This window comes from Beta vulgaris, chromosome 9, assembly GCF_026745355.1.
Source record: "Beta vulgaris subsp. vulgaris cultivar EL10 chromosome 9, EL10.2, whole genome shotgun sequence".
In the NCBI taxonomy this organism is placed as follows: Eukaryota; Viridiplantae; Streptophyta; class Magnoliopsida; order Caryophyllales; family Amaranthaceae; genus Beta; species Beta vulgaris.
The window spans coordinates 48,835,901-49,065,364 of NC_079210.1; the positions used below are offsets into that span (position 1 = coordinate 48,835,901).

Here is a 229,464-nt window from a genome sequence, read left to right on the forward strand (position 1 = left end):
TCTTATTTCCCCTATTTTTTTCCTATTTTCTCTCTCCTTTTATTTCCTCTAGAATTTTACCATTAATACATTGATAAATAAGGACGTGGCCAGCTAATAATAAGTCAAAGCTAGGCCGTATAATGATGCTCGTGTCCCCTTTAAAAAAAGCCCAAGCGTGAATTCGTTTTCGAATAATCCTATCTGAATGTACTTGTAACCCTTAATATTTGTAATCTTATTTTATGATACGAGAAATCCATTACTTCATAATAGGTAACTATTATTATTTGTACCCTTATTTTATCATACGAGTAACTCATTTATTCTACAAGTAACCCTCATATATATTTTCAAATGACCCACTATATTATAAAAGTAACCTCACTAGTTAATAAAAGTAATCTTAATTAAATGTACGAGTAACTTTATTTATTTGTTCGAGTGACATCATATGTTCACAAAAGTAACCCCAATTATTATATAATAGCTTGAAATATTTATAAAAAGTAACCATAATAAATGTACAAGTAACCTCTTAGTTCATAAAAAGTAACCCCATTATATATGTAAAGTAATCTAATTTATTCATAAAAAGTAAAACGCGTTACTTTCCAATGCTAAGGTGTTACTTTTAGTAAATTATAGATTACTTTATCGAAATTTAAGGGGTTACTTTACTGATACTAGGGATTACTTTTTATAATGTTAAGGGGTTACTTTTACTGAAAGTATAGGTTACTTTTTGTAACTATAAGGTGGTTACTTTTTTTATAAATAAGGGTTACTTTTATAATAAATAGGGGTTACTTTTGCTATAACTAGGGGTTACTTTATTATAACTAGGAGTTACTTTTACAGAAATTATAGGTTACTTTATTTTGTAACTATAAGGTGGTTACTTTTTTTATAAATAAGGGTTACTTTTATAATAAATAGGGGTTACTTTTGCTATAACTAGGGGTTACTTTATTATAACTAGGAGTTACTTTTACAGAAATTATAGGTTACTTTATTTTGTAATTGTAAGGGGGTTACTTTTGTTATACTAGGGGTTACTTTTACTGAAAGTATAGGTTACTTTTTGTAACTGCAAAGGGGTTACTTTTACTATAAATAGGGGTTACTTTTACCATAATTAGGAGTTACTTTTACTGAAAGTATAAGTTACTTTTTGTAACTGTAAGAGGATTATATTTACTATAACTAGGGGTTACTTTTTCTAATATTAAGGAGTTACTATAAGTAGGTATTACTTTTGTAATTATAAGGGGTTACTTTTATTGAAATTAAAGGTTACTTTTTAATTATAAGGGGTTATAATTATAAATAGAGGTTACTTTTAGTAATGACAAGGGTTACTTTTTAAAACACTTCCTCTCACTCCTTTGAATCTCCACTCTCTCTAAAAAAAATTATGGGCCTGCGATATAGGAAATACATGAGTACATGACACACCATCTCCATCAAAATAAATAAAGACCAGAAGAAAAAAATAAACAAAGAGTCAAGCCATATTTCCTTCCACGCAACAAAAGCAAGCAATACAAATTGATAAAAACAGAAGTACCCAATTCAGATCAAACCCAAAATCAGCAAAGAAGCACTATCAGTTCCAAAAGATGAAGAGTTTGTTGAAAAAAAGGGGACTTAGACAACAAACGTCAAGGTAGAGTAGACCGAGCATCGAATTACTAGCTCTGAAGATTCAATTACACATCATGGGTGGAGCTAAAGACATTTTAGCTAACTTTGGTTCACTAATTGCAAGCCTAATGTTTTTTTGGGCAATTTTTCAACAATTTTTTCCTAATCATCTTCGTACTCATTTAGAAAAATACTCTCAAAGAATTATCACCTTTGGTCTACCCTTACATCCAAATCACTTTCTATGAAACAACAGGAGAGAGATTCATGCGAAGCGAGGCGTATATGGCAATCGAAAACTATCTAAGCTCCAATTCAAGTAAGCAAGCTAAAAAATTGAAAGCTGATATGCTGCAAAACAATCAAAGTCGAAGGTTGAGTTTGCAATGATAAAAAAATCGAAGATCTGAGGAAGGAGGAAGGAGGAAGGAGGAGGGAGGTGGGAGGAAGGAGGGTCGAAGAAGAATTGGGGTGGGAGGAGAGAGAATTGGGGTGGAATAAGGAGGATATGAGTGTATGTAATCTAAGTGGGCGGGAAAGGAGGTGGCCACACGGTTTGGGTTCCGTGTGGCGTGTTGCACAAAAAACGCTTTGGTGCAAATAATATGAACCGGAGGTAGTATATCATTGAAAACAACGAATTCAAATATTTTGTCCCACAAATTTTGTACAACTTTATTACCCTAATTATGGAAAATATAGGAACATAGCGATTACGAAATGAAACTTTATTACCCTAACTATGGAAAATATAGGGACATAGCGATTACAAAATGAAATTGATCATAGTTAATCTTAATTTCGATAATCTCATTACAACTTGTTTTTTTTTGAAATCTAACTACTTATAGACTTAAAATTACTTTTAATTATTGATAGGAAAAATTGTTAGAAACTACCTATTAAAGACTCTTTTTTTAAAAAAACTACCTTATATCATGTTTATTTTACAAAACTACCTTATAAGTGGAAAAACTTTAAAAAGCACTACCAAATTCAGACTTTACTAACTATGGTTAACTACTCTATCCAATTATCCCTCTAATATAAGATTATGAAAATACCCCCTAAATTCAGTACGTTACAATATGATATCATCACTTTCTTGATCACTTGATGCTCTATCTCTCAAATATACATGTGGCAAGTACAAGCACACCTTCTCTTCCTCATCAAAAGTCAATCCCAAAAACAAACCAGCAGTATAAGTGTCTAGTAAAGTAAGTTTTGCATCATCATCAACAACATCAATTCATGACCAAAAACCCAATTTGTATCTGCTTTTGTTACTTATGAAATTATTTGGTGAAGCCAAAGGTTAGGAGAAGAAATTACACAAACAATTTAAGGGGCATTCAATAGTTAAACGCTGCTGTGAGGGAAATTAACAAAGAGGGGTTGGGGTAAATTAAGGGGGTATTTTAGTAATCTTATATTAGAGTGATAATTGGAGGAAATAGTTAACCATGGTTAGTAAATTCTGAATTTGGTAGTGCTTTTTAAAGTTTTTTCACTTATAAGGTAGTTTTGTAAAATAAACATGATATAAGGTAGTTTTTTTTAAAAATGTGTCTTTAATAGGTAGTTTCTAACAATTTTTCCTTATTGATATTATACGAGAAAAATGATACTTTTTAAGATTTTAGTTAGTTAAAAGACATGTATTTACGACCTTTTTCACTATTTGGGAGGATCTTATGTGATCCTACTAATCAATTTACTGATCTAATGTAGGAGCTCGATTTTGACCATAATAACTAAGTATTATTAACACTGATGGACATGCGATATTGTTTATATATTCCTAAAGTTGTACCATATTATATAATTAGATAATATATTTAGAGTTTATTATTGTTAACTTTTAGGACTGTGTATATCCCAATCGCGTGCTATCTTTATTCCATTGCGCATCTCCTGTTGAAAATTACGAAAAGAAAAAATTGAAGATCTTTCGAAAACGCACTTAGATGGAAAGAGAGAAGATCTTTAGGAAACAGATGGAGTATATAACAAGAGTTTATTGCTAACTTTTAGGATTGCATATATTCGAACCGCTATCTTTATTCCATTGCGTTATTTGCGTATCTCCTGTTGAAAAATAGGAAAAGAGAAAAAGTTAGAAGATTGTAGTAGTAACTCACAGCATTAGGGATGGCCAATTTAATCGACTTCAAGTCCTCAAGCATAAACTTAGCAGTGACCAATTTCCTAGGCCAAAGCTCCACCCCATCACCTCCACTTACTACACTTACTTTGTCTTTCACCCATAAAATCCTTCCTAAAAGCCTCAAAATAAACACTATTGTTAACCATAAACTCTTGATTAACTTCCATATTCCTTTCTTTCTTCCCTCACTTATTATCTCATTTTTTGGACAAAAACAAGAAGAAAGCAATGACATCAAAGAAACACCATCACCTAAAGAATGATGAACTCTCAACACTACACAATTTAAATCCATCAACACATGTAACTCCCATAATGGCTTGTTTTCGTTTAATGGTGTTGACACTGATATTTCAGCCAAGAATGAATTGATAGCAGCTTCTTTATCGTCTCCATCTTCGATTTCGAGGTCGGTTTTGACGATGGTTGTGTTTTGGTGAATGATGAAATGATCATCAATATTGATACAAGTTCTTTTCCAATGGTTTTTAGTACCATTGTTATCTCTTACTATAAGGCTGCAAAATCTTGGGTTTTTGAACATGATTGAGTTTGAGAATGCTGTTTTAAAGGCTTGTATGTCAATTGGATAACTTAATCCCATGACACATACAGTTGATTATATTCTCTGATTTTGGGCTGAAGAGCCTCAAGAACACTTGACCAATGGGTGATTTTGAGGGCTCATCATTATGAAACTCAGCCATATTTCTCAACTCTTTAGATTATATTGTTGCAACTTGTAAGTGAAGTTTACCTATGTATATAGAAGTCCTTCAAGAGGGTAGATAAACTATTACATCATATATCATATTCTTCAAAAGCTTTGTGTGGTAGGTATATACTGTAGTAGTTACTAGGTAGTGGTAGTGATCATGAATTTATTGGTAATTAATCAAGTCTCATATCATTGTACGTGCATGACAAAAAAAAATCATCTCCAAGTACTTTTTTTTTTTGTAGACATTTTAATTTATATTAGATTTTAATGAAAATTTGTGAGCACTAAAGCATATAGAGATGAAGCTTCATTAACAATATTATAGATCATCACATGCATTATGACATAGTAACTGCAGAGGGGTAGTCGGGTAGATGAGGGTGTGTAAGGAGTCCAACAGCATAGAGCCTCCAAAATTATAAAGCGCGGTCCGAAAGTATATTATTTTGAAAATTTTACTTTATATTTGAAGAAATCACCCTTGTTTCCCACCCTTAATAAATTTGTCAATGATTTATCTTTAGATTTTCATTTTTCCATCTTTAGAACTCTAACTTCCATCTTTATTTTTTATAAATTTAGGGGCCCAATTTTCATGTTAGAACCGGAGCTCCAAAATTTTCAAGACGGCATGATAGTAAGAGAGGATTGTACTATTGTAGGATTTAAAATTCTACTAAAATAGTACTCCTAAGAGAGTAATTAATAATTATGTTAAAATGTGATAAATCATGTCTTTTTTTTTTTTTTTTTTTTTGGTAAACTAGGCCATCCCCTAGCTATTGTTCGGAACAATTACGTACGGATTGTAATATGTTTAACTTTAATTAATGATAAATCATGTCTTTTGAGTGACAAAAACTAAAAAGTGTCATTATTCACACATAAAGTCGATATTAAAGATTAACTTCAAGTATACAAGGAGTTGGAAGCCAAAACACTAGTTGATATATAAAGATTAACTTCCAAGTATACAAGGAGTTGGAAGCCAAAATACTAGTTGATATATTAAAGATTAACTTCAAGTATATAAGGAGTTGGAAGCCAAAACACTACTTGATAATAAGTAATGTGAGACAGTGAGAGGTCGTTAAAATTGAGATTTTAGCTAAGATTAATTTCACTTGTACTTAATTAGTACAATTATGCATTTATGCGAATTTCTTGGATTTTGTAATTTTTATAATATTTAATACTTTAAACAAATAATTAAGTCCAAATCAACATAATTAACTCAAATAACTTTAATTTTAATTAATGCTAATTAAATCCTAATTAACTTTAGTCAAATAACCCTAGTTAATTAATTCCTATCTATAATAAGTAAGAACGTATAAAAAAACTTCCTTGAAAGACAGGACTCTCTTCTCCCCCCCGACGGAGAAACCCTACCTTCTGGTTTCGCTCCGTTGCGACGGCGCCCTCCTCCGCCATGGCCGAGGAGATCGCAAATTCTGTTTCTAGACTTCGGATTGATGAGGAAGAGGATCAAATACTGGACCTCGAAACTATAAACCCTAGTAGCGAAAATCAAGTTTCTCTCCTGCTTATTGGAAAACTGTTAACTGAAAGATCTTATAATGTAGACGCGTTCAAGAAAACGATTACTACTGTATGGGCGCCACAACATGGTCTCGTAATTCGAACCCTAAAGCCAAACCTGTTTGCGTTCCAATTTTACCATTGGCGAGATATGGCGAAGGTGATGGAGGGTCGCCCTTGGTGCTTTGACAATATGTTGGTACTACTAAAGGAGGCAGAAGGCGACGAACAACCAGATCAGGTAACTTTAAAACACTCACCCTTCTGGATTCGTCTCAAAAATCTACCTTTTAATATGCGATCTGATGAAGTAGTAAAGGCATTAATTGGAAATATGGGGGAAATTATTGATCTTGAAGAAGATGTTTTAGGTATTGGACGATATAGACGAGTTAAGGTAATGCTGGATGTATCTAATCCTTTGAGGAGATACCGAAAGTTGAGGGATAAGAAAGGTAACGAACTGCAGGTAGATTTTGCATATGAGAGACTCCCATTTTTTTGTTTGGCCTGTGGAGTTATGGGGCATGCGGAAAAAGACTGCCAGTTTGTTCTAGATGAAGATAAGAATGAAAGTTTAGGGTGGCACCTGGGGTTAAAAGCCACACCTAGAAAAGGGAGGACTAAAGAGGTGGAAGAAGAGAATAAGTTCAAACACTGTAAGAAAATTCTGTTTGAGAAGAAAGAAGATGAATTGACACAAATGAAGTTGGTGGCTTTAAAGGAAACTAAAAAACTCCCCTGCATTGAAACCAATGAATCACGTGGGTTGACTAATACCCCACCTCTTGATGAAGCTGATAATGATGTTGGAAAGTTGGACTTGTCACCACAAAGCACCATTACTCCTTGTCCCCTTGTCTCCCAACAAGGGCACACCCCCCAAAAAGAAGACACGTCCACTGGTGTAACGACACAAAATGAGATGTTTATTTTTGCAAGTGTGAAGGAGCCCAAAGCAGGTAAACAGAAGGCATGGAAACGTATGGCTCGTGGGCCTATGACGGAGAAAGGAGATAGCCAACACATGGACTTGGATCAAGATTGTAAGGATAATAAGAGGCCCCAAGAAGACCCTACAATGGAGGTTAATAACATGGAGGTCACTGTGAAGCGCCCCAAGCTAAGTGACTCTCATGACATTGCTCCCGTTTCTTTGGCGGAGGTTGGTTCATACCAACCCCGCCTAGCATTATGAATCTACTATGCTGGAACTGCCAAGGGATGGGTAACCCTTGGACAGTTCGACGACTCCGAAAATGGAGTAATCTTCATACCCCTGACTTAGTTTTTCTCTCAGAGACTAAGCTCAGTAAAGCTGCTGCTGAGATGATTAAGGATCGTATTGGATACTCAAATGCCCTTGGAGTAGCCAGTACGGGACGAGCTGGAGGTTTATGTGTGTATTGGCAGAAGGATAATTTAACTTTTGATCTTGTTTCTTTCTCAAGCCATCATATTTGTGGGAACATCATTAAAGGAGGCCACTCTTGGCGGTTTATAGGTATCTATGGATGGGCAGACTCGAGTCAGAAATACCGCACGTGGGAGCTCATACAATATTTGTGTGATGGGGTGCAAATACCTATCTTGTTGGGTGGAGACTTTAATGAGATCTTAACTCATGATGAAAAGGAAGGAGGAGCCACTAGAGAGAGGAGAGAGATGGATCGTTTTCGAGAGGTTCTTAATACTTGCGAGCTTCGGGATATTGGGTATGTGGGTACTTGGTGGACGTGGGAGAGGGGAAAATCTGCGGAAACCCGAGTGAGAGAAAGGCTCGATAGGTTCATTGCATCAAACTCTTGGTTGCACCTCTACCCTGAAGCTCGAGTTGAACATCTACTGCGAGTGAATTCGGATCATACACCCATTATGGTGAGTACGACAAGGAGATATAAAGGGGTGCAAAGGAGAGAGAAAGCTTTCAAGTTCGAAACGGCGTGGCTTTTTGACGAGTCTTGTGAAGGTGTTATTCAGGAAGCTTGGAACATACCCATGGATGAGACTATCCTTCATAAGTTGGGTAGGGTGAGCGAGTGCTTAAAGAGATGGAGCAGTGGTAAGTTTGATAAGCTGGGAAAACAGATTGAACAAGCAGAGAAGGCGCTAAGCCTGGCCCAACGTCGTGATATCTCTCAATCAAGCTGTGCGGAATGTGAAAGGCTGGAACAAAATTTAGAGGACCTGCACCGCAAACATGAAGCCCATTGGTACCTAAGGTCTCGGGTTTTGGAAGTGCGTGATGGTGACCGGAACACAAACTACTTCCACCATAAAGCTTCACATAGGAAAAAACGTAACAAGATTGAGGGTCTTTATGATAATTCAGGGGCTTGGCAGGAGGACACGGGGAATATCGAAGCAATTATTGAAGATTACTATGCCACGCTGTTCACTTCGGCGGGCCAATCTTCTCAAAATCTCCAACAAGTTTTACAGCATGTCCCGGCTACCATTACCAGTGACTTCAATGAGCTCTTGTTGAAACCCTATTCTACAGAGGAGATTCACGCAGCTTTGCTACAGATGCACCCTTGCAAGGCCCCTGGGCCGGACGGTATGCACGCTATCTTTTACCAAAGGTTTTGGCACATTGTTGGTAATGATGTAACTAAATTTATCAGTAATGTCTTGCATGGGTCTGTTTCTCCGAGTCTTGTAAACAAAACAAATGTTGCTTTAATTCCGAAAGTTAAATTTCCCCGTTACATGTCTGAATTTAGGCCTATAAGTTTGTGTAATGTGTTGTACAAACTTGTGTCTAAAACTTTGGTGATGCGTCTAAAGACTATCCTTCCCCAAATTGTAACTGAAAATCAGAGTGCTTTTGTACCTGGTCGCTTAATCACTGACAATGCTCTGATTGCTCTTGAGTTATTCCACACAATGAAGAAAAGAAGCAGGAGTCGCAGAGGCACTATTGCTCTAAAACTTGACATGAGTAAAGCTTATGACAGAGTTGAATGGGGATTCCTCCGAAAATTGCTGCTTACTATGGGGTTTGATGGACGATGGGTGAACTTGGTGATGGAGTGTGTTTCGACAGTTTCTTACTCGTTCATTTGTAATGGACGGGTCTGCGGGGAGGTCTCTCCTTCTCGGGGCCTTCGCCAAGGGGACCCCCTCTCCCCTTATCTGTTTATTTTGGTTGCTGATGCTTTCTCTCACATGATAAAGACGAAAGTTAGGGAGAAACAGCTTCATGGGGCTAAAGCTAGTCGCAATGGGCCCGACATTTCTCATCTTTTGTTTGCAGATGACAGTCTCCTTTTTTCCCGAGCCACCCGACAGGAATGCGAAATTATAGTTGATATTCTCAACCAGTATGAACTAGCATCCGGGCAGAAAATTAATTATGAAAAGTCGGAGGTGTCTTTTAGTAAAGGAGTTAGAGCTGAGCAAAGAGAAGATATGATGATGATCCTAAATATGCGGCAAGTTGAAAGGCATAGTAAGTATCTGGGGCTACCTACAGTTGCAGGGAGATATAAGAAAGTGATGTTTGAGGCTCTCTTGGATAGAATATGGAAAAAGTTACAAGGGTGGAAAGAGAAGCTACTTTCTCGCGCAGGGAAAGAGGTTTTACTGAAATCGGTGATTCAAGCGATTCCTACCTATTTGATGGGGGTTTACAAACTCCCTTCTGCAGTAACAGAGAAGATAAGCTCGGCCATGGCTCGTTTCTTTTGGGGAAGCTCGGGTTCGGATAGGAAAGTGCATTGGAAGAGTTGGGAAGCGATGTGTAATCCGAAATGTTTAGGAGGGATGGGTTTCAAGGACTTGAAGGTTTTTAATGACGCCCTGTTGGGGCGACAAGCGTGGCGATTAGTTCACAATCCAAACACACTCATGGGCCGGGTTATGCAGGCTAAATACTACCCTAATAAGTCTTTCCTTGAGGCTAGATTGGGATTCGCAGGGAGCTACTCTTGGCGAAGCATCTGGAGCTCCAAAGCCTTAGTGAAGGAAGGAGTGGTGTGGCGCATAGGTAATGGAAAGAGCACGAATATTTGGAGCGATCCTTGGTTAATTGACGCAGATGGCCGTTTCATTACTAGCCCCCAAGCTCATGGTATCTCGAAGGTTTGTGAGCTCATTGACGAGCGCAACAAGGAGTGGAACTATGATCTGATTTCACAACATTTTAATGAACGCGACCAAAGATGCATCATGGCAATTCCCTTGAGTGTAAGAGAGCAGGAGGATTGTTTGACTTGGGCCTACTCAAAAGATGGCATGTACACCACAAAAACCGCTTACATGATAGGGAAAGGGGGCAACTTAGCTATGTTTCATCAAGCATGGGCGGAGATATGGAGTATGGAAGTATCGCCAAAGGTAAAGCACTTTTTATGGAGACTCTGCACTAACACTCTCCCAACTCGAGCGCTTCTTAAATATCGCCACCTTGTTGATGATGCGCTATGCCCATGCTGCGGAGTTGAAGAGGAGACGAGTACACATGCTATTTTTACATGCGCACGTGTGCAACGGCTGTGGGTTGATAGTGGATGTGGTCGGATGCTAGCCTTGGTGGGTGACTCCTTTTGCGATATGCTGGCAGAATGGAGGAAAGAAGGAGCACAGTTGAAACAAAAGGCTGCAATGTTGGCGTGGAGTATTTGGGTGGACCGAAATTTCCGAGTGTTCGAAGGAAAGGAGACCCCTCATGTGGTTATGCTGGAGCGAGTTGAGCGAGCCATGAAGGACCATGCCTTGTATGCCAAGCGTGTATATGCTGTCACAGTTCCTCGCCAACAACAAAGTCCTCGGCATTGGGTAGCACCACCTTCTGGTGTGGTAAAGTTGAATTTAGATGCATCATTGGCTAACGAAGGATGGGCAGGTTTAGGGGTGGTAGCGCGCAACGAGCAGGGGCAAGTGATGTTTGCGGCAACGAAACGAGTTCGTGCTTGGTGGCCACCAGAAATTGCGGAGAGTAAAGCTCTACTATTTGCTATTAAGCTTGCTCGCCGTTATGGATTTATGGATGTGATTCTGGAGTCTGATTGCCAAGTGTTGGTGTCCCGTCTTTCAAAAGCTGTGGTTTATTATTCGGATTTTGATACTGTCTTAGCGGATATTTTATTGCTTTCTTCAGTTTTAATTCAGTTGTATGGTCTCATGTTAAAAGAGATGGGAATTGTGTCGCCCATCATCTTGCTAAATTAGTGCCTTTTGGTGTTGAACAAATATGGGAGAACCACTGCCCTCAAGAGGTTTCCCCCTATGTACTCTCGGACTTTTTGTCCCTTGATTAATGCACTATTTAGCGTTTCCCCTCAAAAAAAAAAAAAAAAAAAATTCCTATCTTTCCTCAATTGCAGGAAAATGGCGCAGATGCAAAGAGGAGAGCGACTATGTGAATTTGAATAAAATCATAGGGGATATTTGGTGAATTTAATTTGTAACGGAGAATTGACGTTAGGGGAAAAGTCATGATGATTTTAAAAACTCAGGAGAATCTAGTGCATTTTTTAATACACGAAGGTATTGTGTGATTAAGCGAACCTTATGGATACCAGGTGTAAAATCCGTAAAAGAAAAAAGAGTAAGTATGAAACAATTAAGTTGACATTTTTCATAAAATTCTAATAAGGTAAGATGCGATCTCGTTGTGGAGGATGAGGTTTCACATTCTTGGATACCCTCGATCACATCGTTGTTGATATTGCATTCTACGAGGAGATCTTTGAATCTGTTGTATGTATTAAAAATTAATTGAATCTAATCCAAATGATTGTGGAAGTAAAACTAACATCTACTATGGATAAATTCACACAGATCTTCATCAACAAATCAATTTTCTACGCGACCTTTTTTATTTATAAAAAACAAACTATCAAAATTCTCACAAGCAATTGAATCAAAAAAAATTCTCACAAGCAAAGATATGAAACCCAATTTATTAGTCAATGTTGTCGAACTATGCTTTGAATTTAGCAGAAGTTCTTCATAATTAAAACATTGCACTTCTTCTCTCTAGAATCATATGATTAGGACAAGAGTGTAATTTGCAACCACACAAGAATTCATTGACTAATAAAGGAAAGTCCAACATTCAAAGTTTCAAACTCATCAACTAACAATCTCAAATCTCAAATTTCACCCATAACATTCTTGCATTCTTCCATTCTTCCATAATCAAAACAAAGGATTCAATGGAAACCACCATAGATGAACCAGTTACGCCGGCGGGCCGCCTCTTTCTACAGCCAAATTTCTACCAAATCATCAACTGTGCATTAGGCTTTAAACACCCACTTGATATACAATCCATAAAATCAGAAATCTCAAACTCTTTAATGGTGAAACACCCTAGATTTTCCAGCTTATTTGTAGTAGACAAACATGGGAGAGAATATTGGAGAAGAACCCAAATCAATTTAGATGATCATATAATCATTCATCCCAAAAATAATTCAACTTTAGATTATAATTTAGATGATATACAAGAGGAAAAGATCAATGCTATATTATCAGATTTTGCAGTTTCTTCTCCTTTAAGTAATGAAAAACCCTTATGGGAGGTACACTTGATAAGTGATTTAAGATGTGTTGTTCTTAGAATTCATCATTCTTTGGGAGATGGGATTTCTTTGATGTCGTTGTTTTTAGCTTCATGTAAGAGTTTTGATGATGATAAAGATGGTGGTTTTAGTGAGAAAAACAGAGGAAATAGGGGAGAAAGTGAAACAATGTTGAGAGAAAATTGGTTGATGAGAATATTGAAGGTGATTTTTTGGACGATAATTTCTGTGATGGGGTTTATTGGTAGATGTTTGTGGGTGCGAGATAAGAAAACTGCCGTAAGCGGCGGAGATGGGGTGGAACTGTGGCCGCGAATGGTGGCGACGGCTAAGTTTAGTCTCCAGGATATGAAAACTGTAAAAACGGCCATTCCTAATGCGGTAAGTTTGCCTGTTTGTGTGAGAATCAATGTTGGCTTAGTGATTTGACGTGTTTTGTGTTTGTTTTTGTGCGAAGGACTCTTAATTTCTCCCTATGTTTTAGGAACTTATCTTACTCTTTCTGTAACGAATTACTATCAATATTTGATATTGTTTGTGAGAGGTAAAATATTCAATTGTTGCTAGTAATTCGTTAATGAGGGATTTTTTTTTTTTGATGCAATCTTATTTTATTTTTTTGTATATGTTCATTTATTTATGCTTCTATTGATGTTTCATTTATTAATGTTTCGTGGCTCATATGGATCAATTTTTTTTTTAATATAAATTCTTAGGATTGTAGTGAAAAGAGGGTCACATTACACGTGTTGTCTATATAGCGAATAGTGTCAATTAGTCAAGTTTTTCTATTTATAATAATAGTATAGTTTTTGTTCAATGTAAAACTCCAAAAAACACATATCTTATTCACATGTTTTTTATATGAAACTATATTGACATGTTTGTTGAAAGATATTTTCTCCCATTTTTGTTAACTTTTTATCTTCTTATCCAATTATCCTATCCCATAACTTTAGTCCATTTGGCCTGTGAAACATAAATCTATCTTCATAAAAAATTCTCTTTCTTATCCAAAGCTACAAAACAATGACCTACTTTGCACTTTTTGCCACATATTCTTCAATTCTTGTTTGTTTCTATACTCTATATACTTATTTAGGATTTAGAGGTAACGGATCACTAGAAACAAGATGTACATAAAAACATATATTTTGCCGGTTTTTTTTAAATGTAACATTTTGATTTTTGCACTATTCATACGTCTTAATTATTTGACTAATTTTTTTATAAATATCTAAAAACAAAAATGAAAATATAAAATATTGTTTGATTAGTTTCAATAAATACTTTAACATTAAATTTTTATAACTTTTAAAAATACATAATTAGAGATATTGATGGTCAAAACTAACAATTGACAAGCATAAAAGTCACATTATTAGAAACTGGTGTTAATAATAGCTTCTCGCCACTTTTTGCAGACCATCAATGACGTTCTCTTTGGCATTATATCTTTTGGTTTTTCGAAATATTTGGATATTCGATCATCTCATGGTACGCTGATATTTAAATACTAACATAAGTTGTTCTTTTTCTCAATATTTTTTTAATGTAAATTTAACTAAATTTTCTTTGGAATTGCTAGCTTTACAAGAGGGTCTTCAAATTACAGGATTAGCCATGGTTAATTTAAGAAAGCAACCTGGATTGCAGGTAAATTACAATATTCTTCTTCTCTATTTATGTTCTTTAACAAAACTTTGAGACATTTTTCACTGGTACCCACCTATCGAAGATGGTTTTATTGGTATGTTTAAATACATTATGTTAGAGGATGGCTGCCGAGTTTATCACCTTGATATACAAGTCAAATATATAACACATTATGATTGTGTTCAAAATTACCAAATTATGATGAAACTACAAAATAAGTCAATTTTTTGATTATCTTAGAATAAGTTAATCTTGTATTTACTTCTGGTATAAACGAGTTATTGGCGTTGAAATTATGATACGCGTTACATTGTAATAGGAGAATATTGTGATTTAACTCATTTATAGCAAAAGTAGTAAATACAAGGTTTACTTATTCATAGTTATTCGAAAGGTTGATTTATTTTAAGAAGAACACACAAATGTTAACTTGTGAAAAATAATTTTTCCTTTTGTTAAAGGATATTTTACTAGATTAATATTGTACATTCAACCTGCTCCACTACATATCATTTTGGTCAGAGAGACATAGAATTAGAGATTGAGGGATAGCTCAGTTGATTTGAGTTTCTCTTCCGATTTCAAAAGATCCTTAGATCGATTCTCATCACTGACTTGTGGCTCTATAAACTTCGAAAATACTCCAACACTTTCTATGCAAATTTGATTTATCAAGGTGATAAACTTCGAGTTTTTTTTTACATAAGAGTCAAAAGAAATATAAGCTATTGGGTTTAATTAGGAAATGTCGAAGTTGATGGAAGATGATGCTAGTACAACCAAATGGGGTAATAAATTTGGAATGATGATCTTGCCTGTTTATTGTCATACAAAAGATGCGGATCCTCTAAATTATGTGAAGAGAGCTAAGGTGATGATTGATCGGAAGAAACAATCTTTAGAGGCTCATTTCAGCTACAATGCAGGGAGCTTAGCAATGTCCTTCTTTGGGGCAAAGGTAAAGTCAAGTTTCTTTAGCAAGCTCAACCTTTTGGCATTTTTGTTTATTACTTCATACAAGGTCGTGCTATCTTTCATGTAAGAACTGATAGAGTATAAAACTATTTTTGGAACTCCAACCATCAGCTTAAGCTTTTGGTTGAATTGGTCATTTGACATGGTATTAGAGCTAGCGTGACATAAAGGTCACAAGTTGAAATCTCATACGTTCTTCCTTGTGGAATATTTATTAGTGCCAGGTATGAGGGAGACTTGTGCTACATCCACACTTCAATCACAACGAGCTCTCGTGTAAAGGGGAGTGATAGAGAATAAAACCATTATACGGGCCTCAACCATAAGCTTAAGCTAATGATTAGAATTCCGGAAATAGTTTTATACTCTATTAAGAACTCTATGGTGATAATTTAATGAGGCCACATTGATATAAGGTGTAACCTCGTTGTTGGCTCGTTTGTCAAGTGATAATAATTATAATGGTAATAAAATCTAAGAGGATGTTTAGTTTAATATTTTTGGATTCTAAAAAACGGAATGAAAACATATTCTTTTTCCTTTTATTTGGTTCGACCTATACTCAAGCTATGTTCAGTTCACCTTATTTTTGCTTATTTTAGATCTAATCAGATCAGATCAGATCAGATTAGAAAAAATAAGTTCAAATCAGATCATGCTTATATTTAAAAATCATTATACTATTAAATATCTTTCATTACATATTAGTAAAAATTATAATAATTGAATATTAATATAGTACTCATTGAGACGAATCAAACAAAACCCCACATGACTATAATATTTCTTATATATTGAGAAAAATCTAAAAGATAAGATCTTGTAATCAGATCAGATCAGTTAAATAAGTTCAGATCAGATCAGATAAGTTCAGATCAGAAAATTTCAGGTGAACTAAACATAGCCTCAATCTATTATGTGATAATGCATTTCTCTAATTTATTACCTTTTCAAGTACTGTTGGTGGTAATGATTTCCTTTGTCTTTTCATTCCACAAGTTTTATTACCATTTTATCCCTCTATTCAATTTCATTCCGTTTTCATTTCATGACTTGAATCAAACATGATGTAAGTAAAATTTATAAGCTAAAGGAAGTCATATGTTAATACCATGATAATACTTGTACACTTCTAAAATAATATTTTTTCATAAATTTTTATTAATCGCCATCCATAAACTAGACAAAACTAAAAAAGGTTAGAAATTCCTATATCCTATAGTGCGTATTTCTAAATTTAGTATATCATCCATGTTAATTACACTTCTAATTTGGCTTTTGTAGTTTGCCAGCATGCTTAATCACAGGATTCTTTGCAATACAACGTTCACGATCTCAAACATGGTCGGTCCACAAAAGGAATTGTCATTTGTTGGCAACCCCATCACATTTATAAGAGCAACCTCTAGTGGATTGCCTCATGTAAGTTTCTTTGTCCTTTGAGTAGAAGATTTATCACATAATCCATGTTAATTAGTTTATAATTTTATGACAAAATCACGTGTTCATCGGCGTTATTAATGCTTAGTTGTTGTTTAATTTAAGGAGTTGTATGTATCATCAATGGTACTCTATAGGAGTAATTATCTATATAAATATATTAAAAGGCGCTCTCTCTAAGGGAGTTTTAGCTCACGTAATCCATGTTACCATGTAGAATTAAAAAAAAAGGTTTTGGTCTCATGACCTCAAGTTCATATATTAAAGTTTGAACCACTGGATGAGGTTGTATTTAATGTTATCATTTTAAAGTACAATATTAATAAATGAAATTTTTTCTTACTCGGAATGTAGCTCGGGTGTAATAACTAGTTTCTAAGCTAAACCCTGTGCTTCTTTGAGTTGTAAGCTAAACCTTGTATAGCGTTTATGGACTAACTAATAATCAAAATTTTCTTTATCAGGAACGTAGCTCGGATCTAATAACCAATTTCTAAGCTAAATCTTGTTCTTCTTTGAGTTGTAAGCTAAACCTTGTATAGCGTTTATGGACTGACAAATAAGGTGGTTTTTAATTTGGAATATTTTAGGCGATAACTATGCACATGGTGAGTTACGCAGGGATGGCTAATATGCAAATTCAAGTAGCAAAAGAGATTATACCAGATCCTCAATTTTTGGCTAAGTGTTTCGAAGATGCCTTGCTTGAAATGAAGAATGCTTCAATGATTATTGTACCCTAAACATCGAATTGATGATACAGAATGATCAACAGTATACTGAGAGTAAAATGATTAAGAATGTATAAATGTACATCTTGTAAGATGCATCATGCACTCACAATTAGATTAGTTTGTCATAATAGAAAGCGAAGGATACCTAGTGTTTAGTACTTCCCTTTCGATTTCAGGAGGTCCTGGGGTCGAAACTCACCTTTGGCAAGTTGGGAGTCCCTTTATTCTCCCCAACTTGTCAAGGTTTCTCCTTATCTTATTAAAAAAATAGATTGTCATAATAATCAATTATATCATTCTTTGTTGTAACTTTCTTTGTTATTTAATAAGATATATATCGAGGTTTTTCTTTAATTTTCGTTCTATATTGTGATGAATAAAGTCTTTTGGAAGGTAGTGAAGAGGCAGAATAGAAAAAGAAATAAAAAACGACAATTACATCCTAAAAGATCCTATTATCTAGCATATCCAAATCTTCTGTCCCACTCTTTTGTACTATTATATGTGTCAATCAATGTTAATACTATTAATGTCATACATGCCGGTTCATCTAAATCATAAGGCTTGGATCGTCCATAACTAAACATGTTATAAAATTTCTAGCCCTTACAAATCTTCCACTAGGCTGGCAACATGAAGAAATGGATTCAACAATTTGTACTTCATTGGTCCAAGAAATGTTCAGGTCTTAATTATTTTGAGTCTTTTTTTTTTTTTTTGAGGGGTATTTTGAGTCTTTTGGTATCAAAGTTCAAAGTTGTATAATATTCGCTTTAAATGTTAGGAGCTACTTTTTCTAATTTTCTTAAAAGATAGGAAAAAATTTCATATTCATTTTCAATATTGGGCTAAAAACAAAGATAATCCCGTACTTATTAATAAACACTCGAAATATTGATAAGTAATTATTTCGTTATTATTATTTATATCATTTATATTCCATATCCAACTACATCATGGTCTACATGGATTTATTCATATTCTACATTAGAGTGTACACCTATATAGATAATTAATACACTAATCATGATATAGTGTCACCTTAAACATGCCATGAGGCCATTAAGCAGGACACTTGAAAGAGGTTTTGACATTGCATTTAGAGGGGAGGGCCATGGCCAAGGCAGGGGAGACGCCGTAGGCGGCGAGCAGCGGCGAGTCTCGGTGCTTGCAAAGGCAACGAAAGTTGGCCTTGGAGACGGCCGAGCAACAAGGCTTAGAAGGAGGGACATGATTAGTCTTGGTAACTGAGGGGAGACATGCTTCAAAGCCTTGTTGAGTCATTTGACAAATAATGTGGCCTGGTGAAACTTGATCAACATTAGCTTTTGCTACCATCATAAATGTGGCCAATACAAAACCGATTACAATAAACACTTTCTTGTTGTAACCTTCCATTTTTTTTTTTTGATGAAGTGATTTCTTTTGTTTGGTGAAGAATTTTGGAAGGAGGGGGGAAGTTTATATAGAAAATAACGTATTGTCAACCTTTTTTTTTTGTTCATGAAATGAAGTGTAAGGTAAATAGAGATTATAGTCAAGTGACATGTTTAAGGAACAGTACATGATCAAAACATGTCATGTGCTATCTTTTTTTTTCAAGAGAAAGTATTTTTACCTAACAACTAAAATATGCATATTCATTTTTATATTCAAAAACAAAAATATGCATATTCAATTTTTTTTAAAAAAAATTCTAACTCGGTAAAACTATGATATAATATTAGTGTTTACCTTGTTTCACATCGATGTTGATATGGGTGGCAATTAGGTTGAATTAGGTACCGTTCAGGTCACTTGACTTCTGATTCACGTCAATTACCCCAAACCCAACTTGATTTTTATTTCCAGGTCAAAAACCATAACTCGAAGTCGACTTGCTAGGTTTTGGGTTGATTCGAAACCAACCCAATATGACCTAATTTATATTTTATAATTGCAATAATTATACATTATAAAATTGAAGTACTTTAAGTCCTAACTTCAAATACCAATGTAGATAAAAAATTCAAAACTTCAAAGCGATGAATTAGCCACCAGCTTCAAATTAAGAAATAGCCTTGACCTTAAACAAGTTTATAATTAATAGGTGACATAAGCTGTAAAAGTTGGGTTCAAAAAGTCAACCTAGCACTCGTACAGATTCCATGATTTGCAGCATATACCATATAATCATTTACGTCGGATTCGGGTCCGACACTATAGGCCTTGACACATTTACTCTAGATGATATGCGTTGGATTAGGATACGACACGATTCTCTAGCTATATTATTTGGATGAAGAGCAAAAATATCCCCAAAGTCTCACAATGGGAGAGATAAATAACAATAATAGGTATGAAATACCTAATATATGGTAAATAAACTCCTTATCACATACATTGAAGATTTATCTCTAAATTCTCCTGATTAGAAGATTGTATCTTGCAAACGACACCAAAAGTCAACTAGTACGATTACAAAGCAACAACTTTATTTTTTATTTTTTTGAAGAACAAATCAACAATTTTTGAAATGGTAAATGGAAGTGCACTATATATTCAAACTAACTAACTAATAAAAAACTCTCTCCCCTCTCTCCTCTCTACTTTCAAAAACCCTAGCCTCCATTGTTGATTTTTAAAGGGGCTTCCATCGGTTTTTACCGTTGGAAAGCCCCCACCTTTGCTTTTTTTATTTGTTTTTAGGTTTCCAATAACGATTTCTCCCTCGAAAGACAGGGTTTTCGATCTCCTTCGTAAGAAAAGGTTTTTCGATCTCCTTCGAAAGACAAGGTTTTTCGACCTCCTTCGAAAGACAGGGTTTTTCTCCTCTTTTAGAGAGAGAATTTCTACAGGTTACAATCCGGGATACTAGATCTAATGGATTGCCGTGAAATTATTTTGTTGGTGAAGAATTATGCGGGATCACAAAGGTTATCAATTTTTGAATACGGTCAGATGAATCCGACGGAAATCATCCTCACGACTACAAGGGATCGTTAGATTATCTCTCCAACAAGGCTGTATTTTCCAGCGATATAAGCGGGAGATGTTCCACATTGCAAGATTTGTTTGACGATCGTAGTTTTTATGAAGGAAATTTTTGTTTGATTCAACTTATGTATTTGTTTGATTCGATTGCTTATGTAGATGTCGTATGACTTTTTATTAATGAATTAATTTTACTATTCAAAAAAAAAAAAAAAACTAACTAATAAAAAACTTAAATATCACCCATGATATTCTCACACATAATAATAAATGAAAGTGCACTATTCAAACCAACTAATTATTCTCTCGATTTTATAATATAATGTTTTTTTTATAGTCTTTAAAATACTTCCTTAATTTCAGTTTAGTTGTAATATTTTTTTATTATAGGAAGTTTCAATTTAGTTGTGACACTTTCATTTTGGATATTAATAATTTCTTCCTATCTCTCTTCTATCACATTAGATCTTTTTATTTTCTTTCTATATCTCTCTCCTTTTAAAAAATTATATAGGAGTTCGTGATTTTAAAAGTGGCACAACTAAATTGAGACAATGGAAGTATATAGTTTTGACTTTCAATATTTTTAGTTTTATATTAGTAAAAAATTTAGAAACCTGACATCATTAAAGTACATATTGAGACGAGCCTAACAAGATTCTACATGTGTATAATTTTTATATATTAATGAAAATAATTAGTCAATTTTTAAAGTTTGACATCAAGATACATAACCAAACGCTATATTATGAGAAAGAGGGAGTAATATTGATATCAGTTCTCACCCATAGGCCATACTACTCTTCCATCTTCCAAAGTCAAAACAAAAGATTCAATGGAAACCACCCAAGATGAGCCGGTGACGCCGATGAGCCGCCTCTTCCTCCAACCAGATTTTAACCAAACAATCAACTGCGCAATAGGCTTCAAACATCCACTTGATACACAATCCATAAAAGCTGAAATCTCAAACTCTTTAATGGTGAAACACCCTAGATTTTCCAGCTTATTTGTAGTAGACAAACATGGGAGGGAATTTTGGAGAAGAACACAAATCAATATAGACGATCATATAATCATTCATCCCAAAACTTCAACTTTAGATTATAATCTAGATGAAATTCAGGAGGAAAAGATCAATGCTATATTATCAGATATTGCAATTTCTTCTCCTTTGAGTAATGAAAAACCATTATGGGAGATACACTTGATCAATGATTTACGATGTGCGATTCTTCGAATTCATCATTCTTTGGGTGATGGGATTTCTTTGATGTCGTTGTTTTTAGCTTCATGTAAGAGTTGTGACGATGATAATGATGGTAAAGATGGTGGTTTTAGTGAGAAAAACAGAGGAAACAGGGGAGAAAGTGAAACAATGTGGAGAGAAAATTGGTTGATGAGAATATTGAAGGTTACTTGGTGGACGACAATTTATGTACTAGGGTTTATTGGTAGGGGTTTATGGGTGCGGGATAAGAAGACTGCCGTAAGAGGCGGAGACGGGGTGGAGCTGTGGCCGCGAATGGTGGCGACGGCTAAGTTTAACCTCCAGGATATGAAAACGGTAAAAACGGCCATTCCAAATGCGGTAAGTATATATGTTTACGTGAGAATCATGGTTGACTTTAGATGATCAACATGGACCCAACCCGTAGGTTTGACCTATTCTGGCCCAAAATCTAGCGAGTTTTGGGCATCATATTTTCAGCAGCGATTCAAGTCCGGCCCGGATTGATATTTGGGGGGAAACGGGTCATGTGTAAGCCAAATTTGGAAAATTGGGTTAAAATTTGGTTTGTCTGAAACAATCTGAGGTGCGATTGGGCTTGACCTAAAACAGCGGGTTTTGGTGAGAAAATTTTTGTCCGAGGCTTTAACCCAAAACGGACCACTTTTTAGGGGCAAAGCTCAACTCGGCCTATGCTCACCTCCTTGTTGACCTAGTTGTTTGAGGCGGGTACCCTTAGAGGTTTTCAAATTCTCCCCCACGTGCGTTTTACAAACTTATCTTTTGTATATATGCATATATATGTGTTTCTATATATCGACTGAAATTATTGAAATTTCATTTATCGATATAGAAATTTAATTTATGATTATCAGTGAGAGGAGTAGTGCATTAAACGTGTTGTTAATATATCGAATACTATTAATTTATGTGAGAAGTTGGGACAACATGACATTTTTGTTGTACCAAAGAATTAGTTACAAGAAATTTCGAAAAAGAAAAGAAAAGTTAACCTAAAATAGTTCAAAGTTCTTTCTACATGTTTATTAAAAGGTTGTTTTTTCCATTTCCACTTTCTTCCATATTAGGTAATAAACCTTTTATCTCTTCATCCCATAACTTGAGTCTATGAAAATCTATCTTCATAAAATTTTCTCTTTCTTATCCAAAGCTACAAACAAATGACCTACTTTTGTAGTTTGTAATTTCACTTATTGCCACATTTTCTCCATTTCTTAATGTTTTGTACACTCTCTTTCAATTTACTAGCTCAGAAAATATACATGTTAATTGCTGGTCTAAGTACGAAATGCCGAGACTTACTTCATCTCTTTCATGTATGGAAAATTTACACATAAATCACATAGTTCCAAGCAAATTATCTTGAGTTTCCTATGTAAATTTTAACTCATACTAGTATAAATTGCTGGTCTTAAAATGAAATGCTGGTCTAAGTATATATGAAATGCTGAGACTGCATATATCGAGTTACATATAATTAATAACTTTGTTAACACTTTTTGCAGACCATCAATGACGTTCTCTTCGGCATTTTATCTTCTGGTTTTTCGAAATATTTGGATATTCGATCATCTCATGGTACGAGTGATATGACTGATATCAATATATATTGTAACAAAAGCTGGGTTTTTTTACCCAGTATTTTTATGTAAAATTAACTAAATTCTATTTGGAATTGCTAGCTTTACAAGAGGGTCTTCAGATTACAGGATTGGCCATGGTTAATTTGAGAAAGCAACCTGGATTGCAGGTAAATTACAATATTCTTCTTCTCTTTTATCACCTTGATATACAAGTAAACTTGAATGGTTGGACATGGACCCAGGTTCCGATCCAAACCTAGTTGAACCTACCTCATTTTTAAAAGTCTGGGTCTAGAATTTCAAGACACGTTGGTCTGGTTTGGATCTGGTCTGCGTGTTAAAATTAGGTCTGGGTCTGATAGATTCAAACTCAGACCCATTTTCTTTTTACATATTAAATATACGAAAATGATATACATAGCCTTAGGGTTATGTATAAGAAGTTTAAAATAGAAATAAAAATTTGAATCAAGCATTTATTACCTCAAATGATGTGAAATTTTATTATGAATTGATAAACTATTTCCATTTTCAGACATGTATTTAATGCTTATATGTAGCCCTTTAAGGCTACATATAACATTACCCTTAAATATATACGTCATCCATAACTTTTAATTTATACACTTTTCTTTTTGATAGTTTTTTTTAATCTAAATATATTTTTTTTAAAACGAAGTACGTTGGAAAAATATTTATTTAGAAATAAGAGAATTTCACTAAATTAATATCGGACATTAAATCCGTTCAATTATATACTTACTCGATCTATTTTCTTTTAGTGCAACAGTGTAACGATTGCACTATTCTCTAACAACACTTCGACGACATATTTTTACTAACACATAAATATAAAATCTATTTTGGCTTGTCTTAATGAGTATCCTCATAAATTATAATATTAACTTTATGTAATTTTTACTATAATACAAAATTTGAGATACTAAAGTCAAAATTTTGGTCTTTGTTTTGAACTATGAAGATATTACTTTAGATATTTGATTTATCAAGGTGATAAACTTGGAGTTTTTCCATTTTAAGAGCCAAAAGAAATACATATATATAATCCCTTGGGTTTGATTGATCACATAGGAAATGTCGAAGATGATGGAAGATGATGCTAGAACATCCATATGGGGTAATAAATTTGGAATGATGATCTTGCCTATTTATTGTCATACAAAAGATGCGGATCCTCTAAATTATGTAAAGAGAGCTAAGTTGATGATTGATCGGAAGAAACAGTCCTTAGAGGCTGATTTAGGGAACTTGGCAATGTGCCTCCTTGGGCCAAAGGTAAGTTCAAGTTTCTTTATAAACAACTAGTCAGTTGTGCACGCGACATGTGTGGTTCATGTTACGATCGAAATGAATTTTATTAAACATGTTTGTACATATAATTTTATATGTTTGGTAGATTTTCATAAATTCGTTAAATTAATGAATTGTGTTTCTTAGAGATTCTGAATAATTTGCTTGAAACTGTATGTGATTTATGAGTTTGCTAGAAAATATAATATGAAAATTGTTTGTCTTGTTTTTTGGGTTAACTTATTATCAGTTGATTAATCGAAATATTGTTGTTTTAATTTCTCTTTAAAAAAATCTAATATTTTATTAAGTAATTAACTTCAACCCAATCATCATGCACATAAAGTGTACCTAACAATTATAAAACATTTTTTAACCTTTTTTTGTTCTTAATATTTTATCATTGTTTGATGTTGACACATATAGAGATGAGTGTCCTTAAATAATGACAGAAAATTCTATATATATGTTCTTTCAATTATAATTGAAATTTAAGTATACAAAATGGTGCTATATTTCCTTTTTTTTCATATGGCAAATTTCCTTTCGCAACTCACTTTGACATTACATTAATTGATATATTTAGTATTAATTGAAATTGATGTGATTAACTTGTTTTGAATCAAAGTAATGATGGCATTCTTGTTTATCATTGTACAACATGGTCCTGTTTTATTCATCAGAAAACTATATGATAGTATAGTGTGTATAATCAAATTTAGTGTACAAAAATTATTAAAAGAGACGGTCTAATTTTAATATAAAAGTAGACTTAGTCACTAAATGGATTAAACTAGTCAGAAAGAAATTAACTTAGTCACTATTAGGCTAATTCTCTTTTAATATTGGACTTACTATTAATTTAAATTTAAAAGTAGACGGGCTCTTACAAAACAAACTCGTTAGTATATAACATGATTAGCATCCATGTGACCATGTTAATCACACTTCTAGTTTGCTCTGTACTCTGTAGGTTGCCAACATGCTTAATCACAGGATTCTTTGCAATACAACCTTCACGATCTCAAACATGGTCGGTCCACAAAAGGAAATGACATTTGTTGGCAATCCCATCACGTTTATAAGAGCAACCTCTTGTGGATTGCCTCATGTAAGTTTCTCTAGCCCTCGAGTAGAAAATTTGTCACATAATTTTTAATGGTTTGACATTAATATATATCCTAACAAATAAAATTATTGATTTTGATATATGCATCCTTAAGAACTCACAATAAATATTAATTACTTTAACTAAAATGGTATTAGTTCAATATTTTATTACAAAATCACGTGTTTATCAACAAGGTCGTCTTTGAGGGCGTGCAAAGAGACATACAACACAAGACTCCTCATTTAAGAGGGCTGTTAGGAAACATGTATTGTAATGTTTGATTAATGCGAAATAAGCCAATGAAATAATAAGGATGAGAAAAGTAATAAAAAAACTAAACAATATAACACAAGAATCTACGTATTTCGTTCAAAATAGACCTACATGCTACGTCCACAGGTAGGGGATTCGAGCTTCTTCACTATGATGGAAAAAACAAAGAGAATAATACAAGGAGTCCTAAAATACTACGTAGAGGCTAAAGTTGTGTCAAATAATGATCACCATGAGGGTCCTTTTATAACATAAGGAAACCCTAACAAAACCCTAGAAAAGTCTCCTAGTATAACTATAATGACGGCTTGAAAACTAGGGTTAAAATATATAATAAAACGTGAGAAAACGCATCGTTCGGTCGCCAAGGCAAAACCGTCCGATTGTGTGCGAGAGTCAAAAACGTCAGGAAGGAAAACACAACTCGCCCGGTTCACCACCAGATCGGGCCATTCCAGACGCCCGGTCGATCGGGAGAGCAACAAGAGCGTTAAATTTTGAAATTTGTTGTTAATTTAGTCACATTATCCTTATACTCGTACTTTAGGTACTTCTTTTTAGTAAAAGAAATAGTATTCCATGGTAATTTTATAGATAATGAATATTTATTTATGCATAATAATTTTAATTTTAGAGACTGATGTCAATTAATAGCGCAAGGCCTCCAACCTAATTAAGATGACCCTAATTATCAACGTTATTATGCTTAGTAATTGCTTAAAGGACTGCATGTATCATCAATAATTATCTAATTTAAACCTTGTTCTTATTATTTAATTTATTATAGCCTTTAGATGGGACTAACGAATAAACTGGTTTTTAATTTGGAATATTTTAGGCGGTAATTATGCACATGGTAAGCTACGCAGGAATGGCTAATATGCAGATTCAAGTAGCAAAAGATATTATACCTGATCCTCTATTTTTAGCTAAGTGTTTTGAAGACGCCTTGCTTGAAATGAAGAATGCTTCATTGAATCTTGTCCCCTAAACATTGAATTGATCAAATTAGCTAACAAGATGATGAGTGATGATCAACAGTGTATCTGTAAATATAATATTACCTCCGTTTCATATTGTTTGCGATGATTTAACATAAAATGTGAGTAGAAAATGTCTAATCATTACAAATAATATTAAACGGATATAGTAATTAATAATGATGTATAAATGTACATGTCGGAAGACGTCATGCAAGCAAAATTGATTCTTTCCTTCTTTGTTGTAACTTCGGTTTTCATGTATTAAATTGTTCCATATTGTATTTGTGAATCGTGATGAATGTCTTGATATGTGATGATTGTAGTGGATTCAAGAAAAAGTTATGGTTTATATAGTAAGTGTGCGTCTTTTTATTTAAGAGAAAGTATCGCTGAAATTTAATGGGTTATTTATATGTGAGTTGTTCTATATTGAAGAAAAAAGAGAGAATATATTATCGTACCACCAGAAGAATTAGTCCTAATATTTTCTAAAATTTAAAAACAGATGTTGTTGGTATCGTTATAATATTTTTTTGGTTAGTAGTTCTAAGACATGGTTATTTAAAGATTTGCAATGTTTTTTTTTTCTCTCCATCAACAAGAGTCATCGAATGAACGACCATGCAATTGCTTTGCATCCTAACAAATTAGTCACGGGATACACCAAGATTGTTACTTATAAAGGGGGGAGAATTACTTTTACATTCTTCCTATTTTTTCAAACTTCACGTGAGGTAAATATGCACAATATCCTAACACTTGCTTTTAGACACTTGTTTTTTTTAGTAATACAGACCTCATAGCAAGGTGCAAGAAATGGAATTTTCTATTTTTTAATATTGGATTGGACTTTAAAGTTAGAGGTGGCAAACGGGTCGTACGGGTCGGATACGGGTCATGTCATGATCAGGTCACCTTTGTGTTCACGTTACATTCAGGTATGGGTCCACCTCGGGTCCATGAGATTTCGGATAACGTCGGGTCGGGCCAAATCGGGTTTCCGATGTCGCAAATAAATAAAACACAAATAAGACTAACGAGAGTAAGTTAAGTAATTAATGTATAGTGGTTAAATCATATATAGTATTTCATGACAATTTTTTCCTTAAATATGTTTGAAAAGTAACTGGTATGGCAACTTTTTGGGTTGGGATCGTGTAATCATTATCATGTCAATTCGGGTCATATGCTTGTCTATTTACTTTAGGGTCGGATTATTTTTGATTTCAGTTCTATTTCGAGCCCTTGTTTTCGGGTGAAAACGGGTCTCGGATCAGTTATTTCGGGTCGGATCAACATATACGAGTCTATTTTACCGACTATACTAAAAACATAGACAACATTTTAGAAAATGAGGATACAGTTTCTCCTTATGATAACAAAATAGATATTCCCATGCGATTATATAATTTGAATTGCAAACTTTTGCTATCTTTGACAATTAGTGAGTAGCAAATTCAAAATTATATTCGGTGTTTTAAACAACTGATTATATTACTAGTTTGCATAAAGGTGTTTGATAAGTAACTGATAGCTGAAAGTTACATTATTATGGAAAAAGAACAATAAGAACGTGAACATAATTCATTATGTTTTTTTATGTTATAAATGTACTAATTTCCAAGAAATTTAGAATATAAATATATTTTAGCCCAGTCATTCTCAAATCTCATTATCAAGAAAAGTTTTTTAGAACCCAATTAACTATTTAAAATATTTTTTTAGCAAACACTTAAATTAAAAAATTAACTAACAATAACAAAACCTCTATTAAAAATTCAAAACCCTAATTTTTCCTCAAAGCTCTCCTAATCAAACAACACCAAATATCTTTTGTGAACAAAACTAATCTTATTGTCTCAAGCAAATTGCAAATTACAAATTACAAACTAGTTTTTGGACCCGTGCAAAATGCACGGGAAGTTTTTATTAAGTAAATATACTTATATTTTAATGGTAATGATTGCCTATTTTTTAAAAGTGGTTGCATTCAAATGTGATATATTAATATGATGTACAAATTCACAAACAATTAATAAAATAGTAAACAAATTTAATTGTAAACTAAACAATTAACTATATTAACTATGTTACATAATAAAATCATCACATTGGGTAAATAATTTAAAAGTACGTGTTACCCATCTAAGTAAAGTTTGCAACGAATTACTCCTTACGATTACGAATGTTAGCTCAACTTATGTGCACGAATACCCAAATATTTACACTCCCATGAAACTTATTTGAGGATTAAAAGATATTTTTATAATTATGTATTAGAAATTTTTAAGAACTTCAACCGTAATTTAATTAATAAATATATTTTTTTCATTCTAAAATACACAAAACACTTGCTGTTTTAGGATGTTTCATAATAAATGACACGTTACTTTAATTGAAAATTACTCCCTCTGGTTTTATTAGTTTGCCCACTTTCCTTTTTGAGTTGTCCCTTATTAGCTTATACAGTTTTTTTTTCTGTTTTTTGGAATGGTCTCACTACTTGTTTATTATTATCTTTACTTTCGCACTCAACTTTTGTTGGCCCACAACACAATACGATATGCCAATAAATTAATAATTTATCTTTCCTTCTATGACCCACATATCTATTTCTTTTAAAACTCTATGCCGAAAGTAGTGGGTAAACTAATAAAACCTGGAGGGAGCACTTCTCTCTATCTCAATCTTTATCTCTATCTTCATCACATGAGTTCCTCTTTTTATTTCTCTCTATCTCTATCCTCTCCTTAATCCTCGCCCCCCGGGCCCCATGTTTCATTTATTTTATAATAAATGACATATTCATTAATAATTTTAATCTCTATGGTGCAGTTAACTTAACAAATAATTTTGCTAATCTTTTTTAACTTTTAGTAAAGTTTTTTCTTATAGATAATTTGTCTTACTCCTAGACGTATTTTCTCGTTAAACTGGTCCCACTTGTTATTTCCTAAATCATATACCATATCCAAACACACAAATAGGTAATATTGACCATATTTCTTCAAACTATGTTTACGGCTATCACCATCCTCTATTCTACTGAATTTCCTTATCCATTAAAAAAAGCATCCAACAAAATTCTTGATCCCAATCCTTTTTCCTTAAATCTAAATAGGAAGACATCAATTTTGGACAGTTCAGGCAAAGCAAAAACGTTCTCTATCTTTTATTAGATTTTGTTAAACTTTGAAGTGCAATCCCCCAACTTTGCATGTCGTTTTAATTTTCTTTAATTTATTTTGATATTCGAGCTGATGAATTCTATGGAACTGAAGGTGATTTTAGAGAAGAGGGACATAAAGAATTGAGTTCAAGTTGAGACGATTTCTTGCCGTTATCAATTATTAATTTATGTTTTCAAGGATTTACGTTTTATTCATGTTGCCCTCTATCTTGTGTCGTCGCCCAAGTTATCACTTATCTCTTCAATCATAAATTTCATTATATGTTTTACTATATTGTTTTAGAATTTGTTCATTGCTTCTTCTATATTGTTTAATCAAATATGCTAATACATATTCATAAATTGATTTACCTGTAATATTCAAATTTTAATTAGCTTTGTATTTGAAATTATTTAGGATTTACGCATCCATAGTTATACATCGTTTAGTTCTTAATTAGTTATGCTCATTGCAAGCTTTTCCCTTTATCTGGAACTTATGCCTTTTTTTATGAAGAAAAAAAGCAATGAAAAAGGCAGTTATTTTTTCTTTTTGAAAAAAGTGAGGTTTTACGAAAATTTAACTTTTCAAGTTGATATTTTAATGGATAAAATAAAATATGTAAATTCGTGGCTATTCTCATTTTTTTCTTCCTGTAATGGGTGCAAATCATCTTTAAAATTATTAGAATGGGACTTTGCATGTATTTGTATATATAGCTAACTGGTAAACTATCTGAATTGTAAGTTATATTATGAAAATTTTTGTTTCATAAATTTAACATGTGATAATACAATCTTGAATATCATGGTGTAAATACTTATAAATACTCCCTCTGTTTCCTAAAGATCTTCCCACTTACTGTTCCTACAGATACCAAGGAAAATCAAGTTGTATGGGGCATGGTGTGAGTAAAGTAGGAGAGAGAAAGGGGTTAAGATAAATAAACAAATAAAAAGGGGTTAAAGTAGGAGAGAGAAAGGGAGTAAAATTGAATTAATAATGTAATGGTGGACCATATGATAGTGACATGAGAGGGTAAATAGGGAAATTTGTTTTGCCAAATAAGGAATAAAGCAAAAGGGGGAAGATCTTTTGGAAACACCCTTAAACGGAAAGAGGGAAGATCTTTAGGAAACGGAGGGAGTATTAAATAAAATATTTAAGACATAAAAAAGAGCGACAAAATAATTTATCCTATGTAGTAATATAATTTAATATATAAAATTAAAGTGAAAATACATTTTCCACCTTAGTTATGGACCAACCATCATAATAATATAGTTTTTGGACCCCGTGGATAATGCAAGAAATATTTTTTGTTTAATAAGACTGTTTATATTTCATCGTTACCTAATACATACATATATTTCAGGATTGCATCAAAAATTGATAAAATATAAGATAATGAAATGTATATTTTATGATACTTTTCTTTAAATCATGTTATGTAGATTTATAAATGGTAAATAAAATATTAAAGACTTTAAAATATTGACATAAATCATTCGTATATTTTAAAATGTAATCTAGTAAAATCGAAGAGGAAATACGCTACTTACTTTGGATAAAATGTAATCTAGTAAAATCGAAGGAAATACGCGATAATGCTTGCTTGGTATTTTTTCGAGACAGAAAGTCGTTTTTTTTTTTGTATAGGAATCAAAATTTGATTTGTTAGTATGAATGCATTAATACTTGTAGACAATTGTAATCATTTATGGTGGCTTAGTTATTATATAATTGTTTTCAACATTTTTGTTAACTTTTTAATGCTATATTTGAATTTGATTTTTTTTTCTTTTTTAGGCAAAGTAGTTAATTTATTCATGAGGGTAGTAAAATAATGTCCTTGGGGAACACCATAGCTCCCCCCCTTCCTTTATATAATAGAGATATAATTGTGTTAATATTTTTTTAACTTTTTTATGGTATATTTGAGTTTGATTTCTTTCTTTTTTGGCAAAGTAGTTAATTTATTCATGAGGGAGTAAAATAATTTCCTGGAGGGCACCATAGCTCCCCCTTCCCTTATATAATAGAGATAGATTATTTCGATACCAAACAAAAGCTTTCACATTGAATGTAATAATTTATTTTATAACGAATCAAAATACCTTCAAGATTTATATTTGAAAAGGTAAAATGCAAATATAGAGTAACATAAAATTCAATTAGATATTGTCATAAGTTGTAGTCATAAATCTAAAATATTTATCTAAGTAAAAAAAATTTCTATGTTTTACAAATATATTGCAATACTTTAAGAAAAAAAAATGAATTTTTGCAAAGATGAAGATTTTGGCAGCTATTATACAAAATAAATGTTTTTGCTACTATATTATGATTTGTTGAAGAATCAGATGTGTTGAAGAAGAACGCGAGATTTGGAAAGAATCACCAAACCATGTTGAAGAATCAATCATAATAATATAATTGTAGCAAATATGAGAATTTGGAAGGAATTGATTTGTTCCCATACACGCCTCATTGCCTCAATCAAAGAGGATTTGCAAAATATTACTTCAATAAATGACATGTGGCAAGTGAATGAGAGGGGTCGAAAAATCAAAGGAGCAATGAGAGGCGAGAAAGAATATGGGGCTGCCACGTAGGTTGAATTTTTCTTGCTTTAATATTATATATGATTACACATGCTATTGGATTTTCCGACACGTGGAATCAATTTGGAAATTTCCTCCAAGTGATAGTTGACACCTGGTTTAATTCACTTAACTTGCAAAACTAAAATTCGAAACATAAAAAAAGGAGGAATATATAATCTGGTATATGCCGGTAAATTTTAGCCCGAAATAAAAGGTAGGCCACAGCATGTGGTCTACGTTCTTTGTTTCCAAACTTACATAGTACATTTTTACTTTACTTAACAGCTTCTTTTTGTGGAAAACAACTCGGTACCTTGTTAGTTTTTCTTGCAACTTCCCTTAAGCCCTTTTTCCTCCCTATTCTTCGCCTTTTTTCGTTTTAAATACAATAAATGAATATTTTACATCTCACAAATAATATCCCTTTATTGTATTTATAACGAAATGGAGAATGTTTTTTTCTTTTTGTGAAAATCCCTAAAAATAATGCAACTTGGATGGAATATTGTTTTTTTTTTCAAAGATTTTTTTTTTAGCACAACTTTGTGGATAACTTTTTTGCCGTATAAATCCTTATCTTCTAAATTGGTTGTATCACAATATCGGACCAGCTATTTATTGTAATGAATAATGCATATTTTTGAAAATTTGATTCAATAAATTTACTCCCTTCCTCTATGATAAAAAAAAAAAAAAGAAGTCACATTATTAGGATAATTGGACTACATTGTCATATTTTATGAATTTAATTCGGTATTGTTTAATATTGGAATTTCTGAAATACTATCACTTTATAGATGCTAGAAAGATGATAGGAATAATAAAACTATTATATATGTCATTTAGCTCTATAATAATATCATTTTGTTTAACTAACAGAAAATGAAACAATGTGACAATTAATTCTAACGGAAGAGTATTATTCTTTTGAACCAAATCAAGACTACCATCTTCTTTTGCTCAAGTCATTAATAAGTGTATTAGTTATTTATTAATAACTCTACAATCACAAGATAAGATTTTTTTTTATGCAAACAAGATGAGATATTGTGTAATATATAAAATATATATTAACTCAGAAAACAAAACAAAAAAGTGATGCATATGTAATATATTGTCTTAGGACTAACAGTAAATCTTACTGAATACACCAATAACAGCACCTTTTTCTTGTTTTGACTGATTTCACAAGGGAAAAGAAAAGGTTAATATGGATAAGAGCACTTTTTTTTTACTTGCCTCCCAAGTTTCCATTTCTGTTTCAAAAACTATATAAGCATAACAAACTAGGTGACTTCAACATACTGTCAAAACATTATCAAAACTTATTCAGAATTTGCTTTCACTCGTTTGATGCAGGAACAAACAAACATATCTACTTGAACAATTAAATTCCAACCAGGTTTGCCTATTTTAATCTTTCACTTTTATATATCCTTCGTCGTTTCATAATACTCGCTACACTTTCTATTGTGGGAAGTTTCACATTATTTGCTACACTTCTTTTTTAGGCAATAAACTCTCTATTTCTCTCCTCTCACATAAGTCCATTTTCTTTTTACTCTTTACCTCTTTCTTCTCCAAAAATTGCCTAGGAATCCGTGAATTGAGAAGTGTAGCAAGTAATATGAAATAGGGAAAGTACAAAAATTTTGTTACTCCAATAATAATGACACTTAATGTCTGAATTTAACATGCATCAATATGAATGTTAATGTACATTTTTACTTTTGGGTTCATTTAGGTGCACATACACTACAACCTCATTTTCATCTACGTGATTTATTGAAAGTGTGTGCATTTCATGAATCATGAGTAAATCTCTTGAAGAAATGGATCTGAAAATCATAAATCACTACTGCATTCACTCGAAGGATATCAATATCACTACCAGTTTTCAATTTTTACTAGTATATGAGCCCGGACGTTGCTCCGGGTTGGTATTGTTTTTCAAATTTGATATGCATTTTTTTTTCCCATTCCCATCAAAATATATTAAGGAAAACTCAACATTTAAAACGTACAAGTATAATAATGTGGACACTTAAAACATGACTAAAAGTTGGTTGAGATATTAATTGTGTCATATATAATTGCAAGAGGTCACAAATGTCACGTGACGTATATACATTGTCACGCACGCCTTTTAATATATTTGTATAGATATTGTTTACATAGACATCATGTATGGCGTAAATTGTATATTAGATTTAAAGTATCTTTATTTTACATAAAAATGATGAAGGACATTGATTGAAAGATCTTACTAAACTTTCTATGAAAACAAAGTGATATAGTCTTTTTTGTTTGTTAGCCGAGGACAATAAAAGAAGAACAATCTATGAATCCATCATAATTCAGACGTATTCTGTTTTGCACAAGTATTTGCAAGTGACATTGGCCAAAATCATTGTTATATGACACAATAATATCCATACATAGTAAGATATGTATCAAACTACATGGTCATATTTTTCATCTCATGTCGTCTTAGGCTAGAATTTGCCTTTCGGTCACTACCATACAATAATGAGTAATGATATCTCCAAACTTCATTCATTCTATTTCTCCTTATGTCATTGTAACACTCTTAATGCACAAGCTATAATACCGTCAATTATAGTTTTTTTTTCGAACTTTATAAGGAAAACTGTCCTACTGAATCAGAACTTCACATAAGTTAATCTGACCGATCCAACTATACAGATAAGGCCCTTTAAAAGTGGGGGAAGGTAAGACGATATCATCAACCCTGGTGTCAATCCTATAGTTGTGAGAGACAAACCTTACCGTTACACCAAGTACTATTTAGCTACCAACATATACTTAGTGCTCGTTTGGTTTAATGTAGCGAGTATAAATTCCTTTTTTTATGTAACTATATTTTCTAGGAATTGCTAAATGTTGTTTGGTGATTCATGGGAAGGGAAAGTTCCCATAGGAATTTTCACTTACCTAGGTCTAGGGATGGCAATGGGGCGGGTCTGGATCGGGTCCACCTGGACCCAGACCCATACCCATTTATTTTTTACAGACCTAGACCCGCCCCAAACCCGTTGGGTCTAGATTTTTCAGACCCAGACCCAGATCCGCTGGGTCTAGTGGGTCCATGGGTCCTAAATGGGTCCTTCTTAGTTTTAAGTTTTCATCACATTTTTGAATATATGTAATCAAAAAATTACGCCGTAATATATATAGGTTCTTGTATCCATAGTTAAAGCATTCTCCAATTTTTTTTTTAAGAATTAACTCGTAAAATCACAAAATCACAACTCACAAAATTTTAGAATTTAGGTAAAAAAAAAAATTCTAATTAATATGTAAATGGGTCCATGGGGCGGGTCTGGGTCTAGCATATGTGGACCCGGACCCAGACCCGACTCATGCTCTTCGGGACCCAAACCCGACCCGGACCCATTGGGTCTAAAATTTTTAGACCCAGACCCTTATAAATGGGTCGGGTTCTAGCGGGTCTGGGTCATTGCCATCCCTACCTAGGTCGATAGGTCCCCCTAGGTAAGTAATTCCTTCCATTTTGTGGGAAGTGAAACTTCCTAGAAAAATTCTACTTCCCATGAATTTGTCAATCAAACAACACCAAGAAATTCCAATTCTTAGGAATTCCAGCTTTCCATGCTGAACAATGTTAACCAAACAACACCTAATACTATAATATTTCCCCCGTTCTGTTTTACATTAAACATTTCCTTTTTCACGCAACCCAACGTGTATCTTTAATCATTAATATCTTCAGTTGTGTACACGTAAAAAATATAATAAAGTTATGATTTAATATTATGCATCAAGACGAATCTAACAAGATCACACTTGAATATGTGTTTCTTTATATAATTGCGATAAATTGGAGTCAAAATTGATCAACGGATAGTGTCATTTCATCCAATATTTCATTTAAAACATAACGGATAAAGTAATAACTCCATGTTTCACATTAATAACATCAGGATGACAATCTCACACATATAACTTCTCAGCGCGTTACATAAAAAGTTAGAAGAAAAGAAAATATATAAAAAGAAATGAACATTGCTTCCCGCGTTTTCTATCTCTCTCTTAGTAGCCACACTTCCTTACCTTTGATCTCTTATTCCTCATGCGTGCAAGCCATTCTTCTCTAATTTTCCTACACTTTCAATTTTTTCTCTCTCCTAAATTTCTTGGTTTTTAACGGTTTTAATTTTCTGCAAGATTCTTCAAACTTTTTTGTCCTCAATTTTTTCTCTCATATTATCTCCACATTTCTGTCGTTTTGCTTTCTCTGAAACCAAACTAACCAATTTCAAAACTCCCCTGAAAAAAAATCTCAACAAGTTTTAGTCTTTATTTGTTTTTTTGTGTGCAGTTTATAAGAAAAAAAGATCTCATCTTTTCTGAGATTCCTAGGAATTTGTCATCTGGGATTTGTTTATTTGTTCTTAATCTAAACTGGGTTTGAATCTGATTCTTAAAATTCTGATTCTTTTCTGAGAAATTATTTATTTTTCCAACACTACATTTCTGGGTTCTGCTCTTTTTCAGTAAAGATTAATTTCATGGTTTGATTTTCTATTTGGTGAGGATTCATTTAAGACTCAATTGATTTGGTAACAAATTTAACTGAAGATTTTGTACTAATTTTGTGTGTTTAATTTATACTACAGGACTGAAAATCTACAGCTATGGGAGGACATATGAGCAAGAAAACAGTTGATCAAAGTTCAGCAGAAATGCACAATTTACAGTACACAACTGAGCTAACATCTTATGAAGCAGCTTGTAAAACTGATTTAGATTTGCAATCTTTTGATACAAATCTCCATGCTAGAACCAATCATGTGATCAACTCCTTAGCAACCGGTGTCGAAGTCCGGTCTCTTTCGTTTACTTCTATGAAGGAAGTCACTGAATGCTTGTTAGAGATGAATCAGGAAGTTGTGAAAGTTATCTTAGAGTGTAAGCAAGATATATGGAAAACCCCAGAATTATTTGAGCTTGTTGAAGAATACTTTGAGAACAGTTTACAAACCCTTGATTTCTGTGCTGCATTGGAGAAATGTCTTAAAAGGGTTAGAGATAGTCAGTTGCTTATAATGGTTGCTTTACAACAATTTGAGGATGAAGATGGTGCAGAGAAAACAAGGTATCAGAAAACTTTGGAAGAATTGAAGCATTTTAAAGCAGTTGGTGATCCTTTTACTGAGGAGTTTTTTCAGATATTTCAGTCTGTTTATAAACAGCAACTTTCAATGCTTGAGAAGTTGCAACTTAAGAAGAATAAGTTAGATAAGAAGTTAAAATATGTTCATGCTTGGAGGAAAGTGTCTAGCATCATATTTGTCGCCACGTTTGCTGCAGTTCTGATCTGCTCGGTTGTGGCAGCCGCCATGGCAGCACCACCAGTGGCAGCTGCTGTCGCGGCTGCAACTTCTATCCCTGTGGGATCCATGGGGAGATGGATTGATTCCCTTTGGAAAAACTATGAAACTGCATTAAAGGGGCAAAAGGAGGTGATTAGCAGTATGCAGGTTGGGACATATATTGCTATCAAGGACTTAGATAACATCAGGGTGTTGATAGACAAACTACAAATCGAGCTCGAATCTTTGTTGAGAACTGCTGATTTCGCCATTTCTGAAGATGCTGTGAAGCTTGGGATTGAAGAGATTAAGAAGAAAATGGTTGTTTTTACAAAGAATGTTGAAGATTTGGGTGTACAAGCTGATATGTGCAGTAGAGATATCAGAAGAGCAAGAACAGTTGTCCTGCAGAGGATCATCAAGCATCCAAACAACTGAAAGAAAGAAACTGACTTCAAAATTTCATCCATTGCTATGTTGTTATATGTTGACACTTTGAAATTAAGATACATTATTTGTAATTGAATATTTTTTCCCATTTGTTGTTCCGAATCCTCGGATTTGGATTCCTTTCCTGGACATAATATTCACCAAAAAAATACATACTTCATTTTTTAGTAGTTCTAAACTCATGTTTGCTATTTTTCACTGTGTTCATCCTACACCCGGGTGTGATATTATGCTATCTCACATTAGAGCACGAGCATGGCGATATTAGAGAGGTTGTATAGTACACAGCCACACAGGTGTAGGATGTAAATTCTAGCTATGTTTATATTTTACTTCTCTTTGTTTATATTGGATAACTCATAACTAGAGATATTATTGGATAATTATTATGACAATGATCATTAACCAATGATTAGATAGCTCATCTTAGTTATTCTATATAGTTAGTTGCTACCCACAATCGTTCAGAGACCTGGTTCAACTGGAACTTGGGTGAAAGATAATGAACATACTAACCATTTCATTGTTAAAAACACAAAAAGAAGAAAACCATTATGAAAATTGGCATCCTTTAATTCATTTATAGATTTTACATATGGTCTAAGTTATATAAGGGAAACCATAGAGGGGGATGTTTTATCAATTTTGACATCAAATCTGGCATATTGATAAATTTATCGGATATCGCGATTTAATAACATAGGATTAGCCATAACATTATGCCCTAAACAGGATCTAATGATTCGTTATTCTCAAATAAAATTTCATTCTGTCAAAATCTTGGACGTTGGTAGACAGCATTTTTTTTTCTCTAATGAGAAGTCAATTTTAGAGAGACTGAGAATTTCTTAGCTAGATAATCCATCATAGATTATTCCAAAGGAATTGGTCAAACATTCAAAGAAACATTCTCCAAGTAGAAGGTAAAAGGAGGAGTCATCAGCTCATCAATGACAATTTTGAGGTCTACCCGTCTCGGGGTTAGACTGTGGCACTGTGCCCTGTCTGAGGAAGTACTTGATCGCGCTAACAGGCGATGGGAGCAGGATGAGGTTTCGAACCCTCGACAAGAATTCGAGAGATGGGTATCATGCCAATTGATCCCAACTCACGTCTCATAATGTGGTTTCATATAGTGATATAGGTGTATACACCACCTTGACAAGCAAGAGAATAGTAATAATTTGAAATTTAGAAGCTTCATTTCTTGAAGATCTTAACAAAAAGAAGTAACAAACACGTTGGAGAGCATATCAACTTTGGGAAATATGATAGCTCTTGATTAGGATAGGTTAGTAATTGCTTTTAAGTATGGTTGCCTAACCATGTGCTTCTTACCTCTCTTATAAAGGGTTGATGTTAATGTATTTTCTTAATTTGGGAAGGGGGGTGGACTAGGTTAGAAAAAGATCAGGTATGCTACGAAACGTTGGCGATAAGGCTTCTCGTGCAAACTATCTACAAAATTGACGTGTACCATATAGATTGGTTACACGTAATCGAACATGAGAATGTGCCTCGACGTTTGGATAAGGAATGATAAACCTATATAGACATGTACCTTCTATAAGGACATCTTCAGTTTTTCCTGATCATAGTATACAGGAGGCTATGTCTGAGAGAGAAATCCTCAAGTTTAGATGGTTTTGCCCATCTCTAGTATGTGGTTATGTTTTCAGTTATTCTTAACTATGTTTTGAATTATGACTTAGGAAGTAACTAGGACAGATAAAAAAGAGTTGACTAACACAAAAATACTCCCTGTATTTGTTATCTGTTATTCACTTATATTCAGATTGATGGTCAAAGATGTGTAAACACTCGTGATAAGAGCTCAATCGATAAACTTGAACCTAAAAAACAAAAAAAAATCATCTTCAAAAACATCACAGGCTGAGTTAAAACTGACAGGTCTGACACAACACACAGGCAAACATTGATACATTTAGCAGTGATACAATTTATTATGCTTCCTGAAGCATTTATTACTAAGCAACAGAAGTTATCTTTAAGGCAAACTATGTGGTCAGGCCGTTAGGCTGAGGCAACATGTGTTATAACGGATGTGTTGTAGTTTGATTAATGCGGAACAGAAAATCAATGAAATAATGAAGGTGATAAAATAATAAAGATGAACAAACAAAGAACACAAGGATTTACGTGGTTCAGTCAAATTTGACCTACATCCACAGGTGGGGGATTAGAGCTTCTTCACTATAATGGAGAAAATCAGAGAGAATGATACAAGAGTCCTAAATCTAGAGGCTAAAAGTGTTTCATAAGTTGTGTTAATAATAATGAACACTAAGAGCCCTTTTATAATCATAAGGAACCCGTACAAACCCTAAAAGATAACTTAAAACGAAAAATATATCGAAAAACGCGTTCAGCGTTCAAAACTGCGCACCGCCCGACCGTCGGGCGAAATCCGCCCGGTCGGGCCCGAGACGAAACAGCTCCGTCAGTTTTTCGTAAAACAGTCATAACTTTCTCGTTTCTCATCGAAATTGGGCATATGACCTATCGTTGGAAAGCTCTTTGAACAAGCTATCACCTCCAATTTGAATCACATCAAAATCATTTATAGATTGAGAGATATGTGCATTCAAAGTTAGCCTTATGCCATTCACAAGATTTCAAGTCATATTTAACAACATGAATTATCAAATTATGAACATTATGCTGCAAGTAGAAGCATATCATATCACAGTGTCTTCACAACAATTATTAAGGTTTCAGTTGAAATAGCATGCATGACAATCAGGTAACAGTCTAAAGATGGCACTGATTCACGCTAGGGGTGGTCTCCTGGCCAGTCGCCCCGGCCAGAGACTTGATCAAGTACAAAGACTAGCTCGTGCCAGCCAAACAAAAAACCAAGCCTCATACCCCCCCCCCCCTTCCCACAGCCTCTTCAATTCGAGTCATGTCATGCTTAATGTTGAGAAGTTATAAATTTCTCGTGTCATGGTTTCCCATCCAAAAATGCGTCCCAACACACAAATATCATGTCGGGTCGCATTGTGCTTTTTCGGTGTTGGATAACACCAGTTGGGTACTACATATTTTGCTTGCTTACCTTTTTTCTTTCACCAGATTCAAAGTCTCATTGTTGTGCCATCTTACAAGTTACAACTGCTGAAATAGCAGCAGCAACAAATTGTAAAACTAACATCTTGAGCAAAATTCAGTATCGGCATCCCACAACCAATGATTTTTGCAATAGCAGCAACAAATTGTAGAACTTACATCTCAAGCAGAACTAGATAACATCTCGCTAAGATCAATGGACAAACAGCAGTCGAGCATGATCCAGTATGAGCTCAGAATAGCTCACTAATATAAAAGAACAAAACTAGAAAGTAGAAAGCATAGGAGTGAAATAAGCACAATGAAAACGTTTTACATAGTTGAAAGTAAATCAAGAGCAAAGCACAAAAATCTCTAAAAACAGACGGACAAGCAGAGTGATGAGCAGGTCACGTTGAAATGACATACCTGACAAACAAAATCTTTAAAAATGTTGAACATCATTGAAGTCAAATTGATATAGTATATAGCAATAGTAAGGCACTAATCCAGTGCCTGCTTGATGTTGTCCTTACGCCATAGGTTTGGAAAGCAAAAAATAGGTGATGGCCGGAAATTAAACTTTGTTGCAAATTCTAAATAAACACATACTAGAAGTACATACGTTAACCACCTCAAAGAGGAAAAAGTGAGGACTATACATATGCTGGTTAAAGTCAAGGCAACAACAAAATTCACCAGGCACTTTGTCATGCTAAGTTCGCTTTCTGTTCCTTCATTGGGGAAATGGCCTCTGGAGTAAAATTCTGAGAGAAGTTTGTCCTTCAGATGAAATGTGTCTGTCAACCAATTGCCCACCTCCTCCTCGGAATCAGGAATGCTGCTAACTGGGAGACGGCGAATATGGATATGGACTTCCGAGGGATTCACTCCAAACACATTGTCCCTCAAAGTAGGGCAGCGAGGCTTGTACCCAACAGTAACATCATAGACTGCAGTAAAAACAAATGGATTCTCAGGTAAAAACGAATGGTTTCATGGTGATAACATTAGAAAGAGCGAACCTGCATCAAGAGAATTCCTTAATTTTTCCATGCAGACAAAGAAGCCCTTTGCCTTTGGAAGCAGCACATTTGTCAGTATAGGTAAACCATGATCAGCTGCATACTTTTGACTCTGAATGCACTTCTGCTCACTATATAAGAATTCAGATAGTGGAAAAGCTAAGTAAGCCATTATGGAATAACAATTCAATAGATAGAAATATTTATAAACATAAATGATTGGAATAAGAAAGCAGAGAAAAGACTAACTATTTTTAAGTGTGGCAAACTTTCCCATTTTCCTTTATTTGGTTTCTAAGGAGTGGAATAAATCCTCCCTCTCTTTTACCTTTCACTTTCTCTTCTCCCATCCATCTATCTTATTACCCTATTCTCTCTTAACATTACTTTAGGGGCTCCAATAGAAAACTGATCTACAATTTGCAAAATCATTTTCCATCGATCCAAAGACACCCCCAAAATCCTGAATACAGCAAAAATTCCCACAATTTCACCTTACTGCCACTAATAATCTTACTCAAACCATCTGTTGTCGATTGCAACCCTCCACACACAAACACAGGTGACAAGCAGGACAAGCCAGTGTTGGTTGAAAATTATTTAATATTGGATTTTTTGGGTGTCCTGACTCATGCCTATTACACAAAGCCAAAGTCACAATCTATCAAAGATTTTGAAGTACCTAGCATCAGCTTGCATTTAATCATCATCTACAATCTTTCAACATGCCCGGGTTACATGAATCACGCAGACACTACAAGCATCTTAAATCAAATGACCAAGAACAAAATTCCCATCTACTTTGCATCAGGATTTAGAAACAGAAAATAAATCATCACAATGAGGAAAAGAGATTACGTGAAATCTGTGCCTTCTGGAAATATAGCAAGCCAAATGGGATCTTGGGGATCGTTCATAGTTGAAAGCATCTGATGCATGATCGGTTCATCAACATCCCACTTCCTATGCACAGGAATGAATTCCAATACGTGAAATGCCCATCCAAATACAGGTAAGTTCATTAAGCTACTCTTAAGAACATACTTGATGTCACCCAAGCGACCCTTTCTCAATGCCAGGTCCCATATGTACATCCAGTCAACCTCAGTTCTGTGGTTGGCAAGTAACAAAATACTCTCCTTGGCAGGAACAGTTTCTCCAGAAAAGACCACTCTAGTGTCATTGATTTTTTCAAACAAGAAAGGCCATAAAGAAAGCCAACAAGCAAAGATTCTAGAACTCATTCTCTTGCTGTAACGTATGCTGAATAATCGTACTATAACTGCACTCACAAATCCAAGGTACACCAGCATCATGAGAGCGGTTGAGATTAGCACCAGCAAACATAACACACCTCTTAAAAACCTAAATGGTGTTAAAGCACGGCGCTTCACTTCATCATCCAACGCAAGAGGCTTTCTTACTTCCATTTCTCACTGTATCCACTAGAACTTCCTTGTTAGATGCCTTTTCTTTCTACCCTGATTGCCAAGGATCAATCAAGGTCTTCCAACAAAAGTAAACGCATGGGACTGTGTTCAATCTAATCAAATGAGCTTGGTGAACGTTGTATTCTGTTTTCCACTCCGAGAGGTCAAGATCATATTACTATTCCATAAATGCTTGGAATGAAAAGCAGCTCAAGATGATAGAGGAAGCTGTCACAAAATCATGAGTTGATAGGCGATTGACTATGACTGTGTGGAAGATATTGTCAAATGAACACTGATTCCTTTTTGATGATGCACGAGTGCCTGGAATCAATCAACAAATAACTATATAAGATCCTTTTAATATTAAAAGATATCCTTTAGAAGAAGAATCTTAGAGATAACACAAAGCAAAACAAATACAATAACAACGAGAAACAACAACATAGTTAGTAAAAAAGAGTAACAATTCAATAAACATGTGCACAAGTTAAAAAGATGGAAATCAGGTATTATTATGACTCAAAGGATGTTTATGTCCTACAATTCTATGAGGGACTATTCATAATATGAAGCCAAGACAGTAGCACACTAAACCAGTAGATGACTACAGGTTCCATGTTTTGATCTTAGATATTATTGTTAAAAGAACTCATATAGTTCTATAAAAGTCAAACAACCAAAGACCAACCTACAAATAGGTGTACACAACGGCAAAATGCAATTTCAAGCTACAAATCCAACCTAAATCTATAAGAAGCCAACTTCGTGCGAATGAAAGCATAGCATTAATGACCATACTTAATAGCAATCACCAGCCTTTAGTTCATAACTTCACATCCTCTATGATACTATCATATACTGAAACACATCCTCTATGATACTATCATATACTGAAACAGAACACTAGAGACTATATGATAAACCTCACAACTCTATATTATACATGGGAACTCTCTTGAGGACTTTGGTGTCTAGCCTTTTTGACCAATATACACCTACTTAAAAACAGAAAATACAAACTAAAAAAATTTAAAGAGCAGTTACATTCCACGCATGCATAGCGTACATATAAGGCTACTCGCTCATAAGACTGGTTAATTACCCTCTAATCGACCACTATTAGCTTAAAATCCAGCACCCTAAGGCCCTATGCTTCTACTTCATCATAATTTACAATCTAAAAAAAAAAAAAAAAGTGGCAAACATTTCAAATAATAAATTCACTTAAATAATTACTGCTTTACAATTCTGAAATTTAACCTTGTAACCAGTGGCGTATCCAGGAATTACGGGATGGAAGTACGGATGAGAAAAAATCAAATAAAACAAAATACAATACTTGAGTTGATTTACGACTAAAAATTCAAATCAACATACAATGCCAATATCAATTAATCTATATTTCACAAATACAATTGATTTTCCTCCACTTCTCTTCCAAAAAAAATCTGAACTTTTATTTTTCATCTTCCAAATCTAGTATAAATAAACATATTATTAGATATTAATACCAAAGTTCCTTGTTTCAAATTACATTTCACAACATCTAATTCCAAATTCAACTAATTTCATTTACAACCTCTATTTCAATTTTACAATTTCTAATCTCTAATTTCAATTCAAGTAATCTCAATTTCAATTCAAGTAATCTCAATTTCAATTCAAGTAATCTCTAATTTCAATTCAAGTAATCTCAATTCTATATTTCACAATTGCACAACATTTCAATTTCATTTTCATAATTTCTTATTTCAATTTAAAATATCAATTCATAATTCATAATTCACAATTCACATCATTTTGAGAAGTCTATCATTTATCAATTAGCAGAAATATAAAATGGAAAGTGGCAACCTACTGCAGTACTGCCGGACGCCGGTCTGCCGCTACTGGTTATGGATCTGGCGAGTGTCGGAGTGTGGCCGGTGGCGTCGTGGCGACAAGAAGAACTCCGGGCTCCGGCAAAGTGACGACAAGACCTCAAATCCGCCTATAAATCCGCCCCTGCTTGTAACACACAAATTTACATATATGTGAATCTGGGTCATTAGAAAATTTCAGTGTATACCAAAATATATAGTCAGAATTTCAGAAAAACAGATAAAACAGTACAAAAAACAATTGATAACAATAAAATCAATCACAAAACACAAAAACCCATTAAAATTGGCTACTAATTAAAAAGTATAATTACCCATTAAACATGAACAATCTCACTGCGATGTTGATGATGAAGAGAATTTCAGAAAAGCAGATAAAACAGTACGAAAAACAATTGATAACAATAAAATCAATCATAAAACACAAAAACCCATTAAAATTGGCTAGTAATTAAAAAGTATAATTACCCATTAAACATGAACAATCTCACTGCGATGCTTCCACTTGATGAAGAGTAAGTTGTTGGAGTAAAACACACTTCCTGCAAAAACATTACAGTGATAAAACAAACACCCACAAAAAAAAACAGCAAATATAATCTATCTTCAAAATTCTAAAGTTTACCCAACAACAATTATTAAATAAAAAACAAATAATGTCACTGAAAAATTAGAAAAAAAAAACAGTTTTTGGATCTGTAATTAAAAAGCAAAATTCGGAGAATAAAACGACAATCACACCTTTGAAGATGAAGGGCAAGATTTACTGAACAAGTTGACTAATTTTCTGCAAAATCATACTATGAATAATCTTTTATTAGAGTGATCTTCTCGAAAAACTTGAAAAAAAAAAAAAAAACACTATTTTTTTCTTTTAATTTATTTTTTTTGGCTTTCAAAAAAAAAAAAAACTTACACTAGTATGTTTAAAGTCAACCTAAGAAGCTGGTTTTTTTAGAAGGTTTGTTTGCGGACTAATCATTAAGTTGGTTGGTTTGGGCTTCTCCACGTAAGAAGGATTATAAAGCCCAATATTATTGTGTTTGAGGACTTGAGAGGAATAAACGAATAAAGAATAGAGAAAAAGTTGTGGATATGAAATAGGGAACTTGATTGTCGTATATCATAAGGTAATGGTTGTGCTTGAAGATTGAAGGAGAAGATGTCCCTCAAGTGACAAAATCTTATATGATGTGGACTAGAAATGGTACTGGGGTTACGGCCCGTCCCAAGCGTTATGGAGGCATGTACGACTACCATTAAACGTGGCTTTAGCATAGATCCTTGCTTATGAACACATTGAAAAAGCAAAATAAAAGGTGGTAAAGGATTCAAACTCTTAACTTCACGTTAACTAAAAAAGATGCTAACAATGCAAACTAATTCCTTAACCACTCAAACAAATATAACTTTACACATACTTACTATAACAATTAATACATATAAACTTAATTTGGAACCTCTCATTTTTCCGAGCCCATGATGCACATGCTCGTGGTCGGGCTTGACTGGGGTGGGTGAAGTAAGAGACTCGTCCCATCCTTATCTAATTGGAATGGGGATGGAGCTGAAAGTTATACCCACAATGGGTGGTGGAGCAGGTGTCGATTTTATATTATACTCACCCCATCCTCGCTCACCCCGCTTCTCCTTCATCTTATACACTACTCTCTATTAAAAATTATATTAATATATTAAAATATTTATCATTAAAATTCTATTTATATACTTATATTATTAAAAAAAATCTTTTGTAATTGTAGTACTGGCATATGGTTTGATATTATTAGGAGCATAGTTGCGGGTATATAGTGGGTATGACACATATACGAATAGGGCCTATGGTATCCATGTAGGTGGTGGTTTGACGATTGGTTTAAATATGTACCCGCTAGGGTAGGGATGGGTCTAGAATTTTCCTTCGTAATGGAATTTTACGCGGGTGTACAGGTGGGACTTGGGAGGAGAGAGAAAGCTTTGAACTTTAGATAATCATCAATGGATGATGGTGGGAAGAGAGAGTGGATTGAGGAGAAAGAGAGAACAAACTAACGACGTTAGGTTTCCGTTAGCAATAAGGGTATTTTGAGCACAAAGTCAACGTTCAGGGGTATCGGAGGAATTCCCGAATGTGAGAGGAAATTTGAGAATTACGTCAAGTCTTAAGGATACCTGATGACATTTTCCCTTTTTAAATGAAAGTTTTAACCAGGTTAAAATTTTAACTATTTTACGAGAAATTGTATCTGTGAAGTCAATATAAGAACATATTTTACAAGTGAAAAGTTTATGGGGGTTGTGATAGATAGTTGATGGTACTAGCAAAAACAAAAAGGTATTCGAGTAGTACAAGGGAAAAACAATCCTTTGTAAAAAAAATTTTAATAGCTTGTTTGGAAGAAGGGATTTGAAAGGAAAAATAAAGAATTGGAAGGTATTCAAGAAACATTTTAGTTTCCAATGTTTGGTTTAAAAAAACATTATAAGCGGTAAGAAATGGAAGGAAGTGGAAGGAAAGACCCTTTACAAATTGTTCATTTTTGTTTTCTTCCAAAATTGGAGGAATTTGGAAGGAAAGAGAAAATTTAAACCAAACATAAAAATGTAAGTTTTTTTCCTTTATTTTCTCTTCATTTTCTTTTCTCTTTCGTCCCCCTTTCTTCCCTTCCTCTCCTTTATTAAAAACAAACCAAACAAGCTGTAAAATAATCACAAGAGAATAAGGAAATAGAGCTTAATGGTTTATAATAAAACGAGTTTTCTCAAAAATCATTGTTGTTATAAGGTCATAAATTCATATGAGCAAATAATGAGGAATGGATGATAAACTATCAAATAATGCATTTTACATATGAGAAAAAAACAAAATAAGAAAAGGACATAATCATTGTTATATTCTTTATTAATGAGCACATCATCCATCTCCAACATCAATTTAGTATTGCCTTCAAATTTCACACCACATAAGTGGAGTAAAAATATTTAACCCAGTCTAAAACTTGACCTTAATTAATACAAACTTAAAGAACCTCAAAGTGACTCATTACAAATGGTGATAACCAATCTGAACATGAAGCCGGATCATTGGTTATTATCATTTGTAATAAAACTTATTTTTCTTAAAACAGGATCATTACTAATATCTAAAGGTGATCATGGGCCGGGCCGCGGTAAAAAAAATTTGCCTATTGGTCGGGCCGGGCCTAAATTCGGGCCGAATTTTTGTGTCCAAAGCCCGCTATTTCGAACCTAAATTACCGGGCTTTTGCGGGCCAAAACGGGTCGCACCAAAGAATAGACTAAAAAGTCTTTTTTTGCTTGCCCAAAGCCCGCCCAAATTCAAAAAAATACGGCCAGGCCCGGTCCGCGGGCCGGAAAATTCTGCCCAAAAGCGGATCGGGCCGAGCCAAAATGATCACCTCAACTAATATCCTGCTGTTTTATAGCAAGGATGGGGAGCCCAGTTTGTGGATACATAAACTTATTTGGACACTTTGGAGTTTATGTTTGCATGGAATGATAGACTCTTTCGTTCTACTTCTCCAAATCATGCTACTGTTATTTCTCTTGTTAACTCATTTGCGGATACTGATGAACTTCTTCAGCAATTTGCGTTCATTTCCAACTTGAGATTCCTTCATCCACCTGAAAGTTACCAACAATTTATATCGGGGTTTCTAGATATTCATCTAGGCACTATGAAAGAGGGTATTCCTTGCTATAAAATAATTATTAATGCTGCCTGGAATAATCAATCAACGACAGTTTGTTTTGCTTGGCTGCTTGACAATCTTTCTCCCACTAATCTAAGGGGGGGGGGGGAGTATGGTACTGCAACTTCAGCTTTGCATGCAGAAGCACAAACTTGTCTCAAATCTCTCATCTGGGCTACTTCGCAACACATCAGGAATGCTACTATTTATACAGATTGTGCTAACATTGTTTACTCTTTGCAGGCACAACGTTCTGCTCCAATCTCCGTCAAATGGATTATTGATCATATTATTACTTTAGATAGGAATACGGATTATTGTTTTCTCTTAAAGGTGAATCGTCAACAAGTGTACGCAATCCATGTTTTGGCTAAGAAATGTTTTTAAACTTGTTCACAATTGACCTATGATGTTAACTAACTTGCCTTTTAGGTTTCTACCATTGTTAAAAAAAAACAAAACAAAATTACTTAGTTTCGTATACATTCAAGTATGACTCAAATCTATCTATGTGTGTTTGAAGACTCAAACACATGACTTCTCATTTAATATGCTAATGCACTAACCAACTACACTATAATGTTCATGTTGGTCTTTGTGGGGATAAAATGATTTAAAGACATGTATTTCTATTTTTAAAGACTTCAAATGCACGTCATTAAATAATCCGGGGCGTATGACCAGGGACAAGAACTAATTTCACATGAAATCACGAGAAGTCATCTAGTTTAATTGGTAAAATCTTACAAGAATAATATCTAATACTTAATATTAAATCTCATCTACATCAATACGCTTTGTCTCTCTAAGTATCGTTTTTTGTATATGAAATCAAATTAAAACTCGATCCATTTACCTGAATTGCCAACTCAGATCAATACATATAAGTAACCCCCTACGAGGGAGACATAATCAATGGGCTATTCTTGTCAAAACGTACAAACTAAAAGTAATGATCTCTTTAACTTGAAGGTGTAATGAAGAAATCACATTTTCGCAATCTCGAATGCGATATCTATTAGCTTGGTAAGACAAGACTGCGATATCTATTAGCTTGGTAAGACAAGACGACATTGATTGTCGCGATATAAAATTACTGAGACAACCCGGAGTGAGCCCATTATGCAGCAGATTTTCCAAAAAGAGTTTTCTCCCTCGTCAAGTCTTCTAATCTTCCCTCTCATATATTCATCACAATATTATTACATACCATTCCACAAAATAATCACAGCTTAAAACCCTTTCATTACACTCTACTAGTATTATCAGTATAATTTTTCAGTCAAAGAAAGCTCATTTTTAATGGAGATCGATTCTCAGGAGTATCAACTGAGCAACGAACTTCGAGGTCATGAAGACGATGTAAGTTTTTTAATTTTCATTTCAATTTTCAGATTTCGTCGCTGAATTTTGAAATTTCTGTCATATTATATGCTGAATTACGGACCGATATAATCGAATATAAACCCTAAGAAATGTTGACAATCTTTAATTTCTCAATTCGATTTGGTATTGCGTTTTTAGGCTAGGAGAATTTGCGTTTGCGACAATGTGGGTATTGCGACGTCGTCTAGGGATAAAACGGTGAGGTTTTGGCCTGTTGATCCGGCGAACAAGAACAAAGTGTTGTCGTCGCCGAAGATTATGGTAGGGCACACTAGTTTTGTGGGCCCGCTCGCGTGGATTGCTCCGAATGATGAGTTCCCGGAAGGTGGGATTGTGTCTGGAGGGATGGATACTTTGGTGATGGTGTGGGACTTGAAGAGTGGAGAGAAAGCTCATATTTTGAGGGGGCATCAAATGCAGGTTACCGGCATTGCTTTGGATGATGGCGATATCATTACCTCGTCCATTGATTGGTATATCTATGCATTTGGTTTCTTTTTTGATGTTGTGATGATTATTGTGGTTGGTTGTAATGTCTATCTACATAGGCAATTCGATTGGTGGAATGTTTGTAATGCTGTTATAATCTTGATTGATTAGGCTAGGGCTTTGATGATAGACATTTACCATTGTTCATCAATACTCTTGCCTGGTTTTTCTTGGTGAATAGTATCATATAGAACTTTTTTTATTATGTGTTTTTGTAAAGGACTATAATGTGGATGCCAAGATTGCCAACTAGCTTAGTTGGTAAAGTCTCGTGGGGTGTTGCCCATGACTTAGGATTGAATCTTGTCCAAATTAGATTCCTTTGTGGCTCTCTATACACCAGGAAGAAAAACAATGGGAGTGGTCAAAAGTAGTGAGGGTTGATCACAAAATTGAAATGTTGTCTATCATCTTAGGATTTTGGGACTAGTCTCTGGAGTTGATGTCGGGGATTGGTAATTGGTATTTCAATTTTTGCTGTGAGTAGCAGTTCTTTGGTTTGTTGTATGATCTGCATCAGCTAATGACCATTGAATTGCTTGGGAATGAGCTCCATTTATCTCAGAAGCTTGAATGTGTTTTCGTTTTGTGAAAGGATTAATTGGAACTGCAGATTCACTTATTATAGGATTTAGAGCATACTAACAAAGAAGCTGTTTATGCTATCTTACACGTTTGTTGTGCTGGGATTTTAAATGTGAAGGTGCGTGAATAGTCCAGGCCAGGAAAATCTAGGGGAGCTTATTGTAAATTTTAGTCTTATACCGACCTATCAGTTTAACATTGGTGTTTAACTGATGTCGTCACACATGGGAGATATGTGAGACAAATTAGGTTCTATTATGCTAGCTAGCAACCTGTATCTGTTTGGTGATGCAAATTACATGATTATGCTCCTGTCTTTGTGACTGTTTCCTTAGCACTTTGAAAAGATGGAGGAATGGGAAGGCTGTGGATTCTTGGGAGGCTCATAATTCTCCGGTACAAGCTGTGATAAAGTTACCATCAGGCGAGCTTGCTACAGGTGTGTGTTTTCTTTTGCGAGGCATGTTTTTGTATAAGAGGGTTGTTATATTTATTTATGTAGTTGTGAATGTGATGTGTTACTAAGCAATTGCTTTAAACTAGAAGCTTTGGTAAAGTTCTGATTAATAAAATAGACATGTCGCTGTTGCCACGCTGACCTCGTTGCGTTTATATTTCTCAAAAAAGGTACTTCGTGCTTGTTAGTTTGGACATATGAATTAAGTTTGCATCAATCCTAGACATAAACCTTCATCATGTTTATCATAATATTGCTATTATTTACCCATAACTTGTAAACTAAAATGTTGCATCATTCTTAGTCTTCATCTATTTTGGGTGTGCTATTTTAATTTCTAAATGGCACTCCCCCGTTCTCAATTAAGTAGTGGAATTATCATTTTCCTCTTTTTTCTTCTGGTACAAGGATCCTCCTCCAGGCTGCCCTCCCTTGGGGCCCAACCCGGAGGCCCAAAATAGATACCTACCCCACCCCAAATCTCCCCTTCCCTGGATGAACATTTGAGCCCGGGTTGTGGGAGATGGCATATCATACCACTAGGCTGCCACTCCAAGCTCAAGTAGTGAAATTATCTGCAGCCAGTAATAATTTTGGTTGATCATCAAAGATTTTTGCACAATCATAATGTCACTAGTGGCAAGAATAATTTTTTCTTATTTTAATTGTATTGTCTGTGAACCTTCAGGATCCAGTGACACAACGCTCAAACTTTGGAAGGGAAAAACATGTGTACACACGTTTGTTGGACATAATGGTTCGTGGTTTAAGTGTTAGACATCCAGTCAAGTTAAAAGTTTTGTTTGATTCTCAGAACTCAGAAAAACAAAGATTGTCACTTCTCAGCTATTAATTTTTTTTCCCGCTCCCCTTGTACTAACGACTACCATGCTCTTTGTAGATACCGTACGAGGCCTGGCTGTAATGTCAGATTTGGGAATAATTTCTGCCTCACATGATGGGTAAGAAAGTTTCTCTGCTTGTTTTTCTCTTCCGTGCTCATCATCTCTCACATGCAACAGAGTATGAATTTCTGTATCTCAAAATTGTTATAGACAGCTGAAGCTATGTCTTATATTTAAGCTTCATTCTGCTTTAATCTGTATGAATGTTTGCCAATATTCATCACTAGTTATCTTGCTTGGGTGATTACTTATTTCATTCAATGGTGGACTGTATATTTTAGTTCTGTGCGACTCTGGACGCTGACGGGTGAAGTTCTCATGGAGATGGTTGGGCACTCATCAATTGTATATTCTGTCGATTCACACATCTCTGGTGTTGTTGCTAGTGGCAGTGAAGATTCCTCGGCAAAAATATGGAAAGGTGGTTTCTGTCTCTTATTTTAATTCACTTCGTAATACCATTATATATTTCTGGAAGTAGATGTATGCCTGATTCTCTCCCTTGCTATTTTATCTTGCACATAGAGCATTTCGATCATCCCTCTGCTTTTAAGGGAACTATTCTATGTATTTATATCAAATATGTGTTTCCTCTTCATATACTTTCTTTCTCCGTGTGTCCAGTTTCACTTTTTTACAAAATTTCAGAAACATCACTTAATGTCTCATACTCTCATTATATTAGTCATGCAAAATTACCCCACTTGAATTGTATGGGTTAGTTTAATTACTTTTCGAGAAAAAAGCAAGGTCATTTGGGAAGTTAAATGAATTAAATAGTTATTCTAAACTACTTTTAGCAAGTGAATATTTTTCGTAGTATAAGCCAGAAATGGAAGGTGCACATTTTTGTCGTACGGAGGAAATATTCTTGTTCCATATGCAAGCAACATTTATATTAGGCGCCATGCATATCCTTGTGTTTGTGTTTGAATGTGTTTATGGAATCGTTTAACTGAACTACAGGGAAGAGATTTGAGTCACCTTACTTAAGATCTTAGTTTGGCTTCATATTTGGTGTGGTTGGATGTACACTTGTTCACTAGATCAATTCTTTTACATTTATTTCTCACTAGAGTTAGAGACAAGAGTTTAAACAATGGAGCCCCTGTACATCCAATCATTTTGGTTGGTTATGTAGAATTGTAAAAATTTGTTCTTGATTGCCGCCGAATGGATGACTTTTGGTGTGGACCATTGGCGGTATGTTTCCCCCTTCCTGCTGATCAATTGTTCAATGATGATATTTTGGTTTGCGCTGTTAGTACTCTTTTGTCAATATAATTGATCAATTTCTAATTTTGTTAGTATACTGTGGATATTTTGCACTGCTGCCTCGCCAGCCCTACACCTGGGTCTGCTGCAATTACCATTCATTTTCAAGAATTTCTGGTAGATCTTTGCTTCCATGTCATGAAGAAAACTACTATTTTGTGCAGATGGTGTATGCGTTCAAAGTATCGAGCATCCTGGATGTGTTTGGGATGTCAAGTTCTTGGAAAATGGTGATCTTGTTACGGCATGTTCTGATGGAGTAGTGCGCATCTGGACAACACATGCAGATAGAACAGCAGACCCTATGGAGCGTGAAACTTATCTGTCACAACTAGCTAATTACAAGATCAGTAGGTATAATGAGCCAATTTTTTAACATATCCTGAAATTTCAAGACACCGCTTAGCTTCTAATATTTTCTTAAGTGATTATGCTTTGCTTATGAACGAGAGACTTCTTGTTTGAAGAATCTTGTGTACATGAAAACTGTGCCATTAGGCCCTTTTATATTAGTCTCATATGAACATTCAGGTAAGTTTTGTTCTTGTGAAATGATACATTGATGTATCTATATCATTTACAGAAGAATCAACTTCTAGTCGTCAGGGCTAATGGTATTTCCTTGTTGTTTGTATCAGAAAGAGAGTTGGAGGCTTGAAACTGGAGGAGTTGCCTGGATTGGATTCGTTACAAGTTCCAGGTTTGGATGCTAGTATTTCTTACGTAAATTTGACAATGCTTGCAGGATCATCAGTATGGTTCTTGATAACTAAAATATCCTTGTAGACAACTCTGATTCATTAACGCATGCTGAAATGAACCTTTTCCCCTTTGCTTTAATCAATTATTTATGTTCCAGGTACAGTTGAAGGACAAACCAAAATTGTCAGAGAAGGAGACAATGGTGTAGCCTATTCATGGAATATGAAAGAGTATAAGTGGGATAAAGTAATGTAAAGTTTGTGCATTCTTCTGATATTTTTCTTTTTTCACATAGGTGTGGCTGTATTCGATTTCGGATTGGGTGCTGTTTAAAATCCTATTTTGCTATGTTATGCAATATGCAGAGTCCATGAACTTGTTTGGGCCTTTTTGTGTGTGTGTGTGTGTGGGTATGTGGGTGGGTGTGTTTATTGGGGTTGGGGGGTGGGGTTGCTAGTTTGAACCTTAAAACGCCTAAGGTCTAATTTGCCACCACTGTGAGTTTTGGCTTTCAGTCTTTCTATCATAAGATCAGTGTTGGCTTGCCATTTATTTATAGTAACTTCCAGACTCGCACTTAATCAAACCCAATATCTGAACATAAATTGAAAGTTTTGGCTCTACTGAAACCCCTACTTATGATGTCAAGCACACCCTAAGCTGCTTGTACTTCCGGTTGTGACTTGTGAGTATTAGGTTGTTAGTCTGTAGATGCTGTCTTGTACCTGTTGGCTATCTAATTGAGTGCTAGTCTTTTAGAAGTCTTGTCAATAGCTAGTTGGTTGCTGCCTGTAAGATTTATTGATGTGAAAATGTAATTCTGGCAGGGTCAGTGTCGGTGTCATTTAAGTTTGTATGGCCTAAATCTAGTTTCTGAATTGTTTTCTTCTTCTTAGCTTTTTAAGTTTGATGGGGAATGATTCTGCTGCCATTCAGCCATTATCATTATGTTGTGTACCCTATGTAGCTTGCAAGTGCTTACACAGCTACACTATTGCATGTTACTTCCATATCAACACCTTAGCAGTGCTATTGCCTCCAACAGTGGACATTGAGTGGAACTTTTTTTCATGAAAACTCTCATTGCTTGTCCATCTTTTTGTTGCTGGCATTAATGGTGGAGTTGGTATTGTCCTCAGATTGGCGAGGTTGTTGATGGACCTGAGGATGGCCTTAAACGTCTTGTACTTGATGGGAAGGAGTATGATCATGGTGAGTAACTTTTGGTTGGGAAAAAGTTATGCCACTATGTGGACTGCTAAACTAATTATCTTCTTCCTTTCTGATATTTATCCAAGACTAATGAGCTATTTGATTTGGAATTGTTCCCAATGACTAATAGTATGTTTTAATAAATGCCTTTTTGCTGCTTCTTGTCTAGTTTGATTTTTTTTTTTTAAAATCTTCTCTCATTTTGTGCATGTATTTGTCTAGTGTTTGATGTTGATATTGGAGATGGAGAGCCTATTCGTAAGCTGCCTTATAATCGATCAGGTATCTCTTAACTGTGGGAGAATGACCTTTTTCAATGTATAACCAATACTTTAACGTTTCTTTTTTGAAGTTTTGCCTTTCTGTGGTAGCCATTAGTATCTTGTTGGAAGAATATGCAGTTACCATTTACAAAAAAAAAATGATTCAAATTTTGTTATTTAATTTGTGAATTGCTGCTTCACGGTGAATATACATTTTATTGACCTGAGTTAATATTCTTCTAGATAATCCATATGACACTGCTGATAAGTGGCTTCTTAAGGAGAATCTTCCAATCTCTTATCGCCAACAAGTTGTAGATTTCATTCTTGAGAACACTGGTCAGAAAGCATTTTCTTTTGATCCAACATTCCGTGATCCTTACACTGGATGTAAGTTGCAACCATATTGTTTTTCTGTTGTATTTGAGTGACCTTCATCTAATTAACATGAGTTTTGTTTGGCATTACAGCAAATGCTTATGTGCCTGGGGATACTTCTAGCAAGCATGGTATGCACTTTTATTTAAAAGTTGGCACTTGTGTGCTGGTTTACAGCTGATCATCTTGAAAATGCTTGAGCATATGGTCTGACATCCAGTCTTTTGAGTGAACTTTCTGTGCCTTCTGACATATATTTCGGTTTTCATTGCAGCTATTTCTGCTAAACCTACTTTCAAGCACATACCCAAGGTAATGCTTTATTGTGTAAGATCTATCCGAAAGAGGAATGTTGCAAGTATCCTGAAATATCCCAAAAAGTATATGTTGCAAGTATTAGGAAATGGAGGAATATCTGGATATACTCATGTTTCCTTGGAACTGTCTAATTTTGGAAAGTTTCATGAAATTCATTAACATTGATGCATATTGATATTTTAATATAAAAACCTTACAATGGGAAATGCAAATGTTTCTTTAAGTGGAGACTCAGCTCCAGTAAGTCACTTATCCAGAGAATGTTAGATTTTCTTGAATGAAATTTGGACAAGTACTGGAGCAATCATTATCTATGATGCCAGTTTGTAGCTAAGGATTTTATTGAGTTGACATATCTTACTGCTAATTTACTGAGCAATCTGTCTAATGACAACCCTCGATAAGGATTTCTTTTATCTGTTTCTAATAATGCTGTGAAAAGTGCACGTGGCACCATAAGAATGAGCTTATAGTTTGAGAGTTCCTGAATCCCAATGTTATGAACCTCTATAGACAATTAACTTCTGAGATATTCCTTTTGCAGAAAGGAGTCCTTGTCTTCGACGTGGCCCCATTTGATGGAATTCTGAAAAAACTGTCTGAATTTAACAATAGCCTCTCCTCTGACCAGGTAGGTGCTTTGCATATCTGCCTCATCGATTGTGATCTTGTATCAATTCATCCCCCCTCCACTCTCAAAGTATGTAGATACTTTTCTACAATTTGTTGGATTTCAGAATTGTTCGTTGCTGTCATATTATGCTTATTATGGTGAATCCTAATAGTTACGGAAATGAAGAAACTAATACGTAGTGGATGGTGACATTAATTTGTATATAGATGCATTTTTATTTTTTGGCCCCCTGGGACCAAGCAAAGAGAAAAAACCGTCTTTGACTTGGATCTCTCCCTCTTTCAAGGTCCTTTGGGGTGATTACAGAATTGCTGTGACCTGTTTTGGTTTCCTTTTTGCTCTAGTTTTGCTTATCTCCTGTTGTGAATTCGGCTTCTTGATAAGATTCTATGATCCATGTTAAAGAACCAGATGCAGCTCTCTCTTACAGAAGTGGAAACGTCTAGAATTGGTGCTGTTGTAAAGATTTTGAAAGATACGTCATATTATCACAGTAGCAGTTTTGCGGATGTGGACATTGACTTGTTGTTAAAACTACTGAATTCCTGGCCATTATCTATGATTTTTCCAGGTTCGTTTTCTCAAAGGTGCAGACATCTTTGTTGTTTTATATCTTGTGGATTATCATTCTCTAGGAATCGAGCATCAATTATGTTGCTGTACTTAATATGTCATTTTCCAGAATCCTGATAACGTCTGTGATATGCTTGTTTTTTTCTCTTTTAAATATTGATCTCTGTCTTGCAGTATATAGTCTTCATGTGGGAATGTCTTTCACATATGCCATCTGCTGGTTTTAGAAACTGTGCTTTCTTCTCATCCTTGTATTTTTTTTGCTTGTTGCAGTTATCGATATCTTGCGAATGGTCATTTTGCACCCAGATGGAGCTTCTAAACTGCTCAAGCACCTAAATAGTGGAAATGGTATTGCAAAATTCTTGCCTTCAAATTTTTTGTTAAGTTATTTTTTGCTTTCATATCTTAGTATGCTTGTAAAACAAGGATAACAAAGAGGGATATCCATGTTTAAGGGTCATGAGCACAGAATCCAACAATCCCTTATAATTTGAAATTGCATACCCATTATTTGTAGCAGTAAAAAATTATAATATGCTCTGAGCTGTAGCTGTATGTTGGCTTTTGCTTTCTCTCAGGATGCATCTGTATAAAAGAGGGATATCCATGTTTAAAGGGTCCTGAACACAGAAATTCAGAATCCAGCACTCTCTCAAATATGTGAGATGTGCATACCCAATATTTTCAGCAGTAAAACAGGAGGATATGCTCTGAACTGTAGCTGTAATCTGTATTTTTTATTCGTAATGAGGAAAGATATGGATACAATGTGTCTGCTGGTGCACTCTTGAACCTATAGTTCAAAATTGTATGCAGTGGGCAAAAGCTAGTTGATATGTATTCAAATAGCTTTCTAATGTATATGCAGATAATTGATCCTTTTTACTTCCAAGTGCTCCTTTACCTTCACTATGGCTGGACATGTGACTATCACTGCCGGCACGTTTAACTTTGCTTCCCCCTCCCCTAATGAAAATCAAGGAGGAGAACACAGGGAAAAGAAATCAAAGTGAATGCTTACAGTTTATTTATTGGTCTGTTCAGATGCACTATTGCAGATGGTCAAGAAAGTTACGATGAACCCGTTGATTCCAGCAAATGTTTTGACTGGTCTTCGTGCATTAACCAATATGTTCAAGAACCCATGTTTCCACCAGTGGATTCAATATCATCGTAGCGAGGTTTGCCCCTTCATTCACTATGACACTTTTTGATGGTGATAGTTGTTGGCTGACTTCCTAGTTCCTTCTGTTATATCCGGATCTCGCAGATACTTGATGCATTTTCTGGGTGCTACACATCTAATAAGAATACGCAGTTTGCTTATTCCACATTGATCCTCAAGTAAGTATTGTTTATGTTCTTATATTACCCTTATCTAGCATCTATTCTTCCACCTCATTCCCCCCTCCCTGTCTCTCTCTTTTTCTCAGTGCGTACGTGCGTACGTGCTTGTTGTTGAGGAAGATCATAAGATAGATAATGATATTTCTCCATCACATTCAAATTAATGGATTAGAGTATCCAGCTCATTTCTATTTGATCTGTTGTTAAGTTGTAGAAAGACTAGCATCAAAGTTCTTTTTAACTGTTCTGCTTAGCAAGTACAAGTATTAAAAATTTGGTTATGGTACAATTGGTAGTCTGGATTTGCTTTGTAATTTACGCGTATTTCAGTCCAGCGTTTTTTAAGGCTGTTGTGGAACTATGAAATCTTGTTGTTGATAATTTTGATTTTACTTCTACAGTTTTGCTGTGCTGTTGATCGAAAAGAGAGATGAAGAAGGACAATTACAAGTACTTTCAGCTGCTCTTGAGGTAATGTTCTGATTAGCCTTCCTTCAAATTAAATTGCTCTCTTCTGTGATGATGCAATTCAACTTAGCCAATCTCAAGAGTCAAGAAACAGCAAGCGCTGTAAAGTAAAATGCATGATCAGGTTCCTAGACTATGGTATGACTCAATAATGTTTGAGATTCCCGAAATGGAGTAAATACAAATGTGATATCAACTGTAGTTAAATGAAGGCAAGGCTTCGAAAGGGAGCTCTTAAAATAATGGTCTTTCCATGAAGAGTGAGGATATTACATGCAAATTATCATATAAATGATCAGGTTCAATTTCAAACAGGATTGATTATTAATTTGCTTTCTTCATTCCACTGTATCTCTTACTATAATATTTCAACATTATTTGTTTGCTTTCACTTCCAATGGTTATGCACTATTGCAAGTTAAAATAGTAATGCAGTATTGTCAAAATTGAAGACCCATACACTAGCAAGCAACTCCTGAATCTGTGTGCAGAACCGTAAAAGACAATATGGATTATCATGAATGATCTCGCAAGCTATTGGTTTACAATGATATGGAAGTGCTTTAAGTTTGGCCTTTTTTTCCCCCCTGCTTTTTAGGTTGCTGAAGCAGAGAATTTGGAAGTGGATTCGAAGTTTCGTGCTCTGGTTGCTATAGGATCACTGGTATGTTATTTTTTTTCTTAATTATTTGTGTTTCAGGAGTGCCGGTGGGGTAATTTTGAGTGTTTAGATGCACCGTCTCTCAATCTTTACTACTGCCGGCAGTTCTTTGGAATTTTTGGAGGGATGATTTTTCTACAGGAATGATGTTGAGGTAGTGGTAGTATCTATCTGAGACTGATAAACACAAATTTGCTAGCTCTCAGCAAACTATTGCAGCCCAAAACATGAAAAAGTTTGATTTGGTACCCGAACCCCTCGAAATGGCACTCATGTTAGTATCATTTTGCAGCTTGGTACCAAATGGATAATTTTTAAAACCAGTCCTTGGATATATGCCAATTTGGTATCCACCACATAGATGCCTATAATTGCTTGATGATGTTGCAAGTCTCTGGATATTTTTGGTGGCTATCTTCTTAAGCTTAATTTCTACTACCTCCGTTTTTTATAGTTGTACCCAAATGCTTTAGCACATTTGCCAATGTACAACTTTGAACATCAATCTCTAGTTGTGTATGAGTAATAATTGTAAAAAGTTTATATTATGAAAATATATAACCATATGAATTTAACAAGATCCCACTCATCCCACATGACTATATATTTCCTTTATGTATAAATAATAAAACAAGGTCGAAATGGAATTTGTGAATTGTGTTAAAAGTCAATATGGTACAACTAAAAAGACGTAAGTGTGACATGGTCATCTCTTAATGATAAACTGACGAATGATTCACTATTGGAATATCATTATTTGCTACTATTTTTTCGGTGCTTATATGCAATCAATATGTATCATATCTTGTTGATCCTAGATGTATGGAGTATACTCATTCATCAGCTCTGTGCAATGTGTTTGGTTTCTATATCTGCTGTCTGGAACTTTTGATTTTAATCTGTGTCTTTGTTGCTCTATTTTGTGTCTTCTACCTTTAGAAGTTTTGTAGGCTTAGAAATGGTTACAAACATCAATTTAGTTTAATCCCCCTGGCCGCCAATCATATATGTGTAGTCAATTGGGTTTGTTCAGGCTGTATCCAGTGATACGCTCTCATATGAGTTTACTTCCTACTATTGTTGTTTGTGGACTAGTTATAGGAAGTGGCAACACCAAGAAGATGCTATCTTTCAGATTACCAATCAATGAAGAAATGTCTGAAGCAATTTCCAAATTGTTTTTTCTGAAACATTGCTACTCCCTTCTTTATTATATTCTAAGGCCTTTATGTCTAGCATTACATTTTGATGCACGTTGTCATTACTTGTAATCATTTTTTAAAGTCATGGGTACGAGTCTATAATACTGTGTGCTGATAGCATCAAGTTTTGACTCAGATGCTCGACGGATCTGTGAAGAAAATAGCATTGGATTTCGATGTTGAGAGCATTGCAAAAGCATTTAAGTCCTCCAAGGATACAAAAGTTGCTGAAGTTGGGGCTGACATTGAAGCACTGGCAAAGCAAAGTTAAGATCACATTTTAGATGAAAAACATACATCCTGTTGATTTTTGAACGAGGACCGTCAAGGAAGATACTGTTAAACCAGTACATGAAAGTGAAACATTGTGATCTTCTGACTTGTACAGCTATAAAAGAATTGCATTTTTCTTTCTTTATGGGTATAAATCATGTTTCAACTATTGCACAGCTACAGCTCCTTCCTCTAAATTTCCTGTTATAGGCACCGTTTGATATGGTAGAGCGTAAAACATTTTCCTGGAAAATTGTTTTCCTCTATGTTCAATTTTACATTGTTTATTGTTTGGTTTGCAAAGGAGTCAAAACCATTTTCCGTAGGAGTAAATTTGCTCACCCAATGATGGAAAATCGTTTTCTATTTAAAAGTTAAAACGAAGGGAAAATTGTTTCCTTCCTTTTCTTTATCTCTCTTCTAAACTCCTTTCATTACCTCCTTACTTTTCTTTTCATTTTCCTTTCGTTTCATCATTTTTCCTACATGAAATCAAACAGTGGAAAACTAATTTTGGAATTGTGTTTTCTATTATAAATTGTTTTTCATGAAAATCACTTTACACTGATAATATTTTACACCCACCTAAACGAAGTCATAGTGTTGCAAGCGTAGATGATACAAATATTAAGATGATTAAACTGGAACCTTTGGAATCACAGCTTCTTCTCTTCAACCCTTATCCTCGTACAACTTTCCTCCCTACTCCATCCTACTGCTCTCTCTGAGGGTGGTGGTTGTCCTGGGTACAATTGAAATGACTTTTTTAGTGGTAACAGTGGTGTGCTCTTCTTGGTGATGGGGGGTGTTTTGAAGTGTGGATAAATTACTAATGTCTCCATTTGCTAGATCACAAATATCGTCTGGCATATACTCAGGCCAGATTCTTTCATCTAATCTAAATGGCTGTAATCTATTTGAAAGAGTGAGCTACATTGGGGTCCCCTCTTCTAACAAAAGACCACTAACAAAAAACTTAATTTCTTAAAGTAGTAATTACAATAACTAGTTATTAGATTCGGGATATGCCTCGAGTAAGACAAAATTTCATTTATTAATATTGTACTTGAAAAAAGCAACACTAAAAACCATTATTCTAGTGGTCAAAACTCGAGTCGAAGATGAGAAAATGATTGATCTCAGTTCTCATCTTTCTATTGAGCGAAGGTTTTGGTATTTATGCAACCTAAGGAGTAAGGATAACCTAAAGAAAAGGAAATTCAAAGTTTAAAGTCATATTATATTCTTTCACACTTCTAAGTCATTGAATATATATTCTCTAATTTTCATGATACTTCTTTTTATAGAACAAACCATTACCATTAATATCATTTACCTTCTTTCACCGTTCAAGCAAAATCTATCGATTCTTATAAAATATATAAGAATATCTTTGTAAATTAGAGTGTGAGTCATTAAAGATATGAATAATGCTTAAATCAGAACTGTTCTACACAATTTTTGGTGATATTTCAACAAAAACAATAGTATATTAATTAAAAAGGTGGTATATCTTATGCACAAAAAATTAATATATAAAATATGTAATATATAATATTATAATCTGATATATAGACATATTACTAAACGTAGTATATTTATCAAATGTACTTCGTTTTTTTCTATATAGAAGTATACTACTCCCTTTGACCATCTAGACAGTCATACGGAGCATATCTAAGAGCAACAGGTGATAGCCTAGTGGTATTGACATTAGTTTACTTCCGATTCCAGAGGTTAAGGGACCGAGTTTCAACCCTTGCAAGGAGGGATCCCCAATTTTCCCCCTTCTTTGCAATTGACTTCATCTTACCTTAAATAAATAAAATAAAACATATCTAAAATTTTCATGTTTTAAGGGTAAAAGACGGAAAGGATCACTTCCTACCAACTACGTCGACCTTGATTCTTGCTTTCTACCTTGAAATTACGGAGAAAAAATCGTTAAGAACCCCCCTCCAACAAAGAACAAACAAATGGGAGAAAATGGAGAGAGAAACGTGTAAATAATTGTGCGGGAAACAAGTGTGGATAAGTAGATAACGGTTTATACTTTATACAACTTCTTTACTCTTTAAAGAAAGAAAAAATAAGTTGCCGTTAACTCCACAAGCTGAAGAGAAACACACCCACTAAAAAATGAAGGCTTCAAATTCCATCATCACAAAATCTTTTCATCTTCATCGACCCACCACCTTCAAATTCCACCATTTTCATCAAACCCAGTTACCCAATTTTCATAATGACAAAAAGATTAGATTTTTTAGGGTTTGTTGTAAAATCCAAGTACCACAAAATAAGAGCAACAAACCCATTTCCCAGAAAATTGTAATTTCTGATAAAGCTCCATCTTTGAATGAACAAGAAGAAGATAAGGAGGGTGGGGAAATTCCTCCACCTCCCAAAAAACCAAATTCTTCAGTAAATAAGTTAGTGAAGAGAGTACCTCAAAAAGTTTTGACTGCTTTGTCAAATTTACCACTTGCTATTGGAGAAATGTTTGCAATTGCTGGTCTTATGGCTATTGGTATAACTCATTTTTTCTCTCCTTATTATGCAATTTTTAGCTTATTGAATTGGGTTTGTTGTTTCTTGATTTGGGTTGGTTCAATTTGGAAATGGAGGGTGAAAGAGGAAATTTGATTGCTTATTGAATTGAAAACTTACATTGCTAAAATTTGATATTGTATGTTTTTAGTGAATTTTGTTCAGATTGTTGTTTGAGTTTTTTTTTTAAAGTGTTTATATTGTGTCATATTTGGTTTTTTTTGGTAGTAAGATGCTGTCTAATGTTTACTTAGGTTTGTTTTGGTTGGACGGAAAACATTTTCGAATACGAAAAAATCATTTTTTTAAGGAGAACACGGTTGTATATTAGTTTTTCGTTTGTTTGTTCCTTGCATGAAAAGTTAAGAGATGAAAGGGATAATGGAAATGAAAAGAGGAGGGTGGATGGGAGAATGAAAACAGGAAAATGTAGGCATTCTTTCCTTGAAGAGGGAAAATGTTTTCCATCAACAAGAAAACTACTTTCCATCCTTGATCCTTTACAAACCCAACTAAGGAAAATGGGGAAATTATAAATTACTTGTCAGGGGAAATGTTTTCCTCCCAACCGAACACTCTTTAAGTATCGAATTATTTTTCAAGTATTAGCCAATTCAAAGATGGAATAGGGAAATGATGTCAGGCTGAGAAGTGGATGACAAGATATGTTAGGGATCGGCATTTTATTTCATGGAATCTGCAATTTCACTGTTAGTTGCTGTGGTCTTTTTGATAAGTGATAACTAATTATGCAAAAGGGGATGTGTGTGTCACTAAATTGATGCCTGATTGTTGAGTAGGTTAACTTTTTAATGGATATGGTTGGTACTTGGTAGTGCTGTGCAGTCTGAAGTTGCTAATCTATCCCTATCAGATTTTATTATATATGTTAATCTATACTGCAGGGACTTTCATTGATCAAGGTGAGGCTCCCGATTTCTATTTTGAAAGATTCCCTGAAGATCATCCTGTGTTGGGATTCTTTACTTGGAGGTGGATTTTAAACCTAGGGTTCGACCACATGTTCTCATCGCCAATTTTCCTTGGAACATTGGGACTCTTGGCAGCATCTCTAATGGCCTGCACTTACACGACACAAATTCCCCTGGTTAAGGTCGCACGAAGGTCCATTTTGAAATTTGAGCTATATGATTTTCAATTGAAACTAGCAGCTTAGACAATATAGTCACACTGTCACACACGTATCTGCTTGTTCAACAGATGGAATTTCTTAAAGTCAGCAGAGGCCATTTGCAAGCAGGAATTTTCGGAGAAACTGCCCAGAGCCTCAGTTCAAGATTTAGGTGTTGTTCTTATGGGGGGTGGATATGAGGTACAGTATTGCAGTTTTCAGGTTTGGTTAGAATAAGTTAATTTAAATTGAATTGTACTGCTCAAGTGAAAATTTCCTATCCGATCTTCAGCAAGATATGAGCTCATGGTTGCTGTAAGAGGGTTTCTATAATTTAACTACTTGACTCTATACGTATGATGCTGGGTAGTTCCTCAGACCAGGGGCTGGTTATGACCGTTACTTCAGCGCACATCTTATAATGCTTGTGAATATGGTTTCTGTAGGTATTCTCAAAAGGACCATATTTGTATGCTTTCAAGGGCCTGGCTGGCCGGTTTGCCCCAATTGGAGTTCACCTGGCTATGATATTAATTATGATCGGTGCAACTCTTAGTGCAACCGGGAGCTTCAGAGGTTCTGTTAATGTCCCTCAAGGATTAAATTTTGTTGTGGGCGATGTGCTCAATCCAAGTGGGTTCCTCTCAAATCCTACTGAAGCTTTCAACACGGAAATACATGTTAATAGATTCTCTATGGACTATTATGAGAGCGGAGAGGTTGGTAAGCCCTTTCATCTCATCTTAGATCTTTCTTCCTAGACAAAGTTGTCTAGCTGCACAATGCTTGAACATCTTTATGGATATTGTAAATGCTCAAGGCCTTTTTGCTGCCATCTTTGTTTTATTTGGTGCTCTATTAAAGGTAACATGATAGTAATTTATAGTGCTCATACATACAGGTATCACAATTTCACTCTGATCTCTCTCTATTTGACCTTAATGGGAAGGAGGTGATGAGAAAAACAATAAGCGTGAATGATCCTCTGAGGTATGGAGGATTTACCATCTACCAAACAGATTGGGGCTTCTCCGCTTTGCAGGTTCTCAGGAATGGTGAAGGACCTTTCAATTTGGCTATGGCTCCTCTAAAGCTGAATGGTGACAAAAAACTTTATGGAACTTTCCTGCCTGTTGGGAATGATGACTCTGAGAACGTGAAGGGAATGTGAGTACTTATAGTTATTAAAATTGGAACTTGGAAGTACTACAAACCAAATGTGCTTGTTGTGTGGAAATTCAGGCATATACCTTGATAAACAAACTTTACAATGCAGTCAAAAGGATTAGATATCCCATTAATAGTTTATTAATTTACCTTTCATGTTCTGGAAACTTAAATATTCAAGTGTATATGCATAAAGTCGTAAATGTTATGAAAGATGCTTGGGACTCGTCGTGTGGCTATTATCGGTCCCAGAAAAACACAAGTGCCAATGTTATATGTTTTACTTTTATAGCAAACTAATCAACTCAGCAACCCTCGCTTGTTGTGTAAAAACCCTTGCTTGTTGTGTAACAAGTGCTAGGTTAATAATTATCTGTTAAAAATGTTTATCTGTTTCCTTTTCAAATACTTCTTCCGTCCACAATAACTGCGACATATATGTATTAGTAGTCCAATTTCCCAATCTTTGACCATATTGCTCTTTTAATGTATAAATCAAAACATTATCATGTGAAATTTTGTTGGATATGCTTCAGCATGTACTTTCATAATGCCAAATTTTCTTTTATTTAAATAAGACAAATTAAAGATATTAATGGTTGAAAATGTGCATTGAAGACTAAAAAAATCAAGCAACACATTTGTGAGCAGAGGAAGTACTTCTTACATTTTACATGAAGTGACTCTTTATTCTGAAAAACCGCTGCTATATTCTGCCAATTCTGGTATAAAAGTGCTGAGCCAATTTCGACATGTTCAATGGAGAAGTTCTAATGTTTGGTTATGCAGATCAATGCTTGCTCGTGATCTACAATCAATTGTCTTGTACGATCAAGAAGGAAAATTTGTGGGGATTCGACGGCCAAACTCGAATCTTCCAATTGACATTGATGGCAATAAGATTGTTATTTTAGACGCCATAGGAACTACGGGCCTCGAATTAAAGGTAAGTGTCAGGAAGAAATCCATATTTGTAGGATTCTTAAATCTCTTTGCTGATCTACATATCTTGTCAGATTGATCCTGGAGTACCCATTGTATATGCTGGATTTGGTGCTCTAATGCTCACAACGTGCATCAGCTATTTATCTCATGCACAGGTGATTTTCTGAGTTGTTAATAATCTTCCTTCATAAATTCTTTATTCCGTACATCACTGTCCATGGAAAACCAGATAGCTGGCGCCATGGGATGCTAGGTACGTATTACATGTAGCCACGTATAATACTTTCTGCCCATATTGATCAGCAACACAAGAAACTTTTCTGGAATTACCTGTAGTATGTTTGGATGAGAGAAATGGAGAGGGGGAGAAGGGTAGGAGAGTGAGCTATCTATTTTCCCTTATTAGGATACAGAATGGGGAAAGAGAAGGGAAAGAATTTGGAGGTATCAATTTTCCTTCAGCTTTCGATAAACCAAATCTATTAGAACGAATACGGAAGCCTATAAACCCTCCCCTCTTCTTCCAAAGGTCCATCCATAAATGTTAATCAAACATATCGCAAATCTTGAGTTCTTGACAGACTGGACACCCTCTTATATTTCATAATTCTTTGAGGGTTTATGGGCTATGGCATAACTCTTCAAATTTCAAAGCTGAGTATTTGCGAGACTTGGACTTTTGTGCTATTCGGTATACTCCCTCCGTTTTTTTTTAGATGTAACATGTTGACTTTGGACACTATTCATCCAATACACTTTGACCATTAATTGTTATTTATACATAAGAAAAAATATAGTCATGTGGGATTTTGTTTGATTCATCACGGTATACACTTTCCAAATATATATTTTTTTTATGATTTTTACCTTTATACAATTAGAGATATTATTGGTCAAAGTTGTGTTTCGGCAAATGTGAAAAGTCCAATGTTACATCTAAAAAAAAAGGAGGGAGTACTAACTTTGACCATATTTTAGATCATAGATAATTACGCTCAATGTATCTTTGTAACATATCAACTTATCGATAAGCAAAGATATTAACGATCAAAGTTGTGCATTGACCAACGTGAAAGTCAAAGGTTTTTAACTATTAAAAAACAGAGTATTTATTTTCATTTCGTAGGTTGACTGCAGTTTACTTTTCTCTGGGTACCTCTCTACAATTATATGTTTGTAGTAAACATGAGGTTAGAGTCATGATCTTCCGAGTAGGCTTGCAGTAACTGCCAGTCTGCCAGATGTAAACTACTATGTTACATTCTGTTTTCTGGGTTACTCCCTATTGATTCTGCTATAATTCATTTTTAAAGTTGCTGATACATGCTCGCATCTTTTCTTGCTAATTATTTTCAAGATATGGGCTTTACAAGACGGAACAACAGTGGTAATTGGGGGAAAGACAAATCGTGCAAAGGGGGAATTCCCAGATGAAATGAACCGATTGCTTGATCGAGTGCCAGAGCTAGTGGAAAAATCTCAAACTACACCATCTGGTAGCATGAGTGGGTAACTTGCACATGAAATACAGTAATCAGCATACCAAATTGAACATTTTGGGGTGAACGATAGAAGCTTAGCTCGACATGATTCAAAGTATAGCATTAAGAGCGCTTACTGCAACTCGACATCAATTGCAAGCAATCAAAGTCTATGCGCTCTCATTGATGATTTTGGTCCATAGATAGTTGTCAATCTTTTGGGAGTTGGTTCTTGTGGTATTTGAAGCTTGAGCAAGAATTTATCTCAGGTTCTGAAGTCAGTTTATTTTTCTTCTTATGTGTTAATGTAATACATACATATACCAAGGGTCTACTAGTTGTATATTCGGAAGAACTAATATATACATGAAGGTTGATAAACTATTATACAAAGTTCTTCACTACTTATGGTGCATCTTTCTTATTTGCACGATCTGCTCTTACAAATACTTCAAACAGGGTCATTATATGGATAAATATTGGAAGAAAATTATATCAATGCTTAATGTGGAGTAGAAGATTGATCAACGGAAAACCACCTCTACATCATCCTATGACCAAGGTTGCATACCTCTTTATCAACCCAACACCCCCCCCCCCCGCGTTGTGGCGTGTATCACCGTTCCTGAGAAGGGCCGTACAGTAGAGCTTCTTAAGAGGTATCGGATTCGGTGTAACGTTGTTGCTTATAGGGAGTACAACTGTACAAGTGCTTCACATGAACAACAAATAGAAGTAGAAATAGATGAAATCTACCAAAATATTGTGGCAATTTCTGTCCACAATTAAAACGGCATTCTATGACCCATATGAATCTGCAATTGTACATGTTCCTAAGCTCTTCCTCCATAAAAACACAAGCCACCCATTGATTTACTCAATGGAAATGAAATTTCGGACGAAAATATCTTTCACCCCAACCCTGATCAGCCAATGAGCCAAAAACAAAATTTTCTGAGAATTATCTTGTAAGGCATATAAGAGCCCTATTTATCTTGTAAGGCATAGATGAGATCCCTTATTCCCTTTCCGCTCCTCTTCGTAAAGATGTTCTCTTCTAATCTCATCCCTATACATAGACAAGTCTCGCTTTACTTGGAAAAACTAGTATGCATTCTAGTAAATTTAACAAGAAGGATATTAATCTACTTTCAACTTTGTAAATCTGCAATTAAACTTCATTTTAATATAGCACACTGCCTCAAAGGCTCAAGCTATAATTACATGCAACTTTGGTGAGCTAGCTAGGGAAATTCACCATTTCGTACATGTATAAATTAATTGCTACACAATATCAGTCTTATCACAAATACAGCCCTTAGATTCATGTTTATAAACTATACATCACTACCTCAGACTCTCAAGCAGCTACCGTCTCATGCTGTAACAATTCTTCCCGTTTAAGTTCGAACACTTTGATCAAGGCATCTTCCACGACCTGGAGAAAAAAAAAACAGAACATGAAAAGAAAAAGAGATGAGAAGGGCCAATCACTGAATTTCTGAAAATTATAGGTATAAAAGCAAGCCTTAAATTGTCATTATCATAAACATGAACCTTATACAACATGAACCCATGACGACAAGCTCTCATTCTCTATTTGCAGCTTAGCAGTAGCATGTGCTGCTTAATATCATAGGCTTTTGTTCTTTTCCCTTAATAAGTATCAGGAAATAATTTTAGATATGTTAAATAATTTATAATGAGTTCATATAAGTTCCCAAAAGTTTAGATAAAGGCTACCCCAGTTCAATACACACCGAAAAAAGTTTAAGTGACGTTCCAATAAGTTCATATAAGTTGTTTTCAGGACAAGAACGAAACCATAGTTAACAAACACGAGCTTTTAGCCTAGCAGTCTTGAAGCAAAGAGACGTAATGCAGGTATGAGAGGCACAAGCAAGACTATGTTTGAAGCATATACCTTATCTGGGGTAGAAGCACCGGATGTTACCCCAATAGTGATAGGACCTTCTGGTAGCCAATTTTCTTTCTCAACTAGCTCGCCATGCTGAATACAGATGCTACGGTGAGTAACAGCATATGGATATTATAACATAGCAGTTGGAGTTCTGTAGTTAACACTTACCATTAGCTTGTAACTTATTTTGTTTCCAGGGCCTATTCTTTGTTCACTGTCAATCCAATATGAGGGAATCCCACGCTCCTCGGCTATCTCTTGCAAATGAGAGGTGTTGCTGGAGTTCCAGCCTCCAATCACCAATATAAGATCTATCTTTTCATCCACCAATTTATACATAGCATCTTGTCGCTCCTAGACAGAAAGAATGTAAGAAGTTCAGGAAATGCATGCAACCTACGTATAAACGGCAACATGCTGCTAGGTGGAACTATTTGATAACGGTGTTGCAAGATGCTTGTTCATATTCTAACAAAGGAACTTGACTAAAGAAACATTAACAATATGTTCCGATAAGGGCAGTGGAGAGAAAGGGAGGGAAGAACAAGTGAAGATCTATATTCCTTTGTTTGGATATGACATGAGGAAAAGAAGGGAAGGGAATTGGAAGGATTCACTTTCCTAGCTTCCCCTTTTAATAAATCAGATGCTTCTAGTGTTGCAAAGATTTGGAAGGAAGATGCAAAAGGACTCTTATATCCCTTCTTCTTCCCTCCTCTCCACTTTCCTGTGCTTTCTAACCACACTGTAAGGCATGCCAGTCATCAGGGGAGTAAAATCACCACTCCGTGGGCTAAGTTCCAGATGTTACTATTTTTTTTTTTTTTTTGACAAGACAGATGTTACTATTTAAACCTGGGGTGTTAGCTTATATATCCTGCATCTGGCAAGATTTTTCCAACAGCTAACATAATTTGTGCACCTGGGAGGAATAAGGTAGATAGAATTTTACTACTGAATTTAGTCATTTACTCATCTTCTGTGTAGCAAAAAATTATAAGGTTATGTTACAGTAACAGTTAAAAGGCCTTAGGAGCAAGGGAACCTAGAGAAGAGAAAGTACCTGAGTAGCATCACAAATTGTGTTGAAACTCATGAAATGGTTGTTTACATTCTCAACTCCGTATTTCCGCATCATAGTTCTCTCAACCAGCTTTCCTACAGTAATATGGAGATAACATACTCATTCAGATCATGTGTCTCTAAGAAAACCAGATTTAACATAATTCTGCAAAGTGAAACTCGCTCACCAATTTCTTCTGTTTCTCCCTTGAGCATAGTAGTTTGGTTTGCTATTCCAACTTTTATAAGATCCGTGTCTGGATCAAAACCACTGGAAACAGCATATTTAAATTTCTGCAAGAAAAAAACAGTTAGTAGGAGAGCAAAAGAGACGGAGAAAGATGTCCCTTAAGCCAAGATACTTAAGATCATGTTTTCTGGAAGAAGATTCACCTCTAGAAAAGCCTCTCTGGTTGAACTAGACCCATCAAGTTTCCCGCCAAGAATATAATCACACACATAAGTTGCCTGGATGAAGCACAAACATAAAAGATATAAATGCAATGTATAGTATTTCTACGAATGGAAAATAAAAGTATCTGAAACAACCTAGTGGGTAATGTACCTCCTTCATATTCTTCACGATTATGTATGTCTGAGCAAAAGATGAAGTTGCAATGGTCTCCTCGTGAGCATATTTCCCATGAATAATTGAAGTATAATCTCCTTTCTTGTGCTTCTCCACAACGTTCCACACCTTATTTACCCAAGGACAAGTTGTATCTACTATTTGTACTTTCTTTTCACTCAAAGTCAACATTTCTTCCACAGCAGCTCCAAAAGCTGGCAAAATCACAACATCACCTTTGTCAACAACCTCAAATTGCTTCTTTCCATCCTCAAGAGGGATATTCTGCACTTCCATTTCTTCCAGTCGCTGCAAACAAAAGACATATGTTCTTTCAATAACTTATGTTTAATAGGTACAAATGGTGGTGACATTGATCATGCCAATTAAGGAAAATGTTAATCTGCAGGTAAAGCATGCAGTGGAAGTGAATCCACCCTAACTGAACAATATCACCAAAGCAGAGTGGAGGAATCAATAAAAGGAGACTGACTTGTGAACTATTTGATGCCATTGCATTTCACTTTGTGGTATTCAAATTCACCAAAAATACAATAGAATATGCAAAGAAAAGAGACAGTATCATAATTCAAAGCTCTGGAAGAGATGTGGGTGTATAATGAACCAAAAAGAACAATCTGTTGTAGCTGGATTTTGAACCAAAATTGCAAGTATCACACCTCAAAGACTAAACAGTTTAGCTTATGCCCACTTCCACGATTACAAAAGATAGAAACTAATTCCTTAAATAAAGTGTGAACAACTCAAATCTTAGTTGAATACATAGTTTTAAGCACCTAAAGCTATAGATTTCAGAGGAGATAAATAGTTAAGCAACAACATTTAATACTTGGATAAACTGATTAGCTGGTGGCATCAGTAAACTTGAGAGAAATGAATGGTTGACAAAAGAACATTTTTGGCCTCTTTAAGAGTTTCTCCAATTTGATATAATAACAGTTTGCAAAACTTAATGCCAACCATAAGAACATTTAAACCTTGTAAATCAGCACTCTCTCTACCCAGTTCTCAGGTTTTAGGCACATAAAATTCTTGACACATGCAACCCATACTCTACTTCAAACACCTTGACATTCTACATAATCCTAGATAATCATATATTCTGCTTCAAAAGCTTCAATACAATTAATCCTAAGAAATTAATAAGGAGATTAGTAATAGACCTTATTAACTGTTGGGTTGTGAATTATTTCATTAGTGATCCAGATTCTCTCACTAGGAAACTGTGTCCTTGCTTCGTATGCAATCTGAACTGCTCGCTCCACACCCCAGCAAAATCCAAAAGCTTCTGCCAACTTCACCGTGACATTTCCCCATGTATACTCGAAACCATTGTCCTTCAGAGTCTCTACTATGTCACCTATTGTAAATAATATAAAAACAGAAAACCTTTAGCTGCAGAAAATATGATTCTATCTTTTTGTAGGGTAGAAGGATGAAGGAGAGTAATCAAAATATATTTTCAGCATATTTTCCCGAAGCTTTGAAAAAAAATGAACCATTATATTAATCTTGCAAATTAATACTAAGTCAATGTATCAGATGAGTTCAATTTACAATCACGATCTCATTACAAATTACTGATGGATCAAACTATTACAAAATCCGAAAATTTAAAATTCAAGTACTAATTCAGCAATTTGCATCACCTCCATCATAAAATTTTGCTTACTATATGTACGTAATTGATACTGATGAGTTCAACTCACAGTTACAAATATTATAACTTACTAGTATAATTCAAGGATAAATTCAATTATTCAAACATGTCATTTTTTTTTAATAATAAGAAGATAGCATGGCATCAATCCTAAAGAGTGAAGAACATAAAAATTCCTCAAAACATAAATGGCGCAAATCATAACTATGATTGATACACTCAATATATGAGTTTAATCTACCACTAAAGCATCAATAGTTCACAAGATAAATAATTATTACACTGATCTCAAAATTCCACAATTAACCAGAAATTATCGTCATCTCTCCGGAAAAAAAAATGAACAAAATCGACATAAAAACATCAATATAGTTCACAGATAAACTTAATTACTCCACAAATGTCAGAATTCCACAAATAACCAGAAAATGAGTTTACTCTCTCCAAAATCGAGATAAGAAAAAATTTCATACATAATTCGCTACTAATTCAATAATTAACCAGAAATTATCATCTCTCCGAAAAAATGAACAAAATCGATGAAAAAAACATCAATTATAGTTCACAGATAAACTTAATTACTCCACAAATGTCAGAATCCCACAACTAACCAGAAAATTAGCGTCATCTCAATCATCATCCAAAACCACAGAATACGCTATTAATTCAATAATTAACCAGAAATTATCATCTCTCTGAAAAAAAATGAACAGAATCGATAAAATAAAACATCAATTATAATTCACAAATATACTTAATTACTCCAGAAATGTCAGAATTCCACAATTAACCATAAAATTAGCGTCATCTCTCCAAAAAAAAAATCGAGATAAGCAAAAATCATCATCCAAAACCACATAATTCGCTACTAATTCAATAATTAAGCAGAAATTATCATCTCTCCGGAAAATGAACAAAATCGATAAAAAAAAACGTCAGTTATAGTTCACAGATATACTTAATTACTCCACAAATGTCAGAATCCCACAATTAACTAGAAAATTAGCGTCACCTCTCCAAAAAAATCGAGATAAGAAAAAATCATCATTCAAAAACACAGAATTCACTACTAATTCAAAAAAATATTAAGAGAAGTATAAATTAGAGAAACGTAACTAGTATACTCGCGGTTCATGAGTTGAAGAGTTTCTTCTTTGCGTCCAAAACCTTTGCGATTGTAATTATCACTTCTCGTCAAGTTATGATGAAACTTCTTAGCGTCGAAATTGGTATCACCGGCGGAAGATGAAGACAGAGAATCACCGCCAGAGCATCGGACGGTCAGGTGAGTCTTACGATAGAAAATCGAACGAGTGTAACTTTCCGGTAAGTGATGTTTAGTGGAGGTGAAGATATGGCTGAGATGAGGTGAAATCGCCATTTTCAGTACTGATTGAAGCTCAGAGGAGAGAGAAAGAGGAGAGAGAGAGAGAGTGTTGGACGTTAGTTTGAAGGGTAAGTGGGTATGAATGAGATTTTGGATTTGCGGGAATGTTATCCGCGTGTGTTTCCTAACTATTCGACTATTTTAATAGTTTAATGCACTATTATGATTTATGATTGTTTATTACAAGGTTTTTTTTTCTCGCCAAACACATGGTTTTACATTTGAGGAGTTCATTGTCTTTTTCACTCTTTGTCTCAAAAATTATATTGGTAATTGTTTTATGTGGTCAGGATAATTATTAGACAAAAGCTAACGGACGTCCCAGGGACGCTAGATAAAAAATATATTGTTGTATTTAATTACTAATATTTATGCAAAATAATAAAATAATGTATAATTTCAATGCAATGCATTTTTTTGCATTGGAATTAAATGTTTTTCCTTTTTCTTTTCAAAAACATTAAATGTTTTGCATTGAAATTATATATTATTCTATTATTTTGTATAAATATGAGTAATTAAGTACAAAATATATTTCTTATCCAGCGCCTCGAGCCGTCCGTTAGTTTAGCGGGATCCTTATTATTATACTCTTAGGGTTTATTCTCCCCAACTTATTTTCAGTTAAATTCAGTTCATTTCTAGACAATACTTTTACTCTCACATATCACTATTTATTTCAGTTCAGTTTAATTCAATTCAATTAAGTTGTTTTACGTCAAAAAGAACAGACCTTTAGATATTAGATTTGAAAATTACTTAATTAGCAAGTAAGCAACTTTAGTTTGTTACAAATTCTAACTTATAATTGGTGTATTGTTTAAGATTGAGACATATTCTTTAAAAAAATGAAAAACACTAGAATATGTCAAGTGATACCAGTCACTTGATAAGACTTTTAATAACTTTAAATCCTTGAGGTTTTAAGTTTGAATTTTGTCAAATGTGGTGTTTGAGATTATAGATCATGTTAATTCCCCTTACTTTCAAGACCCACAAATGTCAAAGCAAGAAAATACAGAGTAATGGTCTAAACATGACTTTTCCCCTTACCTTCTTCTTAAAAGAATATGTGTGAGGTTTCTTTTTGAAAAGGTGATTCAAATGGATCTAGATACTCTAATGTATATGATTCGTTATTTTCAAAGATGATCATGTATGGAAAGAAATCATCCTAGTAGAAAAAGGTATGATTTGTTTATTGTCTAAATCATGGTGTGAATAGGAATAAAAAAGAATTAAGTCAATAAACTCAAGCTAATGGAATACAAAACATCATTTATTTGTTTGTGCTACGGAGTAAGTAGCTAATAGGTACACATACAAGTATACACATGTTCACATTTGTTCTTTAATGATTTCTAGAAAGTATGCCAAACACTTATGCTTTGCTGAAATTCATTGAATGTCCACTTGTGAGTATCCAATATTGGAGAAAGAGGAGAGAATAAATCACTTTATAAGATTAGGAGTTACTCCTCCTATTACCGATTGGTTTTAGGATGAAACCTCTTAGCTTGTAAGGGGATTAAACTCTCCTCCTCCTTATTGGGTTACCCAGGCCTATTTTCATATAATCTGAAATTAACATGTTTTGTGTGCAAGCATTACTCGAAATTGAAGGTTACTATAAGTGATATGGTTTCTTTTATGATTCATGACCTTGATATCCTAAATCATTAATGATTTAATATTTAAAAAATGATCATGTATGGAAAGCAATCATCCTAGATAAAGAAAAAAAAACTATATGATTTATAAATTGTATAAATTATGATGTAAATAGGATAAGAAAGAACAAGTCAAAAAACTCAAGGCAAAGCATTTTTATTTGTTTGTGCTAGCCTACTAGGTACACATACAACATACACATGTTCTCATTTGTTCTTTGATGATTACTTGCAAATATGCAAAATATTTGTGTTTTATGTAGAAGCACTACTTGGAGTTGAAGGTTATAATGATGTGGGTATACTAGGAATTATTAGAACAAAGTTCTTAAAAACAATATAGAAAAGGTGCATAATGATCCTCACATCTATCTAGTATTATGCAAGCAAGACAAGAGTTTCGAATACCTCTTTTTATGATGGTACACATGCCTCTAGCAATTTGATTAAGGTGATTGAAATTTAGAACGATGCAACTCCACTTTTAAAATAATCTATATAAAGCGAAATCCACCCTAAGTGATTTTCTTTATAACTTTTCTTCTAAACATACTAAGTATTAATTAAATGACTATATTAAAACATAGACAACGATTTAATGAGCATTGGTAAATAAATCATTTCATTAAAAATCAAATAAATATAATTAACAAATGTTACTTCTCAAGTTTTGGATCGAACTAATCCAATGACACAAATCATTCATGGAAGAAAATTGAGTTATTTGGGTTTCGAGGATTGATAAGGTGAGAAAAATTAAATTGATAATTAAAATTTAACAAGAAAATCTTTATCTTATACTCGCTTATCTCCAACCTACTGGATCAATTCAATTTTTTCAAAGTCAAAGCTCATCAACTTTAACCATAATTTTTCACGAAATTATAAGTTAAAAACTATCATATAATATCTTAAATACTTGAATACCTCTCGATACGTATTTGCGAAAATATTATACACTTACAACCCTAACCATCCTCCACAACCATCTCTTTTGTACATGCATGAATGAAAATCATGAACCACCCAAAATTATAACACAACTCTTATGTATGTGGCCCAAACAAAATTGGAATAGGCATGCTCAGCCACAAATCTAAGCTATAATGTGGACCCAATCATATCTTGATCAGTTTTTAAGCTTTAAAATTAGTGGACATTCAATACTTCAACTACAATAAACAGTCCAACTTTCTAGTCTTTGACGCAAAACAGCGCGAAATCCAAAACATGCAAAATTCTCTAACAGTTGCTTCTAAAATGGAGCTTTGTTCCATGCAACATTCTTCATCTCCCTTAACTACTTTACCTTCTTCTCTACTATTTCGAAGCAATTTCGTAAAAACAAGGTACTTTTATGATCGATTTGTTAAATTCTCCATTCCTATGAAATACCCAGGTGCTAAAAGTCTCAACAAATCATACATTAAAGCTCAATTATCATCTGGTATGAACTTTTATGATGTTTTCTCTCTTTAAATTGAAATGTGGGTTTTCTTTTTCTTTTTCTGCTGTTTTGTATAATTAGATAAAGTTCAGTTCTTTGATTTTTTTTTTTCTGGGTGTGTTTTTTATTTATTTTTTGGTGGATAAATGAGGCACATTGGGTAATTTTGTGGTTATTAATCACATTTTGTAAATTCTAATTGAATGATTTAATTGATGAAAGTTGTTTGTTTGGTCATTGATGAATATTATTAGCTGGTTTTTACTTTTTAACCTCATATAGAATGTTTGTCTTAGTAAAAAAAATGAAGGTAATGTTTTATGATGAATTTTCATTTTTTTTTGGGTGGTATTGGTAATGTGGTACATTTGGTTATTTCCTTGGTATTGAATCAACTTAATTATTTGCAATTGAAATTGAATGATTTGATTGAGGTTGTTATTTATTTGTTTGATCATTGAGGACTACTCTTAGTTGTTTGCTGACCTTAAATCAAAAGTTTGCCTGTTTGGAGAAGTGGAGGTTGAAAGTATGAGAAATGGAGCATTCATCTATGGTTAGGAAGGAAACAATGGGGAAAAAGAAGGAGCGGAGTGTCGATAGACATGTAATCAGGGATGAAAACTGCCATTGCTAGATTAATTTTTCTACTGTAATCAGCTTTTACAAATATCGGATTAAGGCTGTGTACTTTTGGCATCTACTAATTTCTAATCTTGAGAAGAGAGCCTGATTAGTGGCACTGAGGTGATGCTAATGGGGATGGTCTAATGGATGTCTATAGAAGATAACAATGTGGCTAAGAATCCACACCTGAATTTGTTTGGAGTACTAATGTTAATATTGTGACCTAATTAGTGGAATAAGTCTCTTAGTGATAGTCTTTTGTCCGAAAATGACTATAAATTTTTTCGTACCAGTATTATTGATGCGCTAATGTTTTATTTGATGCGCCAATGTTTTATACTTTTATCACAAGGTGCTACTAGATTGAGCTCTTCAGATGTTGACAGAAACCTTATGAATAGATGGTTCCAGTGCAATATTCAATGTTAATACATATATTATCCAAAAATGTTTTATTATCATATAAATTATACCATGCATTTTTGTTAGGTGCAACAAGATTTAGCTCTTCCACAGTTGAGGCAACGATCGAGACTGTTGATTCCAAAGATGATGATGTTGTGTTTGTTGCTGGTGCTACTGGTAAAGTTGGCTCACGAACTGTAAGGTCGGAATTTTCAATAATGGAAATTACTGTAGCTAATTTCTCTGAAGATGACCGTGTGAACTTATGATTTGAGTTTTTAAAGATTTGACGACTTTTTCCAGGGAGCTATTGAAACTGGGATACCAAGTAAGAGCTGGAGTCAGGAGTGCACAGAGAGCAGAAAGCCTGGTACAAGTATGTTCGCCTCTTTTACAAGGAGTATAATTCTGATCACAACTTGCCTGTATCTCTTTTCAGCCTCATAAAAATTCTGGCCGGAGATTGAGATAGGCATAATTGGTTATAACTTGCTGGCTAACACTTGCCAATTCGTTGGAGATGTATTTGTAATACGATATACGATAAAAGATTTATTTGTTCTCTTGGTAAAGTGGCTAACTCTGTATGATCCCTCATGTGATTTTGGCAGAGTGTTAAACAGATGAAGGTGGAAACAGATGCCACAAGTGGACGTAAACGTAAGTGAAGTGCAATCTAACACCGATTTATGTTTAATTAAGACGATAAACATGACTGTAGAAGGTACTCTACTTTAAAAATCAGGCCTGCAGTAATAACAGATTACTTTTGGTGTTTAGCCCAGCTATAGAGATGCTTGAAATCGTGGAATGTGATCTAGAGAAGCCTAATCAGATTGTTCCAGCACTAGGTAGAGCTTCAGTGGTCATATGTTGCATTGGCGCCAGTGAGAAGGAAATTTTTGATGTGACTGGACCCTATCGTATTGATTTTCTGGCTACCAAAAACCTCGTTGATGCAGGCAAGTCAGCATTTGAATTAATGATCTTTGGTTTTGGCATTAATTGTACTTGTGAGACTTTCATGTGTAACCTCTTGCTGCAAATATAGTATAGTAAAAGGTTGAGAATCACATACATGGAACTTCCAAATTTATGGTACCCAATACCAATGTTCGTATCAAAATATATGAATCCATGTTGTATTGACCAGCTATCCCTCAAAACTAAAATCTTTATGGCTTGTAATCAAAGAGCCAATGTTTTAGTAGACAATGATTTTCCAAGGATTAAGCTTCCCATAGTGAAGCTAACAGATGCACTATCTTTTTGCTTTGGAGCAATCAGGACTTAATTAACATGGATCATTGAACTGTCTGCTCTTCTTTCTTATTATGAAGTAGCAGATGGCTGTTGCATTTAAATCAAGGATCAATCATAATGTTGCAGGGGTAAAAGTTAAACTGTGTGCATTTGACCCTCTTACCTTGCCATAGGCAGGCCGCAGGAGCCTGTTTTGAGGAACTATGGAGATGTTATTTTTGTCCTTGTTGAAGTAATGCGTTGGCTAGACGATTTCTCAGTTACTAACATCACATTATTATTCTTTACTGTCTGACATGCAGCAACTGTTGCAAAAGCTAGCCATTTCATCCTGGTTACTTCCCTGGGAACGAACAAGTTTGGATTTCCTGCAGCAGTCCTGAAGTAAGAAGATGAATTTTATGCACATTCTTAATATAACAAACTCTTCACTTATAATTAAGAAAAAAAAAATGGTATACCACGCACTGATCTCAGAAGTAACTTTTTTATTCTGCTCAAGTTTGTTTTGGGGAGTGCTTTGTTGGAAGAGGAAAGCAGAAGAAGCATTGATAGCCAGCGGTGTTCCCTACACGGTGAGGTTCTACAGTGCAGAATTAGTACTGTTCTTCCTTTGCCAGCTATCATCTACTGAATAAACATGTAATTTTTCCAGATAGTGAGACCAGGAGGTATGGAAAGGCCTACTGATAGTTTCAAGGAAACTCATAACATCACCCTTTCACAAGAGGACACTCTATTTGGGGGCCTAGTCTCAAATCTGCAGGTATACTAATTGAACTCCTTGATATGTGTGGAACCCTTCTTTAATCGAAGGGCATGCCTTATAGTTAGACTTTGTTCCGTCCAATGTCTGGATTTTTTTTAGCAGTCATCTTTAAGTCTTTAGATGCTATCCTGCTCCTTGAAATCCTTGTGATCCTGATATTGCTTTCCTTTTTTGTGAAATTTTCATGATTATATATTTATATAATACTAAAGATCTCATTTTCCAGCAAAAAGTTGTAGCAAAGGTTAAGTAGCAAATTATAACTCCCTCCTTTCCATGTATACCTTCCCACTTCCATTTTAGAGTGTTCCAGAATGAACTTCCCATTTCTTTTGAAATAAAATTCACTTTTTCTCTCCATTAGTGAATTCCAACACTTCCTCTTAATCTTTTATTTATCTCTATCTACATTCAATCTTTAGAATTCTACATCTAACTACTTTCTTTAATGCACAATAAGTATGACCGATGACATAAGGAATAACTAGGATGAAAAACTCGATCATCTCCTGTTCATTCTGGATTCTGGAGTCAATACATATATGATATCCAAGAAGACGACATGCAAGTATCTGTCTATGTCATGTATGACTTAAGAAGATGATATTTAACTGTACAGATGCAACATGTGCTTATATTAGCATCATGATGTTTATCGCCAATTTCTTTTGTGTTTAGACATATGAATAGTCACAAAATTCATATGGAGCTACTGAGAAATAAGTGATGATATTAAGATGGATAATTTCTAAGCTGGCTTTTGAGTTCTTACCATTAATTCAAAATGTATTTTCCTTTCCTTATATGATTTCAGGCAAGTAGATGAACGTGCTGCTTTGGCTAGTTATTTTCTTTTCTAGATAATCAACCTTTATCAGTTAAGTGCAGGTGGCAGAGCTCTTGGCATTTATGGCACAAAACCGGAACCTTTCTTACTGCAAAGTAGTGGAAGTAGTTGCTGAAACGACTGCACCATTAACTCCTATGGCAGAGCTCCTCGTGAAGATCCCTTCTAAACGCGAAGACTTGCCGAAACCAAAGGTAATTTCCAACCCCCCACAAAATTAGAAATGTGGAGGGATTATGCCTGACAACCACTTATCCACTGATCTTAAAACATCTGTCGATTCAAACGTCCAGTTAGTTTCACTTTCACCCAAGCTCCCATGGGAAACTGTAAAAGTGCAGTTTGAGCTAGTCTTTAAGAATAAATTTGAGTTTTGCATGGATTATACTGTCTTAAAAAACTGAATCGAAAGTAATTAGATTAGAATACTCACGGAACTAATCTGTGATTTTGATTGTTGTGGAACATGGAAGCCTGACAGTGGAGCTGGCAATTTGGTGTGAAATATTGGTTTGAGCTTGCACTTCTTTTGACTTGTACTAACTTCTAACACCTCTTTTGGTGGTGCACTTAAATGTCCATTCTACTGCTAAGCTTTGGCCACCGTTGTTGAATATTCCAACATTGAGGAGTCAGGTCCTGATCCTATCGAGGGGGAGGGTGGGAATTATGGGATGATTAGAGGTAATTGCAAGTAACAGGTCATGGTTTTACCAATTAGTAGTAATCCAGAGGGAAAAAAAAATATGGCATGCTCTTCTTCTGCTGGTCATCACACCTTAGACGAAAAATCATGGTTATTACTGTTATCAGGGGATGATTGTGATAAAGAAATATTTCTTGCACAATCAGACACCAGAAGCTCCTAGGACGTCTAGACTCTAGAGCCTCACCTAAAAAGAGCTTGGTAACTGAGGTAGCAAGCATTTCTTAAAGAGGAGGAACTGTCTGAAGAAATATAGCGAGCCCTTTGCATTTCTGCCTCCCATCTGTTATAGGTAGTTTTGGTAAAGCATCTTCTGAGCAATAATTTCAAACAACAGGAACAGGATGCTACAACTAAGCCACTTGATGCTGAACCTGCCAAAAGCTTCATCTCTGAGGTACCAACTGATGTAACTGCGAAGGAAACAGTTCAAAACAAAAGCATGCTGGCTAGGCCTTTGTCTCCTTTCACAATGTAAGCTAGTTTCATCAACACTTTTAACAACCTTGCTCCCCCATCCCCTATGATTTCTGAAAAAATTTAGTTTATGTATATCCGAGGATTAATTGAAGATTTTCACTGTTGATCTTAAATCCATGGTTCTGGAGCTTGTTCATTACCTCACACTTTCCTGCGACACAATCTGGACCCCTCGCCAGATGGGTATGGTCAATACATGTTAGGGAAATTTTGAACTGAAAAAGAGATAAACAAAGAACATGAAGAGAAGGGGGGGGGGGATTTAGACAGATGTTAATGGTGTATGTCTTGCTTATGGATCTTTAGAGCCCCTTATTTGTCTAGGAAGCTAAGGTTTCTTCCTCTGGTACAATTAAAACAGGGTTGGTTTGAGACCACATAAACTGCATATAGCTATTCTGATCAGTTAATGAATTATAACAGAGTTGGTTTCTCCCCGTCATCTGTCTTCCATGACTACATCAATAATTTTTCAGGTATGATGACTTAAAGCCACCTTCCTCACCATGCCCAACTGCTCCCGGTGGTCAAGCAAAGCAAATTGTACCTGATCGTACAGAACCTGTTACACCAACTACTCCAACTAGTTCTTCAGAAACAAAAGCTGATACTGCTGAGACAAATACGATCAAATCGCAGAAAGCACAGCCTCTTTCACCTTATGTTGCGTAAGTTATAACCCATTTTATCTGCTTATGCTACCACAAACACTCTTAACCTTTTTTTTTCTTTTCTGAATAGCTATGAGGATTTGAAGCCTCCCAGTTCTCCAAGCCCATCTCCTCCTGGTAATTCCCGTGAAGAATTTTTGAAGACCTCGATAACTGTGGATGATGTACCAAAGGTCACTAATGGCACCTTGACTGAAGATGCACAGCAGGAAATCATTTTTTACCATTCACCCTACCCTGTGTAAGTCTCTACAGCCACACGTTGATATTCTGACTTCCAAGGGTGTATTCTTCTGATTGACATCAAAATAGAAATGTATTAGTGTGTTTAGTCTGTAGTTTTCATAGCATGTGGAAAGGCTAGATTTTCAAAGGTGATGAGAAGCATGAAACTTTATGGATCAAGCAGGGAACTTTTAACTCTATGTGTGTTCATATGCATGAATCTTTCCCCCTCAGATGATAACTGTTTCAATGGTGTACATTCTGTTTTCGCTTTAATTTCCTATCCTTGCAGCTGCCTTGTGGCTTAGAAATCTAAAACTGTGCATTCAAGATTTGAACAAGTAGCCTTGCTGATTAGTGGTTGGGTTTTGATCTTCAAAGCCAACAACTCAGCATTTGATGTTCATTTTTCTTTCCAATTAATTATTTGCAACTTACTGCTAATCAGAAATGAGGTGTTCTCATTTTTCTTGCAGATATGAAGATTTCAAACCCCCCACATCACCAACACCAGCTGCTCCTAATTCATTGGTCACCTCCATGACCTCAAATCGTGCTGAATCTCAGATGGCTAGCTTGTCAAGTAATGGTCCAGTCGAACCTGTCAAAGTACATGATGATGCAGGGGATGAGCAGACTTCCATACAACCGAAGCCAAGACCACTTTCTCCGTATACTATGTGAGTCGGTCAATATTCTTTTCTTAACTTTGAGATGGCATTTTTCCTGTCTGTTTTCTGTTGTCATTAGAGAAGAGTTACCTGATCTTCCTAGTTTATTAAGCTTAAAGATGCACGATATGTAACATGAGTGTAGGATTCCTGTCTTACTTTTCTTTGACTTTAGGAATTGAAAGAAGTGTTAATTGTATCCAAATCCAGTCCAAATTTGTTTCAGTTTAATCCCAGTTCAGATTAGACTGGACTAATCCACTTACACCCCTACTTTATTAGTTATTACCTACAGTTTAAGTACCATACATATCCGATCACTCAATTTGAAACAAGCGAGAGTTTAAACCTGAACATTATGGTTGGAAATTTGGAATTAAACGCCACGATTGTATCACTTTGAGCCCTTATATCTGATCAATTTAGATAACAATGTATTGCTTGCTGATATATCCTGTTTGCTCCTTGGACAAAAGGTATGATGACTTGAAGCCACCAAGTAGTCCAACACCATCATCACCAGGAAACCAATAACTGTTCTAGCGCGGATATTTTCGACCAAGGGATCACTAACGCCTGGGTGAAATTCAATATCAACTCCATTTTGATGACATGAGTTTAACTGTCAATTCTAAGCTTTGAGCATAGAGTCTTTATGTGCAAAATGTTGTTACTACAATCTGATTCATACTAAAACATGCTCCTTTCTATTGCCATTTGAAGTTATCACGGTTCCTCGTGTATATATTCATTGTGAGCATTAGTGGATTTCTTATTTGGGGTCCGTTTGGTTTGATGGAAAACGTTTTCAATGAAAAATGGTTTTTCATGAATATATTTTCCGGTGGAAAACACAAATGATTACTATTAGTTTTTCTTTATCGGTTTGATGGAAAACTATTGAGCTAAGAAAGGGAAATTGAAGATGCTGGAAATGAGAGAGGAGTAAAATGATATGCCTTCAAACTTGAAGGAAAGTGTTTACAATGGGATGGAAAATAGGGAAAATCGTTTTCCTTCAAAATAAACGGAGCCTTAGTTCAATTTGTATCACCTTCAGGCGGACTTCAAGTGTCAATGATGAAAGATCTCCTTCATTTTGTCATTCTAAATTTACTTGAATTTAGTCCTAAACTTAGAAATTGTTACAATTGTATCATGTTCCAAAATTGAAACCTCGTGGATATAAGTCATATAACAGGATGATAAAAAATGATCTGGCCACAATCTTAGATATGTAACTCTTGACCTCTTGGCCAAAAAAAAAAAAAAACTTCCATCTTGGCCCTTGGGTAAGAAGAGGCAAAGGGTTTAGTCCACATTAAAATAGTGCATTGCTATGTTGTAGTTTATATTACTTCTATTTTTTAGTTGAACCGTTTTCCTCGAGTACACATGATAATGCACTATTTTAAGTCTTTATATCTCTAATTATCAATAAGCAACAATTATAAAAAGTTGATATTATAAAAATATACATTGAAATGAATCTAACAAGATCCCACAGAATTACAATATTTCTTAAGTATAAATAATAAAAGATAGTCAAAGTTAAATAGTAAATAGTATCGAAAATCAAAACGGATTATCTAAAAATACGATGGAAGTATGAACTTTCCCAAGTCAAGTCATCTCATCTTTTGCCATCTCTGATCCCCCCCAGTCTTCACTCTAAACATATAATAAAGTGAAGGCGACAACTTTTTTTCCACAAATTCTAACTAGTTATGTGGTTGCTATGCAAATAGACTCATAATTCCTCTCATCTTGCGAAGCACGGTAGGAAATTTTCATCTTTGTCCGCACTCGGATGCTGAGACTAGACTATAATATATCCTTATTTTAGTCAAAACTCAAACATTGTTTTGATTACCTTGTACTATACGTAACTCAGTGGTACTGATAATATATACTCAACTTCTGTTCATCGTCCTGAAATTATTCAATTATTATGAAAAATATACCATTATACTCTTGGCTGCTTTTACAACCCCCTCCACCACCACTTAAAATCACTAAACCACCAATCGCTATCTCAAATCCACCGACGATTACCACCGATGACAACAATGTCTTTCGATGACGTAATTTTTTTCCAGCAAGATAATTTTTTTTAATTTGTTTTAACTAATTCCATAGACACAAACACAATGGACACAACGTCCAAGCTACAGCCACAGAGTATTGCTATATGATGTAACTGTCGGTACTGTTCTATAGAAAATCTTCTTGTTTTTACCAATTTTCGTTTGTTGCGTGCATCTCTATAAAACCGTGGTTTCAGCACATTAGTTTCAAAAACAAGTACTATTATCCTTCACTTTTATAAAAGAAAGAACAGAGTCATCTTTCTGCAATAACATCAGTATATCTATGATTTATCGTCTTTATATATAGAAATCAAAGTAGAATGTCATGCTGCTCATTTTACTTGGTCATTTTTGCTACTGCGCTCTTCTACTATCTTGAGCTCTCCTTTGCGGGGAACAATGAGACAGATCAGAAGGCGTTGCTCGAAATGAAATCAAAAATAACCCATGATCCATTGGGTGTTATGAGCTCATGGAATGACAACCTCCCATTTTGTACGTGGCATGGCGTTACATGTGATCGTGTGCATCACAGAGTAATTGCACTTGACCTGCAATCCTCCAACCTCACAGGTATTATTTCTCCATACCTCGGAAATTTAAGCTTTCTTAGGGAGTTGCACATTGAAAATAACAATTTACAAGGCACAATCCCGCCTGAAATTGGTCGTTTGCACAGGTTACGTGTTATGTGGCTAGTAAATAATTCCATTGGAGGGAAAATTCCCCGAGATATATCAGGTTGTTCTAGCCTTGTTTCGTTGTATATCTACCGTAATAAGTTGGTAGGAGACATCCCATTTGAGCTTAGTTTGTTATCAGATCTACGTTATCTTCACTTAGGATATAACAACTTGACAGGAAACATTCCTACATCTTTAGGTAATTTATCATCCCTTTCTAAACTCTATTTACCCCAGAGTAACTTGGTTGGAAACATTCCACATAGCCTTGGTAACTTGCATAATCTAACCGAATTTTCGTTATTTGGGAATAATTTGGTTGGAGAAGTCCCACCCTCAATTTTCAATCTTTCATTGTTGAGGATATTAGATTTAGGAGACAATGGATTGGAAGGAAACCTTCCTTCAAGTTTAGGTAACATGCTTTCGTACCTTCGATTTTTCTCCATATATATAAATCAGTTCACTGGAAAAATTCCTACTTCACTATCCAATGCTTCAAATCTAGAACTTCTCCAATTGGGGGAGAACCATCTTCAGGGACAAGTTCCTTCTCTGCATAACTTACAAAGGCTTACGCGCCTACACCTTGGGAGTAACTCCCTCGGGAATGGCCAAGCTACAGATTTGAACTTTGTTTCTACTTTAGCCAATGCCACCAAGTTACAATGGTTGATTATAAATAAGAACAATTTTGGAGGAAACTTTCCAAAGATCATCTGTAATTTCTCCATGCTTATAGCAATAGGTCTTAATAACAATAACATAGTTGGAGATATTCCAATATGCATAGAAAGACTAGTTCGATTGCAGTTTTTCGAGGCTAATGACAATGCACTCTCTGGGTTCATTCCACAAAGTATAGGGAAACTCCAACTCCTAAGTGATTTATTCTTGAGTGGTAATAAGTTATCAGGGAACATACCACTCTCAATTGGAAATTTAACCAAGTTAACTCTTCTTTCCTTATCTAACAATAATCTTGAAGGCCAAATTCCCTCAACTATTGGAAATTGTAAAATGTTATTAGGAGTGGATCTTTCTAAGAATAATCTTAGCAGTAGCATACCCTTAGAACTTCTTAGTCTATCCTCCTTGTCTATATCACTCGATTTATCTGACAACCACTTATCTGGACTCTTGCCACAAGAAGTTGGGCTACTGAATAATCTTGCAGGACTTGACCTTACTAGGAACATGTTTTCGGGTGAAATACCTCACACAATTGGACAATGCATAGCATTAGAGGAGCTATACTTGGGAAGAAACTATTTCCAAGGCGCGATTCCTGATGCATTGCAGATGTTAAAGGGTCTTCAAGTATTGGACTTGTCACAGAATAATCTGTCAGGTGAAATTCCAAAATTCTTAGGGAGCTTGCCATTACACCTGCTGAATCTTTCTTACAATAGCCTAAAGGGAGAGGTACCCACTGGAGGAGTCTTAAGTAATGTTACCGGTGTTTCACTAGTCGGAAACAGTATGCTCTGTGGGGACATACCGAAGCTGAAGTTGCCTAGATGTGATCTTAACCAGAACCAGAAAAGAAAACCAGTCAGCAAAAGGATGTTAATACTTGCAGTTCTTTTCGGAGTTTTTGGAGTTGTTTTACTGGTGGCATTATTTGTATCAATATACAAGTTCTGGTACCAAAAGAGGAGCACAAAACCCACAGCTACTTCAGATCATGATTCTGAAAAGTTTCCCAATTTGTCGTACCAAACTCTTTTAAATGCCACCAATGGATTCTCCTCCGAAAATATGATTGGGCGCGGCACCTTTGGGGTTGTATACAAGGGAGCCTTACATGAACAAGAGGAGACAACAACCGTTGCCATCAAGACATTCAATCTTGAGCATCATGGTGCTTCGAAAAGTTTCATGGCTGAATGTGATGTCCTTCGGAATATCAGACATCGGAATTTAGTCAAGGTGATAACTGCTTGCTCAAGTATAGATTATCAAGGGAACAATTTCAAGGCTTTAGTTTACGAGTACATGGTGAATGGAAGTTTAGAAGATTGGCTTCATCCAGAGGCAATAGACATGATTATTGAGGACACAAGTAATGCACCAAGAAGCTTAAATCTTCGACAGAGACTTGATATAGCAGTTGATGTTGCTAGTGCATTGGAATATCTTCATCATCAATGTGGTGCCTCCATAGTTCATTGCGATCTCAAGCCAAGCAATGTCCTCCTAGACGAAGATATGATTGCACATGTCAGTGACTTTGGGCTGGCTAAATTCCTGTCAAAGAGCATCATCACTAACACTCACTCTAATCAGTCTAGTTCTCTTGGAGTCAGGGGAACTATTGGTTATGCTCCTCCAGGTAAATAAATCGCTTCTTTAACCCCTACTGTCCCTCACTATTAAACTTGTATTACTCGATATGCGAAGAGTGTTCAACCACTTAAGCCATTTTAGACACTAACAAATGCTGATACTACCAATCAAACACCTTTCTTTTTTATGGAAACCAAACAAATAGTATTTGAACATTTTATAGTACCAAAGAAACACTCCGAAGTACGAAATTTGGTTCTTCATGTGCATTGATACTAATATGAAGTTTTTTGGTACTATGAGACTTTCATATTTACTAGAAGCTTTTATCTGTACTATAAAGCTTTCCAATAATGGTAGTAGAACCTTGTTTTGGTAGTCCGAATAATTGGTAATGTCAGCATTGTTATATTTCATCAAATATTTTAAGCATGTTGCAACCTTTGATTTCTAATAATAATAACAGTTACATACCCTGTGAATTTATGCAGAATATGGTTTGGGAAATGAGGTCTCTACCTACGGTGACGTCTATAGTTTTGGGATCCTTGTACTAGAAATGTTCTTAGGAAAGAGGCCTACAAATGATATGTTCAATGGAGGTATGAGCCTCCATCACTTTGTGAAAGAAGTTCTTTACAAAGAACAAGTTACCGAGATTTTAGATCATACTCTCCTTAATGATCTAGCTAGAGAGGAGAACAATCAAGACGTCGAATTCGAGGGCTTGATTTCTATTCTTCAAGTTGCAATTACTTGCTCTTCAGAGAACCCAAGTGAAAGGTTGGACATGAGTGATGTGGTTACTAAGCTATCTTCAATTAGAAACAAGATCTTTGGAGCTCGTTTACAACAAAGAAGGACAATTATCCAAGCAGGTAAAAATGTTTTTCTATTGCATTCCCTTTAACAGTTACATTCATAGTTTACAAAAGAAAGTAGGATTACTACTCTTTTTTTGTTGGTGAACAGACGAACATAACATTAACTAAGTCAAACCCGAAATAAGTTATTACAGTCCAAGATGTACTCATTTTTGCAACAAGGGGGTGGAAGTAGGATTACTACTCTTGACATCTCGTTTTTGTTTCTCTTGGTTGCAGATCCATGAAGGTAATTGATGTCTTACCATGCTGAGCTGCCTACAAGAAAACTTGTGGTGCATTTGTACACTTATTAGATGGATTTCAAAAGGTGTTTAGGCAAATAATAAGTATTTGTAAGAAAGTGTATATGCATTGTAACTTGTAAGGCTAGTGGCTTTCATATATGTTTGATGCTTGTAGTGATGTAGTCTCCTAGCAAAGTTGGCCATGAAATAGGCTAGAGTTTGCTATGATTTTATCATTATTTGGTGTTTGTATTGAGGTGTTCCTTTTTCATCTATGGTCCATCGTACATTATTCTTCTATTCTTAAATGATTGTCTTGTTTGACTTTTACGGTTTCGATGCACTACTTTATCGTTAATATTTCTAATCTAAAATTAGTGAGCTTGGTAATCATTACTTATTGATATATTGAAACTGTACATTGATACAAATCTACCAATAATTTTTCGATAATTTTTTTTAAGAAAAATCTTATCATTTTGATACTTAAAATGGTGAGAAATACGTCAAAAATTTATAAGTTTGACCATAAAGTCAAATATAACAATTATATGAGGATGAATGGAGTAGCATGATTTATCTCTCACACAACCACAATATTGATTCATATCTTCAATTTGAATTATCATCAACTAAATCTAGAAACATACTTCAATAAGATTAATCATATTATTTTGGGTCATTAAGGCAACCAATCAAGTCATTATAAGATTATTTTATTTTTAAATTTTTTTGACAAGCAATCATTTTATTTTAAATATACTTGAAAAAGTAAACTCTAAGATAATACTACAATAACATTGAAAAAGTACTAGAAATGATATACTGCAATAACATTGAAAATGTACTAGAAAGTAGAAATGACATATTAATATCATCTTTAGTAATTATTATAGAGAAGGCATTGTGTCAGACTGCTCTGATACAATAGAAGTGGTCGGACCAGCCTCACCAACAACCAATTGAAATAACAAAAGAACCAACTGAAAGAAAAAAAGAACTAACTGAAAGAGTAAAAAAACCAATTGAAAGAAAAAAAGAACTAACTGAAAGAATAAAGTAACCAACTGAAAGGATAAACCAACCAACTGAAAGAATAGACCAATGAACTGAAATAATAAATCAATTAACTGAAACTGTAAAAAATAAGTCAAAGACATCAATTGAAATAAAAAAGACATCAACTGAAACATTATAAGCATTAAATGACAAAAAAAAAATCGTCCAAAAAACGAGTCAACATTTACACCTTTCCTACCGGTTAGCATCATCTGTCGGTTAAGCCGCAGTAATCTTCGAAAACACCAAATCACCAACTTTCTCACACACGTGTCTACCTCTCTCTAACTATTCTGATTTCTCATCATCAACCTTCATTTTCTCTCTCCTCTCCTTCTTCAATGGCGGCAGCTATGGCGAGTCCTGCGAGAATCACACCTTATTCTCAAACAATGGTGTCCTCTCCAGCTTTCTCTCCGCCGAGGCAGTCGTCGGAAGTTTCATCCAATTCTTCCGAACAACCTGATTCTATAAGTCGAGCTTTGAGTTTCTCCAGAAATGGCGTATCTATAAGTCAGAGGTGGCGGCGGAGTTTTGGGCTCAGCCCGTCTGACAGTAAGCATTGGTCAGACGGTCTGATCCAATACTTTCACTTATATATAAACTATTCACCTTAAATAAAGATAAAACAAACCAAAACCTAATTAAATCTCATCAAGTGTGATATTTATATTCGATGATAAAAAAAGACCTCAAAAACTCTAATGGGAAAGTAAATGACATTTTTTATTTTTTGAAGAGAGAAACTGATGGGTTTTAAAATATACCGCAAGTGCACGGTGTCTGTTTAGCAGAAACTGGCAAATACGGGTCGATCCACAGGGAGAGGAGTTCTACAAATTTATGTTCAATTATCTAACTACTTCCAGAGAGGAAAAATAATTGAGGAATTAATAACTAAGCTAGAGTAAACTAGAACGCAGAAAAATGGAATTTATCAAATAATTAAAAACCTAGGGCAATCGATCAGTCCACCATGCTTATACCAGATTAATCAATATAATATAGTTCAACAACACTTGGATTGAGGTTCAAATAACTAAACTATTTCGTTAATCCTTGATCAGGCATTAACAACTCCTAGATTAACATATGCCAGTACGGTCGCTCAACATAATCAGATCTACCTATTGTAACAAGCCTCTAATGAATATGATCTTTCGATTCTAATTCTTATTAGCTAAACATAACTCATGATATTGCGCAATTACATGAATTAAACAAGTATAACAAATCAATAGGAATTATTTTAATTCAATCCAATTATTGAAGAACATCAAACCACAATCAAAAAGGTATACACATGGTTTCCCTCTCTAAACCCTAGAAATAGACTACTCACTCATGATGATATTGAAAGCAATAAACATAATCAAAGTAAAAGAATTCATGAAATTAAACTAAGTAGAGAAGAATACCAAATGATTGAAGAACGATGAAAAAGCAAATCGACGATCTATATAATCTTCCAATATAAAAGTTCAACAAAACTAGAGAGAATAAACTAAGTATTTTTGGCCCTAAAACGTAAATAATGAGATAGTCTCTCGAAAATATAAAAAAATTTATTTATACTATTTACAAAACCGGCTAAAAAAACCCGAAAAATCGCGTCCGGAGAGGCCGCCCGGTCGGGCGACGGTGATCAGAAATTTACGACAAAAGAGGAATTCCGCCCGGTCAACCGGGCGAGCCGGCCCGGTCGGGCGCGCAAGCATAATTCTTCGTTTGGTCGCCCGGTTGGGCGGGCGAAATGAAGGGTGAAAAATCCCAAGTATTGTAGTTCGCCCGGTCGGGCGCGTAAGTGTTCCTTCCGTTGTTTTGTTCAGCTGCTAAGTGTGGGAGTCCGCCCGGTCGGGCCACACCGCCCGGTCGACCGGGCGAAGGTGTTTCCATGTCTTTTTCTTCGTGGAATCCAACCGAAACGCTCATGCGGTCTTCCGGATACGCCTTGGACCTTGTGTGATTTCTAGACTTCCGTGTTGCGACTCCGATAAAGGTACAAAGTGCCAAATACGCATCAAAACCTGCAAAACACGACAAGAACTCCAAACACATCAAATCCACAAGAAAAGAGCTCAAACGAGCCCAAATCGACTATCAAAACTAAAGGGATTAGAGTAAAGAATCGATGAATAATGAACACATCAGAAACAAACTAGACATGGCTCCTAACATAGGACTAACCTACAACATCCTTTCGGATGATGGAAGAAAAAACAACATCATTAATTCATTAGAAGAAAACCAATAAACCAAGGGCGAAAAAGAATGACCCTAGTGAGCCATATAATCCGCCGCTTGATTCGCTTTAGAAAACAATTATTGATGGAACTGGAGAGTGGAGATTGCATTAAAAGACCGCAAATCCACAAGAGAGTTTATCACCAGAGAACGAGTAACCCAAAGAACCCTCCAACATTGCCGGATCGCATTAATAACCACTGAATTATCATCTTTCACCTCGAGAGATCCAATCCCAAGAAAAAGGGCAGCCCTCAACTATGTCCGGAGCCCCCAAGCCTCAGCCTAAAAGATCGAACAATACGAAGAGAGAGTCATAGCACTAGCGAGACACAAATCCCCATAATGATTACAGTAGTAAAACAAAACGAGGACATTTGAATGAGTTTCATGCTAATGAAAGATAATTTTAGGTTACATATTAATCTAACAATCCGACTTGCGTGGACCCGGTTCACACTAAAAATAGTGTGGACCAGGCCCACGCACGTGACCCATTAAACATTACTAAACTTTTAATTACCAAAAATGCGCGATTTTCTCTCTCTTCAATACTTCCAAAATCCGCCACTTTCTCTCTCTTCAATATTTCCAAAAACCATAGATTCAATCGCTATTAAATTTCTGCAAATTATTGTTTTCTCCATTGAAATTACCTACAAACTAAATCGATTCTTCAACAATTTCCTTTCGAATTGAACAATTGCGAAAAATTCATGGAAAAATCAGGTTTAATTGATCAAATAGATCTCAATCAGAGTATTGAACCATATAGTATAGACAATCTATATCACTCGACGACGGCGAACAACATTGAAGCAATCGACGACGAAAATCATCACAATTCAATCCAAAATGAGCATCAAGATTCACTGATAATAGATCTCAATAATACACCAACTGTTGAAGGTAACAGCATCCAAATCAATAGTTTCATTTCTTTAATTAAGCAAAAGAGTAACACTATAACTTTATGTAGGTAATGTGGTTCTGTTTCATGATGAGATAGAAAATCAATATCCTACTTCAATTGTTTCAAGTGATGAATCTAATTCAGCTGTCATTTCAGGTAAGTAGTTACACTATATTAAAAATAGATACACTATATGATACAGAGATACACTATATCATACAGAGATACATTATATTCTATAGGAAAACAATAGGAAATATAGAAGTTATTTACTTACATGCATTACAGAAACATACACTATATCATTTTGTTATACACTATATCATTTTATTATACACTATATCATCGTAACATACACTATATCATTGTAACATACACTATATCACTCTAACATACACTATATCATTTTAATATACACTATATCACTATAACATAAACTATATCATTTTAACATTACACTATATCACTGAAACATACACTATATCATTATAACATACACTATATCATTTTAACATACACTATATCATATCAATATACACTATATCATTCTAACATACACTATATCATTGTAATATACACTATATCATTTTGTTATACACTATATCATTGTAACATACACTATATCATTGTAATATACACTATATCAATAAGTACACTATATCACTGAAACATACACTATATCATTGTAACATACACTATATCATTGTAACATACACTATATCATTCTAACATACACTATATCAATAAGTACACTATATAATCTATACATACACTATATCATTTAAACATACACTATATCATATTAATATACACTATATCATTTTAACATACACTATATCACTATATCACTGTAACATACACTATATCACTGAAACATACACTATATCATTATAACATACACTATATCATTTAACATACACTATATCACTACAACATACACTATATCATTGTAACTTCCACTATATTACTGAAACATAAACTATATCACTATAACATACATTATCAATATACACTATATCATTTTAACATACACTATATAATATTAATATACACTATATTAGAACAGAAGCACATACACTATATCATTCAAAACTACACTATATCAAAAATTCCAACACTATACCAATCTAAAAAACAATATATGAAATAGAACACAATAATTCATATTACATAACAGAAAAAAACATTAACCAACTTCATATATATATTTAGCATTCATCAATTAATTACAAAACATTTGTCACTAATATGACATAACAATGTCATTATTTAGTGACAAATAATAATAGTTTAAAGATTCTTCATCTTCCAAAAAAGGAGTTGCTTACATTAATAACAGTCCCAGCTAAAAAAAAACACAAAAAAACACCTAGCCCTAACTAACTCTAATTAATGCTTTATTCTTCACCAAATAAAATTGGGAACCCATCACAGTAAGCCCACCACTCACCACTAATGTGAGCCCAAAAATCAACACCATCTTCAAAAATTATGGACTTGAGAGCCCAGGCCTTCATGGAGGTGTCCTCCCACTCAGGCCTCCAATGAACTGAATCCCTTATTTTCCACAACTTCCTCCATGTTTTACAGACATTCATCACATCTTCAGAATACCAACATGATACTTTAGAGAACACATGAAAGGCCATAATTTGTTCCATACCCAACAGTTCGTGGGCATCTTCTAAACCATACCTTGCAATGGTCCTCCACTCTCTGCACACACTTTCCACACACTCTCTGTCCTTTGGGTCAGAAAGTCGAGGGAAAATATGGAAACGTAGAATCTCATGCATTGAGAGGACTGGATGAAGTTGATCAAGGAAGCCATTTAACCTTCGAAAAAATACAAAAAATCAGCATAAAACAAATATCAAACCAACACTACACTACCCCTTCTTTTACCCTCTGTTTTACATCTTCTTTTAATTTTAACTTGTTGAGTTTAACTTCATCATTTCAAAGGAAACCTAAACTATACTTGTTTACTAACAATTAATAACAATTCGCTAAAAAAATTAAAATAATTATCACAAAACCTAAACTGTATGATAACCCAAAAAAAAATTCACATAAAATTTAACATAAACAAAAAAAAAAACAGAATTATGAATGTACCTTGCTAAAGTAAGAAAATGAGTTCAAAAATCTCTTTCAAATGCCTTAAAAATCTCTTTCAAAATCGCCTTGCTTAGTATGGTGGGTTTCTTAGTGGAAATAGCTGAGAAGAAATGAAAGGGTGCCATTCTTTTTAAATGAAGTGACTGCAGCTCAGGAAATCATCAGAAGATTATGCGCAGTACCCAACAAAAGTAATTATTACTTTTTGTTAATAAACCATAGCTTAACTACAGTTGGCTTAGTTTTATTTAACTATGGCCATACTAATAAAACGTTACGTACATAAAGTTCTAAAATACCAAATTTTAATTCACTATATTATAAATAAAACCTTACGTACACTATATCATACATAAATAAACTATATAAAATATAAATACACTATATCACATACACTATAAGGTTCATACAATATATTAATAGATAGTTACATTATATTTAATACACTATATAATATATACATACACTATATAATATCCATATACACTATATCATTTTATTGAAATCATAGCCAAAAACACTATATAAAAATGCATATTATTGTAAGATACACTATATCACATTTACATACACTATATCATTTTAATATACACTATATAATTTTTTAACATACACTATATAATTATAACATACACTATATCATTTTAACATACACTATATCATATCAATATACACTATATCATTTTAACAATACACTATATCACTGTAACATACACTATATCATTTCAAGATACACTATATCACTTTAGCATACACTATATCACTTTAGCATAAACTATATCACTTTAACATACACTATATCACTGTAACATACACTATATCACTGTAACATACACTATATCACTATAACATACACTATATCATATCAATATACACTATATCATTTTAAGACACTATATCACTTAAATATACTATATCACTTAACATACACTATATCATTATAACATACACTATATCATTTAACTACACTATATCATTAAATACACTATATCACTGTAACATACAATATATATATCACTGTAACATACACTATATCAGTTTAACATACACTATATCAGTTTAACATACACTATATCACTGTAACATACAATATATATATCACTGTAACATACACTATATCATTTTATTATACACTATATCATTTTAACATACACTATATCATTTCAAGATACACTATATCACTGTAACATACACTATATCACTGTAACATACACTATATCATTTTATTATACACTATATCATTTTAACATACACTATATCAGTCTAACATACACTATTCACTTAAACATACACTATATCAATTTAACATACAATATAATAAAAGTGACAAAAATAACTTCATTCTTTTATAACAGGTTCAATTGGCCAATTACTGAATAAACATGAAATTGGAGGAGTTTTACTTGGTCAAGTAAGATCAACATTGGATGATATACATGAGCTATATTGTCAGCATGCTGCTATAGTAGGTTTCAGTGTTAGAAAATCCAAAAACAGAAAAAAAGAAGGGACATCAGTTGTGCATGAAAAGTACTATGTCTGCTCTGCTCAAGGGAAAAGAAATACCAAAATCAAAGAAAAACAGGTAGAGAATAATACAGATATAATAATACAAGACAGCAAATCAAAGAAACAAAGGACACGAAGAGTTATGATCACAAGAACTGAATGTCCTGCACTGATTAGAGCAAAGATGAACACTGAAGGACATTATGAAATTGTGCAGCATGTTATAAAACACAATCATCCACTTACTAGAGAACCATTAAATTACCTTCATAGATCTGAGCGTCAGATGAGTGAACCAAAGAAACAAACCATAGAAGCTATGCAAGAGTGTGGGCTGAGGCCGATAGATTCATTCCGATATATGAGTACAGAAGCAGGTGGTGAAGATGTATTGGGTCATTCCATGAAGGACCACTTCAACTGCTGTTATAAACTCAAAATAAAACCAATTGAGGGAAAGGATTCACAAAAAGTTGTTGATAACCTTTATGAGCAGATGCAAACAGATAGTAACTTCTTCTTTAGAGTAAGATTGAATGATGAAGGAAAGGTTTGCTGCTTGTTTTGGAGAGACTCTATGATGCTTGAGGACTATACAATCTTTGGAGATGTTATGGTTTTTGATACTACATATAGGACAAACAAGTATAATCTTATTTGTGCACCATTTGTAGGAATTAATAACCATTGGAAAAACACAATGTTTGCATGTGCATTTCTTGCCGATGAGACAATACCATCATTTGAATGGCTTTTTGAAACATTCAAGAAGTCAATGAAAGGTAAATGTCCAATAACTATATTCAGTGACCAAGATGCAGCAATTGCAGGAGCAATAAAAAAGGTACTCATGTTTATGTGACATTTGCACAACTTCTGTTATGTACTATTGAAAGAGCAAAGACTAACTAAATAAACTCATTGACAGGCTTTCCCAACATCAAGACACAGGCTATGTTTATGGCATTTGAGTCAAAATGCAAATCAACAATTTGGATTGATGAAAGCTGATAAGGAATTCAAGAACATTTTTCACAAGTGTCTCAGTGGTTGCATTACAACAACAGAATTTGAACAAACTTGGACCACAATGACAACAAAATACAAACTAGAAGATGATCGCTGGTTCAACAGATTGTATAGTTTGAAAGAAAAATGGTGTACAGCATTTAGCAAAGACTTCTTCTCTGCTGGAATACTATCTTCACAGAGAAGTGAAAGCGCAAACCATGCTATTGGGTTTAAGGCAAGCAAAACCACTAGCTTAAGTGACTTCTTTTCAATATTCCAACAGACAGTAATAAGATGGAGAAGACAGGAAGAAAGGGATGATTTTGACTGTACAAAAGGAATACCAAAATCAGATCTCTGCATGAGTCCACTATTAAAACATGCTGCTTTAGTGTACACACATACTCTTTTCAGAGATTTTGAGGATGAATTCAAACATGCAATGGCAAGTTCAATTGAACTAGTTGGTACACAAGGGAACACTCTGACATACAGAGTTTTCCTCAATGGCATTGATGGTTCTTCTCAACAAGTCTCGTTCAATTACCCAGAGATGACAATTGAGTGTGGATGCAGAAATTTTCAAGAATCAGGTTGGTTGTGCTTTCATGCCATAAGAGTTCTACACTTACATTCTGTCCAAAAAATTCCAGAGAAATACATATCATCAAGGTGGACAAGATTTGCAAAAAAAGAAGTTTGGGAGAAATTTGATAATCAATTGAGAGAAAAAGGAGAAATAAACAGCTTCACACCATGGAGGCTGCACATGATAAGGAGGTATGTAAACACGGTATACAATGTATCATTTTATTATACACTATATCATTTTAATATACACTATATCATTTTATTATACACTATATCATTTTAACATACACTATATCATTCTAACATACACTATATCATTTTAACATACACTATATCATTTTAACATACACTATATCATTTAAACATACACTATATCATTTTAACATACACTATATCACTGTAACATACACTATATCACTGTAACATACACTATATCATTGCAACATACACTATATTACATAGAAATACAGTATATGTTTCTCTATATACTAACACATTAATTTCATAAGGTACTATAACCTCATATTAAAGAGCCACAGAATAGAACCAGCTAGAGCAGTGATAGAGGAAAGTTTCAAGAAAACAAATTCAAGAGTTGAAGAATTAATAAAGATAGAAGAAGCAAAAGCATCAGCAGAAAAAGCTAAAGCTCATGAGAAAGCATTACAAGAAGCAGCTGCAGCATTACAAGCTAATGAGAATCAAGAGAACAACGCACAAGAATCACCACCAATACCAACAGTCTTGGATCCAGATAGAGCAGTCACAAAAGGAAGAGACAACAAGCGAATAAAGGGACACTATGATTTATACAAGAAGGCCTCAAAAAAAGGGAAAAAAAGACACAAGGAGTTTGGAAGTATAACTCCTAAAGAACATCTGTTCTAAAACACTTTACCAAGAGAACTATACAATGTTTTCAATCATTTGATATATTTATGAATTATACTGTAACATACACTATATCATTTTAACAAACACTATATGATTATAACACACACTATATCACTTTAACATACACTATATCACTGTAACATACGCTATATCACTATAACATACACTATATCATTTTAACATACACTATATCACTGTACACACTATATCATTTTCTTATACACTATATCATTTAACATACATATATCATTTAAACATACACTATATCATTTTAACATACACTATATCATATCAACGTACACTATATCATTTTAACATACACTATATCATATCAACATACAATATATCACTTTAACATACACTATATCATTTTAATATACACTATATCACTGTAACATACACTATATCATATCATTATACACTATATCATTGTAACATACACTATATCACTATAACATACACTATATCATATCAATATACACTATATCATATTAATATACACTATATCACTCAAACATTCACTGTATCACTGAAACATACACTATATCACTATATCACTGTAACATACACTATATCATTTTGACATACACTATATCATTTTAACATACACTATCATTCTAAGATACACTATATCATTGTAACATACACTATATCATTCTAACATACACTATATCATTTTAACATACACTATATCATTTTCACCTACAGTATCATATAGAATGATATGTATAGAATAACACTGTATATAAAAATATACACTATATCATGTAGAATAACACTATATCATTGAAAACCATACTATTTCACTACAAACTACTGTTAGATTACTAACACTATTTCTAAAATCATTCAAGACTACATAATTACATTGTTTGTAAACCTATTATATCAACACCAACCTAGTACTAGATTAGTAACATTGTTTGTAAAATTAGTGAAATACATCAATATAGTTTTACTTTCCTAATTTGACAGTTATCTTTTTCTTGATGCCTTCTTCTTCTTTGCATCCTCAACTTGTTTCTTCTTCTTCTCCTCCTGCATTGCATTTCTCAAATCCTGTTCTATCCTCTCACTCTCTTCAGCTTTCTTCTTTCTATTGTTTTCAATTAAAGCAACAGTCTCTGATCTCTTTGATCTGATGATATCACGTTTTCCACAAGCTGACTTCTATTCTTATTCAGATCAGAAAAAATCATGCAACCACACAAAGAGCTCTTGTTGCTTTCCTAATATTCTCCTGAAAATAAATTAAATAAGTAAGAAACAATATATAAAAAAAATTAGATAACTCACTAAAAAATAATTATATTAAACTTACATCATTCAAATATGGGCATTCAAACTCTTCAGAGCCTTCAAAAAGTAGCATAAGGACAAGTATGTAGACACCACAATCCAAATCATATGCACCTTTTTTCCAGCTTCCTTTCACTTCTGTCATACTCCATAAACCCATATCATCACCTTGAGATTGTGGGATTTTATAACATTGGAAAAGACTTGAAACTCCATCAGCAATGATTGAACTGAGAGTCTCCATCATTTTCTATATTTTCATCATCATCCCAAATCTTATTATCAACATAGAAAACAGTCCTTTTCTTTGTGTCCAGCACAAACAGGACAAAATGATTACCTCCTTTCACCAAAACAGGGAAAAAAACCTACAAAATTAAAACAAGTATAAACTACACTATATCATATACAAACATACACTATATCTTTTTAATATACACTATATCATATCAATATACACTATATATTTAAACATACACATATATCAAATATACACTATATCATTTAACATACACTATATCATATCAATGTACACTATATCATTTTAACATACACTATATCATATCAACATACACTATATCATTTTGACATACACTATATTACTTTAACATACACTATCATTTTAACATACACTATATCATATCAATATACACTATATCATTTTAACATACACTATATCACTTTCACATACACTATATCATTTTAACATATATACACTATATCATTTTAACATACACTATATTACTTTAACATACACTATATCATTTTAACATACGCTATATCATTTCAATATACACTATATCATTTCTATATACACTATATCACTTAAACATACACTATATCATTCTAACATACACTATATCATAATTTCAAAAACAGAATTTGTCTCACCAATTCAACAGTAGCATCCAATTTTTTTATGTTATTCAACTCTTCAATTTGAAACTTCCAGCATGAGATCAAATCATCAATGCGTTTAGCATCATTTTCATCTTCAAACACATTGAATAATGCAGCCTGCAACATAAGAACTCATATTATGATGAATAATGCATGCAAAGATAAACAAATAAACAACATAAAAATATATTACAATAAAGTTCTTACACTCTGAGAAGAAGTAAAGTAAAACTTTTTTCGAGGACAGGGTTCATTAATATTCAACATTCTTGACCAATTGTCTAAAACTGATTCGAACATCTCAGTCTCAGTACCAATCGTCCAAATCTCACTCCTAGGTATAGAGAAGAAGACATCATCCAGCTTAAAGATCTCTTCACTGCAACAAGCAACACAAATTGTAAGAATATTTTCAATAAAAACAATACATTAAACAAATTTCAGTTAATAATTTACCTCCCATCTAAAGGATGTTGATTTTCAGAACAGTAATCAACAGCCTCCCTTAAAAATATTGGAAGATCTTGCATCACATGTTCAAAATCTTTCATCATCTTAGAAAGATGAGTGAATGGACCCCCAACTGCATATTCATCCAGCCTTAGAGTTGACTTGGCTGGACCCCTAGACAAAGAATTCTGGAAAGCAGTCCATGAATTTTCCTCAATAATTATATTTTCAGCTGCCTCATTAAAAACGCTATTCACAACGTTGTTGATCACATCATTAGTTCTCTGAGTCACCTGAGTGACTACAAAGCTAGGGAATGCAGTAGTAGAAGGATTAGACACTTCCCAACCAGTTGGCAAATCCTTCACAACTTCTGCAATTGATACAATCTCATCAAAGTACTTCTGATAAATTGCACTTGACAATATTTTGTCCAAATCATCTTGGGAAGGATTTTCAGAAGGAGGATCGCCAACCATATGAGAGGCCTTCCAACTCTTCAACGCATCTATATGACAATGAGAGACAACATCCAAATCCCTCTTCCACAGCAACCACATAGCATGAAGCTCCTGTTAAAATCATAGCAAAAAACAATATATCAAAACGCACATTATTGTAACATACACTATATTATTGTAACATACACTATATCATTTTAATATACACTATATCATTTCACCATACACTATATCATTTTAACAATATACACTATATCATTTTAACATATATACACTATATCATTTTAACATATATACACTATATCATTTTAACATACACTATATTACTTTAACATACACTATATCATTTTAACATACACTATATCATTTAATATACACTATATCATTTCTATATACACTATATCACTTAAACATACACTATATCATTCTAACATACATATATCATTATAACATACACTATATCACTTAAAGATACACATATCATTGTAAAATACACTATATCACTGTAACATACACTATCATATCAATATACACTATATCATTTTAACATACACTATATCACTTTCACATACACTATATCACTGTAACATACACTATATCACTCTAACATACACATATCATTTGAACATACACTATATCTTTTTAACATACACTATATCATTTTAACACACACTATATCATTTTAACATATACTATATCATATCAATATACACTATATCATTTTAACATACACTATATGATATTAACATACACTATATCATACCAATATACACTATATCACATATAACCAGGCTATATCAGTCAAAACTCAACTATATCAGAAAATTGAACTTACATCTCTAGCTTGAGCAGTTATTTCTTCATCAGTCTGACTTCCTGCCGGAAGCTCAAACTGAATATAAAGCTTGCCCTTCACCTTCCTCTTGGGCGCAGCCTCCTTATCACCACCACTACTTCCACCACTTCCTGTATCATCACTCAATACAGGACGTGGTACATACTGAACTTCAATTTTCCTTTGAACCGGCTTCAACCGGTTGAAATCAATTTGTCCATCTTCATGAAGTAAAACTTTGCACTGATTGGATAAGTTTCATCGAGTAAACCACTCCCAAACTTATCACAAAGTACTTCACGACGAACTCTCTTTGAAATTGACTCATTATCCCAAAGAGCCAAAAGAGGGAGTTGAGTTGGAGGCACCCCATCACCAATTTGTAGGTGATGGAAGTAAATCAACTGCAACAATATTATACAACCACTATAATGCGCACGGCCAGCTTTAGACCACATCGAGTTCTTGAACAGAACATTTGCATACATCAATCTACCCAAAATATATTTACACCAATTGTAATGAGGAATTTTCTGAACCTCATGTACAGCTAGAACAAGTCGCAAATCAAGCGTGTTATTTGCAACTGGAGCTAAAAAAGAGGAAAAGGCAAATAAAACATAAAGCTTTTTAAACACCTCCCCACCATCCACTAACTTCTTTAGCTCAGAATATACAGCACTCAAACCAATCTGACCTTTCTCCCGATCAACTTTAAAATACTCCCTCCAACTTGCTTTTAAATCAAAATGCGGATTATCCGCATTAGGTCCCCTAGAGACATCCAGCACATCCTGTCCTTCGACCATAGGGAACTGAAAGACATCATAAACATCATATTGGTTCACTTTGAACTCCTTCCCATAACCCACCTTAAACATCCCCGAACCACCATCGAACCTATCCACCAACCATGCACTCAAAGCATTGTTAGTCCTCGTAATCTTCAAATGCAACAAAGAACCAAAACCTATTTCAGTAACAGCTTTTTTCTGCTCAGAAGTAAAAGCTTCATTCAACTCACAAAGCCTTTTACCACAGCAATTAGTTCTGAACGGGTTTAATGTATTTTCTTGAGGAACACTGGATATTTTCTTCTTCTTCATAGATACCAAGGTTTGATTCAGACTTGCATCTCTTACCCTCTTCATGACTTTTGGTACTTCTCGTATTACAATCATTTTACCAACATTAGTTCCTTCACTAACACCAGGATCACTTCTTCTATCCTGCTCTCCAATGTGCTCTGCAAAAATAATTGTAACATACACTATATCATTATAACATACACTATATCATTTTAACATACACTATATCATTATGACATACACTATAGCATTCTAACATACACTACATCATTATACCATACACTATATCACTTTAACAAACACTATATCACTGAAACATACACTATATCACTGAAACATAAACTATATCACTATAACATACACTATATAATATCAAAATACACTATATCACTTAAACATACACTATATCATTGTAACATACACTATATCACTGAAACATACACTATATCATTTAAGCATACACTATATCATTATAACATACACTATATCATTTTAACATACACTATATCATTATGACATACACTATAACATTTTAACATACACTATATCATTATACCATACACTATATCACTTTAACAAACACTATATCACTGAAACATACACTATATCACTGAAACATAAACTATATAACTATAATATACACTATATCATATCAAAATACACTATATCACTTAAACATACACTATATCATTGAAACATACACTATATCACTTAAACATACACTATATCACTATAACATAGACTATATCACTGAAACATACACTATATCACTATAACATACACTATATCACTGAAACATACACTATATCACTATAACATAAACTATATCACTGAAACATACACTATATCATATCAAAATACACTATATCACTTAAACATACACTATATCATTGAAACATACACTATATCACTTAAACATACACTATATCACTATAACATAGACTATATCACTGAAACATACACTATATCACTATAACATACACTATATCACTGAAACATACACTATATCACTATAACATAAACTATATCACTGAAACATACACTATATCATATCAAAATACACTATATCACTTAAACATACACTATATCATTGAAACCTACACTATATCACTTAAACATACACTATATCACTATAACATAAACTATATCACTGAAACATACACTATATCAGTATAACATACACTATATCACTGAAACATACACTATATCATTTAAGCATACACTATATCATTTAAGCATACACTATATCATTTAAACATACACTATATCATTCTAACATCACTATATCACAGATAACATACAATATATCACTGAAACATACACTATATCATTGTAACATACACTATATCACTATAACATACACTATATCATATCAATATACACTATATCATTTTAACATATACACACTATATCACTATAACATACACTATATCATATCAATATACACTATATCATTTTAACATATACACACTATATCACTCAAACATACACTATATCACTGAAACATACACTATATCACTGAAACATACACTATATCGTTGTAACATACACTATGACATACACTATATCACTTAAACATACACTATATCATTGTAGCATACACTACATCACTTTAACATACACTATATCATTTTAACATACACTATATCACTTTAACATACACTATATCACTGTAAAAGAAATATCACAAAATATTAATTTAAAAATAAACCTAAAAAAAAGCATAACTCCAAAATTGAACAAAAATCAACAGAAATTTATCATCCAAACAATAAAAATCGCACAAAAAATCAACGATGAGTAATTGAACTACAAAACATCAAAAATACAAAAATTATAAGAAATTATAGTAAAAACTAAAATCAACAACATAATTACCATCAGTGTGAGAAATATCACAAAATATTAATTTAAAAATAAACCTAAAAAAAAGCATAACTCCAAAATTCAACAAAAATCAACAGAAATTTATCATCCAAACAATAAAAATCGCACAAAAAATCAACGATGAGTAATTGAACTACAAAACATCAAAACTACAAAAATTATAAGAAATTATAGTAAAAATGGTCAATCAACAACATAATTACCATCAGTGTGAGAAGTTCCAGTAACCTCCGGAACTTTTGCACCAGTAACCTCCGAAACTTTTGCACCATCGCCAAGACCAAGCGATGAACGCAAACCTCTACTTTTGCAGCATTTCCGTTACCAAGCGTCTTCTTTCCCATCGCTAAATTCAAATTTTACCAGAACTCAAAATGAAAAAATTATGGCAGAGAGAGATTACACAAAACTGAACTTTAAGAGAGAGAAACTGAACAACTTAGGGCAGAAGTTAGTGGGAGGAGGTTATGACAAGAGAAAAGATGAAACAAGACAGTTTCTGAACAAATCTGAGGAGAGAGAAAATATTAGAAGATATGCGCGCGAAAAACTGAAAAGGCAATAAACTCACGTGATATGGATTGGGTGCACACTAAGTTAGTGTGCACCGGGTTCATATTAGTTTTTTTATTAATCTAATACACGCTCCGTTTATTTTTGTTCATATTAATTATGTTCGATATATATGAGAAAAATATAGTTAATAAAAGTTTGTGGCCGAAAATGTAGCAATTCAAGTAGGGCAACCAACGAAATTCCGACTCTGTGGACCGACGGCGCCTGGGGAACTCCGCCATTCGAAGTTTCACGAAGGAATCAAACAAAGTTTAAAAAATAAAGAAAGAAATTTCACTTTTCGTAAGTTCTCATACAAATTTTGATCCTTTTTATTTGCATAGTGTTGAAAAATAAATACTTTATCTGTTTATAAAGGTTGCAACATTTTAATTTTTACAGTATGTTTATTTGATTTACACCAGAGGAAATTAAAGATATTGATGGTTAAATTATGCGTTGACAAGCGTGAAAGTTAAAATGTTGTATAATTTAGAAAACAAAGGAAGTATATTGGGTCAAACATAATATAATGGAGTATATTTAACACTTGCTTTGAAATTCATGGAGTAAATATTTAATTTCTTAGTGCGTGTATAATCGAGGTCAAATTGCTTGCTTGAAAGTTCAGAAGATTCTGGTGTTTAAATATTAGTAGATATTAGCTAAGTAGCTAAGCATTTAAGCAAGAGAGTCTAAGGTTTGAATGTGAATGTTATGTTCTTTATTTCGTAAATAGTATTATATATTTCAACCCCTTGATTAGTCAAAGATTTGGTGATTCTGGTATATGTTGTTCTTCAATACGAGAGTAGGAGACAAACAAATGATTTTATGATTGTTCTGGTTTTCTCAAGCCACAAGCCCACAACCGTAGATTACTGCGACGGTGCGACCCTGCATATATGTATCTGATCGGGGTATGTGTCCAAGTATTTGACTTGTCGGTTTTATAAAAAGTACTATATATTTCATGTTTTTAGCCTAACATGGAGTGTTAAAGTGTCCCTATCCACGTGGAAGTCGAGGATCCAACATGAGTACTTTAGGTAAAATGAAAGATCTAAGTAACGTAGCAACTCTATATGTTTTTAGTCAAAAGTGACTTCATTTGCTAATAAAGATGTATTCCAGTGGTGAGTTTTAATATTGTTGGAAACTCATTCAACTTGTTTACATTATACTGCTTTTGCAAATCATTTTTCAATTCTTTTATTTTGGTACTATGTTAAACTCAGTAAGACAAGACGGAATTGGTTGTCGCTTCTGAGAGAGATTGTTGCTGACATTGTCATTAATATAAGTCACAAGGTTCAGCCAATAATTGACCAATTATAGTAGTTTGTAAGAAGATGGTCTTAAACAACCTGGATGTCAAACTAGCCATCTGAGTGTTACTTTTTGTATACGCATTTGATTCTGACTTTGACACTCCAATTTTTTTTTTTTTTCTTGGGAACTCTTTCTACCCAAAAAAAAAGAGTAAAGCGTTGTTGATAGCATATAAAAACAAGCATTGTTGATAGCATATACAAAAACTAATGTTATTTGGATTCTTCTTTACTAGTATCCATGAATTCACAAGTATCATGTTGCGTGTTTTGCATATTCTTGTTTGCTGTTGTTGTGTCCTGTCACTTTGGTTTCACCATTGCCGTGAGTAATGAGACAGACCGACTGGCGTTGCTTGAAATCAAAGGCAACATCAATGACCCTCTTGGGGTTATGAGGTCATGGAATGACACCCTCCACTTTTGTAACTGGTATGGAGTTAGTTGTGGTCGAAGGCATCAGAGGGTGACGATGTTGGAACTCCAATCATCAGAGCTCACAGGTATTCTTTCTCCTAGTGTAGGAAATTTAAGCTTCCTTAGGGTGTTGAACCTCCAAAGTAACGGCTTTAGTGGAACTATCCCATCTGAAATTGGTCGTTTGCATAGGCTGCAGTATCTCTTGCTTGGTAATAATTCCATTGGAGGAGTAATTCCATCAAATATATCTAGTTGCACTAGTCTTATTCAGCTGGACATCTTTAATAACATGCTGTTTGGAGGGCTCCCACCTGAGCTTGGTTTCCTGTCACGTCTGCAATTTCTTACCTTGTCCATAAACAATTTGACAGGAGCCATCCCTTCATCTATTGGAAACCTATCATCCCTAGTTGAGCTCTATGTTTCTAGGAACAACTTAATTGGGAGGATCCCAGATAGCCTAGGGAAGTTGACAAATCTAAGTGTTCTGGCATTAGCCGTTAATCAGTTTTCTGGGATAGTGCCATCCTCAGTCTTCAACCTCTCTTCCATGACAATTCTAGATTTAGGGGAGAATAACTTGGAGGGAAACCTTCCTTCAGATTTAGGCATTATGCTTTCTCAGCTCCAAGCCTTATCCCTAGGCAAAAATCGGTTCACTGGAGTCATACCTACATCAATATCCAATTGTACAGACCTAGAATATCTTCAATTGCCTTCAAACAATTTTCGAGGACAAGTTCCCTCTTTGCACAAGTTAGAAAAGCTTATGCGCGTTAATATTGGCAATAATTCCCTTGGTTTGGGTCAAGCTGATGATTTGAACTTCTTTTCTTCCTTGGTCAATGCCACCAAGTTACAGGTCTTTGTCATAAGTAAAAATAATTTTGCAGGAACATTTCCTAGAACTATCTGCAACTTTACAATGCTTTCATTTCTAGGATTTCAGCTCAATAACATAGGTGGACAGTTTCCAAATTGCATAGAGAACCTAGCAAATTTGCAGTACATTGGCGCTTGGAGGAACCAACTCTCTGGTGTCATTCCACAGGAAATAGGGAAACTCCAAAGTTTAGTTGAATTAGATTTAACTGATAATCAGTTTTCAGGGTTCATACCATCTTCAATTGGGAATTTAACTGAGTTGACTGTCCTTCAAATAGCTCAAAACAATCTTGAAGGTCAAATACCCTTAGCTTTGGGAAATTGTAAAAACTTACTAGGATTGGATCTTTCTCAAAACAATCTTAGTGGCAGGTTACCATCAGAAATATTTAGCCTCTCTTCTTTATCAACTGGACTCTATTTATCTAATAACCATTTCACGGGGTTCCTTCCGGAGGAAGTTGGACATCTGATTAATCTAGAGGTCCTTGATGTTGCTGAAAACATGCTCTTAGGTGATATACCAAGGAGTCTTAGTGCTTGCATACTCTTAGATTCCCTGAAGTTGGAGGGGAACTTCTTCCAAGGAGCCATTCCTCAAACATTGGAAATGTTAAAGGGTCTTCATGAGTTAGATCTATCAAGGAACAATTTATCTGGTGAAATTCCAAAATCTTTAGTGAACCTTCCACTGCAGGCACTAAATCTGTCGTTCAATAACCTTGAGGGCCCAGTGCCCACTGGTGGAGTCTTCAAAAATGAAACTGGTGTTTCAGTGTCTGGAAACAGTGGCCTTTGTGGAGGAATACCTCAGCTAAGGCTTCCTGAATGCAATCTGGACAACATCGGAACAAGACAGAGCCACAAAATCAGATTGATACTTGCAATTGTATCAGGGGTTTTGGGAATCATTCTGCTGGGAGGATATGCATCTTGGTATGCCTTCTGCTACAGAAACAGAAGGAAGAAACCCAGCGCTTCCATTGATGCAGAAAATTCCCTTTCAGAATTTTCTTATCAAAGTCTTCTGAAAGCTACAAATGGGTTCTCCTCTGAAAATCGTATTGGTAGTGGCTCTTTTGGTGTTGTATACAAGGCAACCCTTGATCATGATGATGGAACAATTGCTGCTGTTAAAGTGTTTAACCTTCAGCACCATGGTGCTTCAAGGAGTTTCATGGCTGAATGTGGCGTCCTCCGAAACATCAGACATCGGAATCTCGTGAAGGTGATAACAGCTTGCTCTAGTACTGATTATCAAGGAAATGACTTCAAGGCTTTGGTTTACGAGTACATGGTAAATGGGAGTTTGGAAGATTGGTTGCATCCGACAGAGGTCATACCAAGGGTTGAGGGGACAAATAGTGAATCAAGGAATTTGAATCTTTACCAAAGACTAGATATAGCAGTTGATGTTGCTTTCGCGTTGGAGTATCTTCATCATCGTTCTGGTACAGCAATAGTTCATTGTGACCTTAAGCCAAGCAATATTCTCCTCGATGAAGAATTGGTCGCGCATGTTGGTGACTTTGGATTGGCCAAATTCTTACTGAAGGACATCAGCAACTCCTTTGTAAGTGAGTCCAGTTCTTTTGGAGTTAGGGGAACTATTGGATACACCCCTCCAGGTAAATTGACTGGCACTTTGACCACCTCACCTGTCTTCAAATTTTGTGATTAATCTCTTATGGTAAACAGATGCATTGCTATAATGTTCTCCTTCATATACCTAGTTACCTACCAGCATCTTAGGCAACCTCTTTTTTCAGTTTTATGATCAACATTTGAGGTATGTTTTGATGCAGAATACGGGTTGGGTAATGAAGTTTCTACATATGGCGATGTCTACAGCTTTGGGATCCTTTTACTCGAAATATTTACTGGAAAGAGACCAACCAGTGATAAATTCAATAGAGGCCTAAGCCTGTATCACTATGTGAAAGAAGCTTTGCCTAGAAGGGTAACCGAGATTCTGGATCATGCTCTTCTTATAGACATATTAGGTGAGGAAAACACTAGTACTACGATATTGGAGGCCTTGATTTCCTTACTTGGAGTAGGACTTTCTTGCTCTGCTGAGCTCCCAGAAGAAAGATTGAACATGAGTGATGTTGCTGCAAAGCTATCATCAATCAGAAATAGTCTTCGTGGAATTCATCTACAAGGACAAAGGAGATGAAATAAAAGCTCGAGCGCAAGAAAATTTCCCTCAGTGAAAACATTTCTGCCATAGAATTGGTAGATGAAATAAAATACTTGTAGCTAAGAGTGTTTGTACTTTCAATGCTGTTAGCAACCCATGTTTACTGAATGATAAAGTTAGCCTGTCATCGCTTCATTTTGGCATTATTTTAACTATTTATATTCTGTCTAGCTTTTTTTTTCCCACATAAATACCTCAAAAATACTCTACAGATGATGATAATTGAACAACTTTTTAAAGCTGAAGACCAAAGTTTAACTTAATCTAAAGCATAGTAAGAATTTAACATCAGTAATATGTGGTGCAGAGAACAAAAGGTTTCCCATAGGCTTTAGTTTTTAAAGATTAGTTAATAACTAATCACTCAGTATTCCCTGCATGTATTTTCTGTTTTCTGGTTTTTACTGGTTTCAGAGGCACTGTATTGTGTCGTGACTTGTGACTCGTGAGTTAAGAACTATCAATCACATTCTCAAGGATATGGCAAGTTATGCAGATAGCACTGGGCCTATCATAGCACTCATCTGGTAGAGGTCCAACTATGCTTATAACTCGTGATCAGAACGGCGGAAGACCTGTAATTCAGAATGCTACCTCCTGACCACTGTGCTAATTTATTTACTCCTTTATGTTGCAAGACAAGTCCCTCTGGTTGCTCTTATCTAAGGTTAGATGTCTTTCTGTATCGATGATTAATTAATCTAGCTATTGAGGCATGCGACTTATAAATTGTAAACTAGTATTTTCATCTTTAAAGTTGTTGATTTGCTTCTATGTATCTTCTGCTCTGTATTTTATAGATAACACCATTTGTTCCAATGTCTAGAACAATTGTGAGTGTAGCTTATTTGGTTGGCGATAAATGATTATCCTTGCTTAAAGTTAAGACAAACATATCATAGTTTTTTTTTTTTTGACTAATGAAATTAATCCCTTTTTTTTCCATGCTGTCATTGTTTCAAGAATTTTACTCAAAATTTGTCCTAGTACTAAAAACCTAGAAGATAAGTGCAGAAAATGCTGCAGGCTTGGAAAAAAATTATCTGCAGCCAGTAACTTAGAACTGTTTCATGATGTTATATCTTGCATGATAATATATATGGTCTTAGCAGTTGAACATCGATAGAAACACCAAGAACACGGCCTCCTTAAAAAAAAATCAAAATGTCGAAGATCTGCATGCTGTGAAAATCTATGTCACTCAGACACGGATTGAGTGTTTACTCGGATACGGGTGTTCAAGTGTCCGACTCGGCTATTTTGTAGAAAAAAGTCAAGTTTTTAGTTTAAAATGAAGTATCCAAATAAAGTATCGTGTCGGACACGACATGACACGACACCCGTTTCTGAGGCAAATGAAGGTGTCGGATAAACACTGGTGAAAATATCGAAATAAGCCAGTTGCACCTAACAGGGGTTCAGAAAGCTGTTTGACTAGCTTCAGGCAGATTAATGCAAGTCAAGGGATTCACAGCAAAGCATTGAACTATTGAAGATTCTATATATGAAACTTATGTTGCTATAATCGTATACTATGTGAGTTCTTCTCCTGCATTTCTACATTTCTCAAATTTTTCTTGTTCATTTTGCTTCATGGAGACCTGTTTGTTTCATAACATTTTTTTTCATGCTGATTTCTTCCCCTTTTCTTTTCGCACAACTAGAGATGCTTATATCTGTGCTGCAGTAATTGCTTTCTGTTACTTTCCTGCTCTTTTCTTTCAATATAATGTTTCTTTGTTGTTATCATAATAATTGTTGATATGCAATCTTATCTTAACAGCTTTCACTCAATAATCATCTCATTTGTCGAAAAGCTAACTACCAAGCTGGGAATTAAAGGAGATATTGCAAACTTAGTCAACTTGTGGTCACTTTTAATTGAGGATCAATTAGGTGCATCCATAATATGATAATAGACAGTGGTCAACGCCGTAGCATGTGGTTTGTGGTGGGCATGACTGAGTCACTGACTCTACAATTGCTGAATTTTTCTGGCACTGTCTCAATCTTCTTTGAATCTGGTGAGTTTTTTTCAGCTGAAGTATTCTTAAGTTACCTGAAATGAGTTTATTAGACCTGATTGGAATTTGTTGGAATTGCTTGCAAGCGAGTAAATTAAACATGAGGGAGAGTTAACTTATTGGACCTGAATGAAACTTATCTGAACTAATATGAATTTATTGGACCTGAAACTTATTCCTTTAAGGCGAAGAGGTCACACCCAGATTTGTTATTGATATTCCAGGTCAAGTATCTGTCAGTCTCACCATCCCTTGTCCTCAGCACAAGATTATTTAAGGCTCATGGACCATGTCTGATTTTCAGCTAATCAGGACCATGTCTGATTTTCAGCTAATCAGCTCATAAGATCATCCATTTACTGTAAACCTTTTACAGATTGGTTATTACTGGCAATGAAATACTACTTTACTGTGGTAAATGATTTTTTGATATATGAAAAAATCTCAAAGAAAATTTTGGTTTTAACTACCTTTCTTATATTAAATTTTAGAAATAACTAACCTTTTAATAAAATTTAACTATCTGATTTTTTTTTATTTATGGGGAAATCTCAAAGAAAATTTTAGTTTTAACCTCTGTAGCATGGATACTTCTTCTCGGTCACATATTCGTACCCGTACCCGATATGATACGTATCCAATATGGGGATGCGTACCCATTCTTAAAATTTCAAAATATCGCCGTTTTATGTCCCTGTACCCGAATCCGCACCTGTACCCGTATCCGTCTATGTGTAACCTAGGTTTTAACTATCTTTCTTGTCTTACATTTTAGAAATAACTGCCCCTTTTGTAAAATTTAACTACCTTTCATGTTTACAAAAAAATTGATTTTAGTTTATGTCTAGCTCAGATGTTGGAATTACATTAAGCATTTTTGCCTACTTCTACCAGGAGGGTAGAAACTAGATAGATTTTTTTTTTCCCAGAATGCTACATTTACTGGTAATTCACGCACTAAGTATTTTTTTAGTAGATTATCCATGGGATAAATTGAGTTTTATTCTTCTCTTTTCCCTATTATGGATAGACTCATGCTTGCACTCTTTTAAGTCAATCTATCAACTTTGCTTTCAGTAATTACTTCTTGTTCTCTAACTTCCAACCATTCCTGCATTAAATCCTTACAAGGCTATAAACTGCATCGGTTGCAGCATGCCTCCTAAAAAACTTATTACCCTTTTGCTCATCATATCAATATTGCCAAAAACTTCAATACCATGCAATACCTTTCATTTTACTATGTCATTATTTCTGCTTCTATGCTCTTCTACTATCTTGAATTATCCACTGATGCAACGAATGAGACAGATCGATTGGCGTTGTTGGATATCAAAGCGAAAATAAGCCATGATCCTTTGGATGTACTAAACTCGTGGAATGACACCCTCCAGTTTTGCAAGTGGTATGGTGTTACTTGTGATCGTAGGCACCAGAGAGTGACAGGACTTGACTTGCAATCCTCAAAACTCACTGGTATGCTCTCTCCTCATATCGGAAATTTGAGCTTTCTCAGGGACTTACACCTTGAAAATAACAATATTGGTGGCATAATCCCGCCTGAAATTACTCGTTTGCACTCGTTGCGAAATCTTTGGCTCACTAATAATTCCTTTGAAGGGGAAATCCCATCAAACATATCAAGTTGCTATAGGCTTATTAATCTAGACCTTACCCGTAATAGGCTTGTAGGAGAAATATTGCCTGTGCTTGGTTCCTTGTCAAATTTGAAAATTCTTTATTTGGTAGGAAACAAGTTGACAGGCAACATTCCTTCATCTTTAGGGAACTTAACTCGTCTCTCTAAGCTCTCTTTAGCCAACAACAACTTGGTTGGAAAGATCTCCTCTAGTCTAGGCAAACTAAAGAACGCGATCTGGATTTATTTAGAAGATAATATGCTTTCCGGAGTAGTACCACCCTCGATTTTTAACCTTTCTTTATTGATAGAATTAGATTTAGGCATGAATGACTTGGGTGGACATCTTCCTTCAAATTTGTTTCACAATCTTCCTCATATTCAATGGTTCTCTGTATACTCTAATCGATTCATTGGACAAATTCCAGCTTCAATATCCAATTCCTCGAATCTACAAGTTGTGCAATTTCAGGATAACAATCTACAAGGACAAGTTCCTTCTTTGCACAAGTTAGTGAGGCTTTACGCTCTTTTACTTTACCAAAACTCCCTTGGAAATGGTCTAGCTGGTGATTTGAAATTTCTTTCTTCCTTGGCCAACGCCACGAATTTACATTTGTTAGAGATAGCTGAAAATAACTTCAAAGGAGTTTTTCCTATAGTCATATGCAACTTATCATCACTTACTTTTCTCCAATTCTATGATAACAACATAGGTGGAGAAATTCCAAACTGCATTGAAAACCTTGTCAAATTGCAACAATTTGAGGTAGAAAAAAATTCACTTTCTGGTGTCATTCCTCAAGGCATAGGAAAGCTCAAAAACCTCATTAGTGTACATTTAGGGCACAACCTATTATCCGGAGTAATTCCATCATCAATTGGAAATTTAACCATGTTGTCTAGGTGTTCCCTATCAAATAATAGTCTGGAAGGCGAAATACCTCCAACTCTTGGAAATTGTAAATCACTAATAGGTATATATCTTTCTCATAATAATCTTAGCGGTAGGATACCCTCACAACTGTTTAATCTCCCCACCTTGTCGATCGATCTTGATCTAAATTCAAACCAACTATCTGGGATCCTCCCTGAAGAAGTTGGCCAACTCAAGAGTACAAGCAACATTGATATTTCAAATAACATGTTATCAGGCCCGTTACCAAGCTCTCTTGGTAGTTGTGTGTCTTTAGAAACTCTATACTTGTGGGGAAACGATTTTCAAGGCTCTATTCCTAATACATTGCAAAATTTGAAGGGTCTCCTTGAGTTAGATTTGTCCTACAACAATTTTTCAGGAGAAATCCCAACATTTCTAGTGAGCCTCGAGTTGCAAGGCCTTGATCTGTCACATAATAATCTTGAAGGTGAAGTACCCACAGATGGAGTCTTTAGCAATGCAACCGCCATTTTCATTACTGGAAACAATAGGCTCTGTGGAGGCATACCTGAGTTAAAGTTGCCTCGGTGCAATTTTACCCACAACACCAAGAAAAGAAGATTGAGGGCCAGGAACAACTTGACAATAGTAATTCTTTACGCGTTATTTGGAGTTATTTTGCTTGTGGCGTTACTTGTGTTAATCTATGTCTTATGGGGAAGGAGGGTTAGGAAGCCTATAATTTCTAATGATTCAGAAAATTTTCCAAGTTTGTCTTACCACACCCTTCTTAAAGCCACAAATGGGCTTTCTTCAGAAAATTTGATTGGTAGTGGAACATTTGGGGATGTGTACAAGGGAGTGCTCGAGGAGGATGGACCAATAGTTGCCATCAAGATATTTAATCTTCAAAGTCATGGAGCTTCTAAGAGTTTTATGGCTGAATGTGAGGTCCTTCGTAGTATCCGACATCGAAATCTTCTCAAAGTGATAACAGCTTGCTCAAGTCTTGACCATCAAGGTAGAGATTTCAAGGCTTTGGTTTATGAGTTCATGGAAAATGGAAGTTTGGAAGATTGGTTGCATCCATTATCACAGGGAACCAACAGCGAGGAAGACAATAGTATTACCTCTCAGAACTTAAATCTTCGCCAAAGGCTTGATATTGCAGTTGATGTTGCATTTGCCTTGGATTATCTCCATCACGATAGTGGTGCCTCGATAATTCACTGTGATCTCAAGCCGAGCAATGTGCTGCTTGATCACGAAATGGTCGCACATGTCGGTGACTTTGGGTTGGCCAAGTTCCTCCCACAAGAAAATAACATCTGTCATGTAAATGAGTCGAGCTCTATTGGAGTTAGAGGAACTATAGGTTACACTCCTCCAGGTAAAATAGACTGTAATCTCTTATTTTTCAGTACTAAGGTTTAATAAATCAATTTTCTTGTCAAAATTACTTTTGCATTTATTCAGAAGTGTGTTACTATGATGTGCAGAATACGGTTTGGGAAATGAGGTATCAACTTGTGGCGATGTCTATAGTTTTGGGATCCTTCTACTAGAAATGTTTACAGGAAAGAGGCCTACTAATGACATGTTCAAAGAGGGCCAAAGCCTGCATGGGTTTGTAAAAGAAGCTCTGCCTGAATATGTGACCGAGGTTCTAGATCATGCCCTGCTTGAAGACATGAACAGAGAGGAGATGGATAGCAGCCTAATGTTGGAGGCCTTGACCTCTGTACTTGGAATAGCACTTTCATGCTCAGTTGAGGTTCCGCAAGAAAGGTTGGACATGAGTGATGTTGCTGCAAAGCTATCGTCGACTAGAAATAAGCTCCTTGGGACTCGCTTGAAACAAAGGAGGAGAAATCAAGCAGGTAATTAAGGCAGCAAGCTATTAACTTTTTCCCACTAATGATGATGAATTTGTTGAATAATTATAAAGATTATTTCTGTGATAGTGTCATTGATTGAATTTTAAGATGACTTATGTTCATTATTTATTTGATATGTTTCTAGGCATAGGTACAAGCTTGAATAATGTTCATCCAAGTTGATCTGCCAGTGAGAAAGCAACTTTTGGTGTGTGTGTGAAGACTGCAACTTAGCAAAGAGATAATAATGCATTATGCATCATCTGTATGACATTATAAAAGATGTATTATTTTGGGATTGGGAAAATCAAGTAATAAGTTTTATCAATCTCAATTCTCACTTTAGATTTTCTGATGCGTGACATGAAAATCAAATAGAATTGCTAAACAACGATTATTGGAAGTTGAGCTTGCATAGTTATTGGAGGCTATTTGACTGTCATCCAAGTCATATATTTTTGGTTAAAACGGTGCTTTTGTATGTGAAATATGAATTTCTTCTACTCATCTGCAGTTTCTTGGCCCTTTTTTTTTTTTGGTGAAAAGGAGCTTCAAATAACATAGCTTTAAATGTTTACTTCACAATGTCGTCATAGTAATCCGTACAGCAACTAGGGGGATGGGGAAACATCCTAGTTACATTACAATCTAAGTCAGATCGCCTACAAAGGTTCTGCTGAAGTCCCAAGACAAAGGTTGGCTGGTTGGGCATGCTCGAAGTTACTGTCGAGCTGTCCATAGTCGGAAACTGATCTTCTCAGAACTTATCTACTGAATCTGAAGCACAAGATCAGTTCTGCAGAAATGCAGCTTTGAATTTGCTCTACTGAGATTATTTTTGTTTGAATTAATCGGACCAGACTACAGAGTTGGTGAAGTTAACTTCTCTGTCAGACTTCTGATTTATTTTGCCATTTTGTGACCCACTTGGTTTTTTTGCGTTCTAGTGTAGATAAACCTAGCTGCTACCTTCCTGGTACACAACACGTACAGGTAAGCTCCCTGCATTTTCTGAGAAGATAGTGTTGTTCTTGATTCTTTTTTATCATATGCAATCTTCTTTCAAAGATTTTCACTCAAAATCACCTCGTTTAAAAGCTGAAAATTAAGCTGGGAATCAAAGGAGATGGTACAGACTTATTGAATTGTTACTGACTTACCAATTAACGTATCTGTCTTGTCTGATGCTGACATAAGAAAGCAAAGCTATCATCAACCTGGAAACAATTTTCAACAGAGAAGTAATTAAGGTGTTTTAACTCAAAAAGTATAATATTGATTTGTAACTTTTTTACTTGATGTAAGTTTTTCTTTTTCCCTGATTGCAGGTCACAGATGATTTATACTTTCCAGGGCGATCTGTCTACGAGCAGGGACACACACGCACACGCACACGCACACGCACACGCACACGCACAGGTATGAAATAATGAAATGGAAGATTTATTTAGCAGTACTGTTGATTGTTTCAAGTTTCAACTGTACATGTATTTTATCAATTATATGGCTTTGATTAAGACTTTCATGTTTTATATATAAAACAAGAGTTGCATACAGCAAAAGACAGTGGCAGGTGCAACTGTCTTCCCTAGAGATAATGAAAAGATTTTGGATAGGAAAATTATGGGCCATTTCTGCTTCCATGATCAAATCATTGACTAATTATTGGTTCAAGTTTCAGCTACTTATCTTAATTATACTCATCCAAAACAAAACGATTTAAAGCTCATGGGCCATCTATATTTCGAGTAATCTCTATCTTGTTCATTTTTATTCTATTATAATATGCAGGGATGTTTTGCAAGGTCCTCAATTTATTTCCCATATCACTACCATTGCTTGAACAACACATATTGGCTTTATTAGCTTTTTAAATGATCAAAGCTTGCCAATTAGCCATGTCGTCGTCCCTTATCTCTAAAAGATTAAACTTGTCATCTTCATCATCCTTGTTGTTTTACATGTTCATTTGTGCGGCTTCTCTACGCACAGTTTTTGGGAACAACAGCACGGATAGACTAGCATTGCTTGAAATAAAAGCGAAAATAACCCATGATCCTTTAGGTGTTATGGGATCATGGAATGACACCCTCCACTTTTGTGAGTGGTATGGCGTTACTTGTACACTAAGTACTAACAAAAGAGTAACGGTACTTGACCTGCATTCCTCGAAACTCAAAGGTAATCTCTCTCCCTATCTTGGTAATTTGAGCTTCCTCAGGGAGTTGCACCTTCAAAATAACAGTTTTGAAGGCATAATCCCGTCTGAAATTGGTCGCTTGCGCAAATTGGAAACTATATGGCTATTCCAAAACTTCATTGGAGGGGAAATTCCTTCAAATTTATCAAGTTGCCATAGCCTTATTGATTTAGACCTTAGCAATAACAGGTTGGTGGGAGAAATCCCACCAAAACTCGGTTCCTTTTCATATTTGCAAGTTCTTTCTTTAGCAAAGCTCAACTTGACTGGTAACGTTCCTTCATCTTTTGGGAACTTATCATCCCTTTCTAAGCTTTCTTTAGCTCATAATAATTTGGTTGGAAGGATCCCTGAAAGTCTAGGCAAACTAAGGAGTCTAACCATTCTATATTTAGGATCCAATAAGTTTAGTGGAGTTACACCACCCTCAATTTTTAACCTCTCTTTGTTAACAAGACTAGCATTATACGAGAATGTCTTGGAAGGAAACCTTCCTTCAGATTTAGGTAACACTCTTCCACATCTTCGCGGATTCTTTATGAGTAGTAACCGATTCACTGGAAATATCCCACCTTCGGTATCCAATTTCTCGAATCTTGAAGTACTTCAATTGGATGAGAACCATCTTCATGGACAAGTTCCTTCACTACACAAGTTAGTAAGACTTACTGACCTTACCCTTTACAATAACTCCCTTGGGTATGGCTTAGCTGGAGATCTAAACTTTGTTGATTCCTTAGCTAATGCCACCAATTTACAATCGTTTGAGATAAGTCGAAATAACTTCAAAGGAGTTTTTCCTAAAACTATATGCAATTTCTCATCACTTACTATGATTTACCTAAGTGACAATAACTTATTTGGAGAAATTCCTAATTGCATAGAGAATTTATCCAACTTGCAACATTTTGTAGCAAAAGACAATACACTCTCTGGGGTCATTCCTCAAGGTATAGGGAAGCTGAACAAACTATACTTACTATATTTAGAAGGTAACCAATTATCCGGTATCATTCCACCCTCAATAGGAAACTTAACCATGTTGTCTATTCTTCACTTGTCTAATAATAACCTTGAAGGTCAAATACACCCAACTCTTGCACATTGTAGAATGTTGATAGGATTATATCTGTCGAATAACAATCTTAGTGGCAGGATACCGTCACAACTTTTCAGTCTCCCCGCCTTGTCTGTTGGACTCAATCTGTCCAAAAACTACTTAACAGGGTTCCTCCCTGAAGAAGTTGGGCAACTAAAGAATCTTGACGGCCTTGATGTTTCACATAACTTGCTATCCGGTCAGATACCAAGCTCTCTTGGTAGTTGCGTGTCGCTAGAGTTTCTATACATGGGAGGAAACAATTTCCAAGGCCGCATTCCTGATGCATTGCAGACATTAAAGGGTCTACTTGAGCTAGATATGTCATGCAATAATTTATCTGGCGAAATTCCAAAATTTCTAGCGAGCCTACAATTGATATCCTTGGATCTATCATACAATAACCTTGAAGGTGATGTACCCATTGGTGGAGTCTTTAATAATGCAACTGGTCTTTCAATCATTGGAAACTCTAGGATTTGTGGAGGCATACTTGAGTTGAAGTTGCCGAGCTGTAATTATAGCCGAAATATAAGAGTTGATCAGCATAAGAAGAAATTAACAATAGAAATTCTTTGTGTGTTTGTTGGATTCATTTTTCTAGGGACTTCACTTGTGCTTATATATATAATCTGGAAGAAAAAGAGGACTAATGAACCCAAAGAATCTGGTGACTTAGAAAACTTTCCAAATGTGTCTTACCAAAACCTTTTTAACGCTACAAATGGTTTTTCCTCTGAAAATTTGATTGGTTGTGGAGCATTTGGAGTTGTATACAAGGGAATTCTTACTAAGGGTGAATCAAATGTTGCAATTAAGATTTTTAACCTCAAACATCGTAGTGGTTCAAAGAGTTTCATGGCTGAATGTGAGGTCCTCCAAAACATCAAACATAGAAATCTTGTAAAAGTGATAACTGCTTGTTCAAGTGTTGATTATCAAGGCAATGATTTTAAAGCGTTGGTTTACAAATACATGGTAAATGGGAGTTTAGAAGATTGGTTGCATCCAATTGAGGCAATCAATAGAGTTGGGAGAATGAGTTGTTCGCCCTCGAACTTAAAATTCTCCAAGAGATTGGATATTGCAATTGATGTGGCATTTGCCTTAGATTATCTTCACCATCATTGTAGTATCTCCATTGTTCACTGTGATCTCAAGCCGAGCAATATTCTCCTTGATGGTGAAATGGTAGCTCATGTTAGTGACTTTGGGCTCGCCAAGTTCCTTTCAGAAGCCATCAAAGATGATGTTCATGTAAGTCAATCCAGCTCTATTGGAGTCCGAGGAACAATTGGTTATGCTCCTCCAGGTAACTAACTTCTGCACTGTTTAACCTCTTACCAAATATTTTAACTAATACATCAGTTTTAGATATACGCAACACTTTAACTATTAATGATTAAAGCTATGAAATAGGTAGTAATAATGTAAGAATCAAAGTGTTGCGCTTATCAAAAAACAAATGTATTACGTAATTTTTTTGCACTATACATACTCTATAACATTTGAGGCATACACGACGTGCAGAATATGGAACGGGAAATGAGGTGTCTACTTGCGGTGATGTATATAGTTTTGGGATTCTTTTACTAGAAATGTTTACAGGAAAGAGGCCTACGGATGACATGTTCAAAGGCGGCCTAAGCCTGCATGACTTTGTGAAAGCAGCTCTGCCTATGCAAGTGACTGAGATTGTCGATCGTACTCTTCTTCGAGACAGAGACGAGGCAGAGATCAGTGATAGCAGCGTGATGTTGAAGTCGTTGATTTCTATACTTGGCATTGCACTTTGTTGCACAAATGAGACACCACGAGAAAGGTTGGACATGAGTGATGTTGCTAGAAAGTTATCATCAATAAGAAACAAGCTAAGTTCCCGAAATTAACAAGAAACAGGTTCTGATAAATAAGAAGTTGCAGGATGGAATGATGCATGGATTATTTTCGTGACGCTCTTGATAACAGTGTGATTATTTGCACTTCAGTGTAACTTAAATTTGTTAGATTAGATTTGCTTTTTCCGTTCTATAATATAATAATCAGGACTTATATTATGGGACGAAGGGAGTAGGACTCTATCAGGACTTATATTATGGGACGAAGGGAGTAGGACTCTAGATTGATCATGTCAAACCAAGTTGATTTCCTGATGTGCAAATTTGTGAGCCAGACATGCACAGTGCAGTTTATATTAAGAATAAAAATATGTAAGGCAGACATACACATGCATTAGTGATATTATGGTATATATAGTAAATATATGATTAATATCTTTAGGTTAAATTATTATCTTACAAAATGTTATATTATATATTATTTATTTTCAAGAAGTGTTTGGGTAAAATATTAGGAAGTTATATTGTAGGGATAATTTTCAAATAATAGTAAGTTTGTGAGACAAGAGTTATTGGATCTCCGTCTGACATGAGACATGGCTTTAATGTCATCTTACATGCTTTTACTATCTTGGTGAGTGGCCCCTCTGCGAGAGGAGCCCAGAGACAATTCACCTTACCACGGATTTTCGAGAAGGGGCCAAAAAAATTACTTCTTCCGTTTCAATTTAGTTGTGATACTTTTTATTTTATGAAGTTTTAATTTAGTTGTGACACTTTCATTTTGGGTAACAATTTTTCTCTATCTCTCTCCTATCACATGGGGTCCTTTTATTTTCTTTCTATATCTCTCTTCTCTTCAAAAATTGCCTAAAAATTCGTGATTTTAAAAGTGTCGCAACTAATTTAAAACAGAGGGAGGGAGTATATATATTTCAACTTCCAAGTCAAGTCGTCGTTCGTTGACGTATCCCCAAGTCTACAGGCTAAAAGAAACTTGATGTTCATGGGCCACATGTACTTAACTACTCAAGTTGCCATTGCCAACTTGCCATTTGCTAGGTCCCTGCACTGTCTTCATCTTTTCGCTTCTTGTTGTCACAAAAAATATGTATATATACACTAGTTTAAATAATCTTTAATATATTGTAAAAATTTCTAACTACAAATAGCATTTTTTTTTTACATAATAAATAGGAAAATTTTCAAAAAACTACTTTTTAAAACCACTTTTATAAAAAAAAAAAAACTATCTTTTAAAAATTTTCTTTCAAGAAACTACCTTATATAACAAATTTCTTTTAATATACTACCATTATACTCGATTGTACTTCGTCCAATCTGTTCTTTTATTAGTTTCAACATTATCACTTTTGCAAATATATTAAAAAAATTAGATATGTATAATGAAGTTGAATTTATGTCAATATATAATTTAAAATTTTCAACTTTATAATCTTCAGAAATAGAAAATTTATTAATAATAAAGATTGTGTATTAATAAAACAAATATTGCAATTATCATAGTATTATACTTTTCTCAGTTTAGAAATAGTTGCATATTTCGTGTTTTTAGGTTTGCCAATGTACCTCTATTACTCCACTAAAATTGTCTAATGTACATAAGTCATGTCAATTAAAAAAAGTAAAATTAGCTCGCAACAAGATTTGAACTCATGACCTCTTACTTTTATACAAACACATTTACCATCTCAACCAACTTTTAGTGATGTTTTAAGTGTCCACATTATTATATTTATACCTTTTAAATGGTGAGTTTTCCTTAATATATTTTAATGAAAATGGAAAAAAATGCGTATCAATTTCGGAAAATAATACCACATCGGGGCAACGTCCGGGCCTAAATACTAGTAAATATATTAAAAGGAAAAAAAATTAGAAATTGGGTAGTATAGGATTTGATCTCGAAACCTCAAGTACATATACTAAAGTCTTAAACTCTTAACCACTAAATTAAGTTGTATTTAGTATCATTACCATAAAGTATTATATTGATAAATGAATTTTTTTCTTACCTGGAGCAGGGCCCGAATCTAATAACTACTTATAGGTGGAAAAGACGTTGGCCTATATAGGCCCTATAGTTTAGTGCGCGCTGGAAACATTACAATTGATTTCAACTTGTGCAGCACTGCACAGCAGAAGAATGAATCTAGTCTAGGTTTGCAATTTGCAACGCATTACAATTAATATCATGGATAGACTCATTGGCCTTTCAAGACAATCTATCAACTATATTTTCACAATAACTCCTTTGGGTTCTAATAACTTCCTGCATTCCTATAAGCCTATAAATTTCCAGGGTGCAGCATGTCTTTTAATCAAACAAATAAGCATGTTAACCTTCAATTGCTCTTTTTAATATAATTTTTGTTAAGTTCAACTTTCTTTTATAAACTTGCATAATATCATGCCATACTTTTCATTTTACTTGCTCATTAGTGCTTCTATTATGCTCTTATACTGTCTTCAATTCTCTAGTGCTGGGACAAATGAGACTGATCGAATGGCTTTGTTAGATTTCAAAGCCAAGATAAGTCATGATCCTTTCGATGTGTTGAGCTCATGGAATGACACCCTCCACTTTTGTAAGTGGCATGGGGTGACCTGTGGGCGTAAACATCAGAGAGTAACGATACTTGACCTGGGTTCGTCGAAACTCGTAGGTACCCTCTCTCCTTCTCTTGGAAATTTAAGTTTTCTCATGTCGATGATCCTTACTAATAACAGTTTTGGTGGCACAATTCCACCTGAAATCGGTCGTTTGCACCGGTTGCGAACTATTTCTCTCAAAAGTAATTCCATCGGAGGGAAAATTCCATCAAATATATCAAATTGTAATAGCCTTAGTTATTTAAACTTTTATTTTAACATGTTGGTGGGAGAAATCCCACCTATGCTTGGTTCCTTGTCAAATTTGCAAATTCTGTCTTTAGCAAAAAACAAGTTGACAGGCAAGATTCCTTCATCATTAGGGAACTTATCTTCCTTGTCTATGCTCTCTGCAAATTATAACTTGGTTGGAAATATACCTAATAGTCTAGGAAAGCTAAAGCATTTGACCGATCTATATTTTGCCGCCAATAATCTTTCTGGAGTAGTCCCACCCTCGATCTTCAATCTTTCTTTATTGACAGATTTAGAATTAGGAATGAATGAGTTGGTTGGAAATCTTCCTTCAAATTTGGGTAATATTCTTCCCCAGATTCAATGGTTCTCTATATTCTCTAATCGATTCACCGGAGAAATTCCAGCTTCAATATCCAATTCCTCTAATCTAGGATCTCTACAAATAAATGACAACAATCTTCACGGACAAGTTCCTTCTTTGCACAAGTTAGGGAGGCTTGTTTTTCTTGGACTTGCCCAAAACTCCCTTGGGTATGGTCAAGTTGGAGATTTGAAATTTGTTTCTTCCGTGGCCAATACCAGCAATTTAGGATGGTTAGAGATAGGTGAAAACAACTTCAAAGGAAACTTTCCAAGAATCATCTGCAATTTCTCTTCGCTTATTTTGTTGGAATTAGACTACAACAACATAGACGGAGAAATACCAAACTGTATTGAAAATCTTGCCAATTTGCAAACTTTTTACGGACAAGCAAATGCACTTTCGGGGGTAATTCCTCAAGGCATAGGGAAGCTCCAAAATCTCATGATTTTACATTTAGGAAATAGCCAATTATCAGGGGTCATTCCATCCTCAATTGGAAACTTAACCATGTTGTCTCGAATTATCCTGAATGATAATAGTCTGGAAGGTGAAATACCACCAACTCTTGGAAATTGTAAATCACTAACCCATATATATCTTGCAAATAACAATCTTAGCGGCAGGATACCCTCACAACTGTTTAATCTTCGCACATTGTCTGTCCTACTTGATCTATCTGGAAACCAACTCACTGGGAGCCTCCCTGAAGAAGTTGGACAACTCAAAAGTGTGAGCTTCATTTATTTATCAAATAACATGCTATCAGGTCAATTACCCAAATCTCTTGCTAGTTGTGTGTCTTTAGTTGAACTATCTTTGGGGGGAAACTATTTTCAAGGCTCTATTCCTGATACATTGCAAGATTTAAAAGGTCTTGCTTTGTTAAATTTGTCATACAATAATTTTTCTGGTAAAATCCCAAATTTTTTGACGAGCCTACAATTAGAACACCTGGATCTATCACATAATAATCTTGAAGGTGAAGTGCCCACAATTGGAGTCTTTAGCAATGCCACTGAAGTTTTCATTACTGGGAACAAAAGGCTTTGTGGAGGCATACATGAGTTAAAGTTGCCGCATTGTAGTTTTAGGCACAACACACAAGATAAAAGATTGAAACATAGGAAGAAATTGGCAATTGCGATTTTTTCTGGGTGTTTAGGAGTTTTTCTTACACTAGGATTAGTTGTGCTCCTGTATATTTTGGCATCGAAAAAAAAGACAACTGCACTATCAACTTCTAGTGATTTAGAAAATATTCCAAATTTGTCTTACCAAACCCTTCTTAAAGCCACAAACGGGTTCTCCCCGGGGAATTTGATTGGAAGCGGAACATTTGGGGCTGTATACAAGGGAATCCTTGATGGTCAGGATGAATCACCTGTTGCGATCAAGATGTTCAACCTTGAGTATCGTGGTGCTTCTAAGAGTTTTATGGCCGAATGTGGTGTGCTCCGAAGCATCCGACACCGAAATCTTCTAAAAGTGATAACAGCTTGCTCAAGTGTCGACTATCAAGGCAGAGATTTCAAGGCTTTGGTTTATGAGTATATGGAAAATGGTAGTTTGGAAGATTGGTTGCATCCACCAGATCAAATAACCAATATAGATGAAGCTATTAATAATAGCTCATCAAGGAAGTTGAATATTCGCCAAAGACTTGATATTGCAGTTGATGTTGCATTTGCCTTGGATTATCTTCATCATGATAGCGGTGCCTCCATAATTCATTGTGATCTCAAGCCAAGCAATGTTCTTCTTAATAATGATATGGTTGCACATGTCGGTGACTTTGGGTTAGCCAAGATTCTCCTTGAAGGAATTGACATCTCTCATGCAAATGAGTTCAGCTCTATTGGAGTTAGAGGAACTATCGGATACGCTCCTCCAGGTAAATTAATCGTAATCCTCTTGTTATTAAATTCATACAAGGTCTAAATTTATAAATTTCGTGTTAATTTTCTTTGAAATAACTATATTATTAAGGCATGAAATTATGATGTGCAGAATATGGCTTAGGAAATGAGGTATCAACTTGCGGAGATGTTTACAGTTTTGGAATCCTTCTACTAGAAATGTTCACAGGAAAGAGGCCTACCAATGACATGTTCAAAGATGGCCAAAGTCTGCATAGCTTTGTCAAAGAAGCTCTGCCTGCATATGTGACCGAGGTTATAGTCTTATAGATCATAGCCTTCTTGAAGACATTGACGAAGAGGAGACTGATAGCAGCTTGAAGTTGGAGGCCATGACTTCTATACTTGGAATAGCAGTTTCGTGCTCAGTTGAGGTCCCGCGAGAAAGGTTGGACATGAGCGATGTTGCTGCAAAGCTATTATCGATTAGAAACAAGCTCCTAGGGACTCGCTTGCAACGGAGGAGAAGAATTCAAATAGGTTACAATTAAGGCTTCAACTACTGGTTTTCCCTTCGATTATTGATGTTCTTTAACAGTGTCTTTAATTGAATTTTATGATAAATCATGTTAACTGATTGTGTGATTCGTCTTCATTTGGAGCATAGGTACACAAGTGTGATTGACGATTACCAAGTTGATCTACAATGAGTGAGCTTATCATGCAGTACCCCAGTTCAAGATTAAAATAATGAGCCAATATGTATATGCTTAAGTGGTTTTTTTTTTTTTTAGTATAGATCTATTATAGAGTATTCGATGTCTTGTTTGATTCTGAATATTGAATAATGGATGAATTTTAAGATTTCTTTCTCGATGTACTCAAACTTAATGATATTGTGGTAGGATTTTGCTGGAGTAATATGATATAGTCTTTGGTAGAGAGATCTGACTCATTAATCCAATTTTTCATGCGAGTATCACTTTGTTTTCTAGCATGACCAAGTCGTTCAGTCCAGATTTGTCCAAATCATGAAATTGAAGAATCCTCTTAGTTGTCTACTAGAAAGAAAAGAAAAAAAAATAGAGATTTAAGTTTCTAACAAATCCCATTACCGCATTTTAAAACAAGTCCCGAGCCGTCTACTTATGTATAGTATACAATCACTTAGGCTATGTTTAGTTCACCCGAAATTTTCTGATCTGAACTTATCTAAACTTATTTTTTCTGATATGAACTTATTTTTTCTAAACTGATCTGATTACAAGATCTTATAATTTAGATTTTTCTCAATCTATAAGAAAAAATATAGTCATATGGGGTCTTGTTTGATTCGTCTCAATGAGTACTTTATTAATATTCAATTATTATAATTTTTACTAATATGTAATGAAAGATATTTAATAATAATAATGAGTTTTCAAACAGCTGATGATTTGAGAAAATTTGATAAGTATCATATTCAGCATGTTTTTAGAGAATCTAATTTTGCTGCCGACTGGATGGCACATTATGGCCATTCCACTTCTAATCTTTGTTATTGGTTTGAATCTCCTGATATTGCTTTTTCCAAGATCATCCGTAAGGATGCTTTAGGGTGGCCTGTTAATTGGGTACCTCCCTAGTTTCTTTCTTTCTGGCTAAAAAAAAAAAAAGAGTTTTCAAAACTGACTGATCTGATCTGAACTTATTTTTTCTGATCTGATTAGATCTGAAATAAGCAAAAATGAGGTGAACTAAATATAGCCTTAGTATACGTAATATATGTACAAAGTCACTCAGCTAAGAATGTGAAAGTATTGTATCAGATGGTCTGATCGAAACTTTCGGTCGGACCATCAATAACTCCAAAAGCAATGAGCAACGCCAAAAGTAAGCGCTTCAACGATAGCAACGAAAGGTATAACTACAGCGCAAAGTTTCTCTCCAAGCGTCAAAGAGCTCGAAATCTGCAGAAATTTAAGCACAAAAAAGAAGGAGAAGAATCAAATATTTTCCAGAACTGAAGAATGATTGAAGGAGAGAGAAAGAAAATAATTACGACTATAATTGTTGTTGAAACCCATTGTTGATGTTGTTAATAATGGAAGCAAAAGAAGAAATTGAAAGAGTGAGAAAGATCTTGGAAAGATTTGTTTGATGTGTTTGTTTTTCTCAATCCTCCCCTCTATTGTGGAAATAATTGTGAGGAGGAGGAGGAGAGAGAATTGAGAACGAGAAGAACGTTGGTTTATTCTTTTCAAGTGCTTCTAATTGAAACAAAAACAATAACCAACTGAAAAAATGAAGACTAACTGGAAAAAAAATTAGAAACTAACTGAAAAACATTAACTAAATGATGACCAACTGAAAAAAAATGAAGACTAACTGAAAAAAAAATCAAAACTAACTGAAAAAAATGAAGACTAACTGAAAAAAATTAGAAACTAACTGAAAAACATTAACTAAATGATGATCAACTGAAAAAAAATGAAGACTAACTGAAAAAAAAATTAGTAACTAACTAAAAAAAATGAAGACCAACTGAAACCCAAGTGCTTCTAACTGATGTGGTCCGACCAGTTGTATTGTGTCAGACGAGTCTGACACAATACCTTCTCGCTAAGAATTGGTTAAAAGGGCCTTTTCAACTCAATGGTGAAGGAACACCCTGATAAGGCATAAGTCATCGTTTCAAATGTACATATATGAAATCCTTGCCGATCAGTTTCAAATCGTTTCAAATGTACATAAATGTCAACTGTGGGGAGGAACTTAAAGGAATATAGTGAGGAGTTTCTCCAATCAGTGCCACTGAATTTACGCACTTCAGTTAGATGCTTTGCAGGGGCACTTAAAGTGTCTCCTTCAGCAATTTATAGACTGCTCAAGAAGGGGAAGCTCAGAAGCCATACAAGTAGTAACCATCCAAGTTTGACAGAGACTCACAAATTGGAGAGGATGAAGTGGGTGCTATCCCACATTCTGCCTGGCACATCCACTGAACAAGCACATTTTATAGACATGGAGAACATCATACACATTGATGAGAAATGGTTCTACTTGAACCCAGATACAAGGAGATTTTATTTATTGCCAAGAGAAGATGATCCATATAGATGTTGCCAATCAAAGAGATTCAAAATTAAAGCAATGTTTATGGGGTTAGTATCAAAACCAATGTATATATGATGTTGAAGTTAATCTGATTCATGATGGCAAGTTTGGCATCTTTCCTTTTGTAGAGAGGGTGGCAGCAAAATACACTACCAAAAACAGAGATAAGGGCACTATTGAAACCAAGGCTGTTGAGAGGATCACTCAGAAGGTCATCCGAGACATGATTATACAGAATGTACTGCCATCTATAATGAGTAAATGGCCTGCTGGTCTGTCCAAGGATATATTCATCCAACAGGACAATGCTAGGCCTCACATACAAGGAAATGATGAGGCATTCAAGGCAGCAGCAACTCAAAATGGGTTCAACATCATGCTCGTTCAACAGTCACCTCAGTCCCCAGATTTAAATATGTTCTTGATTTAGGGTTTTTTAGAGCCATACAAGCTTTAATGTATCAAACTTTATTTTCCTAAGAACATAGATGAGCTCATAACAAATGTGCAAGATGCATATGACAGATTTGATCCTAGTGTTATGAAATACACATGGTTACAATTACAGTGGATTATGGTTGAGATTCTACAGGTTAAAATGAGGTAATAATTACAAGAACCCTCATCATGGAAAAGAAAGATTAGAAAGGTTGGGTCTTCTCCCCAAGAATGTCAAATGTGATCAAGTTATTGTGGATGAAACTGTGCACTATTTGAATGAGAAGTTACCAAATGAAAGTGAAGAACTTGAGTACTTTGACAATGAGGGGGTTATTGATGAAGACTAAAGTGAATGGTATGTGTGCATTTTTTTGTTGAAGAAAACAGTTTTTTGGAAGAACATTAAAAGTGGGTGAATTTTGTGAAGAAAATGGTTTTTTGGAAGAACATGTTTTTTTGGGTAAATACATAACAATCACATTGAAGTAGGAACTTTTGTTAAACTGCACACCAAACCTAAGCTATGTAAATGTAGTGGAGGAATGTAGGTTTGTAAATGCAGTTTATATCAATGATTATGCTTATTCTATTTACAGTTATGTTTCTTATTTACATCATTGTTATTGTTTCTTTTAGTTTTAGGGACCGATGCATACTTATGAATTAGCAAAGAACTACAATCACAATCATTCATGTTAAGACATCATTTGACCTTCTAAAATCCATCAGGGAGACTTTTAACTTATGAAGGAGATCAATTCATTAACACCTCAAGGCACAATGCCGAGCAAATCATTGACTCACTTCAAGTTATTGGTGAGTCCTTCATCATATGGATTAGGGAGTGATTTAAAAAACAGGGAGACTCAATATAGAACAACAAACCAATGAAAAACAAAAGTGCTTTCTCTATTCATAACTCATCATTCATCAATTTGACATCACCCTTAAACTCTAGGTCAAGCTCAACAGAACCAATAATCAACCAAGACAACCAACAGCTTCCAAGAACACAAGCATCAAACACAATCCAAGCTTATCCAACAGCAACCCAAACATTGAACATCACCAACAGAAACATTCAACATCATCACCAACATATTCAAGATCACCAACACAAGCGGAATATACATAAGCATTAAAACAGAAAAACACAAACCAACAACAGCAAATATTGACATGGAAAAAAACGCAAGTAAATAAGGATAACAAAGGGACAGTAGTCAAACCTCACTTACAAGAATTTTTGTTCAAATCAGTACCACCAATCACTATCCCCCTCCTCTTTGAACCAGATTTGAGGAACGATTTTGTCCCACTTCCACCACTTTGCTCAAAAGAACCCACCTTAGCCTTTCCTTTTCGGCTATATGAATAATAATTCATCTCAAAGTCCATACAAGGAAGAGCACAAACAGTAATGCGTTCAGAATTAGGGTTTGTAGAGACATAGAGTGGGGGTTTCATGGGAGTTTTGAAAACCACTTTTTCTTTTACTTCTTCATCGGAACTCACCAGATCTATAACTTCGTCTTTCACAATTTCATCTTCTTCAGAGGACTCACTTGGTAAATCATCAGGAAACCAAGGTTCCTTCATGTTCTTGATATTTTCAAGAACAGCACCCAAAGCTTTGCAAGCAGTTGGACCCATACACTTCTCAGCAGCCCCTGATTCATAAAGTCTACGGGGCCAAGGAGAACCATTTTCAATTGATTTCATGACGTCATAGATGAACACCGCCTCTCCCTCATCCGTAGTTTCAAAATGCGCATCAATCAAAGGTTCCAAATTGAGTGAATAAACCATTTTTAAGGAGAGAGAAAATGATTTTCCAGCAAAATTTCTAAGTACAGAAAGAAAAACGAAGATGAGGAGAGAGAGAGAGCGAAGATCTGAAGAGTTGGTGTTTAAGGAGAGAGAGTAGATCTGAAAAACTTAGAGAGAGAACAGAGGGACGTTAATACAGATGAGGGAGATGAGCAGTTATGATGAATGATGATGAAGAACCCTAGGTTAGATGAAGTTGGTGGGGTGGGAATTTAATTGGGGTATTTGGGAGGTCATAAAAATTGGTGGGAATCATTAGTTTTAGGTTAGATTCATGTTAGGATTAATCAGATTATTAGAAGTAGATTAATGTACATAACACTAGTTAGTAAGGGTAAAATGGTAAAAGTGTAAGGTAAAAGTTACTAAATAAGGAAAAAAAAAACAATGTTGCATCTATTTTGAAACACACGTAAATAGACAATGTGGCATCTATTTTGAAACGTAGGAAGTATTAAGAAAAATCAAATGAAATATACAAGTGTAGAATTGAAGAGGAGAATGAGATAATAGGGAATAAAGAGAAATTAAGGGGACTTGCTCTAGTTGTATCCGAAATTACAAGAGTTATTATCGTCCTTCTAAGAGCAGAGATGAGAGAAAAGTTACTAGAACTCGGAATCTAACTCTTGTAGGAGTTTATTGTTACCTCTTACAACACTTGATTTGACCACTTCATTCGAATATATACTTTCTCCGTTTTTCTTTTTTACATGTTATCACTTTCTATTTTAGCAATTTATAAATAAGATGTTACAATTTTATTTTGGGTAATAACTTCTTTCTATCTCTCTCCTATCACATGTTTACATGGGACCCTTTTGTTTTCTTTCTCTCTATCTCTCTCCTCTCCAAAAATTACCTAGGATTTCGTTATTTAGGCTCCTTTTGGTAGGGTGTAAAACATTTTCCCGAAAAACTGTTTTCCTCTATTTTCAGTTTTACATTTGTTTGGTTGGCAAAAGAGCGTAAAATGAAAGGAAAATGGTTTTCCTTATCTCTCTTGTACACTCCTGTCACTTACCATCTTATTTTTATTTTCCTTTTATTTCATCATTTTTCTTATATGAAACCAAACAACGGAAAACTAATTTTGGAATTGTGTCTTCCATTATAAATTGTTTTCCACGAAAATCATTATACATTGAAAATATTTTACGTCCTATCAAACAGAGCCTACGCGTATCCATAAAAGACAATGGTCAATGCCGTAGCATGTGGTTTGTGCTGGACTTGACTGAGCTATTACTTGACTTCGCAGTTGTTGAATTTTACTGGTGCTGTTTCAATCTCCTTCACATGATTTTATGAGAAGATACCTTTAGAATTATCTTCTTCCAATTATATGTTGACTAATTTGTTAGAATTATCTTCTTGCAATTATATTTTGACTAATTTGTTACTGATTTTTTCCTGGTCAAGTATCTCTCGCCATCAATCAGTCTTCAACCACAGGATAATTCAAGGCGACTCAAAATATCATCCATGTACCTGTAAATGTAAATCATTTACTGATTGGTTGTTTCAGCAATTAAATTAAATGATTTTTTTGTGAGAAAGTACATAATAGGGAAGGACCTAATAAAAATTTATTTGTCTAAAAAACCAATTAATATACTTCCGATTGATAATAGGAACCAGTTTATGAATTTCCGACCAAAATCACCATATTCCGGTGTTGACTTTTTGCAATTAGGACACCACAATTACATTTGATAGGAATTTTGTTGCTTGAAGATGATTTCACAGACATTTTCCTTCAATTTCCGAAAAAATTAGGGTTTGGAAGATGGTAGTTTGGATTATTTTCGTGACGCTCTTGATAACAGTGTGATTATTTGAACTTCAATATATAACTTAAATTTGTTAGATGAGATTTGCTTTTTCCGTTCCATAATATAAGTCCTGTCTCCTGATTATTATATTATGGGACGGAGGGAGTAGGACTCTAGGTTGATCATGTCTAACCAAGTTGATTTCCTGTGAACAAATCTTTGAGGCAGACATGCAGTATGCAGTTTATATGAAGAATAAAAATTTGTGAAGCAGACATACACATGCATTAGTAATATTATGGTATAGTAAATATAAGATTAATATCTTTAGGTTAAATTATTATCTTACAAAATGTTATATTGTATTATTGTTTATTTTCAAGAAGTGTTTGGGTGAAATATTAGGAAGTTATATTTTAGGGATAATTTTCAAATAATAGTAAGTTTGTGAGACAAGGATTATTGGATCTCCGTCTGACTTGAGACATGGCTTTAATGTGATCTTATGTACTTTTACTATCTAAAAACTAGTATTTGATGTGTGAGCATGATTTTGCTCAAGAACATCTAGTACCTGACATGAGCCAGACTTTGCTCAAGAAAAGCTAGTACTATAGTTGAAGTCGATAACACCAAATTTGTGCAAATTGACTTCATAGATGACTGATAAAGTGATCCTAGATATCAATTGATCTTGAATATTTTATTGGGTAATATAAGGAATTTATGTGGGATCTTGTTAGATTTATCTCGATATAAACTTATAAATTATCAACTATATATATATAGTTTTTACTTATAAATAATATTATGCTAAATTACAGCTTCCCAGCCTCACTACGGACTTGGTGAAGTATATGTTCTATTTTAATTGAGGCAAATGTAGGCTAATGTTATTTGGGAAAAATAGATAAATGCTTGGTTTATAGATGCTATAAAACACTATAATGCTAAAATACAATACCACTATAATGTTTTTTTTCTTATCCGGGGCATAGGCCCATAGTATAGTGGGGTTTGATCCCGAAACCTGATATATATATACTAAAGTCTTAACCACTAGACTACGTTGTATTCAGTGTTATTATCATAAAGTATTATATTAATAAATGAAATTTTTTCTTATCAGATGCATAGTCCAGGCCTAATAACTAGTTATAGGTGGAAAAGACATTGGCCTATAGTTTAGTCACGCTAGAAACATTACAATTAGTTCCAACTTGTGCAGCACGGCAAAATAATAAACCTGGTCTAGGTTTGGAATTTGCAAAGCATGCACCTCCAAAATTTGCTTGTCTGTAATATCATGAATAGACTCATATGTCATAGTTGGCCTTTCAAGACAATCTATCAACTTTGTTTTCACAGTAACTCCTTCTTTCTGGGTTCTAATAACTTCCTGCATTCGTATAAGCCTATAAATTTCTGGGTTGCAACATGCCTTTTAATTAAACAAAAAAGCATATTAACCTTTAATTGAGCACAATTTTTTTTTATAAACTTGCATAATACCATGCCATACTTTTCATTTAACTTGCTCATTTGTGCTTCTATTATGCTATTCTACTGTCTTCAATTCTCTAGTGCTGGGACAAATGAGACTGATCGAATGGCTTTGTTGGATTTTAAAGCCAAGATAAGTCATGATCCTTTAGATATGTTGAGCTCATGGAATGACACCCTCCACTTTTGTAAGTGGCATGGGGTGACCTGTGGGCTTAAACATCAGAGAGTAACGAGACTTCATCTGAATTCGTCGAAACTCGTAGGTACTCTCTCTCCTTCTCTTGGAAATTTAAGTTTTCTCATGTCGATGCTCCTTTATAATAACAGCTTTGGTGGCACAATTCCACCTGAAATCGGTCGTTTGCACCGGTTGCGAAGTATTTGGCTCAGTAATAATTCCATCGGAGGGGAAATTCCATCAAATATATCAAATTGTAATAGCCTTAATGATTTAAGACTTTCTGTTAACATGTTGGTGGGAGAAATCCCTCTTATGCTTGGTTCCTTGTTAAATTTGCAATTTCTTGTTTTGGATGAGAACAAGTTGACGGGCATCACTCCATCATCGTTAGGGAACTTATCTTCCCTCTCTCGCCTCGATGCAACTTATAACAACTTGGTTGGAAATATACCTAATAGTCTAGGGAAGCTAAAGCATTTGACCGGTCTATATTTAGGCGGCAATAAACTTTATGGAGTAGTCCCACCCTCGATCTTTAACCTTTCTTTATTGACAAATTTAGAATTAGGCATGAATGAGTTGGTTGGAAATCTTCCTTCAAATTTGGGTAATACTCTTCCACATATTCAATGGTTCTCTATATTCTCTAATCGATTCACCGGACAAATTCCAGCTTCAATATCCAATTCCTCTAATCTAGAAATTCTACAACTAGATGATAACAATCTTCACGGACAAGTTCCTTCTTTGCACAAGTTAGGGAGGCTTGTTCATCTTCTACTTCACATAAATTCCCTTGGGTATGGTCAAGTTGGAGATTTGAAATTTGTTTCTTCCATGGCCAATACCAGCAATTTACAATGGTTAGAGATAGGTGAAAATAACTTCAAAGGAATTTTTCCAAGAACCATCTGTAATTTCTCATCGCTTACGTTGTTGTACTTTAGCAAAATCAACGTAAGTGGAGAAATACCAAACTGCATTGAAAATCTTGCCAAATTGCAAGTTTTTCACGGAGGTGACAATGCACTTTCAGGGTTCATTCCTCAAGGCATAGGAAAGCTCCAAAATCTCATGATTTTAGATTTAGGAAGAAACCAATTATCAGGGGTCATTCCATCCTCAATTGGAAACTTAACCATGTTGTCTCGAATTTACCTGAATGATAATAGTCTGGAAGGTGAAATACCACCAACTCTTGAAAATTGTAAATCACTAACCCATATATATCTAGCAAATAACAATCTTAGCGGCAGGATACCCTCACAACTGTTTAATCTTCGCACATTGTCTGTCCTACTTGATCTATCTGGAAACCAACTCACTGGGAGCCTCCCTGAAGAAGTTGGACAACTCAAAAGTGTGAGCTCCATTTATTTATCAAATAACATGCTATCAGGTCAATTACCCAAATCTCTTGCTAGTTGTGTGTCCTTAGTTGAACTATCTTTGGGGGGAAACTATTTTCAAGGCTCTATTCCTGATACATTGCAAAATTTAAAAGGTCTTGCTTTGTTAAATTTGTCATACAATAATTTTTCTGGTAAAATTCCAAATTTTTTGACGAGCCTACAGTTGGAAAGTCTAGATCTATCACATAATAATCTTGAAGGTGAAGTGCCCACAATTGGAGTCTTTAGCAATGCCACTGAAGTTTTCATTACGGGGAACAAAAGGCTTTGCGGAGGCATACCCGAGTTAAAGTTGCCGCATTGCAGTTTTAGGCACAACACACAAGATAAAAGATTGAAGCATAGGAAGAAATTGGCAATTGCGATTTTTTCTGGGTGTTTAGGAGTTTTTCTTACACTAGGATTAGTTGTGCTCCTGTATATTTTGGCATCAAAAAAAAAGACAACTGCACTATCAACTTCTAGTGATTTAGAAAATATTCCAAATTTGTCTTACCAGACCCTTCTTAAAGCCACAAACGGGTTCTCTCCGGAAAATCTGATTGGTAGTGGGACATTTGGGTCTGTATACAAGGGAATCCTTGATGGTCAGGATGAATCACCTGTTGCGATCAAGATGTTCAACCTTGAGTATCGTGGTGCTTCTAAGAGTTTTATGGCCGAATGTGGTGTGCTCCGAAGCATCCGACACCGAAATCTTCTAAAAGTGATAACAGCTTGCTCAAGTGTTGACTATCAAGGCAGAGATTTCAAGGCTTTGGTTTATGAGTATATGGAAAATGGTAGTTTGGAAGATTGGTTGCATCCACCAGAGATAACCGACAGGGATGAAGCTAATAATAATAGTTCATCAAGGAACTTGAATATTCGCCAAAGACTTGATATTGCAGTTGATGTTGCATTTGCCTTGGATTATCTTCACCATGATAGTGGTGCCTCCATAATTCATTGCGATCTTAAGCCAAGCAATGTTCTACTTGATAATGAAATGGTTGCACATGTCGGCGACTTTGGATTAGCCAAGTTCCTCCCAAAAGAAATGAGCATACTTCATGCAGATAACTCTAGCTCTATTGGAGTTAGAGGAACTATAGGTTACGCTCCACCAGGTATATATTAATTATCATCCTGCTATTATACATACATGTTTAAATATCATAATTATGTTAAATTTTCTTTGCAAAAATTTTAAGGCATGATATAATGATGTGCAGAATATGGTTTGGGAAATGAGGTATCAACTTGCGGCGATGTCTACAGTTTTGGAATCCTTTTACTAGAAATGTTTACAGGAAAGAGACCTACCAATAACATGTTCAAACAGGGACAAAGCCTTCATAGCTTTGTGAAAGAAGCTCTACCTGAATATGTTACCGAGGTTCTAGATAAAGCCCTTCTTGAAGACATGGACCAAGAGGAGACAGATAGCAGTGCAATGTCGGAGGCCTTGACTTCTGTACTTCGAATAGCACTTTCATGCTCAGTCGAGTTCCCGCGAGAAAGGTTGGACATGAGTGATGTGGTTACAAAGCTATCATCCATTAAAAACCAGCTCCTCGGGACTCGACTGCAACAAAAGAGGAGAATTCAAGGAGGGGTGCAAGTTTGATTATTGATGTTGATCTCCTATATGCGTTGCTTAAGTGATCTTTTACTCTTCTTTCTCAAGCCTCGAAGTATTCGAGATTGAAACATTACAGTTTGGGCATAAACTATATAGATTGTCAAGCTTTTTTCTGCATGTTCTCAAACTGAATGTAATCGACTAATTGTGTTGTCTTGCATTCGCTTTTGCTTAACTATAATATGGAAGGATCTGACTCATAAAATTCTTGGACCCTCGGTAAACAGTTCATCGCAATCGTTCGCTTCTAGCATGACCAAATATCTCAACCCAGATTTTTCCAGAACAATGTTTTCTGAAAGCTAAACTCACAAGTTATACAGTTATGCTTTAACATTCATCAAAATAAGTAAAAATGAGAGAAACATAAAAAATGATACTAGTTCCATATAAAGAATCTTTATTCTCCACCAAACACTAATTATCCAAAATCACTGATCATTTATGACTCCCCCTTTTATTGTAGAAGAAATTTTCAACAAACTTTTAATATATCTAAGGGTGTGTTCTCTTCAACATAAAACAACTTAACTTAATTAAATTGAACTGAATTGAACTAAATTGAATTGAACTGAACTGAACTGAAATGAATGAGTAAAAGTATTATCCAGAGCTGAACTGCATTAAACTGAAAATAAGCTGGAAAAAACAGACCCTAAACCACCTTTATAATGCATCCTCTAAATGTTTCAAAGAATTGACAAGATAAACATTTAATAAATTGGAAATTATAAGTTCCAACCTTCACTGTCAAACGCATAAAAGTAAATATTACCACCTTTAACCACGTTTGGTAAAGATAATATTCTTACATTTGCACATTAGTGACAGTAAATCACTTAATTTAGAACAGCTAAACAACAAAGCGATAAACCAAAAGCATAGCAGCTATCATTCATAAGTTCATCGGAATTTTACCATGATTTAGATGCCTACGAGGGCCGCACGATGTTTTTCTTACAATTGCCTGAGGTGTTTTCCCACGACCATGTTTTACTCGCTACAAAAAAATTGCAACCTCCCTAATAATATACTACACCTGCAATGTGATCAGCAAGACCCGAAGATTTACATAATGCGGAGGAAATAACAAATCTGAATAATCTACACCGTGGTGGTTAGTTAAAATGGGTCAGACTTCCTCAATCCTCATAAACTTGTATCAGCTGGGTGATCAGGGGCCTTGTTTGAGCTGTCCGGCTCTGTTTTCACACAAGCTTCCGGTTGCTCTGAGCCCAAGTTTGAAGCCTGCAAATGAGAAGGGACAATACATGTCAAATGCTTGACAAACTTGAAAAAGGTGGATGATCCATGGCATCTTCAGTTCACCTTTAAAGATGTGTTCCCTGTACCATAAGAGAGAGTCATGTCTCTCGCATGATCTACAAGTTCTTTGACATCCTCCTGAAATCAAACATGGTGGTCAAGTTTCTTCTTGTAACTATTCTACGCTCTGAATGATAGCAAACAGATAGCAACTCCTCTATGACCTCAAGATAGCTAAAAAGATACGAAATGATCAGGTCACAACACAAGTACCACAAGCAATAGGTAAGTAATGTATTTTGTAAAGCACTAAAACCCAACAGGAGAAAATTTCGCACTACTGAAAGTTTGGAGCACTATTCCAACTTCATTCATGCTGGATCTTTTTTGTTTTCTTGCCTTGTGAGCTTAAGTACAGATTAAAGCAATTTTGGTTGCTTAGCGATGAAGGTTGATCCTCTTCTTAGCCTTGTTTGAGTGTGCTAGTTTTTTTCCAGAAGGTGTACATTAGTAGTGAGTACTGCTTTGCATGGTAGTTAGTTATTAAAAACTAGAAATACATGTCAGCAAATATCTTAAGAGGTACACAGTACTAGATTGAAATATCAAAGTAATAACTTCACTAGTATTCTTAAATTTCATTTTTCCTTGCAATGCTCCATAAATCTTCGACGGAAAATACCATCAATGATTCCAAGTATTCTACTAGAAACACTGTCCACAGGTCCTTTTTCACAGATTTGGTATCCAAATAGAAGTTGTGCATCAAAATGACAAGAAAAACTGTAATGAACTTCAGCTAACCATTCAGCAGACATATTTAAATAAAACTGCAAATATTTTCCAGACACTGAATTCCCTATAATTATGTACATGCCTCTCAACCAAATATTATTGCTTATCAAAAGAAGGTGTGGAGGAATATCCTGAAATAAAGTAACCATAGCACAGACTCATTAAAAAAAACTAGATAGCAAGAAACATACCGAATCTTTAGCATCAGGCTCCACAGCCTCTCTCTTCACTCTGTTTCGAACAGATAAAGGACTGCACCAAATAAAACAACAATATGAAGACCCAAAATAGAGGTGTCAAAAAAAGAGGTTAAAATGTGAAAACAAGCAAAACAAATGAATTTTACGCACCGATCTTCAATCTCCATATCAGAATCTGGATCCCATCTTTCATCTGGATCTTGCTGATCTTCGTCATCCTGAACAGTAGGCAGAAACTTCAAGGTATATGCTTATAATAATATAAGTGGCATGTAAAAACTCTATAGGAAAGGGGGCATAATCAGCTTTCCTGTAGCAAAAACAAACGTAGAATATCCAGGACTACTTTCAGTTACTTACGAGTCAGTCCTAATGGAAAAAGCATATCATTTGACCTTTTTGATTTAATGTTCCTAGCTTGAAGAGGTGAGTGATTATAATTTAATTCCCTTACATTGCATGTCAGTGTACAAAAGGCATAATAATTCTTGTTACTAACCCTCTTTGCAGTGCAATGCACACATACTGCCCAACATGTACCAGCCACCAAAATTTTACCCCTTTCTTTTGCATAGAGTTTTAGGAGAACTAATGTTGTGGGTCATAGAAAAAAAAAAGAAACTATTATTTTATATTAAAGTTAAATGTATGTATGATGAAAAGTTAGTGGTCCTATTCCAAAAATAGAAACAAAAGAATGGGGTAAACTAATAAGGGACATCCCAAAAAGGAATACGGGTAAACTAATAAAGACCGGAGGGAGTATTTTTCTATAAACATCTCAAGGTTCGGATTTATAAAATGAGACACCACAATTCGGAAAGAGATTATAAATACTAATTTTGTTTCCTAATGATTGCAACATATTCCTTATTATGTTTTATAACACTAGCGACATTTCTCTTTTGGGTAAAATTTTATACAAAGAATCTCTTACTTTATTTACTAATCACATTGACCTTTCTTTATTCTCTCTCCTCCACCTTGGTTCATGGGCAATTCCATATTTACAGGTATTAAGAAATGGAGGTAGTATCTAATAGATTCACTCAAATTAACACTTGGCGCATCTTTCAATGCCAAGTGTCCCCATATTTTTTTCAATATGTAAATCATGAAGTACCATATACATGAAATAAATAGGAACTTAATATAAGCATATATGGAAGAAATTGATAATTTGTGAACATATACCTCCTCCGCTCCAAAAAGAATGCAACACTTGCATTTTTAAAGTCGAACTTTACAAACTTTGACCACAAATTCCCACTACTATATAATAACAACATAATCATGTGAAATCTTATTACATTATGTCAATGTGTAGTTTCAAAATACAATTTTTGATAATTTTGTTAAGTACATAATCAGATATACTTATGGTCAAAGTTGTGCATTAGAGACATTGAAAACTCAAGTGTTGCATTCTTTGTAGAGTGAAGGAAGTATATCTTTTCATATTTCCCACGCAATCATAGATATGAATCTTAAGGTAAATGGAAAGTAGCTGAAATTACTCATCATATATCGTATTCTGAAAATATTTAATTTTTCAATCAACTTTTGTAAATTTTACTTCTTAAACCAGTTTTAATTGAAAAAAATAAAATATTAGAATGTTCTCAACTGAGAGAGATAAATTTGATTACGTGTATGACTTGAAATACCTCATCCTGGAAACCTAAAGACTACGATGATAGGTCCCAAACTCCCAACAATAATTCATGTCAATCTAATTGATCCATGTCCCCAGGTTTTTCAACGAATCCAAAATTGCATTCTTATGCACAAGAAAAACTTTCTACAACGATAGCCAGTATTCATCTTAGACTGTGCACAATCATTTCAACAATTGCAAGTCCCATTGCAATCTACAGCATCCTCTTAAACAAGAGTTCTACTATTCCCCAGCTTCACATAATTCTGAAGAGCATATAATACATAGTTCTGAATAAAAAACACAAGAAATCTACCTCTGGGAGCTCAGTGTCTGGAGGACGCTCCTGAAATGGAACACTTGGTGCATGTTGTAGAGTTGACAGATTCTCAAGAAGCTTTGCTCTAATATCCTCCAACATGGGCCGTGAGTTTTTATTTTCCATGTTACTTGGAGCAACATGGAGAGTATAATCAGGACCAAAATACTCATAATACTCATGTTGTGGCATTTTATCATCAAGCTCAATCCCAAGGGCAACCCCAGTCTGTCAATTGCATCAACAGATAATCAGTTGGATAAAGAAATTAAAAAAGGGAAAGTAAGCCTCAAACTTTTCGGATTCTTTCTCTTAACTAGTTAGGCGGAAAAATTATGCTGAGTTGGCAAGTTCAACTTACTAACCTTGACATGATTTATCAATAAACAGGGAATATCTTACAGGCAATGTAGATGTCATGAAGTTATAATGCACATTCAGGAACAAAGCATTCAGAATCAGGTTGGCAGAGTAAGTCCTCGACCTATGACCTAGGACTCGGCTAGAAGAGTCAAACACCGGTATGTGTCCAAGAGTCAGACACGGCCATGTAATGACATTTTGGAAAAAGTTTGCACAAGTCTGGAGAAGTTCATGAAAGTTCAAATTCCGGAAAACTTGAGAAAGGATCAGAAAGTCAAAAAAATTAATTGAACAAAAAAGACCCTAAGATGTTAGATTGCTTGAAAAGTATAATTAAAATATATAATTGGGTGAAATCCTTGCAATCCAAATTAAACTTTGACAAGAGAGTTGTCTCATTATTGTAATGTCAATCAGCCAGCTGAATGACATCAATTGGAAATGCCAAATAACAACTAAATAATTGCCTAATCATACTCAAAACATATGATCTTTCCTTAGATAGTTACTGCTGAGAGGGAAAGGTGATCAATGATGTCTCACAACTAATTACATGTGTGCACTTTTTTGGCTATATGTTAAAAGCAAAAGCCATACCTCATAACACCAGCAACGAGCTACATTTCGTATGGTATAGCCACCTCCACCCACCAACAGTAATGGGACATTAAAGGATCTCATGTATTTGACGCACTCAGCATGACCTCTGATTGAGAGGTTAAAACAGCCCAATCTATCACCAGACAAGGAATCAGCACCACATTGCAGGACAACAGCCCCAGGGTTGAAAACCTCCATTACTTTTCCCATAATGGGCCTAAATAATGATTGGTAGCTCTCATCATCAATGCCATCATCTAGGGGAACATTGAGAGAATAATACTTCCCCTTTCCATATCCAGTATCACGAATATCTCCTGTACCAGGAAAATAATCGCCAAATTTGTGAAAAGACACTGTCATGACCCTGTCTGTAGTATAAAAGGCCTCTTCTACACCATCACCATGGTGGATATCAATGTCCACATACAAAACACGCTGCAATATTTCAAAAGTGCTCAGTTAAAAACAGAAATACGTAAAATGACAAGTATGACAGGGATAATAGAATACAAAAAAAAGTTCAATGTCTACTCATGCAAAATTAGACATGTGAAGAAAGTAAAGCACATGAAGATGCATACTTTCTTCGAGATAATTTTTTTCTACACTTTATAAGTGAACCAGGCTTCGCACTCATAACATTTCTGATATTAGCTCTTGAATGATACTTTGCGCAGTTTTAATTGAACAAACACAAAAGCATGAGTGTGAATGTAGTGCAAAACACCTTGAGTAACTAAACAAGTTAATCTTTACTCAGAAAGATATTGACTGCAGAAGCTTGACGCCGATACATGTGACACTGCAGAATATATACATGCACACTGTGTGGTTAAACAGGGTGTGTCAATCTGCATTTACTGGTTTACAGCCAGTCAAGTCTATTCAGCAGTAACTTCACTTGCTCAAACAACGCAGCAGAGCACTTTGGAAAAATAAGCTTTACTTATACAGCCAGGGTGTGTGAAAAAATGGGGTAGAACCGTATGAGTTCCACTATCGTCGTCACTGGGCTACAGAGGACCAATAGAATAACACAATAGAAGAAAGTAATACTTCTTTGTAAACGCGGAAATGACTTGGGTTCTTAAAGATTTACTATAAAGTTCCTGCTCATGCTATTACATTCTGCAATCTACAGAAACCTGATCGAGGCCACCAATCACCATAACTTTTTATTCTACCAGCATCCTCAAAAAAAATTATCAAAGGAATTCTTAACTTGAAAGACTAATCAAAGATCTATCCAGTTAATACCCACAAAAAGTAATAAAATATGTTGAGTCAAAATCCTTCCAATAAAATAATAAAATCAATAAAATAACAAAAAAAAAAATCATGAAGGCTATCAAGCCAATGTGCTTCGATGAAAAAACAAAGGCTGATATAAGTTTCATTCCGTCAGTAAATGGAATAATACTCGATGGGAATATTCACACATCACAAACAAAGAACAACATTTGAAACATACTTCATTGCGCAAGATAGCTAATCTTAACAAAATGAAGTAAAAGATGAAAGAATAACTAGTACACTGTACACAGCAAAAATATCATTTAAAACGGTTGTATAATGACAACATACAGTTAAAATCTTGTTTTTAGATAGGTCTACAGATAAAACAAAAGTGATCACCATAAACAAGTAGAAGATGGTGAAGATCAACCCACTCACCTCATGCACTTTAAGAAGTTCCAAAATTGCCAATACAATATCATTCACATAGCAAAAACCAGACGCCTCGCACTTCTTTGCATGGTGCAAGCCACCTGCCCAATTAATTGCAATATCACAAAGTCCATGGTTCAATTTCACAGCACCTCCAACCGAACCTCCAGCATACGTCTGACAAAACGAGTACAAACCATCAAATACAGGACAATCTTCACCAACATTAAACCTCTTCAACTGCCTCAACTGATCCTGCTGTGTTTCCGGGGTAATACCCCTAAGGAAAGACACATAATCATCAGCATGAAACCTACAAAGATCCCTATCTCTCGCCGGAACCGGCTTAAGCACTTGCATATGTTGAAGTAAACCATAGTGAGCTAAAAGAGCATGTGTCATACGAATCCGATGCGGCTTCATCGGATGACCTTGTCCATAGTAATAATTTCCAACTTCTGGATCATAAAAATACGAAACTTTGCGTTTCACTCCGTCTGGTCCAGACGGAAGCGAATTACCTCCTGAATCCATACCCTAAAATTGGCACCAATTCCTGAAAAAAACATGAACTATTTCTCTCAAAACCCTAACATTCACTAAATTAAACCTTCAACTTCAGTGTATGAAGCTATACTTTTATCAACAACATACAAATTCATCACAAAAAAGCTTGACAATGTAATATGAAGAAACGAGTAAAAATCTGAAATTATTTAAGCATAAAAATGAAAAAAAATCCGTAAAAATAAATCAACAGATGAATTATGAGTTCATACTAAATTACTAATACATGTGAAAGCTTTAAATTCTGAATCTTAAAACTTACAGTAAAATTAGTCTGAACCAACCATCAAATTGTTGAAAGAAACAATTTTAGGTCTCGTCGAAATATGCAATTTTGCGCGCAATATTTAGATAGTTTCTCTCGCTCTTCTTTGTCTTCTCCTAAAACTTGGAAAAGGTAAGCTGGAAAAGATGAATGTAGAGAATAGAGAGAGATGTAAAATGTAATCGAGGGTTAGGGCTAGAGACCAAGAGTGGAGTACATTGCTTATGTTTCTTTTTCACTCTTGTTATGAAACTTCACAATTGTTGATGGATGATATAATCTTATACTCCACCTCGGTTTTAAAAATAGTATCCACGTCCGATTTCTTTCGTTGTTCCTATTTGGATTTCGAAATCGGAAAATAGGAGAACCTAAGATTCAATTATTTTAAATAAAATTAAATTAATTAAAAATAAAAATTCTTGACCTTTTGAGTTATTTAATGTTAGACAACTAATGATACAAAGAGTAGTTATTGATCCTCTTATAGCGTATATTGCTCTCCTCTTGCTTACATTTTATCCCACTTCAATAATTCTTGTTGGCTCATGTACCATCTTCTCTCTAAAAATAGAGACCATCTCTCTCTAAGAAAAAGAGAGTGCAAACCCTACTTCTAAATCTAACAATTTTTCCTCCTCTCCATACTCTTCCAAATCAAAGCAACTCTAACTAACAAAACTAAAATGCTTCCTCCACCCCCCATTCTACTCAACCCTACCAATATAGCTGATCATGAAACAGCGAGTATTAGAAGAATGGGCATCCTAATTGAATCAATAGAGCAGGATACTACACAAGAGGATTATATCCTCTACAACACAGTCATAGGGAAAGCAAAAGATCTAAGAGATTTTACTGAAAACCAGATAGCTCACTGGGTAGCTACAAACTGGATAACATATGACGAAATCCACGTAAAAAAGGTAGGGAAAACGTTCTTCTTCCTTTGTTCTGATGCAAGAGATAGAGCAAGTCTGCTTGACCTAGGTTCAGCAAATTATCAAGGAGCCCTAATCATATTTTCAAAATGTAATCCTCAAGACTCTTTTAGATCTCATACTTTTCAAAGAACTCCCCTCTGGGTTAAGGTAGAAGGTCTACCCCTTCTATATAATAAGATGAGTACTGCAAAAAGAGCACTGGATAGAATTGGGCACGTTCTATATTTTGACACTGAATCCACAAAAGAAGGATTCAAGGATTATCTTAGAGCAAAAGTTCTCATCCCAATCAACAACCCCTTGGTCCCAGGGTTCTTTTTCAACAGGCATGAAGGCCCACGAGAATGGGTGGATTTCAGTTATGAAGGAGTGTTCACTTTTTGCACCAAATGCGGAAGAATAGGGCATAAAAGAGCAAGATGCAGACTTCCTATAGTAATAGCTCAGCGTCATTTCGAGATGGTACTGGAAGATATTGGGCAGGGAGTTGATTTCCCGATCATAGAGCGCAATGCTATACCTCTATATTCAAACAAAATCATAGGGCTCAAGAGGGTTGAAAGAAATAGAACAACTCGCCTAAATCTAGTGGGAATATCATGGGAAAGAGACAATGAAGGAGACAGTCTATCTGAACAAACATTACCAGAAGATGATGATGATGAGGATAATAATGGTAGTTCAAGTGATTCGTCAGGATCCGGAGGTCCACATAATCAAAACAATCATTCTTCTAATCAAGATAAGCGAGGAAAGGACAAGGTTCACTCTGAGAACAACCCTACCGAACAAATTAACCCAAACGAAGCCTCTACATCCAAACGAGTCAGGGAAAAAGATCAACATCATTCCGAGCAAAGAAAGAGAACAAAGAAATGTAGCAATGCGGGGCAAACCCAAACACATGATCAGAAAAGTTCAAAGCGGAAATTGCCGGATAGTAGAGGAAATTTAGCGGGAAAGCACACAAAACGAAGGCAATATGATCTTCCAAATCCAAGAAGACTCACTGTAGAAAAGAAGACCGAAAAAGGGATCAAAAGTCTTCATTCAACACTGAGAAGAGGAATGCATTCAATGAGAGTTCAACCCATGGAAACAGAAGTGATAAATAACGAGTCAACAAGTCCAAGAGAAGAAAAGAGGATGCGCAGAGAAGTTATTGCAAGGAGAAGGCTCAACCACCCAGCATTTCCTTCGAGACAAGCGTGCGCTGGTAAGTTAATAGCTCTAGCTGCAAGTTTAGCATTTGTCATGATTTACGAAACTACCCCCATCTCACAAGCTAAGGGTAGTAACGTAAAAAACTATAGTAAGTTTTCAAAAACTGGTTCTCAAAACGTTTTCCAAAGGATATTGCAAGCGTACTGTCTGACATATCTAGCTCATATTGATAATTCTACTGATAATTCCATACTCACTTCAGTTCTCTTTCACTTCAAGTCCCTCCTCTATTTATACTACTTGTCTGATGAAGATTGTGTATCACACTCTCTCTCTTACATAAACCTACCTACACAAACACGAATGGCTTCCAAAAATAGAGTCCACCCTACTCCCACTCTTCCACTTCCTGAAATAAACCAACCTGATCACCCTCTCAACATTGTCCCTCCTCATGAGGAAACCAACCTAGCCAACCTCTTCACCAATGTCCAACTCACTGAAGATGACAGAATTTACATTCCCTATGACCCATACAAAGACTACTTCATACCTTTTGGTTCTCTAAACTATCTGGAAGAGAATAACAAATTCCACACCACCTTGCATGATGATGATTCCGACGAGTATGAGGAAACTTTGTTCTTAAAAAATCCCCCAAATTCACCGGAAAATGAGTTTCACCTGTTCTGCTCTAACTCCTTCGCTACTCTTAGCCAGGAAAATACAAGTGGCACCCTAAACCCAGATTCAGTGGGACCACCTGAACAGATTCAGGAGGAATCAGGCAGTTTCACTTTTCAAAAACACAAACCCATTGAAGCTATGGCCCACAAAATCTCGCTCCCTCAGATTCACTCCAACCCAACTTCCTCCAACTTGAACTTATTGGGCCTTTCAGAGACACATCTAGCCCAAAAAAGAAAAGCGAGGTCCAGTAGCCTCTCTTTCTCAGGCTGGGAGGAGTTAGGAGAAGAGGTCAAACAAGATGCAAAAAACCACTCTGACCAAAACTTCAAATCCCAAAAAGACCAGTCAAACAAAGCCATCACAAGCAACTATAAAACAATTGAAACAAGCTCAATCTCAACCAACTCCTCCACAGACTCTCACTCACTTACTCAAACTCCCCCAAATACACCAAACTCTCACGGCTCTTTTACCTCTGCTCAGTCTGATTTCCCTCTTGAAGACTGGGATTTTGAAATTGAGCCGATGGATCTTAACATCTCTCCTGAAAATGCACTGTCGTCAGCTGATAGCGAGCAAAAATCTCCCTCTCCTCTTAGGATCATAAAGAGGAGGAGGAAAAGAGCTTGGAAACCAGCAGGGTTACTGGCACAGCATCTTAGAGCCTATGAGAAAGAAGCAAAAATAACAACTAATAAGAGGCTGTTTGATCTCAATTTCCCACCCAAAGAAAGCAACACTAGAGGCTCAACCAGCAAAACAAAACGCATCAAGTATCAGAAGAATACAAAGGGGAAGAAAATTCTGAAGTTTGGATTAAGTGATGGTGATATGTCAGGGCCTGAACAGTCTCTAGAAGGAAACACTAGGCGAGGTGCTTTGGCAGGGAAAAGTCCAGGAGCAAGTCAGAGGAAGATGAAAACTGAAGGTGCGGCTGACCAACAGCCTCTAGTTAAAGAATGAGTATTCTTAGTTGGAATTGTAGAGGACTTAAAAACCTTAGTCCTCAAAATCTAGGGTTTATTATGAATATTGCTAGTTCTAACAACTTAGATTTTATCTTTCTCTCTGAAACCAAAAGTCATGTCTCTCTTTTAGAGTCAAGTTTTTCTAGACTAGGGTTTCAAGAGTGTTCTGGCTTTAATTCGGATGGTAGTAAGGGAGGTCTCTTCTTATGTTGGTCTAGAAGAGTAGTTGTTAAGATTGTAGAAACCTCTGCTAATTATATATGTTGTAAGACAGCTGATGAAGCTGCTAATGAGTACTATATTGCTTTTGTTTACGGATCGCCTTACCTCGCTAATCGCAATGAAATCTGGACAAACCTATCACAAATTATGGACACTAATGAAGGGAAATGGTTGTTAATAGGAGACTTTAACCAGGTTGAAAGCAAAGACCAAAAACTAGGGGGAACCCAAGCACTCCAAGGTGCAAAAAATTTCATTGATTGGAAACTCCATAATAAGCTCATGGACATCCCATACCAAGGAGTTAGTTTTACATGGTCAAACAACAGATCAGGAACAGAGGCTATTCTAGAAAGGATTGATAAAGCTTTCTGTAATAGCAACTGGCAAGATTGCTTCAATGATGCAGAAATCTGGAACCTCCCTATTCTTCTTTCTGATCACAGCCCAATAATCTTGAACCTTCATGGCAAGCAAATAAAAGGAAAAAAGAGGCCTTATAGATTAGAAGCTTGGTGCTTGAACTTTGAGGAAGTTAGGATAATTATAAAGAAGGAGTGGGCAGAAGCTAAGGGGGGATCCTCGCCTTTTTCTCTACAAAGAAAGCTTCAGAATAGCCTGAGAAAAATAAGAAGTTGGTGCTTGGACTTCAAAAAGAAGAACAACATAGACTGGAAAGACATTCATGAGAACCTCACCAATATTCAGAAGAATATCTCTAGTACTTCCCAGGTGGATGAAGAGAGAAAAATAAGAGATGAAATAATCGAACAGATTGAGGTGAAAACTGCTTATTGGAAACAAAGAGCAAAATCAAAATGGGATAAAGCTGGGGATAAGACATCGGCATTCTTTTATAAGAGTGTCAAAGGAAGGTCAGCTAGAAATGGTATTAAAGCAATCAAGGACTCCAACGGAGGCTGGACTACAGATCAATCTGTTATTCAAAATCTCTTCTTTGAAAACTTTCAAGAGCTATATAAGAGAAATAATAGGATGGAAGAGAAAATCACTTCACTTGACCCCTTCCTTGATCCAATTGCTACTCTCTCACAAAATCATGTCGATATTCTCAATCTTCCTTTTACAAGAGAGGAAATAAAGAAAGCTTGCTTCAGTTCGAATCCTCTAAAGTCCCCAGGGCCTGATGGGGCTCCTCCACTCTTCTACCAAAAAAAACTGGCAGGTCGTGGGTGATGATGTTATAAAATCGGTTGAATCTTTCCTTTCTTCTGGATATCTACTTAGGGAACAAAACAAAACTTTTATTACACTCATTCCAAAAATTGAAAGACCGCAGGAAACAAAAGATTTTAGACCCATAAGCCTCTGCAACTCTTCATACAAAATCATTTCAAAGACGTTAGTTAACAGACTTAAAGGAGTTATGGGGGATTTGGTCGATAAATATCAAAATGCTTTTGTGCCAGGGAGGCAAATGTCGGATAATTGTTTCATTTCACATGAAATAATTAACTGGGTAAAAAAAAGAAAGAAGGGGAACAGTTTTGCAGGCATTTTGAAGGTGGATCTTAGTAAGGCTTACGATCGAATTAGGTGGGATTTCGTTGAAGCCATGCTGAGAAGGATGAATTTCCCGGAAATCTGGGTACAATGGATAATGCAATGCATAACAACAGTTTCATATGCTGTTCTAGTTAATGGCGAGCCCTCCCAAACGATTTTCCCTTCTGCTGGTCTAAGGCAAGGAGATCCTCTTTCTTCCTACATCTTCATTCTATGCATGGAAGTGCTATCTAGGAACCTAACTCACCTACAGAATATGAAGGAGCTGGAAGGTCTCAAAATTGCTCGCACAGCTCCAAAAATCTCTCATCTCTTCTTCGCAGATGATGCGCTTTTCTTCTTCAAGGCACAACCAAAGAACTGTTGGACGATAAAGAAAGTTCTCTCAACATTTTGTGAAAAGTCAGGAGAGATGATAAACTTCGAGAAATCTCATGTAATTTTCAGTCCTAACACTCCTACGAAGTTTACAAAAATCATGAGGAAGCCTCTTGGTGTGCAAGTTAAGAAAAAGATTGGCAGCTATCTGGGATGCCCTATGGAGATTGATGGAAGATCTTCTGCTAGTTTTAATGAAATTATAACGAAAACCGTCAATAAGATTCTCTCATGGAAATTCAGCAAACTATCTCCAGCAGCTAAACTTATCCTCATCAATACGATTCTGATCTCCCTAGCATCTCATATAGTCTCCATATATCTTCTACCGAAGAAAATCACTAAGAAAATCTCTTCAACACTTCTGAAGTTTTGGTGGTCTTCCTCCATGGAGAAGAAACCAATATATTGGAGAAAGAGAGAAATACTAGAAAATCACAAGCTGCAGGGAGGATTAGGGTTCAGGAATATTGAGAATGTAAATAAAGCCCTTCTCTTTAATCAAGCATGGCGGATCCACCAAAACAAGGGTTCTCTCGTTAACCAGGTCTTCACAGCAAAGTATAGGAAAGACCCACTTCAAATGGCTATTGATGATGAAGCTCCCTCAACCTGCTCATACGCATACAAAAGTCTTTTTAGAGCTTGTCAAAGCTTTAAAGAGGGTCTTCACAAGAGATTAGGAAATGGAAAAACAATAAGAATCGACAAAGATACTTGGCATCATCAAGGGAAAAGCCTTAAACCAAAAAGGACTGAGGACCATCCAACCAGAGAGAACTACCAAATGGTGTCGGATATTATTGATCAAGATAAGAAATGGAAGCAGTCAGTGATATGGAACATCTTTCCAAAGGAGGAAGCAAGAGAAATTCTAGCTACTTTCATACCTCAAGGAGAAGAAGAGGACGAGATTGAATGGTCACACACAAAGTCAGGAAAATTCACAGTTAAGTCAGGGTATTGGTTTCTACAACACAACATCAATAACCAGGACAAAAAAGAACACTTCTGGAAAGATCTCTGGAAGTCAAACATTTTCCCAAAGTGGAAACACTTTATATGGAAAATCATGCACAATGCGGTTCCAACAGCTGAGAACCTGTGCAAGAGATCAATTTTGCAAATTGATACAAGCTGCAAACTCTGCAAAACGGAGAGAGAAACCACTCAACATCTTTTTAGAGATTGCGACATATCAAAGAGGATTTGGAGAGCCTCAATGGGAATAGTGACAGACCACAGTGCACATATCTCTATACAAGATTGGATCAGAAACTTTCTCAACCTTCTAAAAAAAAAGAAAAAGGCTGCAGGCACTGATCAAAATGAAGCAGCTCAGTTCATCTCAACGATTTGGGGAATATGGGTGCATAGAAATGAAATAATTTTTCAAGAAGCCAAAATGAATCCATCAAGAGTACTAGAGATAATCAAGGATCACAACAGAAGGCTTCTGGAAAGCAATAAAGAGAACACTGAGCAGGATAAAGATAGTAACAATGGTCCGAGTACTGATGAAAAGAAGGCTATAGTTTGGACAGTGGGGAAGAAAACAAGAAATGTCATGCAAACGCTAGTAGTAGATGGTGCATGGGCAGATAAGAAGGGGAATCAGTGGCAAGCTGCTATAGCTTGGAAAAACAAAAATGGATTATTAGGAGAAGAGTCTGCCTCCAGAATTTTTTCGAACTCACCAGTACAAACCGAGGCTTATGCCATTCTCAAGGCTTTACAAGACATGAAATGGAAGTGCTCAGACATAACAATACACACAGACAACATCGAAGTGGTCCAAGCGCTGAACAGTCAAGAAAAAACAAACAAGAATATAGCCCAAATAATAGTAGCGATTAGGAGAGAAGCTAGTACTTATAATTTTGTTTCCTGTATCAAGGTTAGGCGTGAAGCAGTTAAACTAGCCCATGACCTAGCCGCAAAGGTGAGGAAAGGATTAGTTCACTGCTCACCTTTTTGAATATATTTGTTTCACCCATTGTCAAAAAAAATGATACAAAGAGTTTGAGTGGAGTAAAAGAGAACATTAATTACAAACTAGTGTGAATACATTTAAGCTGAGAGGGGGAATGTTAGAGAACCAATTAGGCAAAAGTTTGAGAAAAGGTAAAAACTTGACTATTAATTTTTTTTTTTGAGGGAAACTTGATTTAGTGTAAACACGTTTATTGCAACATAAAACTAATGGGAAATTAATCTGTAAATTATACTTCCTCCGTCATATAATATAGTACTTGTTTCATTTTAGGTAGGTCAAACTTTTAAAAAATTGACCAAATATTTTCATTAATATATACAAGAAAATATACTCATGTGGGATCTTGTTAGATATGCCCCAATATGTAGTTTCATAATATCGATTTTTTTATTTTTTTATTAATAGGGAATTAAAGATATCGAATGTCAAAGATCCGTCTTGAAAATCGTGTAAAAAGGGAACAAGCAATCTAATATGGGAAGGAGATAGTATTATTTATGGAAAGGTTCAAAATAGGAACAACATATTGAAATTTCTCAATGGAGGATACATGCTTAACAAAAGAAAGCGAAAGAGAGTATTATTATTGCATAGTGTTCCTTTTGTTTTTTTTTATCTTTCTCACTTTCTTGTACACATCTCCCAATGCACATCTTTGAACTTAAATATCTTTCATCATATATTAGTAAAAATCATAACGATTAAATATATAAGTAAAAATCATAACGATTGAATATTATTCTAAGTTCAATTAGTGAGACCAATCAAACAAGAACCCACATAACTATATTTTTTTTATAAATTGAAAAAAATTGAGAAGATTATCTCTAAATATGAATAGTGTCAAGATTCTGAGTAAGAACGATAAAAAAAAGACAGAGTATTTACTATCTGCTTCTTACATTATGATTATCTTTGATGATATATATTTTGAGAAACACATAGGCCATATTTAAAAATGAGCGGATAACTAGTTGTTAGTTGATTGTATTAGGTGATAGTTAATTGTATTATTAACTAGTTCGACTAGTTGATTGTATTAGCTGATATGACTGAGCAACTATATTTGGTGTTTGTATAAAGTTTTTGGTAAATAACTGATAGTTGATTGATTAATTGTGTAAAATGACCAATAAAGACATATGGACAACAAGTTATCAAGTCTTATCATAAATCATGCTAAGAATGTCTTATATGAGACTTATGGATAACTTTTAGCTTTTACTTGATAATGTCGATTTTTACATGATATATAGTCAATTTCTATGACTTAGTCAGTTTTCTTTATTATAATCAGTTTTTATTGTGAACCCATCTAATACTTGCCGATATCATTAATTTAGCGAACATTCTATAATAAAAAAAATTATATCTGTATATTAATTTTAAAAAAAAGTTAAATTTGTATTTTCCGTAAAAAAAAGTACTCTCTTTGTACTTTTTATTTTTTCTACTTTGGACCTCAAATATATTTCATTTCATATTAATAAAAATTATAATGATTAAATATCAATAAAGTACTTAGTGCAACTGTTGAACCCTAGTTTTGATAATGACAAAGAAACAAAGGAACAAACTAAGTAGTGAACTAATGAATTATTTAAGTGTATGGTGTCTAAGGTATCAATGCAAGGAACTGGGAGAATACAAAGTCAATGAAGAAGTCAAGAGAGGATTTCAAAGGCTAAGTAAAGAAGTTTCTATGTTGATACTGGAGCAAGCATTGGATCAAGAATAATAGAAGCTAGGCGTTTTATTTTCTAGTTCCAATGTAAAGGAACAAAGAAAGAATGGTAAGGAACTGTGGCAGAATATTTGAGAATGAAGCGTTTGTTCCTCTGTAAGGAACAAACTCAGTGGCACTTAGTAAATATGTTAAAGGAACTGAACTAATATAAGGAACTAGACTTAGGCGTGTACTTAGTTAACGATTAAAAGATAATGGAGTAAGTCATGCCTAGATTATAGGAAATTAGTTATTTCTAATTTCAAATGATAAAATCAGTTTTAAAAAGAAAATCTGTTTTGGAAAAGATTTTATTTTTCGGAAAATAAGAAAATAAATATCCGGTTGTTAGAAAGATTTTATTTCAAAGATATTATTTTCTTAAAGATTAGAAATTCAGATTTAAAGATAAAAAGAGTTTATAAAAACTGATTTTCGGATAATGTTGAAGGAACTCCTATTATTTAGGAGTAATGGCTGCATTTTATCCACGTTCATTTATAGTTCATGGGATCATGGGACATGATGTAAAACGTGTTCCTTAGGGGAAGGAACATCATGGGTAAATGGATTAAAACGTGTACTCTAACATTAATCCCACGTTCTTCATGATTACACTATAAATATAGAAGTCTAGATAAGTTCCAAATGTGTCTGACTAAGTAATTAAGTGAGTTTAACTTATTAAGTGTCAGTGCCTTCATTCTCTCATAATAGCCATTTGTTCTTTGCCTTCTTACTCTAATTCCACTAAGCTTATTTCGATCAATTGTATTTTGGTTTTTGGGGTAAGGGAACTTTGAGTGAAGTTCTGTAAGAGAAAGGCTTTGAGTGAAGCTTGTATGTGTGAGAAAACTTCGAGTGAAGTTGAGAGGAACTGCTGTTAAGGGAACAGTGGTTCAGGAACTTGAGTTTAGGAACTCAAGGTAGGGCTCGAGTTAGAATTAGGTTGTAACAGAGTTGTTTGGCCTAATTAGTGAAAGTGTTGAGTTTAAAATCCCTAGTGGTCGAGGTTGTTTCTTCTTGTTGGGCCCAAGAAGTTTTTCCTCGTAAAAATCCCTTGTGTTCCTTTAGCTTGTTTATTCGTTTAAGTTTTAATTTCCGCAAAAAGTTACGTTTATTTCTACACCTACAATTCACCCCCCCTCTTGTAGTGTTCCTAGGGAAATAACAGCAACGAATTAAACGAGACCCCACATAACTATATTTTTCCTTATATATTGAGAATTTTTTTAGAACATTCTATCAAGTTGTGAATATTGTCAAAATTACAAGTGAGAAATATAAAAAAAATACAGAAAGAGTATTCAACAATATTTTTGAATAGTTTGGTAATAACACTTTCAAATGAGGTAGAAAATAAGTTTAGGCCTTCCCTATCTCTATTATATATGAAAACTATTGAGAACTTTGGTGTCCACTTAAATTCCCTTAAATATCGTATATATATTTTTCATTCTAAGATAATTAATGAAGGCAAAAAATCATGAAAAAAAAAAATCTAATGTAACTGCCAGGTCTCAAAAGTAACTTCCAGATTTTAAAAAACAAATAAACATGTACAATACCATCAATGAATCTTAAAGTAATAATTGAAATTTTCTACTTAATCGTTATTCATTATCTACAGAGATATAGTTATAAACTTATCTTACGAGTATGTTTTCACAAAAAATTATCAAGCCTTATATATATATATATATATATATATATATATAATATATATATATATATATATATATATATATATATATATATATATATATATATAGAAGTGAGTTCATATGAGAATGCATACTTATATGAGAAATGAGAATGAATTTTACACCCTATAACTCATATAAATAAGTGATGTTACTCTAATGAAAAAATGATGTAACTCCAAAAACAAAATATTTGAAAAAAAAAATTCAAAAAAAATAATTTTTTTTTGAATTCAAATTTTTTTAGAGAGATATAACTCTAATGAATAAGTGTTGTAACTCTATACCAATCGTGTGGTTGAGATTCATTCTCATTTCTCATGTAAGGAGCATTCTCATGTGATCTTCCCCTATAATATATATATATATATTTATATATATATATATATATATCAAGCCTTACGTACATGAGTAGCTACGCTAGACATGTGAGAGATTATGGTTCAATATGACATTGCGGCTCCATTATTTTGGACAAAAATAATAAAAATTCAGTCCAATTCAATTTAGTTCAGCTCAGTCCAATCCAGAAAACCAAAGTCGAAGTGTCATACTGAACTAGAATCTCTCACATGTCAACCTGACGTAGCTACTCACGTGAGGCTTGATAACGATATATATTTTTTGTAAGAAGTGGAAAGAGGAGTATCAGCCCCTACAAAACTAAATACTTTATCCGTTCTGAAATAAAATGAAATATTTTCTTTTTTAAAAAAAAAACTCACGTAAAAGAAATATATTATTTTATTTTCACAAATTTATGTAGAGAAGGAAGATGGCATTATGGCAAGACATACACTCCTGAGTCCTGAGTCCTGAGATACAGAGATAATACGTGTATATTTGTGTTGACAATTGTGAATATATTTTTTTTGAAGGAAAATTTGAGAAATTATTTGGTCGACTTATATTCAGCTACTAACATTTTTAGATCTCAATCTAAGCCAAACTAAGCTCTGCAAATAGTTGCTCACTTGTTTGTCAAGTCTCAAGTGTGACTATTCAACTAAGGGTGCGTTCTGTTCAACTTAAAAAATTAAGTTTCAGGTCCAATAAGTTCAGATAAGTTTAGATAAGTTCAGATAAGTTGCAATAAGGTCTAATAAGTGCAATAAGTTCCAATAAGGTCTAATAAGGTCCAATAAGTTCCTATCAGGTGCAATAAGTTCCAATCAGGTGCAATAAGTTCCAATCAGGTCTAATAAGGTCCAATAAGTTCCAATCAGGTCTAATAAGGTCCAATAAGGTCCAAATAGTCAATGTTTAATAAACAATTGTATTATTGTCCACTATTTTGTTATTCATAATTTCATATCACTATTAGCGGATTATGTTATTATTAGAATTTTAATTAAAGTACCACAATGATTATATAGTATTATACTTGTATTAGTGTCTATTATTTTATTATTTATTTGTATTATGTCTATTATTTTATTATTTATTTGTATTATGTCTATTATTTTATTACTCATATTACTATTAGCTGATTATGTTATTATTAGAATTTTTTATTAAAGTACCACAATATATAGTATTATACTTATATTATTGTCTATTATTTGATTATTCATATTGCTATTGAATAATATTATAATCATGGTCAAATAATTAAGGTTAACAATAAACATAATAATTACATATAATAATAATAATAATTACATAATAATAATTAAGGTTAACAATAATTATAATCATGGTCAAATAATTAAGGTTAACAATAATAATAATAATAATTACATAATAATAATTAAGGTTAACAATAATAATAATGATTATTAATTTTTTGATTTTCTACTAGTGGTTTATAAAATTAAAACAACACTATTAGATATATTAGTGATGAAAGTTATGTATAGGCAAATATATAAATAGTAATTTTTTTGTTAAATTAATTATCATAAGAGATAATTAATAATCATTATTTTTTAAAGGACGAATTATAATAATAATTATTCCATAAAAAATTTTGAGGGGTAGTATTTACGTTAGTGGTAATATTTATGTTATTCATGGTCAATGTTTTTGTCTAATAAGGTCAAATAAATTTCAATCAGGTTCAATAAGGTCTAATAAGTTTCAATCAGGTCCAATAAGGTCTAATAAGTTTCAATCAGGGTCAATAAGTTCCAATAAGGTCCAATAAGATCAATCAGGTTCAATCAGGTCCAATAAGTTCCAATCAGGTCCAATAAGTTGAATCGGGTCCAATCAGGTTTAATAAGTTCCAATAAGTTCAGTTCAGGTTCAATAAGTTCAGTTCAGATAAGTTCCAATAAGTTCAGGTCCAATAAGTTGAATAGAACGCACCCTAAGGCGCTATTTGTTGAACTTATTTTCATCCCTTACAAAGAAAATAAGCCCTAATAACATCTACTGTTAATAAAAACTAATCCCATTAGGGGTTTTTTGAATTAAGATTTTCCTTACCATCCCCCTTCCTCCAAGGAGTCTACCCCGCAAATCTGACCGATTATACCTTTACGAGGTGTCAATTTAGGGTCCTTCATCTTACCAACTATAAAAAAATAGAAACTAACAAAATCTAATAAGATAAATCCAGTTCAACAAAAATAAGATTTAACACACTAACAAAATAAAATCTGACAAGTTCAAATAAGGACTAAAAAGTCTAATAAATTCACACAAGTTTAAATAAGCAATAAGTTGAAAAAGACATGGCCTAAATACGTTAAATATCTCAACACTTCTATCATTTAGTGAACTATATACTCTAATAGCACTGTAAAAACATTGGATAATCTAAAAACACATTTCAATCCTTCAAATGATAATACAAGAATGATTGTAATTTATAAATATCAATTCAACAATAATTGACTACAATAATATTTCAATCCAAACAAACTATATAATAATACAAAAATAATAATTGTAAGCACATAAGCACCTCAAACATTACAAGAATGTATGGAGCTGGACCATACTCTATAATTTTACACTCGAGTTGTCAGCCCTCACTTTACCAAAACATTAGATATTTAGATTATAGTCGCCCCACCATTCTTGTACTATAACATTGTTACACACTTTGTCAAACTAAAACGCCGCATTAGAGATGCTTTCAAACTTGGAAGTTCAGAACATTGTACTTTATCCGTTTTATATTACTCGTTACACTTCTCAATTTACGGATTTTTAGACAATTTCTGGAAAAGAGAGAAGTAGAGAGTAAAAAGAAAAGGGATCCATGTGAGAGGAGAGAGATAGAGAGAGTTTATTGCCTAAAAAGGAAGTGTAGCAAGTAATGTGAAACTTCCCACAATAGAAAGTATAACGAGTATTATGAAACGGGGGAAGTAAATAGGATATAAAGGTTCACCATTTGCACATCCCTGTCATTTTGTGTTCTAATCATCTTGAATTTCATTGACTTATATTGCGAACTTTGACTTTCACATCTGCATAAAAAGTGATTTACCTCTTATCCACATATGAAAGAAAAATATACCACATACTTCCATCTCTGTATAACATAAAAAAAATCAGACCCTCATCTTCAAAAGAATTAAGCATGTCACACTCTTTGTTATACTGGATCATTGTTGCTATGTTTATATTTTGCTCTCTTCAGTTCTCAATAGCCGAGAACGACAGCAGCAGCAACAACGATAAGCTAGCATTGCTCGAAATCAAAGCCAAAATAAGTGATGACCCTTTTGGTTCGATGAGCTCATGGAACGACACACTCCACTTTTGCGAATGGTATGGTGTTACTTGTGGTCGTAGGCACCAAAGGGTGACGGTACTTGACTTGCATTCCTCAAAACTCACAGGTACTCTCTCCCCTTATCTCGGAAATTTGAGCTTTTTGACGACACTACACCTTGAAAATAACAGTTTTAGTGGCATAATCCCGCCTGAAATTGGTCGTTTGCATCGGCTGCGAATTCTCTGGCTCTCTAATAATTCCATTGGAGGGGAAATTCCATCAAACATATCTTCTTGTTATAACCTTGTTGATCTTCACCTGTCTAGTAACATGTTTGTAGGAGAAATCCCACCAACTCTCGGTTCCCTGTCATATTTGCAAATTCTTTCTCTAACAAAGAATAACTTGACGGGAAACTTTCCTTCATCTTTGGGGAACTTATCATCCCTCTCTGTGCTTTCCGTCGGTGGAAACAACTTAGTTGGAAAGATCCCAAATAGTTTAGGCAAACTAAAGAACCTGACCAGTCTACAATTATGTGACAATAACTTTTCTGGTGTATTACCACCCTCAATCTTCAACCTGTCTTTATTGACAAGGCTATGTCTATACCAGAATAACTTAGAAGGAATCCTTCCTCCAGATTTAGGTAACACTCTTCCACGTCTTCAGTGGTTCTCTATATACGATAATCGATTCACCGGACAAATTCCAGCTTCAATATCCAATTCCTCAAACCTAGAAGTTCTCGATTTGTCGAAGAACAATCTACAAGGACAAGTTCCTTCTTTGCACAAATTAATAAGGCTTATTCACCTTGTTCTTTACAGTAACTCCCTTGGCTATGGCCAAGCTGGAGATTTGAATTTTGTTTCCACCTTGGAAAATGCCACAAACTTAAAATGGTTTGAGATAAATAATAATAAATTCAAAGGAGTTTTTCCTAGAACGATATGCAGTTTCTCATCAATCACTTTCATAGAATTAAGTCACAACAACTTAGAGGGAGAAATTCCAAACTGCATAGGAAACTTGGCCAATTTGCAATATTTTGGGGTTAGTAACAATGCTCTTTCTTGGGTAATTCCTCAAGGTATAGGTAAGCTTCAAAACCTCAACTATCTGAATCTAGGTTATAACCAATTATCCGGGGTCATTCCCCCCTCAATCGGAAACTTAACCAGCTTGTCTATGTTATCCTTGTCTAAAAATCATCTTCAAGGCGGAATACCCCCGAGTCTTGGAAATTGTAGATCACTATCAGAATTAGATCTTTCTAGTAACAATCTTAGCGGCACTATACCCTCGCAACTGTATAATCTCGCAACCTTGACTATCGCACTTAACCTATATGGAAACCGACTAACTGGGTCACTCTCTGAAAAAGTTGGGCAACTCAAAAATCTTAACAGCCTTGATATTTCAAGTAACATGTTATCAGGTGAGATACCAAGCTCTCTTGGTAGTTGTGTATCGTTAGAGTCCCTATACATGGACGAAAACATATTTGAAGGCACTATTCCTGAAGCACTGAATGCATTAAAGGGTCTCCTCGAGTTAGATTTGTCAGACAACAACTTATCCGGTAAAATCCCAAAATTCTTAGCGAGTCTCAAGTTGCAAAGGCTAGGCTTATCACACAATAACTTTGTAGGTGAAGTACCCAGTAATGGAGTCTTCAAGAGTGCAGCTAATCTTTCAATCATTGGTAATAAAAGGATTTGTGGAGGTATATCAGACTTAAAGTTGCCACATTGCAGTTTTAGTGACAAAACTCAGAAAGAAAGACGAAAGCAAAGAACAAAATTGACAATCACAATTGTTTTTGGGTGTTTGAGTCTTATTTTGTTTGTGGTGTTAATTGTGCTCTCGTATATTTACTTGGAGAAAAAGAAACCCAAAGAACACACCCCTTTTGGTAATTCCGAAAATTTTCCAAATTTGTCCTACCAAACCCTTTACAAAGCCACAAACGGGTTCTCTGCGAAAAATTTGCTTGGTAGTGGTACATTTGGGGTTGTATACAAAGGAGTCCTCGATGAGGGAAGATCAACAGTTGCTGTCAAAATATTCAACCTTGAACATCGTGATGCTTCCAAAAGTTTTCTGGCTGAATGTAGGGTCCTCCAAATGGTTAAACATCGGAACCTCGTGAAGGTGATAACAGCTTGTTCTAGTATGGATCATCAAGGCAGAGATTTTAAGGCTCTGGTATTTGAGTATATGGCAAATGGCAGTTTGGAAGATTGGTTGCATCCAATACAGACAATTAGTACGATTCAGAGTACAAGCAATACCTCAAACTTGAATCTTTGCCAAAGATTTGATATTGCAACTGATGTTGCATTTTCTTTGGATTATCTTCACAACTACTGCGGTGCCTTCATAGTGCACTGTGATCTTAAGCCAAGCAATGTTCTCCTTGATGAGGAAATGGTTGCATACGTCAGCGACTTTGGACTAGCCAGGTTTCTCTTAGAAGGCACCAGCAACTCTCATGTGAACCAATCCAGCTCTATCGGAGTTGGAGGAACTATAGGTTACACCCCTCCAGGTAACAAACTAGCATAAATTGATCATATTAATTATATATTTCTATCTACCAATCAAGCCTTCTTAAGCATATAACATGTTTTCTTAATATTAACATTTGAGGCATGTCATGCAGAATATGGTTTAGGAAATGAGGTGTCTACTCGCGGGGATGTTTATAGTTTCGGAATCCTTTTACTGGAACTGTTTACAGGAAAGAGGCCAACCAATGAAATGTTCAACGGAGGTCTGACCTTGCGTGGCTTTGTGAAAGAAGCTCTCTCCACAAAAATCACTAATATTTTAGATCATGCTCTTCTTGAAGACATAGAAAGAGAGGAAACAACTAGCAATGTGATGTTTGAGGCCTTGACTTCAATACTTAAAATCGCACTTTCCTGTTCTGCTGAAGTAGCACAAGAAAGGCCGGACATGAGTGACATCGCTACAAAGCTATCCTCACTTAGTAACAAGCTCCATGGAACTAACTTACAACAGCAGAGAAGGATTCGAGCAGGTGATGTTTCAACTACTGTTTTGCTTTTACCTCACTAATGGATTTTATATGAAGTTTAACATAATTTCTGTTGTATGCTGTTTGTTTTTCTTTCTGGTGCAGGTGCGAGACAGTGATGGACACCAAACCAAGTTCATTCGCCTATGATAATGCTTGCGATTCAGTGGACACCAAAAGCAAACCAAGTTCATTCGCCTATGATAATGCTTGTTGGGCCTCTGGGTGAGTGGCCCTATGCTAAGGCAGCCTACAGGAAATTCATCTTACCACGGGTTCCCGAAAGGGGGACCAAAAAAAAAACTTACGAGGACCTTTATTTATTAGCAAAACTTCAATTCTAATAACGTTGTAATACTTAATAAGAATTTCTAAATTCAAGTAGTGTTTTTAAAGTTTGAAATTTTGAGCTCAAATAATGCAAGTGTAACAAGTCAAGCCAAGCAAGAAAATATTTGAGCTGAACTAGACTACTCATTACCCTACCCAGAATTCTAAATTGGGTGGTTCCAACAAAATTTCGTCGGGTACATAGATTTTAGCTGAGAATCTTACCTAGACCAACTAGTTAAGTAGGGAGCGCCTATAGCTTCAGCCTCTTTAGGCTCGATTAACCGTACAACCACTAACACGAGGTATTTTTGACGAGCTAGCTTCATGATGTAGAAGCTCCAAAATTGGTTCAAAACTTGAACACATTAGATTTAACAATTGATTGTTTATCAGGATATATACCATCCTCAATTGGAAAGCAAGTATATTCCAATATTCCCCTAGTCCACTAAAATTTTGTCTTTATATAAACTTCAAGGCTGCAGGACTCTATGAAAGATGGTAACATCACACTTGTATTGGACACATTCATCTTTATAATTGGAACTCATTCTCACTCTCACCCATTTAATCAAACGAGTTGAGTTAGTGTCACAAGGTCTCAACACATTTTATCATCAAAGACAAACACATGTGTGGTACGAGTATGACACAACTCATTTATTATCTCTGACTCTAAAGACATGTTTGGTTAGTGGTACTGAATTGTGGTAATGGTAATGCTTTTTAGTATAACTTTGTGAAGACATTCCAATATTAACATCCATGGTAATGAAACTTGATGTCCAAATATGTGTTTTCCTTCATAAATTTTCATTACCACCCAATACCACCTTCCCAAGTGGCAATGGATGGTAATGAATTTTTAGAAAGAAAATAAGTGTTTGGATATACAGTAGCATTACCACAAAGGTTGACATGGGAATGTCTTCAAAAATTTGCACTAGAAACCATTACCACCATTTAATACCGCTAACCAAACGGGCCATAAGTATACGTTTTTGTTTCTTAATAAGGTAGGTGAGGTATATGAATTATAACAAGTAGGCCTGAAAAATTGTTGAGGATTCTGAAAAAGGGTACCTTGACATCTAGAAACTATCATAAATCTCTACTTTTGAGTATTAATATTTTACTAAGTACAAGTTCTCCCAAGTCAAAGAGCTAAAAAGAAGGTTTACTTAAGAGTTAAGACTACATGTCACCTAACTTATTCGACTGCACACTTTTCTCCAATCATATTGCCATTTCTATCCAAGATTTTTCATGCAATTCAAGCTTATCTAATTTTAAAGTCAAAGTCGTCTTACCTGTCATTGTCCCCAATCGTAATAATTCAGAGAACACGGACCACCTCATTTTGTAAGTCAATGCTTGTTAGTCCACCCTTCTATTACTCTGATCATGCCACTAACATATTGAAGTAGATAGCACTTGATTTCCCTTTTTTCCCCTTTGGTAGATGCCTCCATGAGCCCGCAAATTAGATTCTCCACAAGGGAGTATGATCCCTTATTGCCAAGATCTAGAATAAAAGAACACATCGTATCTGCATTCATTAAACAATGTACAATTTAGAATAAAAAAACCATATAATAAAAGAACCTTAATGAATAAAGAACAAAATCAATCAAAGAGATGTTGAAAATCATACTCCCGGATGCACGATGTAAGCTTTGATTCATAACCTGCTTTCAATACAACCAAAAAGGGTAGTATGTGTAAATCTTTTAGCCATGAATTAATGATTAAATTTATGTTTGTGACATTATTTTGTCTATATATAGGCTTTAATTTGGACTCCTATCTTGTTATGGAGCATCTAGAACAATGGGGTATTAAAGTAATTGAGTACAATTCAAGCATATTAAAATTATTACTCAATTTGTCAAACTGGAAAACTGAAAAGCACGTGTAGAAACTTGGAAGTCCAAAGTCTAAACAGCCAACTAGCCAAGTTCATCCACAACTTGCACATCCCTACCAGATCTACAGTGTCTCTGCACAACAATCTTTTACTATTGCTCTTGTATAAAAATGGTTACGAAAGACCTTTCATAAACATAGTTTGGCCTTCAATATCTATTTTACCAGCAAGTATGACCCTCAATATCTCCAAAAATTCATATACCCGATGCTTATGCTGGTTACTTTACTTGATCATCTACACTACTTCTCTGTCCTACTGTCTCCCATCCTCAACGCGGAACAATGAGACAGATAGGCTAGCATTGCTTGATATCAAAGCGAAAATAACCAGTGATCCTTTGGGTGTCTTGAATACATGGAATGACAACCTCCAATTCTGCGAATGGTATGGGGTTACTTGTGGCCGTAGGCACCAGAGGGTGACAAACTTGGACCTGCATTCCTCGAAACTTACAGGTATTCTCTCTCCTCATATTGGAAATATAAGCTTCCTTAGGGTGTTGTACCTTGATGAGAACAATTTTGGCGGGACAATCCCGCCTGAAATTGGACGTTTACATAGGTTGCAATATCTAATGATGGCTAACAATTCCATTGAAGGGGAAATTCCATCAAATATATCAGGTTGCTCAAACCTTATTACGCTGGCCATCCATCGTAATAGGTTTGTTGGACAAATTCCACCTGAGCTTGGTTTCTTGTCTCACTTAAACCATCTTCTCTTGTCATCGACCAATTTAACAGGACCCATCCCTTCATCTCTGGGAAACTTATCATCCCTCCAAACACTTTATATAGTACAGTCCAACTTGGTTGGAAGCATTCCGTCCAGCCTTGGCAACCTGAAAAATCTAAGAATGTTATCATTAGCCGGGAATAAGTTGTCTGGAAAGGTCCCACCCTCAATCTTCAACCTCTCTTTCCTGACATCTTTGGATTTAGGAGTCAATGACTTGGAAGGTACCCTTCCTTCATATGTAGGCAACACTCTTCTAAATCTTCAGTGGTTTTCCATAGCCGTTAATCGATTCACTGGACATATTCCAACTTCAATATCCAATTTTACAAATCTAGAAGCTCTTCAATTGAGTCAAAATCATTTTCAAGGCCAAGTTCCTGCTCTGCATAAATTAATAAGGCTACAACGTCTTATCATTGACAGTAATTTTCTCGGGGCTGGAGGACCTGCTGATTTGAACTTTGTTTCCTCTTTATCCAATGCAACCATGTTACAAGTGTTATCAATAAGTCGAAACAGCTTCGCAGGAACTTTTCCTACAATTATATGCAATTTCTCCATGATTGTCATGTTAAACCTTTTCAACAATAAAATAGCTGGACAAATTTCAGATTGCATACAAAACCTTGCAGAATTGCAGGTCTTTGCAGTAAACGACAATGCACTCTCTGGTGTCATTCCCAGAGGTATAGGGATGCTCCAAAAACTCAATTCTTTGACGTTCAGTAGCAACCAGTTATCAGGAAACATACCACCCTCCATAGGAAACTTAACCAAGTTGACTATTCTTACCATGGTTGAGAATAGTTTTGAGGGTCATATACCATATTCTCTTGGAAATTGTAGATCGTTAGAATTACTACAGCTTTCTCAGAACAATCTTACTGGCAACATACCCTTGCAGCTGTTCAGTCTTACAACCTTGTCCAGGGGACTGTATCTAGATGGCAACCGCCTAATTGGGTCCCTCCCTAATGAAGTAGGGCAACTGAAGAATCTTGAGGTTCTTGACGTTTCTGGAAACATGCTATCAGGTGAAATACCAACCTCTCTTAGTAGGTGCACGGCATTGGAGTTTCTATACCTGAGGGAAAATAATTTCCAAGGCGCCATCCCTGATACATTGAAGACACTGCAGGGTCTCCTTGAGTTAGATTTGTCAAATAATAATTTATCTGGCAAGATCCCAAAAGTTCTAGCCAGTTTCCAGTTGCAAAGACTAAATCTATCATACAATAACCTTGAAGGTGAAGTACCCATTGGTGGAATCTTCGACAATGTAACTGGTGTTTCATTAACTGGAAACAGTAAGCTCTGCGGAGGTATACGCGCGCTCAAACTTCCCCATTGTATTTTCAGCAGCAACACCCTGAAAACCAGATCTCATGATAGGAGGAGGTTAAGAATTGCAATTGTTTCTGGAATTTGTGGAATGATTTTGCTGGTGGCGTCATTTGTATTATCATATATCTTCTGCTACAGAAAGATCCCCTCAATTTCTGTTGATTTGGAACGAAATTCGAATTTGTCTTACCATGCCCTTATTAAAGCTACAAACAGATTCTCTTCAGGAAATTTGATTGGAAGTGGTGCATTTGGGCTTGTCTACAAGGGAATCCTTGATGAGGATGGATCAACCGTTGCCATCAAAGTTTTCGACATTGAGCATCATGGTGCTTCCAAGAGTTTCATGGTTGAATGTGGGATCCTCCGCAACATCAGACACCGAAATCTGGTCAAGGTGATAACAGCTTGTTCGAGTGTTGATTATCAAGGAAAAAGTTTCAAGGCTTTGATTTATGAGTACATGGTAAATGGAAGTTTGGAAGATTGGTTGCATCCAGCACACAAAAGCAATCAGGTAACGGCCCCAGATATTTCTTCACGGAGGTTAAATCTTCGCCAAAGAATTGACATCTCAGTTGATGTTGCATTCGCCCTGGACTATCTTCACCATCATTGTGGTGCCTCCATAGTTCATTGCGATCTTAAGCCAAGCAATGTTCTCCTTGATGATGAAATGGTTGCACATGTCAGTGACTTTGGACTGGCCAAGTTCCTCTCGAAAGGCATCAACCAATCTCATGCAAATCAATCCAATTCTATTGCAGTCAGAGGAACTGTTGGTTATGCTCCTCCAGGTAACTTTAACAACAATAGGATCATTCAACTGCACCAAGATTTTTTATCACATGCATATAAATTCCTATTTCCTATATTACTTTACCATAACATTTTGAGGCATGACTTGCAGAATATGGTTTGGGAAACGAGGTGTCTACCTGTGGTGATGTCTATAGTTATGGGATTCTTTTACTAGAAATATTTACGGGAAAGAGGCCAACAAGTGACATGTTCAAAGGAGGCTTGAGCCTGCACGGCTTTGTGAAAGAAGCTCTACCTGAACAAATTGCCGAGATTCTAGATCAGGATCTTCTTGAAGACATAGACGATGAAGAGCAGATAGAGAGCAATGTCTTGTTAGAGGCCTTGATTTCTATACTTAGAGTTGCACTTTCTTGCTCAGGTGAGGTGCCACGAGAAAGGTTGAATATGAGTGATGTAATTGCTAAGCTAACATCAATTAGAAACAATCTTCCTCGACTCCAATACAAAAACTGAGATGTCTAACAGGTACTAGCCAACTAGTACACATCTTGCGATGATCATAGAGAAAAAAGGCGTAATTGTTCCCCTGGCAGCACTGATTTAAGTTTGACATTAATTAGATTGTTTAATGGATGCTATTGACTTGCCATCTGGTTGCACGTATGTGAGGGTGATTGATGTATAACCAAGTTGGTAAATCTGAGAGCAAGCTAATGATATACCCCCCCCCCGGTCCCTCAAGCTTGACCCACATTCCGTCTTAGTTTGTACCTAAAAGATTGCTCTATTTCCTTTTTAAGTGACATGGTCTCCACAATTCTCTTTCACTTTTTCTGTTGCCAGGCACATAAAAGTCTAAGCTACCTAACTTCTCAATACAATTCTTAAAGAAGTAACAAAATGTGAACTGAACAAACAATAAGGAACGGATGGAGTAATGGGCTAGAGAATAAGATTGCCCTATATGTTCCGGTGATATCTTTTGTATGCATTCTCTCTTTTTTAAGCTAGTATCAGATTTCAGAAGGGCTTCCAAGTATTACTTATTGATCAATTCAAATGTATTTTCTTATTTTTATTGTGTTAAATTCAGCACAACGCATTAATATTCCAGCTTGAATGCAATTGTCTGGGAAACCTTGTGTAATCAAACTCCCAAATGAAGAGGCAAAGAGTTGACATATATCAGAAGAGGACATAAGATTGTGAGTTTTGATCATAGTGAATCTTCTGGAGGTTGAACTTATAAGTGAGTCTTCTTGGAATGCAACTAGTATTTCAATAGGCAATTTGGAGACTGGCTTGAGCTAAAGTAGGATAAATGAAATTTTAGCAAGATGCACACAAGAAACAATAACTTTGAATGATATTCCCAAAGTCAAATTAAAAAAGTAAAAGCTTGTCAGCATTTGAAAAACAGAAACAATAACTTGCATGATTTTCTCCAGAGCTTGCGACAAATTCCGATTCGTAAACGACAAGCAAACACTTCAAGTCAAACAGACAATTATCATTTATTGACAATGCCATGAAAATGGGAAACAACAGAGAAAAAACACTGCATATTCTCCGACACTACATTAAAACAAAAATCAATCGAAATTGGAGCAGAATCAAAAAGTGAAATTCAGTAAAGAGAGTTTCTAAGTAGTATACAATCAAGAAAGCTAACCTTAACGTTGGCAGGCTGGCAGCCCAAGAACTATAATGCATTTGATTTCAGAATGAGAAATGATCGCTCCATCCCCGGGAAAAGCAGCACATCAACATGAAACCGCCTCAATCAGATGCTTGCTTGCTTGCTTGTAAAACAAAGCTCCAGCTTTCAGCTAATGAGTGGAAAGTCTTGACTAGTTCATGACATAGTTGGAGTATAGCTTCAAAACCAGACACCAACATAACTTGAAGAGTTGAGCACTGCACTTTTTAAAACTCGAAACTGCTGATTTTTTTTACAGGATAAAGGTTGAATAGGAATTATGTCAATGCTAAACTGTCTTCAATCACAAATAAACTCATTTCCATGAACTGAGACTCTGTTCTTTTAGACTACACTCAACTGAACATAATTTGTCCGAACTAAATTAAAACTGTGAGAGAAAACTAATTGAACTGAATTTCCCATAAATTAGTCTAAAAGAACAGAGCCTACGGAACAATCCTGCTACCTAGTAGCCGCAATTCATTATCAGAACATAAGAATCCCATTTATACAGTTTCTCTTTTTTTCTGTTCATCTGTTTTTCAAGTCGCTAATAAGCAGCAGATTAACTTCATACTTTCAGATTCGTAACCATAACTTCTTGTTCTCTACAATAGTTGTGTAATCAGAAACCACAATCAACTTCCAACTCCAATCTCAGTACAGTATGTAATAATTCAAATCATTCAACTAACATTATGCAGATCAAACAAAGTTGCACAAAAGCACCAAACTGTCTGTATTCAATTCATTTCCAGTGTTCAACATTATTACACTTAAATACATCATCATTGGAAACCAATAACTTCTCATTATTCATCAATTTTCAACAAATTCAACATCAATAAATTCACGATCCAGCATAAACAAAATCAATAACACCTTGAATAAAAAAAAAGAACTTCAACATGAAATCCAATTCTTATGCGTGCTAATTAACGCAGACAATAAACCAGCACAAGAAAGCACAAACGGCGAAAAAACCTTCCCTTTACCATCACGAATATCAGCTAAAGCCATTAATCCATCCGCAAAATCCTGCAAAATCGACAACTTCTTCATCATCATCTTCAACCTCACAACCTTCACTTTTTCTCTCTCCTCCTCACAATTCTCATCTCGTACCACCGCAATCTCAATACTCGAACACAAACACTTCAATTTCTCATCCAATTCCTTCAAATCTTCAACCTTCAACGAAATACTCCCTAAATAACCTACAAACTCCGACCACGCGCTGATTTTCTGAAGCTCACTCGCGTGTCGCGCGTGTATAAGGCCAGATTTCGACAACCACACGATTTGTTCAACGAAGTAGTAGATTCCTTCTCCACCATACGATATAAGAGAGAGAATATAAAATAGACGGCTGCGATTTTCTTCACGCGCCGCCGAACGAAGCGCGTTAACATCTTGGATGAATTTTCCGAGACGAAAGGCTTTCCGGCTCAGACCGACGCTTGACTCGAAGGATTTGAGGCGGCGCGTGAGGGGGTGCGCGTGGGGGAGGATTGAGGAAGAGATAATGAATTTTGAGGCGTATCGTGAGATTTTGAGGAGTTTATCGACACCATCTCGTTTTGAGAGGTAAACTTCTAGATGGTTCAGGAAGTCTCTTTTGTTTTTGGTTTTGGCGTCCATTATTATGGTGTTTGAGCTTGGTTTTTGTGATGTTGTTGTTGTTTTAGTGTTGGTGATGATGAGTGTGATTCATCTTCTTTGTTTTGGAGGAGAGAGATTGTTAGTAGTTAGTAGAAGAGGTTGGATTCCATGGATTGATGAAGGAAGACGTGGAGAATGATTGAAGAGGAGAGATTATTGGTGCAATTCTGCAAATTATGTCGTTTTGGATAGGTGATTCTTGCCGCTTGCGTATACCATTTTCTTTGATTTGTGTGCCGTTTGTGTCGAAGACTAATTTTTGCTCATTTGTGTAATTAGTTTCTCCCTATCAATTACTTCTTCGATTTCTTTTTACTTGCAACGGTGTGACTTTTACATTATTCACCAACTCTATTTAATTTATGTTTGGTGATTTATAATTAAGGAAAAACATTCATATGGGATCTTGTTAGATTCATCTGAATGTACATTTTCCGAATATATATTTTTTATAATTTTTATTTATCGGTAATTAAACTTATTGATGGTTGCAATTATGCATTGGCAAGCGTGAAAGTCAAACTGTTGCAAGTAAAAAAAAACAAATAAAGTATATTTTACTCGTTGAGATGATTTTAGATAAATAATAAGCTACGAGAGAAAAAAAGAAAAAATTTGATGTACTGTGTTTACGATATCCCTTGCACAAGTGGATGCGTTTAGGGATATTAATAAAAGTTAAGAATCGAACTCTTATCACAAGGGTGAAAGGAAGGGCTATTCATTTCGAATTACCTGATGCGAGTTCAGATCTGCAAAAATGTGATCCTTACCTGATATAAAAAACCCGAATATCTTAATCGTTCTAATTAAAAAACCAAATATCTGAAATTTATTGTAAACAAGGCATTTATCCTATAAAGTTTATAATACACTGATAACAAGACATTTATCCTATAAAGTTTATAATACACTGATAACAAGACATTTATCTTATAAAGCCGATAATAAGTGTTAACAACAACAAACTATACAGAAAACTCGAGATTTATCTCAAATGAGGTATCACGGTGGTCTTGGCGGGAAAATGAGTGGTGTCGCAGCAGTTAGGACAACAGAGTGGTTGGTGATTGGTGGTAAGTGAAGTAGTAGCAGAGTGAAGGAGACTTAGACAGAACAACGAAGTAGTGGTAGTGCTATGAACCGCCTTTACTTATTTAGTTGGTTTAACTTTTAGGGCTCCTTTATTATTTGTTTGGTCCGGGATTATTCGACTTAAATCTAAACCCGATCCAATAATGTTTGAACCCGTAAGCCTTCTCCAATCCAAACTCGATATATCTGAAAAACTTGAATCCACACGCTTAAAAATAGGACTAATCCAATCGGGTTTGGATCGGGTCTTGGACCGGTGTCTTTTCCCTCACAGGTCACAACTCACAACTCACAACTCACAAGTGATATCCCTCGAAAGGTTGCTAGCCAAACTAGGTAAGCTAGTCAAGTAGTCAACTGTCAACAGAAGCCGAATTAGGGTTTTAGAAAAACCTCTTCGTTTGAGCCCTCAAATCAAAGGAACCAAACTTCTTCTTATCAATGGACACTAAGACAAAGGAGAGGAACACTCGAGATGATGATACAGTAGCTCCCTCTTCTGTTATCACTTATCTCGATCCTCATTACTGGTTATCTCTCTCTCTTTCTCTAAGATTCAATTTCATCATTATATAATACTACACAAACTTTTCTGCTCTACTTATCTATAATTCATCTAATATGTCAATTTTTCTCTTAGGAACGACAGATTTGGTAGGGAGGAACATTATGAATGGCTCAAAGACTATTCCCATTTTCGCCATCTCATTTCCGACCATATTCACCCTAATTCCTCTGTACTTTCTCTTCATAATCTTCTGAATTCTCTTTGTTTTTTTTGTTATTGGGTCTTATTTTGTTTTGGGTTTGGTATAAAATTGATTAATTGGATTGTAATGATGGGAGATTTTGATATTTTTTAGGTTTTGGAAGTGGGTTGTGGAAATTCCCAATTAAGTGATGAAATGTATAAAGATGGGATTAAGAATGTTACTTGCACTGATTTATCACCAATTGCTGTTGATAATGTGCAGAAGAGGTTATTGTTTAAGGGATATAAAGGTTTGTACTTTCTTTGTCGTAGTTTTATTGCGCAAATAAGTACATGAACCCAAGTGCATGTAGAGCATGGTGTACCATTTTCTAAACTACGTCGTTTTTTTTTCATTTTTAGAGTATAATTTTAGAAAATTATTGTTATTTGTTTCCTTAAATTTTATTGGGAATTTATCTTAAAGTTTTGATCTTTCACCATTGTCATTGTTTTGCTATCATTTTTCTGTCATGATTGATTCTATTTTGAATTCCCAGCTTCAATATTCGGAATTTGATATGATTACTTCTTTTAAATTTCTATGTTTGGTCTGTATGAATAATGAATTTATTGCTTGCTTGCTTGATTATTGATTTTTCAATAAACATGCTTGGAAGTTAGACATATACAAGATTTTCATCATCATTCTTGTTTATGCTATGTGTAATTATCGTGAAGTTTCCCTTTCCGTTAAAGATTAATGTGATACTAGAGAAAATTTGAGGTTCAACCACTTGGGAAATCGGATCCTAATATGCAATTTAGTCTGCTTGATCGAAGAATTTATATGGTATGATGAAATTGATTATTCCCCTTTCTTACCCTATTTATCTTTTTTTGGTGATGGATGACACCTCAAATGTTAGAAATTAAGGCTATGGTTGCTGACATGCTAAACTTGCCTTTCACGGATGATACATTTGATGTGGTTATTGAGAAAGGAACAATGGTAAGGAAACTAGTTGTTGCCTGTACTTACTCTTTCTTTTACAAGTCTGAGATCTTATTCCTGGTGTTTTGGCTTTTAATCTGCCAAGTATGGATAAATTTGTCATTCAAGGATGTATTGTTCGTGGACAGTGGTGATCCCTGGAACCCGAAAGCTGAAACTGTAAGCAGGGCATTGGCAATGCTCGAAGGCATACATCGGGTTTTGAAGCCAGATGGTATATTCATATCCATTTCTTTTGGGCAGGTATTACAATTCAAAACTTTTGGTCCCTGAAAAGTGAAATAAAACCCAAAATCTTACACCTTTTCTTCTCCTGTCCCCCTGTTTTCTGAACTTTTTTGCTGCAGCCACATTTCAGGCGTCCGATATTTGAAGCTCCTAGTTTTACATGGTCGATGAAATGGGACACCTTTGGTGATGGATTCCATTATTTCTTCTACACTTTAAAGAAGGTTAGACATAATTGTCTTTTGGTTGAATGAATTAGAGCTGACTTTCAACTATGAGTTATGACAATTTAAATTGCAATTACTAAATGGACCACTTACTGATTTTTACTATGAGTTATGAGATTGTGCTTCAGATATATCTTTTTCTCTGTAGATTTGCAATTCTGTAGCCTAAAGGTAGCTGGTATAAGCTCTAGAACAGAAGCGACCAGTGTGCCTCATAGAATTCTGTCAATGCTTCATGTTATTCTTTTCAAATCGATGTCATGTATGCCGCCACTTAAATCATCATAAATTTGCTTATCTTCCCAACTTTTTGTACAAGATTCATGACAGGATTGCATTTTTCTAAGATGATTCTATGAAAGTTGAACATCCATAGCATATTCTGTCAAATGTTGTTTGCTACTAGATTTCCTGAATGCAAATGAATTAAACTTCTGTGTGACAAATTGTAGGGGACAAGATCATTGAATAGTAATCAACCTAGTGAACGGGCGGACTTTCCGTCAATCCGCCTGCTTCAAGATGAATTGGAAGGTGAAGACTTCTTATTCAGGACCAATTTTGATGACATGTGAAGAAATTGAGGTGGTGGACAGAAAGCCATGCCCAAGATATAAGATAGAATGAATGCTAATATGAAATGTGTACTATCAAAGCACTCTCAACAATTAAAAGAAATTATTGTTGTTTTTTCATTTTCCTAATTTTGGTGTTGTAACTTTTAAGAGGTTTGCGGGAAGCTCTAACCACTAGGCTATCCCTCATCATTAACCCCGTTTCGTTGGTGGGGCTGAAAATTGTGTATTATTGTAATATTCACTCCTTGTTTATGTATTTATGAATTTTACCTGCACTTCAGTCTGTTTTCTTGAACTTATTTTTTATTGAACTTGATTTATTTATACTAAGGGTCTGTTCTCTTCGGCATAAAACAGCTGAATTGAACTGAATTGAACTGAACTGAAATGAATAGTGATATGTGAGAGTAAAAATATTGTCAAGAGCTAAACTGATTTGAATTGAACTGATCTGAATTGAACTGAACTGAAAATAAGCTGGAGAGAACAGACCCTAAGTTTAATTTAGCTTATTTTGCTGAACTTAAACTTATTCTGCGAAACTTAATTTATATTTGTTGAACTTGACTTAATATTTGGTGAATTTACTACATTTATTGTGAAGTTCTCTACGACTTTATCTCTAGTTCTTAATATTTGGTGAATTTACTACATTTATAACTTTTCACAAAAACATACTTCCTCCGTTTCATAATACTCGGTATACTTTCTATTGTGGGAAGTTTCACATTACTTGCTACACTTTCTTTTTAGATAATAAACTCTCTATCTTTCGTCTCTCACATGGGTCCCTTTTCTTTTTACTCTCTACTTCTTTCTTCTCCAAAAATTGTCTAGGAGTCCGTGAATTGAGAAGTGTAGCGAGTAATATAAAACGGAGGAAGTAGGTCTTAAACATGGGTATAGTCGTATAGGATCCAAAATTAGAAAATATGGGTAAAAAAGTGACCTCGAAAATTTCAAACTGTCAGTCAAATAAAAAAGTGATCTTGAAAATTTCAATGCTAATAAATAGTGTAGTATTCGTGTAATTACAACTAGTGTTTATGCAACTAATAAGAATAGTTTTCATGAAATATAAATAGTGTTTTATTCGTCTTCTATTCCTTGAGACCCACATCATCACCTTTTCAGCCTTTTATTATTTTTTATTCCCTGTTAGATGTTTGCAAACATCTAACAGTAAACTGTTTATCATTTCTTGTATCTTTAAAGGTTGTTTTACTGTTGAGCTATCCTCAACTCAAAGTACTGGTGGTGGGAGTTTCTCAAGGCTTCTAATTATGCCTTGTGTCTGTATTATTGTCCATAGAACTTGTCCATAGTGTATAGGAAGTCAATAAAGATAATACTTTAATAATATATATAGACAACTGTTAGGGGACCAGGGAAGGGGAGATACCCGCCCATACGTCGATCATCTCAAGGCTTCTAATGCCTTGTGTCCGTATTATTGTCCATAGAACTTGCCCATAGTGTATAGGAAGTCAATAAAGATAATACTTTAATAATATATATAGACAACTGCAAGATTTAACGTGGAAAAACCCCTCAAAGGGTGAAAAAAACCACCAAACTATATTACTGATCACAACGACGAGTAATACATCATACTACACAAAGCATCTCAAATGACTAGGTCCAAAACCTTTCGTCTGAAACAAGTGACTCCATTCTCTAAACCGCATGCCATACAAATTCCAACGCTCATATGTATATTGGTTGTGCACGTCCCGTCGTACACCAACCCCAACCCACTTGGTGTTTACACTCACAACTCACACAACAAATGTGTTCCTCATTGCCTCATCCTCCAAGCTTCCTCAACAGTGGTCGTCGACTACCACTCGTTTTCCACACGTGTGTTTCCTCAAGTACCTACATTGTGCCTCACAATGGTACAAAACCATTCACTTTAACAATGACTCCATAAGCTCTTGACTCCATACTACCTAAACTAGACCAACTAGTATTAGGAAACTAAACAACCTTCCTAGTATCAACCACTAGATATTCTCCATAATATGTAGAATATCTTACAACTTTTCTAAATACAAATAATTAGTAAATAGAAAATAATAACTAGGAATATTGCAACCAATACAAAGAGGAAACTAAATAACATGTCGTAATAAAGAACAAGTCAACTGAAATTTCTCGTAAGTACTTTTCACGTGGAACAACCCATAACAGCTCAAAACCCGTGAACCAACAGACATACCACCTAATCTTGACTTAATTGGTTCATCTACTCCGTTCCTCTTCGAACAATATAATGGACAACTATATTGGGCTTGTATTCCTAACAACAAGAATTCGACCTTAGATCTAGGGAAAAGCCTTTATAGTGCTCATGGGAGCATCTAAAAGTAGGTGCACCTGCTCACATTTTTTTTTACATATTTTATACTGGTACATTTTACATTTTGCTTTTTATGTACGTATTTGCAAAGAAATGTATTTAACAACACGTACATAGTTCTAGGTGCTCTAGGAACACCTAAAATTTTATAGATATATTGTGTTACTCTAAAACATAAACTTTTGTACTATGGTTCCAACTTTCAAGTTTTATGACATAAGCAACATAAAATTGAACTTTGTTGTAGATTGTTTTTGTCCTACCTGTTTGACAAAATTTCAATTATTATCTTATAAAACTAAAAATTAATTACAATAAATAGTGAATACTATCATAAGATATTTATTAAGAGATCAATATATTCACAATAATTGGATTTCATAATGCCGGTCATTTTGGTGGGATAATAATAAGCAATGAAGATAGACGTGATCATAAAATATACTTTCATATAATATAGGATTTTATAAATCGAGCAAATTCCTATATATTGCATGCATGCTGTAAAAGACAAACTTTTTGGGCCTTTGACCATACAAAAAGAGACTTGGCTGTAAGAGATAAAGACGAGGACATTGAAAGCCCACCAAGGCAAAACCTAGTAATTTCACATCATCTTTAATTTTTTTCAAATAAAAAATCTCTTTCTTAGCCTGTTTTCCTCATCTTATTTTCAGTTCAATTCAATTCAGTTCAGTTCAATTAAATTCAGATCAGTTCAATCCAGTTCAGTTGAGCTCTGGACAATACTTTTACTCTCACATTTCACTATTTAGTTCAATTCAATGCAGTTCAGTTCAATTCAATTCAATTGTTTTATGTTGAAAAGAACAGGCCTTAAAATATATAATTTCTATTTATCATCAATTTAGCTATCCTACACTTACTCCCACCTTTCAGCCCTTTTAAGAAAAATTCCCTTTCTCGTTATCCTTCCTTTTGGTTGGAGCACTTTGGGGGGAACTAATGATGAACAAAGTCATCAAGCTTTACTCTTACACTACTACATGCATACATACAAGTTTCTTTTACTGCATGCTGCTTTTAATTTATCAAAAGGTAGTGCTCATTAAAGAATTCATCAATGTGCTTAGAATTTCATGATTGACTTGAATGATAGAAGGATTCTTACATAATTTTGACTCATTTCTAGCAATATAGAGATAATAATTAACTAATCAATTAACAAATAAATGAATTGGTAGATTTGGAACTTGAATTGGAAAATTATTTGATCTTGTCAGAATTTTGTTTGAGATAATTTAAAGTGAATAGCTAGAAATTCATAATTTCATGCTATAAAATTCCTTTTTTTTTGCAAGGAAAATAACGAATAAATCAAATGCTTTGTAGTATGATAATGGAAGTGACATAGAGTATGTACATGCAGAGTTTGGTGATAAATGCCACCAATTAATCTAGTATTAGGCTATTTATCATGACTATTTAATCTAGTGTTACAGCGTGTTTACCAAAAAAAAATAAAAATAAATGCCACCAATTAGAAAATCCTAGGCAAAGGGAACAATTATGGAGGTAAGCACTACTGCACTAGCCAGTGAGTAGGTTAGATCAGCCTGTTCATATCTTGGACTAACCATTTTGCAAGTGAATTATGGGATATCTAGGACTGCTTTCCAACATTAGGATTCTCTATTTTTTTTTTTACCATTTCTATGATAAGATGATGACACGTGACACCGAAACTAATAAGAGATTTTCCGACCTACCCCTCCCTTCAAGCAATCCCAACCGTCAATTTAGAAAATAGACCATCCATTTTTTTCATAGGAAATAGAGAGCATCCCGATTCTTTGGAATTTTTTTTTGAAGATAGTTAATATTTTAGATTTTTTTTAGTTTTTACAAATTAAGTTTGATAAATCCTATAGGTTTGTTCTCTTCGGCATAAAACAATTGAACTGAACTGAACTGAATTGAATTGAACTGAAATAAATAGTGATATGTGAGAGTAAAAATATTGTCCACAGCTGAACTAAATTGAATTGAACCGATTTTTATAAGTCATTAAAGGAGTTGATATTTGAAATTTCATGTTGATATTTGAAATTTCATGACATCAAAATGCTCTTACCATTGTTTAACCTTGTGTAGTAGCACTTAACTCCATTAAAATAGGAAAAAAAAACATGATATGAAATCACCAAAGTGGATTACAACCATATAATATGTTACAATAGCTTAAAAGGCTGAAGCAAATCTTTGTCTCTTAGCTTCCATTTTAGACAAGGATTGCCCACTTAATTTTAACGTTCATCTAAACTTTCTACCACCAAAGTTTCTCCCCTTCTTTTCATGCAAATTAGACCACCATAGCCAAAAAAAAAAGGTTACTACTACAGACAAGTGGATTTGCTTTCCAATTGACAGGGGACTAGTCAAAAAATATACCCACCTTTTAATTGAATTTTACTCACAACTTCTGTATCAAAATGCAGAAAAACAATTGTAATTTCCCCCCCTTTTTTTTAACCTTTACAATAGTTTAAATTTTCTATGTAATATTGTAATGTAACTAGCTTTTCCAAAGAAATACGTTGACAGATTAATTCGTGTGAGTGGTCTCATTCCATATCTCAGTGTTTTGTTATGTTACAATAAATGGGGAATTTGTATTTTTCTGTTTTACTTGTGTGCTTTATTGTCAATATCTGTTGGATTATACGTACTTGGTTGCAGTCTTGCAGTTGAAGCAGATTATATAACTCACCTTTTGTATGCTAAATACTACTGCAACTTCTTGACGTGAGTCTTGTAATAGAAAGTCTACTAGTCTTACATGCACGCAATGCGTGCGAACGCGTGATGACGAATAAAGTAGAAAAAATAAAATTAATTGGATAGAAAAACTATCTTTACATTTTATTTTCTCAAAAAACTGATGTTGAGTTTAAATGTCCTACTTTCCCCTTTTTTTCGTTCAAATGAAACAGTTAGTTATCCTCTTTCTTTCTTTTTTCTTTTTTTCCTTTTTCTATTTTTTGGCGTCCCCCATGTGTTGCCTTATATAATAGAGATTTTTAGTTGGTAAGATGAAATACCCTACTGAACTGACACCTCGCACACGTTGACACGTATCATTAACAAGGTTTGCAGGTCAGTTTCTTTTTATAAGGGCTAAAATCACTTATTTTGGCTTTTTGAAATCTATTTGAATGACTTTAACTCAACCCAATCAATATCAACTCGAATACGAACTAACCTGAATCGAAACCAAATTAAATGACTCATCAACTTAAAAGAAAACCGATTCTTGAACCCCTTTTACCCTCATGTCACGTTGAGGTACTATAGAAGAAAAAATTGCAAAATCTGATCCAATTTATCGTAATCGATTATGGACGCGGATCGGTTTCCAGTGAATGAATATTCTAAAATAGAACGAGAAATAATGAATTTAATTAATCTAACTTCTAAAACTTTAGAACAATTAGAAAATTACAAAAACGAAACAATTCTTTTTGAAAAGTCGAGTTAAATTTTAGAAAGATTTATATCTTTGGTGCAAATTAAAAAGACTATTTTGCATACAAAGAAATAGGGTATAGAAGGTGTGTGATAAAGGATAAGCTTTCAACTTTAGATTATCACCTGCTCCCTTCACAAAAAGATAAAGGCTTTAATTAAGGGTACTGTTGGTGATTGATATGTAATGCACTATGGTAACCAAGGTATTAATATTATTATGATTATGCCAAAAGTTGGATTATGGGAATTAATTTAACAACGACGTACGTTTAAATTTGATTGGAGTTTACTCTCTAATAGGATTACAGATGGAAATGTCCAAAATGGTGAATAAGTATATTCTTATGTTGATGTGTTTGGATCATAAAATGGCAATTTTTTTTACCTAAAGTGTGTTTAAATTTTCAGTTTAGATTATTTAAGTCTATTACCAACTTTGTGTCTTGTCAATTTCAGGGCCATCCTTAGAACGAGAGGTCAATCTGAATAGTTACCAACTTTCTAAAGTTTGATGCTGTGAATGTGAGATTCACTAGTTATACTCTCGAAACCTGAGATGCAGTGACGGATCTAGAAAATATATTTAATAGGATTAAAATAAAATTGACGAATTTTAGAAGAATCAAATAGTTAAATTTATAAGAAAGTACACCAAAATTTCAAAAATTTTAAGGAAAAATTCCGTACTTTTTAGTTTTAAGTGGAGTCAATTGACCCCACAACTTGCTATATAGGGGGCCGGGGCCATGCATATAACAGACACTCTTGAGGACTTTCTCCCTTACCTTGTAAACAAAGAGATCAGCATAGTTTATCATCTACATGACTAGATTACTCCTATGTAGCTCTAGGTGTACCCAAAATACCGCCTTGGCTAGTCGGTATATAGAGTCTACTACGACTTTGTAATTTGAACTAGTAATGTAACAACTAATTAATTCAGGGGAACAATAGTATAATTATAATTTAAGTTCATAATCTAATTGCCTAACTAAAGACTCGTCTTTTCAATAGGTATGAATAGGTCTGATGTATGATTAAAGAGAAAGCTTTTTTTTAACATCTTTTCGTTAAACCTAAGTATACATATATATATAAACAAAGAACACCATGTGTCTAGAATTAATAGATACACATACTACTTTACGATGTCTAGAAATAATATTACCTTTTCTAGAACAACAGTAATGGTTTATGATTAGATTTACTAATACTCCGTCATGGGGAGTGTAGAAATAACAAAACTTTCACGTAGTATAATATTTACAAAATCATGTTACATCCTTAATTATAAGCTTTGTTACTCCAACACCTTTATTTACCTAAAAACCAGGGTGTCATATCGTGTCGTGTCCGACACGATACTTCACTTGGATATTTCATTTTAGACTAAACTCAACTTTTTTCTACAAAATAACCGAGTCAGACGCTTAGACACCCGTATCTGAGTAACACTTAATTCGTGTCTGATTGTAAGAGGTTGGTACTTGGTACGATCTCAAAACATATAGGAAGTACTCCGATAGACAGACAACTGAGGATGATATTTGAATCCATTAATTGTATCCTACTTTATTCCTTAAAGTCTTAGTAACTATTTCAACTCAGAATTCAGATGCACCCAAAGTTCTTGCATAAAAACCAGAGTCTTCAAAATAACAGTACAATAACCTTAGCTAGCCTCACTTAATGTACTCCCAACTCTTATGGACGAACCTCACTTAACAACTTCCCTCTTCAATTGGGCTACCACCAAACTGTTCCAACTACTAAAGGTCATTTCTCTTGAAAAACAGTCTTAATCTGAAAGATGGAGATACCTGTTTCTCATGTTCAGAAGTCTTCAAAACCAAAGGTAACATTATTTCCCCTTAACAATGCATTATTATTACTTACTGATAGAGTATAAAACTATTCCTCGGATTCCAAGTTCTACTATTTATACTCTTATCACTGACTTTCAAAAGTTCTACTGATAAATTGATAATATTGGCTGGATAACACATTATTACTTTCTGTTACTTCAGTCTATTACAGAACTTCTTAAGGAAATCGCGATGTTGGAGCTCGAAGTTATGCATTTAGAGAAGTATCTTGTTACATTGTATAAGAAAGCACTTGATCGTCGTGTAGCATCACTGTCATATAAAGACATTGTAACAGAACAAAGGATCAGTTCTGATCGTTTTCAGATGCCTCAAGGTTATGCTGCGAGTAATACCATTTGTTTAGAAGATTACAAAAATGAAACTAAGGAGCAAGAAGAATTGCTTGGTTGTAGCATACATCGCACTCACTCTTCGTTATCTCATCATTCAGCTTATCCTAGTCGATTATCTCCTTTAGTTGGAAAGGTTGCTGAAGCTGTAAACTCGTACCATTCTCTGCCTTTGACTCTGCTCGAGGTAAATCAACATATCTTTCATACTATGGTACTAGTTTTATATTGCACGCGATGTGTACTATTCGCTCTGTTCCTATTTGTTCTTGTTGAATTGAAACTTGACCATAATATATCACGCAGAACAAAAAGGAACAGAGGAGAAATTGGGGTTGTTTGGCAATTGGTTGTTGATTGTTGGCTTTTAGCTGTTTTAGTTGGCTTGTTTGACTGACTGGAAGCATTGGCTGTATGTATTGCTTTTGAGTTGGTTGCTCAAGTCAGTTGTTTGCAAAAGTGTTTGGTAAAATTAGTTGTAGTTGTTGGCTGTTTATTAGAGAGTTCGTGGGCCAACAAGCCAAAAATCAATCCAAAAAGCTACTCCAGCTTTTTATTTTGGCTTAAAAGCCAACTTTTCAACCAACCAAAAAGCCAATCACCAAACACTTTTTTAGCTGTTTGACCAAATTGAAAAGCCAAAAGCCAAAAATCAATGAAAAAGCCATTTATCAAACATGGCCAATAACTCGATAATGTAGAATGATGCAGATTGTTTTGCGCATCATCAAAGAAACTTATGATAGATACATGTAAGGTAGTAACATAATTGATTTCATGAGCTAACAGGCAAGTTATGAAGCTATCTTGCTTAATATACACTTTGCATATATTCTGTGACTGTCTAATTCAAAAACTATAAAAATTATATGTCTTGCTTGTTCTTTTATGACCCTTTTTTTATGGCAGATTTATACAAACTAGGGAAACTTCTAGTATAAAATGTATCTGCTCATAAGTTTGCTGTAAATATTGAACTCTAGCTTATAACTGAATCAATTTTTATCTCATCAGCCTGAAGCTTCAAATGATGTAGCCATCTATGATTCCAATGAAGTTAAAGAGACAGCAAACTGGCTTTCGGAGGAGATGGTCAGGTGTATTTCAGCCATCTACTGTGAACTGGCAACAAATTCTGTCAGCAGTAAAAATTTCTCAGCATCACCTGGCATTTCATTTCCATCATCAATGAGTGGATCACCTCGCGCTGAATCTAATCTGTGGAGTCCTCAACCTAGGATATATTCATTGCAGGATATACATTCAGATGTTCCTTACCAAGTGGGAGGACATATTGAATTTAGTGGACCATATCATCAAATGGTTGAGGTTGTTCAGGTTCATAGGGACAGTACTAAACTTAAAGATATTGAGCCCACGCTTCAAAGATTTAGGTAATATATACTATGTTACTTAATCTTTTCATTTTATCTCAAGTATTCGCGTCTACTGCTTAGACACATACCTCTGTCCAACACTTTGACACTTTATTCTAGGCCCAAATGAAGGAAAACTTTTATAAAATAGCCGAGTCAGACACTTTGGACATGTTCCTTGTCTGACATGAGTACCTGAGACAGAGTAACATAGATTATATTCTGTAATCATTTAAAAAGTGTTCTTCTCCAAAGTTTGCTTTCGCTCTTGCACTGAGCTTCATACTTATCTGCAGGTCACTTGTTAACAAATTGGAAGGAGTAAACCCCAGCAAATTGAACCATAAAGAGAAGCTAGCATTTTGGATTAATGTGCACAATGCCCTAGTGATGCATGTAAGAATTCTATAACCAATAACCACAGTTGAGCATTATGTTAACTTTCTATCGTGCTGCCTACATGCCTGTTTAATAGGCCATATTTGATTTGAGGTCAATTTTAAGGAACTGGATTAAGATAACACAATCTTTTAACATATCAAAGCAATTGTTTCATTATAAGTAAATATATAGGGATATCAAAAATTTCTCATCAATGGGAGATTATATGTTAGAACGTTTGTGATGTAATGACGAATTCCTTCTTTGTGTATCGCGAGTACAGGCATTTCTGGAGTATGGAGTGCCACACAACAAGCTTAAACGAGTATCTTTGCTATTAAAGGTCCAACCTGTACTTATTATTCATTCCCCTCCAAGAAATCTATATATACAACATAATCTATAAGCTTGTTTTTATGACACACAGGCTGCATATAGCATTGGGGGTCATACTATTAATGTAAGCATGATCCGAGACTACATACTGAAGTGCCCAATGCCTCATCCAGGACAAGTAATTTCATTCTCTGTTAGAATAATTACATAAGAAAATTTGGTTACATGAAATCGATTTGATTATGTATCCATTTCCTTTGTAGTGGTTCCATCGAATACTCCATCTTCAGAAGAAATTCAGGAATCGAGACAGAAGAAAATTTTTCGCGGTTGATCAGTCTGAACCTCTAACTTACTTCGCCCTTTCCTGTGGAAGCTATTCTGATCCCCCGGTAAGGCTATGTTCTCTTCACTAGTTCACCTGTGATAAGGTGTTCTAGTATGAATTTCTTAAGATGAACTGGATTGAAATCCTTTTAATTTGAAGGTGACAAGTTTTATGTTAAAACATTTGGTCTAATCATGTGCTCTGAAACTTTCTGCTTATGCCATGATTCGACTATTTGTAGTCTAAAACTCATAATTACTCAATAAATTTACACAATGTTTATTTAATTAAGCAAGTGTATCATGTATGTATGGATATAGGTTCAGGTATACAGTTCCCAAGGAGTGTTCCAGGACCTGATAGCTGCAAGAAATCAGTACATATTGAGCAACTATCGCGTTCATAAGAATCTAAACAAGATTCTGTTGCCAAAGATCTTGGAGAATTATGCCAAAGATTCCGGCTTACATCCACCTGATTTCATGAAGATTCTTGAACAGATTCTCCCTGCAGATCTTCAAAGAAACAGGAGTTGTAGTTACACTTTTCGGCATAAGAAAGGTTGGAAAGGCATTGAATGGACTCCCCACGATTTCAGTTTTCGTTATCAGTTCCCCAAGGAGTTGTTGCAGTGATCATACATTAGATGGTTGTTACTTGATGAGACATGAACATAGCGCGAAAGAGATACTGATCAAACAGGCTCAAGGTCTTCTGTACTGTCATTTGGTTTCACAAGGATGTCAGCCAATAATTATGCATGAAGAAGACAACACATTTGATGATCTTTTAATGTTATTGGACTTGAGCTTAGTTGATCATTATTATCTTGATTGATTTCTGTAGTTTGTGGTTTGAGTTCAACCTCTAAATATGAGAAGATAAGCTTAGGGAATCAAAGTTGGCATTTGGTTGGTTGCAACTTTGGCATATGTGAGATTGGCCGGTCTCTTTTGTAGTGGTAAAGTGCTACTCAAGAAAGATTAGTTTTGTCAGCTGGTTGTGAAAATTGTTGGATCTAAATATATTTTGACAATGAAATATTGAAATAAGAACATGTTGTGAAAGAGCATTGATTTTGATACTAGAACTAACTTTACTTGCTCCTTCTCCTGCCAACTTAATTTAAAAACTATTATACGCTTATAGCCAACTGGTGTAATGTTCGGATTTTGTGAGTATGCAAGGAATAAAAAGAAAATTAAAAATATTGTGTAAAGTAAAAGAAGTTGAACAAATGAGGTAACAATTAACATGTGATTATGTGAGCATGAGATGTAGCTTGTTTTGACTTCAAGGTCATGTATTCAAACCCCACTAGTTAGGGATGAAGTTTTCTTGCCATCTCTTCGCCTTAAAAAGTCTGCTTGCAAACATGATCGATTATACATATACAATACATATGAGACAAAACAAAATACTTGTATATATTCAGCCAAGCATAAGCTCTGGATTGAGCCATCTATCTCAAGTATAAGCTTAATCCATGCAACTACTCATTAACTCCTCCTACACCCTAAAAACCATCTCATATAGAACACTTCTATATTGTAGCTAGTCCTACCCATTGAAAGTAGCAAAGCAAAATGAGTTAGTAATTTGAATTAGATATCCAACTTATATTATGTTAACATGATCTAATCTAAACTAATTTTTCTTTATTAATGTGATCTAAACTTTTTATTATACAATTTGTAACATAAAAGGATATCAGATTTTATTATCACTCAAATTAGCAAATGATAATTCCTCAAAAACCTTTAAACTATTTAATAGTTGTACTCCATTTTTTTACTATGCGCATTACACGAGTTTAAAACGCTTATAAACTAAGTGAATCTTACGTTAGGCATGTTCTCCCCCATCTTATTTTCAATTCAGTCCAATTCGGTTCTGGACAATACTTTTACTCTCATATCACATATCACTATTCAGTTTGGTTCAGTTTAGCTGTTATATGTCGAATAAAGCATGCCCTTAGTGAAGAATAATTTTTGAAAATTATATAATTTGTGAAGAAGGTATAATTGATGAAAATCTTATAATTGTGGTGGTAGTTGTCACTCAATTCCGCGGCAATTGTCAGCAAAGTAAAATACACCACTCCATTCCAATACTCCATGCCCTAAATTCCAAAATTCTACCTTAGCACTTTGCCCAACTTCGTTTTGATTGTTCATTTTTTTGGCGGTCTGTTTCTTGTCAATTGAAGAGAGAGAAAAAAACCTAAAAAACAACAACAAAATAATGGAAATGGAAGAAGAAAAGATAGGAATGGTGTTAGTTCGAGCTTCAGAATTGCGCTCCAAAATCGCTAATTGCATTCACAAAACAAAAACCCCAATTCAATCTCAGCTTGAAGGAGCTCAAATTAATGGAGATTCAACTAATTCTCCTTCTTCTGCAGAAAATGCTGAAGAAACAGAAGATTCTGAAGCCCTTATGAACATTTGCTACGCTTTTGATTCCCTTGAGTCTCAGCTCTCTTCTTTGCAAGTAATTCTACTCTTTTCATTCTCAATTTTTAATTTTTTGGTGTTTTGTCTTTTGGGTTTTCTAGGGTTTGGTGATTTTGTTTCTGGGTTTTTGTTATTTTTGAAGAAAGACTTAATTTTGGTGTAAATTGATAAGTTCTTTGAATAATTGTTGCAGATTTTAGCATTGGTTTTTCTAGGGTAAATTAATGTTTGTAGTTACTTAAAATTGGTGCTTTTGATTACTATTTCTTAAATTTTTTAGGGTAATGGAATGTTCATCTGTCCCACTTCATTGGAAAAATGATATGCATACTTTAATTAGTATAATTTGTTTCTGTATTATGTGTCTTCCCAAATACAGTGTGTTTATGTTGATTTCAATTTCCTTTTTGCTGGTCACCTGAAGGGAAATTTCTAGTTCATATCAGTAGAAAGTAAAAACAATCATTACAAAGAAGTGAAATGGTTTATAATTGGTGCCATAATTTGGTTCATAATCTTGAAGTTGAACCTTTTTTCCAATAATCTTCCCTTGAATTGAAGTACCAAAACGTGGATGGAATGGTCTTGTTTTTGTATGACTAGGTTAGAACAATGCCGAAGCTCATAACCAAGAGTAAAACTATGTAGCATGGGTACTTCTTTTAGGTCACGATACGTACCCATATCCGTACTCAATACGATATGTATCTTGTATGGGTACGCATACCCATTCCTAAAATTTCAAAATCTTGCCGTTTTCTTTCTCCGTACTTGAATCCGCACCCGTACTCGTATCCGTCTATGTGCAACATAGGAGTAAAATGTGCCATGCAACGGATTTGGAGAAAGGGGCTAACCCACCCTTACCCTCATTTATTGACTAAGGAGGCACCAAGTGGTTCTGCTCTTTTGTCATTGAGATGTAAGATGGTTAAGAAAGGAGATGTCTTAGGACAATTGTGGGAGAATCTAGTTTATATTTCTTTCAAACAGCGTGAAACGTCCACCCTGTGATTGGGCTGTAGAAGGAAGTTGGATTTCCACTGCCATCACTTTTGTACTTCTTGAGTATCTAGTTTAATGGCTTGTAGGACGGAGGTATATTGTTGGGTAAAGTAAACAATGGAATATAACTCTGGTTAATTTACTGGTTTTGCTTGAAGATTGTACTTTTGAGTGCGTGCGTACGGAGATGCTTGTGTTAGGACATGTATATAAATGCTGTTTGTATTATGATGTGGCTAACACTTGGAAGTTTTGGATCAGGCTTTACAACAACAGCAGCAATACGAAAGAGAAGCTGCCATTGCAGATATTGAGTACAACCGTAAGACGTTACTAAAGAAGCTCAGTGAGTATAATGGGGAACATCTGGATGTGATACAAGAAGCAGAAGCGTTTGCAAGTATGAAGGTGGAGCCCGACAATGAATTGTTACTTCCACCATATCAAACACACTCTCCCCATTCTCTGGTTTTAGACAAGAGCTATCTATCACGCGTTCCATATTCAAGTAAGCTCGCACAAAATGGTCTTAATGGAGACAACGAATTAAAGCAAAGTCAAGCACAAAGTAAATCGAACAAGCTATGGGGAGGGCTGAGATTTCTTGTTCATTCCACAACCAAGACGATGCTTACCCTTGTTGGTGTAATATCTCTTCTTAGTTTAGCTGGTTTTGAACCTAAGCTTAAGAAGAAAGGTACTAATTTGAATGTCTTGTCCTTGTTCCAACAACCTGATGGTGCTAAAGAAGGGGGACTTGTTGCACGCTGCCCTCCGGGGAAAGTAGCAGTGATGGAGGACGGTGAGTTCCGTTGCATTGTGAAGGAGAGAGTTGAAATTCCATTTGATTGTGTTGCTGATAATCCTAATGTGAGTTATGGTTGTGGTTGAAATGCCCTGTTTTGTGAGTCTTTTTTGTATATCCTGCCTTTCATGACAAGTAAATTTCTTTTACTTTTAATATTCAAATGAGACAGTTTAATGAATTGGTTTGCTTTCCCATGGAAAACCTTCCATATGGTGGAAGAAAATGATGTCAAAAATCAGATAGAGATGCCCATCTCCATTAATAATACAAGAGCTTTATGACTCCTCTCCCTTTTTTTGACATTATATGGGTAATAAAGGAGCATAAGCAACTTATTATAGTGCACTCATAAGTCATAATCCTATGGTTAAAGAGATACATGCCATTTGTACTTGTGGTACATGAATTCTAGCATATATTCTGCGAATTGAGCCTTTCTCTAACCGACTTTGCTAGAAAACATTGTTTTTTTGTTTGTTCGAAGAGAGTCATAGGTCCAATGATTTAGATGAGATTTAATCCTAGGTCTTGAACACCACTTTTCAAGACTTTAATCAAATAAGCTAGTTGGCATCCACAGGTAAGAAAACATTGTAAATATAGGAAATTATTATCGATAGAAAAATGTTGTATTAAAAATTATGGGGGTATATAATATTTTTGTGTTTATTTTTACATTAATGAGAGTTTTGAGTTTTTGACATAGACAAATCTCTAATGGCTACTTAAATATTGTTGTCGAAAATGCCCTAAGATTGCTCCTATTAATAAAGCTAAACTTAATCATGAAATCAGAGTTAGCTTAAACACTACCCCCAGTAACCCACTATCAATTCGTTAATGGGCCCATAATGAGTGGTGTACAGTTAAGTTGGGCCACTCAACATAGCAAAATCAGAAAGGCCCAAGCTTCACCGAGCATTCCAGCAAAGCTACTGTACTGGTTGGACATTTCTATGAGCATGTTATTGCATGTATTATGGGGTTTTAATAAGGGTCCTTCAACTAGTCATTTAAGGAGAAAGAAAACGAAAAGCTACTTCTTACTCAATAATGGGGCTATCAGGTATGTCTTGAGTGTATTTCTGGAGACACTTTGAAAAGTGTTTCTTGGAGGAGTTACCATTCAAGAGTAATGGAAAACGGCTACTCTACATTTCCCAGGCAATTAATTAGTGATACATGACATAGAGGAATGAGATTCATTAATTAATGCGAGGATCATTTACATGATTAAAAGTGAAAGGATAGTTCTTTGAAGAGCTTGATTGTTCAATTTATTTTGAATATAATTATTGAGAGTAGTTTGAAGAAACAAAATAATGAAGAGTTTGTTAGAGAGGTATTACCATTGTACGTGCTCTATGGTGGTCACAATAAAGATGACTATGGAAATTTTATGAATTAGAATGATTATGGATCCAAATTTTAAAATCCAAAATCATTTTAAACCACTAAATTTCCGTGATATCTTTATTTATGACTACCATAGAATTTTCAATACTAATTAGCCTAAAGTAGCAGCTAACACAACCAGTTTGAGTTAGGTAATAATAACATAGGCAAATAAGTAAAAGTAGGAAATGAAACACACTTAATTAAAAAGTAGAAATATCTTTAAAAATGGCATTAAGTTATCATTTTTTTTCTTCATATAATCACCTTTTCCAACCTACAAGTACTCTTATGTAATATTTTAAAACATAGACACTTATTTTTCATGTTCATATATTCTTTCTTGCATTTATTTACTATAATAAACTATCTTGTGTGATATAGTAACCTTTTTCTTTCTTCTCATATAGGCATTATTTACAACCTATAGTTACTCAATTTTTATATCTAATGTTTCTTAAAATGATTTTTCTTTTCATAAATAACATGTACAAGTTAAAAACTATTACATCCACACTAAATTTAGTATAGATCAAGTCTATATAAGGTTTTTCTTGAAAAAATGGAGGGAGTACTACAACAACAACAACAATGTACTCTTAAATGCACTATATAATCATTTCATTTTTTATAAAGACAACAAGCTTAGTCTAACATCCTAGTTTGAAGGTCAATTTAAAACATCCTTTCGGACGATAAGGGAGAAATCCATACAATAAGAAGGAAACCGATATAACAGAAAAGGATAGTCACGCGCCTTCCTAACCATGAAATCAGCGAGCATTATATAAGCATTTCATGAGAGATGCTCATTTCCATTTTAGTATTACAAAAATAATATTCATTAATTAACACCTTGATGGACTGGATAGGAAAGGAGGAGTAACAACTTGCCATTTCCCATAATTATTATTCTTATGAAGAAGATATATACTATATATAGCAACCAATTGGCAAATTGACCATGTTATAAGACAACATATATACTTGTCAAAGTTGAAAGTGCTTACAAAGTCAAAATGACATTAAACATGACATTATATCACCTGAATCTTTTGCATAATCCAAGCATGCTTCTTCAAGCCCCTAGTTTTCCAAGCCGCCATTTTTCTCATATCAACTAAAACCCACCAAAATCCACAGTATTTATTCATAAATTTTACAATTAATGACTTCTTAGATATTACCAATTTCAATTACTTGTAAAACAAGAATGAGTTTTTCCCACTTGTTGGCTCTATCTATACTTGAAAGGTCGTTTTTTTTATCCCTATTTAAACTGTTTGAATTTCTGTAACTTCATAAATCATAATTAACAGTATTACAGTAACATCTCTTATTCACTAAAATTTTCCATAAACCAACCATGAGTTTTACAAATGTCAATTATCCAGCTTCAGATGGTAATTAAACTTTAAACCATTTTTAATTAATTATGTTTATGTAATTATATTATGATGTTATTCTGATTAATTGGGTTTTTTTTTGTTAATGTGATTTTGTGTTTAAGGTACAGTAATTTTTACAGAAGAGCAAGAAGCTCTTGTGGTTCAATCTTGGAATGTCATGAAAAAGAACTCTGCTGAATTGGGTCTAAAGTTGTTCTTGAAGTAATTAAATTTCTAACATACTTAATTATAGTATTAATTTAATGAGCTTCGTTATGCATTTAACGTAGTTTTTGGAATGTGTTTATCGAAATTATTTGTTGACATTGTTGTGGAATTATTGGTTGTATGCAGGATCTTTGAGATTGCACCAACAGCAAAGAAAATGTTTTCTTTTGTAAGGGATTCGGACGTTCCCTTGGAGCAGAATCAAAAACTCAAAGGCCATGCTATGTCTGTTTTTGTCATGGTTCGTTCACTCATCCTTTAATTGATCAATCCACCCCGTAAATTATTGGTTTGTTTAACTGCATGTTATGCATGCATGCATTATGTTGAACTCTCTGAATATGTTAGGACAGATTTAGGGGTATTTCCTAAATTTATCTATGTAGAAGGGTTTATCTAGACATATCTTTCTACACGTGTTTATTTAGCGATAATATTTATTAATATTATATTTTGTTTAGGATATGATTTCCTAAATCTATCCTAACAGGTTTTTAAGAGATCAGGCTTCGTTAAAATAATTGGTGGTAAAAAGATAGTAAGATATTCGGGATTGGTTGGGTCACTGTAGTTTTAGGTCGATTTAGATTTATATAATTGGTTGGAATAGAAATACATTCACGTCTATGGTCAATTAACTTATTATAATAAACTGGGCAGTCAATAATAACGTTTTTTTTTTGTGTTTCAAATTGAGTTTGGTCTATTTTAATTTAGGTCCAAATCGGGTCATGTAATTTGGTTACCAAAAATTCAAAAAAATCAAGTGCTCGTTTTTGGACTCATAATCAAGCAATTGCCGACATTGCACCTAGAAAAAAACTATGCTATTTTCAACCACAAAAATAAACCGTCGATATTGCAATGGAAATGGCCTCCTTTGTCTGTTCGAGTACATCAATGAGAACCAAGTTCCTGTTCTGCTGTTCCTAAAAGCTCGTTTTAAAGTTGGGAAGTATAACTTTCCATGAATTTGCATTGTCTATGAAATTTTATTTCTTAGGAAGTACATTTTTTTGTTTGATTGAACATGGAAAAATTTATTTTTCATGGGAATTTTCACTTATCTAGGGGGGTCTAGGTAAGTTATTTCCTCCATTTTGTAGGAAATAGAACTTTCTAGAAATTTTACTTTAATTTCCACGTTTTTGCCAATCAAACAACAGTCAACAACACATATATTTACTTTCTAGGAATTATAATTTCCCATGCATTTGAAGATTAACCAAACAAAACTCTAACATTTTGGTAGTCGGTTAAGCAGGTCCCAACTAATTCTATGTAGTTTATAATAAACTATTTATAATATGCTTTATATTCTTGAAAATTTACATGAGTTGATGGTTCATTGATGGTGAAGCTCCAACATCATTGTTCTTTTTGTAAGCCAATTAGATATACTTATCCAGTTATCCTGTTAGTAGAGCATCACATCGTTAATTAATTCATATTTGACATTTGTGACAACGCGTTAGTTGTCATCACTTCTCAATTCTCATGCATGTTTGCGCGCTCGTTTAGTATTGTATGCTTGTTTTATGTGTGGTCGTATTAGCATTAGGCTGTATTTCCTTTTCTCGTTGTCAAAAAAAAAATTCTCATGCATGTTTGGTGCTTTTGCTTTCAGACTTGTAAATCAGCAGCTCAGCTTAGAAAAGCTGGAAAGGTTACTTTTGGTGAATCTAGCTTGAAACATATGGGTTCTGTCCACTTGAAATATGGAGTTGTAGATGAACATTTTGAGGTACTCATGCATAGATTTTTTTATCTTGTTCTTCATTCAATATTATCCAAGATTTATGAACATTATGAATTTACAAGTTTTGTCAATTAATTTGCATAGGTGACACGATTTGCGTTACTCGAAACGATAAAAGAGGCAGTGCCGGAGATGTGGTCACCGGAGATGAAGAATGCTTGGGCTGAAGCTTTTAATCACCTAGTGGCTGCTATTAAGGCTGAAATGCAGCGTTTATCTACTCAACCTTAAGTAGAACTTGAACAACATGCTTTTTGATAATAAGGAAGGATCATTTCTGAAGAAGTAATCTTTGTTTTGATGTATCATGTATATCTTATTTAATATGGTGTGGGATGAGATTGATTTGTACGTACATGTCTTCTTTGAAAATTGTAACGTATTGTTGTCTACGACTTTTTTATCATTATTAAGGATGTCTTGGCGTAGTGGTTAAGATTGAGGTAATGTAAATAATAGGTCACAGATTTGAATCACCCTCTTCTTTATTTGTACTGCCTTCGTGGCTTATACGAATAATAATAAAAAGACTTCCTTATCATTTGAATAATCATATTGCCTTTTATCATAATTAATTATCACATTAATTGTATAATTTAAACTAGTAATGTACAACTAAATTTGGATTCATATAATGTAGTATCTATGCTTGTTGATGTTCAATATTATATCATTTTTATGGTCAACATTATACTTTTAATTATCAGACATTGACTTAATCTTATGAATTATGATCTCCTGAGTCATGACATTGAATTTTTAAACAAAAATTTCAAAGTTAGGACCTCATATTTCTTAGACGTTATGTCGAATACATATGTGTTCAAAGTGGTGACAAGTTCATTAATAATATTACAATTAAGAAAAAATTGCTAGATTTGGGCGAGAGAATTAGTAATGTGTTAGCAGAAATTGGTACAAGAAGTCGTTTGATGCACTTCTTGATAATGGAATTCACGGGTAGCTAATGTGGGATGGTAATAATAAAGATTACAAGTCATTTTTAAATGTAATTGAAGTTAAAGAGGGTTCTCAATACATGATGTGCTTGACACTATAAAGGTTTCTTTTTGCAGGAATATCGTGTTTTAAGTAGAGGTTCTCCTACCTCCTATTTGATTAATGAGAATGCAAGCTTAATTCTCGAAGAAAAAAAATCAAGGTAAGGAGGGAATATTTCGTTTGACTTTACTTGGTAAATGGGTTGTTCTGGTCGTTCACTTTATTGAGAAAGACCACATTGGCTCGTTTAATTTTGCCACAGGTATTTCCATATCTCGTTGAGTAGGATTTGATAATGAATACCATTTGATTTGGTGTAGAGATGGTCACTAGTGCGGGTTGGGCGGGCTGATCCATAGGCTCTAGTGAACCTATAATCCATGGGCTGCCAAAAATTCGAAAATCTCGCTATTTTTGGCCCGAAATAGCAGGTTTTGGACGCAAAATTTTTGCCCGAAATAACGGATTTTGAGCACAAAATTTTGGCCCGAATTTTGGCCCGTCTCGGCCATCCCAATCAATGGGCAAATTTGTTTGTCGCGGCCCGACCCATGATATCTCTAGTTTCACCTACTAGAGACGTACAATATTTTCTCATCTTCCAACAACTCACTAATTAGCATATGTCAAATAGCCAAGTAACAAATTCTCGTGTACTCTGAGTGACCGCCTCAACACACAACAACACTTTTTGCTTTCTTTCATATTTTCCGCATATAAATGAGGCTTCAAAGGCTATCCCTTCCTTTAGCTAATATTGGCACCTCGATTGCACATGTAATCAAAATCCAATCTTTGTACATGCATCATTCAACTTTTCTCATAGCAATGATGCTATTATGCTAAGCTGATATGAAATAGTAATCAACTATATGTACCTTATTCAATGTCTCACCTTATTACTCCCTATCTATTTCACTTTTCTCAATCGATTACATCAACTCAATTTCATCAAAATGACACGAATGTAGTCTTTGAGTTAAATAAGGTAAGAGTATGACACAAATGAAATACTACACCACGGAGGAACGAATTCTGACACGTACATGTAATGTTTTAAATTGCTTAACATAGGCCTTCTTTAAAAAATATATATATAGATATATATACTTAACATTTATTAATGTAGAGTGGCGTGTGTATTGTCATTAGATTACTATATATTAAATCAAAAAATTAAATATTTATACAAATATATTAAGAGGCGTTTCTATCAAAGAAATAATACCATATGACATTATTCTCAAACTTCTAAAGACACATGTTTATAATCTCATTAAAAAGTATTAACAATGGGTAGTTACTAGGATTCAAACACATGACTTTTGAAGTGAAATGTGAGCGTTTAACCATTATTCCACTACAATTTCAATGCTTAATGTTTCAAAGTAAAACAAAATAAAGTCTTATGATTATATGTAATTATAAAGACATAGACAAGTAAGCCTTTTGATATCTAACACTTTTATTAAGTAGTAATTCTCTAACCTTAATTTCATTGAGATTGTTATATTTATCCTCAATTTCTTAAAATTTCTTTTTTTTAAACAACTTATCATGTCATGTCGTCCATCTTTTAATTTCGCACTAGATAAAATATTACGAAAAGCTAATAATAAAACCAATTATGAAAATTATAAATGATAATATATTTGATTATTGTAACTAATTCGGAACTTTGGCCGTGCCAAAATACTAGTTATAGAATTATATTTAGTGCCCAATATCTTTCACCTATATTAGGTGAAGTCTTGATAAGTTTTTCTTAGGTGTAATAAGTTCATATAGGAGGGCAATAAAGGTAAAAACCTAAAGCTAAGTTCAAAAGGTTTATTATTTACTTTGAGATGTGATATTGAGTAATGAAAATTTATGGAAAAAAGAAAACACATTGATAAAGTATCATTATCATGGAGATTAATACTTCTTCCAATTTTACCAGTTTGACCATTTATAATTTGCAAGTAAGCTAAAACAACTTTAGTAAGCATTAAGAAATATTCTAATCGTGTACAAGTGAATTTTTCACTATAAGAAGTTGATATTTTGGACATAAATATTCAACTTATTTTTTGCTTAACTGAATTGATATGAACTTATTTTTGCTGAAAATATAAACTGTCAACTTAAACTATTATAATGAGTTGTCGATGTATCTTATTATAAAATATTACAATGAAAAAATTTCACAAGTGAATGTGTGTGTGACAATGAAAAAATTTCACAAGTGAGTGTGTGTGTGTCCGCGCACGCGCGGATGCGTGCGTGCGTGCGTGTTTCTCATGTGAACTCACTTCTATATATTATAATCTTCCATCTATCTTTAACCATGAGCGTTTGTCAATGTACTTTTTCGACGTTAAATATCTTTCATTACATATATACTAGTAAAATGTATAATTATCGAATATTAATAAAGTATTCATTGAGACGAATCAAACAAAATCTCGCAGGACAATATTTTTTTCTTATATATTAAGAAGAATCTAGAATAAAAAATTGCTCAATTGTCAATAGTGTCAAGATTTCAAATACGAAAAAAAAAAAACACAAACATGGTAAGCCATACTCCCTCCGTTTCATTTTAATTGTTACACTTTGATATTTTACACTATTCACAAATTTCACTTTGACCATCATTTGTGATTTTTATGTGGATGAAAATATAGTCATGTGGGATATTGTTAGATTTATCATAACATGTATTTTATTAATATTTATTTTTTATAATTTTTACAAATACAAAACTAAAGATATATGTCCTTAAAGTTTTGCATTGACATACATGAAAAATGTAAGTTTGTAGATTTAAATAAAACGGATGTAGTAATAGTAACTTTATTTATTTCGCTTAAAAAGGAAAAACCACAAGACATTTAAGTTGAATTTTTTCCTTGAATAATGCAAAAGTGGGTTTTAATTCCCAAAATATGTCCAAAAAAATTAAAATTCCCTGTGTACCGTCCACGTAGGACGGCACGCGAGAATTTTTTTTTTTTTTTGTTTTAACCCACGGAAACCGCTACTCAAAGTAGTGGTTTAATTTTAAAATAAACCGCTACTCTGAGTAGCGGTTTATAAATATAAATCGCTACTTTGAGTAGCTGTTTATAAATATAAACCGCTACTTTGAGTAGCGGTTTATAAATATAAACCGCTACTCTGAGTAGCGGTTTACCTGCGCAAAATATGGTAAGCAGATATCAGTTTTCATATTTTTTTTATTTTTATTTTTTTAAACCGCTACTCCGAGTAGCGGTTTTACCTAAGTTGAAAAAAAAAAATTCTCCGCACTTATAAACCGCTACTGCAAGTAGCGGTTTTACTAAAAAAAAAAAAATCTCGCGTGCCACCCTACGTGAACGGTACGCAGGGAATTTTAGTTTTTTTGGACATATTTTGAGAACTAAAACCCAATTTTGCATTATCCAAGGAAAAAATTCCATTTAAGTTTCTTACCGTAAAAACAAAGAATAGCAACATGACACAAGCACTTACCTCAAGTACTACAAGTAGTCAATTAGGGATATAGTTCTAATTAAAAACAGTAAAGTTAGTTGGCTCTACTCTTCCCTGAAAGGTTATTTCATTCATCATATAGAGTACCAATTACCAAGGTAGCAGATTTACTTTAAAACCAAGATCTAAATCCCTCCTACAATCCTACATATATATACACCAAAAGTATATAACTTATATATACATCTCTTACCAAACTTAGTTCTAATCCCATTGCCTGAAAAAATAAGAATTTGATCTAAAGTTTCTCCTATGGCTTTTATGAGCACAAAAACCCCTGCATCTAATGGTATTTTTCAATTTTCTTCATTCTTTGCATTTATTTTCTTTTTAATCCTCCTTTCTTTTCTAATTTTACTTTGGTGTTTTTAATCATTTTACTGCAGCTACCTGCATTTCCAATGCAGTTACTTTAAATGGTAACTTTGCATGTATAAAAAAATCCAATTTCAAGAGTGGCTTCACTGAGCTGTCATGGGTTAAGAGGGAAGGATTTCAAATTCAGGGTTTATTTTGCAAAAACCCCAGTTTTATCACTAGTAAGTTTATTTTTCCTTTCATTATTTTGTTTTGGTCTTGTTTCTAATCTATGTCGTTGACTTTTTTCTTTCTTTACATATAATTTTAGTTGATTATTCCTTCTGTTTCAAAATATATTTCTTGTTTTTTTTCACAGTCTCCAAGATATATTTTTGACTTACGATATTTTTTTATTTCGTATTAGTAAAAATACAAAAAATTGATATTATGAATGTATACATTGAGACGAATCTAACAGACCTCACATGAGTATGTTTTAGTCTACATACACGACAATATTTGGTCAAAGTTTGTAAAATTTGACTCTCAAAATAGAAACAAGAACTATATTTTGGAACGGATGAAGTATTTTATTCAACACATTTTCACCTTTATTTGGTGACTAATTTAGGTGTCAGGAAGAGGAATGATAATGGTGGATTAATAGTAAAAGCATTTAGTGAAGAGCAGGAAGCACTGGTGGTTAAATCCTGGAATGCCATGAAAAAGAATGCTTCTGAGTTGGCTCTTAAGTTCTTCTTAAGGTTAATTATATATAATTACAACCCATAAATTTTTTATTACAATGTTTATGTGATAATACAGTTTTATTGATATGAAGGTTTTATTTTTTTGGATATTCAGGGTTTTTGAGATTGCACCCACAGCAAAGAAACTGTTCTCTTTCTTAAGAGATTCTTCTGATGATGTACCTTTGGAAAAGAACCCAAAACTTAAAGCACATGCTTTAACTGTTTTCTCCATGGTAATTACTAATTAGCAAATAATCATGAAAGTTCTTGTCTATTTGGCAAAATTGACATAAAATATCTGAACTTTTGGTGTCTTCTCTATTAAAATCGAGCTTTGCCCAATTCTTCCTTGGGAGAAACATAAAATTGTTCATGCCATGGCTAAACTTAAACCATCTTTTATATAACAATTTTTTTTGACTGATATGAGTCACGAAGGCAGTACAAAATACAAAGAAGTACAAAAAATGTAAGGGGGGATTCGAACTTGTGAACGATCACAACACCTCAATCTTAACCACTAGACCAAGACATCCTTGGTTACAGCATCTATCATTTGTTATGAACATTAATAGTTTTGTGTAAAACATTTGTCATACTTCCTCTGTCCCAAAATATAGTTCTTATTGTCAAAGGACTAACTCAACCAAAAACTTAAGCTGATAGTTGGAATCCCGTGAATAGTTTAATACTCTATCACGACCCCTCACGCGAAAGCCCATTGGGCTTAAAGTGTGGATGCATCACAGACTCCCTCATACCTCTGTATCGTTCCAATTTTATCAGATGTCTCCGAAGAGACGACTCCCTCATACCTGTAGCTAAATATTCCACCTAAAAAGAAGGGGGTGGATGAAATTTGAACCCATGATCTTTACTTTATCCTTTACAAAAATGCCATGGGAGGAACACTATTTTTGTAATGTTCCTCCCTTAGAGAGTTTAGGCATTTCTCATTAAAATCTAAGTTTGTGCCTTGTGGGTATTCTTTTTTTTTTTTTTTTTGTTGACAAGGAAATTTATGATGATATATGACTTTCTTAAGTTGTGAAATCGGTCAAAGTTCTATAAGAACCAATATGGGAAGGGGAATTTTCAAATTTTAGATCATTCATAGACTAATCAAAGATGGGATTAATATGAGAAGACACTCTAAACTTCAGATTTATGATATCGAATTTTGTATTTTTTCCCGTTCTTGTATACCAAGTTAACCAAAAATGACATAATCTTCCTTCTGAATTCCTAAATTCAGACTTGTGAATCTGCTGTCAATTTGAGGAAGGCAGGAAAGGTCACAGTGAAAGAGTCCAACTTAAAGGATTTGGGAACGACGCACTTCAAATATGGAGTGGCTGATGAACATTTCGAGGTAATTCAACATTTTAACTTCTTTCTTGTGCTACTAGTACATTATATGATTATAAATTCATATTGTCACTCTATCATGTTTCCTTGTTGAAAACTACTAGCCCTGTCTGATTTTAGTTGTCATATTACTCGTTCAAATCAGACTCGTGACAATCAATTGCAGACCGGTCTAATTTAACAATACGTTAATCATTGATTCGTACAGGTTGTTAGATTCGCCTTACTCGAAACCATAAAAGAAGCAGTTCCAGAAATGTGGTCAGCTGAGATGAAGGAAGCTTGGAAGGAAGCTTACGATCAGTTAGTTGCTGCTATCAAACAAGAAATGAAATCTCCAGAACAAGCTCTTCAGTGATCAGACTATAAAAAATCTGATGTAAACAAGTAGACATAATGAATTTAGCATTAAGTGTTTCCAATTATGGTACTTATTAGACTTAGGAAGTTGTTACTTTCTTAGGCTAGTTAAAAATGTATGATTGTTTTTAGCATTAGTCCAAATAAGCAAAGATCAGCTACTCTCTAAATGTTATCTAAGAATACCTGTCACTCTTAATTGCATCAGTTTGTCAGATCATATAATAGATAATAGATTCAGTGAATTGAATAAGAGAAAAGAATTTCAGATCAAAATTTTCAATTTCTTTTCCTATCTGTTGGATTTCAGGACCCCTCTTAGATTTGTACAAATATTTGGTACATCCAGCTATCTGAAATCTCAATGTATACATGCATTTATCAACCAGGGGTCCTTCTCTTATAATCAGTCATTGTCTTGCCTCTCTGTTTCTTACTCCGGCGCACGTGTGCTTGCAGGCTGCAGCAGCTAGGGGTTAAATCGTTTTGACTACTGGTGTATACGCGAACAAAAACATATTAATGCAGTTTCAAACACCCTACTATTGACCGCAATTGGCAAGGCCCGGCCAGGTTTAACCGAATAATAATGTGACACGCCAATGGCCCAACCGCAGCTGATACACATTGGTGCACCCTGGCCCGGCCATAAAAAAAGGTCTACAGGAAAACTTGTTTTTCGTCTGCAAACTTTATCTCTTGTTCACAATGAGTTTGTGGTTATATATTCCTTACTGTATCAATGATCATAACAGCAAGAGCATAGTGTTAATGAATTGGGCCCCAAATTTAATTGGTTACATATAAAAGCATGAATAGATCAATAACCTTTTAACATCATATCTGTGGATTTATATGTATGCAAATAATCCAGCTCATAGTGTTAATAATTGAACAAAAAAGTTACAAACAAGGAAATGGTAGAGATAAAGGGTTGTTGCAACTCTTTCTTTCTCTTTTCCCAGTCACTGGATCTCCAAATTTTGGACTTTTGCATAAAACTAGACCTATAATAACAACTGATTGTTGCTGCCCATAACATTCCACTTAACTTTTATACATATATGAGCCATTAAAATGATTAACTGTTGGCCAATTGGCCATATTACATTTCCTTTTTTGACACCAAATTATACAATATGGCATCTCTTTGGGGACATTAGCTTTGCTTTTGGTCCCATCACTTGCAAGTTACAACCAAAACAAGTGAACAACCCCCACCCAAAAAAATAAAATGGTTGCATAATATTTTACATCTTGTTTTTTTATATTTTATTTTGGGTTACATCAAAGGGACGATCTTTAAAAACCGATTCTCCTGCTACCTCGTCGTGCCTGAGGATAGATCGCGGTAATGGCATCAAGACCTGTTAGAACACGACACGAGCTACGAGCTTGTGCAACTATTTTAGCAACATTGGAAGGACTTCTTTTAATGTTAGGGAACCCAAGTGCTATACTAGCTTTAATAGCTAACCCACATAAGTCATGCAAGGTAAACACTTTATTAGCCTCAGAAAGTGGCAAAAGAAAGTATATCTGACCAAGTTCAAGCTCTTCATCATCTAGAATTTGAGGAACAATTGAATCAACATACATTGATTCCGAACTTGCAAGAAAATAATCCGAATTTTGAGAGAGTATTTCGCGTGCTGTGATCGTATGGTTGAACTCTTGTAATCTTCCATCAATATGAATGATCATAATTGTAGGTCTCCAAGAAATGTTGCCATTTCTTTTGGCCATTTGAGAGCTACAAATGCCCATTTAAGAACACAAGAAGAGAGCAAAAAAAAGGAGAGAAAAGTGAGAAATTTGAGAAGTTGATGAAATTGTAGGACAACATGAATAAAAAGGAGCACAAATAATTTGGGATTTATAGAAGTTTTAGGTCCATGGTAGACCCACTTTTGTAAGGACAAAACAAAAGGATTTTCTTAGAAAGGGCAAGTGCACTAAAAAAAAAGGAGAAAAATGTTCAAAAAACAAATACTATTTCAAAAGCTTTGCTACTAGAATGTAATCTTCGCATCATATAGTTGAAAATTATATGGTTCACACAACTTTTTCTTGTTGTTACAAGAACTTTCGGTTATTATAAAACCAGCTTGCAGTGACCGTAAATCGTAATCTAGCGTCAAGCGTGGAATGTGTCAATGGACTTGGTTAGACTTAGACATAACTAAGACATGATAGTGGAAAACTCAAACAGTAAAAAATAAAAAAGTGTTATTGTAAGTAAAAACTTGATTTCTTGTGGTAAAAAGTTTGGTGTTGATACACATTGTGCATGAGTTTCAATTTACAAAGATAGTTACATCTATTTCAATTTTATAGATTACACCATAGATTTTACTCGATCGTCTTCCAACTAGAAACTCATCGATGATAAGAAGATAATAAAAAGAAAAATCTGTTAGAAACAACTTTTTAAATATTTCTCGCAAAAAATTGTATTTTTTTTCTTACCAAAAAAAATACAATTTTTTGCGAGAACTAAAAAAAATTGGCAAAAGAAGACCTTAAGAAGAAAATATATTGAGAGGAATAACCTCGACCCATTTTCCGACATTGACCAAGCATTTTTCAGCATTGACTCTTTAAAAACAGACATGTAGAGTGCACATGAAGTGCATCTCTTATATTTCAACCTTATTTTTCTCCATTTTTCGACTTTGACCAAGTATTTTCCTATGTTGACTTCATCAGTATATGAAGGAAAATCGAGTTGAAACCTAAGAAATGTGGGTTGCTTGCCCTGCCAGGTTTGATTTTAGTGAGTTGAATCCGCAAAATACTTGGTCAATGTCCGAAAAATAGGTCAAGGTTGTTCCTTGGAAAAAAGAATAACGTTAAGGTTGTTTCTCGCAAAAACTTGTATTTAAAAGGTTGCTTATGAAAAAAATTTCTAATAAAAATGATAAAGAAGATACTTTATTTTTTATAACTTTTATCATACACTTGTATGTATCGTGAGTGTGGTGAAATGAAGGCTATTTGCCCTCCAAATTAGAAAATTGAGTAAAATGGAAAAAGCTCTAGATGAGCAAATGAGCAAAAATAGCCTTATGCACATAGCAATTAGTAAGAGTCTATTTCACAAGACTTAACAGGTTCCACTTTATTGAAAGCCGTATGACAATAAAAGAGCTCGTCTCTCTTCATTTATCAGTGTGACTGTGTAAGACACTCACATATATTATATACTATACACTATAGCTTCAACAAATTTCTACAGTTTTCAAATACATGCAATATAGCACCTCAAATTCGGTTCAAGATTACAAACCTTATCTAACATGCACTTGGTATTATACAAGTAGAATCCAAGTTTCCTGACCCCTCTATTTCATGACAACTACTGACAAAAAACGGCGTATTTTTTTTTTACCAGTACGCAACTAAACCCACTAAGCTGGTCAACAAAATTAGAATCCACATAGTCAAAGAATTTCTCACACGGTCACATTTCATAACTTCATTGAATATTTAATTTTCAAAGCAAATTAGCAATGCATTTATCTTTTTTATGTCAATCAAGCCATTCTATTAAGCCTAATCATATTAAGCTTTACGATCTCTGAACTTATTAGTAGGTTTTGATTCGCTTTCCATGTTAAGGCGCGAACCTACATGTGAGTTTGTCCCACATTGAAAAAATAGAAAGAGGATGACTAACGTATAATCTTAACGAGCTACTTTTTCTATTATTAGTTAGTTTTCGGATGAAACTTTATTTGATTTGCCACCAAAAGTGAAAACAATGGATTGATTATTTCAATATCTGTTACTTTAATGGTTTTTAGGCAAAAGCTAGCGCCTCGGAACGTCCGTTAGCGAGATCAACCTGCTAATTCTAAAAACAAAAGATCTTTTGACCACTAAAAGATTTAAAATATTTATGTAAGAATTAAATGTTCGAAAAGACGCTTGTTCTAGAATCTAATTAAAATGTGCTACCAACTCAAATATTACTATATTAGTACTCAGCAATTAAGATGAGTGATTGCTAACAATCTATATCAACCTGCTAATTCTATTACGAATTGAAGTAATTGCAATAGGAAATTAAGTTTATTGATGTACAATTACAAACACGATTGAAACATCAAAATAGATTACTCCAAGCTAAAGTCATCATCAAAGAGAACCCAAATGTCGTATGGCTCATGATCAAGGACTTAGCTGCCAACAGCTATATGTAAGAGAAGATTGTCTGTGATTAAGAAGATTCTAAGGAGAAATTAGTCCTCTAAAATTTGTAATTAAGTTCAATAGAAGCAAATCAGAAAAGCCCACGTCTGTAATTAGTTAAAGTAGGCAAATTTAATTAGATACATATGTAGACCAGCAACAGTGCTACCTGTTTTTTGGAACTAATTAATTAGATTCTGGATTTTGGAATATAGTTAGCTATTGCCAGGATGATTATTACCAAATTAAGGTGGGGTTAACCTGTGATGTTGACGAGAAAGTATTGACAACTCATAGTGAGATGTCAATATGGCATCTTATAAAATTTTTAGTACCAAAGTTAAGTTAAAGTGGTATCAAAATAGAATACTTTGGTACCAACTCTATTTCGCATAAATATATATCAAAATAAAAGAAGGATCCAAATTTCAGTTCGGTACCAAAGTTACATTTTGGTACAAAAGTTCTGTGAGATTCCATTTTGACATCTCACTATGAGACGCCTATAATACCTCGATTTGGTTCTTGTAAGGCACTTTTTCTTACCAATTATGAAAAAAAAGAATGGAATTTTTTATGAAATACCTTGATCTTTGAAATTGTACCAATAACTTTTAGTAAATTAATTTAAATCGAATGGACTACCGTATATCTTTTTTTTATTAGAGGATATTCGATCATAAAAAATGAATTAGGCCAAAAATTATGATGCATTCTGAAAAAATCAAACTTCCATCGAAGAGAAGCAATTGAGAGACTTTCATAAAAATTATCTTAAAACCGATAGTAAAGTTTAAATGAATTATATCGAAAAAGGTCAACCTGAAGGAATTAATAAGCAATCAGGTAGCTATAGTGCTAGTTATTTCTTTGAGCATGTTCTCTTCGGCATAAAACAGCTGAATTGAACTGAATAATTATATGTGAGAATAAAAGTATTCCAGAGCTGAATTAAACTAAATTGAAAATAAACCGGAGATAATAAGTTTTGTGTCTTTCATAATATATTTTTGGTGCAAACCTCTTTCACAATATAATAGACATCATACAAGTTACAACTCATTGAGAGACCAAATCCCATACTCTTGGTTTTTTTTTCTTTCCATTTTGCCCCATTAATTCTTTTTGGAAATTGTGATCGATAAGTCAATTTGTGGCCCTTAGAACCTAACATGAGGATAAGATATCAAAGTGGACAATGAATAATTTGCCTCGTAATTCCCAGGATAATTAAATCATAGCCCAACATTGTCGATGGAGTTAATATTAGAAATAATAGGATACGTCTTTGTTTTTCATGGGAGCTGGTGTTTATCAAATTTTAATTCAAGAGTTTTGAGTATTGGAGCTATCAACTATCAATGTTATGCCCTACAAAAAATATGTCGTTCACTAGTTTTGCACCACATATATTATCATCATTTATATTATATAGATGTATATTTTTTTTGGTGCTAATAACTATATGGATGTATGAAATAGTAGTATATGTGCATAACATTTAAAATACAAATAATAGTCATTTAGTTAGAAATATGAAATATCACTTCAAAGCAAGTTGTATTGCACAATCCCTTAGAAATGCAATAATTCAATACAAGAAAATGTCTCATCAATGATGAGATCTCTTGTCATTAATTTGTGTTTTCTCGAAAATACTTTTTATATTCTAATGTACATATATATAAAATAATTTAAAGGAATTGAAAGATAATATTTTTATTTTTTGAAGACTTCATATGCATGTTGGTAAATAATCTGGGGCGTATCGTCCGGAACAAGAATTAGATTATTTAGTCTAAATCAAAATGCATTTTCAAACAAGTTAAGATTAGAATAGGGTCCATCTATCTTGTTCAATTATCTGTGTGAGTTAACTTGGTAAAAGAGACTATGCATCAATCTGAGACTTGAAAGGATATTTAACCTTAAATGCATTTTATTATTAAGTTTGATAATCATTGTTTGATCATGTTTCTTATTTTAAAAAGAAATTTTCATAAGTTCATATATATATTCATAGCAATAATAATCCAAGATTTACTCCACCTTCAGGGTGTATTCATATTATATTGTTGCCAGCTCTATCATAGTTATTGTGACAGATGCAATTCAAGAAACAAATAACAATAAACAATCGATACAAGAATCAACGTGGTCCACTAACAATGTGTTAGCTACATCCACAATCAGAGGAGAAACGGTTTTATTATGTTTAGGAGAGGGTAAAGATTACAGAATTATTTTTTTTGAGGCAGAGATTAGTAATATGATCTATATAGTATTCTACTAATTAACCTAAACAGATGGGCCTAAACTCGAAACTAAAACAGACCCGATATATTAAATAGCATACACCGAAAAGTAACATCCAACAGAATGTTTCACCCCGACTCGCTCACCGGGCAGTGAGACCCCTGTGAGGTTGTGCTAGATTATTCCTAGCAACAGATAAATAATTCAAGGCATAGTTCAACAATAGTCGTGCAATTGTGGAATAAAAATTTGCATAACATCCAACGTTTTGTATTATTGTAAGCCAAACACTAACACTTGCATACAATTATACAGTTGGACTTCCTTTACATTTATGTTAGCAAACCTCAATTCATGAAATTCACACGCACACGTCTTAGAAATTTAAGTATAGTAAGACAGAGGAGTATGGCGTAGTGGTGCTACCGAGACATCAAGGAGCCAATGACCCCAGCAATAAGAGTTGTGGGATCACCAAGAACAGCTGAAATAACAAACTGCAATGTCATACCAGCCATTTCACAGCATTTTTGAACCTTAGATCCTTTGCTCTTGCTAGTAGTATACCTATGACTATGTGTTTGTAGCAGGGCCCCCTTCAGGCCTGGAACTTCAGGCATCCTCGTCCGACCACGAGCAGTCGTACTCGTACTACTACTACGACTAAGGCCGCGTCCATAGTACAAGTCTTGCCAGCTCTCAATCAGCATATCTTTCACACAAGCTACATGTAGATTGTACTTTTTATCTGATGATCTGTAGCTCCAACTTCGCCCTTTTCTCCCGCATCTATCACATGATGCGCTAACCTTCATCCATATACCAAATTTAATTAGTTGATAGATCAAATTGTACCATTTGCTAGTCTTCAGAAAACAAACAAGTACACAAACTAAAGCCTTGTATACAAAATTCCTACTTACTCATTATGTGGTACATCTCCAATTTAAATCATACGTTTGCTTATGTCAAAGGACCAACTCAATCAAAAGCTTAAGCTGATGGTTGAGTCCCCAGGAAAAAAATCTATACTCTATCATGTCCCCTCACGCAAGAGCCCTTTGGGCTTGAAGTGTGGATGCAGCACATGCTGCCCTCATACCTGTCGCTAAATATTCCACTTAGAAAGGAGGGGTGGATGAGATTTGAACCCGTGACTTTTTTGTCACGCTGGCTCTTGATACCATGTCAAAGGACCAACCCAACCAAAAGTTTAAGCTGATGGTTGAAGCCCCAGGAATAGATCTATACTCTATCAGCTTATACATATGAGGTCATCACATTCCCCGAATATATCAAACATGCATCATTACCTTTATGGCTCGTTAGGTAGTCGTTAATAAATCAGTGTTAATACGGAATTTGGCATTACAATAGCTCAGGTCATATAACTAGAATAAGAGAGGAGACATACATCATAATCTATCACACATCCTAATTCAGATAAGAAACACGATAGTTCACTGAAGAATCTTTGATTAGTAAAACTTATCCTTTCATATGCCCTATGTATTTCATGTAAATAGTTTGATAACAACCTTTCTAAACATGACAATTTACCAACTACTAGGAAACTAACCTCTAACATAAATATGCTATAATAGGAACTCATGATAATGACAAGTAACACTGACCTTCCTATATAGATACATCTTGATATCACCATCATCTAACGCGGTAGGAAGCTTAGCACAACAGGGGTGAAGATCAAAACCACAAGAATTACAATGATATGAAAAACCCGAAACACCCCTTTCGCAAGCATTGCAATAGCGAGGCACGTTCCCAGGTGGTTTCGACACGAAAACAAACGTGCATTTTGGGTAGAATGGGTGGTAGATTACAGGGGTTGGAATGGCACAATGCATATGAAGATCATAATCACATAAGTTGCACTTGTAACAAGATCCTATACCTATCTCTTTACACCCATCACACTTAAAGGGTACTTCTGTAAGATCAATTTTAAGATTGTGTTTTGGGTGACTGTAATGAGATATCTCATTGTATTTCATGTTTTAAGTTAGTATCTCACATCTGAGAATTCTTAACATATAGTATGAAGTATATATAGTATGCTTAGATATTATATGTTTGAAACTTAGATATAATTGGATGGACTTGTAAAATTGGGTATAATTTGTTAGCTTGTGACTGAAGCTAATTGGTATCTAAACTTGTGGAATTCCATGGTGATGTGTGAATGTGCATAGGAATCACCAAGGCTAGAGAATCATAGAGCATAATGTTTCATATTCAAGTCCACATAAGAATATGATCTTCCACTTTATGTAATTTTCTTTTTCTCCTCCTTTTGAAATTGAGCTCTTGATTCCAATTACTTCCTCCGTTTCGTTTTAAGTGCGACAAAGGGGTATTATTCATGAGATATAAAAGATTCATTTGTTGCATTTAAAATGAACGGATGAAGTATATGGTATTGGAGTAGAGAACAGTACAATATATAATGAATTGGTCAAATTGGAAGTATGAAACCTTTCATCTATTGTGATCAAAATTACTTATGTGTTGCTTATGTCATATTTCAAGTTAAAATTCGTCCAAATATTAGCAAATTTTGTAAAAATCACTAAAAAAGCAACAATTTATTTTACCAGACACAAGCAATTAATGCTACCGCCTAGGCGCCTATAAATTGACTAATCTCCGGAAAAAAAAGTTAATGTTATCAGTCAGTCAAATAAGATATATAAACCTGTTAAAATCCTACCTTGTAATATATGATTGTCAAACAAAGCACGGAACAAGCAAAAAGTTTTACAATCTCATTTTGAAAATCATTATAGAAGGTTTCATCTACTTAAGCTACACGGAATGCTAAGATCGAAAAAAGGTTAATGTTATCAGTCAGTCAAATAAGATATATAAACCTGTTAAAATCCTACCTTGTAATATATGATTGTCAAACAAAGCACGGAACAAGCAAAAAGTTTTACAATCTCATTTTGAAAATCATTATAGAAGGTTTCATCTACTTAAGCTACACGGAATGCTAAGATCAAGTCAAGATGCCATTGTGTACAAAGAGATAAGGTCTAAGAGCTCCATCATATATCATGAGAATTAGTAAGTATTAAAGTTACATTTTAGCCAATATATATTTAGTGAATAGTGATCCTAAGTATTGGGAAACGGATAACAGATAAAGCTTGATATGAAGAATAAATTCTCAATACATATTCACAAAGTGCCTAACATCTCCATAATTCTATAAAGTTTTTTTTATCAATTGATAACTAAGCATATGAGATGCTAACATATGCTTTGCTAAGAATGGAGCACACAGCATCCCTGCAGTAAAGCTAAATTATCATCTAGATTAATGAGGTGGAAAAATGAGAATATTACAAATAGAATTGATGCCTACTTTAATCATCTAAGTACGGGTATTCATAAGTATCCGTTCCGGCCGATTCGATCCGTGATCCGGTCGATCCGATCTGATTTTTCGGATATTCGGTTCGATTTTTTAGTTTTTGGATAATTCGGATCGGATATCCAGAAATTTTCGGCTCGGGTACGGATCAACATTTTTCATTTTCAAATATCCAAAATATGGAAAATTTTCGGATTTTTCCAGATATTTTCAAATATCCGATCCGAAATATCCGTTTTCAAGATCAGATATCCGAAATAACCGATGATCTGATCAGATTCGAAACATGTTTTATGAACTTTTCCTTTGAAAATTTCAATTTTTTTAGTTCTCTGATATTCGATGACTCGATCCGAAAATTTCGAATATCCGATACGATGCGAAATTTTTCGGATCACTTTTTTCCCGATACGAAATTTTCGAAAATCCAATCTGATAATATCCGATTTTTTTTGAATTGGATTCGGATTGAATCAGATATCCAAAATGAACACTCCTACATCTAAGTTGTCTCAATACATAATCACTTCACTTAACGTAGAAGTTAAATTACATGTTCACTTTCTAGAAGCATAATATTGCCTATTGGTTCAAATCATGCCACATAGTATCTGATATATGTTCAATTTGAAAGAGAAGCATAAACCAAAAAAGATGCAGTAGACAAGATGATAATAATTTAAAGGGAGAGAAATCTAGAGCCTGTGTTTGATGCCATGAAACATTTGCAAATTGCAATATCTTACCAAAGGGAAAATTCCAAGGATGATGTAAGAGTAGTCCATGACATGATGGAGTTTTTTATGCGCACTGTTTCTGTCTAGAAATTAAGGGTTCTGATTCCTTTGCTTAGGGAGTACCGGGTCAGATTCGAATGTCCTGAGTTCAAAGTCCGTACGCCGGAATCCTGCAAAAGTAACGGTTAGACTGCCCCGGGGGTGGTTCCGGGATCGCCTCTCCGATGCTCAAGTCAGTGATCAAGCTTAGAGAGATAAAGTCTAGAGAGAGATGCTCTGGTTTGTTAGGTAAGAATTCAATACCTTCTCATTGATGAGGGGGTTGAGTATTTATAGTGCTTGGGATATCCCAACTGTAGGCCAGCTGGGGGGCACTGACAGCTGGGATGCACCATCACAGGTGGGGCCCTCTGGAGGTTTAAGGCCTTATTGGGCTTAATTATCCCTGGTAGGCCTAACCCAGGAAATAAGCCCAAACAATTAGCCCCACGCCAGGAATGGGAAACATCGAGGCCTTGCTGAAGTGTCTCCCGTTCGTGGCGGGACCTAGACAGTCCTGAACCCAGGCTGACCTGATCTTTTTAGGGAGAAAAAGGGGGCACGTGCCGACCCAGTCTCCTCAAGGAGGAGGGGGCCAGTGCCGACCCGGTCTCCTTGGGGAGAAGGGCGGCGTGCGCCGACCCGGTCTCCTCAAGGAGAGGGATGGCTAGTGCCGACCCGGTCTCCCCAAGGAGAGGGGTGGCAAGTGCCGACCTGGTCTCCCCAAGGAGAGGGGTGGCATGTGCCGACCCGGTCTCCTTGGAGAGAGGGGGAGCTTGAGTGCCGACCCGGTCTCCCCAAGGAGAGGGGTGGCTCGTGCCGACCCGGTCTCCCCAAGGAGAGGGGTGGCATGTGCCGACCCGGTCTCCTTGGGGAGAAGGGTGGCATGTGCCGACCCGGTCTCATAGGAGAGAGGGGGAGCTTGAGTGCCGACCCGGTCTCGTAAAGAAGTGGAAGGGTATGGCTGGCCTATGGCTCGGACTAAGGACCAATGAGCCCCATGCTTGTCCGAGCCGGTACCCACATTCGCTAAGTCAATCTGGGACTTAGGAAACTCACTCAACCAAGGAGGAGAGCCTCCTTGGGCCGAGCTGGTTGGACGCGGCTCGGATGAGGGGCCAATGAGCCCCATGCTTGTCCGAGCCGGTGCCTGCTCTCGCTAAGTCTATCTGGGACTTAGGAGACTTACTCAACCAAGGAGGAGTGCCTCCTAGGGCCGAGTTGGTTGGACGCGGCTCGGATGAGGGGCCAATGAGCCCCATGCTTATCCGAGTCGGTGTCTGCTCTCGCTAAGTCTATCTGGGACTTAGGAAACTCACTCAACCAAGGAGGAGAGCCTCCTTGGGCCGAGCTGGTTGGACGCGGTTCGGATGAGGGGCCAATGAGCCCCATGCTTGTCCGAGCCGGTGCCTGCTCTCGCTAAGTCTATCTGGGACTTAGGAGACTTACTCAACCAAGGAGGAGTGCCTCCTAGGGCCGAGTTGGTTGGACGCGGCTCGGATGAGGGGCCAATGAGCCCCATGCTTGTCCGAGCCGGTGCCTAAGATTTTGGACCACTGGCTGAAGTGACCGAGCTGGTAACCTTGAGCTGATGAACTAGCAATCTTGAGCTGGTGAACTTAATAGCTCTTGAAACCCAAATGCCACGTGGCAACGGTGGATTATTGGGGTGCTTGAAAACATGGTGGCGATTCAACTTCTGGTCATTTATGACTTTTGTGACGATTGACATTCCTGGAGCTGTGCTTTTGAACAGTTTTGGGCATTTGGAGGCCCATTAAGGTGTGAAAACAAGGCCCGGTCCAAGATGTGACGCGGACACGGAGACCGAGGATTTGCCTATAAGTAGGGAGAGAGGGAGAGATTTTGTCACTTTTACAATCTCTCTCTCTCTCTCTAAATTTGAGTTTTCTGCTCTCTCTCTCTACTTTAGAGCCTTCTCTCTCTAAGTCCGGGTTCCATCTTCTTCGTCCGACCAGGTACGCCTTGTTTTCTTTTTCACTAAGTTTTTCTTCTCTTTCTTTTAATAAAATCGGCCGACCCCCTTCTGTTGATAAATAATGGGGAGCTCGTCCGAGTCAGTGACACCCCCTCCCTCACCTCCTTATAATTTAGCCGAGGAAGTGAAAGGTATGGGAATGGTATTGGTGTCAACTTTAATAAGTTGCCCGGATCCCTCGGCTGTGCCTGAGGCGCTTTCCCTCCCGAGTACTCCTTCGCAAGCCGAGGAGGAGGAGGCCGAGGGTACCATCCCCCTACCCTGGGAGGTGTCCCTGGCCTATCCTCTTCGAGGAGTTACTTAGACAAATATTGTCTGATGGTGTAGTTTGGATAGCTATGCCGGGAGAAGAAGGCGAAGCTTCCACGTCCGGGCGGTTCGTGTATCCAGAGCTTGATCCTAAAGGCGGACCGGGAGCGAAGTTCCCACTTCCGTCATTAATAAAGGCTCTGCTAGAAGACGCCCGAGGCCAAGCGGCCAAGTTTCAGATAAAGGACCCTTACTTGCTGGTCTGACCCGATGCCAGCCATACCATTCTGACTCCACCTCCCGGATGCACTGCCTTCTATTACAAGGCCATGGAGCTGGGCCTGAGGTTCCCGCTGACCCAGTTCGAGAAGGACATTCTGAACGCCTACAATTTATGCCTGGGTCAGCTCTCTCCGAATTCGTGGGGTGGAATCTTGGCCGTCCAGGTAATCTTGCACGTCATCGGTGTCAAGCCGACCCTACCTCTGGCGGCATATGTATAAGTTGTTCGAAATGCCAGCCGGGGATCACGGTCCGGGCTGGTGTGCTTTCCAGGCTCGGCGGGGCTACCGAACAGTCCTTGATCTGCCCACTTCTCAGAAGGGGTTCCGCCGAGGGTTCGCTTTTGTATACCATGGTGGGGAATGGGGCATCCCCACTGTGCCTCCGTTGCCGAGCCAAACCACTGCTTGAATTTCAAGGTGCCTGAGCTATCCGACGAGGAAGCCGTGGCCGCTATTTATATGCAGCTGGAGGCCAAGATAGTTGATGGTGGCGAGTTTTGAGCAGGGAATGGCTCCCGAGCTGCAAACTTTTCAAAACGAGCATTTCTTGGCGGCCTTCGGCTTGAGTCCGCCTTTCTAAGGGTAATTCGGAAGAGGGGTCCGGTTGACTTGTTATTTATGTTTTATTTGACATAGTTTTAACTCTTATTTCCTTTTGCAGAAGCTTCTCTTGCTTCCTTAAGAAACCGACCAAGAAATGGCAGAACGTCTGACCTCCGCTGCTCTGAAAGCCGCCGATTAGGGCGAGATGAAGGCCAACAAGATTAACAAGCCTTCCAAGCCAAAGGTAAGATCCTTCTTTATTCCGACCGGTTTAATCTAGTCTTTCCTTATCTCACCAACTCTTCATATGTTTTGCAGGATCCTTCCAACCCTAAGCCGAGGAAGCGCAAGGAAGAACCGAGGAAAGGGTGGAGATGACGAGAAAGCCTTGGCGAAGGCTCGGACCGAAAAGGAGGCTTCGGCCAAGAAGGAAGGCAAGAGCCTTCTGTGGAAGTGAACAGCCCCCGCCCGGCTTCTGGGGATGAAAATACGCACATTTCCCTTCATCCAGAGGATTTCGAGCCGGTGCGTAGCCTGAGCCATGTACAGGGGACCTCGCATACCGAGCAGACCTTATCCGAGGCGCCGGTCCCCTTTACTGAAATGTCCAAGACGGACAAAGACAACGGATTGCCAGTCGCCTTGGAGATACTGGTTACCCAAACCGACCGAGATCATATCAACGCGGTAAATGGGAGGAACGAGTCGAGCGAACTCTTTCGCTCCTGGATGGACGTAAGTACCTTTGCCTTACTCCTCTTTTTACTTCTTTATTGCTACTTTTTAACTGGTCTTTGTTTTGCAGTTTTCCATCCGGATGACTAAAGTAGCCGAGGACCGGCTGCGCTGGTGCAAGAGGTCCAGAGCTTGAAAAGGCGGCTCGGAAGCACTTCGACGAAGTTTATCAGGCCAAGGAGGCCTAGCGTCTGGCCGAGCTTCGCTTGGAGGAGGCCAACAATAAAATTGACAAGGGCGAGGCGACCTGGAAGCAGGAGAGAGAAGACTGGAAGTGGAAAGGCCAACCTTTCTCTTGCCAAAGAAAATGCCGAGTCTGCCAAGGTCACGGCCGAAACCAAGCAAGCTCAGGCCGAGAAGGAATTGGAGGAGGTCCGGCTCAAACTCTCTGCGGCCGAGGCCCAACTAAAGGAAGTTCAAGCGGCCGCTTCTCGCTCTCAGGAGGAGTGGTTCAAAGCCTGGCAGAAGTCGGACGACTGTACTGACTTCTGCGCTGAGGTGGGCCAATCCTCCCATAAGATGGGCGAGGACGAGGCGCTCTCCAAGCTAAGGGAAGCCTTGGCCGACTCCTGCCCTGAAGCTGACTGGAATTCAGTCTGGTCTCGCTATCAGGAGTTGGCTGAGCCGAGGCAGCCGAGATTAAAGCCAAGATGGCTGAGGAGATGAGCTCGGATGATGAGTCTGATGATGAGAAGAAGGTGCTGCTAGCACCGAGCCCCCTCCTACCGAGCAACCTGCCGCTGAGCAACCTGCCGCTGGTCCTTCTTCTTAGCTGCTTTAGGATTTTATCTATGTTTTTGCCATGTTGGCTTTTTGTTTTAGCTTTTCTGCTTTCGACCTGTATTTTTGTAAACTTTGGTTGTATTTTGCAACTTTTATCAATTGGAATACAACTACTATTTTGCAACTTGCCTTGCACTTTTTCGTTACTTGCAATATTACAGCATTGAATAGGCAATAAACTGGTTAAGTTTTGCTTTTTTGATCAAAATAATGAGACTGGCTAAGTCTTTTATTTCTGGGGTAGAAACTCGACTTGGTACATGGACTGGTTAAGTCCGAGTTACAATTGGATTTGTTCGCTAAACCGACCAGGTAGTGCTGGCCTTACAACATGCCCCTAGTGCAAGTAATGAAAAGAATTTAAACATAGAATCTTTTGAGATTGTCTAAGTTCCAAGGTCGAGCCAGGGGGACCCCTTCGGGAGATTCGAGTCGGAATGTCCCTGGCTTGATGACTCTGTAACCTTGTAAGGGCCGTCTCCAATTTGCCCCCAACTTCCCTTTGAGATGGGAAAGTCCGGTGGCTTCGACCTTTCGAACGACCCAGTCGCCTAGACCGATTGGCCGAGGCTTTACTCGCCTGTTAAAGTGCCTCGTGATTCTTTGCTTGTACCGGATGGCTTGTAGCAAAGCATTGCCTCGGGTTTCTGGCAACAGGTCTAAGTTGACGGGCTTTTCTTCTTCATTTTGGTCGAACTCATAGAATGTCATCCGAGGGGAGGGGATTCCCACCTCGACCGGAAGGACAGCTTCGCTACCATAGACCAAGCCGAAAGGGGAGTGCCCCGTGGCTTCTTTCACTGTTGTTCGAGCCGACCAGAGTACTCCGGGTAGGTCGTCTACCCATGCCCTTTAGCTGCATCAAGGGATTTTTGATACCCTTTAGGACAATTTTATTGGCTACTCGGCTTGCCCGTTGGTCTGAGGGCGGGAGACTGCCGAGAACCTTGTTTGAATGCCGAACCGGGCACAATACTCTCGAGTCGGCCCGCTGTTGAACTGTCGGCCATTGTCGATACCAAGGCTCTTGGAATCCCGAACCGGGTAATGATATTCCTCCATATGAACAGCTGAACCTGCTTGTCAGTAATTGACGCTAGTGGCTCGGCTTCAGTCCACTTGGTGAAGTAATCAATAGCCACAATCAGGAACTTCCTTTGCCCAGAAGCGGGGGAAAAGGTCCGAGCAGGTCCATGCCCCACTTGTCGAAGGGCAGGACTGCTTGAATGGTGGTGAGGGGAGTGGCAGGCGCCCTTGGAATGTCCGAGTGAATCTGGCAGGAGGGACACCGCGGACTAAGTCCGAAGCATCAGCTTTCAAAGTAGGCCAATAGTATCCTGCTCTTAGCGCCTTTCCGGCTATAGTTCACCCCCTTGATGGCTTCCGCAGGCTCCTTGGTGTATTTCCGGAGGACATAATTTCCTTCCTCGGGAGTTATACATTTGAGGAGGGGATGAGTGAAGGACTTTTTATAGAGCTGCCTTTCATGCCAAAGGAACCAACCTGACTTATGCTTAATCCGGTCGGCTTCTTTAGGATCGTTGGGTAAGGTCCCGTCTCGCAAGTACTCCACAATTTCACCCATCCAGTTTGAGGATCGATTGAGTACGAGCTGCTCTTTGGCATTTATGCTAGGCTCCTTCAATACTTCCCAAGTTATGGTTCTGGGGGCCGACCCTCAGCAGAACTAGCCATCCGAGCCAGTGCATCAGCTTGCTGATTTTCCGAGCGAGGAATGTGGGTAATCCGGAATCCGGACAACCTTGCAATGACGGCTCGGGCTTTGGCCAAGTACATCCTCATGTTATCCTCTTTGGCCTCATAGTCTCCGGAAATCTGACCCACTATTAGCTGTGAGTCGGACTTGGCTATGATTGATGTTGCCCCAGCTAGGATGCATAGCTGTATTCCGAGGATGAGGGCCTCATATTCGGCTTCATTGTTAGATCCGAGAAATTCGAACTTAACAGCATACTCAATTTTTTCTCCGACCGGAGGTTTGATGACCAGCCCAGCTCCACAACCACTCTTTGTGGATGATCCATCAACAAGCAACTCCCACTCCTCTTGCGAACCGACCGGGGGTCGAGTTGCGCATTCAGTGATGAAGTCAGCGAGTGCTTGGGCCTTGATGGCCCTTCGGGGCTCGAACTCGAGCCCAAATCTGCTAACTGGTCTGCCCAATCGCTCATCCGACTCGAGTGATTTCTATTCTCAATAAGCTTCCGGAGCGGTTGTCCGGTTAGGACTTTGATGGGATGTGCTTGGAAATAGGGCTTGAGCTTCCGGCTCGCCATCACCAAGGCAAAGACCATTTTCTCAACATCGCTGTACTTCGCCTCGGCCCCCCTATAGGCGTGGCTGATGAAGTAAACAGGATGTTGCTTTCCTTCTCGCTCGGCTATTAGGACGGCGCTAAGAGCGTAGTCCGAGACAGCCAAGTAGATAAACAGGGGTTCCCCCGGCAAGGGGGAGATCAGTTTGGGCAAAGATGCCAAGTGATTCTTGAGGTCAGCGAAGGCTTGCTCGGCTTCGTCATCCCATGCGAACTCTTTTCGCTTCAGGGCCTTGAAGAACAACAAGCTTTTATCGGCCGACCGGGAGAGGAACCGACCGAGTGCCGCTAAGCAGCCGGTTAGGCGCTGTACTTCCCGAACATTCCGAGGCGATTTCATTTCTAAGACCGCTTTGATTTTGTCCGGGTTGGCCTCTATACCTCTCTCATCTACTAGAAATCCGAGGCACTTTCCCCCTTTAACCCGAAGACGCATTTTTTAGGGTTGAGCATCATTCGGTATTTCCTTAGGGTGCTCAGCGTTTCTTTCAGATCTGCAGGGTGATCCGACTGGGCCTTGCTTTTGACTATCATATCGTCAACGTATACCTCAATGTTCCGACCCAATTGGTCGCTGAAGATTTTGTTGACGGTTCGCTGATATGTCGCCCCGGCATTTTTGAGGCCGAACGGCATCATTTTGTAGCAGTAGACCCCGAGGAGTGATGAATGCTGTATGAACCCTATCCTTCTCGGCCATGGGAATTTGATGATAGCCGGCATTTGCATCCATGAAGCTGAGAAGGGCGTGCCCTGCCGTTGAATCGACCAGCCTATCGATCTTTGGCAGAGGGTGATTGTCTTTTGGGCAGGCTTTGTTTAAGTCGGTGAAGTCGACACACATTCGCCATGCCCCACTCGGCTTTTTGACCAAAACCACGTTGGCCAGCCACTCCGAGTATTGGCATTCTTCTATGAAGCCCGCTTCGAGCAGCTTCTTGACTCTGCTGCTGCCGCGGCATTTCTTTCGGGACCTTGGTGTTGAGCTTTTGCTTGATGGTCTGAACCCCTCTTTAATGTTAAGCTCATGACACATGATTTTCGGGTCGAGCCCCGGCATTTCTGTGGCCTCATAGGCGAAGACATCTTGGTACTCCGTGAGCACTTGGATGATATCTTGCCTTGTTTGCGAGTCCATGGCCTTGCCTACCCTGACAGTCCGACCGGGGTCCTGGCCGATCGCGACTTCTTCGTCATCCTCGGCTGGCTGAGGACGCTCGTATTGCTTGGGGTTTTCAGTTATGTACACCCGAGGCTGGTTGAGGGCTGACCCCCTTCGTATTTTCTTTTTTTCGAGTCCTTTTGGACGTCGTTGTCCGAGTCCTTTTGGACGTCGTTATTTTTGAGGCTATTCACATAGCACTCTCTTGCGGCCTGCTGGTCGCCTTGAATTTTTCCTACCTTCCCGTCATCAGTCTCAAACTGCAAGAGGAGCTGGTAGGTGGAGATGGCGGCCTTGGCTTTGTTTAGCATGGGCCTCCCCATTATTATGTTGTAAGGCAAAGGGATGTCTACCACCAAGAAGTCGATCGGTAGGCTTCTCCCCTTACCCTTTTCACCCATCCGAGTGGGTAATTTTATTGATCCGACCGGGTGGACAGAGTTGCCCCCGAAGCCTATGAGCGGCTGAGCCATGGGGGTAACATCCCTCTCGGTGTACTTCAATTTCTTGAGGCAGTCGAGAGTGATTATATCAGCGGATGACCCACTATCCACCAACACCCTCTTCACCTTGTATTGCTACCTTGAGCTCGATGACTAGGGGGTCGTCGTGCGGAACGTGCAACGTCCGACTGGTTCCCCGAAGGTCATGACGGGCCACTAGCTCGGGGAGCTGGACTCAAGCACCTGATGTTTAAGGTTTTGAGGTGAGCCTTGCGCGCTCGGCCGGTTAGGCCTCCCGACGCGAATCCCCAGCGATGACACCAATGAATCCTTCGTGTCCCCACTGTTCGACTGACCCACCTTTTGCTTTCCCTTTTCTTCGCTCGAACGCTTTAGGTAGGGTTGAGTTTGCCCTGGTCGGCCAAACCGTTCAAGGATTTCTTGAGCTCCCGACAGTCGTTGGTGGTGTGTCCACATTCCTTGTGGTAGTCACACCATAACTCTTATCCCTCCGAGACGATGATGTCCGGATGGGCGTGGCCTGGGAAGCCAATTTTTGTTCCGGATGTCAAAGTAGATTTCCTTCCGGTTTTTATTGAATCGGGGGTCGTTGCCATTATCGGTGAGCCGATCCCCTCGGCCCCCCGTTCTTTGATGTTTAGGCTGACCCAGATGACCTCCTTCATCTTTTCTCTTCTTGCCACCTCATCCGAGTAGCGGCAGATGTCCGTGCCTGGATGAACTTGGGCCCGAGCCATGGCTTCCGAGTAAGTTTTACTTCATTCTCGGCCAATGACCATCTGAGCCGACCCGGTTGGAGCCGGACATGAGGGCGAAGCTACAGCGTCCTGTAGGTCGTTATTTTGAGAGATTCCTCATTGAACCTCTTTATGTAGTCCGACAAGGATTCATTCTTGTCTTGCTTCACCCCCATGAGATGAAGGCTGGTTTTTCTTTGCCTCTTTCCAGCAACGAACTGGTGGATGAAGAGGTGTTCCAGTATACGAAGTCAGTGATGACCCCCGCTGGTAATTCTTGGAACCAATTGAGAGCCAGACCTTTGAGGGTGGTAGGGAAGAAGCGACACCAAGTGGCCTCGCAACTTGTCTGCACGCTCATTTGAGCCTTGTAACTAGCCATATGATCATCTGGGTCGGTTAGGCCCGCAAATGGCTCGATCAGGGGGGTTTTGATTTTCCCTGGGGGTTGGGTCCCTAGGATTTCTTGCTGAAGGGGATCAGGAACTTGAGCCCTCCTCCAGTTAGCCTAGGAGGCTGAGAATGAGCCGAGTCCCCTTGGCCCTCTCGGTCATTGCTTTCTTCCTGAGGAACTCCCGAGCGTCTAGCCTTGGCTGAGGCGCTTCTTGTTGTTAAGGAATTCTCGGGCATCTTGGGGTTTCCGACCCGCACCCCCCCTTGGGGATTTAGATATATGGGTTTTCGCATGCTGACGGGCCGGCCCCTGTCGTGCTGACTTTTCTCTTTCCCGGTGGCTCGGGTCTCTCGCATCGGACCGTGGCCGGCTAGGCTGCGATCTCGATTAGAACGAGAGTTGTCCCTCTGGGAGCGGACACCGTGCGCTCCCTGGGCTCATGCTGATTGAGCGGGACGACTTGTTGCGGCTGCCTCTGCTGGAGCATGCCATCATGTCCATCATACCCTTTTGGAAAGTTTCCTGGAGCTGAGCCGTGATAAGG

At 35.4% G+C, this 229,464-nt stretch overlaps 27 protein-coding genes across 46 annotated transcripts in view; 19 read left to right on the forward strand and 8 right to left on the reverse strand.

Moving 5' to 3' along the window:
• Positions 1 to 4,502, reverse strand: part of LOC104904393 (wax ester synthase/diacylglycerol acyltransferase 11) — a 7,873-nt gene extending 3,371 nt beyond the window's left edge. For both annotated transcript variants that reach the window (XM_010692626.3, XM_010692625.3), the window contains exon 1: positions 3,771 to 4,502. In XM_010692626.3, coding sequence (XP_010690928.1) covers positions 3,771 to 4,400 — 630 coding nt within the window. In that variant the 5' untranslated portion in view covers positions 4,401 to 4,502. The remainder of the gene's footprint in view (positions 1 to 3,770) is intronic.
• Positions 4,503 to 11,927: 7,425 nt separating this feature from the next.
• Positions 11,928 to 17,751, forward strand: LOC104904395 (wax ester synthase/diacylglycerol acyltransferase 5). 2 transcript variants are annotated; one of them, XM_057391953.1, is made up of 6 exons: positions 11,928 to 12,973; positions 14,017 to 14,089; positions 14,181 to 14,248; positions 14,991 to 15,206; positions 16,508 to 16,645; positions 17,128 to 17,268. In XM_057391953.1, the coding sequence occupies exons 1-6, from the start codon at positions 12,224 to 12,226 to the stop codon at positions 17,158 to 17,160; spliced, it is 1,278 nt and encodes a 425-aa protein (XP_057247936.1). In that variant the 5' UTR covers positions 11,928 to 12,223; the 3' UTR covers positions 17,161 to 17,268. The 2 variants fall into 2 exon arrangements, with proteins under 2 accessions (XP_057247936.1, XP_010690929.1); XM_010692627.3 differs by having other exon boundaries at positions 11,936 to 12,973; positions 17,254 to 17,751.
• A 340-nt stretch (positions 17,752 to 18,091) lies between these two features.
• Positions 18,092 to 18,901, reverse strand: LOC125493355 (putative lipid-transfer protein DIR1). The gene has a single exon (XM_048636623.2). It carries the CDS (start codon positions 18,793 to 18,795, stop codon positions 18,460 to 18,462), a length of 336 nt encoding a protein of 111 aa, XP_048492580.1. The 5' UTR covers positions 18,796 to 18,901; the 3' UTR covers positions 18,092 to 18,459.
• Positions 18,902 to 21,205: 2,304 nt separating this feature from the next.
• LOC104905009 (wax ester synthase/diacylglycerol acyltransferase 11) lies at positions 21,206 to 26,891 on the forward strand. Its single transcript, XM_010693450.3, has 6 exons — positions 21,206 to 21,961; positions 23,128 to 23,200; positions 23,305 to 23,372; positions 24,298 to 24,501; positions 25,490 to 25,627; positions 26,739 to 26,891. Exons 1-6 carry the CDS (start codon positions 21,206 to 21,208, stop codon positions 26,889 to 26,891), a joined length of 1,392 nt encoding a protein of 463 aa, XP_010691752.1.
• A 7,082-nt stretch (positions 26,892 to 33,973) lies between these two features.
• Positions 33,974 to 38,626, forward strand: LOC104904396 (UPF0496 protein At4g34320). Of its 2 annotated transcripts, none has more exons than XM_010692629.4 (2): positions 33,974 to 34,061; positions 37,321 to 38,626. In XM_010692629.4, the coding sequence occupies exon 2, from the start codon at positions 37,339 to 37,341 to the stop codon at positions 38,452 to 38,454; it is 1,116 nt and encodes a 371-aa protein (XP_010690931.1). In that variant the 5' UTR covers positions 33,974 to 34,061; positions 37,321 to 37,338; the 3' UTR covers positions 38,455 to 38,626. The 2 variants fall into 2 exon arrangements, with proteins under 2 accessions (XP_010690931.1, XP_010690930.1); XM_010692628.4 differs by lacking the exon at positions 33,974 to 34,061 and adding an exon at positions 36,684 to 37,232.
• A 3,373-nt stretch (positions 38,627 to 41,999) lies between these two features.
• LOC104904397 (probable 1-acyl-sn-glycerol-3-phosphate acyltransferase 5) lies at positions 42,000 to 46,878 on the reverse strand. Of its 6 annotated transcripts, none has more exons than XM_048636216.1 (7): positions 46,790 to 46,878; positions 46,615 to 46,673; positions 46,342 to 46,415; positions 45,852 to 45,997; positions 43,419 to 44,314; positions 42,561 to 42,691; positions 42,000 to 42,488 (listed from the first exon to the last, which is right to left on the reverse strand). In XM_048636216.1, the coding sequence occupies exons 5-7, from the start codon at positions 43,988 to 43,990 to the stop codon at positions 42,040 to 42,042; spliced, it is 1,152 nt and encodes a 383-aa protein (XP_048492173.1). In that variant the 5' UTR covers positions 43,991 to 44,314; positions 45,852 to 45,997; positions 46,342 to 46,415; positions 46,615 to 46,673; positions 46,790 to 46,878; the 3' UTR covers positions 42,000 to 42,039. The 6 variants fall into 6 exon arrangements, with proteins under 6 accessions (XP_048492173.1, XP_010690936.1, XP_048492174.1 ...); XM_010692634.4 differs by lacking the exon at positions 46,790 to 46,878 and having other exon boundaries at positions 43,419 to 43,523; positions 43,605 to 44,314; positions 46,615 to 46,771; XM_048636217.2 differs by lacking the exon at positions 46,615 to 46,673 and having other exon boundaries at positions 46,790 to 46,837.
• Positions 46,879 to 50,697: 3,819 nt separating this feature from the next.
• On the forward strand, positions 50,698 to 62,886 carry LOC104904398 (uncharacterized). 2 transcript variants are annotated; one of them, XM_010692635.3, is made up of 22 exons: positions 50,698 to 50,948; positions 51,111 to 51,445; positions 52,382 to 52,485; positions 53,192 to 53,260; positions 53,405 to 53,465; positions 53,690 to 53,829; positions 54,848 to 55,037; positions 55,322 to 55,383; positions 55,543 to 55,631; positions 56,525 to 56,597; positions 56,820 to 56,879; positions 57,104 to 57,250; positions 57,331 to 57,369; positions 57,513 to 57,550; positions 58,101 to 58,187; positions 58,596 to 58,761; positions 59,037 to 59,114; positions 59,811 to 59,947; positions 60,037 to 60,110; positions 60,515 to 60,584; positions 61,180 to 61,245; positions 62,581 to 62,886. In XM_010692635.3, exons 1-22 carry the CDS (start codon positions 50,889 to 50,891, stop codon positions 62,713 to 62,715), a joined length of 2,280 nt encoding a protein of 759 aa, XP_010690937.1. In that variant the 5' UTR covers positions 50,698 to 50,888; the 3' UTR covers positions 62,716 to 62,886. The 2 variants fall into 2 exon arrangements, with proteins under 2 accessions (XP_010690937.1, XP_019107568.1); XM_019252023.2 differs by having other exon boundaries at positions 58,602 to 58,761.
• Positions 62,887 to 64,736: 1,850 nt separating this feature from the next.
• Positions 64,737 to 70,393, forward strand: LOC104904399 (cytochrome c biogenesis protein CCS1, chloroplastic). Of its 2 annotated transcripts, XM_010692636.4 has the most exons (8): positions 64,738 to 65,244; positions 66,170 to 66,389; positions 66,486 to 66,597; positions 66,843 to 67,115; positions 67,298 to 67,563; positions 68,353 to 68,509; positions 68,580 to 68,663; positions 69,866 to 70,393. In XM_010692636.4, exons 1-8 carry the CDS (start codon positions 64,857 to 64,859, stop codon positions 70,019 to 70,021), a joined length of 1,656 nt encoding a protein of 551 aa, XP_010690938.1. In that variant the 5' UTR covers positions 64,738 to 64,856; the 3' UTR covers positions 70,022 to 70,393. The 2 variants fall into 2 exon arrangements, with proteins under 2 accessions (XP_048492804.1, XP_010690938.1); XM_048636847.2 differs by lacking the exon at positions 66,843 to 67,115 and having other exon boundaries at positions 64,737 to 65,244.
• Positions 70,394 to 71,135: 742 nt separating this feature from the next.
• Positions 71,136 to 76,736, reverse strand: LOC104904400 (4-hydroxy-3-methylbut-2-enyl diphosphate reductase, chloroplastic). The gene is made up of 9 exons (XM_010692637.3): positions 76,338 to 76,736; positions 74,725 to 74,921; positions 73,538 to 73,849; positions 73,366 to 73,440; positions 73,161 to 73,266; positions 72,974 to 73,068; positions 72,079 to 72,264; positions 71,914 to 72,000; positions 71,136 to 71,427 (listed from the first exon to the last, which is right to left on the reverse strand). The coding sequence occupies exons 1-9, from the start codon at positions 76,600 to 76,602 to the stop codon at positions 71,350 to 71,352; spliced, it is 1,401 nt and encodes a 466-aa protein (XP_010690939.1). The 5' UTR covers positions 76,603 to 76,736; the 3' UTR covers positions 71,136 to 71,349.
• A 2,705-nt stretch (positions 76,737 to 79,441) lies between these two features.
• LOC104904401 (protein TIC 62, chloroplastic) lies at positions 79,442 to 87,173 on the forward strand. The gene is made up of 14 exons (XM_010692639.4): positions 79,442 to 79,725; positions 80,842 to 80,959; positions 81,061 to 81,133; positions 81,369 to 81,417; positions 81,543 to 81,719; positions 82,323 to 82,404; positions 82,523 to 82,595; positions 82,676 to 82,786; positions 83,678 to 83,830; positions 84,680 to 84,816; positions 85,299 to 85,490; positions 85,564 to 85,734; positions 86,195 to 86,398; positions 86,866 to 87,173. The coding sequence occupies exons 1-14, from the start codon at positions 79,509 to 79,511 to the stop codon at positions 86,921 to 86,923; spliced, it is 1,815 nt and encodes a 604-aa protein (XP_010690941.1). The 5' UTR covers positions 79,442 to 79,508; the 3' UTR covers positions 86,924 to 87,173.
• A 154-nt stretch (positions 87,174 to 87,327) lies between these two features.
• On the forward strand, positions 87,328 to 92,890 carry LOC104904402 (probable LRR receptor-like serine/threonine-protein kinase At3g47570). Its single transcript, XM_010692640.4, has 3 exons — positions 87,328 to 91,497; positions 91,943 to 92,329; positions 92,555 to 92,890. The coding sequence occupies exons 1-3, from the start codon at positions 88,800 to 88,802 to the stop codon at positions 92,560 to 92,562; spliced, it is 3,093 nt and encodes a 1,030-aa protein (XP_010690942.1). The 5' UTR covers positions 87,328 to 88,799; the 3' UTR covers positions 92,563 to 92,890.
• A 1,072-nt stretch (positions 92,891 to 93,962) lies between these two features.
• LOC125493711 (protein FAR1-RELATED SEQUENCE 5-like) lies at positions 93,963 to 102,898 on the forward strand. The gene is made up of 5 exons (XM_048637207.2): positions 93,963 to 94,176; positions 96,845 to 96,934; positions 100,255 to 101,252; positions 101,337 to 102,091; positions 102,520 to 102,898. The coding sequence occupies exons 1-5, from the start codon at positions 93,963 to 93,965 to the stop codon at positions 102,896 to 102,898; spliced, it is 2,436 nt and encodes an 811-aa protein (XP_048493164.2).
• Positions 102,899 to 110,510: 7,612 nt separating this feature from the next.
• On the forward strand, positions 110,511 to 121,966 carry LOC104904403 (putative receptor-like protein kinase At3g47110). Of its 8 annotated transcripts, none has more exons than XM_057392107.1 (6): positions 110,511 to 110,682; positions 115,633 to 116,754; positions 117,002 to 117,242; positions 118,554 to 121,151; positions 121,261 to 121,641; positions 121,784 to 121,966. In XM_057392107.1, exons 3-6 carry the CDS (start codon positions 117,128 to 117,130, stop codon positions 121,819 to 121,821), a joined length of 3,132 nt encoding a protein of 1,043 aa, XP_057248090.1. In that variant the 5' UTR covers positions 110,511 to 110,682; positions 115,633 to 116,754; positions 117,002 to 117,127; the 3' UTR covers positions 121,822 to 121,966. The 8 variants fall into 8 exon arrangements, with proteins under 8 accessions (XP_057248090.1, XP_057248091.1, XP_057248089.1 ...); XM_057392108.1 differs by having other exon boundaries at positions 115,707 to 116,754; XM_057392106.1 differs by having other exon boundaries at positions 115,715 to 116,754.
• LOC104904404 (probable LRR receptor-like serine/threonine-protein kinase At3g47570) lies at positions 110,681 to 115,353 on the forward strand. The gene is made up of 2 exons (XM_057392109.1): positions 110,681 to 114,643; positions 114,821 to 115,353. Exons 1-2 carry the CDS (start codon positions 111,952 to 111,954, stop codon positions 115,192 to 115,194), a joined length of 3,066 nt encoding a protein of 1,021 aa, XP_057248092.1. The 5' UTR covers positions 110,681 to 111,951; the 3' UTR covers positions 115,195 to 115,353.
• Positions 121,967 to 122,111: 145 nt separating the features above from the next.
• LOC104904406 (probable LRR receptor-like serine/threonine-protein kinase At3g47570) lies at positions 122,112 to 127,223 on the forward strand. The gene is made up of 2 exons (XM_048635774.1): positions 122,112 to 126,249; positions 126,468 to 127,223. Exons 1-2 carry the CDS (start codon positions 123,513 to 123,515, stop codon positions 126,824 to 126,826), a joined length of 3,096 nt encoding a protein of 1,031 aa, XP_048491731.1. The 5' UTR covers positions 122,112 to 123,512; the 3' UTR covers positions 126,827 to 127,223.
• A 1,890-nt stretch (positions 127,224 to 129,113) lies between these two features.
• Positions 129,114 to 143,891, forward strand: LOC104904407 (uncharacterized). The gene is made up of 9 exons (XM_057392289.1): positions 129,114 to 131,901; positions 132,018 to 132,191; positions 134,694 to 134,815; positions 134,919 to 135,009; positions 135,091 to 135,379; positions 135,488 to 135,565; positions 135,688 to 135,758; positions 140,490 to 143,216; positions 143,322 to 143,891. The coding sequence occupies exons 1-9, from the start codon at positions 129,207 to 129,209 to the stop codon at positions 143,714 to 143,716; spliced, it is 6,642 nt and encodes a 2,213-aa protein (XP_057248272.1). The 5' UTR covers positions 129,114 to 129,206; the 3' UTR covers positions 143,717 to 143,891.
• A 537-nt stretch (positions 143,892 to 144,428) lies between these two features.
• On the reverse strand, positions 144,429 to 151,695 carry LOC104904408 (histone deacetylase 19). The gene is made up of 8 exons (XM_010692650.4): positions 151,432 to 151,695; positions 150,609 to 151,158; positions 148,929 to 149,369; positions 147,966 to 148,196; positions 146,143 to 146,210; positions 145,984 to 146,044; positions 145,061 to 145,135; positions 144,429 to 144,979 (listed from the first exon to the last, which is right to left on the reverse strand). Exons 2-8 carry the CDS (start codon positions 151,134 to 151,136, stop codon positions 144,881 to 144,883), a joined length of 1,503 nt encoding a protein of 500 aa, XP_010690952.1. The 5' UTR covers positions 151,137 to 151,158; positions 151,432 to 151,695; the 3' UTR covers positions 144,429 to 144,880.
• Positions 151,696 to 156,809: 5,114 nt separating this feature from the next.
• LOC104905012 (uncharacterized) lies at positions 156,810 to 159,305 on the forward strand. The gene has a single exon (XM_010693453.1). It carries the CDS (start codon positions 156,810 to 156,812, stop codon positions 159,303 to 159,305), a length of 2,496 nt encoding a protein of 831 aa, XP_010691755.1.
• Positions 159,306 to 165,245: 5,940 nt separating this feature from the next.
• Positions 165,246 to 175,438, forward strand: LOC104905013 (uncharacterized). Its single transcript, XM_057392290.1, has 4 exons — positions 165,246 to 168,979; positions 169,094 to 169,474; positions 171,899 to 174,613; positions 174,727 to 175,438. The coding sequence occupies exons 1-4, from the start codon at positions 166,288 to 166,290 to the stop codon at positions 175,092 to 175,094; spliced, it is 6,156 nt and encodes a 2,051-aa protein (XP_057248273.1). The 5' UTR covers positions 165,246 to 166,287; the 3' UTR covers positions 175,095 to 175,438.
• Positions 175,439 to 176,998: 1,560 nt separating this feature from the next.
• On the reverse strand, positions 176,999 to 178,232 carry LOC104904409 (peroxisomal membrane protein 11A). Its single transcript, XM_010692652.4, has one exon. The coding sequence runs from the start codon at positions 177,922 to 177,924 to the stop codon at positions 177,187 to 177,189; it is 738 nt and encodes a 245-aa protein (XP_010690954.1). The 5' UTR covers positions 177,925 to 178,232; the 3' UTR covers positions 176,999 to 177,186.
• Positions 178,233 to 179,348: 1,116 nt separating this feature from the next.
• LOC104904410 (uncharacterized) lies at positions 179,349 to 182,054 on the forward strand. Its single transcript, XM_010692653.3, has 7 exons — positions 179,349 to 179,570; positions 179,681 to 179,777; positions 179,904 to 180,042; positions 180,661 to 180,743; positions 180,855 to 180,989; positions 181,094 to 181,198; positions 181,654 to 182,054. Exons 1-7 carry the CDS (start codon positions 179,482 to 179,484, stop codon positions 181,774 to 181,776), a joined length of 771 nt encoding a protein of 256 aa, XP_010690955.1. The 5' UTR covers positions 179,349 to 179,481; the 3' UTR covers positions 181,777 to 182,054.
• A 7,103-nt stretch (positions 182,055 to 189,157) lies between these two features.
• LOC104904411 (hypothetical protein) lies at positions 189,158 to 193,336 on the forward strand. The gene is made up of 8 exons (XM_010692654.4): positions 189,158 to 189,485; positions 189,658 to 190,035; positions 190,863 to 191,242; positions 191,521 to 191,620; positions 191,889 to 191,948; positions 192,033 to 192,119; positions 192,205 to 192,333; positions 192,590 to 193,336. The coding sequence occupies exons 1-8, from the start codon at positions 189,441 to 189,443 to the stop codon at positions 192,902 to 192,904; spliced, it is 1,494 nt and encodes a 497-aa protein (XP_010690956.1). The 5' UTR covers positions 189,158 to 189,440; the 3' UTR covers positions 192,905 to 193,336.
• Positions 193,337 to 194,319: 983 nt separating this feature from the next.
• Positions 194,320 to 196,719, forward strand: LOC104904414 (plastid division protein PDV2). Its single transcript, XM_010692658.4, has 2 exons — positions 194,320 to 194,765; positions 195,995 to 196,719. Exons 1-2 carry the CDS (start codon positions 194,517 to 194,519, stop codon positions 196,622 to 196,624), a joined length of 879 nt encoding a protein of 292 aa, XP_010690960.1. The 5' UTR covers positions 194,320 to 194,516; the 3' UTR covers positions 196,625 to 196,719.
• Positions 196,720 to 199,233: 2,514 nt separating this feature from the next.
• On the forward strand, positions 199,234 to 201,852 carry LOC104904413 (non-symbiotic hemoglobin 1-like). Of its 2 annotated transcripts, none has more exons than XM_010692657.4 (5): positions 199,234 to 199,339; positions 199,453 to 199,546; positions 199,679 to 199,793; positions 201,180 to 201,296; positions 201,396 to 201,852. In XM_010692657.4, the coding sequence occupies exons 1-5, from the start codon at positions 199,303 to 199,305 to the stop codon at positions 201,540 to 201,542; spliced, it is 510 nt and encodes a 169-aa protein (XP_010690959.1). In that variant the 5' UTR covers positions 199,234 to 199,302; the 3' UTR covers positions 201,543 to 201,852. The 2 variants fall into 2 exon arrangements, with proteins under 2 accessions (XP_010690959.1, NP_001290020.1); NM_001303091.1 differs by having other exon boundaries at positions 199,279 to 199,339; positions 199,447 to 199,546; positions 201,396 to 201,782.
• A 4,038-nt stretch (positions 201,853 to 205,890) lies between these two features.
• LOC104904412 (hemoglobin-2-like) lies at positions 205,891 to 209,266 on the forward strand. Of its 2 annotated transcripts, XM_048635728.2 has the most exons (7): positions 205,891 to 206,121; positions 206,219 to 206,371; positions 206,764 to 206,896; positions 206,997 to 207,117; positions 208,140 to 208,256; positions 208,461 to 208,631; positions 209,072 to 209,266. In XM_048635728.2, the coding sequence occupies exons 1-6, from the start codon at positions 206,085 to 206,087 to the stop codon at positions 208,608 to 208,610; spliced, it is 711 nt and encodes a 236-aa protein (XP_048491685.1). In that variant the 5' UTR covers positions 205,891 to 206,084; the 3' UTR covers positions 208,611 to 208,631; positions 209,072 to 209,266. The 2 variants fall into 2 exon arrangements, with proteins under 2 accessions (XP_048491685.1, NP_001290019.1); NM_001303090.1 differs by lacking the exon at positions 209,072 to 209,266 and having other exon boundaries at positions 206,038 to 206,121; positions 208,461 to 208,862.
• A 648-nt stretch (positions 209,267 to 209,914) lies between these two features.
• Positions 209,915 to 210,379, reverse strand: LOC104904416 (hypothetical protein). The gene has a single exon (XM_010692659.3). It carries the CDS (start codon positions 210,377 to 210,379, stop codon positions 209,915 to 209,917), a length of 465 nt encoding a protein of 154 aa, XP_010690961.1.
• A 4,917-nt stretch (positions 210,380 to 215,296) lies between these two features.
• LOC104904417 (hypothetical protein) lies at positions 215,297 to 217,127 on the reverse strand. Its single transcript, XM_010692660.4, has 2 exons — positions 216,697 to 217,127; positions 215,297 to 215,871 (listed from the first exon to the last, which is right to left on the reverse strand). Exons 1-2 carry the CDS (start codon positions 217,075 to 217,077, stop codon positions 215,485 to 215,487), a joined length of 768 nt encoding a protein of 255 aa, XP_010690962.1. The 5' UTR covers positions 217,078 to 217,127; the 3' UTR covers positions 215,297 to 215,484.
• Between the last annotated feature and the right edge of the window lie 12,337 nt (positions 217,128 to 229,464).

Bases quoted from the DNA above. Each gene is read 5' to 3' on its own strand.
- LOC125493355 (XM_048636623.2), bottom strand. From the start codon at position 18,795: ATGGAAGGTTACAACAAGAAAGTGTTTATTGTAATCGGTTTTGTATTG.
- LOC104905009 (XM_010693450.3), top strand. From the start codon at position 21,206: ATGGAAACCACCCAAGATGAGCCGGTGACGCCGATGAGCCGCCTCTTC. The intron at 21,962-23,127 runs GTAAGTATATAT...CACTTTTTGCAG, and splicing joins AAACGGCCATTCCAAATGCG to ACCATCAATGACGTTCTCTT. The intron at 23,201-23,304 runs GTACGAGTGATA...TGGAATTGCTAG, and splicing joins GGATATTCGATCATCTCATG to CTTTACAAGAGGGTCTTCAG.
- LOC104904397 (XM_048636216.1), bottom strand. From the start codon at position 43,990: ATGGAAGTAAGAAAGCCTCTTGCGTTGGATGATGAAGTGAAGCGCCGT. The intron at 42,692-43,418 runs GTAATCTCTTTT...ATTCTTATATAG, and splicing joins CCAGAAGGCACAGATTTCAC to TGAGCAGAAGTGCATTCAGA. The intron at 42,489-42,560 runs GTTCGCTCTTTC...TTTTTACTGCAG, and splicing joins AAGGAATTCTCTTGATGCAG to TCTATGATGTTACTGTTGGG.
- LOC104904399 (XM_010692636.4), top strand. From the start codon at position 64,857: ATGAAGGCTTCAAATTCCATCATCACAAAATCTTTTCATCTTCATCGA. The intron at 67,116-67,297 runs GTTGGTAAGCCC...TCATACATACAG, and splicing joins ACTATTATGAGAGCGGAGAG to GTATCACAATTTCACTCTGA. The intron at 67,564-68,352 runs GTGAGTACTTAT...TTGGTTATGCAG, and splicing joins TCTGAGAACGTGAAGGGAAT to ATCAATGCTTGCTCGTGATC.
- LOC104905012 (XM_010693453.1), top strand. From the start codon at position 156,810: ATGGGGGATTTGGTCGATAAATATCAAAATGCTTTTGTGCCAGGGAGG.
- LOC104904395 (XM_010692627.3), top strand. From the start codon at position 12,224: ATGGAAACCACCATAGATGAACCAGTTACGCCGGCGGGCCGCCTCTTT. The intron at 14,249-14,990 runs GTAAATTACAAT...GGGTTTAATTAG, and splicing joins GAAAGCAACCTGGATTGCAG to GAAATGTCGAAGTTGATGGA. The intron at 15,207-16,507 runs GTAAAGTCAAGT...TGGCTTTTGTAG, and splicing joins TGTCCTTCTTTGGGGCAAAG to TTTGCCAGCATGCTTAATCA.
- LOC104904404 (XM_057392109.1), top strand. From the start codon at position 111,952: ATGAATTCACAAGTATCATGTTGCGTGTTTTGCATATTCTTGTTTGCT. The intron at 114,644-114,820 runs GTAAATTGACTG...GTTTTGATGCAG, and splicing joins TATTGGATACACCCCTCCAG to AATACGGGTTGGGTAATGAA.
- LOC104904410 (XM_010692653.3), top strand. From the start codon at position 179,482: ATGGACACTAAGACAAAGGAGAGGAACACTCGAGATGATGATACAGTA. The intron at 179,571-179,680 runs GTTATCTCTCTC...TTTTTCTCTTAG, and splicing joins TATCTCGATCCTCATTACTG to GAACGACAGATTTGGTAGGG. The intron at 179,778-179,903 runs GTACTTTCTCTT...GATATTTTTTAG, and splicing joins ATATTCACCCTAATTCCTCT to GTTTTGGAAGTGGGTTGTGG.
- LOC125493711 (XM_048637207.2), top strand. From the start codon at position 93,963: ATGGCGGCAGCTATGGCGAGTCCTGCGAGAATCACACCTTATTCTCAA. The intron at 96,935-100,254 runs GTAAGTAGTTAC...CTTTTATAACAG, and splicing joins TAATTCAGCTGTCATTTCAG to GTTCAATTGGCCAATTACTG. The intron at 101,253-101,336 runs GTACTCATGTTT...ACTCATTGACAG, and splicing joins TTGCAGGAGCAATAAAAAAG to GCTTTCCCAACATCAAGACA.
- LOC104905013 (XM_057392290.1), top strand. From the start codon at position 166,288: ATGTCACACTCTTTGTTATACTGGATCATTGTTGCTATGTTTATATTT. The intron at 169,475-171,898 runs GTGATGTTTCAA...CTATTTTACCAG, and splicing joins GCAGAGAAGGATTCGAGCAG to CAAGTATGACCCTCAATATC. The intron at 174,614-174,726 runs GTAACTTTAACA...CATGACTTGCAG, and splicing joins TGTTGGTTATGCTCCTCCAG to AATATGGTTTGGGAAACGAG.
- LOC104904409 (XM_010692652.4), bottom strand. From the start codon at position 177,924: ATGGACGCCAAAACCAAAAACAAAAGAGACTTCCTGAACCATCTAGAA.
- LOC104904416 (XM_010692659.3), bottom strand. From the start codon at position 210,379: ATGGGCATTTGTAGCTCTCAAATGGCCAAAAGAAATGGCAACATTTCT.
- LOC104904403 (XM_057392107.1), top strand. From the start codon at position 117,128: ATGATAATAGACAGTGGTCAACGCCGTAGCATGTGGTTTGTGGTGGGC. The intron at 117,243-118,553 runs GTGAGTTTTTTT...CGAATGAGACAG, and splicing joins CTCAATCTTCTTTGAATCTG to ATCGATTGGCGTTGTTGGAT. The intron at 121,642-121,783 runs GTAATTAAGGCA...ATATGTTTCTAG, and splicing joins AAGGAGGAGAAATCAAGCAG to GCATAGGTACAAGCTTGAAT.
- LOC104904402 (XM_010692640.4), top strand. From the start codon at position 88,800: ATGTCATGCTGCTCATTTTACTTGGTCATTTTTGCTACTGCGCTCTTC. The intron at 91,498-91,942 runs GTAAATAAATCG...GAATTTATGCAG, and splicing joins TATTGGTTATGCTCCTCCAG to AATATGGTTTGGGAAATGAG.
- LOC104904406 (XM_048635774.1), top strand. From the start codon at position 123,513: ATGATCAAAGCTTGCCAATTAGCCATGTCGTCGTCCCTTATCTCTAAA. The intron at 126,250-126,467 runs GTAACTAACTTC...CACGACGTGCAG, and splicing joins AATTGGTTATGCTCCTCCAG to AATATGGAACGGGAAATGAG.
- LOC104904396 (XM_010692629.4), top strand. From the start codon at position 37,339: ATGGGAGGACATATGAGCAAGAAAACAGTTGATCAAAGTTCAGCAGAA.
- LOC104904413 (NM_001303091.1), top strand. From the start codon at position 199,303: ATGAGTTTTACAAATGTCAATTATCCAGCTTCAGATG. The intron at 199,547-199,678 runs GTAATTAAATTT...GGTTGTATGCAG, and splicing joins GGTCTAAAGTTGTTCTTGAA to GATCTTTGAGATTGCACCAA. The intron at 199,794-201,179 runs GTTCGTTCACTC...TTTTGCTTTCAG, and splicing joins CTATGTCTGTTTTTGTCATG to ACTTGTAAATCAGCAGCTCA.
- LOC104904401 (XM_010692639.4), top strand. From the start codon at position 79,509: ATGCAAAATTCTCTAACAGTTGCTTCTAAAATGGAGCTTTGTTCCATG. The intron at 80,960-81,060 runs GTCGGAATTTTC...GACTTTTTCCAG, and splicing joins GTTGGCTCACGAACTGTAAG to GGAGCTATTGAAACTGGGAT. The intron at 84,817-85,298 runs GTAAGCTAGTTT...ATAATTTTTCAG, and splicing joins CCTTTGTCTCCTTTCACAAT to GTATGATGACTTAAAGCCAC.
- LOC104904407 (XM_057392289.1), top strand. From the start codon at position 129,207: ATGCCATACTTTTCATTTTACTTGCTCATTAGTGCTTCTATTATGCTC. The intron at 135,010-135,090 runs GTTAGTATCAAA...TTCCTTTTGTAG, and splicing joins ATTAAAGCAATGTTTATGGG to AGAGGGTGGCAGCAAAATAC. The intron at 143,217-143,321 runs GTATATATTAAT...AATGATGTGCAG, and splicing joins TATAGGTTACGCTCCACCAG to AATATGGTTTGGGAAATGAG.
- LOC104904417 (XM_010692660.4), bottom strand. From the start codon at position 217,077: ATGAAATACAATGAGATATCTCATTACAGTCACCCAAAACACAATCTT. The intron at 215,872-216,696 runs GTCAGTGTTACT...ATATGGATGAAG, and splicing joins AGATGTATCTATATAGGAAG to GTTAGCGCATCATGTGATAG.
- LOC104904400 (XM_010692637.3), bottom strand. From the start codon at position 76,602: ATGGCGATTTCACCTCATCTCAGCCATATCTTCACCTCCACTAAACAT. The intron at 73,441-73,537 runs GTACATTACCCA...TGCTTCATCCAG, and splicing joins TCGTGAAGAATATGAAGGAG to GCAACTTATGTGTGTGATTA. The intron at 73,069-73,160 runs GTGAGCGAGTTT...ATATTACTGTAG, and splicing joins GGGAGAAACAGAAGAAATTG to GAAAGCTGGTTGAGAGAACT.
- LOC104904408 (XM_010692650.4), bottom strand. From the start codon at position 151,136: ATGGATTCAGGAGGTAATTCGCTTCCGTCTGGACCAGACGGAGTGAAA. The intron at 148,197-148,928 runs GTATGGCTTTTG...TGCAATTGACAG, and splicing joins CTCGTTGCTGGTGTTATGAG to ACTGGGGTTGCCCTTGGGAT. The intron at 146,211-147,965 runs GTAGATTTCTTG...CCTACTGTTCAG, and splicing joins CAGACACTGAGCTCCCAGAG to GATGACGAAGATCAGCAAGA.
- LOC104904414 (XM_010692658.4), top strand. From the start codon at position 194,517: ATGGAAATGGAAGAAGAAAAGATAGGAATGGTGTTAGTTCGAGCTTCA. The intron at 194,766-195,994 runs GTAATTCTACTC...GTTTTGGATCAG, and splicing joins CTCAGCTCTCTTCTTTGCAA to GCTTTACAACAACAGCAGCA.
- LOC104904398 (XM_010692635.3), top strand. From the start codon at position 50,889: ATGGAGATCGATTCTCAGGAGTATCAACTGAGCAACGAACTTCGAGGT. The intron at 51,446-52,381 runs GTATATCTATGC...CTGTTTCCTTAG, and splicing joins ATTACCTCGTCCATTGATTG to CACTTTGAAAAGATGGAGGA. The intron at 60,585-61,179 runs GTAATGTTCTGA...CCTGCTTTTTAG, and splicing joins TACTTTCAGCTGCTCTTGAG to GTTGCTGAAGCAGAGAATTT.
- LOC104904412 (XM_048635728.2), top strand. From the start codon at position 206,085: ATGGCTTTTATGAGCACAAAAACCCCTGCATCTAATG. The intron at 206,122-206,218 runs GTATTTTTCAAT...ATTTTACTGCAG, and splicing joins AAAAACCCCTGCATCTAATG to CTACCTGCATTTCCAATGCA. The intron at 208,257-208,460 runs GTAATTCAACAT...TGATTCGTACAG, and splicing joins TGGCTGATGAACATTTCGAG to GTTGTTAGATTCGCCTTACT.
- LOC104904411 (XM_010692654.4), top strand. From the start codon at position 189,441: ATGGAGATACCTGTTTCTCATGTTCAGAAGTCTTCAAAACCAAAG. The intron at 191,949-192,032 runs GTCCAACCTGTA...TATGACACACAG, and splicing joins GAGTATCTTTGCTATTAAAG to GCTGCATATAGCATTGGGGG. The intron at 192,120-192,204 runs GTAATTTCATTC...TTTCCTTTGTAG, and splicing joins CAATGCCTCATCCAGGACAA to TGGTTCCATCGAATACTCCA.